We start from the raw sequence: 288,358 nt of genomic DNA, 5'->3' as shown, positions 1-288,358 counted from the left end.
AAAGATTTAAAACATCTGTCTGAAAGGGTCTCTTTTCCAAGCTTAAAATAATAAACATTCACACGCAACACCATCAGCCAGAAAAGGTTGAATACATTTCCCATGCTGTCAATCCAGCATGACTTCTGCGTGTTCAAAACAACTGGAAACTCGGAACTGGGAAATCTCAGACTTTAGTGAGTTCAAGACAAATGGGAACTCTGAAAAACTAGCTCTGACTGGGGAAATACGTTTTGAACAGTCATCCAACTCGGAATTCCAAGTCGGGATCTCAAGCCTCTTTCTAGAGCTCTGACCTGAAGATCACTGACATCATGATTCAACCTTGTTTTTTTTTCCGAGTTCCCAGTTGTCTTGAAAGCACCATAAATCCAGAGGACGCCAGACTTTGATGACAATGTTTGATGACAAAATTTGCCTACAGAAGGACCGCCGCGCCACCTTCCTGTTCAAGTGAGCACAACAACGATGAGTAAAAAAAATGTATTGTATGCTGCTGCATAAATTATGTAATATGCCAGGGAGATATATATATACTATAGCTAAGAAAGTAATACTAAGTGTATGTTGTGTAGTAAGCTGTTAGTAGCCCATGTGCCTCACCCTAATAATTTGGTCCCTTTCCCCCTCAGAACTTAGCCTACTGTTCGGACTTGGTGGTGCACATGTAGCCTATAACCTATTTCAGATAAATGTCATCATCGAATATTGTAGGAGCTTTCTTTGTCTGCTAATATGCCCCCTTTATTTATCCTACGGTTCTGACTTGGTGTACAGGGAGAATACTGTAAAAACGGCCCATGTTCTGAATTCTGTCGCTGTACATTTCAAAGTGCTGAACAAATAGTTATATTGACTACGTCCATCTTAACTCACTCATTAATGTCTTAAATCCAAATTACGGATTGCCTCTTATCCGCTCATCGTTCCTTTATGCCATAGTTTGTACATCTCAATTGTTATAGGCCTATTGCTTATATAGGTCTATCTCATTATCGTATTCATCATTTTAGGCAATGTTGGAATGATTTCATTGTTTTGCTTACTTTGTGTATTATAATTAGCACATGTGCTTTTCTTGACGAGGAATAGATACTAAATAATGTTGTTAGGTCTGTAACCATGTTTGCCAGTGACAGTCTCTTCCCAATATGTGTTTTCAACAAAAAGTTCAGTAATAGACCCATGTAATTCCAATTGATATTGCGAGGGTTGTTTTGTTTGCACAATGCGCTGTCTGTGCGTCGGTATATTGTACATAAAAGTGGATCCTCATGATTGTATTTTACTTCCCTTTTAGACCACAGGCCTAATAACATACTTAAAATGGTAGGATAACCAAGTCCCCCTCTCCCTCTCTGTGTGGTGACTTAAAGAAGAGTAAAGTTAAGGCCTCAACATTATCTGAATTTCTGTCGGTGTCCATTTTGAAAGTGGCTCGTTTGCTTGCATTTGCTTATGCTTACATCTAAGTGTTAATGATATAAGTATAAGCATTATGAATTTACTGAACATAAATGTAATAATGTTTGTGTATGGTTCAAAAGTCAAAACTCATTTTGGCGTTCGATATTGTTGAAGGAGTATCAACTTACACAAATCCACAAGGAGTCAGTAGTAACCACATTTATTTAAACAAGTCAGACATATCAGCTATGTTTTTGTTTTTTTAAGTCAGTAAATGAGGCTGAGTGAACTGTTTCGCTGCCAGACAAGGCTCTGCTGATAGCCAGGTGTAGCAGTGGTAAGGATTCACTCCATGGTGCTGAAAGGAAAGCTCTGCTGTTGGGACAGCTTTATGTAGGCCCTAACAGTTTGTGGGCACCGTTTGCCACTGTTATAGTGCAATTAATGTATTGTTTAGTCTTGTGTTGTGTTGTGTTGTGTAGTTGCTTTGCTGGCATGCATCTAAAAAAAAATGGGAGTGTGCCCCACCAAGATGTACATGCTAAAATAGCCACTGGTTTCAATATAGGTAATTGCTCAGCACATTTCTGACAAATTCACTTGTCAATGGCATCAATGGATGTGATTTGGTTTCCAAGAAAACATCAAAGAAAAATGGTTTTCCTTGCAATCATGTGACATTTTGCATCTGAATTAGGAATACGCTCTAATTGGCTTTACAACACATAATAATGATCATGGGGGGTTCTACTAAGCTACAGTGCATTTGGAAAGTATTCAGACCCCTTGACTTTTCCCACATTTTGTTACGTTACAGCCTTATTCTAAGATTAATTAAATTGTTTTACTCACCAATCCACACATAATACCCCATAATGACAAAGCAAAAACAGATTTTTCGAAATGTTTGCAAAGAAAACATTAAATAAACACTGAAATATCACATTTACATAAGTATTGAGACCCTTTACTCAGTACTTTGTGGAAGCTCCTTTTAGCCTTGAGTCTTCTTGGGTAAGACACTACAAGCTTGGCACACCTGTATTTGGGGAGTTTCTCCCATTCTTCTCTTCAGATCCTCTAAAGCTCTGTCGGGTTGGATAGGGAGCATAGCTGCACAGCTATTTTCCGGTCCAGGCTCTGGCTGGGCCACTCAAGGACATTCAGAGACTTGTCCCAAAGCCACTCCTGCATTGTCTTGGCTGTGTGCTTAGGGTCGTTGTCCTGTTGGAAGGTGAACCTTCACCCCAGTCTGAGGTCCTGAGCACTCTGGAGCAGGTTTTCATCAAGGCTCTCTCTGTACTTTGCTCCGTTCATCTTTCCCTCGATCCTGACTATTCTCCCAGTCCCTGCCACTGAAATACATCCCCACAGTATGATGCTGCCACCACCATGCTTCACCGTAGGGATGGTGCCAGGTTTCCTTCAGATGTGACGCTTGGCATTCAGGCCAAAGAGTTCAGTCTTGGTTTTATCAGACCAGAGAATCTTGTTTCTCATGGTCTGAGAGTCCTTTAGGTGCCTTTTGGCAAACTCCAAGCGGGCTGTCATGTGCCTTTAACTGAGGAGTGGCTTCCGTCTGGCCACTCTACCATAAAGGCCTGATTGGTGGAGTGCTGCAGAGATGGTTGTCCTTCTGGAAGGTTCTCCCATCTCCACAGAGGAACTCTGGAGCTCTGTCAGAGTGACCATCAGGTTCTTAGTCACCTCCCTGACCAAGGCCCTTCTCCCTTGATGGTTCCAAACTTCTTCCATTTAAGAATGATGGCGGCCACTGTGCTATTGGGGACCTTCAATGCTGCAGAATTATTTTGGAACCTTTCCCCAGATCTGTGCCTCGACACAATCCTGTCTCAGAGCTCTATGGACAATTCCTTCGACCTCATGGCTTAGTTTTTGCTCTGACATGCACTGTCAACCATGGGACCTAAAAACCAGTTTTTGCTTTGTCTTTATGGGGTATTGTGTGTAGATTGATGAGGGAAAAAAAAGAATTTAATCAATTTTAAAATATGGCTGTAACTTAACAAAATGTGGAAAAAGCCAAGGGGTCTGAATACATTCCGAATGCATTGTACTTCCATAGTTTTTTAAACTGGTATCGGGGGCCCTTCAGACGGGTCTTGTGAGGCCTGTGGGCGTCCTAGAGCAAAACAACCAACATGTTCGTGAGAGTCTCACCTTTCATATTAGTGTGTAGCCCAAACTGTTTGGACGCTACAGACAGAAGTTGGCAGATCGGCTGTACGATCTTCAGACGAGTCCCAAGACGCAAGTCTCATCTTTCCATAGAGGGGTCATAATAGTCTGTAGGCCAAACCGTTCAGACGCTACAGACGATTTTGTGAGAAGACCGATTTTCGGGATGTCTCATGGTCTGACAAACACCGGCACCTTTCACCGCAGATGCGGAAGTGCGACACCGGCGGATGTGGTGGATTGAGACACATCCAATGCAAAAAACCCTCATTAGATTTCCGTGGGGGCGCGGACATCGACTCTAGGGCGTTTTAAAGAAACTACATTTGCTTTTCTGCATCTCTGCTACAATCTGGATAAAAGATTGAAAGGAATGTGAGTTGTATTCAGTACATTTAGTAAATGTTAGCTTTTCTAAAGTCTACCAGCCTTGCTAGCAGGCTTGCCAGCCAAGATAGTTACACAAGCTAGCTATTCTAAATTGATTGATAGTTAGTTACCCAAGCTAATTTCCAAAGCAATATGTTACCTACCCTGACAGAAATGTTGCAATAATTTCTCTTCTTCTATTGACAGTCTTTATTCTCTCCTACTTAGCCTCCCGGAAAAATATTTTCCCAAACTGCTGTGATGCCTACTCCCGTTGCACTGCTGCTTGGATCCCACCCGGCTATCTGCTCCCTGTCTCCCCCTGTCTGGTACAAGTATTTTCGCCACACTCCCCCCCTCTTTCCTGAGCTTTCGCTCGCCTCCAGCACACATGCACACACACACACACACACCGCAGACTTTGGACTGATTTGAATTTTTATGTAGGCTAATTAACTTGTAAATCGTATTATGCGAGCTTTAATCAGAAACGCTTTTAATTAAACTAGCATAGGCCTCCTATTTATTTTGTCTCAGACTTCTATAGCCTACTGGACTTATAGAGAGCTACTCTCTCAGGTTATTTTGTGACTCTTTGAACTTACAATGGCTAGCCCCGAGCCGTTTTACTTTTTTCTTGTGCTTTGGGCTATTTGCTCCTAGACTCCTGCGTGCTTTGTTGACTATGAACTTACTCGTTTACCCAACCGTGTGACAGACGATGTTTGTTCCCACACTCCCGACTCTGACTCTCTATTGGTTACACAGACTCTTGGCTTCCCATCCTATTATAACCCTCTCTCGCCAGCTTTGTATTCATCTTATATGATGAAATTGCTGTACAATATGATCTTGATGCCATCTGATGCACATTCAAATGTCATAAAAAATAAACACTGCAAAGCTCTCCCTGTCCTGATTGTATTACTGCTGACGATATCTGGAAATGTACATCCTGGCCCGTCTACTGTTGCTAGCCCCAATTCTGACTTGTGATCTGATGATTTCTGCTTCACTGATTTCTGCTCTCTCTAAAAAGCCTGGGTTTTCTGCACTTTAACACTAGAAGCTTATTACCTAAAATGGAAACATTGAAAGTGTGGGTTCACAGCTCCAATCCAGATGTGTTTGTTAGTCATTACTGAGACATGGTTAAGAAAGAGTGTTCTGAACACTGATATTAACCTCTCTGGTTATAAACGTTTTCGGCAAGACAGATCTTCCAAAAGTGGTGGAGTGGTAATCTTTACCAAGGAACACCTTCAGTGCTCGGTTGTCTTCACCAAGTCTGTCTCCAAACAATTTGATTTGCTGCCAAACTAACCCAGACCCAACTGTTCCTCAGGTATCTCTTCCTACTCTGTGACAAAGGGTTGATACGATCAATATTCTCCCTTTGTTCCTTTAGTGCTGTCGTCTGAAAGATTAGATTTCTACCACTCATCCGTGACATTTGTGTCTCAATCAAAAGAGACTGCTAAGAAAGGAATTGTTTTTAGGAGAGAAAATTGTTTTTCTAAAAGGGGAGAATGCAATAGATGTCAGTTGGACTTCTGAGAAACTAGCATGTTGTTCCAATGTAGGTCTATGCACAGTAAATTTCAACGACAAATTCTATTTGTAAATGGCATCAATAGAGGTGATTTGGTTTCCTTGAAAACATCAAATAAAAATGTTTTTCCTTGCAATCATGTGAAGTGACATTTTGCATCTGAAGCAAGAATACAGTGTAATTCTTCTCCCCACTGCAATTGGCTTTACAACCCATAATGATGAGGGGAAGACTGGCTTTTAAAATGTAATCATTGATCATTACCCAGGCTAATTTCCAAGGCAATATGTGACCTGCCCTAACGGAAATTTTGCATTTTCTGGTTAAACAAAGGTGAGCCATGTGTTGGTAAAAATGTATGTCCTGGGCCTGCTTTCCCGATGGTGATGGAACTTAGGCTTACAAGTGTTTTAAAAGGTGCAGCTTTCCTACAACGGACGAAGATGTACAACGGACTCCTACAACGGACATTTACCAAAACACCGCTAAGTGCATCATTGGAGCATGTGTTGATACTGATAGGATCAAAAGAAAGGCTGCACTGCTCTCTGATCAGCTTTCTCCATTCAAATCTTAACTTTATAACATTATAATTATTCCACAATACTGACGATGGATCAGCTCCTAAAGCGATATTATCACCTAATGGCAGCAAATATAGAGGCAGCTTATTCTAATGCTTACCCTATAGTAATGCACTCAATCACAATTTCATTTGGCACATCATTGCGCACATTGTTACACCTCATGAAATATATTGAGGCAAAAATTACAGACAGTGTAGCCTACATTAAGGTTAGGGTTAGGGGTTAAGGTTGAGGCCAGGCTGATGAGGAAGCTTTTAAAAATAAACAGATTCATGGGACCAGCACCGTTGCTATCTAGCATTGCTGGTCACATTGTTTAGAGTTTTTCTCCTTTATGTAAAGAGTTATGGGATATTAGAATCCTCGTCTTAACTTCAACCTAGATTAGTTCCACTACAACCGTGAACCAATAAGTGCATGAGCCAGTAACAAAACATGTCATCCTAAATACAGTGTACAAAACATTAGGAACACCTTCCTAATATTGAATTACATCCCCTTTTGCCCTCAGAAGAGCCTCAACTCGTCGGTGGTTGGACTCTAAAAGGTGTCAAAAGCATTCCACAGAGATGCTGGCCCATGTTGACTCCAAAGCTTCCCACAGTTGGGTCAAGTTGGCTGGATGTCCTTTGGGTGGTGGACCATTCTTGATACACAAGGGAAACTGTTGAGCATGGAAAAACCCAGAAGCATTGCGGTTCTTGACACACTCAAACCAGCGTGCCTGCCACCTATTACAATACTCTGTTCAAAGGCACTTACATTTTTTCTCTTTCCCATTCACCCTCTGAATGGCACACATAAACAATCTATGTCTCGAGGCTTAAAAATCCTTCTTTAAACTGACTCCTCCCCTTTGTCTACACTGATTGAAGTGGATTTAACAGGTGACATCAATAAGGGATCATAGCTTTCACCTGGTCAGTCTATGTCAGGGAAAGAGCAGGGAAAGAGCAGGTGTTCCTAATGTTTTGTACACTCAGTATATAAAAACCCTGCCTGAAGGCGTGATTGACTAAATGAAAGTATATTGTCAACAATCTGATGCAAATATATACAGAAAACTAAATAAGGGCCATGAAGATGTTATATCCCTCAAACGGGGAAAAAAATTTAAGGGAATCAACTTACAGTACATATACTCGGCCCGATTGTGGTTATTGCCTGCCTAAAAATAGCACTTTTTACATCCTGCCTAAGATTGGATGCTACTGCTCTGACTGCTGTGCTCTAATGTATTTAGTGATGAGCCCAGATAGTCAACGTGATTCTACACTACTCACTACAGCAGCTGAAGTGGGTCACTTTCCCTAAGGCCTACCTTCCAACTGAGCTAGGTACACACTCAGGAATTTTTAGGGGAATCGTGGATACTAATTTTTAGGGGAATCGTGGGTTTTTGCCTTAATGGATGGTAAAACATGAAATTCATCCTTGATATATTAAACAAAAACAACACCAGAGAGATAATATTTTAGGTACATTTCTGTGTATATTACTTACAGAAATATAGGACAGAGGAGACAACTTTGTTGTTACATCTTTGTTTACATACTGTAGGGCTTTTAGTGCGGACAGAGATTGAATAAAATGTACACCAACAGTATATGTCCTCTGACACGGCTGGCTGAGGCTGTGCATTACAGCTTTTGGGACCTTTTAGTTCTTCGCAGGCTTCAAGTTTCCCTGCAGATATGGAGGCTATGAGTTCACAACGATGACTCCCACTCACCCAGTGAGAAATGAGAGGAAGGGATTTGGGGGAAGGGATCAGGTCCAGGCTGGCAGGGGAGTCAGATGAGAAAGAATAGTCATGTTGTCCACCCAATCAAAGGATCAGAGAATTGATCTAGTACTGAAAGCATAAGCTACAGCTAGCTAGCACTGCAGTGCATAAAATGTGGTGAGTAGTTGACTCAAAGAGAGAGAAAGACAATAGTTGAACAGTTTTGAACAAATTAATTTATTACAAAATAAAGAAGCAAGAGAGAAATAGAGAGAGAGAGCGAGAGAGAGAGAGATTTAGTCATTTTTTTCACTTTCAGTTTCACTTACTTAGCTAGCAAATGCAGATAGCTAGTTTAGCCTAGTGAAACACCCTGCTCAAATAGAGGGATGCTATGTTAGCTAGCTGGCTATCACTATCCAACACAACACTGGAACTCTTCCAAGTCAAGGTAGGTAAGCCTTTGGTTTTACTAATTTATTGCCACCGGGGCCCGCCGGTGTAAGTGCTTACTGACTGTACACTGTCTATGGCCACTGGCACGCTGGAGAAGTGTGCTCTTCACGGATGAATCCAGGTTTCAACTGTACCGGGCAGATGGCAGACAGCGTGTACAGAGTGCCCCATGGTGGCTGTGGGGTTATGGTATGGGCAGGCATAAGCTACGGACTACGAACACAATTGCATTTTATCGATGGCAATTTGAATGCACAGAGATACCGTGACGAGATCCTAAGGCCCATTGTCGTGCCATTCAGCCACCTCCATCATCCTCATGTTTCAGCATGATAATGCACATCCCCATGTCGCTAGGATCTGTACACAATTCCTGGAAGCTGAAAATTTCCCAGTTCTTCCATGGCCTGCATACTCACCAGACATGTCACCCATTCAGTTTGGGATGCTCTGGATTGATATGTGCGACAGCGTGTTCCAGTTTCCGCCAATATCCAGCAACTTCGCACAGCCATTGAAGAGAAGTGGGACAACATTCCACAGGCCACAATCAACAGCCTGATCAACTCTATGCGAAGGGGCTTTTTTTTAAGGTATATGTGACCAACAGAAGCATATCTGTATTCCCAGTCATGTGAAATATGTAGATTAGGGCCTAATTTATTTATTTAAATTGACTGATTTCCTTATATGAACTGTAACTCAGTAAAATCTTAGAAATTGTTGCATGTTGCGTTTATATTTTTGTTCAATGTAAATGGAGGGAAACAGATTTACTTTTACTATTTTACGTCTACCCCTGAGTCAAGGTTGACGGGTCAGGTATGCCTGGGGTCACATTACATGGCTAACTCAATAAACTGGATTCACACAGTACAGGGAGACAGTGAGAGTGTGGTCTCTATAGCTGACTGGAAGTCATTGGGAACTCTGTTTCACCTTTGCAGTCTTGATATCAATTTCAAGTTCGAACAATCATATGCTTGTCAAATACTAAACCTGGAAGGCATGCAATATACAAAAACATTGCAGAGAGGATCAAATATAGGCCATATGATGATCTTTAGATCCATGTGACTGATTGAAGTCTTAGTTGTGTGAGGATGACATATGGTGCTGGCTCCGCCAGTCAGATCCTTCTCCAAAGGGAGAAGGGGACTATTTTCAACTGGTCCCTTTTGAAGTTTCCCAAAACTAATGACCAGACTGGGGAGTTGAAGCTGTCCAGTTTGAGGCTGCTATGTCATTTTATGCAGCCCTACATGGTAGGCTAGTACGGTGGCCATGAAGAGCAAAGTAGCTTTTATGATTTTTAGTAGAGCAGCTCTACAGGGTGTACAAGATTACTCATAATACTTTAGCCAGAATGCATCGGGGGACCATTTACTAAGTGCACATTTTCGTTAGTAGTCTTTGGAATGGAACGTGTCGCAGGAAATGAGCTGATGATTGGCTGGTATTTATGCTAGGATGTCATGGTATGTGATGATAATGGATCATTGAAGAGTCCATATGTAGGAGGTGAATGAATGGCAGGGAAACTTCCTCACCACAAAACATCAATGGGCCTCCATCACTCTCTCACTCCATCAGTACTCATTGGCTGCATTTACACAGGCAGCCCAATTCTGATCTTTTTACACTTATTGGTCTTTTGCCTTATCAGATCAGCTCTTTTGACAACAATTGGGCAAAAGATCAGAATTGGGCTGCCTGTGTAAACGCGGCCTAGTGTCGGAAGTGGAACTGTTCTACATTTTGTTGAGGATAAATAGCATGACAATATATCAATATGTTTGTTAATTGATTGATTAATTGAGACCTGTGATTGGCTCCCTGTTTTTCCCTGTCCTTTGAAACCCTTCTTTCTGTTGTTTGAGGTGTGGCCCAGGGAAAGGTGCAAGTGAGAGGGAAGTGGTGGCAGACCGTGTTTTGGGAGTATTGGTTTTTTCTAAGAGAAGTATGATTTGATGACCAAAGTTAAAGTAGGACTGCTTTCCTGCACTGAAACCTGTTTTTAAATTGTTTAGTTGTTTATCAATTGTTTTGTGACTTCCTCCCACTACATCTCATTCCAAAATCATGGGCATTAATATGGAGTTGGTCCCCCTTTACTGCAATAACAGCCTCCACTCTTCTGGGAAGGCTTTCCACCAGATGTTGGAACATTGCTGCAGGGACTTTCTTCCATTCAACCACAAGAGTATAAGTGAGGTCAGGTACTGGTGTTTGGTGATTAGGCCTGGCTCGCAGTTGGCTTTCCAATTCATCCCAAAGGTGTTCGATAGGGTTGAGGTCAGTGCTCTGTGCAGGCCAGTTAAGTTCTTCCACACAAATCTCCACAAACCATTTCTGTATGGTCCTCGCTTTGTGCACAGGGGCATTGTCATACTGAAACAGGAAAGGGCCTTCCCGAAGCTGTTGCCACAAAGTTGGAAACACAGGATCATCTAGAATGTCATTGTATACTGTAGCGTTAAGATTTCCCTTCACTGGGGCCTAGCCCGAACCATGAAAAACACCACCAGACCATTATTCCTCCTCCACCAAACTTTACAGTTGGCACTATGCATTCGGGCAGGTAGCGTTCTCCTGGCATCCACCAAATCCAGAGTCCAATAGCGGCGAGCTTTACACCACTCCAGCCGACGCTTGGCATTGCACATGGTGATCTTAGGCTTGTGTGCGGCTGCTTGGCCATGGAAACCCATTTAATGATGCTCCCGACAAACAGTTATTGTGCTTCCAGAGTGCTTTCAGAGGCAGTTTGGAACTCGGTAGTGAGTGTTGCAACTGAGGACAGACGATTTTTACGCGCTTCAGCACTCGGCGGTCCCGTTCTGAGTTTTTGTGGCCTACCACTTCGCGGCTGAGCCGTTGTTGCTCCTAGACGTTTCCACTTCACAATAACAGCACTTATAGTTGACAAGGGCAGAAATTTGACGAAATAACTTGTTGGAACGGTGGCATCCTCAGTAAGGCCATTCTACTGCCAATGTTTGTCTATGGAGATTGCATGGCTGTGCTCGATTTTATACACCTGTCAGCAACGGATGTGGCTGAAATGGCTGAATCCACTAATTAGAAGGGCCATATACTTTTGTATATATAGTGTAGCTCTGCTAATGTTAACTATAGTATTTTGATGAGACCAGTGGATTTGGTTGGGAGAAAAATACATTTAATTTGTGGACTGTGACCTACCTCTGAACTTCCTTTCATGTATTTCCACTCAAGCCCAATCTCAAAGAACCTGTGTTTATGTTCTGAGTTTATTTAGAGCTCCCTGTGCTCTTGGGGCTTGATTTCGACCAGAGTTATGCGTGTGTAAATGGAACGTATTCTGACCTTTTAACTTAAGCATGAGAATAGCGTGCTATTCGTTTCGGGTGGAGATCCAATAAATGAAAGTGTGCAGAGATGTGTCCACAGATACCCCATATTCTGACCTTGACTTAATTCCCTAATGCCACCAGGTCTAGCGAACCAACGTGGAAAAAGCCTCTACTTAATTTTTTCTGATAGAACTAACACCATTCTCCATGCACTGTAATTTACAACTTGATAAGCGCTATAAATGAGTAATCTCTTTGGATAAATTGTAAAAAAAAAAATAACTTTTTAGATATATTATACCTTATCGCTGGAGACAAATGTGAAACGAGTCATATAGCAGCAAACTGAAGCATATCAACTTTCCCACAGTCAAGTTTATGAAATGCTGTGCCGTTATGCAGAATTTAAATTGTACAGCCTTTTAACTTGCAGGGATGGGCACTCTCGCATGTCTTAATTATAGGCTACCTCGGCTTTCTCTGTTTCCTATTTCTAATATGTTAAATATTAGCCACTATCAGTATCGACCGTCCGTAGGCCTAATAACACGTATTCACCTGCCAATTTACTGTTAGTTCCCTTCAGTTGGTATAGCCTACATTATCATTCTCTTTCATTATATTGTTTTGTTTATCTTCATTTGCTTCCTCTTTAAACACCATCAAGACCATGTGGTTGTTGCTGAGGATCAGTAGTAACAGTTGATAATATATATTTTTAAAGACATAGGCTAATTCAATCATTATGGAGTGGAGTGCAGACCAAGCGCTAACAGTTTGAACCTGACTCATGGCGCTGTACTTGGCTGTGTCATCACATAGTTCCATGGTTAGTACAGGCAATAAACGAGGGTATAGCCTACTATTGTACACTATTCTCCCTATTATAATTATATGTACACTAATCTTTCAACATTACCATGGGTTGAAGAACTGAATACATTTTCTGAATGAATCAAACCACCGTTTTCTTTCTTTCATGCGTAAAGGCTCTCCAATGATTTTTAATGATTCATAAACACTTTCCTTATCCTAAATAATCTTAAAGATCAGAGTATTTTTTAATCTACCAATTGTTGCTGAAACAGAGAAGAGTATGCATGTTTTTAGATGGCTTTCTTTCATTTCTTTCATTGATCCTTAATATTCTGAACCCGTTCTCTCTATTCTGTTGAGTCTGACGACAAAATTCAAACTAAAAGATACACCGAATTTAAAGGGATGACTTAAGATAAATGTACTGAAAACCATATTGAATGAAAACTCCACGAGAAAATCTGTCAGCAATCAAGTGGGAGGTTTTTCAGCAGTTGAATTAGATTTATTCAGCGCATGCAAGGGAACCACGCCTGCAAAACCCGTTACGCACGTAATTTTGAATACCAACTACTGAGAAGTGCCTTCATAAGGTACAGTGGGGGAAAAAAGTATTTAGTCAGCCACCAATTGTGCAAGTTCTCCCACTTAAAAAGATGAGAGAGGCCTGTAATTTTCATCATAGGTACACGTCAACTATGACAGACAAAATGAGAAAAAAAATCCAGAAAATCACATTGTAGGATTTTTTATGAATTTATTTGCAAATTAATGGTGGAAAATAAGTATTTGGTCCCCTACAAACAAGCAAGATTTCTGGCTCTCACAGACCTGTAACTTCTTCTTTAAGAGGCTCCTCTGTCCTCCAAAAAAACGTATTGAATGAAAGCCTAATATGATCCACTATTGCTAGTGATCCTCAGGAACAACCACACGAACGTGACAGAGGAAAGAAAGATAAACTAACGATGTAATGGAATGATGCAATATGTAAGGAAACTAACACTAAAGTGGCAGTTATAAATGTATGTGGGTATAACTGATGGTGGCTACCGATAGTGGCTAATATTTAACACGATACAATTTATATTAAATACAGTAAAAAGTCCAGGCATACTGTTTAATTAAAACATAAATCAACTTGGTAGGTTTGGCGCTATACTGTCATTGGCTACAGATGCCTCTAGCTTGGGTCTCCAAATGTATTCATCACGCGTAAAGGTGGCGGAATTATGAGGGAATTAAGTCGGTCAGAATCTGCAGTATCTGTAGACACCTCCGCCACACCTTAATTTCTTTGCTCTCCACCCCAAATGAATAGCGGGTGAATATCATGCTTTCTCATGCTTAAATTCAAGGTCAGAATATGCGTAGAGAAAGTGCATAAAAAGGGAATTATGTTTAATTTACACGGGTTTAACTCGGTCAGAATTCTCCCATTGGTGTAAACTTAGGGTGGTTTAGTCGTGTAGGCCCTTCCCCCAACTTATGTGCTCTCTGTCACCTGGGGCTGCATGGCGAATTGCCCCTAAAACACGACAGGACAATGATCAAGGGCCTGTCAACCCTTCCCCCTGTGGAGGAGCCAAAATGTATATCTCTCTCACGGTATCTAGAGGACTGACTGAAATGAGTGCTAGAAAAACACTATTGCATCCATGTCTAGTATCTATCTGAAAGTTGTTCTCTGAGGCATCTAAATGGATGTATGATGTTTAATATAGCTCTGCGGTAATTTGTACTCAGTCCACCCCCTCAGGTCATCAGACTATGGTATGACCCCTTCATAGAAAATGTTGGCTGGTTTGGTCTGATTGGGTATCTTAGTTTTATTAATTTTGGTCTGTGGCTGGTCAACAACTGATTCTGAATACAAACAAAGGATTGGTATAAATGGAATGAAAGTGATTTGCTATCTCTTGCCCTGCTATCACTCTACGGAAACGGTTGTATGAAAATGCTCCTCTTGTAGGCTACAGTGAGTAGGCCTGTTTTTCTCATGCTTTGTCTTAACGTAACTCTAAGATCGTTATGCCTAGAATGATACCAGTAACGCAAGTCATCTTTATGCCTGGTTAATGCCAGTAATGCATTGTGACTTATGATTTCTTGGTTAATATACAAATTATAGTTTTATGTGTGGCATGTGAGATATATCCAGTGCTTAGTGAGTCTACACACCCCTTGCACAGTCTTCACATTTTGCTGCCTCAAAATGAAATCTAAAAATGGATTAAATTATATTTTTCCTACCAATGTAAAGTATATAAACTTTTCCAAATTAAATAAAAGTAAAAAACAAAAATGATTGATTGTGTATGTCTTCACACCCCAGAGCTAATATTTGGTGGAAGCACCTTTGGCAGCCATTACAGCTGTGAAACATTTTGAATAAGATTCTACCAATTTTGCACAACTCTTAGAGCAACATATGAATTCCAAAACCCTATATATAAATTTTTTGAAATGTTGGTAAATTAGCTTCTTTTTTTTGTTTAAAGAACTTATGAAAGAGATTAGTCTGTCATTTTTACAAATGTATTGAAAATGAAATACATAAATATCTAATTTACTTAAGTATTCACAATACTTTGTAGAAGCACCTTTGCCAGCAATTACAGCTGTGAGTCTTTCTGGGTAATTAAGAGCTTTCCACACCTGGATTGTGCAACATTTGTCCATTATTCCTATTCAAAATTCTTCAAGCTCTGTCAAATTGGTTGTTGATCATTACTAGACAACCATTTTCAGGTCTTGGACCTCAGGTCTTGGACCTTTCAGGTCTTGTAACTCGGCCACTCAGGAAAATTCAGTCTTCTTGGTAAGCAACTCCAGTGTAGATTTGGCCTTGTGTTTTAGGTTATTGTACTGCTGAAAGGTGAATTCATCTCCTAGCGTCTGGTGGAAAGCAGACAACCAGATTTTCCTCTAAGATTTTGCCTGTTCTTAGCTCCATTGCATTTCATTTTTATCCTGAAAAACACCCCAGTCCTCAACGATTACAAGCAAACCCATAACATGATGCAGCCACCACTATGCTTGAAAATATGGAGTGTCGTGCTCCGTAATGTGTTGTATTGGATTTGCCCCAAACATAACACTTTGTAGAAAGGACAAAAAGTGAATTGCTTTGCCACATTTTTTGCAGGATGCATGTTTTGGAATATTTGTTTTCTGTACAGGTTTCTTTCTTTTCCATCTGTCAAGTATTGTGGAGTAACTACACTGTTGTTGTCACAGCCATTAAACTCTGTTTTAAAGTCACTATTGGCCTCATGGTGAAATCCCTGAGTGGTTTCCTTCCTCTCCGGCAACTGAGTTAGGAAGGACGCCTGTATCTTTGTAGTGACTGGGAGTATTGATACACCATCCAAAGTGTAATAACTTCCTGCGGCTATGGAGAGAGCAGGGACCGTGAGAGGCGGACCCTCTGCTGCTCTCTCCCTCCCTCCGCTGAGACTAATGCTGTGTTCAAAACAACTGGGAACTCAGAAAAAAACGAAATCAGACTGTGAAAATTTGTTTTGAACGGTCATCGAATTCGGAATTCCAGGTAGGAAACTTGGCCATCTTTCTAGAGCTCCGACTTTCCGACCTGAAGATCACTGACGTCATGATTTGACCTTGTTTTTTTCTTTTCTTCGAGTTCCCAGTTGTCTTGAAAGCACCATGACCATCAGATGCAGGTACCATACACAGGAGGTTGGTGGCACCTTAATTGGGGAGGATGGGCTCGTGGTAATGGCTGTAGCGGAATGGTATCAAATACTGTATGGTGTTTGATGCCATTCCATTTGCTCTGTTCCAGCTATTATAATGAGCCATCCTCCCCTCAGCAGCCTCCACTGGTACCACACCATCAGTCCAGTAAAATAAAAAAGCAAATTATTTATATTTATGCTCCGCAGTGCCTGGCAAGTGCTACACCAACTGAACCATTCTTTTTAAGCTCAAGTTTTTAAATATAAAATGGTCTGAGAATAACAATATTGGCAGGCCAGGCATATAGTCAATATGCTGTGATAATGTATTAGGCCTACTGCCCAAACCTCATTCGTACAGAACGGTTTTATTAGGTTACTGTAAAAAAAAATTAAGTCATGTAAAAAAAATATCTGAGCGGTAGATCTCTGCTTGCTTTTTGACTGCGAAAGTGGTCTTGACTCAGAAAATGTTGGTGACCACTGTTGTAGAGGCTGCAACAGGTCAGCACCTTAGGAGTAAATTGTCAGTTGGCTTTTCATAGCTGAGCATTCAGAGGAAAAGACAGCAGGTGAGAGAGAGAGGGAGGGAGAGCGAGAGATAGGGACGAAAACAGCAGGTCCGGGACAAGGTAGAATGTCCGGTGAACAGGTCATGGTTCCATAGCCACAGGCAGAACAGTTGAAACTGGAGCAGCAGCATGACAAGGTGGACTGGGGACAGGGACAGGCAGGCAGGAGTCATCAGGTCAGGTAGTCCTGAAGCATGGTCCTAGGGCTCAGGTCCTCCAGGAGGGGGGAGAGAGAGAGAGATGGGAGAATTAGAGGGAGCATACTTAAGTTCACCTGACTGAATCCAAATATTACACTGTTGATTTGATGTGCATTTTATATTTACTGTACTTTTCGCCGCATTTGTTTTATAACGAAATCTGAAAATACTCTGGATACATTCAGGAAACATTATAAAAATATACTTGGGAAATTTGGGCTAGGTGCAACATAAGACCAAAAAAGGGTTTTAGTGAGAGGTCAAACTGGTGTCTCCAAGTGGCCACACACTTCTCCAAAGTGTGCGTAGTTCCTAAGTAAATTTATCTGGAATACTTGCACCTTTCTAACATTTAACAAAAACATAAACGCAATATGTAAAGTGTTGGTCCCATGTTTCATGAGCTGAAATAAAAGATCCCAGAAATGTTCCATACGCACAAAAAGCTTGTTTCTCTCAAATTTTGTGCACACATTTGTTTACATCCCTGTTAGAGAACATTTCTCCTTTGCCAAGATAATCCATCCACCTAACAGGTGTGGCATATCAAGAAGCTGATTAAACAGCATGATCATTACACAGGTGCACCTTGTGCTGGGACAATAAAAGGCCACTTTAAAATGTGCTGTTTTTTCACAACACAATGCCACAGATGTCTTAAGTTTTGAGGGAGCATGCAATTGGCATGCTGACTGCAGGAATGCCCACCAGTGCTGTTGCCAGAGAATGTAATGTTAATTTCTCTACCATAATCCACCTCCAACGTCGTTTTAGAGAATTTGGCAGTACGTACCACGCCCAGGACCTCCACATCCAGCTTATTCACCTGTGGGATCATCTGAGACAAGACACCTGGACAGCTGATGAAACTGAGGAGTAATTCTGTCTGTAATAAAGCCCTTTTGTGGGGAAAAACTCATTCTGATTGGCTGGGCCTGGCTCCCCAGTTGGTGGGCCTAGCTCCTAAGTGGGTGGGCCTATGCCCTCCCAGGCCCACCCATGGCTGCGCCCCTGCCCAGTCATGTGAAATCCATAGATTAGGGCCTAATTAATTTATTTCAATTGACTGATTTCCTTATATGAACTGTAACTCAGTAAAATCATTGCAATGGTTGTGTATATATTTGTTCAGTATAGATGGGAAAGTGTTGTTGCTCTCTGAGAAAAGGGGAACTTTATTAGCCAAGTACAGCACACCAATAAATGTCAAGATTACATAAAGTAGCGAACCATGTATTTTTGCTTAAGGTTCTCCCACTTCTTTTTCACCCATGCAGGTGACAGCTGCCCCCTCCAGCTCACACTCCTTCACGTAGATCCTGAAAAGACATAAGATGAAGTACAACATTAACCAAAACATGAGCGAAGTGGAGTTGTGTTAATGTTCTGTAGCTAGACTACCACATACTTTATCAAATTGGAGTGCCAAGGTGAAACAGTAACGAGTGCAGATTACCATTACTTTCACCATAACAGGTTATGTGCAATGAAACTAGCTAGCTAACTAGGCTAACGTTAAATATGAAGTTGTCACTCAACAGCAAGTAACTGTAGTGTCGAGTCAATGTTGCTAATTATTGCTGTTAAACAAAGGAGTCCGCTTATACTGAACTTTGATCATAAGTTTTATTCATATCACAAGATTTCAGCATAAGTGTACAGATGTATATAGCATCTGGAGAGCAGTGTTTCCCAAATTGCAATGGCCGCTCTGCTCTTTTTTGTTTAAACCCAGTACTTATACTATTCCCCAAAATATGGGTGGCTCCCTCTGTTCTATGGGGCGTCACACTAAAACAATTCCCTTTGAAACTAAATAAACATCCTCTCAGGTTCCACTTGAAAACATTAACAAAGTCATAATCTTAATACACTACATATTTCCCCCCTTCGAGACTAACTAAAAGTCTCGAAAAACAAAAAGAATAGGATTATGACAAGTAACAATTTATCTTATTGAGTATCTTTAACAATAAACCCAAAACACTTTTCTCTGGAGTGTAAATACCTTTCTATGAAATATGAACAAATCTTTATGAAGTGTGAATACATTACTATGAAACATGAACAAATCTTTATGAAGTGTGAATACATTACTATGAAACATGAACAAATCTTTATGGAGTGTGAGAGCGAAAAACCTGTCTGGCAGCCTTCTTTCCAAATATCCATCCATCAATCAAGACAGTAAAATTCTCTCACGGCTCCTCTGCCCCAGGCAACCACCTAAGTACTCCAGATCAATTCATAAATCTTTATCAATGCATTTGAAACTATGATGCAATTAAATACACATGAAAGCCCCAGCAAACAAAATACTATCCAAAAAATATCCACACTAAGGCTGGTCGACCCATCGGACCCCACGGTGGATTATCTCTATCCCTGCCTAGACTCCATGTCCCTAAGCATTCACGAAATAAACAAAAACATCTAAGATCCCCACATGTATCCAATAACATCAAATATCATTCTACAAAAATTAATACAGAAAGAATATGACACAAATTATGTATTACACATGCAAATATGTCTATATTTCATTGCAGACACTGGAATGTAGTCCACTACACTTCATCTCCTCAGCAGTCTCGACTTCCAATGCATCTTCGATGATGGAATTGGAACATTTCCACACCTTCCTTGTTCCATCTCCTCCAGTCCCTTCATATTCTCCTTTCATATTGTCCCTTCATATTGTCCTTGTTTGAGTATTTCAATCTCTACATATTCCCCCAAATGCTTCTGGAAGAAAAGAAAAGACCAAACAGTATCTTTTGCAAAACAACACTTTCAAATTAAAACATCAATATCAACTAAGAATATAAAAAATGATATATAAATGATATATGAATCACATTATCCTATTTCCCCCCTTTGATTCATAACAAAATACTAAAATCACACTAATATTGAAAAACATTTGAAAAATGATAAGATAATCAAAATGGATATTTATCCATCAATACTCCATCCAGTCCCACTTGTCCCTCTTCATCCAGATCAGGAACAGTCAACAACGGCATCTGAGTGTTGTCTCCAGGCATCACAACACCAACCCATCTCAATATCATAGCTTTCGCAAAGGTCAGTAACAAGGTACAAAAGCAAAACATCTTCGACAGAAGATTAAACCCTCTTATCGTTTCATTTGCCAAACCCTGCAAGGTATAGGTAATATTATCAATATGATCTGCCAAAAATGTTACACCATACCATGGAAAAATCCCCACTTCTCTCTTAGACTTATCCTCCAATGATAGGCTTCCCAGACTATGAAATTCCTCTAAAATTGGTGCTGGAGCTATCTGCTCCCTTGTAATCAAATGCGATATATTTATGGCTTTAATAACTATCAATGTTGAAAGAGTTAAATTGCTTCTCACTGTTGATATAATAGGCTGAAGTGTTGATGTCCTTGTTGTTACTTCATCCATTCTCCCTAAAGCTTTGAACTCTTGACTTGTATTTCCATCTATCACCACTAGTGTCACTACATTCACTCTCTCTTCCTACTAACATTGAAACTTAGCTTACTGTCCTAGAGTTCCTTCAACCCTAGTTCTCATAACTTTTTTTAATCTAATCTTTTCTCCTAACTTTTAAAAAACCTTTCCACTGATTTATTCACAAAAGCCTTTACCACCAATTTTTAGAATATGTGATTGGGTAATCCCCACCTGCTTCTGACTTCTTTACACACAGACTTGGCAAACGACTAAACATCTTTTAGCCTAGTTTGAAATCTCCTGGTGTAGGAATGTAACCAAGAATAACAGTCACCCCTTTTAACTTTATTTTTCAGACAGATTGTCTAATAGGCAGTCTAATAGATTGTCATAGGAAGGAGGACATTTTCTTTTCAAGCAAATATGATTCCCAAAAACCCTACTCTTTTAAAATCTTCTACCAGACAGCCGTCTAGTGTACATCTTATTGTACAGTTCAATTTACACAATGCATCTCTTCCCAACAATGCAATAGGTATATGTTCTGATACCAGTATGTGTATTTTAATTTCTCTTTGATTTTTATAGCAGAGCTCAATTGGTTCCTTAAGAGTAACAGCTGTTTTACTCCCTCAAATCCCTATCCTAATTAGTTAATTTTACATAGTGAGATGTTTAACCTCTTTAGGCTCAACACAGATAAAAGCTTTTCCACTATTCACTTCTCATAGTCCTTTGTTTTCACTTCAATTGTTAGATATTTTTCCTTCCTAATTGGTGCTACCAGCTGACACCCCCCTTCGGATCTTCTAGGCACTCTAGAATCCTTGCTCCTTTAAGGGTTCACCTGTCCTCCAGATGATCTTCACTTGCTCCTGTATCTTCCTCTGAAATTCTTTCTCTCCAGAAACTATCTATGGATATGAAACAACTTGTACCACTTGTTGTGGCTGGTACAATTGCATTTGACCTTGTTCAGTTGAAGCTGTAGCAGTGATTGTTGATTTGGTTCACCCTGATTCTTCATAACCAAAGCTTCTCTTCTCCTTCTTATTCTCCACCAGTTGTATTTGATTGAGTTTTCTGAGAGTTTCTTGGTCCTGCTCTTTCTTGTTGTTGACATATCAGTATTCTTCAAAAGGTTATATTCTAAGTTCTGTCCTCGAAATATCATCTTCCATCATCTTCTTACTAGTGGCCTTTTTCCTTGGCCTCAATGTATATTTTTCTCAAATTCTTGGGATTCTTTTCTCAGCAGTTTCTTCTTCTGTATCTTCAGCTTCTTGAGTTGTTCCTCCAGTTCTTTTACTTCTCCTAAATCATTCGCTTTATCCAGGCATGATACGCATCGGTCTATATCTCTTTCTATTTCTTCTGTGCTAGTCATTGTTGGATAAAATCCTCTTGAATATGAAGCACCTTTAATCTCCAAGTCTTCATCTTTGTCTTCATCTTTCCGAACCTCATTCTTCTCTTAGTTTCCAGACATCTCGGTTTTTTCTTACTTCTGGAGTTTTGGATTCATTTTTATGTTCGTTTCTGCTTGTCCTCTCTCTATTATTCATTCATCTTCATCTCTGATGCAATAATCACCCTCCTGGATGATCACCGGAAGCTGAGGATAGACGTCCTTAAGCTCTACTTCTTTCTCATAAGGTGGGGGTCTTTTTGCTAAATCCGTATGTGAGAAAGGTATACTGACTTCTGCCATTAGTTTTTCTGTCGCCTTCTCTTCCTTTACCATTTTCTCTATACCTTTGTTTCTCTTATCGTTGGTATCTTTCATCAGTTTTTGTCCTTCATCTTCAAACAGCTTAAGAACACCCAGCTCTCTTTGTCTCTTTTCTTTACGTTGTTCCCTTTTTTCCCTTTCTTTTGATCTGCTTTATAAATTGACAGAAGCACTTTCATGATGTTGATGACGTCAGGGTTAAGAGTCCCTTCCACTGGCCATGGTTGTTCAATGTCAGGCCAACGTTTGTTCCATTTGCCGGATAACCTAGCAATACCATTAACTAAAGGATTACTATTTTATATTATATCAACAGGTGTAATTACCTTCATAGCCTTGATGTCCTTTTTCCCCATTGTAACAACTATTTTATATTCCTTTATTGTGAATTATTTTATTTTAGACTATATAGCTTATAGTGTCCTCCCTTTAATTTTTAATATAAACTAAAAAAAATCTTCTTTTTTTTCCCTCCAAATAATAAAAATTAATCAATAAAAATATGAATATTCAAAAATATTTTTTTTTTTATATTTCCTATTTTACTAATTTATCAATTAGTGGCTATCTTACCACCTTCAATCAGGAAAGTAAATGCAAGTAGTCAACTTCAGAGCAATCCAAAAAATAAAGACTTCTAATCCTACAACACTACAATACTCATAAACCTCATTGCTTAATAAGCACCCAATTATCTTAATTTTACAGAATAATGTCAGTACTCGATTCCCAACACAACTCTAATCAAACCCACTCATGCACAAAAAACTCCAATAAGCAATTACTTCAATTGATCAGTCTTTTGCCAAGTCTTTGTCAAATTGTCATAACATCAAACATCCTGTAGTGGAAGGCTTTGTAAACAGAACAGCGCTAGCCTGATATTTGACTAGATCCTGTCGCAGCAGCCTCTGTCGCGTCACACCCTGTCACATGATGTACATGTCAGCACTTCCTCTCTTTCTCTCTCTCCTCTCCTCTCGTTCCTCTTATCGTCTCTCATATGACAAAAGAACAAAGAAACAGACAAGAATTTAGCAGTTTATGCAGTCACTGAGTTATTTCAACCATTCAATATTCCTCCAGTCACATTCGCTCTAAGAATTAACTCAGGAATAATTATAGATAGCTCAATAACATTTTTTATTTTATTTATTTAATTATTTTTATTTTATTTTTTAATCCGTCAACATATCTCTCTCATTTATCAATTCAATAGATCTCAACAAATAGCTTCATCATTAAGCAACAGCCTATGTAACAACTAGAACATTCCATTCGTGTTCAAATCTCTCTCTGTCTGCTTCTGAGTCTGCGTCTCCCAGCACCCAGTGTAGGCAGTGGCACATTCTCCCTACGTAACTCTAAAGTCATAAAATCACACGCATGCGCAGTTCATTCACCAATACGATTTCAGCGTGGACGGAGCCCTCAAGCAGCTCTCTCCCCAAGCCAAACAGAAAGTTAACAGTCCCGCTGTAACTCCGTTTTCTCCTCATAGCCAAACAATAACATTTAACAGAGCTCACAAAGCATAGAACTTAAATTCTACACACACAAACATAATTTAAGAGGCTTTATTCCATCTCGATGGCCCTCTAAGGTCACATGTTAGCATGTAGCATGTATGTAACATGTGGCATGTAGCATGTAGCAATGTAACCTACATTGCGCCAAAATTCCTGTTCCTTTGTCCCTAACTTTATGCTGCCGCGAGTTATGGATATTCTATGAGCGGTCACATCAAACATATACCTCGTCAGCTATAAGATGAGCAGTAACTTGCAATAAAATTTATATACCACAGTCTCCAGTCCCCAGGACTCACCCATTCCATCTAATATGTTACAGGATTTCCGGCCCACCATAGAGGTCGCCTTGTTTAGAGGTCTTTCCAGATTCGCAATGTCCTAATTTGTATACATATACCTTGGCCTTATTCCTTCAATCGATTGTTCTTGAATTCCTATTCAAGCAAAATATCTCTATAGACACTCCCCCCTATTTGCGCCATTCACCAGTGCAACCAAATTTAGAATAGTTATGACAGACCCCTAGTCAACAGCAATAACAGCCACACCAGCACACACAAGTATTTTACACGGTACATCTCCCCAGCGCACACTCAAATAGCCTCCGAACTAACAAATGCCCAAAGTGGTGAGGAAACTCACCCTTATCTGGCCATGACTTCGGAACGAGAGTCAGCTTGGCGCCCATGAATGGAACCCAGGAGAGACGCAGACCGGTCCCATCTGGGGTGCCATTTTGTAGTGTCGAGTCAATGTTGCTAATTATTGCTGTTAAACAAAGGAGTCTGCTTATACTGAACTTTGATCATAAGTTTTATTAATATCACAAGATTTCAGCATAAGTGTACAGATGTATATAGCATCCGGAGAGCAGTGTTTCCCAAATTGCAATGGCCGCTCTGCTCTTCTTTGTTTAAACCCAGTACTTATACTATTCCCCAAAATATGGGTGGCTCCCTCTACTGTCCAATCCCCTGTCTACAACACACTGTCGACTCCCTCTGTTCTATGGGGCGTCACACTAAAACAATTCCCTTTGAAACTAAATAAACATCCTCTCAGGTTCCACTTGAAAACATTAACAAAGTCATAATCTTAATACACTACATAACCCTCTAGTTAACATTACTGTTTGAACAGTTAGCTATAACTTCTAGTCATACTAAAGCACGTAGCTAGCTAAAGGCATCGCAGGCAGCAGGCTGCAAATCTGTTTTCAAATATGTATGATGAAATAGTTGTGATCATTTTAAGGAGAACAAAAAATAGTCACATTTGAACACCATCACAGAAGCTTCACTATTCGCTATCTTACAAGTTGTTTTGTTGTTTACTTGAACAGATCTAGCTATCAAAACAAAATGTCACATACTATAAAATATAATTTTTTCGGAAACTCAAACAGCCTACTATTTAGGACGCAAGTATGGGTATTCCAACACGGCCTCTTGTCTTAGTTTGTGGGGAAGACTGGTGTATCTCAATTGAACCTTTGTGGCGTGCCGGTTCCGAGAGTGCAACCTTAGGAACCTTATCTGTGAGGCAATGGTGAGTAATTGGCAGATGCTGTCATCATTTAATGCTGACACTTGATTTTGTGCCCCATGGTGAATATCGCAACCCAGGTGGAAGAATCTGTCTTCATGATGGGCTGAACTGTCCAGTACAGGTGGACTTGCCCCAGGTTGAGGGCTTGAGTGCAACCAAGAGTGCGACCATTGTTTTTCCACTGACTCTTCTAGATTCATCACAATATCAAGTATGCAGATGAGGTCCAGTGGAATCATGTCAGTTTATGCATCATGAACAGTGGAGCCATAAGGACAGCAATAGTGTGTTATAGCTCATAATGGGTTCATAATGTGTTTGAAAGTACTGCCAACTCATTTAAGAACTCATATTACTAACTAAACAGTAATTTTAAAGTGGAAAAGGAGTTAGTATAAAGCAGTCACTTTACAGTGATGCTATTCATGACTTATGAAATGAAGGGTTTCACTTCTACAGTGTGAGGCTGTCCTAATATGGACACCATACATTTATTCTACATTGCTCCTTAAGGCACCATCACCATGGAGGAAATTCTATCAGTCTTACCATTTGGGAAGTTTCAGGTACCAGTCAGTAAGTGATTATTTTAGTCACTGTAGTTGAAAAATAGAATTGGAGAATATACATATTTCTCAAAGCAACACCACTCCTGTAGGCTAACTTCGGTCGTCAGTTGAACGGTGTTTCCTCTGACACATTGGTGCAGCTGGCTGCCAGGTTAAGCGGGCGGGTGTTAAGAAGCGTGGTTTGGCGGGACATGTTTCGGAGGACGCATGACTCGACCTTCGCCTCTCCCGAGTCCGTAGGGGAGTTGTAGCGATGAGACAAGATCATAATCGCTAATTGGGGAGAAAAAGGGCGTAAAAAATATACATCTATACATTAGCGTTGTGGGTACTCTGTGTAGCAATATTGATGTTACTCATATTGATGTTACACGGGAAACGGAAACCAGTTGGGGCTTACTGTATGAATGTGCGGGTTGACAACATGTCTAGTAAAGTTTGCTTAACTATATCTCTTTGTCTGTCGTGACTACAACGCAAAGCATATTGAAACATGGTGGCAGTGGTACTCAAAAGAACCTGGATCTCATTGATGTAAAGGAAGAATACATCCCAGGCGGCAGTTTGAAAAAGTGCCGCGTTTACAGGCTAGTCATCGCGCCGAACGTTAACGTTAGCTGGTGTGAGAGATTTATTATTTTTATAATTGATGGGATGACTAACTTAGAAAGAATGCATTCTTGACTGGGCTAATGTAGGTTGTGTCACCTGGCAAGCTGTGATTGATGTGAAGAGCTGTTTTAGGGGGTAAAATGAGATAAGGATTTGTGTCTCCAAATACTAGAAAATACTGGTTCTTTGTGATCTGTGAACCTTCCTTGGACGTAGGAATGGTGTCTAGGGGAGCTGGCTCTTCTCACTATGACAGGTTGTTATGATAAACGTATGCCTGGTAACAGAAGAGGCGGGGAACAGCCGGTGCGCCAACGGATAGGCTGAGTAAGTCTAAACCACGCTCAAGTCTCTACTCTGATTGGCCAGCAGAGAGGTGGGAAACTCTCTCTGTAAGAGTATTTGAAGAACAATCTGAAACAATGGATTTAGTTCTCTGAAGTGCCCTGCGAGGTATTTCAAAGAGCCCGTATATACGAAACATCATATTTACCATTGAAGGTTTTTGCATTAATTAAAATAACTAGTGTGATGTCCAAGTCAACGTTGCTAATTATGCTGTGATGATAAGAAGTCCGCTTACACTGTTCTTTGATTATAAAGATTTATTGTATCAAAGTTCACAGTATTAATTTACAGATATCTGCAGTTATATCTGGAGAGAAACGACCAATTTGTTGATCCCATATGTTGTCTCTCTCCCTCCCTTTGTTCAGAACCTGGTATTTATATCCTATGTAACATAATATGGCGTGATTTTAATCAACCAATCCCCGGCTTTCACATATCTCCAAATGTCCTCTATTCCAAGAAACCTATGTAGCAATGCTTTTCCAAATGCTTCAGCAAAGCAGAGTAAAGTTCATCTATTACACCATTTGCAAACATCAGCAAAATCAATAGACCTTCAGACACTACACTAGTATATCTTAGAAGTCGTGTTGACCTCTTTTGTTCCTAATGCCAGATTTGAATTGACGCAACTTTGACAATTGGTGACTTCCGACGTGATCTGGTAGAAGGGACTTCGCTGGGTATTGTATGGCCCATTTGGTCACCTCTTTCATTGGACTGTGTGTTTCACAAAAAGTCCGGACTACATAAAGAAGGTAAGCAGATACCTATTGTTAAATAACTAAAGATCTGCACATTGGCTTTATTCAAATTAATTTTGTGAAACAACTGTCTGATGTAAGTGAACTAAATTATTAAACTATTATGAGTAGATAAGCACAATATTGTGACATGCAAACCTTTGGTAAATGTGATGTTAAACCATGGTACCAGAGAGTATTTGTTTTACCGGCAAGGTCCGTAACTGTGGATACGGCTAGGTTCAGGAGACAATACTGACATCTACCGGCAAGGTCCGTAATTGCGACAATACGGCTAAGGTTCGGAGATATAGGGAATTATTGGCTAAGGGCGTTGGCTACTGACACATATCCATCGAGATATGGCTAGGATCAGAGGAGCGCCAAAATTTTAGTTGAGTATTGTTTCTTTGACACATATCCAGAGAGATATGGCTAGGTTCTGAGAAAATACTGAAGTCCCCAGGCTAGGATCACCAGGGGTGAGAACTGGAGACACAGGGAATTATTGGCTAAGGGCGTTGGCTACTGACACACATCCATCGAGATATGGCTAGGATCAGAGGAGCGCCAAAATTTTAGTTGAGTATTGTTCCTTTGACACATATCCAGAGAGATATGGCTAGGTTCTGAGGAAAATACTGAAGTCTCTGGACCACAAATGGTGGAACTGTGAGATACAGGGATTAATTGATCAAAGTGTAACGTTGTGGCACATATCCACTGAGATACGGCTAGGATCATAACGGGCACTTAAATTTTAGATAGTGTTACGCTACTGACACGTATCAGGGGGCTAGATACGGCTAGGATCAGGGGAACACTGGGTGTTGTTGTATGCATGAGTGCGCGAATGATCACAGACGAAATAAAATAGTGAATAGGGGTTATTAAAAATAATAAACCTGTATATTAAGACGTCTGTGGCTGTCCAAACTGTATAATTTGCGAATAACTGTTGGGTTTGTGGTTGCCTAAACCGTATAACCCGTTAATAACAATTGGGAATATGAAGGTAAAATAATGAATAACTAGTATGACTAAACTGAAACGTTTGAACTGATATAATTGAATTGTAATGTTTAATGTTTGACATAACATAACACTGGTTTTAAATAAGTAAATTGAAGTAATATGGTTAAGCGCTTGATTTGATATAACAACCATTGGTTAGATAATTGAAACACTTGGGTTTATTCGTTTGATTTACCATTTGATGTGTAGCGCTTGATTTGATAGAACAACCATTGGTTAAATAATTGAAACACTTGGGTTTATTCATTTGATTTACCATTTGATGTGTAGCGCTTGATTTGATATAACAACCATTGGTTAAATAATTGAAACACTTGGGTTTATTCGTTTGATTTACCATTTGATGTGTAGCGCTTGATTTGACATAACCATTGGTTGAATAATTGAAACACTTGGGTTTATTCGTTCGATTTACCATTTGATGTGTGGCGTTTAATTTGATGTATCAACCATTGGTTAAATAATTGAAACACTTTGGTTTATTTGTTTTGATTTACCATTTGATGTGTAGCGCTTGATTTGACATAACAACCATTGGTTGAATAATTGAAACACTTGGGTTTATTCGTTCGATTTACGATTTGATGTGTGGCGTTTAATTTGATGTATCAACCATTGGTTAAATAATTGAAACACTTTGGTTTATTTGTTTTGATTTACCATTTGATGTGTGGCACAGTAAGAACACTGCTTTCAAACAATTAGACTGAAATAATTCGGTTTATCGTTTAAATATAAACGTGCACCAACTTTAACTAATTAGGTGGGAATTATTTGATTTAAATAAATAGACTAAAGTACCTTAATTAACGGCAGAATATTGAAAACAAGAAACACAGCTCCTCAGAGGACACGGAAGGTAGAGTTGCGAGGGGAGGGGCTGGAGAGAGCGAAAGTGTGGCTTTTGGAGCCAGGAAAGATTGGGAGTTGGCTGGGAACGCCACACGGGGTGATTAATTGAGAGGTGCATGTGGGTTTCTGACGAGAGATGTTCTAAACTTGCTCACCCGAGCGTAGACGTACGTCATGGGTGAGAAATTTGTCATGGGTGAGAAATTTGGTAATTTGGCGGACGCTCTTGTCCAGAGCGATTTATGGGAGCAATTGGGGTTGAGTGACTTGCTCGAGGGCACATCGGCAGATTTTTCGCCTGGTCGGCTCGGGGATTGGAACCGGCGACCTCTCGGTTGTTGGCGCGGCGCTATTGGTCACTAAACTGCCTGCCGCCCTATATGAGTTTAAGATTGTGGCGTTGTTGGATCATGTGATGGTGGAATAAACTGACCATAACTAATGTTGTTTTAGACGTAATGTATAATATAGTACAAAGCAGATGGAGGGTTAAATTCAACTAATTATCATGATAGAGCTAACGTAGTACAGTGAGGGAACTTCATTTTGTGTTAGAGGGTAAGATGAGAAATCATTGTAATATGCTATTGGTGGAAATCTATTTATCATTTCAAGGCATGGAGTAACAATCTGCATTTATGAGTGTAAATTCCACTGCTGATGTGTTGATTGAATGAGTACGATGGAGTATTTGGTTTGGTAATGTTGAATGGACTATTTGTAGCGTGTTTTGGGGTTAAATAGAAAAACTCACTTATTCAATAGGGAATGGGTGGAGAGAGAGAGAGTTTTTACGTGTATTAAAAGTTGCATAAGATAGCTTTAGTAGTATTCTAGATAGGTCTATGAAAACATGTTACAAGTACGAATGACATTATGGAATATCATCCTTAAGTGTATGCTTATCAACGATATCAAGTATTTGTTTTATTGATTAGGGCCGAATCAGAGAGAACAGTTGAAGAAATTGGATGGCGAACTGAAGTAGCGATAGAGCTGTGAAAGTTGAGTAGGACAAAGGATAATAATTTATGGCTCTGGTTGGCGGGAAAAAGTGGAGGTCGGGAGACTTTACTGAGAGGAAGTGCTTTGATAAATTCAAATGGTTATTACTTTATTGTATAGGTTGAGTAACTCCAGTGGTGGATGAAAATAAATGGTGGATTCTAAAAAAATAATTTAGTTTTGTTATGTGAACAATGGGATATCGTTTTTACTATTAGGATGATGGATTGAAAAAACATTGGTTATAAGTACACAGTTTAAGGAGGAAAAAAAATAGAGAGAGTTTGAAAAGGAGAGGCAGAGACAGACTTAGAGAGACAGAGGAAGTTAGAGAGGGAGAGAATAAAAGAAATAGAGAGAAGGCAACTGTTTAGGTTTGAAAAACAAGCAGGCTGAGAGACAGAGACAACAGTTTCTGGAGCTTGAAAAGCAGAGACTAACAGAGTAAGAAAAAGAACAGACGGGAGCAGAGTATTTAATGGCCACTAGGGGAAATAGCTGGTAGAGGTAGAACTCCAGAATAGAAGGGGAGAGAGATTTTACTAGGGGGTTGAACAAATAATTGATAATGGATCATTTGAGATGAGATCACATGTAGCAGAGTTAGGGTAATCAATTAAATAATCATTGTATACTCGAGGAATTTTTAGTGATTTAATGGATTAGTTATGAGGAATTAGATTGATACAAACAATTATTGATGGGTTAAGACTGGGGATATCTGTATCATGTTTTGTGTATACTACCATCTTTAGATTATAACCAGGAGAAAGAGATTAGCTCATCTCAGTTAGGCAGTATTTAGGTCATAAAAGTGAGCTACCAAATTAAGTGAGGCCTGGCTATTTGTGGTTGTTGTTTTTCAAATTGGGTTAAAATGGGTTCACAGAGCCAGAGGCTGTACAGAGAAAGGTGGAGCCCCCATGTTGCCCTAGTGAAAGAACATTCAGAGGAATGGTTATCACTAGGTAGATGGATAAAACAGGGGAAAAACATTACTGACTGGCAGAATACACCAAATGGGGATCAGTATGGCCACTCCACTGGGAGATATAGAAGAAAGTTGAATTGGAGAGCAAAAACCCTGCCCGGGGTCCACTTGGAGACAAGTTTTAACGGATGACAGGAAGAGATTTTCTTAACTCAGGAACAGGAGGCTGAGTTAGCAGCAATTCCGTTCAAATTATGGTCACAAGGACCAGCCGATGTAAGACTAATTAAGGGGGTAGCTCCAGTACAAGTGATTCCTCGATCCGATAATAGACCATAACAAAAGCAATACCCTATGAAACCAGAAGCAATAAAAGGGATAACACCTACATTTCAGCATTTACTTAAGGGAGGGGTGATAATTCCTGGAGATGAGGCACAATGCAACTCTCCAGTATTTCCTGTTAAAAAGGCGGCACCTAGCGCCGACTGGAGGATGGTCATGGACTTGCAGGGGGTTAATAGAAATATAATTCCCAGAGCTCCATGTGTACCAGATCCACATACATTGCTGAACCAATTGAAACTAGAGAACTCCTGTTTTACAGTGATAGATTTAGCTAATGCTTTCTTTAGTATCCCAGTTCATCCGGATAGTCAGGGGTGGTTTGGCTTTACTTTTTAGGGAAGGAAATGGACTTACGCTAGGATGCCTCAAGGCTACTCAGAAAGTCTTACAATCTTTGTCCAGGCTATAACATCTACATCTACGTCATTTAGCAGACGCTCTTATCCAGAGCGACTTACAGGAGCAATTAGGGTTAAGTGCCTTGCTTAAGGGCACATCGACAGATTTTTCACCTAGTCGGCTCGGGGATTAGAACCAGCGACCTTTCGGTTAATGGCACAACGCTCTTAACCACTAAGCTACCTGCCGCCCTATCTAAGAATTTGGGAAAGTTTGAACCTAGGGAAGGAAGCCAAATGTTATAGTTTATGTAGACAATATTATATTGGCTAATCCCACTCAGGAGGGATGTAAGAGGGATACAATCCAATTGTTAACCTTCCTGGCAGAACAGGGACACAAAGTGAGCAAAAAGAAACTTCAACTTTGGCAGAGCGAGGTCATTTACCTAGGACACACTATAACTCAGGAGGGGCGAATGTTAAACTCATCCAGGAAAACTGCTATACTTGAAGCGCCAAAACCGTTAAACAAAATACAAATGATGAGCTTTTTGGTAATGATAAACTGCTGTAAAGTTTGGGTACTCCATTATGTACTGCATACGGATAAATTAAGTGATCTTATCTATGGGAAGGCAATGGTAGCCCATGGTAAAATAATTTGGAACTCTAAGGAGGCATACATACATCAGGGATGTTATCCAAATGGTAGAGAGTAAAGAGGGATATGACATTGGTCGTGATTTAAAGATGATGGGTTTTTTTTGGTGGGCTATTAGAGATAACTGGGTTAATCACGAACATAGAGGTTTTTATTATTTGTTGCTAGACAGAATATTCCATATTCCTAGCACACTCAAACCCTCCTGATCAGCCAGAAGTAGTAGTTAACCTAACACAAGTTGATAAAATAATACCTGAGCACAGTCTACGAAGGCATAGGAGACAGCTAGACGTAGGGAAAGGGGAAGTACTAGGGACTTTAGGGAAGGACATCACCATATGTATGTCACCATGTACATCCTGGGATTATGTAGTTGCTCATACCGAGCGGGGGGGATATGTAAATCTCCATACACAGTTTAGGGACAGGTGTAGTATTGTGAAAGTAGGGAATTACCAGAAATGGCAGTGCGACCCATAGAAGGGTAGGTACTGTCTGAAAGTCTGATGTACGCAAAAACAGGTTTATCCTCCATGCAAGCCACCTGGGAATGTGGTGAAAGAGTCTTGTAGTAACTTGATCTATCTGTATCCCCCGATAACAAAGTCATTCCGACCTAGGTTGCCTACGTTTGAAGTCTCAGGGGATTCTAATTGTTTTTCTAGGACTAGTAAGATAGGATACAGAGTAGGGCATCTTAGCTCCTGCTCCCACACAGAGAATATCACAACTAAAAGAGACCATGACTAATCTCTCCTCTTTGTTGCAGCCAGAGGATTTTAGGAACCAAAACCAGGCCCATGCTGACATCTGATGGTTGTGTGGTGATAACTGATTGAGAATTCACCTACATATGTAAACAATCAAACGTGTCAGAGACTGGTGAGTTGTCACGTAGAAAGTAGGACCTCCTCCCGGGATCCTTTGATGAAAGGATATATATATTGATGGGATAGGAGTACCTCGAGGGGTTCCAGAACAATTCAAAGCTAGGAATCAGATTGCAGCTGAGTTTGAATCAAGTCTTTTTTGGTGGTCAACAATTAATAAAAACGTAGATTGGATAAATTATAAAGATTTATAAACCACACTCGTGATGCAATAAAGGGATTAGCTGAGCAGACAGCGGCAACTAGCTTAATGACATGGCAGAATAGAATAGCTTTAGATATGCTTTTGGCTGAGCGGGGCAGAGTTTGTGTTCTGTTTGGATATATGTGCTGTATTTTCATCCTCAAACAATATAGCACCGGACGGGTCCGTGACAAAAGAGCTTCAGGGGAGTAACTACGCTGACGAACGAACTGGCTGAGAACTCTGGTATTGATAGCTCCATAAACGGTTGGTTTGATAACATATTTGGTAAATGGAAAACTATTGTTGTAACTATTCTGGGTGAAGTTATAGCTTCTATGGGTATACTTGTTCTTTGTGGATGTTGTCTTATTTCCTGTGTCTGAGGTTTGGTGAGAAAGGAGATGGGGAAGGTGGTTTCCCAACAGATGGTGAGATACGGCCCAATCCTGGACTCCAACCTAGGAATGGAGGATATGACCTACTAGGCTTGGTGGAGTGACACTAGAGGGTGTCTAAAGGGGGCCAAAATTTACTTCTCTGTTTTGTGTTTTATGTTTTAATAATCTTATGTTTTGTGTTCTATTAATCCTGTGTTTCATGGTTTGAAGTTCCTTGGTGAGTGGTAACAATTTGCAAGTTGGGTGTAGATGGACTGAGGGTTTTTATTTTTTAGTATCATTATGGCCTATTAATAAAAGTGTGATTCTTTTTGTTTGTATTGTATTATAATGAATGACACCCTGTGTTTTCTTATTTTTTGAATCACACCCCTAGTGGGTGTGAAAAGGGGGATTGTGAGAGATGTATTATTTTTATAATTGATGGGATGACTAACTTAGAAAGAATGCATTCTTGACTGGGCTAATGTAGGTTGTGTCACCTGGCAAGCTGTGATTGATGTGAAGAGCTGTTTTAGGGGGTAAAATGAGATAAGGATTTGTGATCTGTGAACCTTCCTTGGACGTAGGAATGGTGTCTAGGGGAGCTGGCTCTTCTCACTATGACAGGTTGTTATGATAAACGTATGCCTGGTAACAGAAGAGGCGGGGAACAGCCGGTGCGCCAACGGATAGGCTGAGTAAGTCTAAACCACGCTCAAGTCTCTACTCTGATTGGCCAGCAGAGAGGTGGGAAACTCTCTCTGTAAGAGTATTTGAAGAACAATCTGAAACAATGGATTCAGTTCTCTGAAGTGCCCTGCGAGGTATTTCAAAGAGCCCGTATATACGAAACATCATATTTACCATTGAAGGTTTTTGCATTAATTAAAATAACTAGTATATCTTAGAAGTCGTGTTGACCTCTTTTGTTCCTAATGCCAGATTTGAATTGACGCAACTTTGACACTGGCTATTGGATACAAGCAGATTCGTGAGTAGCTAACGTTCCATTCTACGAATAAATCGCCATGGAAAATGCACTGAAACCTCCGGGGAAAATAGACTTGATTGTAATTTAGCACTGAACTGGAAAAGATGGAAAGAATAATTCAATTTGTACATGGCTCTTACAATGAGAGAAAAACCTGAGGATTACAAAGTGAAGCTACTGTATTATCTCATTGGGGGAAAAGGCAGAGAGATTTGTGAGACTGTGTGGGCAGTATAAAAGACAATCTCTCTGTTGAGGAAGTAATTGCAGCACTGGATGCATTTTGTGATCCAAAGAAAAATGAAACAATTGAGAGATAATTTTTTCATGCGAAGTCAGGGCCAAGATGAGAGTTTAGACAAATATCTCACTGAATTGAGGACTCTAGTGGCCAACTGCAACTTTGGAGTAATCACAGACTCTCTTATCAGGGACAGGATTGTGTGTGGCACATGTGACCCACATTTAGAGAGCGCTTACTCAGAGAGACTGATCTCAGTTTAGAGAAATGCATACAGATTGGAAGAGCTGCAGAACTGTCCAGACAGAGAGCTAAAGTCATAAATGTGCAGGGCCCTGTAGCAGTGCATGCAGTCACACAGAAAGATAGACCGAGAGGGAGAGGAGACCCTACAGAGGGACAGAGCATTGTACAATTCAGATACTGTGGACATGAGAGAAAAAATGAAAAATGCCCTGCATATGGACAAAAATGTAAATCCTGTGGTTTAAACAATCACTTTTCTACAGTTTGCAAAAGTGCAGGGACCAGCAAGAGAAACAGAGTCCTGGCAATGGAAAATGCGTTAGCTGACTCAGAGAGCGATGAGGATGTTCTCTGCATCACACTAGGGCCAAAGTCAGAGAGCATCAACGTGGTGCAGGAGAAAACCACAGACCCCAATGCAGCTCTCTTTGCAACCGTGCTGGTCAACAAAAAGTCAGTCAGATTTCAGCTAGATTGTGGTGCTAGTTGTAATATTATCCCTGCAAACCTCATAAAAGCCAGTCACCTAGAGCCCTGCAGTCAGGTATTGGTGATGTATAACAAGAGTACTCTGACGCCACTGGGGAAGTGCACACTTAAAGTGATCAATCCACGCAATAAGAAAACCTACCGAGTTGAGTTCATCGTAGTCAACAAGAATGTGCACAGGCCCATTCTAGGCAGTATGTAACGATCCCGGCTGTCTGAGTCGGGTCCTGTCTGGTGACTAGTGTTCCTGTTCGTAATCTCCAGTTTCCCGAGGGTTCGGGAACGCTCCGGGGAGCGCTCTTGTTTTCCGCACCTGCATCCCATCAGCAATCTGCACACCTGGTCCTGATCATCACCCTTCTTAGGCTCTGGCCGAACATCCAGTTCCTGCCGGATCGTTAGCTATGAACAGTATGTTTGTCAGCGTATCAGCCTCTGAGCCATTAGTGTTAGTTTTGTTGTTTTGCACTTTGTGACTTGCTGTGTACTGACCTCCGTTTTTGTTCTGTCTGCAGTCTCTCACCCGGAACCTTCACCCAACCTCTGCCTGATGGTCGGCGGCTGCCGAGCCAGTACCGGACCAACCACTGCACCCTCAACAACCCATCCACGCCACCCGCTCTGTTCCCTGGATTATTCAGCCTCACTCGGAATCTATTAAATAAACACTCACCTTTCTCTCAACGTACCTTGTCCTGGTCTGCTTCTGGGTTCTGGCATAGTAAACCGTGACAGAACGATCCGGCCAGTAATGAACCCAGCGGACCTGGACTCTGTTCGCCATGCTATTACCCAGCAGGAGAAGATGTTGGGCCATCATAGCACGGTACTACAGGAGATCGCGTTGTCAGTTCGGAACCCTTCTACCGGTCTGACGGAGGTCCAGAACCAACGTAAGTGTCCGGTGGAGGATCCACTACCGGTTTCACCCATCTCGCCTGCCGCTTCTGAAGCTGTGTCCATCCGTGAGCCCAAGGTTCCGACGCCGGATAAATATGAGGGGGAGCTGGGAAGATGCCGTTCCTTCCTTATGCAGTGTGGATTAGTGTTCGATCTACAGCCCTACTCTTATGCCACAGACAAGGCTAGGATAGCCTTTGTGATTGAGTTGCTGCGTGGTCGAGCGCTGGAGTGGGCGTCAGCCGTTTGGGAACGACAGGATCCCTGCATGGCTTCATACCAGGGGTTCACGGCCGAGATGAGGAAGCTCTTCGACCATTCCGTCCGAGGAGGGGACGCAGCTAGGCGCCTGTTTTCGCTTCGCCAAGGAACTCGCAGCGTGGCCGACTTCGTGATCGAGTTCAAGACGTTGGCTGTGGAGAGTGGGTGGAACGAGGAGTCTCTGCAAGCGGCCTTTTACCAGGGTCTGTCGGAGCAGCTCAAGGATGAGTTGATCTCCTATCCGGAGCCTAGTGACCTGGACAGCTTGGTAGCCTTGTCTATTCGGGTGGATAATCGAGTTCGAGAGCGAAGGAGGGAGACGCAATGGGGTCCGTCCAATCGATCAGCTTCTCAGTTCCCAGTCGGGTCGGGTGGTGGACCAGAACACGTCGATCATTCTCCACCACAATGGATTAGTGGAGAGGTTCTCTCTCCCGATTCTGAACCCATGCAAGTGGGGCGGCACGGGTTAACCAAGGAGGAGCGTCAACATAGACGTAAGACCAACTGCTGCCTCTACTGTGGTAGCTCGGGACATTACATCTCCACTTGTTCCCGGCGGTCGTCAAACTGCCCGGCTCGCTAAAGTTGGGAGGACTTTTAGCGAGCCAGTTTCAACCTCTCAGTACCTCTGTCAGACCCCGTTTCCCGGCTACCCTTGTGAACAGGAATCAGAGCTTAGCGCTTAACGCTTTTATCGATTCAGGTGCCGATGGAAGCTTTCTTGATGCCGAGTTGGTGGAACAGCTGGGGCTTTCCAAGGAGCAATTGCCGGAAGCCATTGAAGCGACCACTCTGAACGGCAGTAGTCTGGCACGTATCACGATGAGGACTGAACCGGTTAAGATGCGGTTGTCGGGGAATCATTCTGAGATGATTTCATTCTTCATTCTGCCGTCTTCCCATGTTCCTCTGGTCCTTGGATACCCCTGGCTGAAGGAACACAATCCCACGTTCGATTGGGTGACGGGCAAGGTAACGAGTTGGAGCCTTGATTGTCATGCTAACTGTCTCAAGACTGCCTGCCCCCATTCGGTTCCCAGTCAGGTGATTGAGGCTAAACCCCCAGATTTGTCCCTGGTTCCCGAGACATATCACGATTTGGGGGAAGTTTTCAGTAAGCAGAAGGCTCTGTCACTTCCTCCCCACCCGACCATATGATTGTGCCATCAACCTGGTCCCTGGAGCTGTCTACCCCAAGGGAAGGTTATACAGTATCTCCCGACCTGAACGTGAGGCGTTGGAGACCTACATCAAGGAGTCCCTAGCTGCTGGTCTCGTTCGTCCCTCGTCATCACCCCTGGGGGCAGGATTCTTCTTTGTGGGTAAGAAGGATGGCTCTCTTCGACCGTGTATTGATTATCGGGGGTTGAATGACATCACGGTCAAGAACAAGTATCCCCTGCCCTTGATGAGTTCTGCCTTCGACTCCTTACAGGGTGCTACGGTGTTCACCAAGCTAGACCTACGCAATGCGTATCACCTGGTCCGGATCAGAGAGGGGGACGAGTGGTTGACGGGTTTCAATACACCGATGGGTCACTCGAGTATCAGGTGATGCCGTTTGGACTGACCAATGCTCCAGCGGTATTCCAGAGTATGGTGAACGACGTCCTGAGAGATATGATCGGTCTCTTTGTGTTTGTTTACCTGGATGACATTCTGATCTTCTCGAAGGAACCTTCCGACCACGTCCAGCATGTCCGGCAGGTTCTGCAGCGATTGTTGGAGAATCGCCTGTTCGTGAAGGCCGAGAAGTGCGAGTTTCACGCCCACACGACATCCTTTCTCGGGTACATCATCTCCAGGGGAGAGATTAGGATGGACCAGGAGAAGGTTAGAGCGGTTCTGGAATGGGCCCAGCCCGGTACGAGATTGCAACTCCAGAGATTTTTGGGGTTTGCGAATTTCTACCGCAGATTCATCCGGGATTACAGCCGTGTGGCCGCTCCGTTAACTGCCTTGACTTCCAGTATCAGGACCTTCAAGTGGAATCCGGAGGCGGATCGAGCGTTTCTGGATTTGAAGAGGCGATTCACCAACGCACCGATTCTCTCTCAACCGGACACGGCCCGTCAGTTCGTCGTTGAAGTGGACGCGTCTGATGTGGGAGTTGGCGCCATCCTGTCGCAGCGATGCTCCACGGACAGTAAACTCCATCCCTGCGCCTACTACTCTCGTCGCCTTTCGCCTGCGGAGAGGAATTACGATGTGGGTAACCGGGAGCTTCTCGCGGTGAAACTTGCCTTGGAGGAGTGGCGCCACTGGTTGGAGGGGGCGGAGCAACCGTTTATTGTCTGGACTGACCACAAGAATCTTGCTTACGTGCAATCGGCTAAACGTCTCAACTCCCGTCAGGCCAGGTGGGCGTTGTTTTTCGGACGATTCAAGTTTGCCCTGACGTTCCGACCTGGATCTAAGAACGGCAAGGCGGACGCCTTGTCCCGGATGTTCTCCAAGACGGAGGAGAGTGGGTCCAAGACCGAGACAATCCTCCCCCGGAACTGCGTCGTGGGAGCAGTTATGTGGAAGATTGAGGAGGAGGTGCTGGCGGCCCTTCGGACTCAGCCCGGTCCCGGTAACGGTCCACCCGGTCGGTTGTTTGTGCCTGAGTCGGTTCGTCCTGCTGTCCTCAAATGGTCCCACGCCAGCAAGATGGCTTGTCACCCTGGCGTGGCTCGGACAATGGCGTTTCTTCGCAGACGTTTTTGGTGGCCTGCCATGGCCGAGGATACTCGGGGTTTTGTTGCTGCCTGTCCAGTGTGTGCGCAGAATAAGAGTACCAATCGGCCCAGCTCTGGACTACTTCACCCCCCTTCCTATTCCCCGGCGACCATGGTCGCATCTGGCCCTGGACTTCGTCACTGGGTTGCCCGCTTCTGAGGGGAACACGGTGCGTTCTGACTATCGTGGACAGATTCAGCAAGTTCGCCCACTTTGTGCCAATTGCCAAGCTTCCCTCTGCCTCGGAGACGTCCGAGATCCTGGTTAGGGAGGTTTTCAGGGTCCACGGTTTGCCCAGTGATATCGTTTCCGACCGTGGCCCTCAGTTTACCTCTGCTGTCTGGAAGTCCTTCTGTTTGGCCATTGGAGCTACAGTCAGTCTCACATCTGGTTTTCACCCCCAATCCAATGGTCAGGCGGAGAGAGCCAACCAGAAGATGGAATCCACGCTACGCTGTCTGGTCTCTTCCAACCCCACCTCCTGGGTCTCTCAGTTGCCTTGGGTTGAGTATGCCCACAATACTCTTCCTACATCTGCCACTGGGATGTCTCCCTTCCAGTGCCTGTATGGCTACCAACCTCCCCTGTTTCCTTCTCAGGAGAAGGAGCTCTCAGTGCCTTCGGTTCAGGCCCATATTCGTCGTTGCCACCGGACCTGGCATCGGGCCAGAAAGGCACTCCTTGGAGTTTCGGACCGGTATCAGCTCCAGGCGAATCGTCGCCGGATCCCCGCTCCCACCTATACCATCGGAGATAGGGTTTGGTTGGCCACACGGGATCTTCCGTTACGGACTGAGTCTAGGAAGTTGTTACCGAGTTCATTGGTCCGTTTGTGGTGGAGAAGGTGATCAATCCAGTGGCAGTTCGACTCAAACTACCGAGGACGCTCAGAGTCCATCCCACCTTTCATGTCTCCTGCCTCAAGCCTGTCTTCCTCAGTCCTCTGTTGCCTCCTCCGCCTCCTCCTCCTCCTCCTCGGATGATCGGAGGTGGTCCTGCCTACACGGTGCGGCGCATCATGGATTCCAGACGGCGGGGCCGGGGTTTCCAGTATCTCGTGGACTGGGAGGGGTATGGCCCTGAGGAGAGGAGTTGGATTCCGCGGCGACAGGTCCTAGATGCGGACCTCATCAGTGACTTCTACCGCCTCCATCCTGGCGCTCCGGGGAGTCCGCCCGGTGGCGTTCGGTCGGAGGGGGGTACTGTAACGATCCCGGCTGTCTGAGTCGGGTCCTGTCTGGTGACTAGTGTTCCTGTTCGTAATCTCCAGTTTCCCGAGGGTTCGGGAACGCTCCGGGGAGCGCTCTTGTTTTCCGCACCTGCATCCCATCAGCAATCTGCACACCTGGTCCTGATCATCACCCTTCTTAGGCTCTGGCCGAACATCCAGTTCCTGCCGGATCGTTAGCTATGAACAGTATGTTTGTCAGTGTATCAGCCTCTGAGCCATTAGTGTTAGTTTTGTTGTTTTGCACTTTGTGACTTGCTGTGTACTGACCTCCGTTTTTGTTCTGTCTGCAGTCTCTCACCCGGAACCTTCACCCAACCTCTGCCTGATGGTCGGCGGCTGCCGAGCCAGTACCGGACCAACCACTGCACCCTCAACAACCCATCCACGCCACCCGCTCTGTTCCCTGGATTATTCAGCCTCACTCGGAATCTATTAAATAAACACTCACCTTTCTCTCAACGTACCTTGTCCTGGTCTGCTTCTGGGTTCTGGCATAGTAAACCGTGACACAGTAAGGCTATCCAGGCAATGGAGTTGATTACTGTGCAGCATCACAACATCCTGGCCATCGAGAAAACAACAGGATCCTGGACTAAAGAGCAAATTAAACAAGAGTACTCTGATGTATTCCAGGGAGATGGATGCTTACCTGGCAAATTGAAGCTGGAAGTGGATGAGCGAGTGGAGCCCGTCCAGCTGCCAAAGAGAAGAAGGCCAGTAGCACTATATAAACCACTCAAAGAGGAGCTCAGTGGTCTAGAGAAAAGAAGGATGATAAAAGTAGTTGAAAAAAGCACATTGGATTAGCAGCCTGATCGTAGTGAAGAAACCGTCTGGAAAACTAAGAGTGTGCATTGATCCGAAACCTCTCAACAAGGCGCTCAAGAGGAGCCATTACCCACTTCCCACTATTGAAGACGTGCTGCCAGATCTGAACAGAGCACGCGTGTTCTCTGTTTGTGATGTAAAAAATGGATTTTGGCATGTGGAACTGGAGGAGGAATCCAGCTACCTCACCACGTTCTCTACTCCCATGGGACGCTACAGGTGGCTGCGCATGCCAATGGGAATCAGTCCAGCCCCAGAGATCTTTCAGAGGAAGTTGAGCCAGGCAATGGAATGTCTTCCAGGAGTCAAAATCATTGCAGATGACATCCTGATTGTGGGAGAAGGAGACAACGATGAAGCGGCAACTCTGGACCACGGCAAAAACCTGAAAATGCTCCTGGACAGATGTAGGAAGCTCAATATCAAGCTGAATCCGGAGAAGCTGCAGCTCAGGCTGAAGGAAGTGCCCTACATTGGCCACCTGCTAACATCAGAGGGGTTGAAAGTGGACCCAAGAAAAGTGACAGCCATTAAACAGATGCTTAGGCCTACAGATGTGCAGGGGGTGCAGCGCTTCCTGGGCATGGTAAACTACCTAGCCAAGTTCTGCAGCCACGCCACGGAGCTCTGTGAGCCACTGCAACAGCTAACATACAAGGACTCACTGTGGGAGTGGTCAGAGAGACATGAGCAGGCTTTCAATAAAATCAGGGATGCCATTGCACAGACCCCTGTGCTGAAATACTACAACCCAACAGAGCAGCTTGTACTACAGTGTGATGCTTCAGAGAGTGGGTTAGGAGCAGCCTTGATGCAGGGAGGACAACCAATAGCATATGCCAGCAGAGCCCTGACAGAGACTGAAAAAGGGTATGCACAGATAGAGAAGGAGCTGCTTGCAGTGGTGTTTGGCATGGAGAGGTTCCACCAATTCACATATGGATGAACTGTGGAAGTGCAGTCAGATCACAAGCCTCTAGAGAGCATCATGACAAAGCCTCTACTCAGTGCACCAAAAAGACTACAACGCATGCTCATGAGACTCCAAAACTATGAGGTCAGTCTCCGATACGTTCCGGGAAAACATGGTTCTGGCCGACACCCTGAGCAGGGCGTACCTCACAGAACAAGACAACAGAGGCCCTGTGGAGGTCGAAGTGGAATCAATCAATATGATACACTACCTGCCTGTGTCAAGCGAGAGACTAAAGCACATCCAGAGAGCCACTGAGCTGGACCGGGAGCTCCAGACACTGAAAAATGTGATCCTGCAGGGGTGGCCTGAAGTGAAAGGACATGTACCCTTGGAAGTAGCCATGTATTTTCACAACAGAGATGAGCTGAGTGTGCAAAATGGAGTTATCTTCAGAGGTGAGTGAGTCATTGTACCTACTGCCCTCAGGTCAGAGATCATGCAGAGAATCCATTCCTCACACATAGGAACAGAGGGATGAACAGCGCCGGAGAAGATGGCTGCCGTTTTACAGCCCTCTAACCAATTGTACTATTATGTGTTTTTCCACGTTATTTGTAATTTATTTTGTACATAATGTTTCTGCCATCGTCTCTTATAACCAAAAAGAGCTTCTGGATATCAGGACAGCGATTACTCACCTCGTATTGGACGAAGATTTTTTCTTCAACGAGGCGGCCGAGAAGGATATCATACAGACACCCGACAAGGCCCAGATCCCCGTCATTCGCGTGAGGAAGAGACGGAGATATCGTGGACGTAGATCGGGGTGCCTTGTAAGGATCCGACGGCGAGCGAGTAAACTGCCTCTTCCATCAATCCTATTAGCCAACGTACAATCATTTGAAAATAAATTGGATGATTTAAGATTACGGTTATCCTACCAACGGGACATTAAAAACTGTAATATCTTATGTTTCACCGAGTCGTGGCTGAACGACGACATGGATAATATACAGCTAGCGGGCTATACGCTACATCGGCAGGATAGAACGGCTGACTCCGGTAAGACAAGGGGTGGCGGTCTGTGTATATTTGTAAACAACAGCTGGTGCACAAAATCAAATACTAAGGAAGTCTCGAGGTTTTGCTCGCCTGAGGTAGAGTATCTTATGATAAGCTGTAGACCACACTATTTACCAAGAGAGTTTTCATCTATATTTTTCATAGCTGTCTATTTACCACCACAAACCAATGCTGGCATTAAGATTGCACTGAATGAGTTGTACAAGGCCATAAATCAACAGGAAAACGCTCATCCAGATGCAGCGCTCCTAGTGGCCGGGGACTTTAATGCAGGGAAACTTAAATCCGTTCTACCTAATTTCTACCAGCATGTTAAATGTGCAACCAGAGGAAAAAAAACTCTAGACCACCTTTACTCCACACACAGAGACGCATACAAAGCTCTCCCTCGCCCTCCATTTGGCAAATCTGACCATAACTCTATCCTCCTGATTCCTGCTTATAAGCAAAAACTAAAGCAGGAAGCACTAGTGACTCGGTTAATAAAAAAAGTGGTCAGATGACGCAGATGCTAAGCTACAGGACTGTTTTGCTAGCACAGACTGGAACATGTTCCGGGATTCTTCAGACAGCATTGAGGAGTACACCACATCAGTCACTGGCTTCATCAATAAGTGCATCGATGATGTCGTCCCCCACAGAGACCGTACGTACATACCCCAACCAGAAGCCATGGATTACAGGAAACATCCGCACTGAGCTAAAGGGTAGAGCTGCCGCTTTCAAGGAACGGGACTCTAACCCGGACGCTTATAAGAAATCCCGCTATGCCCTCCGACGAACCATCAAACAGGCAAAGAGTCAATACAGGACTAAGATTGAATCGTACTACACTGGCTCTGACGCTCGTCGGATGTGGCAGGGCTTGAAAACTATTACAGACTACAAAGGGAAGCACAGCCGTGAGCTGCCCAGTGACACAAGCCTACCAGACGAGCTAAACCACTTCTATGCTCGCTTCGAGGCAAGCAACACTGAAGCATGCATGAGAGCAGCAGCTGTTCCGGATGACTATGTGATCACGCTCTCCGTATCCGATGTGAGTAAGACTTTTAAGCAGGTCAACATTCACAAGGCCGCAGGGCCAGACGGATTACCAGGACGTGTACTCCGAGCATATGCTGACCAACTGGCAAGTGTCTTCACTGACATTTTCAACATGTCCCTGACTGAGTCTGTAATACCAACATGTTTCAAGCAGACCACCATAGTCCCCGTGCCCAAGGACTCTAAGATAACCTGCCTAAATGACTACCGACCCGTAGCACTGACGTCTGTAGCCATGAAGTGCTTTGAAAGGCTGGTCATGGCTCACATCAACAGCATTATCCCAGAAACCCTAGACCCACTCCAATTTGCATACCGCCCCAACAGATGCACAGATGATGCAATCTCTATTGCACTCCACACTGCCCTTTCCCACCTGGACAAGAGGAACACCTACGTGAGAATGCTATTCATTGACTACAGCTCAGCATTCAACACCATAGTGCCATCTAAGCTCATCACTAAGCTAAGGATCCTGGGACTAAACACCTCCCTCTGCAACTGGATCCTGGACTTCCTGATGGGCCACCCCCAGGTGGTAAGGGTAGGTAACAACACATCTGCCACACTGATCCTCAACACGGGGGCCCCTCGGGGGTGCGTGCTCAGTCCCCTCCTGTACTCTCTGTTCACCCATGACTGCATGGCCAGGCACGACTCCAACACCATCATTAAGTTTGCCGACGACACAACAGTGGTAGGCCTGATCACCGACAACGATGAGACAGCCTATAGGGAGGAGGTCAGAGACCTGGCCGTGTGGTGCCAGGACAACAACCTCTCCCTCAACGTGACCAAGACAAAGGAGATGATTGTGGACTACAGGAAAAAAAAGAGGACTGAGCACGCCCCCATTCTCATCGACGGGGCTGTAGTGGAACAGGTTGAGAGCTTCAAGTTCCTTGGTGTCCACATCACCAACGAACTATCATGGTCCAAACACACCAAGACAGTCGTGAAGAGGGCACGACAAAGCCTATTCCCCCTCAGGAGACTGAAAAGATTTGGCATGGGTACTCAGATCCTCAAAAAATTCTACAGCTGCACCATCGAGAGCATCCTGACTGGTTGCATCACCGCCTGGTATGGCAACTGCTTGGCCTCCGACCGCAAGGCCCTACAGAGGGTAGTGCGTACGGCCCAGTACATCACTGGGGCCAAGCTTCCTGCCATCCAGGACCTCTATACCAGGCGGTGTCAGAGGAAGGCCCTCAAAATTGTCAAAGACTCCAGCCACCCTAGTCATAGACTGTTCTCTCTGCTACCGCACGGCAAGCGGTACCGGAGTGCCAAGTCTAGGTCCAAAAGACTTCTCAACAGCTTCTACCCCCAAGCCATAAGACTCCTGAACAGCTAATCATGGCTACCCGGACTATTTGCACTGCCCCCCCACCCCATCCTTTTTACGCTGCTGCTACTCTGTTAATTATTTATGTATAGTCACTTTAACTCTACCCACATGTACATATTACCTCAACTAGCCGGTGCCCCCGCACATTGACTCTGCAACGGTACCCCCCTGTATATATAGCCTCCCTACTGTTATTTTATTTTACTTCTGCTCTTTTTTTTCTCAACACTTTTTTTGTTGTTGTTTCATTTTTACTTTTTTTGTTAAAAATAAATGCACTGTTGGTTAAGGGCTGTAAGTAAGCATTTCACTGTGATGTCTGCACCTGTTGTATTCGGCGCATGTGACCAATAACATTTGATTTGATTTGATTTGATGTCTGAGAAGAGCTCGCGAGTGTGTCTACTGGCCAGGCATGCATGCACAGCTGAGAACATACATGGCACAATGTAGCACCTACACGGCATGGGGTATGAAGCAGCAGAAAGAAACGTTGAGGCCCCACGAAGCACCAAAGCGTCCCTGGGAAAAAAATAGGGACTGACCTGTTCCAGTTCAACGACAGAGACTACATGGTCACAGTTGATTATCTCTCCAACTTCTGGGAAGTGGACCATTTGGAGAACACACAGTCGAAAACGGTCATTCGAAAACTGAAGACACACTTTGCACGCTATGGGATACCTGACATCCTTACATTTACGTTTACATTTACGTCATTTAGCAGACGCTCTTATCCAGAGCGACTTACAAATAGGTGCATTCACCTTATAGCCAGTGGGATCACCAGTTCACAATGTTTTTATTTTTTTAATTTTTTTTGCGGTTGGGGTTTGGGTTGGGGTAAGGGGGGGTAGAAGGATTACTTTATCCTATCCCAGGTATTCCTTAAAGAGGTGGGGTTTCAAATGTCTCCGGAAGGTGGTGAGTGACTCCGCTGTCCTGGCGTCGTGAGGGAGCTTGTTCCATCATTGGGGTGCCAGAGCAGCGAACAGTTTTGACTGGGCTGAGCGGGAACTATGCTTCCGCAGAGGTAGGGGAGCCAGCAGGCCAGAGGTGGATGAACGCAATGCCCTCGTTTGGGTGTAGGGACTGATCAGAGCCTGAAGGTACGGAGGTGCCGTTCCCCTCACAGCTCCGTAGGCAAGCACCATGGTCTTGTAGCAGATGCGAGCTTCAACTGGAAGCCAGTGGAGTGTGCGGAGGAGCGGGGTGACGTGAGAGAACTTGGGAAGGTTGAACACCAGACGGGCTGCGGCATTCTGGATGAGTTGTAGGGGTTTAATGGCACAGGCAGGGAGCCCAGCCAACAGTGAGTTGCAGTAATCCAGACGGGAGATGACAAGTGCCTGGATTAGGACCTGTGCCGCTTCCTGTGTAAGGCAGGGTCGTACTCTCCGAATGTTGTAGAGCATGAACCTACAGGATCGGGTCACCGCCTTGATGTTAGCGGAGAACGACAGGGTGTTGTCCAGGGTCACGCCAAGGCTCTTCGCACTCTGGGAGGAGGACACAACGGAGTTGTCAACCGTGATGGCGAGATCATGGAACAGGCAGTCCTTCCCCGGGAGGAAGAGCAGCTCCGTCTTGCCAAGGTTCAGCTTGAGGTGGTGATCCGTCATCCATACTGATATGTCTGCCAGACATGCAGAGATGCGATTCGCCACCTGGTTATCAGAAGGGGGAAAGGAGAAGATTAGTTGTGTGTCGTCAGCGTAGCAATGATAGGAGAGGCCATGTGAGGATATGACAGAGCCAAGTGACTTGGTGTATAGGGAGAATAGGAGAGGGCCTAGAACTGAGCCCTGGGGGACACCAGTGGTGAGAGCACGTGGTGCGGAGACAGCTTCTCGCCACGCCACTTGGTAGGAGCGACCGGTCAGGTAGGACGCAATCCAAGAGTGAGCCGCGCCGGAGATGCCCAGCTCGGAGAGGGTGGAGAGGAGGATCTGATGGTTCACAGTATCAAAGGCAGCTGACAGGTCTAGAAGGACAAGAGCAGAGGAGAGAGAGTTAGCTTTAGCAGTGCGGAGAGCCTCCGTGACACAGAGAAGAGCAGTCTCAGTTGAATGACCAGTCTTGAAACCTGACTGGTTTGGATCAAGAAGGTCATTCTGAGAGAGATAGCAAGAGAGTTGGCTAAAGACGGCACGCTCAATAGTTTTGGAGAGAAAAGAAAGAAGGGATACTGGTCTGTAGTTGTTGACATCAGAGGGATCGAGTGTTGGTTTTTTGAGAAGGGGTGCAACTCTCGCTCTCTTGAAGACGGAAGGGACATAGCCAGCGGTCAAGGATGAGTTGATCAGCGAGGTGAGGTAAGGGAGGTCACCGGAAATGGTCTGGAGAAGAGAGGAGGTGATAGGGTCAAGCGAGCAGGTTGTTGGGCGGCCTGCCGTCACAAGTCGCAAGATTTTATCTGGAGAGAGAGGGGAGAAATAAGTCAAAGCATAGGGTAGGGCAGTGTGAGCAGGACCAGCAGTGTCATTTGACTTAACAAACGAGGATCGGATGTCGTCAACCTTATTTCAAAATGGTTGACGAAGTCATCCACAGAGAGGGAGGGGGGGATTCAGCAGGGAGGAGAATGTGGCAAAGAGCTTCCTAGGGTTAGAGGCAGATGCTTGGAATTTAGACAATGGTCCCCAGTACTCTCCAGACGAGTTCCGAAGTTTCAGCAAGGCTTGGGACTTTACACACAAAACATAGTCTCCAGGATACCCGCAAAGTAATGGGAAAGTGGAATCGGCAGTGAAAACAGCCAAAAGACTGATGGCAAAAGCAAAGAGAGCAGGTGCTGACCCATACCTGGCCATGCTGGATCACAGAAATACCCCATCACAAGGAACAGACAGCAGCCCTGCAATAGTGCTCATGGGAAGACGTACAAAGACACTACTTATAATGAGTGAAAATCTTCTGAGACCGGGGATGGCAAACTGTCAGCTGGAGAAGTTCAAAGAAAGACAGCAGAAACAGGCGAAGTACTACTGTCACGTTCGTTGTATAAAGGATCGGACCAAGGTGCAGCGTGGTATGCGTACATAGTCGTTTATTTTAATAAACACAGACAAAATAACAAAATCCAACAGACTGTGAAGTTCAAGAGGCTAAACATCAAACAAGCCAAACATAAACAGGATCCCACAACTAAGGTAGGCAACATGGCTGCCTAAGTATGATCCCCAATCAGAGACAACGACAGACAGCTGCCTCTGATTAGGAACCACACCAGGCCAACATAGAAATATATAAACTAGATTTCACACCCTGACCAACTCAACTAGAGATCTCAATGTCAGGGCGTGACAACTACGACACCTCTGCTAAGGATCTCACAGAGCTGCAACGAGATGACAGGGTGAGAGTTCAGCCACTCACAGGACAGAAACACTGGTGGCAGAGGGTCACAGTAGTCAGACCAGTGGAGCAAAGGTCCTATAAGGTGAAGACAGAACAGGGACAAGTCTTCAGGAGGAACAGGCGACACCTGAGGAAGAGCAGAGAACTAGAGGATTTCCCCACTGTTGAGGAGCCTGGCACAGAGCCAGTAAACAGAGCACCAGCTGACACCCAGCAGGGTGCTGAACACAACCTAGAGGTGGACGCTGCACCTCAACAAGTAGATCCAAACATCTCAAGTCAAGCACCTCCTGATGTAGTCCCCACACAAGGTCTGGTAGGGCCATCCGAAGACCTATACACCTGAAATACTTTGTGGGAAGGTAAAAATAATAAGAATGAATGGACAGTCAGAGACAGTAAACAAACATTCAGTTCACATTCCAGTTTATTGCAGACATGGACTACAAGCCAAAGTTAGGTGGAGTCTACCTTTGTTGTTTAAAAAAAAAAGCAGGGAAAAAAAAGAAAAGAGAACGTGTAGCAATATTGATGTTACTCATATTGATGTTACAAAGGAAACGGAAACCAGTTGGGACTTCCTGTATGAATGTGCGGGTTGACAACATGCCTAGTAAAGTTTGCTTAACTATATATCTTTGTCTGTCGTGACTACAACGCAAAGCATATTGAAACACTCTGGCCCTGTCAATCACTTCAGAGTTGTTTCTCAACCGTTCCTTAAACATTTTTCACACATGAAAAAATACTTATGTATTGGTCACCTGAGGCTCTGCTGTTGTAAGACTGTAATATATGACATTTCAGAGAATAATAACTAAATGGCATTCGATTTCCAGTAAATATCTGTGAAGGGACTTGTAAATAAAGCCTCCTAGTTGTAGGAACACTTGAGTACTTGACAGAAGTGTATTATTGCTTCACGAGTACAGGCTTTAAATACTTGTTGACTTTGCTTATGGCGCCATAATGCACCAAAAGATGGCAAGCCACACAGGCTTAGAAAATATGCCATTAAAATGCAGTAAACATCTTAACAGCGGGTGTAAATTATCTTGTTAATGAATACAGGGGGCCAGTATGAAAATGTATGCACTCACTAACTGTAAGTCGCTCTGGATAAGAGCGTCTGCTAAATGACTAAAATGTAAATATCATTTTAGATAATATTGGCTGTGGCAAACTTGATGCCTGACCCAAAGCCACACAGTGAGCCAATGGTATGTGTTTGAAATCAAATTATTCAATCTAACCCTGCTATAGCAAGAGGATTAAACTCTGCTTTTCTTAAGTCTTGCCTATAGGTGATGTGGACTGCTCTGTTTTCTCCAACTATATCACTGAGATGAAGCTGGTGTACCCAACTGTGGAGGGCCGCAATAAGTTCAGAAACCAACTGTCTGACTCTGTTACTGCTAGGCCTGCTGTGGGCCCTGTCCACATGCCTAGGAGAAACACTGTCCACAAGATTACAATATGGCTGCTTTTTTTGGTGGTGTAGCTCATACCGGTATTTCTATTTTTGTAAAAAGGCTGCTGTTTACGAGAAAGCAAAGTATACTATATCAATAAATAATGTATTTATATCTGCATTTTATACATGACCCTAAGCATGATGCGATGTTAATGGCTTAATTAACTCAGGAACCACACCTGTGTGGAAGCACCTGCTTTCAATATAGTGGGTTCGATCCCCGGGACCACCCATACACAAAAAAAAATGTATGCACGCATGACTGTAAGTCGCTTTGGATAAAAGCGTCTGCTAAATGGCATATTATTATTATTATTTCAATATACTTTGTATTCTTAAATTTACTCAAGTGTTTCCTTTATTTTGGCAGTTACCTGTACGTACAGGTAAGATACAAACTGCCAATCATTTGTTGTTTTGTCACTTTTCTAGAGCCATGTATATTTCTTGTAGATTTTTTGTAATTTAGTAATGTTGACTGACATGTTTGTAAAGGACTATGAAATATTTTAGGCTAAAACTTTGATATTCAGACCTCTAAATTATTTCAAAGATTAAGAACTGACATGTCAAATGGCTTTGCATGCAGTATATGAAGTAAGTCTGACTGTCCTGTACATCTGACTGGGAGAGCCATTGTGTTTCACCTCAAGTGTTGACAGACCGATGGAGGAATCTAAAGAATCCCCTCCCACATCAGTTTTTGAAATACCCATGGTATTAAAGTGTCCCTATTTCGAAGGCTTGCCGAGAAGGGAGGACTGCATGTTGCTAATGACTACCGCAGAGTGCAGACTAAAATTTGTCATGGACCTGAACACGTATTGATATAGGCCAGACAGGAAAACAGAAACCATGTGGGGAGGTTTACAAAATCAGTGACCAAGTATGGACAAGTGTAGTCGGATTAATGTTATGAATCTTGCCAGTCAGGAACTGGAACAATGAACATCAGGATGTTTTTTTATTTTATCAATAAATATTATATTAGCATAATCATGCTTATCTTCAAACACATTTTTCCAGTGTTATACTTTTACGAATCTGTATCTTAGGAAATTGCCAATGGTAAAAAATGACAGGCTAAGCACAGCTTACAGTAAAAATGATCACAAGTGTAGCGGTATCAATGGTTTTAGTGCTGTATGTACACAGTCTATTGCACATGAAACAGATGAAGCAAAGACTAAAGCGAGTCCCCATCCTCTTGCTACATCCATGGAGCCATGTTAGGAGTCTCCTTCTGTCCCGGCTGCTGGAGAAAAAATAAATCAAATCCATATGTTAAAAGTATGTATACAATGTATAAACAATGATTACTGCTAGAATTATTATAGGATGACGGTTCTGGCTTTTTACACTGAATGCACTTATACTTGTCGGTTGGTAGACCAAAATGTAGGCCTTTCAATAAAGTGAATTAAACATTTCAAGTAAGTAGTGTACAGAAACATCTTGTAATTCGAAATTCATGTTCCAACGCACCTCTTACCAGACATGCTGCCGTCTCCCTTTTGAAGTTAAATTGAAATAATATATTTACCTTGTTCAGTTCAGGAAACAGTTCTAGAAGAGCCAGGTCCAGTAAGACATAAGTCAACTGAGGAAAAATGATGCAGGGGGATTATTAGAATGAATACAATGAAACTCTGACACTTCCTAAATTGGATTTTTCATCACTGATCTAAAATGTGTTTACTGCCGTTTAAATCATACAGTCTAGATTAACAACCCTTAAAAGACGCAATACATTGTGGTAAACTATGTAGTACAGTGTACTGTACTAAACACACCGTTCTCATTATGTTTTATGTTAGCTGCCCAGGGACACAGATGAAAATGAGCTACGGTATATAGCAACCTCATACTCATGTTACACATGGTCTGTCTGATAAATAACAATAACAATAAAAATAGGCTGCCTTTCCGGTGTTTACATGTAGGATAACAAGTCACTGACCAACTGGCCTTCACAAGCCTCCAACTACTACAATGCCTGAGGACCCTAGTAAGGACCCTACAATGGCTGAGGACCCTAGTAAGGACCCTACAAGGCATGAGGACCCTAATGAGCTTTCACACTTCAACCAAGTCAGTTTTCGTGCATTTGAAACAATGATATACAGTGGCTTGCAAAAGTATTCACCCCCCCTTGGCATTTTTCCCATTTTGTTGCCTTACAACCTGGAATTAAAATGGATTTTGGGGGGGTTTGTATCATTTCATTTACACAACATGCCTACCACTTTGAAGATGATTTTTTTTTTCTTCTTGTGATACAAATAAAAAAATAAGACAAAACAAACAGAAAACTTGAGCGTGCATAACTATTCACCCCCCCCAAAGTCAATACTTTGCAGAGCCACCTTTTGCAGCATTTACAGCTGCAAGTATCTTGGGGTATGTCTCTATAAGCTTGGCACATCTAGCCACTGGGATTTTTGCCCACTCTTCAAGGCAAAATTGCTCCAGCTCCTTCCAAGTTGGATGGGTTCCGCTGGTGTACAGCAATCTTTAAGTCATACCACAGATTCTCAATTGGATTGAGGTCTGGGCTTTGACTAGGCCATTCCAAGACATTTAAATGTTTCCCTTAAACCACTTGAGTGTTGCTTTAGCAGTATGCTTAGGGTCAGTGTCCTGCTGGAATGTGAACCTCCGTCCCAGTCTCAAATCTCTGAAAGACTGAAACAGGTTTCCCTCAAGAATTTCCCTGTATTTAGCACCATCCATCATTCCTTAAATTCTGACCAGTTTCCCAGTCCCTGCAGATGAAAAACATCCCCACAGCATGATGCTGCCACCACCATGCTTCACTGTGGGGATGGTGTTCTCGGGGTGATGAGAGGTGTTGGGTTTGCGCCAGACATAGTGTTTTCCTTGATGGCCAAAAAGCTAAATTTTAGTCTAATCTGACCAGAGTACCTTCTTCCATATGTTAGGGGAGTCTCCCACATGCCTTTTGGCGATGTCACGAACCGGCTCAAGTTCGTAACAAAAGGGAGACACGTGGAGACAAGGAGTACTCAAAGTATATATTTATTAATTAAAGTAAACTAAATCAAATAACAATGGTGTGTGTAATCAGTAATCAGTAGTGTACGTGAGTGTTTGCATGCATAAATGTAATATGGAAAAGTGTTGAAAAGTGCCAAAGCAAACAACCCAAAAAGGCCTCAAAAATATCACAACCAAGATCAAAGTAACTGCCTGGAGAGAGTCTCCCCAATGAATGTGGAAGAGGCCCATTTATCCTGGGACACACCCGGCCCAGGTGTTTCCCATGTAACTGACGACCCCCCCAACTCCGCCCACCGGCATCCTAATAAGGAAACAAGAGCAAAGAGAGAATACGGCAGACAGAGTGGGAGGGTCGTCACACCCCCCATAAGACCGGGGACCAACAAGGACCCCCGGCCCAACGTACCAGCCCCTGCGTCCCAAACCGACAAGTTGTACATGTTCACCCCTCCACTTGCCCCACCCATCATCCTCCTCTCCAGACCTCAGCAACCTTTACCCAGGAAGCAACCTTTAAGAGGAAAGAAAAACACAAGACTAGGAGGGGACAAACAGGAAAGATAGAACATGACAAAATCAAACACTGGTCGGTCACATCAATATTCATGAACAGGGCGCACGAGAGAGCGCATCAGCAATCACGTTATCAGTCCCCCGGATGTGCCGCACATCTAGATGGAAAGATTGTAAAAATAAACACCATCTCATTATCCTCTGATTAGGACACCTCATGGACCTCAAAAATGTGAGAGGGTTATGGTCGGTGTAAACCACAATAGGTACTACACCCGACCCAACATACACTTCAAAGTGTTGTAGCGCCCATATAAGTGCTAATGCTTCTTTTTCAATGACAGAATAGTTCAACTGATAATGGTTAAACTTTTTGGAAAAGAAACTAACAGGCCTCTCAACCCCAGCCACATCTGCTTGCAGCAACACTGCACCCGCCCCCCACATGACTAGCATCCACCTGCAAGGTAAATGACAAATCCACACGAGGAGCAGCCAGTACCGGAGTTGAAGTAAGCAACCTCTTTGCATCTTCGAAAGCCTGTTGACAATGAGAAGACCATACGTACACAGCCTTAGCTTTCAGCAAATCTGTCAAGGGAGCGACCACAGTAGAGAAGTTCCTACAAAAACCACGATAATACCCAATCATTCCCAAGAAACGCATCAGTTCCTTTTTAGTAGTTGGTAGTGGAAAAGCATCAATAGCTACCACTTTAGCCCGAACAGGACGCACTTCACCCTGCCCAACCACCTTTCCAAGGTATGTCACAGTCGCCTGAGCAAACTCACATTTAGCCAAATTTATCGTGAGACGACCCGCAGCCAGACGTTCGAACAAGGCTTGAATACGGGACAGATGTTCCTCCCAAGTATCTGCATATATCACTACATCGTCCAGATAAACAGCGCACCCGGCCAGACCAGAGACAACCCTGTTCATAAGTCGCTGAAAAGTTGCAGGCGCATTACGCAGCCCGAAACTCATAACCGAATACGAGTACAGACCAAAAGGTGTAATAAAGGCAGAGATTTCACGTGCCCTACTCGTCAGTGGCACCTGCCAATAGCCCTTTAACAGGTCAAATTTGCTCACAAACTTAGCTGCGCCCGACTTGATCAACGCAGTCCTCCATCCGAGGAAGAGGAAATGAATCCGGCTTAGTGACATCGTTTACCTTACGGTAGTCCGTACAAAATCTGTTTGTTCCATCCGATTTACTGACCAAGATACAGGGAGAAGCCCAACTGGAGAAAGAAGGCTCTGCTATTTTACTCTCCAGCATGTACCTGACCTCAGCATCCAGACAACGCAGTTTCTCTGAAGAAACTCTATAGAACCGTTGACGAATGGGGTCAGCATCTCCAATGTCAATATCATGTTCTATTAAGTTTGTACGTGTTGGTGTATCAGAAAACAACCCTGGAAATCTCCGAATCAGACCCACCATCTCTTTCCGCCCATCAACAGGTAGATGAGTAAGAAGACTATCTAAAATCTCCAGTGTCTCTGAATTCTTCAATCTACCCTGCAGTATGCAATCGTCGGGACCAGAAACATCTTCCTGCTCCTGCACAGACCTAGCATGACCAGAATCCAGGAAATAAACAGTATCAGCCAAAAGAACAGCCTTACCGTCCTCTGTAGACTCCCCCTGTTCAGTCTCAGAGGAACGTGCATAATAGGGTTTTAACAAATTTATATGGCACAGTTGATGTGCTTTCCTCCGTTCTGGAGTGGCAACTAGATAATTTTGCTCAGTGTCCTGGCGCACCACTGTATATGGACCTTGAAACTTGGCTTGAAAAGGAGAACCAACAATTGGCAGCAGAGCCAGAACCTGATCACCTGGACTAAAGTGACGAGGCTCAGCTCGCCGATCATATATGCTCTTCATCCTGTCCTGTGAAGATGATAGCTTCTCTTTAGCCATTTCACCAGCGGCATACAAGCGTCGCCGAAAATCACACACATATGATAACAGGGACTGAGGAGGCTCGGGAGACTTCCAGTCATCCTGGAGAACAGATAAAAGCCCACGCACCTTATGTCCAAACACTAGGTCATTTGGGCTAAAACCTGTGCTCTCCTGTGAAACCTCCCTAGCAGCTAACAGTAACCAAGGCAACCCCTCCTCCCAATCCTTATCCATCTCAGTACAATAAGATCTCAACAAAGACTTAAGCGTTTGATGGAAACGTTCCAGTGCTCCTTGACTTTGGGCATGATAAGCGCTAGCCAAGTTGTGTTTAATATGGAGTTGTTGGAGAACCTGTCCAAAGAGATTAGAGGTGAAATTAGATCCTTGATCACTTTGAATGACCTTAGGGATTCCAAACAGTGAGAAAAACTGAGTCAAAGCTTTTAACACAGACTTAGTCGTGATAGACCTGAGAGGATAGGCAGCAGGAAACCTAGTGGTCTGACACATCACAGTCAACAAATAATTACTACCCTTTCTGGAACGAGGCAGAGGACCAACACAGTCAATAATCAGATACTCAAAAGGGTTACTGAGTACAGGAATAGGGAACAGTGGTACCGGCTTAATAGCTTGATTAGGTTTACCAGTTAATTGACAGGTGTGACAAGTTTTGATGAAATCAGAAACATCCCTCTTTAATCTTGGCCAAAAAAAATTTTCGTAATATGCGATTGTAGGTTTTTCTCACACCCATATGCCCAGCAACGTCGTTGTGAGAAGTTGTCAACACTAACTCACGAAGCTTAACTGGTACCACAACCTGACTAATCGCCTCCCCCAGAAAACAACTACCATGAGACATCCACTTTCTCATCAGGACCTCCTCTTGGAGAAAATAGCCCTGTGCGACATCTCCCAACTGTTCCACAGACACAATTTGGTCCCGCAACTCTTCTAATGTAGGGTCAGTCCGTTGCGCCTCGATTAAATCGGAGCGGGATACAGATAACGGGATAACAGGAAAAACAGTAACAGACTTCTTTATGGTATTCTCGTTAGCCAGCTCCGTGACCAGATCGTCATGGATCATAGAACGCGTCACTGCACACGCAGAAAACACCTCTGGGAAATCCTGCGCACTCTCATCAGGAATCCCTACAATTGACGGCTTAGTGGAAACCACTAAAGATGGAGACACGATAGGCCACACACGCTCCCCAGCCAAGTTATTTCCAAGGATCACGTCAATACCCTCAATAGGCAATGAAGGACGCACCCCCACAACAACCTCACCTTTCACCAGTCCACAATCCAACATCAGTTTATGCAATGGAACTGACAGAGTGTTCAAACCTATTCCCCTGATTAGAACACTATTCCCCGAATCAGTCTCCGCAGAGAAGGGTAACACAGACTCCAACACAAATGATTCAGAGGCACCTGTGTCTCTTAGGATCTTTACTGGCACTAGGTTCTTACTTCCTACCATAGACACAAAACCCTCCGTAACGAAAGGTAAATAGTCGGGATCAATATAACCCTTCACCTGGCTCCGGGCAGGGAGACAATGCGTCATGAGTGAACTGATGTGGAACAGGCGCGGCTAACGCTGCAGGCCTCGATTTACCATAAGCACCTGTACTGAATTTACCCCTAGATCTAAGAATCGGACATTCATTTTTCCAATGACCTAATTCTTGACAGTAGTGACACTCTTGACCAACGTCAGTTTTACCACGGGTATCAGGCTCAACCCTATTTGAATGAAACTCTGCCCGGGAACCGAAGTATCTCGGCGAGCGAGGCCCAAATCTCTGCGAACGCCCCCCACTCACTCCGAATACGGGGTTCGGCAAAAACATTTTTGTGAGTCAACACATATTCATCTGCCAAAACCGCAGCTTCAGCAACAGTCTTTATTTTTCGTTCGTTAATGTACGTCGCTATACGATCAGGGATTGTGTCCTTAAATTGTTCTAACATAATCAGATCACACAGCCCTTGGAAAGTCATAACTGCAGAGGCAGAACACCAGCGATTGAACTGTGAAGATAATATTCGCGCAAACTCAACATGAGTCTGCTGATCATCCCTTTTTAAAGTTCTAAATCGTTGGCGGTAAGCCTCAGGGACCAATTCGTAACTCTGTAACACAGCCGTTTTAACCTTCTCATAACTAACACTGTCTGCTACGCTAAGAGCTGAATATGCTTCTTGCGCTTTACCAGTCAGCACACACTGCAACATCAAAGTGCGATCAGAATCAGGCCAACTCCTAGCGTCAGCAACACGCTCAAACAACGAAAAGAATGTCTCCGGGTCCTTTTCATTAAACTGGGGCACCAACCGTAAATTCCCTACAACATCAAATGTCTCTAGATTACGACCAAAAGAGGAACGACCCCTAGGTAACTCTGGGTCACCTTCCCAGAGCAAACTCTCCCCTGAGAGCTTTCCTTCCCTAACCAACTCTAGTCGCTCTTGTTGCAGCTTGATTTTAGCACGCTCCATATCCTGTTTAAATTCCAATTCCCTTTCATATTTTACACGATCATGCTCCATTTTAGCTTGTTCATGCTCCATTTTAGCTTGTTCATGCTCTAGCTGTAACAGAAGCAGTTCCTTCTGCTGTTCAAAAAGAAGACTACTATGACTAACCGATGGAGCGGTCATTGTAACATATCGGGGAGACAACGTGTCCTCAGCAGAGGCTGCCCCAGTGGTAACATCCAGAATACCACTCTCCATCAAATTGGCCTTCAATATTAACCTAATAGAATTTTTTAGACGTTTATCACTAATTTCAACCTTGTAGTGTTCAGCAACCTTCAACAGCTGTTCTTTAGTACATAATTCTAACAGTTCTTCTGATGGAAAGCGAATGAACTCGTCTACATTAGACGCCATAATCAGGGGAAAAAAAATTAAATATATATATATCATAATAATCTTGCTCAACCCCTCTGCTGAGCACACCAGACACAAGAGAAAATACAATCACACCGAGCACCACAGAAAAGAGCTGGGATATGGAGCTTCCCCAAAACCTACAATAACTCAACCCTAGTCTTCGTGCAGATTTGCGGTGGGTAATTACGCACTGTAGCCCGCTGGCAAGGAATTAAACCCCCCAGCACGCTGGTAGATTTCCCCAAGCCACGGATGTGCCCCCGAGACAACTGCTCAGTCCACTGACACCACACAAAAATAACAAACATTTAACCATGCCCAACGTATCCCAAAACAAAACACGTCACTAAGCCTATCAGGGGGAAAAAAACTATAGCTCCGGGTAGCAAATGTCACTACCCTACCCAATCTCCCACTGAGGTACACAGCCGATTGTACTCACCTCAGACCGATGTCCCAACAGCGAGTAGAGCAAGAGTTTCCAGGCTGGGCAGGGACTGGAAACTAACCAATGTACTCTCTCCAACGCAGTACAAAACCCAAAGGCAACCAATACTGGCCTATCAAACTCAAACAAACTAACAAAATTTACAAAGAAAAACCCTACAGAATTGGACATTAACTCCACGTTCTCCCAAACACAACCAGTTCAAAATCCCGGACGAGCCCCCACTTGTCACGAACCGGCTCAAGTTCGTAACAAAAGGGAGACACGTGGAGACAAGGAGTACTCAAAGTATATATTTATTAATTAAAGTAAACTAAATCAAATAACAATGGTGTGTGTAATCAGTAATCAGTAGTGTACGTGAGTGTTTGCATGCATAAATGTAATATGGAAAAGTGTTGAAAAGTGCCAAAGCAAACAACCCAAAAAGGCCTCAAAAATATCACAACCAAGATCAAAGTAACTGCCTGGAGAGAGTCTCCCCAATGAATGTGGAAGAGGCCCATTTATCCTGGGACACACCCGGCCCAGGTGTTTCCCATGTAACTGACGACCCCCCCAACTCCGCCCACCGGCATCCTAATAAGGAAACAAGAGCAAAGAGAGAATACGGCAGACAGAGTGGGAGGGTCGTCACAGCGAACACCAAACGTGTTTGCTTATTTATTTCTTTAAGCAATGGCTTTTTTCTGGCCACTCTTCCGTAAAGCCCAGCTCTGTGGAGCGTACGGCTTAAAGTGGTCCTATGGACAGATACTCCAATTTCCGCTGTGGAGCTTTGCAGCTCCTTCAGGGTTATCTTTGGTCTCTTTGTTGCCTCTCTGATTAATGCCCTCTTTGACTGGTCCGTGAGTTTTGGTGTGCGGCCCTCTCTTGGCAGGTTTGTTGTGGTGCCATACTCTTTCCATTTTTAAATAATGGATTTAATGGTGCTCCGTGGGATGTTCTAAGTTTCTGATATTTTTTTATAGCCCTGATATGTACTTCTCCACAACTTTGTCCCTGACCTGTTTGGAGAGCTCCTTGGTCTTCATGGTGCCGCTTGCTTGTTGGTGCCCCTTGCTTAGTGGTGTTGCAGACTCTGGGGCCTTTCAGAACAGGTGTATATATACTGAGATCATGTGACACTTAGATTGCACACAGGTGGACTTTATTTAACTAATTCTGTGACTTCTGAAGGTAATTGGTTGCACCAGATCTTATTTAGGGGCTTCATAGCAAAGGGGGTGAATACATATGCACGCACCACTTCTCCGCTATTTATTTTTTAGAATTTTTTGAAACAAGTAATTTTTTTCATTTCACTTCACCAATTTGGACTATTTTGTGTATGTCCATTACATGAAATCCAAATAAAAATCAATTTCAATTACAGGTTGTAATGCAACAAAATAGGAAAAATGCCAAGGGGGATGAATAGTTTTGCAAGGCACTGTATGATAGCATTCTTTTCAACCCTGCATTCTCCTGTACTTTGTGTGATGCTAGTTGTAACTTTAGATGCCTCGCTGCGTTGTAGTACCTGTTTGTTAAGAACTGGCTGTTGTAGTCCATCGAAGAGCAAGCGCACCCCCTCGTACCTGGCCTCTTCTCCAATACACTTGCCCAGGAATTCTGAAGGGAAAACACTCATGTCATCTTAGAGGGTCAAATCAATTGACTTCTGACTGTTTTCAATTAATAATGTTTTTTTGTTGACTTAATAGCAATTAAAAACAGCTTTTCAACTACATAAAACCCAAAAGAAGACCTAATAGTCCTAGCCAAGATTCCCACTTTAACTTCACAAAACCATCTAAACTCCATTCACTGAATATTATTTATTTCACATTTCAAATACTTGTCAGAATACACTGCCAGAACTAGAGACAATTCATGGCAATATGTTTTATAATAGGCCTTAAGAGATCTACTAAGGACCTGGAATGTATTTCCTCATCTCCTCAAAGGTCTTCTTGGACCTTTTCTGCTTATCTGCCAAGGACCGTGGCTCACTGTTTTCACAGAACACAGCATCTAGTACATCACACGAATACACACACATCAAAATAGGAGTCATATCACTCATTGCTTTTGTTTAGAATTTTCTTTTACAAAATAGAAGGATAATAATAGAAAATAGTATAATTGGAAGAAAAAAACAGTAGAAGGTCGGCGGTAAGCTAGCGACCTCTGAGCAGGGTGATGAGGGAAACCAGGCGGTGCTCCTGGAACACCTTGTCTAGTTTATGCTGCAGGTAGTGGTCCGTGTACGCCTCCAGGGTGTTCTTTAACAGGATCCTCCCGCCCATCAGCAGGTGGTGCAGCCAATCAGGGATGCGGAAGACCACTCGACCTGCCAATGACAGTACGCAGTGGGAGAGTGATGATGAGATGCTAGGTTCCACCCAATCCCTTATCGATTTCCTAAATAGGTATAGGAACAAAGGTGGTAATAACACAGATTTATCCTCTGATTGGCTAGATAAAATGTCCGCCATGTTGTTTACAACTACTTAATTCTCTCATATCTCCACTAGTACCTAGTAGAGACCAATTTAGTATTGAGCGTTATATTCCTGCACTACTTTGTCGCTGGATGGACAAATGCTATGGGTGGAGCCGACTTACCCACAAACATCAAGTAGTCATACACCCCTTCCACAGTGATCATCTCCATGAAGTAGTTCTGGTTATGTTTCTTCTCTGTGCTCTCTGATCGGTTGGCGTTGTTCTTGAATAGTTCATTGAAGAGCTAGGGAGTTCAAACAAAGGTCAACAACACTTTAAAATGGAGGGGAATAACAAAATAACAACATGTAAAAACACATCCAGCAGTGGAGTTATATTTCAAGGATCTGTTCCAATTTGGCTGAACGATCAAGCAGCTCTCCTAACTAAAAAACTTGTCAACTGAAGTAAGTGTGTGTGAGTATGGGAGTCTGTGCATGCCAGAGACGGGTCGATAAAAGTATTTGCTTCTCTTCCAAATATTTAATGTGTATTTGATTTAGCTTCCCCAGTCTAATGGAACCAATGAAATAGTGCAAGGTCAAACCTTCCCCCACCCCAACCCAGCAGGCTAGGTAAGCCAAATCAAGCGCACCTAAAATATTTGAAAGGAAATAAATACTATTTAGACCCAGGTGTAGTGTGAGCCCACCTTCTTGTCATTCTCTGACGTGGGACTGAGGATGGTCAGCTCTGGCCGGCTGGGTTTGGGCTTGGGCGATTCACAGGAGTCAAAGAAGGAATTGAGGAATGGCTCCAAATGCTGCCCTTTCTGAGATGGAAGAAACACAGGGGAGATTCCTTATAGGTTACTGTGAAAGCACTCTTAAACAGTTAAAATGTGTTATGTGACATTTGAGTCACTGGATCCCTGCTGTTCCCATTTATTTCAACTGGTATACTATAATAACATAGCTGACATGACTTATAGGTGGATTCCAAAGGCATGTTTGGCTTACATTCCTAAATTACTATCTCAGGAATTATTTTACAAGGATGCTGCCACAACGTTCTTTCCCAATCCAAGTCGAAAATGCATGACTTACTTCTTTTATCAGTTTGCTGGGCACTGATTTGATGATCTTCCCTGTGGCAAAATAAACAATGTTAAACTCAAATGAGTTCAACAAGGAGTTCAACAGGAGAGCAGGTTGTGAGAGATGTTATTAACATTGAACTCTTGGCCACGTTACAATGACCATAGGAGTTGGCAAGACGGCACAAACAGATCTGAGACTAGGCTACTTGGCCAGCGTTGCATACCTAGATTGACATCAGGGAGCATCTTGTCCACAAACTGAGAGTCCATACTGTGAGGGGAGAGGAAGTCTGCTAGCAGTTGACTGTTGCTCAGCTCAGGGTGTTGGAGCAGTTTCTGGAAAATAAACAGAAAGATCCAACAATCTTCACTTTGTTGACAGATTCATAGAGGGCTGACATAGAGTAGCACTTTGTTATTCATTTGTAACAATGGAAATGTGTCCTAGGCTCCCCACCCCCTGAGGCAGCATACACACTTGAGAGGCTGGAACCAGTTCAGGGTCAACCACAGTAACCCTATATTTGGGGTTTAGTGGTAGATTCTGACCCCAGCAGCCCTGGGATTTGAACCATAAACCCTCTGGTTACTAATACGCCTCTCTAGCCTCTACTCTAACTGCAGCCACTACATAAGCTGACATACAGTGGGGAGAACAAGTATTTGATACACTGCCGATATTGCAGGTTTTCCTACTTACAAAGCATGTAGATTGTAGTAGCATGTAGAAGCATTGTATGATTTTTAAGTAACTAATTTGCTTTTTATTGCATGACATAAGTATTTGATACATCAGAATAGCAGAACTTAATATTTGGTACAGAAACCTTTGTTTGCAATTACAGAGATCATACGTTTCCTGTAGGTCTTGACCAGGTTTGCACACACTGCAGCAGGGATTTTGGCCCACTCTTCCATACAGACCTTCTCCAGATCCTTCAGGTTTCGGGGCTGTCGCTGGGCAATACGGACTTTCAGCTCCCTCCAAAGATTTTCTATTGGGTTCAGGTCTGGAGACTGGCTAGGCCACTCCAGGACCTTGAGATGCTTCTTACGGAGCCACTCCTTAGTTGCCCTGGCTGTGTGTTTCGGGTCGTTGTCATGCTGGAAGACCCAGCCACGACCCATCTTCAATGCTCTTACTGAGGGAAGGAGGTTGTTGGCCAAGATCTCGCGATACATGGCCCCTTCCATCCTCCCCTCAATACGGTGCAGTCGTCCTGTCCCCTTTGCAGAAAAGCATCCCCAAAGAATGATTTTTCCACCTCCATGCTTCACGGTTGGGATGGTGTTCTTGGGGTTGTACTCATCCTTCTTCCTCCAAACACGGCGAGTGGAGTTTAGACCAAAAGCTCTATTTTTGTCTCATCAGACCACATGACCTTCTCCCATTCCTCCTCTGGATCATCCAGATGGTCATTGGCAAACTTCAGACGGGCCTGAACATGCGCTGGCTTGAGCAGGGGGACCTTGCGTGCGCTGCAGGATTTTAATCCATGACGGCGTAGTGTGTTACTAATGGTTTTCTTTGAGACTGTGGTCCCAGCTCTCTTCAGGTCATTGACCAGGTCATGCCGTGTAGTTCTGGGCTGATCCCTCACCTTCCTCATGATCATTGATGCCCCACGAGGTGAGATCTTGCATGGAGCCCCAGACCGAGGGTGATTGACCGTCATCTTGAACTTCTTCCATTTTCTAATAATTGTGCCAACAGTTGTTGCCTTCTCACCAAGCTGCTTGCCTATTGTCCTGTAGCCCATCCCAGCCTTGTGCAGGTCTACAATTTTAACCCTGATGTCCTTACACAGCGCTCTGGTCTTGGCCATTGTGGAGAGGTTGGAGTCTGTTTGATTGAGTGTGTGGACAGGTGTCTTTTATACAGGTAACGAGTTCAAACAGGTGTAGTTAATACAGGTAATGAGTGGAGAACAGGAGGGCTTCTTAAAGAAAAACTAACAGGTCTGTGAGAGCCGGAATTCTTACTGGTTGGTAGGTGATCAAATACTTATGTCATGCAATAAAATGCAAATTAATTACTTAAAAATCATACAATGTGATTTTCTGGATTTTTGTATGAGATTCCGTCTCTCACAGTTGAAGTGTACCTATGATAAAAATTACAGACCTCTACATGCTTTGTAAGTAGGAAAACCTGCAAAATCGGCAGTGTATCAAATACTTGTTCTCCCCACTGTATATCCATTGGGAGACAGACCAGCTATTTCCTAAGCATGGTCTCTCTGTTGTTTACTGGTGCAAGGTGAAGTTTCCCCTAGACGCTGATCTTGGGTCAATTTTGTATTTTCCTTATTAATGTTTAAGATTAGGAGTCGGGGAGGGCAAGCTGATCCTACATATGTACCTAGGGGAAACTTCACCCCGGAGCTTGTTCAGTCCATAATGACTACCTACCTGAAGGTACTCCTGGAACTCCTCCCGCTTGGAGGTCAGGAACTCATAGTTCTTGGGGCCGATGATTCTTTTGGAAGGCAGCTGGGCGTCTGGGAATGAGCCTGTTGTGACAAAGGAGCAAAACAAAAACATTTCCTGGATGTGAAGGCTTGAAGACAATCAAACAATGTGAATATATTGTTATAACTATTCTTAGAAATGGGTGGAATTATTCAGTGTGAGAAGAAACATTTGGCCGATGTTCGAGATTCATATGTTCTGGCTGTTAATTTACAATGGACGATGAGTGGTTACAGGACCAGAAACCTGAAGAAATCATCCAAAACATGTACTTACCATGAAACTCAGTGAGTTTTGATTCGAGGACATAAAATTCCAGATATCTTCTGTATACAGACCAGTGCTCGGTCTCATGACCCACTGTGAAATACAAAGGGGGAAAATAAATCAATATTAAGAGTGGACAGTGTCTTCAGAAAGTACCCCTTGACTTTTTCCACATTTTGTTGTGTTACAAAGTGGGATTGAATGGATTTAATTGCACAACATCTACACAAAATACTCTAATGTCAAAGTGGAAGAAAAAATCTAACATTTGGAATAACACACTAATATACTATCTTGATTAGATAATTATTCAACCCCCGACATGTTAGAATCACCTTTGGCAGCGATTACAGCTGTGAGTTTTTCTGAGTAAGTCTCTAAGAGCTATGCACACCTGGATTGCACAATATTTGCACATTATTCTTTTTAAAATTCTTCAAGCTCTGTCAAGTTGGTCGTTGATCATTGCTAGACAGCCATTTTCAAGTCTTGCCATAGATTTTTAAGTCGATTTAAGTCAAAACTGTAAGTAGGCCACTCAGGAACATTCAATGTCATATTGGTAAGTAACTACAGTGTATATTTGGCCTTGTGTTTTAGGCCTTGTGTATTGTCCTGCTGAAAGGTACATTTGTCTCCCAGTGTTTGTTGGAAAGCAGACAACCAGGTTTTCCTCTAGGATTTTGCCTGAGTTTAGCTCTTTCTGTTTCTTTTTATCATAAAAAAACTCCCTAGTCCTTGCCGATGACAAGCATACCCACAACATGATGCAGCCACCACCATGCTTGAAAATATGATGAGTGGTACTCAGTGATGTGTTGCGTTGGATTTGATCCAAACATAAAGCTTTGTATTCAGGACAAAGTTAATTTCTTTGCCACATTTCTTTTTGGAATATTTTTTATTCTGTACAGGCTTCCTTCTTTTCACTCTATTTAGGTTAGTATTGTGGCCATTAAACTCTAACTGTTTTAAAGTCACCATTGGCCTCATGGTGAAATCCCTTCCTCTCCGTCAACTGAGTTAGGAAGGACACCTGTATCTTTGTAGTGACTTGGTGTATTGATACACCATCCAAAGTGTAATGAATAACTTCACCATGCTCAAAGGGAAATATTCAATGTCTGCTTTTTTTTTTAACCATCTACCAATAGGTGCCCTTCTTTGCGAGGCATTGGAAAACCTCCCTGGTCTTTGTGGTTGAATCTGTGTTTGAAATTCACTGCTCGACTGAGGGACCTTGCAGATCATTTTATGTGTGGGGTACAAAAATAATATTAAACACTATCATTTCACACAGAGTGAGTCCATGCAACTTATTATGTGACTTGTTAAGCAAATTCTTTACTCCTGAACTTAAATTTAGGCTTGCCATAGCAAAGGGGTTGAATGCTTATTGACTTAAAGACATTTCAGCTTTTCATTTTTAAAAACATAACCCAACTTAAAAACATAACTCCACTTTGACATTATGGGGTATTGTGTATAGGCCAGAGACACAAAAAATATATATATTTAATCCATTTTAAATTCTGGCTACATCAACAAAATGTGGAAAAAGTCAAGGGGTGTGAATACTTTCTGAAGAAACTGTACAGTAGGCCTACATATTGTAAATATCTCTGCAAAATCATCCCTTGTGTATCTGTTTTGCAATTAGTGGGAAGCTTAAGGTATTTGAAACATTTGATGGAAAGAAAAACTGTAAATCTGTCAATGACTGACAGAACACAGAGGAAGTTCTCTGATGAGTGACTTACATTATGTCAGCGACAGGCAGCATGATATTAGATCATGAAGCCGAATTTAATCCTGTGCTAATGGTGTGTAGAACAGCCTTGTTTAGCCATTGTAGATTTGAACCTAGTCAAAAAAGCGCTTTAGACCCATATACAGTGGGGGAAAAAAGTATTTAGTCAGCCACCAATTGTGCAAGTTCTCCCACTTAAAAAGATGAGAGGCCTGTAATTTTCATCATAGGTACACGTTAACTATGACAGACAAAATGAGAAAAAAAAATCCAGAAAACCACATTGTAGGATTTTTAATGAATTTATTTGCAAATTATGGTGGAAAATAAGTATTTGGTCAATAACAAAAGTTTCTCAATACTTTGTTATATACCCTTTGTTGGCAATGACACAGGTCAAACGTTTTCTGTAAGTCTTCACAAGGTTTTCACACACTGTTGCTGGTATTTTGGCCCATTCCTCCATGCAGATCTCCTCTAGAGCAGTGATGTTTTGGGGCTATCGCTGGGCAACACGGACGTTCAACTCCCTCCAAAGATTTTCTATGGGGTTGAGATCTGGAGACTGGCTAGGCCACTCCAGGACCTTGAAATGTTTCTTTTACGAAGCCACTCCTTCGTTGCCCGGGCGGTGTGTTTGGGATCATTGTCATGCTGAAAGACCCAGCCACGTTTCATCTTCAATGCCCTTGCTGATGGAAGGAGGTTTTCACTCAAAATCTCACGATACATGGCCCCATTCATTCTTTCCTTTACACGGATCAGTCGTCCTGGTCCCTTTGCAGAAAAACAGCCCCAAAGCATGATGTTTCCACCCCCATGCTTCACAGTAGGTATGGTGTTCTTTGGATGCAACTCAGCATTCTTTGTCCTCCAAACACGACGAGTTGAGTTTTTACCAAAAAGTTCTATTTTGGTTTCATCTGACCATATGACATTCTCCCAATCCTCTTCTGGATCATCCAAATGCACTCTAGCAAACTTCAGACGGGCCTGGACATGTACTGGCTTAAGCAGGGGGACACGTCTGGCACTGCAGGATTGAGTCCCTGGCGGCGTAGTGTGTTACTGATGGTAGGCTTTGTTCCTTTGGTCCCAGCTCTCTGCAGGTCATTCACTAGGTCCCCCCGTGTGGTTCTGGGATTTTTGCTCACTGTTCTTGTGATCATTTTGACCCCACGGGGTGAGATCTTGCGTGGAGCCCCAGATCGAGGGAGATTATCAGTGGTCTTGTATGTCTTCCATTTCCTAATAATTGCTCCCACAGTTGATTTCTTCAAACCAAGCTGCTTACCTATTGCAGATTCAGTCTTCCCAGCCTGGTGCAGGTCTACAATTGAGTTTCTGGTGTCCTTTGACAGCTCTTTGGTCTTGGCCATAGTGGAGTTTGGAGTGTGACTGTTTGAGGTTGTGGACAGGTGTCTTTTATACTGATAACAAGTTCAAACATGTGCCATTAATACAGGTAACGAGTGGAGGACAGAGGAGCCTCTTAAAGAAGAAGTTACAGGTCTGTGAGAGCCAGAAATCTTGCTTGTTTGTAGGTGACCAAATACTTATTTTCCACCATAATTTGCTAATAAATTCATTAAAAATCCTACAATGTGATTTTCTGGATTTTCTTTTCTCAATTTGTCTGTCATAGTTAACGTGTACCTATGATGAAAATTACAGGCCTCTCTCATCTTTTAAGTGGGAGAACTTGCACAATTGGTGGCTGACTAAATACTTTTTTTCCCCACTGTACATTATCAGTAGTATTGGTTTCACCTGTAGACCACACTGATCCCAGACCAGCCTGTGAGTCTCACCTGCCTTCCTATCGTTGCGCTCCACGTCAATACAGAACACGGGGATCCTCTCCCTCTTGATGTCATCATCGTAGAAGTCTATGTAGGGGATGGTGATGGTCCAGGCTGAGAGATTGCGAGGGGTGCTGGGGGTACTGACGGCCTCCATGGGAGAGTCATCCTCCAGAACCATCATGGCCTCTTCCACCTGACAAGAGCCCAGCCACAGAGAGAGAGGGGGGGTCAGAGATCAGGGAGGGTAAAAGGTCAAGACAATGCATGACAGCCAAAACGTTTGTATGGAATCTGGACCTCTATTCACAAAGGGTCTCAGAGTAGGCTATTGCAGCAGACGACCACACCGGGTTCCACTCCTATCAGCTAAAAACAAGAAGCGGCTCCAATGGGCACGCGATCACCAACACTGGATAATTGAGGAGTGGAAAAACATTGCCTGGTGCGACAAATCTCAGTTTTGTTGCGTCATGCTGATGGCAGAGTCAGTATTTGGTTAAGCAGCATGAGTCCATGGACCCATCCTGCCTGGTGTCAATGGTACAGGCTGGTGGCAGTGGTGTAGATAATGTTTTCCTGGCACACATTAGGTCCCTTGATACCAATTGAATAACAATTGAACGCCACAGTGTATCTGAACATTGCTGCTGACCAAACCCAATAGAGCATCTTTGGGATGAGATGGAATGGGCTGTTCGCAGCATGAATGTACTGCCGTCCAATCTGCAGCAACTGCGTGATGCCATCACGTCAGCATGGACCAACATCCCTGTGGAATGTTTCCAACACCTTGTAGAATCCATGCCCCAAAGAATTGGTCCTCTGTAGCTCAGTTGGTAGAGCATGGCTTTGGCGCTTGCAATGCCAGGATAGTGGGTTCGATTTCCAGGTCCACCCATATGTAAAATGTATGCACACATGACTAAGTCACTTTGGATAAAAGCGTCAGCTAAATGGCATATCTTATACATAAGAATTCAGGCTGTTCTGGAGGCAAAGGGGGGTGCGAACCGGTACTAGACGGGTGTACCTAATAAACTGTGTATATCAGCACTCCTACTCTGAAACTCTTTGTGAATACGTGCCCAGGTCTGAGGTCCCATACATGGTAAAGCTTGTGTGGAGCTGCACAGAACCACAACAAGGTAAAAAGAGAAACGCACTGCAAAGGTCCACTGATATTGAGTGACATATACAAGACTTACTACAATAAACAAAGGACATCTAAGTAGTACAGGATGTAAAATGGGAGATGTATTCACTGACAGCAGCTCTAGTGGGGGTAAAATATAGCTAGAATGTGAACTAATCTAGTGGGTGAGCTACGGAAGGCTCTGGGAGGAGAAGAAGAAGAACAACATACTGAGGTCGGCTGTGCAACGCTGTGGGAATGATGATAATGATACATAGTCAGAGGGGGCAGGGCAGTGGTCTCTGTCAGTGAATCAAACATGATCATAAACCATTTTTTGTTGAGTTCAACGTCACATATTTTCTTAGCAGAAACCCTAAAGATGACCCCTTTAGTGAATTTGTTGCAGGGTGTTGCCATTTCAAGTAGAAATTGAGGATTGTTGTATGCTTAGCACAAAGAAAGAAACACATCATGGTATTGAATAAGCAAACATACAGGCCAGTACATCAACATACGTTGTTGTTGTTGGGCACTGGGGAGGAGGACAAGGAACAAAGAAAGTACCTCTGATACTGAAATTCCACAGAAATTGGGTCAACAGGCCCCCATTCCAGTTTATTTATCTACCTGACCGTGCAACTGTAATCTATTAACCAGGTTTCCAATGAAAAGGTTAGTGAAATCTCACAACCTTTAAAAATGACTCTTCTTGGCAAATAAATATTTATTATCCTTATTGCTTCATAAAGTCTCCTCCTCTTACTAATCTGGTGAATTAATTTCAAAAAAGTAAAGTCCCAAGCCCATCTTCCATATTCAAGGTACACTCTGCAGAATAACATCATCATATACCATATGGATTCAACAGAAACCATATCTGCCAAGACTTCCATAGATTCACCTCTACCATGAATCCTTCATTTCTGGAGTGTGCGATCCTAACTAATCATGGCTCCACACTGTAGCCCAGTGGCCGCACACTGTACTCACCACATCATCCTCTCCCTCCACCAACCCGTAAGAGGGCAGCATGGCTCCCTCCATTGTGGTGCTCTTGAACACCCCCTTGATCTTGCTGCCGATGCGGCTGATTCCGAACGACTCGCCCCGCTTCGAGGTGTTCCTGCAGGCCAAAGAAGAGACTGTTTATTTTAGTGACAATGCAGGAGTTGTGCATGGCTTCAGAACAGCGCATGCAGTGTGGGTGCAGACTGGAAGACGGAGGGGATACTGTATATCGTTCGGGGTTGAGGTGGGGGAGGTAGAAGCCAGGGTAGCCACATCAGACCACAGTCACAATTCATTGACATCTCACAGAAAAATGCACACCACAGATAACAGTAAATTGAACGGATTAATGAAATGGAAGTGAATTGAATGGATGAAAAATCATTGATGAGATTATAGGATGAGAGTGGCTTGGGGTATACACTCAAATCACACTCATTTGAAAACAAACTAATTTTGCTTTAGCCAAAAAAAATAGTAAAATTACAACAACACTGACACTTTGTGAATGACTGATGAAACCACACACTGTGTTGTCAACCGAATCAAAAATGAACACAAAATTGACACGTTCAAACAAAGACCCATAACGGTCACAAACCAGGAGGCCATGCTAGTAGGGGAACTCATCCAGAACACATGGACAAACAAATCAAGAAACATTAGCACCACAAGACAAGTACCCATGCATAGGAGATGGGAGGCGAGTGCGATGTATAGCGGTGGGGTTGGGTGGGATGTAGGATACACACAGGCCTCGCAATGGACCCTGACTTACTTCAGCGAGCCAGGGCGTGAGGTTAGACAGCCATAAGAGCCAGATGGGAGGGCAACAATGGACTGGACATGAAGGTGGTGGTTAACAGATGCAGGTGAGGAGGAACCAGGGGTGCTGGACGGGGACTCAGGGCTCTGGGCATAGTCCCACTCCCAGGAGCTTTAGAGCGGGGAGCCATCAGTGTGTAAGGCATGGAACATCCAGAGGGATGGATGGACAAAAAAAACAAGCACAGTCCAAGATGGTGGATATAGGCGAGCAGTTGGTGAGAGAGAGACAGACAAGGGGAGGGGGTTAGCGACAGGGCCGGTGTTCACGCATGGGGGTGCCGAAGCAGAAAGTGCCATTCTCTACTTCAAATTCTCCTCGTTCACCTCCTCCTTTCTGACAGCCAGTCCATGCTGCCTTGACCACTGCCTTTATAACAAAGACTGTTCCTACGAGAGAACAAGAACCATTCCCCACCCTCCCTTCCTTTTTGCTGCAAGGGAGCACAGATCTGTGCAAAAAATACATTTTTATAACTTTTCTTTAACAATGTGCGTTATAAAAAGGAGGCGATTGATTACACATAGCACAGTAGACTAAACTCCACAAGGGTTTGTCGAGTTTGTTACAAAGGCAGCATTCTTTTCCTCAGACTGCATTCAGGCAAGTATAGTTACATATCTTGCGTGCAGTGTTAACTAGGCAATGGATAGCCGTTGCTGAGCACCATACTGAAGGGGCATACTCACCGGATGTCATCCAAACTCAGGCTATTTCTGGAATAATAGCAGGCACAAGGAGTTAAGGATGACAGGCCACTCACAAACACCCCATGAAAACACACCACCAGACGACAGACACTGACTGAACTTTGCCACTGTGATACAGGTGTGTACAGATAACAGTGTCTATAGCTTGAGTAGTATAAGTCCAATGTTATCTGTACACACCTGGACGGCTCATAATAATGGCTGGAACGGCGCGAATGGAATGGCATCAAACACAAGGAAACCATGTGTTTGATGAATTTCATACCATTCCACTCTTCCGCTCCAGCCATTACCACGAGCCCGTCCTCCCCAATTAAGGTGCCACCAACCTCCTGTGATAGACACCCTGGTGAATGAGTTAATATCGCACAGAGGAGCTTCGGATTTCCCTTTGGTCCAAAACTAAATTCAACTACCTAATTGGAGAATTTGTGTACTTGTGAGTACAAAAAGGATCCAAAAATCTAAACTGTGCCTTCCATCGAGGTTAACTAGTCTACTGACACCACGGGTGCACAGTAAAGACAAGCCAAGGTAGAATAGATACAGAACATAGACAGACACAATATATACAACCACGGCTCTATGGCTATGGAAATACAGCACCCACCTGCTCAGTTTAGAGTTCCTGGCAGGGGATTCGGCCCCCCTCAACAGTTGCCTGAAATACTGGGGAAAAGGAGCAGGGAGGAAACCAGTCACACATATTAGGACCTCCTCCCCTCCCTGACTTTCTATTCAACACTGAACAAAGTACCGTGATTGGGGCCCAGAGTTTTTCCTGATCATGTGACATGGACAGGAAAAACACCAGGCCCTAACCATGATATCTAAGGACTCTTACGAATAACTACTTTCCAGATACTCTATGTATTCAGGGATCGGTAAAAGACAACACTATTTCACCTCATGTTTCAGTATGATAATGCAATGAGAGAATCTGTGTAGTGTAATGTATGATGACTTGCTGCACAAGCTCATTGGTCAGTCGCGTGTCCAGTATTGATGACATGATCTCACGTGTGTGTGTGTGTGTGTGTGTGAGACCAGGGTTGCAAAGCTACCTGTAATTTACCAACTGCCACCAGTGTGACGCAAAAACATTGACAACAAATACATATGGACATATTTTTTCCCCCCCGGTGTGTATAACAAATATAAAAATGATATTTTATGGTGAAACCCTCTTATTAAACACCAATGGTATTCACTAAGTTGGTTTATATTTAGGATAAAGTTTGACTTTTTTTATTTTAAAAAAATGGTATTTCATTAATTTGTACATTTTATGCTGAACAAAAATAAAACGCAACATGCAACAATTTCAAAGATTTTACAGAGTTACAGTTCATATAAAGGAAATCAGTCAATTTAATTAAATTCATTAGGCCCTAATCTATGGATTTCACATGACTGGGAATACAGATATGCTTCTGTTGGTCACAGATACCTTAAAAAAAGAAAAGTAGGGTTGGGATCAGAAAACCAGTCAGTATCTAGTGACAATAATTTGCCTCATGCAGCGCGACACATCTCCTTGGCATAGAGTTGATGAGCCAGTTGATTGTGGCCTGTGGAATGTTTTCCCACTTCTCTTCAAATGGCTGGATATTGCCGGGAACTGGAACATGCTGTCGTACACGTCGATCCAGAGCATCCCAAACTTGCTCAATAGGTGACATGTCTGGTGAGTACGCAGGCCATGGAAGAACTGAGACATTTTCAGCTTCCAGGAATTGTGTACAGATCCTTGCGACATGGGGACGTGCATTATCCGTCTGATACATGAGGTGATGGCGGCGGATGAATGGCACGACAATGGGCCTCAGGATCTCTTCACGGTATCTCTGTGCATTCAAATTGCCATCGATAAAATGCAATTGTGTTCGTTGTCTGTAGCTTATGCCTGCCCATACCATAACCCCACCGCCACCATGGGGCACTCTGTTCACAACGTTGACATCAGCAAACCGCCTGCCCACACAAAGCCATACACGTGGTCTGAGGTTGTGAGGCCGGTTGGACATACTACCATTTCTCTAAAACGACATTGGAGGCGGCTTATGGTAGAGAAATGAACATTCCATTCTCTAGCAACAGGTCTGATGGACATTCCTGCAGTCAGCATGCCAATTGCACCCTCCGTCAAAACATCTGTGGCATTGTGTTGTGTAACAAAACTGCACATTTTAGAGTGGCCTTTTATTGTCCCCAGCACAAGGTGCACCTGTGTAATGATCATGCCGTTTAATCAGCTTCTTGATATGACACGCCTGTCAGGTGGATGGATTATCGTCGTAAAGGAGAAATTCTCACTAACAGGGATGTAAACAAATTTGTGCACAAAATTTGAGATAAATAAGCTTTTTGTGTGTATGGAACATTTCTGGGATCTTTTATTTCAGCTCATGAAACATGGGACCAACACTTTACATGTTGCGTTTATATTTTTGTTCAGAGTACAAGGGATAAGGCCACACAAGAGGGCCAGAGACAATTACAGACACCTGTGGTAATCTGAAGTACTAGATGTCTTGTGATAGATTACATAAAATCCTTGAGAGATACCAAAATTCTGGTAGTTTATTGGTAAACTTTGAAAGTTTCCAGTAATATACCCTCCCTTTGCAACCCTAGTCCTGACCTCGTCGCTGTGGCAGAACATGGGGGTGAAGACGTTCTCCAGCAGGGACAGGACGTGCTCGTAGGCCTCGAACAGGCAGCGCATGGTCTGCAGCTTCACTACCCCGGCATATGGGCCCTCAGCAACTGGGGAGGGAAACCTATCACATGAGCATCACCTAACTAAGCGGCCATTTGTAATAATGTACATATGGCTATTTATAAACAGTGTTTATAGACATTCTGTTGATAAGGGTGAACATACAATATTAAACTGCACATCTGAAGGAGAGGATACGTTACTATAAGTTCTCAAAGAGAAAATAACAAAAACCTATGACTGAGTTATGACAAAAGCTATGATGAATACAAAGATCGTGTCTTAATGGGAAATGACAAACTTGATCCCTACGACTCACTATTTTTGATCTCCTCTACAATGAAGGGGTCAAAGCGGATCTTGTCGATGCTCTCATCCAGGCAGTAGGTCTCGTAGATCTTCTTCACCTCCTCGTGGAGCATCAGCATCTCAGAGTCAGACAGCTCCGGACACAGGATCTTGTCGTTGAATTCCTCTGGTGGGGATGAAGGGAAAGGTCAAACTAGAGTTAACCCAGGGTTCTGTTGATTAGGCAACAATCGGAAGCAAACTATTAGTACACGCACAGCCTACCAAGCAACAATAGATACTATTGCTAATCGATTCCACTAAAATAAAATAAAAACAAATTAGAAAATAAACCCTAAATATGTCACTAATGGAGTCTATCCATATAGGAATTGCTCTTAGTACAAAAGCCCAGTGATCAAATTCAGAACCCCCCCCCCATCCCATCCCATCCATCCCATCCAACAGCAGACTGGGGTCTTTGTAAGGTCGATCATTTTATTATTGGTCTTTAGCTATTCCAAATAAAAGTGAAACTTGCCCTATGAAGCCTATCCCAATATCTTGCCACTTGGCACAGAGGAATGATACGGGTAACACATTCATTTTTATTACAGATATGCGAGACTGGAAGGATACTGGGGACTGAGTCCATCTATTTAAGTCACCCCCCACCTTATTTAAGAAAAAAAAGTGTAATTCTTTGTCACAATTGTTTCCAGTTTCTTGTCAATATCAATGCCAAGATATCTTAAGTATTCAACACAGGATATACAAGCTATCACAGAGTCATTGGAATTGTTAAGGGGCAACAAAGCAGACTTTTGCCAGTTAATTTTATAACCGGAGAAGCTACTAAATTTAGCAAATAAATCAAGTACAGATAGTAGAGTTTGTGAGATGTTGTCCAAAAACAAGAGGACATCATCTGCATATAGCGAAATAAAATGAGGAGAATCATTGATGTAATTGGTTCAATAACATTGGATTGCTGAATGAAGAGTAAACTGGAAAGATGATCACCCTGTCTAGCCTATCTAGAGAAAGGAAAGAAGAGTGAGCAATTAGTGCCAGTCATCACAATTGCACCTGAATTAGCATAAACAACTTTAAATCAGGTTTCTAAATGTATCACCCTGGTCTAAATGGTCCAGTACCATCCATATGTACTCCCACTCTAGCCTATCAAAGGCCTTTTCAGCATCTAATGATAAGAAGAACCATTTGAACCTGGAGCAGAGTGAATCATATGTAATAGTCTTCTTAGATTGTTAGAGGCGAGGCGACCCTTAACAAATCCTGTTTGATCGCCATTAACTATTTAAATCATCTGAATTAATAAACGACAATAACTAGAACACAACACAGGATTTTGGGCATTTTCAATAACAGTGAAATAAGAGCTGTGTTTAAGGATTTCCTGAATGAACCCTTTTGAATCGAAGTAGGCCCAATTCTTTCCAGAAAAACAAATACATATCCACAGGGATTCCATCTGGCCCAGGTTATTTTATTAAATTCATTTTAGAACTGTTTGGCCATAATGACCATTGTTATGTTTGGAGGAAAAGGGGGGTTGCTTGCAAGCTGAAGAACACCATCCCAACCGTGAAGCACGGGGGTGGCAGCATCATGCTGTGGGGGTGCTTTCCAGCAGGAGGGACTGGTGCACTTCACAAAATAGATCGCATTGTGAGGAAGTAAAATTATGTGGATATATTGAAGCAACATCTCAAGACATCAGTCAGGAAGTTAAAGCTTGGTCGCAAATGGGTCTTCCAAATGGACAATGACCCCAAGCATACTTCCAAAGTTGTGGCAAAATGGCTTAAGGACAACAAAGTCAAGGTATTGGAGTGGCCATCACAAAGCCCTGACCTCAATCCTATAGAAAATATGTGGGCAGAACTGAAAAAGCGTGTGCGAGCAAGGAGGCCTACAAACCTGACTCAGTTACACCAGCTCTGTCAGGAGGAATGGGCCAAAATTCACCCAACTTATTGTGGGAAGCTTGTGGAAGGCTCCCGAAACGTTTGACCCAAGTTAAACAATTTAAAGGCAATGCTACCAAATACTAATTGAGTGTATGTAAACTTCTGACCCATTGGGAATGTGATGAAATAAATAAAAGCTGAAATAAATAATTCTCTCTACTATTATTCTGACATTTCACATTCTTAAAATAAAGTGGTGATCCTAACTGACCTAAGACTGTGAATTTTTTACTAGGATTAAATGTCAGGAATTGTGAAAAACAGAGTTTAAATGTATTTGGCTAAGGTGTATGTAAACTTCCGACTTCAACTGTATATTTATACTGAGTGTACAAAACATTAAGAACATTAAGAGCTCTTTCCATGACAAAGACTGACCAGGTGAAAGCTATGATCCCTTAATGATGATGTCACTTGTTGAATCCACTTCAAATCAGTGTAGATGAAGGGGAGGAGACGGGTTAAAATAGGATTTTTAAGCCTTGACACAATTGAGACATGGATTGTGTACAGTGGGGAAAAAAAGTATTTAGTCAGCCACCAATTGTGCAAGTTCTCCCACTTAAAAAGATGAGAGAGGCCTGTAATTTTCATCATAGGTACACGTCAACTATGGCAGACAAAATGAGAAAAGAAAATCCAGAAAATCACATTGTAGGATTTTTTATGAATTTATTTGCAAATTATGGTGGAAAATAAGTATTTGGTCAATAACAAAAGTTTCTCAATAGTTTGTTATATACTCTTTGTTGGCAATGACACAGGTCAAACGTTTTCTGTAAGTCTTCACAAGGTTTTCACACACTGTTGCTGGTATTTTGGCCCATTCCTCCATGCAGATCTCCTCTAGAGCAGTGATGCTTTGGGGCTGTCGCTGGGCAACACGGACTTTCAACTCCCTCCAAAGATTTTCTATGGGGTTGAGATCTGGAGACTGGATAGGCCACTCCAGGACCTTGAAATGCTTCTTACGAAGACACTCCTTCGTTGCCCGGGCAGTGTGTTTGGGATCATTGTCATGCTGAAAGACCCAGCCACGTTTCATCTTCAATGCCCTTGCTGATGGAAGGAGGTTTTCACTCAAAATCTCACGATACATGGCCCCATTCATTCTTTCCTTTACACGGATCAGTCGTCCTGGTCCCTTTGCAGAAAAACAGCCCCAAAGCATGATGTTTCCACCCCCATGCTTCACAGTAGGTATGGTGTTCTTTGGATGCAACTCAGCATTCTTTGTCCTCCAAACAGTTTTTACCAAAAAGTTATATTTTGGTTTCATCTGACCATATGACATTCTCCCAATCCTCTTCTGGATCATCCAAATGCACTCTAGCCTGGACATGTACTGGCCTGGACATGTACTGGATTAAGCAGGGGGACACGTCTGGCACTGCAGGATTTGAGTCCCTGGCGGAGTAGTGTGTTACTGATGGTAGGCTTTGTTACTTTGGTCCCAGCTCTCTGCAGGTCATTCACTAGGTCCCCCGGTGTGGTTCTGGGATTTTTGCTCACCGTTCTTGTGATCATTTTGACCCCACGGGGTGAGATCTTGCCCCAGATCGAGGGAGATTATCAGTGGTCTTGTATGTCTTCCATTTCCTAATAATTGCTCCCACAGTTGATTTCTTCAAACCAAGCTGCTTACCTATTGCAGATTCAGTCTTCCCAGCCTGGTGCAGGTCTACAATTTTGTTTCTGGTGTCATTTGACAGCTCTTTGGTCTTGGCCATAGTGGAGTTTGGAGTGTGACTGTTTGAGGTTGTGGACAGGTGTCTTTTATACTGATAACAAGTTCAAACAGGTGCCATTAATACAGGTAACGAGTGGAGGACAGAGGAGCCTCTTAAAGAAGAAGTTACAGGTCTGTGAGAGCCAGAAATCTTGCTTGTTTGTAGGTTACCAAATACTTATTTTCCACCATAATTTGCAAATAAATTCATTAAAAATCCTACAATGTGATTTTCTGGATTTTTTTCTTCTCAATTTGTCTGTCATAGTTGACGTGTACCTATGATGAAAAGTACAGGCCTCTCTCATCTTTTTAAGTGGGAGAACTTGCACAATTGGTGGCTGACTAAATACTTTTTCCCCCCACTGTACGTGTTACATTTACATTTACGTCATTTAGCAGACGCTCTTATCCAGAGCGACTTACAGTTAGTGAATACATATTTTTTATACTGGCCCCCCGTGGGAATCGAACCCACAACCCTGGCATTGCAAACGCCATGCTCTATCAACTGAGCTACATCCCTGCCGGCCATTCCCTCCCCTACCCTGGACGACGCTGGGCAAATTGTGCGCCGCCCATGAGTCTCCCGGTCGCGGCCGGCTGCGACAGAGCCTGGATTCGAACCAGGATCTCTAGTGGCACAGTTAGCACTGCGATGCAGTGCCTTAGACCACTGCGCCACTCAGGAGTTATGCCATTGTGAAGGTGAATGGGCAAGACAAAAGATTGAAGTGCCTTTGAACGGGGTATGGTAGTAGGTGCCAGGCGCACCGGTTTGAGTGTGTTAAAAACTGCAACGCTATTAGGTTTTTCACGCTCAACAGTTTCCTGTGTGTATCAAGAATGGTCCACCACCCAAAGGACATCCAGACAACTTGACACAACTCTGGGAAGCATTGGAGTCAAAATGAGCCAGCATCCCTGTGGAACGCTTGACACCTTGTAGAGTCCATGCCCCAATGAATTGAGGCTGTTCTGAGGGCAAAAGGGGAAGGTGAAACTCAATATTAGAAAAGTGTTCTTAATGTTATGTACACTCAGTGTAGGTCACACACCAATCCATTAAGATTACCCACTCTTCCCCTTTCCCCATGCATCGGTGATATGCAGATGCTGAGTCATACCCCTGTGGGCACCAGATACCACCATATGCTGACAATATGGGTACACCATGCAAACCATATACAAAAAAATATAAACCTCTAATGTTCTTCTATATTAGATATAAACAAAATCCACTGCAGAGTGAAACTACTACAGTCATAATATAACCCAGCCTCAAGACTCCAAGGACAAAGATGCAGTGAAGCAGCAAAAATGGAAGGAAATTCACATAAGGGTATGTAATTTTATTATAATAAATAGAACAAAGACTTTAGAATACTCTACAATACTTTCTCATGTTCAGACCTCAAAATTAAAGACTACGAGCAAAAGCAAAAGAAACAGAAATGGCAGCCCATAAAGACGAAAAGGCATGTTTTAGGGAAAATAATATTACCACAATGTAGTGTAGATGCGGTGTTCGCGTTCCATCTCAATCGCCCCGCGGGATGACAGGCTGAAGAGCCACACAGGTAGCTGCTTCTGCAGGAAGGATATGGTGTCGGCACCCTCCTGGGTCTCAGAAAGGGAGACCAGGCGTAGGGATGAGCAGCATTAATAATCCTCCATCTCGGCTATACAATCAGTCATGCCCTGGATGTTCTCCGCATTGATGTTGATATTATCACGGCGTTTACGCTGTTCCGCTTGTATTGTGTCTGTGCGGGTTGATTGTGTTGCGACAGACTGAAATTGCGAAGGTAAACCAATCTCAAATTGAGTGAATTTCGTCTTGAATGAGTCAATGTCTGCGAGGATGGCGATCACTGTGACTTTAGTAGTTTTCACATCAGTGCACATTTCGGATATCAACTCTTTTAGTTCAGCAAGCCTTCCCGACATAAGGAGCAAGTGAGATAGAACCGACTCCTCTTTGACGGGGAGCTGCGTCCCTTGTAGACCCAGTACAGAGGGCGTTTCATGAGGGATGCTGTCTGCAAGCGACAACCTCGATTTCTTATCTTCTTGACTTGTAGACAAAGACGGAGTAGCCGGCTCCAACATGTCAATATTTCTCTTGGCAGGCATTTCAGCCCTCATTCTTGTTTGTGATTAGTTCAGATGGTCAAAAGAACACTGGAAATAGCATTTAAAAACTTTTCACAAGCATGAGCAAAACTCCTATGCCACCATCTTGCTCTAGCCCCTTACTATATTTGTGTTAGTGGATGAATCTACTTCTGCCACATGGCTTTTATGGCGTTTTTTTTCCTGGTAAATAACGCGTCACTTTCATAGTGTATTACTTATACTTATTAGGGTGTACTAATTGTCACGTCTCAAAATCGATATCCATCTTACCTCTATATTGTTTTATGTCCTGCGGATTTGAGAAGAAAGATCACGAGTTCAATGGGAAAGTGAGCCTGTCAGGTAGCCAGTAATGTAATTTTCCAGATTTTTGACAAAATGTTTTACCTCTGGCCCTAATTCTGGCAAAAGTAAAAACTCCAATAACTTTTGAACAGATCATGATTCAGACATGAGGTTTGGACCATTGGTGTTCTTAGAGAAGTATCTACACAATTAACATATTTTACCCAAAAGATAAGTTTTTGATTGGACACCCTACACTTACAGTGAGGGAAAAAAGTATTTGATCCCCTGCTGATTTTGTACGTTTGCCCACTGACAAAGACATGATCAGTCTATAATTTTAATGGTAGATTTATTTAAACAGTGAGAGACAGAATAACAACTAAAAAGTCCAGAAAAACGCATGTCAAAAATGTTATGAATTGATTTGCATTTTAATGAGGGAAATAAGTATTTGACCCCTCTGCAAAACATGATTTAGTACTTGGTGGCAAAACCCTTGTTGGCAATCACAGAGGTCAGACGTTTCTTGTAGTTGGCCACCAGGTTTGCACACATCTCAGGAGGGATTTTGTTCCACTCCTCTTTGCAGATCTTCTCCAAGTCATTAAGGTTTCGAGGCTGACATTTGGAAACTCGAACCTTCAGCTCCCTCCACAGATTTTCTATGGGATTAAGGTCTGGAGACTGGCTAGGTCCAGGACCTTAATGTGCTTCTTCTTGAGCCACTCCTTTGTTGCCTTGGCCGTATGTTTTGGGTCATTGTCATGCTGGAATACCCATCCACAACCCATTTTCAATGCCCTGGCTGAGGGAAGGAGGTTCTCACCCAAGATTTGACGGTACATGGCCCCCGTCCATCGTCCCTTTGATGCAGTGAAGTTGTCCTGTCCCCTTAGCAGAAAAACACCCCCAAAGCATAATATTTCCACCTCCATGTTTGACGGTGGGGATGGTGTTCTTGGGGTCATAGGCAGCATTCCTCCTCCTCCAAACACGGCGAGTTGAGTTGATGCCAAAGAGCTCGATTTTTGTCTCATCTGACCACAACACTTTCACCCAGTTCTCCTCTGAATCATTCAGATGTTCATTGGCAAACTTCAGACGGGCCTGTATATGTGCTTTCTTCAGCAGGGGGACCTTGCGGGCGCTGCAGGATTTCAGTCCTTCATGGCATAGTGTGTTACCAATTGTTTTCTTGGTGACTATGGTCCCAGCTGCCTTGAGATCATTGACAAGATCCTCCCGTGTAGTTCTGGGCTGATTCCTCACCGTTCTCATGATCATTGCAACTCCACGAGGTGAGATCTTGCATGGAGCCCCAGGCCGAGGGAGATTGACAGTTATTTTGTATTTCTTCCATTTGCGAATAATCGCACCAACTGTTGTCACCTTCTCACCAAGCTGCTTGGTGATGGTCTTGTAGCCCATTCCAGCCTTGTGTAGGTCTACAATCTTGTCCCTGACATCCTTGGCCAGGACATAGTTGTCAGTCTGTATTGTATCTATATCTGGGATAATGGTGAATGGTCAAAGCCTGCTTACCCACAGTGAGGCAGAACTGGAGCACGTGCACGGCCCCCTCCTGCTTGAGGAAGTTCATGAAGCGGAAGAGCAGGTCCTGCTGCTCCCTGATCTCCTTCAGCTCCAGCTTCAGCACCTGAGAAAGAGGGGAGAAGAGAGAGGGGGGAGATCAGTGGTATGGAAGGGCAGTATATTGGGAGAAGAGGGGGAAAGGAGGGGTTACTAGGCTACTTACAGAGGGCTTCTTGTTGCGAACATCAGAGTACTTGTGCAGGAAGGGAACCAAGGTTGAGCTGGGCTCCATGGCGGCCTCGGGAGGAGAGTTGTCGATGAATATGAGAAGCAAATGGTTCACGGTGTCCTAAAATGGGAATGAGCATTGATTTACAACAGACAATCTATGTCCATTCTGGCTTGTTCATGTCCTGGGAAAGACAGCAAATCACATCAAGCCTGAAAACAACCTTTCTAAATGAATCAGAACGGAAATTACCTCTGATATGTCAATGAAACATGTTACATATGGTTTCTAAATTAAACATGTTTCATGTCTACAAAGCACTCACAGGATCAGCCAGGTAGTCCAAGGCAGGGAGGAAAACAGAGCCAGCCAACACCTCTCTTATTAGAAGAGTAAGCGATCTGAGGATAGTGGAGAGACAGGTATGAAAGAGAGAAATGGGATAACAGAGACCAGGTTCGTATACAGTTAGCATGAAACAGAAATGCCCCGAATGCACCGAAACAGAGTGAAACAAGAAGGCAATATCTGAACATTTCTGAACGTCTAATAAAAAACACTCAATTTTGTATTCTGTTATAACAGTGTACCCTAATGAACATAACCCAGGAAACAATTACCTATATTGCCTCAAGAATGATGGTGCCATGTTACCTGCAGTCAGAGGCTTTGGGGGGCAGAATATAGGGGAAGAGCATCTCAGTCAACTTCCTGAGGTAGAGGAGCTCGTCTCTGCGACTGCGTAGTGCCACGTGCAGGTCAGGGCCGTACTCCTCCAGTGCTGCTTGCTGCAGATACTCAGCGTTCTTCACTAGGGGGTAGAAACAGAGTGAAGAGCCCACTGGTCACAGTTCCACTCTTTGGAAAGAACTCTGGCGGTAAAATATATTTGAAACTTAGATGGATTACCTTTTTGCCTTGCTTTGGTGATTATTTCAATGTGCTTCATGGAAACTTTCAGCAGTTTGGCCGTGATAAGACCTGGGATATCAACCTGAGAAAGGACATAAATAGTATAAAAGGTTTAAAAACCTGATATCTAGAACAGTCTAAATCCTGTTTGTTTTACCTTTTGAGTTCGACGTACGAGCACAGCGGCAAAGAAACGCAGAGTCACTCTCAGTTCATCCACAAACGCTTCATCATCTGTGATATCCCTTCACAGGAGAAAACAACCAGGTCATATGTCTACACATATCATGCCAGTGCATTTATTTAATGCAACATGCAGCACATGTGAGTAATATACAGTAACAAACCTATACCAGGGATACACAAAGTTTTCAAGAACCAGTTCCAGAACCTTGAAACAAAGCAAAAACATATCACATCTTAGAATGACAGACACACTTTTCAGAATGCACAAAATAAAGGTGTTTTTTCAGTGTCCCATACCTCTGATAGAGAGGCATCCACTTTGGAGGGAACTTTCAAGTCCAGCCATGGTTGATAGTTCTCCAATAGTAATGTTGGTCTGTCAATAGAACATTATTTACATACATAATGGCAATTAACTCTACTTTCTGTTTTCAATTAGTCTGTGAAATGTTGATAAAACCATTAGTTCACTCTGTTGTCTCATATAGCCAAATTACTAAAAGTGCTCACGCGGGACACTTTCAATTCCATGATGTGCTCCAGTATACTAGCTGGCCACTGGGGGTGCTGTAAAACACCATCTAACATTCTGGTGATAAGACAAAATCAACAACTAAATTCTGAATGAATGTGAACATCAAAATAGTAAGTTGTGGAATTCCTGCGCTATTTGTCAAATTAATAGAGCGAGAGAGAAAGAGATTAACAGTAAACTCAGAGACCAAACAGTAGGAACATAATGCAGTATTCTTCACTCTCAATCCCACATCAATACAATAAAGCCAACATCCTAATAAACATTCATTCACATACAGTATTTTTGGAGCAGTGATCTCACCTGTGCCTTTTACACTTTATTTTCCCGCAGACTGCACAGCTGTGACCCAAGGGAAACAACTCTTGTTGGTCCTGCTGACAGATACAAAACCACCGTCTATCAACCTGGACTATAAGTAAATATATAGTTACAGGTGTATATTTTCTGTACTTAAGGTAAACCTACCTTGGTCTTTGGCTTTATAGACAGTAAGATATTAGGCAACAGAGTCTCTGGGCCAAGAGAGCAGTAGAATGTGACAACTCCAGCCAGGAACGACCAGAAAACCATAATAATGTGCAGATATCTGTGAATTCAATAAAAAAAATACACATATGCTTACATTGGGAATGTATTATGACTTATTAGTCTACCTCAGTCATTCCTAAATCGATACTAACACAACTGACACAAATACTGCCTATTTGTGATTCTGAGCTTCATGCAATAGTCTGTTTTATTGTAGGCAGGCCTACAATTTGTAAACGTGTGAAACATTGTGAGCATACAGTAGGCCTATTTGTACCTACCTGTTCAACAAAACAGTGGATAAGAGCAAGACAAGTAGAAGGAAGCAGAAGACTGGATACTGGCGGCCCAGTTCTCTCAATAGGTCCAGCTTCATCCTGTGCCTCATCTTCTGCAGGTAGACCCTGATGCATCCCATTGTTAGGATGGACAATGCACACAAGTAAATATAATCACGTCGTTTATGTTGCACTTTAACTGGAAAGCAATGGAGGACGTTCCATGATAAACACTGCGACAAATAAGTGCGATGTTAGAAACGTCATATAAATAGCCTATGCAGGATAACGGTGAAATTTGATAATTTGTCGTCTATACTCACAAATATGCAGGATTAGTCAAGCTAACTAGTTGATGTGTGAAACGCTACCTATCATCATGTTAGCCAAACGTCAACGTCAACATCCCCTCTTGATACTGCACGCAGCACGCTCATTGACATGCGCACGGTCTTTGACGTTTGCAGGGCACGCGCCAGTCTGCTGTAAACCTGTGTAAACCTGGCGAGTCAATAATGACTTCCCATGCATTCACCGTCTATATATTTCTGAATATCATTATTATCAATGTCCACCCAGCTTCATCATGCCTACGTGCTTTCGTCGTTGAAATAACGGGACGGTCAGTCGTCGTCAGGCTGATGTCACATCCGGTTCATTATGGAATCATGCAACATTCTTGGCTGTTATTTTTTTATAGCCCATATCACCTGCCCTGCCCCTGCTAACATAACCGTGAATATACAGTATTCCAAAATTTAATCATATCAAATGCAGCTCTTCAGTACTAATTTCGTGTTGTGGCAAGCTAGCAGCAAACGACGACGATGCGTGGCAGCAGTACTAACTGTCAACGAAGTGCTTATTATAACGGAATGTAATGATTCAATTGAAATCACAGGATAGCACACATGCACCTCTGGTTGAAGACTCCCTGGAAATGAGAAAGTAGTGCACAGTGACTGTGGTGTGAATCAGAAAGCTATAATCAGTGCATCAAATGTGTGAGATGGTTTAACAGGATGTCATACAGAGAGTAAGACACAGATAGAAATCAAAAACTTTATTACAAAAATAAGTTACTCACCTCCATTTTACAGTATAAAACAATTTATTTGCAGGAATGCAAAAAACGTTGTTGGCCACCAACAATAGTTTAAAACTGCTAACTTTTTTTTCAAAAGGTGGTTGTAATTATTTTATTGAGAGGGAGTTAACAGTGTACAAAACCGGATGAATAGTTCAGTCTCCTTTTTGCTATACACATGGAATACAAATAATAGCTGCAGTATCCCTTTTACCACTGTATGATCACGATCCCCTTCGAAACAGCTACAGGCACACATGCTCGCTGGCTGGGCAGTATGGCAATTCATTTTTAATCAAGAGACTTGATTACATTGTAGCTGGCTCAGAGTTAGAGGGACCATTCAAGATGTCGCATGATTGGGATATTTATTTTACACTAAAGGGGGTGTTACTGAACATAATTCTGATCTATTCTAAAAACCAAAAAATCCATTGGAGTGGCAAAGGGACACTGCAGGGCTTTTTCAAAGGTAGTTGATGCCTTTGTTGATGTTCAAGCCTTTACAAAAGTAACATTTTCCAAACTATACAACCAGTAACTACAATAATCTGAAGAAGCAAGGTGGCTTATTCAGTTCAAAATAGGATAAAAGCAGGGCTTGTTCAGGCTCATCATATGAGATTATTTTTGCATGCCCAGTTTGACTGTTTGCCGTGTCAGAGCTGCAGCAAATTGACTATTACGTTAAGTCCTTTCGGTTGTGCTGCTGCTCTTGTGCATATTTTGTAGGAAACAAGCCCTGCTTTCATCAATATAGTTTCCCTATTTACAGTACAGGCCGGGTAGTTTAATCCTCTGTACTGAGGTAGTTAACCAACCCTTTAAAAAGACAAGTTCTGAAAAGAACCACTTTCCTGGAATGCCTGACTTATCCATGCCAGGTGGTTACACCTAAAACCTGCAAATGTTCTCTTCAAACATCCAAATCAAACGATTAAGATTAACAGGGATATTCCGACAATAAAAATTGCGATTAGCACAAAAATATACAATAGCATCAAGCTCCTTTGAGCCACTTCAAACTAAGAAACTTAAAAAGTGCAAATTCTTCAATAATTATTTAAAATGGCATTTTTTGGGGGGTGTTGGGGCATACAGGGGGAGGCAAGTTTTTCTAAATAATCCGGTGATTGTTTAGGTGGCAGTTTGGGGGAGATGCTTCTGTAAGGCTGGAATATTGGACCATTTCGCTGACTTTTCCATTCGTATCCATTGCAGCTTCTGGTGTAACCCAACACAGTAAGTCAGTCTTCATAGTGACAGGTCAGGACCGGCCTCGACCCCTTTTCCCTGCTGACCAAGCAACAGAGACAGAATTGGAATGGAATTCAAAATAATAATAAAAAACAATCACAACACAGAATATAAACATGACTTCATTAGGGTGATCCAAATATAATAATATATGATGATCTAAATCTGCAGAGGAGCAGACTTTCCAGAGTTGGTGCTCTGAAAGGTGACACCTGTCAAGGTTTAGACCTGAGGCCAAAAGGCAGGTGTGTTTTCAAATGTTGAGAATAAGCATACTTTCCCATCACTAATTTGAGGAAGTCTTCCAAAGACATGGACAGAAATTAAAATGTTCAACATGTCCAGTCAGATCTTAGCGGTAAACTATCAGCGTAACCGGAGTTACTCCAGGATAGAATATACACATTTTATCATTTGGACACTGAAAGCTAAACACATATCTGTACATTGAAAATTACCAATGGAATGTATGAGGCTCAGCTTTCAAAAGAGATGGAATAAAATGGTGACATCTGCAGACCTGCCAACCTTGAATAATTTTTATGAGTACCACTTCAGTGGCAGCACTACTCCCGGCCCCAACAACAGCACGCGTGACACCCACACTGCTCAAATCATAGGCAAATGCACCTTTTTCTGCCTAATAATTATGTTGGCAGAAGACTGCCTCAGTAGGAATGGTAAACTGTTATGGGTACTTAGTAACTGGCTGCTCTTCAGTAGCTAACTATAAATATGTTTAAATGTACAAAATCAGGGCTCTCCATAGGATTTTCTGACAAGGTGGTGCTGATGTAGGCCTACGGTTGGGTAGGGGAGGTCCAGAGGAAGTTGGAGCATTTATCATTTTTGAAAAACCTTTAACTGCCATTTCCCGAAACCTAGAGTCTTAAAGTATATCAAACAATGTAGCCAACAGAAGTCTTGTTTGATCCTAAATGAAATTGAGGTGGTCTCAATGACACTTACAATTTTCTAGGTCAAATTTAGGGGTAATGATTATTCTAATTAATAGGTGTCTTTATGTGGATAGTCTAGTGAAAATGTAAAACTGTCTTAAATTTAGTTTGGGAAGAAAATTCTGAATAATTCAATTACTCAATGTAAGTAGGGTGGTTTACTGTAGGCTATTTGGAATATGAAACAACTGAACTAGGCCTTTGAGCTTGTTTCAGATCTCCATCCCTGACATAATCCATCAAATTAGGTTTGACTACTAGGCTACCATTCATTCAACATGCCTCGTCATTGGTGAACTGACTATTAATCACATCATTAGCAGCCTACTGTTGACATACAGCTATATCAAGAGGACAGACCAAGAACTGATTAATTAACATAGGCCTACTAACCTTTAACATAACTTTCTGTGAAGGACAGCATTAGCAGAACAGCTCTCTCTGCCATGTCTGTTTCCATCCACGCAGCGACATGCACTGAACTACCGCAACACTTCACCGCTTCTTTACTCATCTAACTTTTGCGGAGATCAAAGCCTGTGCGGCCAAGAAAGTATTCTCGCTAAACGCTTGAACTAACTAACACATACAATTTTGGAAAATGTAGTCGGCAAACAGTTCGTTCTCCATTTTCCCTACCTTTTTTCCTCACACATCAGTGGTATCAATGGAAGAAATGGATTTGTTCAGTTGTCAAAAACCACAATGTGCCAACAAGTAGCTTATATATTTTGGGATAATTTTCCATACCAGCGTACTTTGATATGAAATTATGTGCATGGTACGCAAAACACGTGCCGGTTGGCAGGTCTGCATCTGTATGATTCCTTACTTTCTAGGCCTATATTTTATACAGAATATAAATGCCGAACTTCGGTCAATTTATGCCAAATAAGGAAGAAATTAATGCAGGTTGAAAACATATATTCGTTTAAGGTTATTCAAGTGTGGGGGGGGGGGTGAGTCCTCTCCAAATAGTACGTTTGCATTTGTGTAGCCGATAGCTAACATTTGCTATTGACCATTGCCAACACAGCTAGTCCCTATTTACCCAGTGCCCCTTTGGTCCCCTGCACACCTCTGCTCGATCCAGGGCCACTTCCACCTCGCTGGGAAAAGCCACCCACTCTGCCCCTGGGTGTGGCAGCTCCACGGCCCCGGGAGGATAGGGTGGCACCACCACCACGGGCTCCGCCTCGGGCCCCTCCTCGTCCTCGGCCGGGAGCTTGGAAGTCCTCATAGCCGTAGTAGGGGTCTTCATAGCCGCCCCGGTAGTTGTGGTAGTCGTAGCCATAGTAATCGTAGTAATCTTCATAGCCGTAGTAGTCATGGGGGTAAGAGTAGCCTCCTCGGCAGCCGCCTCGTCCTCTGCCTCTTGTGGGAGGTGGCATGTGGGGTGGGCCGTAGTAATAGTAATCGTCATACCTGGGGACAGAGGATATGCACTTGTTTAGTAACCATACATGACGCATTTGCACTTGTTATATCACGTTTTTAACTTTTCTATTCAATCATTCAAAAGAAATCAATGGTGAAAGGCCACCCAACAATGCAACTGTAATTTTGGCCCGTATTTGCAGGTCTCAAGTAAATGCAAATCAATTGTCTTTGCTTACATTTGTGTCTTAGCCGCTTGTCTTTGGGCTTTGCGTTCTTTCCTCTTCTGGTCAGGTGGCTTTGCGAAGACTATTTCAATGTGCTCTCCCTCCAGGTCTTTCCCATTCAGGTCGGCCAAGGCCTGTCAAAAGAGGCAAGTTGAACAACTACACAAAAAACAGCCATTGTTACCAGTTTTGTGATACTTTGGTTAGTAATATAAAGACTCCAGCATGTACCTTGACTGCGCCGTCTCTCTCTTCAAAGTGGATGAAGGCGTAGTCTTTCAGCTTCTTCACCCGCTCCAACTTGCCAAACTGACTGAAGGCCTTTTCAAGTATTTCCTCCGTTACAGTACTCGCAAGGTTCCGGACAAACAGCACTTTCACCTGGGAGGAAAATGGTACTGGCTTATCAATTACACTTGAAAAATCAATGTCTCTGGCTCTCTCGGACACCGGTGGTTACCTCAAATCTTACTCCTTGGTAAACAGCCTCGAACACAAATCAATGTTATTCTGCAAAGTTTTAATGGACGGACAATACAAAGACAATTTATCACAGGCGAAATGAGTCCTGTTAATTTTGCTCCCCTTACCTTGGCCATGACCTCAGGATCAGGGTCTTCTATGGGGTCTGCCCACTCCACAGTCACCACGTTCCCCCACACCTTGACCTTGCCACTCATCAGCCGGCGGCGGGCCTGAGCGGCAGTTTTGTGGTCTTCATATTCCAAGAAGCAAAAGCCTCGGTTCTTTTTCTTGTCTTCTGGCTGATGGTACAGTATGACATCGTTAAGACCCTCTGTTGAAAGAGAGGCAGAACGGGAAAGGCATAAAGGGTATCCTAGCTGAACAGTGACCAGTGCACCAGACAGCACGCACTATCTCCATACACAATGCAAAGCAAAATTGAATGGAACTGAGTTACTCTAGAGAGTGCCTTACCGAAACATAATTGGCACCAGAACAAAATATTACACATTCAAGACTATGCAATCAAGGAATGTTTCCTTCGGTTTACTCAGAACATTTAGTGTCTCCTTTCTTTGACACAGCTGTTCTCTTTGGACATCAGTCTTGAGACCGTTGATTTGTGCCCAGTTAAGTGCAAAGTGTCCAGTCAGAATTTAGCAGTAAACTATCAGTGTAATCAGAGTTACTCCAGGATAAAATATATGCATTTCATCATTTGGACACTGAACCCTGACATTGGAAATTAGCAATTAAACGTCTGAGCAAATATAGCCCAGCTTTACATAGCATACCGTACATAAACCCAAACTCAGACTAAATGCAATCTAACACACTAGTGGTTGATCATGATTGCTACATTCAGTAACAGTAAGGCAATGTTTAAACACTGTTGTCAAAGTCACTGTGAATATAAATCTTTGTCAAGACAGAATATGACTGGCCCAGCAAAATGTCAATTTGTCCCAGAAGATCATTCAACAAAAATAGATGCTGCTTACCTGTGACTTTAGCAAATTCTTCCACAATCTGCTCTTTTGTTTTACTCTTGGGGATGGAGCCAACGAATAGTCTATTATTGGCCACGGAGATGCACACACCAATGTGTTTGCCGGGTCGAATTTCATTGTTGTTACACTGTGGAAAGAGGGGAGTGGGTTGGAGAGAGTGCATGACATGTCATGATTGGGCGGGCTAAATTCTCCATTCCTATCATTCTGTCAGGAGAGAGGACTCCAACAAGTGGTAAATACCAGCTTGACAGCTTCCTGCGCAGCCTCTTTAGTGCAGAAAGTGACAAAGGCGTAACCTCTGTTCAGGCCACTGAGGGGGTCCATCATCAGACGCAGGTCCCAAATGGGCCCGGCTTTCTCAAACAGAGGGACCAGCTCATCCTCAAATAGATCTCTAGGGATCTTGCCAACAAAAATCTGAGATGAAAGCAAAATTAGGTTAACTTGGTGTGAAAGGAACATTGGTCATTGTTACAAAATAAATCTCTAAAATACTGAATGAATGGGTGTCCAGTCAGATCTTAGCGGTAAATCATCAGCGTAACCAGAGTTACTCCAGGAAAAAGTACATATTTTCATTATTTGGACACAGAATGCAGAAACACCATCATACACACTGAAGTAAACTATAACACACTAATCAAATACACCATTGAACTATTGTAGAGAGACATACCTCTGTACCAATTGTGGGCTGTGCCCCTGAGTGAGCCGAATCCGGAGGGGGGCCTCCATACTTCCGCTGACCTGTTGTCACATCGAGCGTGTAGCCAGTTCTCTCCAGCAGGGCCTGTTTATTGAAATAACATGATTGAGGTCAAACACCTTCCAGAGAACAACTCCACAATATAAAAAGCATGATGCCATGTCTCAATTATCACTTATATCAAGAATGTTTGTTAAAACCATACTTTGATTTTGGCCTCATCTGGTCCTTTGTTGGAGTCTGAGACTTTGGTCCCCTGTTTCTCCCTCTGTCTGTATGTCTTCATAACTCCACAAAGAAAGGCACTTTTGTTCTGTTGAGTAAAGAAAAATATGTACACGTTAGAGGGTGAAATTGTAGCATTTGATTTGAAGACGTGATCACACAATGCGATCCAATCATGACACCGCCCCCGCCATACATACCTGAACATGTGAGAGGTCGCTGTCCTTGAACTGCAACAGAACTTGCAGAGCACCTTCTTCGTTGAACTCTTTCAGAGCCTCAATCGCTCTATCATCTAGGTCACTGTGTGATACCAAACCTGAGGGACACCAAAAAACATCAGTTACTAGTAGGAACAGAACTACTGGATGACATCTTTTCAAAACGGATCTAGCCACAACGCATGTTTGGGGATATCAAAGTTAACTTATTTCTGTGGCTATGACTTCTTTAGGTATTTCTGAAATTGGAATACTACATTCATACTTTGGATAACATTATCTGAGAAAAGGAACCATCTCAGGAGACCAATATTTTAAAATGGCCTTGAGTAATAGCACTTTCTTCAACCTTTGCAGAACAAATCACAACAGATGTGATGTTTTAACTTGATATGGCGGTCCTCTGCACTGTGCGCCCCTAATGAGCTTGTGCACATTATGCTCTTGGAGGGCCCATCACCTGTCCCAGCCACCAACAGCTGCTGCCATTGTTGCTGCATGTGCCCATCTGGCTGCACTCTGCCCGAGACTGTCCAGAGAGACCTCCGCTGAACTGTGGCCTAACTCTTTGCTCATCTGTGCTGCTACACTTCAATTCTTGAGAACACAAAGGGTCCGTGACACCAGTGCTCTGCCCAGATATACCTTTAAGACAATGGACATGTACCCAAAACATTTATTTCACACTGATATTGGTAGTGTATGAATTCTCTTTTTTTCATTACACTGCAGTACCCATTTTGGTACGAAACCACAAAAAGTTGCTTGAGGATCCCAATTCCCACATTCAAAGCTAATGTAAAATATGACAGCACATGCAAAAGTATAATTTGTGTGTACGAATATGCTGGATATTCAATGTGCCTTACCTGCTATGTAAATTTCATCTAGTTTTTCAGCAACTTTCTGTGGTAAACCAGCTTCTAATAAAGTCTGGAAGTGTTCAGAATGGGTAACTGCAGCAGTGGTGTCCATTGGTTCTTCTGGACCATTTCCATTAATATGTTCTGTGGCCATGTCTCCAGAAATCTGTGCAAATGCAATGAGCCAAATTAATCCTGGGTCAAGTGCAAGACTGTTGAGAGCTTTTGGGGGGTGTCATGTGCAACAGGCACACATGTGGGTTCATGTGGTCCCTTAAGAGTGGAATCAGGTCACATTTAAATTACAATATTTGAATTTGCATGTCTGTATCAATTTAGAAAATGCTGACACCTACTAAAAACCATTCATTGGTATTTACTATAACTGCATACCTTATACTTCCTTGCGTTTAAATCTGCAATGTATGAGGAGAGTTAGCTAGGCTACATGGTAAAATGTGTACACGTAATTATATATTTCCAGCCTTTGACCGTGTTGGAATAACAACTTTGCACAACACAGCTATAGCTGCTAACATTACGTTCATCTCCCGCTGCATAGAAGGGCATGGCCTGATTGTTAAATTATAAATTAGCCTACTGATTGTTGACTTCAGCACTAACTAGCTAGATAGCTGATACACGTGTTCCTTCGGCAGAGCACCGCGACAGAGTTTCTAAACCACCCGTTTCCGGTAGCTAACAAGACAGTCAGCAAGCATTTGTACAGGAGCAAATGACGTGATGTGGTAGACTACATCTAGCAACAGTGGTTATTGCTAACATAGCTAGCTAAATGTTTGATAACTTGTCGCAAGGCACTTGATAGAATGATAGCAAACCTAGCTAGTTAGGGTAAAGGGAGCAGTCTATCGAAGCCATTTCAGTTTGTGCTCATGCAAAGTATTTGCAGTCAACTAACGTTTGCGATGAACTATCCACAATTCTCTAGCAAAACTTGATAAGCAACATCGCTACACTTAATTTTCATATCTAACTTAATCATTTAGCTAGGTAGCTAGCTATAACCACACAAGTGTTCAGACACTGTTAGCCAACGTCATCTAGTTGCGTTATCCATAACGTTCGCTACATAAGTTACTAGCTAGCAGCCAGCTAAATAATAGCCTGCTAACTAATCATGGTCCTCCAACCCTGTCAAGTCATAATAACAAACCTAGCTAGCTAACCATACTAGCTAGGTAACGTTAGCGGACTGATGACCAAATGTTTTGCTAGCCAAATTGGTTAGCTAAAAAAGAACTAACATTAGCTCGCGAGTTGAATCAAAACTATCTGGCAAAGGCAATTATCTCGAAGTTTGCACGCTCACGCGCTGAGGTTAGCTCCCTGGTTGGCTGGGTTAGCTAAATAGGTAACGTTAGCTAGTGACAATTAGCATGTCATTCCTGATCTAGCATAATTAGCCCACTTGGCTGAGTTAGCTAGCGACACCATTAAAACCGCGAAAGCTCATATATCGCTTGATGGCTGACTTAATTTGGCTCTACATTTCCATATGTAGAACAGAGAGAGGCCTTGTAGTATGTTAAGTAGCTAGCTTCGTGGTTTGTCAACGTGCCGCCACATAGGGAGAGTCCATTTTCAAAAAGCCGGTCTGGAGAACCCGTCCCAACCACCCGTTTCCACATTGTTTGAAACACCACAAGCTCAAATACTTTAGCTATAAATTGTACTATGATCACGTGACCAGTTAGTAGTATTCATCATACCTGCCGATGTATCACCAACTTGTATGGTGTTGATTATTTCGGAAGGAAATTTTGATAATTACAAGAGAAAAAGTGTACAACTCCCGGCACTGGTTCGGCTCCACTCATTCACTCTTGAGGATGTAAAATGGCTGCCACGTTCACGCTGCGAGTTTTGTCTTGTCGATGGGGTTTCTTAGACACCCATGCACGGGCTTGCCGTCTATGCATTTACTCTACAGTAGAGTAGAAAATGATCAGTATGTACTGTGCATGTAGTGCTACAGTGCAGAAGGTGATATTTTGCCTCTGATTTTGCATCTGAAATGGCTTGACTGACAAGAGAGGCGAGGATTTCAACTCAAAAGTCTGTGAAGATAGATTTTATACAATAGGCTATCATAACAATGTTCAGCACCTTTGCCTAAATTATTGTTAGAATTCTAAATACTTGTACACAGTATATCAGCCCTTTTATGTTTTGGGTCCATTCAGGAAGTTTTAATTGAGGCATTGAAATATATCCAATTGAAATTGTGAAACTTTACAATTCTTGAATTTGAATTTGAAACGATTCCTGAAATGCCTGAATTTAAATGGGATTAACCTCAATCCTTTTCAATATCTTTTATAAACTGGTTGGCTGTTCTTGAGATCATTGTGATGGGCTATTTTCAACTTCCTACACATTTTTTAGACATCATAACTAGTGTCTCGTAGTGTCTCAGTCATGTTTTTTACACAGTTCAGATTCTATTGAATTCCACTGAATATTTTAGAAGAACAATCAGGCACACTGATTTGTGCAAACCCCTGAGGTGTAGAGGCCGATATTGTTCTCTAAGTCAAACTGTCCTGGTAATGCAGCTAGTGTTGTATTCACTAGTGCACACCGAAAACGTAGCAAAACAGAAAACGTGTTTCCTATTGGACAAGTTCAGTCTGTTTTCGGACAAGTTCAGTCTGTTTTCTTCGGGTTGGTGCCTATAATGAATTTGAAATCATCATTGGTTGAGAGAGAGCCGTAGTAAAGAAACACCCTTGAAAATGCCACTTTCCACCACAGCGTGTCACCCTCTTCATTGGCGTGTTTTCATACACTTATTATGTGAACAAAGAACTTCAACAAAACAAACAACCAGGCCTATACAGTGTTCACAAAACCCTATATAATTTGACTAGATGAGGCTTTGCTGATAAACAGCTTTGATAGTCATTGGCTCTAAAAAAAATAAAAAATAAAAAATAGAAAAGTTGGAAACTCAATAGGCTAATGCTTGACTTTATCAAATTTTTATCATAGCCTCTATACTTTCAATATCACATGATACTCCACCACAACCTTATCACTTACTGTTGCTATGAGGAGTTGGCTTGAATGCCCAGAGAGTTTCATATTTTACCAGAGCCATTTGAGCATGCCCTTTCCTTATTCATAAGATATGGAGCCTGAGCAAAGGGCATGACCAATGTCATTGTGCAGTGCCCTTGTCATTCATGAGCTCTAGGCTCACCATTTGAGGAAGACAGGACCCTAATGATGGGTTTGTACCTAATTTATTCACTTGGTAGACAGAAGCCGCACGGATAACAAGCCATCATTGTAAGATATGCTATTTTTTCTGCATATGTCACCTTCATAATCAATTTCCGTAGCTGGAAGGGGTGGTTGGAAGGACTTTCTGAACTTCATAAATATGCACATAGGCCCACTATATGTCCCTACATCTCAGTGCTTTATAGACAGGTACATCTGAGCTTGGTGACCTGAGACTACAGCAGACGTATCCACAAACTCTCCCTATCTCCTATAAGGGTCTGCTTTCCACCGTCCCTCGGGAATGGGAATCCTTGCACAGATGGAGCTAAGCATAACTTTGTACTACCGTAGGTATAACAATGTTTTATACTCTAGTTATTACAAAGCATTAGTTACACTAGTTATTAACAACTGCAGCATTGTTATTCAATTACAAAAGTATACAATTCTCCATCAGCTGTTTAGTTTTGTCATTTACGAACTGTTTATGTTGTGTATGACGAGATAAAAGTATGACTGTTTGGACAGTTTAGGATGGTACCTACGAACTAGGGCTGGGAATTGCCAGGGATCTCACTATACGATATTGTCACGATACTTAGGTGCCAATACGATATGTATTGTGAATCTCACGATTCTTATGGGTTGAGATTCGATACTGTGATTTTATTGCGATTCGATGTTCCAAACATATTGCTCACCACATGTCTGCTGCAGAGGGACAAGAGAGAGACATGAGAAAATGAGTTTTGATCAGTCATGGAAATAAAAGTGTTGAAAATTATTTGGCTCCCTATTTAAAAAGAAGATGGAGAACAAGCAACACTACATGACCAAAAGTATGTGGACACCTGCTCGTCGAACATCTCATTCCAAAGTCATGGGCATTAATATGGAGTTGGTCCCCCCTTTGCTGCTATAACAGCCTCCACTCTTCTGGGAATGCTTTCCACTAGATGTTGGAACATTGCTGCGGGGACTTTCTTCCATTCAGCCACAAGAGCATTAGTGAGGTAGGGCACTGATGTTGGGCAATTAGGCCTGGCTCGCAGTCGGTGTGCCAATTCATCTCAAAGTTGTTCGATGGGGTTGTGGTCAGGGCTCTGTGCAGGCCAGTCAAGTTCTTCCACACCGATCTCAACAAACAATTTCTGTATGGACCTCGCTTTGCACATGGGGGCGTTGTCATGCTGAAACAGGAAAGGGCCTTCCGCAAACTGTTACCACAATCGTCTAGAATGTTATTGTATGCTGTAGCATTAAGATTTCCCTTCACTGGAACTAAGGGGCCTAGCCCGAACCATGAAAAACAGCCCCAGACCATTATTCCTCCTCCACCAAACTTTACAGTTGGCACTATGCATTCGGTGCATGGTGATCTTAAGCTTGTGTGCGGCTGGTCGGCCATGGAAACCCATTTCATGAAGCTCCCAACTAACAGTTCTTGTGCTGACGTTGCTTCCAGAGGCAGTTTGGAACTTGGTAGTGAGTGTTGCCACCGAGGACAGACGATTTTTACGAGCTACGCACTTCAGCACTCGGCGGCCCCGCTCTGTGAGCTTGTGTGGCCTACCACTTTGTGGGTGAGTCGTTGTTTCTCCTAGATGTTTCCAATTCACAAAAACAGCACTTACAGTTAACCGGGGCAGCTCTAGCAGGGCAGAAATTTGATGAACTGAATTGTTGGAAAGGTGGCATCCTATGACGGTGCCACGTTGAAAGTCACTGAGCTCTTCAGTACAGGCCATTCTACTACCAATGTTTGTCTTTGGAGATTGCATGGCTGTGTGCTCGATTTTATACACCTGTCAGCAATGGGTGTGGCTGAAATTGCCGAATCCACTAATTTGAAGGGGTGTCCACATACTTTTGTATATATAGCATATGAAGGAAAAATACTGGAGTTTTGGTGCAGGTACAGCAAACTAGCGCAAACATAATATTCAGATAATGTAAAAACGATACACTTACTGTAGCAGGTTTGCACAGATCCATCCAACCAAATCTAGGGCCCCCAAAAGGCTATAGCCGGTGGATGGGTATTCCAGCATGACAATGACCCAAAACACACGGCCAAGGCAATAAAGGAGTGGCTCAAGAAGAAGCACATGAAGGTCCGTGAGTGGCCTAGCCAGTCTCCAGACCTTAATCCCATAGAAAATCTGTGGAGGGAGCTGAAGGTTCGAGTTGCCAAACGTCAGCCTCGAAACCTTAATGACTTGGAGAAGATCTGCAAAGAGGAGTGGGACAAAATCCCTCCTGAGATGTGTGCAAACCTGGTGGCCAACTACAAGAAACGTCTGACCTCTGTGATTGCCAACAAGGGTTTTGCCACCAAGTACTAAGTCATGTTTTGCAGAGGGGTCAAATACTTATTTCCCTCATTAAAATGCAAATCAATTCATAAAATTTTTGACATGCGTTTTTTTGGATTTTGTTGTTGTTATTCTGTCTCTCACTGTTCAAATAAACCTACCATTAAAATTATAGACTGATAATTTATTTGTCAGTGGGCAAACGTACAAAATCAGCAGGGGATCAAATACTTTTTTCCCTCACTGTATTTACATTACAGCGCTGACAGACAGGGAACATGACGGAACATAATTTATCTAACGTGAAAGAACACTGGATCAAGGTCAATGATGCAAAGAACAACTCTTAAAAGAAGACCTCTAACGGCGATCGAAGGACATCAGAGTTTAGCTCCAGCAATTCAAAGAGCTCTGCCTACAAGTCAGCATATAAAGTTGAGAGATGACATAACCTCTCCTGATTTATACTGGCAGTACCTCCTCACTGATCCAAGAAAGTCTTTGGAAGTCTGGGAGCCAGAGGCAGTGCTGTTGTCTCCATCTCAGGAACATACATTTACCCTTGCTGATGGCCAGTCCCGGGGGCACTTGGGTAATCACAGGTGACCTTCTAATGAAAGGCTCTTGGAACTTTGATGTTGATGTAATGGTTGATGTAATGGCCAACTGCCATCCACTATTAATGGCACCTGACTTTTGGTACGAATATAACTCAAACTGGATTTCATCAGGAGAACAGGCTGTTCCCGTCAAGGGAAGCATATTTTCTTCTTTATCTGAAGCGGCTCTCCATGTGCTGGCAGAATGATGGGCCTCCTAACTGTATATTGTGTCATCTCCACCAATGCTCAGACTTACTGGATTACATGTGGGATGTAGGGACCCATGTATTTGACAGAACAAAGCCAAACCAAATTAATCTAGCATTGCTGTCCCTGTAAATTGGGCCTTCTTTGTGTCCTCAAATCACAACATTATCAAGCAACAAAGTTGAAGTAACACCTCGGTTAGGCTATATAAAATATGCATGGTCTTGCCAACATCCACTTCACAGTTATAAGATATAGAGAATTCCTTCTCCATGACTTCTGCAAAAAGTAATAATCCATGCATCTAATTACTAATTTCATTAAGACCCAATGAGGTGAAACATGAGTAGACACTATCATTGAGCTGAGTGATAGCTGTGATATAGGGGACAAAAGCTTCCATTAATTGAATTAACCACAACTCTACTCATCATCATCCACAAGGATGTGTATGGAACTTGAGGCCAAAGGCTGTTAAAACTGTTTAATGTATGATATTTCACGTTTGAGCCCTCTGCTCTCTGGCTGGAGGTGATGTAAAATTAGAGAGGTTAGCTATTTCCCCTCATACTGACAGCCTCAATCGAGCAAGGGCAAGTGCATTGACACGCTATGCAGCCAAAGGCCTAGAAACCTACTCTAAAGCCAATAAAGGGGCCTTGGCGAATACCTTCGGAAGGGGCAGGATTCATCACGACACAGTGATGCAGAGAGACAGGGTTTTGTAATGTTCGTCATGCATCACAATTAGTAGGTGTTTATGACATGAAAGCAGACAGCTTTGTCAAGATCTCTATTCAGTCAGTTTGTCAATACTTTAGATATTGTTATTCAGTGCTTTATAGAACTGGGTCATTCTACGAATAGAGTGCCATAGTGTAAAAAATAACTATTTATTTCACCTAATTTTAACATTCTGTCATAAAGAGCACATATTTAACTTCTTAACAAATATCTCAAGAGGTTAAATTAAGAAAAATGACTATACCTATTTTGTCAAAGCAACAAAATAACTTTGGGTTTAAGTGGGTTAAAAGAGTGTAGATGAATGTGATCCGACTGTTAAATTGAATGTTTTATTAACATTTACACACATGATGTCTGATGCACATAAAAGTCACTCGATTTTGTGCAACAACCCAGATGTAGCCTTACAACAGGATTTCACTGACCATGGCACTGGTTGTATAACACAAAGTGTGAAAAGACCAGGAGCTGTAGATTGACACAGTAAACAAGTGACAATTGTCACGGTTTACTAAGCCAGAACCCAGAAGCAGACCAGGACAAGGTAAATTGAAACAAAGGTGAGTGTTTATTTAATAGATCCACGAGTGAGGCTGAATAATCCAGGGAACAGAGCGGGTGGCGTGGATGGGTTGTTGAGGGTGCAGTGGTAGGTCCAGTAATGGCTCGGCAGCCGCCGACCATCAGGCAGAGGTTGGGTGAAGGTTCCGGGTGAGTGACTGCAGATAGAACAAAACGGAGGTAAGTATACAGCAAGTCAAAAAGGTGCAAAACAACAAAACTAACGCTAGAAGTTCCAAGGCTGATACACGGACAAACATACTGTTCATGGCTAACGATCCGGCAGGGGAATGGATGTTAGGACAGAGCCTAAGAAGGGTGATGATCAGGACCAGGTGTGCAGATTGCTGATGGGATGCAGGTGCGGAAATCAAGAGAGCTCCCGCCTAGCAACGTTGCCCGGCAACCAGGCAGGGAGCGTTCCAGAACCCTCGGGAAACTGGAGATCCCGAGCAGAAAAACTAATACCCAGACAGAAACCGACTCAGACTGCAGGGATCGTTACAGTACCCCCTCCGACGAACGCCACCGGGCGGACTCCCCGGAGCGCCAGGATGGAGGCGGTAGAAGTCACGAATGAGGTCAGCATCTAGGATCTGTCGCCGCGAATCCAACTCCTCTCTTCAGGACCATACCCCTCCCAGTCCACGAGATACTGGAAACCCGGCCCCGCCCGTCTGGAATCCATGATGCGTCGCACCGTGTAGGCAGGACCACCTCCGATCATCCGAGGAGGAGGAGGAGGAGGCGGAGGAGGCAACAGAGGACTGAGGAGAACAGGCTTGAGGCAGGAGACATGAAAGGTGGGATGGACTCTGAGCGTCCTCGGTAGTTTGAGTCGAACTGCCACCGGATTGATCACCTTCTCCACCACAAACGGACCAATGAACTTCGGTAACAACTTCCTAGCCTCAGTCCGTAAAGGAAGATCCCGTGTGGCCAACCAGACCCTATCTCCGATGGTATAGGTGGGAGCGGGGATCCGGCGACGATTCGCCTGGAGCTGATACCGGTCCGAAACTCTAAGGAGTGCCTTTCTGGCCCGATGCCAGGTCCGGTGGCAACGCGAATATGGGCCTGAACAGAGGGCACTGAGAGCTCCTTCTCCTGAGAAGGGAACAAGGGAGGTTGGTAGCCATACAGGCACTGGAAGGGAGACATCCCAGTGGCAGATGTAGGGAGAGTATTGTGGGCATACTCAACCCAAGGCAACTGAGAGACCCAGGAGGTGGGGTTGGAGGAGACAAGGCAGCGTAGCGTGGATTCCATCTTCTGGTTGGCTCTCTCCGCCTGACCATTAGATTGGGGGTGAAAACCAGATGTGAGGCTGACTGTAGCTCCAATGGCCAAACAGAAGGACTTCCAGACAGCAGAGGTAAACTGAGGGCCACGGTCGGAAACGATATCACTGGGCAAACCGTGGACCCTGAAAACCTCCCTAACCAGGATCTCGGACGTCTCCGAGGCAGAGGGAAGCTTGGCAATAGGCACAAAGTGGGCGAACTTGCTGAATCTGTCCACGATAGTCAGAACGACCGTGTTTCCCTCAGAAGCGGGCAACCCAGTGACAAAGTCCAGGGCCAGATGCGACCATGGTCGCCGGGGAATAGGAAGGGGGTGAAGTAGTCCAGAGCTGGGCCGATTGGTACTCTTATTCTGCGCACACACTGGACAGGCAGCAACATAACCCCGAGTATCCTCGGCCATGGCAGGCCACCAAAAACGTCTGCGAAGAAACGCCATCGTCCCGAGCCACGCCAGGGTGACAAGCCATCTTGCTGGCGTGGGACCATTTGAGGACAGCAGGACGAACCGACTCAGGCACAAACAACCGACCGGGTGGACCGTTACCGGGACCGGGCTGCGTCCGAAGGGCCGCCATCACCTCCTCCTCAATCTTCCACCTAACTGCTCCCACGACGCAGTCCCGGGGAGAATTGTCTCGGTCTTGGACCCACTCTCCTCCGTCTTGGAGAACATCCGGGACAAGGCGTCCGCCTTGCCGTTCTTAGATCCAGGTCGGAACGTCAGGGAAAAATTGAATCGTCCGAAAAACAACGCCCACCTGGCCTGACGGGGAGTTGAGACGTCTAGCCGATTGCACGTAAGCAAGATTCTTGTGGTCAGTCCAGACAATAAACGGTTGCTCCGCCCCCTCCAACCAGTGGCGCCACTCCTCCAAGGCAAGTTTCACCGCGAGAAGCTCCCGGTTACCCACATCGTAATTCCTCTCCGCAGGCGAAAGGCGACGAGAGTAGTAGGCGCAGGGATGGAGTTTACTGTCCGTGGAGCATGCGCTGCGACAGGATGGCGCCAACTCCCACATCAGACGCGTCCACTTCAACGACGAACTGACGGGCCGTGTCCGGTTGGAGAGAATCGGTGCGTTGGTGAATCGCCTCTTCAAATCCAGAAACGCTCGATCCGCCTCCGGATTCCACTTGAAGATCCTGATACTGGAAGTCAAGGCAGTTAACGGAGCGGCCACACGGCTGTAATCCCGGATGAATCTGCGGTAGAAATTCGCAAACCCCAAAAATCTCTGGAGCTGCAATCTCGTACCGGGCTGGGCCCATTCCAGAACCGCTCTAACCTTCTCCTGGTCCATCCTAATCTCTCCCCTGGAGATGATGTACCCGAGAAAGGATGTCGTGTGGGCGTGAAACTCGCACTTCTCGGCCTTCACGAACAGGCGATTCTCCAACAATCGCTGCAGAACCTGCCGGACATGCTGGACGTGGTCGGAAGGTTCCTTCGAGAAGATCAGAATGTCATCCAGGTAAACAAACACAAAGAGACCGATCATATCTCTCAGGACGTCATTCACCATACTCTGGAATACCGCTGGAGCATTGGTCAGTCCAAACGGCATCACCTGATACTCGAAGTGACCCATCGGTGTATTGAAACCCGTCAACCACTCGTCCCCCTCTCTGATCCGGACCATGTGATACGCATTGCGTAGGTCTAGCTTGGTGAACACCGTAGCACCCTCTAAGGAGTCGAAGGCAGAACTCATCAAGGGCAGGGGATACTTGTTCTTGACCGTGATGTCATTCAACCCCCGATAATCAATACACGGTCGAAGAGAGCCATCCTTCTTACCCACAAAGAAGAATCCTGCCCCCAGGGGTGATGACGAGGGACCGAACGAGACCAGCAGCTAGGGACTCCTTGATGTAGGTCTCCAAAGCCTCACGTTCAGGTCGGGAGATACTGTATAACCTTCCCTTAGGGTAGACAGCTCCAGGGAACAGGTTGATGGCACAATCATATGGTCGGGTGGGGAGGGAGTGACAGAGCCTTCTGCTTACTGAACACTTCCCCAAATCGTGATATGTCTCGGGAACCAGGGACAAATCTGGGGGTTTAGCCTCAATCACCTGACTGGGAACCGAATGGGGACAGGCAGTCTTGAGACAGTTAGCATGACAATCAAGGCTCCAACTCGTTACCTTGCCCGTCACCCAATCGAACGTGGGATTGTGTTCCTTCAGCCAGGGGTATCCAAGGACCAGAGGAACATGGGAAGACGGCAGAATGAAGAATGAAATCATCTCCGAATGATTCCCCGACAACAGCATCTTAACCGGTTCAGTCCTCATCGTGATACGTGCCAGACTACTGCCGTTCAGAGTGGTCGCTTCAATGGCTTCGGCAATTGCTCCTTGGAAAGCCCCAGCTGTTCCACCAACTCGGCATCAAGAAAGCTTCCATCGGCACCTGAATCGATAAAAGCGTTAATCGCTAAGCTCTGATTCCTGTTCATAAGGGTAGCCGGGAAACGGGGTCTGACAGAGGTATTGAGAGGTCGAAACTGGCTCGCTAAAAGTCCTCCCAACTTTAGCGAGCCGCGCAGTTTGACGACCGCCGGGAACAGGTGGCGAGGTAATGTCCCGAACCACCACAGTAGAGGCAACAGTTAGTCCTACGTCTGAGTTGGCGTTCCTCCTTGGTTAACCCGTGCCGCCCTACTTGCATTGGTTCAGAATCGGAGACAGGACCTCTCCACTAATCCTGTGTGGTGGACGATGATCGACGTATTCTGGTCCAATCCCCGACCCGACTGGAACCTGAGAAGCTGATCGATTGGACGGAACCCATTGCTTCTCCCTCCTTCGCTCTCGGACTCGATTATCCACCCGAATAGACAAGGCTACCAAGCTGTCCAGGTCACTAGGCTCCGGATAGGAGATCAACTCATCCTTGAGCTGCTCCGACAGACCCTGGTAAAAAGGCCGCTTGCAGAGACTCCTCATTCCACCCACTCTCCACAGCCAACGTCTTGAACTCGATCACGAAGTCGGCCACGTCTGCGGAGTTCCTTGGTGAAGCGAAAACAGGCGCCTAGCTGCGTCCCCTCCCTCGGACGGAATGGTCGAAGAGCTTCCTCATCTCGGCCGTGAACCCCTGGTATGAAGCCATGCAGGGGTCTTGTCGTTCCCAAACGGCTGAAGCCCACTCCAGCGCTCGACCACGCAGTAACTCAATCACAAAGGCTATCCTAGCCTTGTCTGTGGCATAAGAGTAGGGCTGTAGATCGAACACTAACCCACACTGCATAAGGAAAGAACGGCATCTTCCCAGCTCCCCCTCATATTTATCCGGCGTCGGAACCTTGGGCTCACGGAAGGACACAGCTCCAGAAGCGGCAGGCGAGATGGGTGAAACCGGTAGTGGATCCTCCACCGGAAACTTGCGCTGGTTCTGGACCTCCGTCAGACCGGTAGAAAGGTTCCGAACTGCCAACGCGATCTCCTGTAGCTCCGTGCTATGATGGCCCAACATCTTCTCCTGATGGGTAATGGCATGGCGAACAGAGTCCAGGTCCGCTGGGTTCATTACTGGCCGGATCGTTCTGTCACGGTTTACTAAGCCAGAACCCAGAAGCAGACCAGGACAAGGTAAATTGAAACAAAGGTGAGTGTTTATTTAATAGATCCACGAGTGAGGCTGAATAATCCAGGGAACAGAGCGGGTGGCGTGGATGGGTTGTTGAGGGTGCAGTGGTAGGTCCAGTAATGGCTCGGCAGCCGCCGACCATCAGGCAGAGGTTGGGTGAAGGTTCCGGGTGAGTGACTGCAGATAGAACAAAACGGAGGTAAGTATACAGCAAGTCAAAAAGGTGCAAAACAACAAAACTAACGCTAGAAGTTCCAAGGCTGATACACGGACAAACATACTGTTCATGGCTAACGATCCGGCAGGGAATGGATGTTAGGACAGAGCCTAAGAAGGGTGATGATCAGGACCAGGTGTGCAGATTGCTGATGGGATGCAGGTGCGGAAATCAAGAGAGCTCCCGCCTAGCAACGTTGCCCGGCAACCAGGCAGGGAGCGTTCCAGAACCCTCGGGAAACTGGAGATCCCGAGCAGAAAAACTAATACCCAGACAGAAACCGACTCAGACTGCAGGGATCGTTACAACAATATAGTTAGTGTTTTAATTGATCAAGGTGACAGACACTAAATCCAGTCAAAGTTTACAATGTCCAAGAAGGCCCGCACATTTAACTACTGTATCCTCCTGACCACCAATGATACAAGAGACAGAGATGTAAATGGATTGCACCATGTGAGGGGATGGATTAAATGATTTATCATCTTTCAGCATTGGACCGAAAACCCAGTAAAGAGTTTCAGTACACAAAAACAGATTGAGTTTCGGCCATATGTTTAGTATCGAATTCTCTGTGACCACACACAAGTCTCCCCAGTGATAATAAAAACAACAACTCTGGTCCTGTCTGTGGTTGTAAACTGGCCTTCATCTGGCGAGGTTTAGAAACTAGATCTACCAGAATGACTGCGTACGCAAGACGAAAATTGCACCCTATCGTGTTACAGTGAGGAATCATTCATCTCACTTGCCCTCTTGCTGTCCACACTATCAAGTCATGCAACTTTAATGCAGGTCATCTGAACAGAGGAACGTGATCTCTGGTCAATCGGTAATATTGCCAATAGGATTAAATGGATTTTCATGGTTTCAAGGCTCAGCTGGTAGCTCAGCTGGTAGAGCACGGCGCTTGTAACACCAAGGTAGTGGGTTCGATCCCCGGAACCACCCATACACAAAAAAAATAAATGTATGCACGCATGACTGTAAGTCGCTTTGGATAAAAGCGTCTGCTAAATGGCATATTATTATATTATAAGGCATTAAACTGACTTAATCGATGCAATCGGGAAGGAACAAATAGCAGAAAACTAGATTTTATTTTATTTTATTTTATGAGGATCTCTTTTAGTCCTCATTTGGTCTAATCTTCCAAAAGTCCTTAAACATTCAAATACAATTTATAATACGATCACATTTTCACATGTAACACACTGTTACAAACAGACATAATATACTGACCTATTGAGCAGATAAATACTCTAACAGTCTGAAATGATAGATTGATTCCTTAATCTACCATAGTCCTGCACAACCTTCCAATTTATTATATTTAAATGGTTCTACAGTATTGTTTGAATTTATACAGTGAGGGAAAAAAGTATTTGATCCCCTGCTGATTTTGTACGTTTGCCCACTGACAAAGAAATGATCAGTCTATAATTTTAATGGTAGGTTTATTTGAACAGTGAGAGAATAACAACAAAAAAATCCAGATAAACGCATGTCAAAAATCTTATAAATTGATTTGCATTTTAATGAGGGAAATAAGTATTTGACCCCCTCTCAATCAAAAATATTTCTGGCTCCCAGGTGTCTTTTATACAGATAACGAGCTGAGATTAGGAGCACACTCTTAAAGGGCCAAGACCAAAGAGCTCTCCAAGGATGTCAGGGACAAGATTGTAGACCTACACAAGGCTGGAATGGGCTACAAGACCATCACCAAGCAGCTTGGTGAGAAGGTGACAACAGTTGGTGCGATTATTCGCAAATGGAAGAAACACAAAAGACCTGTCAATCTCCCTCGGCCTGGGGCTCCATGCAAGATCTCACCTCGTGGAGTTGCAATGATCATGAGAACGGTGAGGAATCAGCCCAGAACTACACGGGAGGATCTTGTCAATGATCTCAAGGCAGCTGGGACCATAGTCACCAAGAAAACAATTGGTAACACATTACGCCATGAAGGACTGAAATCCTGCAGTGCCCGCAAGGTTCCCCTGCTCAAGAAAGCACATATACAGGCCCGTCTGAAGTTTGCCAATGAACATCTGAATGATTCAGAGGAGAACTGGGTGAAAATGTTGTGGTCAGATGAGACCAAAATCGAGCTCTTTGGCATCAACTCAACTCGCCGTGTTTGGAGGAGGAGGAATGCTGCCTATGACCCCAAGAACACCATCCCCACCGTCAAACATGGAGGTGGAAACATTATGCTTTGGGGGTGTTTTTCTGCTAAGGGGACAGGACAACTTCACCGTATCAAAGGGATGATGGACGGGGCCATGTACCGTCAATCTTGGGTGAGAACCTCCTTCCCTCAGCCAGGGCATTGAAAATGGGTCGTGGATGGGTATTCCAGCATGACAATGACCCAAAACACACGGCCAAGGCAACAAAGGAGTGGCTCAAGAAGAAGCACATTAAGGTCCTGGAGTGGCCTAGCCAGTCTCCAGACCTTAATCCCATAGAAAATCTGATGAGGGAGCTGAAGGTTCGAGTTGCCAAACGTCAGCCTCGAAACCTTAACGACTTGGAGAAGATCTGCAAAGAGGAGTGGGACAAAATCCCTCCTGAGATGTGTGCAAACCTGGTGGCCAACTACAAGAAACGTCTGACCTCTGTGATTGCCGATAAGGGTTTTGCCACCAAGTACTAAGTTATGTTTTGCAAAGGGGTCAAATACTTATATCCCTCATTAAAATGCAAATCAATTTATAACATTTTTGACAGGCGTTTTTCTGGATTTTGTTGTTGTTATTCTGTCTCTCACTGTTCAAATAAACCTACCATTAAAATTATAGACTGATCATGTCTTTGTCAGTGGGCAAACATACAAAATCAGCAGGGGATCAAATATTTTTTTCCCTCACTGTATGTTGAAAGGTTTCTGGTTTACTCAGATAAATTATTCAATTTCTTTATTGCTCTGAATCTAAATGTTGTTTTGCCTATTTCTCTTTTCTGTCTGGATTACACATAGATGGTGGATAATCTATTACTAGTATTTACTGAATGTCTGTCTCTTACCAACTGAATACTGTTGTGACTGGAGTTTTGCCGTTTTAAATGGTGTACATTGTGAAATAAAATATGCATGTTTTTTTCAATTATCTTGTTGATTGATGACCAACCAAGAGCATTGTGCATGACTACAACAGAAGAACCATATCGCCACCTTAAAACAATCCTTGCTGCTTTGTTCTGTGCAATCTGCAGCCTCCTAATTTCACTTACTGATGCATTTCCCCAGACCACAGAACAGTAGTTCACCTGACTCCCAATTAATGCTTGGGTTGTTTGCTTAAGAATCTTTCCCGGTAAATATTTAGCTATCCTTCTGATCATGCATGCAGTTTTAAGTATTTTTTTACATAGATGAGTTATAGATGAGATTGGAGCACACATTTACATTTTAGTCATTTAGCAGACGCTCTTATCCAGAGCAACTTACAGTTAGTGAGTACATACATAATATTTTTTATACTGGCCCCCCGTGGGAATCGAACCCACAACCCTGGCGTTGCAAACGCCACGCTCTACCAACATCCCTGGACGACGCTGGGCCAATTGTGTGCCGCCCCACGGGTCTCCCGGTCGCGGCCGGCTACGACAGAGCCTGGATCTCTAGTGGCACAGCTAGCACTGCGATGCAGTGCCTTAGCCCACTGCGCCACTCGGGAGACGCACCAAAGGTATCATTGGCCATTGGTCTTTATTGGTTATTATTGGTCTTCAATGGTTTGTTATTGGTTCATTCAGCAAATTGATTCTGTGATATGTATCTTATGGTATATATTCTATTTGATGAATAGTGTGTATTTATGTATGGAAGTGATCATCTCTTACCCGACGGATACCAGGCAATAGTTCCTACTAAGCTATTTAGAGCCAAATCCTAACATGAGACCTGTGCATGTAACATACATTTCCACGCAAATCTCTAATTGACATCAATGCATGATTTACCTAAAACTCATTTCAACGTCTAGTTTCAATTGATATTTAGTTGAGTTGTCAACTAACGTGAAAAATCCTCGGTTGCAACACTCACTACCGAGTTCCAAACTTCCTCTGGAAGCAACGTCAGCACAAGAACTGTTTGTCGGGAGCTTCATGAAATGGGTTTCCATGGCCGAGCAGCCGCACACAAGCCTAAGATCACCATGTGCAATGCTAAGCATCAGCTGGAGTGGTGTAAAGCTCGCCACCATTGGACTCTGGAGCAGTGGAAACGCGTTCTCTGGAGTGATGAATCACTCTTCGGCATCTGGCAGTCCGACGGACGAATCAGGGTTTGGCGGATGCCAGGAGAATGCTACCTGCCCTAATGCATAGTGCCAACTGTAAAGTTTAGTGGAGGAGGAATAATGGTCTGGGGCAGTTTTTTATGGTTTGGGCTAGGCCCCTTAGTTCCAGTGAAGGGAATTCTCAACGCTACAGCATACAATAACATTCTAGACGATTCTGTGCTTCCAACTTTGTGGCAACAGTTTGGGGAAGGCCCTTTCCTGTTTCAGCATGACAATGCTACCGTGCGCAAAGCGAGATCCATACAGAAATGGTTTGTCGAGATCGGTGTGGAAGAACTTGACTGGCCTGCACAGAGCCCTGACCTCAACTCCATCGAATACCTTTGGGATGAATTGGAATGCCGACTGCGAGCCAGGCCTAATCGCCCAACATCAGTGCCCGACCTCACTAATGCTCTTGCGGCTGAATGGAGCAAGTCCCCGCAGCAATGTTCTAACATCTAGTGGAAAGCCTTCCCAGAAGAGTGGAGGCTGTTATAGCAGCAAAGGGGGGACCAACTCCATATTAATACCCATTATTTTGGAATGAGATGTTCGACGAGCAGATGTCCACATACCTTTGGTCATGTAGAGTATATGAGAGAGAATGAGAGATGATGGTGTTCTTACACTTTGCCTGCCTAAGGACTCTGAATATGCACATACAGTCAGGTCCAAAATGTATAAACTATGCCTAGCCAAAAACCTGGTTGCCTCTGCCAGGAGTCTGAAACTTGACCACAAGTGCAAGACAATAACCCCAAGCACACATCAAAATCCTCAAGGAAATTGTTAATTGACCACATTATCTGCTTTTTGCAATGGCCATCTCAGTCTCCGGACTTGAACCCCATTGAAAACCTATGGTTTGAATTGAAGAGTGCAGTCCATAAGCACAGCTGGAGGATCTGGAAAGATTATGTATGGAGGAATGGTCTACGATCCCTCCCAATGTGTTCTCCAATCTCATTAAAACATTCTAGAAAAAGGCTCAGTGCCTTTACCCTCGCAGGGGGAGGGTGCCCGAGTATTGAAAATAGGGGTGCCAATAATTGTGACCCACATCTTTTTGAGAAAAAAATATTTACAGTATTTCTTAGAGCAATTGTATTAATATAAATAATATAAATTTCCCTTTTTTGCATACAAGGTAGTTCAGTATTTGTATTATTTATTTTATGCAGTCTTTTTTGCTCATCTTTATCAAGGGGGCCAATAATTTATATTAATCAAATATCCTCAAAAAACCCACATTGCAAAGAATCCCACTCTCATCCATGGACAATTTATATCTCATTACTGGTCGCCATATTCATTTATACAGCAGGATGCTTACTGAGGCAATTCAGACTACGTACCTTAGCTCAAGGGTACCATCTGGGACAGGAACCACTATCCTCTCCAACACTCCCATGAACTGCTGACTAAGGGGGAAATGTTTTGGAAACTCACACTTTTCAGGGATCGGAGAATGTATCGGATCATGTCTCCTACCGATTAGGGAACATTAAGCATCAAGAAAGAGCCTGAATGTTGGCAAGCATGAGTTCAGGGATGCCATTTAGGTCAGAGACAGATGGCAAAAGAGCTACATTATACTGAGTGTACTGGACTCAGATAGCTACCTCACGCAGCAACATTATTTGGGGCATTGGTTGGGATGACCTGCATATTGTAGGCTAGTGAAGGGGTTGATTCTCTGACTCAGGGGTTCCCAACCTAGGAGGCGGGGACCTTCAATGACTTGAGGGGTTCGATTATATAGAGATTTTAATTTAGAGATGTTTTACAATTTGTGATTGTTTATACCGATCTTAAATGTTGCATAAATCCATGATGCTTTAGGCTACAAACAAGCTGTAAAATGCCAGAGGAAGACAATACTCTTATGCACATGAGAATATCTTGGTTTGTCTCTATGACATTCAGAAGCTGAGCTAAGACCTTTTAAAGTCGAGGAGTCAAAGAAATTGGACTTGGGAAGTCATCTTTGTTTACCTTTTTTTCGTGATATCCAATTGGTAGTTACAGTCTTGCCCCATCGCTGCAACTCCCCTGCGGACTCGGGAGAGGCGAAGGTCGAGAGCCATGCGTCCTCCGAAACCCGACACTGCCAAGCCGCACTGCTTCTTGACACACTGCTCGCTTAACCCAGAAGCACCAATATGTCAGAGTAAACACCGTCCAGCTGACGACCAAAGTCAGCTTGCAGGCATCTGGCCCACCACAAGGAGTCGCTAAAGCGCAATGGGACAAGGAAATCCCAGCCGGCCAAACCCGCCCCCTAACCCATTTACATTTACGTCATTTAGCAGACGCTCTTATCCAGAGCGACTTACAAATTGGTGCATTCACCTTATAGCCAGTGGGATAACCACTTTACAATATGTTTTTTTCTTCTTTTTTTTCTTTGGGTTGGGGTAAGGGGGGGTAGAAGGATTACTTTATCCTATCCCAGGTATTCCTTAAAGAGGTGGGGTTTCAAGTGTCTCCGGAAGGTGGTGAGTGACTCCGCTGTCCTGGCGTCGTGAGGGAGCTTGTTCCACCATTGGGGTGCCAGAGAACAACAGTTTTGACTGGGCTGAGCGGGAACTGTGCTTCCGCAGAGGTAGGGGGGCCAGCAGGCCAGAGGTGGATGAACACAATGCCCTCGTTTGGGTGTAGGGACTGATCAGAGCCTGAAGGTACGGAGGTGCCGTTCCCCTCACAGCTCCGTAGGCAAGCACCATGGTCTTGTAGCAGATGCGAGCTTCAACTGGAAGCCAGTGGAGTGTGCGGAGGAGCGGGGTGACGTGAGAGAACTTGGGAAGGTTGAACACCAGACGGGCTGCAGCATTCTGGATGAGTTGTAGGGGTTTAATGGCACAGGCAGGGAGCCCAGCCAACAGCAAATTGCAGTAATCCAGACGGGAGATGACAAGTGCCTGGATTAGGACCTGTGCCGCTTCCTGTGTAAGGCATGGTCGTACTCTCCGAATGTTGTAGAGCATGAACCTACAGAACCCGGACCACGCTGGGCCAATTGTGCGCTGCCTCATGGGTCTCCAGGTCACGGATTGAACCCAGGTCTGTAGTGACACCTCAAGGACTGCGATGCAGTGGCTTAGACCTCTGCACCACTCAGGAAGCTGGGAAGTAATGTTATACAATTTGTGACTGTTGCTATAAATTGATCTAATCACTTTCTTTAAAAGAGAATATGTATCATTCAATTGAGGGGTGTATAAATTGTCATAATAAAACATATGATTAGCGGAATAACATTTGGGAAAACAGGGCTAGACTTTATTTTCCTTATCCATTATTATTATTATAATTAAATAGCCTACCTCATGAGTCTTATTAAACTGAGTAGAATTGCAGGAAAAGCTTCAAAACAAAAAACATTTCTAGGTCCCTCAAATACAACAAATTCAAGCTGGTTGTATTTAATATAGGCTCAATAAACAATCAGAAATGTGAATTTCTCAAATGTAAAAAAAAAAAAAAAAAAAAAAGGAAAATGTTTGGGAACCCCTGCTCTGACTCAAACACTGACAACAGCCTATATCCAATGGGTGATCATTGATGCTCATCTGCATGAACCTATGGGGAGTTGATGTTCATTAATAGTAATGTCATGCATATGCATGTTTTGCGCAAAGGAACACAAAAGCTACTACTGTATTATGCATATACTTTTATGGCATGGCGGGAAAGTTCCGTCCGTCCCCAATGCACAAGCGTGACTATGTTGCTAACATCTCACGCAATGGAGTAGCCTAACGTCAGCTTTTGTACTCCAGGAGCCCTACCTTCACTCTGTTCGAAAATATTGCTCCCTCATTGGCGCGCGCGCGGCAGTTGGATAGTGCCAAACTCCCGCGCTTGCGATTTCGTGAGTTCCTCTGAAGTGATGGAGGTCTGTCTGACAGGTCTTTACTCGTGAGATGAGTAATATCTCGAGGTGCGATTGATACTGCCGACTTCAGACATATTTGAGAGTTCCATCACCAACAGAACATTTATTTGGATACTTTCAAAGGATGGAAATACATTTGTTGTGATGGATAAACGAAGATTGGACCATTCAGAAGGTAGGCTATGTTCTCACATTTGTAGCATGATTTATGTTGCCCAATTTGATAGCATACCATATAAGATAACTATGTTTTTTTTCCATTTTTTTTATACATTGTTTCATTTTATCATACTGAGACTATAGGCCGCTATCATATTATAACATCTAATATTTATATGTAGCCTATTTTATTATGTTGTTACAGTATGTTGGTTAGGGATCAGCTCCCATTTTAATGCTTTTGTTTTGCTCCTTCATCTTCTTTGAATGCATTACGGCATTGCCAGAAGCAAAAATTATAAGTAATAACCTCTACAATATAGGTTATTGAGTTTAATTAGAGATATCAGAACCAACTCAAACAGCACCATGCCAAGCTTTCACCATGGCACAGGTGCTGCAATGTCTAGAATAGAAGGCATGCGTGTCCTAACAACTGTATGTTCAATGTGTGCAAATGAAAAAGAATTGAGGAAAAGTCAGATAACACCCAGCACAAATATTTCATATTTATCAATGGAAGTGACTGAGTGAACTGCATGTGTATGTATGAGCAGTAGACAAAGTGATGAAGGGTGATGACCTTGAATGACCAGTCTCTTTAGCATGAGTCATGCCAGTCACTTGTGGACACAATGCTCTTCAGAGTATGGGACACAGTATGACCATTGTTGTTATGCCACAGAGCGGCTTGGATTGACTTCCAAAATGAAACTATTTTGATGTATAACGCAGCTCAGCTGCTGCCTTGACAAAATAGTTGAAATGCTATAGTGTAAGCCACAGTATGTGATGGCAGGTATTTCTACTCAACAAAGTGGTTAAACTTGAAGAGCTACTAGCTGAAATTACGTAGTTATGACACCATTCAATTATTTGAAGAACACTGATTGCACAGGGCATATATCAATTCTTAATTTGAAAGGGAAAGTGGCATATGCACAAGAACCCATTTGAATATTGTTCATATTAGGCTTCCCTTGCTCAATGGATACACACATCAGGCTAGACATGTTTGTCAATTCTCTTTTCATAATTGTTGTTTTTGTATCAACAGTTGAAACCTTTGGAAGTGTCACTCTGACTGAAATGTGTCATTTTTAACATGGTCTTTAAAACCAATATGCCCCGTATGCAAAACAGCATCTACTCCTGCTCCTTAGTAGGCAATAATAAAGTTGTGTGTGCTCCCCATGCTCCTAAATTGAGTTTAGGGCAAAATGATTACATTTAGGAATTTATGCTGAGTATTGACATTAATGTCATGGGGCTGCAATGAGTTAGGATTCTGAACATAACTGCCTCCAATATGACTGAATATTTGGCTCACTGATTTACTTGGCTCACAGATTCCCTGATCAGTTCTGCCACCGTGTGGAGAAAAGTTGTCTGAGTGATCTACTCATCGAGAAGAAGTGACATTTTGAATACAAATAACTAAAACATGTATCTTATTCAATTTACTGTGTCATACAGTGGAAGTCGGAAGTTTACATACACTTAGGTTGGAGTCATTAAAACTCGTTTTTCAACCACTCCACAAATTTCTTGTTAACAAACTATAGTTTTGGCAAGTCGTTTAGGACATATACTTTGTGCATGACACAAGTAATTTTTCCAACAATTGTTTACAGACAGATTATTTCACTTATAATTCACTGTATCACAATTCCAGTGGGTCAGAAGTTTACATACACTAAGTTGACTGTGCCTTTAAACAGCTTGGAAAATTCCAGAAAATGATGTCATGGCTTTAGAAGCTTCTGATAGGCTAATTGACATAATTTGAGTCAATTGGAGCTGTACCTGTGGATGTATTTCAAGGCCTACCTTCAAACTCAGTTCCTCTTTGCTTGACATCATGGGAAAATCAAAAGAAATCAGCCAAGTCCTCAGAATTTTTTTTGTAGACCTCCACAGATTTGGTTCATCCTTGGAAGCAATTTCCAAATGCCTGAAGGTACCACGTTCATCTGTACAAACAATAGTACGCAAGTATAAACACCATGGGACCACGCAGCCGTCATACCGCTCAGGAAGGAGACACGTTCTGTCTCCTAGAGATTAACATACTTTAGTGCGAAAAGTGCAAATCAATCCCAGAACAACAGCAAAGGACCTTGTGAAGATGCTGGAGGAAACAGGTACAAAAGTATCTATATCCACAGTAAAACGAGTCCTATATCGACATAACCTGAAAGGTGGCTCAGCAAGGAAGAAGCCACTGCTCCAAAACTGCCGTAAAAAAGCCAGACTACGGTTTGCAACTGCACATGGGGACAAATATCGTACTTTTTGGAGAAATGTCCTCTGGTCTGATGAAACAAAAATAGAACTGTTTGGCCATAATGACCCTCGTTATGTTTGGAGGAAAAAGGGGGCTGCTTGCAAGCCGAAGAACACAATCCCAACCGTGAAGCACGGGGGTGGCAGCATCATGCTGTGGGGGTGCTTTGCTGCAGGAGGGACTGGTGCACTTCACAAAATAGATGGCATCATGAGGAAAGAAAATTATGTGGATATATTGAAGCAACATCTCAAGACATCAGTCAGGAAGTTAAAGCTTGGTCGCAAATGGGTCTTCCAAAGTTGTGGCTTAAGGACAACAAAGTCAAGTTATTGGAGTGGCCATCACAAAGCCCTGACCTCAGTCCTATAGAACATTTGTCGGCAGAACTGAAAAAGCGTGTGCGAGCAAGGAGGCCTACAAACCTGACTCAGTTACACCAGCTCTGTCAGGATGAATGGGCCAAAATGTACCCAACTTATTGTGGGAAGCTTGTGGAAGGCTACCCGACACATTTGACCCAAGTTAAACAATTTAAAGGCAATGCTACCAAATACTTATTGAGTGTATGTAAACTTCTGACCCACTGGGAATGTGATGAAAGAAATAAAAGCTGAACTAAATCATTCTCTCTACTATTATTCTGACATTTCACATTCTTAAAATAAAGTGGTGATCCTAACTGACCTAAGACAGGGAATTTTTACTAGAATTAAATGTCAGGAATTGTGAAAAACTGAGTTTAAATGTATTTGGCTAAGGTGTATGTAAACTTCCGACTTCAACTGTACATAACTTACTCAAATCAATGTTTTGTCACACAAAAATAATAATAAATAATACACTATTTTTTTGTATTTTTTTTTACAGTGGCTTCAAATAACGGAACGCATGGAAGTAAGAAAGAGAAAATAATCTGCATTGGACTAGGTACACAGCCAAATGTAACCTAATGAGAGAAAGAGGAATATATGGTGGATAGTTGTGGAGCTTAAAAGTTTAAACAAACTGCATGTCAGAACCAGGAGGCTGCTTCTAAATGAAACCAGAGAATGATATGGTGCTTGTTGTGATCCTCCTCAGCATTGTGACCCTGATCACTGCCTTATTGAACGTTTCAGTCATACTTGCTATCATGTACACCAAAAAACTCCACCTGCCCGCCAACTACCTGATCTGCTCTTTGGCTGTCACTGACTTCCTAGTGGCCATCTTGGTGATGCCCCTAAGCGTCCTCTACATCGCCACAAAGAGGTGGATGTTGGGATGTGTAGTCTGTGAGGCGTGGCTGAGCGTGGACATGATCTGCTGCACCTGCTCCATCCTGCATCTGTGTGCCATTGCCCTCGACCGCCACTGGGCCATCACCAACGCCCTGGAGTACGCCTGCAAGAGATCCCCGCGCCGCGCCGCCATCATGGTCACCATCGTGTGGACCATCTCTATCCTGATCTCAGTGCCACCTCTGTTCTGGAGGCACAGCGGGGATGACAACTTCGGCAACTACACCAAGTGTATCATCGAGCATGACCACATCGGCTACACCATCTACTCCACCTTCGGGGCCTTCTACATCCCCATGGCCCTCATCCTCATCCTCTACTACAGGATATTCATCACTGCCCGGACCTTGTACCACAAACAGAGCTCCTCTGGGAGCCTGTGTAAGAGGAGAGCTAGCAGCCACAACTGCCTCAGTAGCTGCCGCATCACACCAATGTCTCTCTGTGCGTCTGAGCTATCTACCTCAGATCCCGCGCTAAACACAGAGCTGAATAGAGTCAACGGTCCCACCTGCCTAAGTCAGGTGGCATGGGACCGGGGGACTTGTGATGAGAGGACCCAGATCTGTGCCTCCAGAGAGAGGAAGGCTGCCCGCACACTGGGCCTCATCCTGGGGGCTTTTATCCTATGCTGGCTGCCTTTCTTTGTTAAAGAGTTGCTGGTGGGCCTCCGGGTGTTTCATGCCTCAGCACAGGTGTCGGACTTCCTCACGTGGCTGGGATACGTTAACTCACTCATCAACCCCCTGCTCTACACCAGCTTCAATGAGGACTTCAAAAAGGCTTTTAAGAAACTGCTCCGATGTAACAAGTGCAAATAGGACTGCTTTCGTGGCTATGTCTGGGCTGATTGTTGATTGGCTGTAAACAATGTATTAAAGAAGCCATATATCAAAAAATGTTATACATGAAGAATACATTTTGCTTTTGGAATAAAAGAGGGTTTCATTTGAACTGAGAAAATTGTAGTGTTGTCACGACTTCCTCCGAAGCTGCCTCCTCTCCTCGTTCGTCGTCACCGGCCTTCTAGCCACTGCCGCTCCTCGTCTCATCATTCCATTTGTTTTGTCTTGTCTATTACACACACCTGGTTCATATCCCCTCATTAGTACATGTATAAGTGTTCCCTCTGCCCCCTTGTCCTTGTGGGTGATTGTTTAATGTGAGGAGAGAGTAGCTCGGTTGAGCTACGTGTACTTTGTATTGCCGGGGTATATTTTCCCTGTGTGCCTGTTTTGTTCCAGTGCGCCTGTTTTGCGCACTGGACTGTTTGACGCTATCCAGCGTAACTCTGTACTACGGAATAAACTCTGTATTCTGTGATTTACCCTCCTGCGCCTGACTTCTTCAAATCACCTCTCACAATGTGCCTTTATCCAGAACAGTAAATAACAGATAATATAGGCTACAGCATGTTACAATTACAAAAGCACTGTACTGTACTGTTCTGTGTTATGCATTTAGTTGTCAATATAAGTAATAAATCACCAATAGCAATTAGTCTTAGTGATTTACAGCAGCCTATACAATTAACATTATGAATCCAGGAATACAATTACTGTAAGAGTGGAGAAAATAATAGTTATGATTCATGACATGGTTGCGCCATAAGCTAAAAAGAGCCTTTAAATCTCAGAGATTTCATGTGCCATCCTCAATGCTTATTGAGTTACATCTGCCAGGGCCTAGTCTCCAACGCAACCAAGGCCGGGAGATTTAAAAACACACCGGTAAACAGAAAGATGAAGCGATAGTACCGCATCTTAATGGGGCAAACTGCAGTTTAAACAATAAAAAGCGGCCACCCCACCACTGTTTTGGTAAACAGCTGAAGGATGGGGCTGGAGAAATGTAACCACTCAAATTCATAGACAGAGCAATGGATGCAAGGACTGGCCGTCCATGATATCAACAGTCTAGTTGTATCTATGTTTTGAGGCTATAAAGTGTTAGTTTACAATTACATTGTTTACAAACAATGGAGTAAAACAAGCTTATATTTTGGGTTCTGATGGGGTACAACAGTTGAAATATTACGTTTAGATGTTATGTGATACTAGGAATGTCGTCATGTCAGATGATCAAACTTTATGTAGCTGAAGATATCAATCCCAACTCCTTTACCTAAATAGTTCATCATTGTCTTACCCTTTTCCCTTCTTTTGCAACGCAGCATGTGGCTTCAGAGGTGATGTTCTTTGGGACCACCATGGTTTTCTTGGACCTTAGTGGGGTTGGATAAGCTCTGGAGAAGCAGCAGCCTGTACACTGGTAGACAGGGGCGCACGGGTTTGGGGGGGAGTCAATATTAGGAAGGTGTTCTTAATGTTTTGTACACTCAGTGTTTATCATTAATATAAAAGTCAAAACATTTATGTAGCAATCACAGATTGCCCCTTTAATATTCATCCTTGACATTTCCAACATTCAGAGGTGGATGGATACACATTCATTAGCATCTAATTTAATTGAGGATACACTGAATCATTAATGTTATTATATGAATATAAACATATAACATTGAATGTCTCTGATGTAAATATATATTTGTCTCTCTGGGATGATAACATTATTTCACATACAATATTCATTGCTTGCACTCATGTTAGCACTGTCCTAGAGGATTACAAAGCACGGCCAGGGACTAGTCCTCATGGTTTATATCACTTTTGTGTGTACATATTTATTTATTTTTGGGGGGTTATAATCCCGAATGGAAAGATGAATCAGATATTAAAAGTATTAAAAATGACTTTAGATGTAATGATTTACAAAGCAAAAGACCATGAACATAAGTTCAACTAATGAACCAATGACCCTGCCTCGCCCTCTGAGACATAACAGCAGTTACCTAGTAACAACATCCCATCTGTTTAAGGGATTAGAAGCTCCCATCCATAGTCAGGATGGAAGGATGGAAGTGTGTTTTGACTTGCGACCGCGTGTGCCATACCTTTTTTCATTTCAAGGATTATGAGGCAGGTAGCTAAGTGGTCAATGCCTCGCAGAGATCACTGATAAGGTTGGAGGGGTTTACCTAATGCCCGTTGAGCACATGGGTAGAGGGACAGCGGTATAAAAGTTCATGGTGGGAGCAGTAGGCTCTTCACTGAACACTGAACAGGCTTCTACCAAGAGACACATACAACAGGTAATGCTTTTTCCACTCAGTATAATGGGTTTCCATTGTATTGTTTCACTGCTGTTTTTGTGTTTATGTGTTTTCAACTATGGTTTCTTCATTTTTCTTGTCAGGTTATTGCCACCCACCACTATGATGTGCTTGTTGAAATTAACTGGAGTATCCCTCATCCTGTCCATTCTTCTGTACATCGCAGACTCTTATCCAAACAGTGACATGACAAACAGTACGTTTTACATTACTTTGAATGTACTGTTTTTGTTAATGGTATACATGTTCTGGAAACAAAATGACCAGTGAGTTGTTCTTGGAGTAGGTTGTCATTAGAGAGAATATAAATTGGTACATGACCTCCTTACTCCCAAAGTGTGTGCTTACAAGGAAGAGAGACAACACATTGGTGTTGCATGGTGCATCAAGTTTACAGATCAGACTGTTCAATAGATTTTCTATTAATGTATTGTTTTATTATCTTTACAGTGGGCTGTGAGGAATGCAAACTGAAGGAGAACAAAGTCTTCTCAAACCCGGGTGCCCCTGTCTACCAGTGTACAGGCTGCTGCTTCTCCAGAGCTTATCCAACCCCACTAAGGTCCAAGAAAACCATGGTGGTCCCAAAGAACATCACCTCTGAAGCCACATGCTGCGTTGCAAAAGAAGGGAAAAGGGTAAGACAATGATGAACTATTTAGGTAAAGGAGTTGGGATTGATATCTTCAGCTACATAAAGTTTGATCATCTGACATGACGACATTCCTAGTATCACATAACATCTAAACGTAATATTAAAGAACAACTTGAATTTACCGAATGTGTTTTTTTAAAACCATCTCACTTTCTCTTGATTCTCTCTCTCCTCTCAGGTGGTGGTCGACAACATCAAGCTGACGAACCACACAGAGTGTCACTGCAGCACTTGTTATCACCATAAGTCATAAACTCTCTGTGAGGGCTGGAAATCTCCTTGTCGCAGAAGTAAAAGCTTGGCAACAGATACTATATATTTTGCACAACTTATTCCTGAAATTCCTTGTGTTTTAAAAGCCCAGTGCAGTCAAACATGTGATTTTTCTGTGTTTTATATATATTTTCACACTATAAGGTTGGAATAATACTTTGAAACTGTGAAAATGATGATAATGCCCTTTTAGTGTAAGTGCTGTTTGAAAAGACCGCCTGAAATATCAGCTTGTTTTGGTGGGATGGATTTTGGCCTGCCTGGTAATGTCACCAGGCGGTAAATTAGTTAATAGACAAATAAGAGAGTTTCAAACCTCACTGCCAATAACAGCTAGTTTTCATTTTTCCCTTACACTCAGACCACTCCCAGGCAGTCCTAGCAAATTCTTGCTTGAGAAATTGCTCTTTGCTAAGAAGCTATTTTTGTTTCTTTTTGACCATTTGAATTGAAAAAAATCACAGTAAGGTACTTAATTGTTACCCAGAAATGATTTGATATTGAGATAAAAACAGCTGCATTGGACCATCAAGAGAAATCACATATGAGGAAATCATTGCGATCCACCAAAGGTGATGGTCTGCTGAGAATATTTGTAGTGCTCTAATGGTTGCAATTATATAAAGTTGTATTCCTGTACTGTGTTGATCAAATGTAGACTTTACTGTATGAATTGAATAATTATTAAATTGTCCTTAACATGCATATTATTTTGACACATTATCTCTCTGCTTCTTTGAGAAACTGATGCCTTGAGTAAAACCAATGGTTTATGGTTTTACGAGAACAAAAAAATATGGTTCCTCTCCGAAACCACACCACACTCAATAACATATAGATCAACAAAACATGTGTATAATCACACAGCCTCAGGTAGGCCTAGTATGGCCTATGTTTATATGTCCTCAAGTAGCCTAACAAGCTGTAGGTTAAGCATCATATTTACTCAAATACTTCAGAACTCTGTAGTATTAGATTGCATGAGGGGAACATTATTTGATTACAACAACAGGCCTAGGCTGATGTTCTTTTTATGGGTAATATGCAGTGTGTAGGCTAGGTTATAGCTGGGACGCCTATTAACATAATTATCAACATCTTATAGTAATCTTTCATTAAATAAGTGATTTATTATGTTTTTTTGTTTAGCTCATTTTTATATAAGGTCATGCATGCTTGTGCTGGGGACACCAATGTAGCACTTCTATCGTTGTCTCTCCCCTCCCCCTGTCCGTGCGTGTGCAAGTCTGGCAGCGTAACATCTGTGCGTACGCGGTCGTGATTGTTGTGAAGATGGCGGAGGGAGAGACAGAGAAGGAATATGAAATAAGGAAAGCTATCGAGGGGCTCCGAGAACGGTTCCAGGAATTGACCACAACGCTAAAAGAAAGCTCGGAATCACCGTCTGATACCTCTTTGCGTTTCTGCCAGGAATTCTGCCAGGTCAGCATTTTTGTCCAACTACCCATCCTAGTGGTTTGCAGCCTTCCATCCAGCTTCCAGGCTGATGATGCGCGTGTACGTTAGGTACAACAATGTAGCTAGCTAGCGCTAGCCACATCAGAACATAAAAAAACACAATTACTCCCTGTTTTAACGTCCAATGATAGTAGTTAGTTGACTATATACATCATAAGTGTTTTCCGATATTTAGTTCAATCTCTTACTTTGGAATTATACCATAGCATCACTAATTTTCCCAAGCTAGTTAGCGAGTAGCTAGTTGAATGTTGGCTAGCCAGCTAGTTAAGGCTCCTTAATGCTGGGAAGAGGTAGTTCGCTTTTTGTGCAGACTTGTATTCAAATGCACTAGTGTTTTAGGTTTTGCACTAGACGAAACAAATTTCATCCATGTAAATGTGCATATTTAACTTGAAATGATGGCAGCAGAACGTTTTTCCATTCGTCCATTGTGTTAGTGGATCAATATTGAGTGTGCCTGCAAAAGTATTCTATAGGGCCTGGTAAACCTAATAGTATTCATTTTCATGCACAGCATAGGTTAACTACGTTTGCATAGTTTTAATTGTTAGAAAAACAATATTAACTCATCAGCCTGTTTTGTGGGTAGGTTTATTCGGTTTTGTGCTTCATATATAGTCTTTGGTTTTTTGTGTAGTGTGGCAAACCTGGTGGGCCTTGTTTGAAGCCCAATCTGTGCAAAGTGATGAATTCATTGATCACATTAGTGATTTATGTATGAAGCCCAATCTCATATCAGGCTACATTTGGAGATAAAACGACAATAGTGTTTAAACATCTGACACTGCCTGAGTAATAACAATACACACAAGATCGGCTAGATGGTTACAAGGTTATGTTAACTTACTAAGAAATAGGGTTTTCTCTGCAACCTCTACTCAATTTTGTTGTGTGTTATTATCATGTGCTAAGAATTGTTTTAAAAAATCTTTATTTTTACATGTTGGAGATGCAATGAAATACCATGATATGTTAGGCTACATGTAGCAATAGCCTGAGTTGTAGCCTACTTAGGACTGGCCTTCTTTGAAGACCCATACTCATTGAGCAGAGATTAGGCTTTTCCTTGACTGGGGGAAGGGATGACAGGCAGGGAAAATATTGTCAGTGCTTGTAGTATTCAAGCTCGTCTCACTCAACTTTGAATGTTAGGCCTGCGTCCTGCATGGGTAGCCTACAAACTACTCAGTGTGGTTTAGCCTATTGTAGACCACTGCATTAATTCCATTTGGCCCTCACTATAGGCTCAATTCAGCAGCCGGGTTTATAGAAGTCAAAGCAGCCTCCTGTATAACGCTACAGTGCCTTCAGAAAGTATTCAGACCCCATTCGTTTTTCCACATTTTGTTGTTACAGCCTGAATAAAAAATGTATTACATTTAGATTTTTTGGTCACTGACACTCAATATCCCATAATGCCTAAGTGGAATTATGTTTTTAGATTTCTTTTACAAATTAATGAAAACTGAAAAGTGGAAATGTCTTGTCAATAAGTATTCAACCCCTTTTATGGCAAGCTTAAGTTCAGGAGTACAAATTTGATTAACAAATCTCACAAGTTGCATGGACTCACTCTGTGCAGTAGTAGTATTTAACATGATTTTTGAATGACTACTTCATCCCTTTGAGCATGGTGAAATTATTCATTACACATTGGATGGTGTATTAATACCACAAACAACATGCTGATTTAGGTCTACACCATCACTGGTATTATCAGGCTGTATAGTTAATTACATTTTCTCTGACTCAGTACATTTATTAGCTAGCCAGCTAACTAGCGATTAGAAGCTAACAAGATTTAGGCCGAGCTTGCTAAGAAAATACAAACTATCTGTTTGCAGATGTAAGAAACACAAACGAAGTGTAATTATAGAATGCTAGTGGATTTAACATTGTTGCATGTGCTGCATTGACCATGCAGACTGGACGCAAGTGTCATGTGGTCGAGGAACAACAAATGCGCTCCTTGAGTGACAGGTGTTACGAACCGGCTCGTAGCCCAAAACAGAGGGAGACAACGCGGAGATAAATAAATTAAACATATTTATTAAATAAAGTAAACTATATCCAAGTAACAATGGTGTGTGTGTAGTCAGAAGAATTTGGCAGACAGTTGGAGGGTCGTCACACATCAATACCGGCATATCGTAAAATACGGTATACCGCCCAGCCCGACTCAGGGGTGTGAGATATTTCTGTATTTCATTCTCAATAAATTTGCAATCATTTCAAAAAACATGTTTTCACTTCGCAATTATGGGGTATATTTTGTGTAGATGGGTGAGATTTAAAAATAAATAAAAAAATCAATTTTGAGTTCAGGCTGTAACTCAACAAATGTGGAATAAGTCTAAGGGTTAAGTATTTTTTTTTATTAGACCACAGAGATGAAGAGGTGAATGTTTGCAGTCCCAACAGTGATAGATATAAATATTCCTACAGGAGACTGCACTAGGATTTATACAGTGCATTTGGAAAGTATTCAGACCCCTTGACTTTTTCCACATTTTGTTGTTACAGCCTTATTCTAAATTGGATTAAATTCTTTGTTTTTTTCCCTCATCAATCTACTCACAATACCCCATAATGACAAAGCAAAAACTGTTTTTTATAAATTTTTGCAAATGTGTATAAAAACAAGAAAGAACTGAAATAAGACATTTACATAAGTATTCAGACCCTTTACTCAGTATTTTGTTGAAGCACCTTTGGCAGCAATTACAGCCTTGAGTCTTCTTGGTATGATGCTACAAGCTTGGCACACCTGTATTTGGAGAGTTTCTCCCATTCTTCTCTGCAGATCCTCTTAAGCTCTGTCAGGTTGGATGGGGAGCGTCGCTGCACAGCTATTTTCAGGTCTCTCCAAAGATGTTCGATCGGGTTCTGGCTGGGCCACTCCAGGACATTCAGAGACTTGTCCTGAAGCCACTCCTGCGTTGTCTTGTCTGTGTGCTTAGGATCATTGTCCTGTTGGAAGGTGAACCTTCGCCCCAGTCTGAGGTCCTGAGCGCTCTGGAGCAGGTTTTCATCAAGGATCTCTCTGTACTTTGCGCCGTTCATCTTTCCCTTGATCCTGACTAGTCTCCCAGTCCCTGCCGCTGAAAAACATCCCCACAGCATGATGCTGCCACCACCATGCTTCACCATAGGGATGGTGCCAGGTTTCCTCCAGAAGTGACGTTTGGCATTCAGGCCAAAGAGTTCAATCTTGGTTTCATGGTTTCACCAGAGAATCTTGTTTCTCATGGTCAGACTCCTTTAGGTGCCTTTTGGCAAACTCCAAGCGGGCTGTGATGTGCCTTTTTACTGAGGAGTGCCTTCTGTCTGGTCATCTACCGTAAAGGCCTGATTGGTGGAGTGCTGCAGAGATGGTTGTCCTTCTGGAAGGTTCTCCCATCTCCACAGAGAAACTCTGGACTGCTGTCAGAGTGACCATCGGGTTCTTGCTCTACGGACAATTCCTTCGACCTCATGGCTTGGTTTTTGCTCTGACATGCACTGTCAACTGTGGGACCTTATATAGACAGGTGTGTGACTTTCCAAATCAAGTCCAATCAATTGAATTTACCACAGGTGGACACCGATCAAGTTTTAGAAACATCTCAAAGATGATCAATGGAAACAAGATGCACCTGAGCCTCAATATCGAGTCTCATAGAAAAGGGTCTGAATACTTACGGTACCAGTCAAAAGTTTGGACACACCTACTCATTCAAGTGTTTTTTCTTTATTTTTACTATTTTCTACATTGTAGAATAATAGTGAAGACATCAAAACTTGAAAAAAAATCCTAAGTGAGTGACTGTGAAATGATTTAGTAAATGAAATAACACATGGAATCATGTAGTAACCAAAAAAGTGCTAAACAAATCAAAATATGTTTGATATTCTTCAAATAGCCACCCTTTGCCTTGATGACAGCTTTGCACACTTGGCATTCTCTCTACAAGCTTCACCTGGAATACTTTTCCAACAGTCTTGAAGGAGTTCCCACATATGCTGAGCACTTGTTGGCTGCTTTTCCTTCACTCTGTGCTCCGACTTATCCCAAACCATCTCAATTGGGTTGAGGTTGGGGGGTTGTGGAGGCCAGGTCATCTGATGCAGCACTCCATCACTCTCCTTCTTGGTAAAATAGGCCTTACACAGCCTGGAGGTGTGTTGGGTCATTGTACTGTTGAGAAACAAATTATAGTCCCACTAAGCCCAAACCAGATGGGATGGCGTATCGCTGAAGAATGCTGTGGTAGCCATGCTAGTTAAGTGTGCCTTGAATTCTAAATAAATCACAGTGTCACCAGCAAAGCATCCCCACACCATAACACCTCCTCCTCCATGCTTTACGGTGGGAAATACACATGCGGAGATCATCCGTTCACCCACACCGTGTCTCACAAAGCCACGGCGGTTGGAACCAAAAATCTCCAAATTGGACTCTAGACCAAAGGACAAATTTCTAATGTGCATTGCTCGTGTTTCTTTGCCAAATCAAGTCTCTTCTTCTTATTGGTGTCCTTTAGTGGTTTCTTTGCAGCAATTCGACCATGAAGGCCTGATTCACACAATCCCATCTGAACAGTTGATGTTGAGATGTGTGTGTTACTTGAACTCTGTGAAGCATTTATTTGGGATGCAATTTCTGAGGCTGGTAACTCTAATGAACTTATCCTCTGCAGCAGAGGTAACTCTGGTTCTTCCATTCCTGTGGCGGTCCTCATGATAGCCAGTTTCATCATAGCGCTTGATGATTTTTGCGACTGCACTTGAAGAAACGTTCGAAGTTCTTGAAATGTTCCATATTGACTGACCTTTATGTCTGAAAGTGTAGATGGAATATCGTTTATCTTCTGCTTATATGAGCTACTCTTGTCATAATATGGACTTGGTCTTATACCAAATTCGGGGTATCTTCTGTATACCCCCCTACCTTGTCACAACACAACTGATTGGCTCAAATAAATTCCACAAATTCCCTTTTAAGAAGGCACAGCTGTTAATTGAAATGCATTCCAGGTGACTAACTCATGAAGCTGGTTGAGAGAATGCCAAGAGTGTGCAAAGCTGTCATCAAGGCTACTTTGAAGAAACTCTAATATAAAATATATTTTGTTTGGTTACTACATGATTCCATATGTGTTATTTCATAGTTTTGATGTCTTCACTATTATTCTACAATGTAAAAAAAATTAAAATAATATAACAACAACCTTGAATGTGTATGTTTGTCAACTTTTGACTGGTAGTGTATGTAAATAAGATTTCGGTTTCTAAAAACGTGTTTTTGCTTTTTGGGGTATTGTGTGTAGATTGATGAGGGGAAAAAATAAATTTCATCGATTTTAGAATAAAGCTGTACCGTAACAAAATGTGGAAAAAGTTAAGGGGTCTGAATACTTTCCGAATGGCTGTTGAATGGAGTGTCCCAGGACTGAGTCTCAATAGGCTAGGTTTTGGCTTGACACATTTCAAGACATAAAGGAAAATGAACTAGCCGATAACATCCAAGGGGTGCTGCTAGACAGGCCATTGATACCTTTTTGGTTGGTTACATAGTCTGAAACGTTGCACTGCAAACATATGTTTTTTTACGTTTCCTCTCAGAACCTCTACAAGCCAGAATGTTGAATAAATTTACATTTTAATTTACTCTACCAGTTAATCGGTTCGGTTGGTCCTTTTGTTTCTCGAAATTTGGGAAGAAATATCCACAGGAAAGTATTATTAAAGCTGCAATATGTAACTTTTTGGCCGACCCGACCAAATTCACATAGAAATGTGAGTTATCTAGATCTGTCATTAGCATTGAAAGCAAGTCTAAGAAGCAGTAATCTGTTCTATGGCGCTATTTCTATGCTTCCCGTTATAACGTTGTTCATTTTTGCGTCTTTTACTTTCAATTTTGTACACCAGCTTCAAGCAGCTGAAAATACAATATTTTTGGTTATCTAAAATATATTTCACAGCGGTTTAGATGGTAGAATGATTCTCTACACTATACTTGCTTGTTTTGTCACATACTGAAATTAGCAACCAGCTGCATAGTGCAGCTTTAAACCGACTTCAAAACAAGGGTCTCTGTGGCTCTCACAATTTGTTTGTTCATCGCCTGAGGCAAGCGCACAAGACGTAAGTACATGTACGCGATGCACGCATGCTAACCGATGTCTTGCAGGTGTTTACATGGTTTTGAGCATGTGCCAAGTAATAGAAATCGCAACGGCAGTAACAGCGTTTGAAAAGGCGGTTTAATACTTTCCTGTGGATTTTTTTTCTAAAATTGAGAGAGAAAAGGATAATCCGCACAGGTAGCTGGTAGAGTAAATTCAAATGTAATTTTATTCAACATTCTTGCTTGTAGATGTCGTGAGTGGGAACTTTCCAATTTTGTGCAGTGCATTGTTTGACTGTGTAACCAAAGGTATCACAAACCATGTTTCCAGCCACAGTTTTTATGCGCGTAAAGTCATACCGTATTTATAAAAATCACAACAACTGTGATTGAAACAAAGTTTCGGTTCAATTTTATAAATGCTGACAGATAATTAGTATGTGGGGGGATCTTTTTGTCAGTTAAATTAATTATGAGAAATGGCGGTGGAAACGCCTTTTTAATGCGCAAATATTGATATAATAACCATCCTATCGAAGTTAACTTGGAGTCACGCAATGACTCGGGAAACCATGCACTTTATTAGGCTACAGATAAAATAAGTTATGAACTTCACAGGGTGGTGAAAGTGCACTGTAATTAGTTTGATGCTCCTTTCCAATAAATATTGAGGTGACATGATGATCGATTTTTGGCTCCGTTTTACAAATAGAAATATTCTCACTGTTATCCATAATAATCTCAAGCCTACCCGCACAGCCTACCCGCACAGCCTACCCGCACAGCCTATCCGCACAGCCTACCCGCTGGATCTGCGAGCTGTTGGCTAGAGCACACGTGCCAAGATCAGAGTGGGCACATTTGCACTAGGTCATCATGCACTGACGTTTATCCGCAACAAGTCCGTTTGGTGAAAACACCACTGGTGGGAAAATATGTATATTTTCTTTATGCAGATTTTAGGATATTCGCATGAACATCTAATTGGATGGAAACCTAGTTACGATCTGATTATATTAGGTATGACAGGGCCATAGGCTAGCGCAGGGATGCGCAGGGATGGGGAACTCTAGTCCTCGGGGGCCTGATTGGTGACACTTTTGCCTCATCACCTGCTAACACACCTGACTCCAATAATCAACTAACCATGGTCTTCAGTTTAGAATTTAATTTGTTTAATCAGGTGTGTTCGCTGTAGGGCTGGGGGGGAAAGTGTGACACCAATCAGGCCCCTGAGGGCAGGAATTGCTTATCCCTGGGCTAGAGTATGGATTATTATTTCTAGGGCTGGGACGATACTAGAATCGCAGTATGTTTTCCATGGCAAAAATGTAAACACTAAGCAGGCCAAACCCTTTGGTCCTTTAAAAACCTGCTGTATGTGCTATTGCTTAAAAAAATTAATAAAATGTGACTCTGGATGAGGGCTGTTAGAGCTGTTTTCCTAAAGAAGTTAAATCCTTGTTTCGTTGCCACAATACTAACAAGTATCGATACTGGTATCGTCCCGGTTCTAATTATTTCACAATTGTTTTGGTAGTTGTGGTTTTCTCAATTTGCTATTTTAATGGAATGTAGCCTAATTTACCTGGAAGGACTAATAATTAATGAAATTAGGCCATTTGTCAGTTTGTATGATAATTGTCAAGTAGTTGGAAAGTTGAAGAAATACTAATTTAATAGCAAGCACTAATCAGCTTGCTACACTTCATTCCAGACTCTGAGAGCATGCCATGATTTTGTCATTTGTTTCCAGATCCTTGTGGAACATGCAGGCCGATGGAAGACTGAGGAGGAGCCACTGCCTTTACTGGAGGCGTACATAGTGGCTATACTCAGTTATGCCAAGGCCACCTCCTGTCTCTCCTCCGAATGTGAAAATGTGCCACTCGTACTTGAAAACCTAGCACTGTGAGTACTCAGAGAAAATGTCAATATCTGATTTAAATGCATGGTTGCTTCATGGAGCCAGCTGTGCAGTATTTCAGATGGTGCTAGGCCTATGCTGTTGAATGACCGTGAGCATTCCACTTTGACTAGTGCTACTGACCAATAAAACTGTATCCTGCCTACGGCTGTTATGTTGACCGTATTACTGCCACACCAGCGGTCATGAGTCATGATGGCAGTCAAATTCAAGGTGACCGTTTAGTCACAGTAATTAGGCTTCTCCAAGCTCTGATGCTCTGATGGTCATTAGGAGCCTACCAAACGTGCTAACTGCCTGGTACTCAGCACTCTGTTGTCCCTCTAATCACTCTGACAAAAATCAAATCAAACACTTCATGAGCTCATGTTCTGCAACATTTCTATAGGTTATGCAATTACGTAAGAAAACAGAGTGATGACCTCTATTAAAAAGAGGAGGATTCCATCTGCTTTCTATAGACTAGGCCTACTATTTATTTCTCAACTTTCCTAATATTAAGCACTTTGCTACACTTTACAACAGGAGAATAGTCTACCTGGCTGGCAAAAATGAAAATGAACCACGGGAAAAGCATCCTCCATTCGGTATTTAAGTGCATAGATGACTTGTATTTTTTCCCGCTGTCCCTGTTTCGAGACAGGTGCATGATAATAGTCCATTCTAAATCAAACAAATTTCACACACATATTATTTAGTATATGTAAAGACAATATTAAATCAATAATAGTGTGATGGGTGACAATATTAGCCTATCACTTGTGAATGATATATTATTACTTGTGAATGATGCCCAGCTTAAGGCAAGAAACAGTGCATTTTCAAATCATAGTCGCACACCTCATGTAGCCTACGGGTGTAGAGCCTAACTGGCATACATGCACAGCGCATGAGTATCAAGTTTGGGGAAGATAATTTTCCCCTTAAAAATTGACCTTTATGGGCCTCCCGAGTGGCGCAGCGGTCTAAGGCACTGCATCACAGTGCGAGAGGTGTCACTACAGACCCGGGTTTGATCCCAGGCTGTGTCGCAGCCGGAAGCGACCAGGAGACCTATGAGGCGGCGCACATTTGGCCCAGCGTCATAAGGGGAGGGTTTGGCCGGCTGGGATGTCCATGTCCCATCGCGCTCTAGCGACTCCTTGTGGCAGGCACATGCACACTGAATTCGGTCGCCAGTTGTACGGTGTTTCCTCCGACACATTGGTGCTACCAATTGGATATCACGAAATTGGGGCATTGCTGCGCTTATAATGTGAAGAAATAGCCTAATAGTTTATCAATATTTTAAGCTAAACGTTCTCATCTATTGTGTCAGGCTCATTGCTTAAAATAGTTTTTTTATGCTAGTGGTTGTATTAATTTGGCATCTATCGCACCCCACAACTGTCCGAGACTATGTTTGGAATATTTATTTCTCGCACAGAATAGGTCAACTTTGGTACTATGGGGGATAGTAGATTGACATAGGCTAGTGCCTTTGCTGTTTGTTAGGCCTACTCCTCTTGTTGGCTGACGAAAAGTAAATGTGGACAGTTCTTCCAATATCTTCAATATGCTCCTCGGAATTGGATAAGGACACGCGCAGTTGCTTCCCCGATGTGTCCGTCTTCACTTGTAGCCTGTGAGAAAGACCCGATCACGTGACGGAGAGCCATGTGAGTGAGAGGTGCCGAGTGCTTCGGCACACAGCTGGGAGAAGGGAATTATAATTATTATATTCAGCCCAAGGGCACAACGGCCACTGGCTGCAAAAGGCATGGATTTCTTTAGGGGGCATTACGGCCACACAAAGGGGATGCAGCCGGGAAATTCAAGTGCTTGTCAAATTGTGAATGAGAGACTGATGACGTGTGTACAGCCTGCGCAAAAATCAAAGCAGAGCTCATGCAACTTTTTTCAAATCATCATTAGTCGCATCATGCAGCCTTAGCATGTATAAAAAATCAAAACATATAGCCCAACATTTGTATTACAACTAAAGTTATATAAATAATTCTAAATTAAGCATATAGGAGTACCTGTTTCTTTGTTAAACGCTCAATATCCTTTCTATTTTATTCAGCTTTGTTCAGTTGTATTCTTCATACTATAAAATAATGCTACGGAATTCTAAGCAAATGTTATCTGCTAAATGAACTAGTGTAGCCTACAGCCATATGGCATAGCCAGATCAGGGCCTAACGTAAGGACAACTCAGAGTATGCTATTCTATTCTTCTGAAATAGACTACATTTCCTTCATATTATGTTTCTTTAGACCTGTCTAAAATAAATAATGGATTTATTGTGATGGTGTAGGTTATATTAAATGGATTTATTAGACTTCTTGTAAATGTAGATGTTCCAAAGGTCCGCATCAATGGCTTGTAGGCTATGCGTGGAAGCCAGGAGATGCTAAATGTGTTTGTTAATTAACGGTCAATTACCGTGGGACCGGCAGTTATTTGCTTGACAATCACCGGCTGACAATTTCATGACTGCTACAGCCCTAATCCTGCCTCACTCATTTCACAAGCAAAATAAATGAGGCTTCCCTTATAAGAGCTGTGGCAGAAGGGGGTAGTGCTTCTTTCATTTTAGTCATCTGCACACACAACTTTAGCATCATTTAGCATGAACCTAAACAAACTAATTGAATGACCCTGTTTTATTTGCAGGAGCTGTCTGGAGCTCCTGCTTTCACTGCCTGAGCATGTCCCTGGTGCCTTATGGGGGGAGTTTCAGTCCTCTGTCAAGGTTAGTCTCCAATGCTCAGTAAACCTACATTTATTTTATTTTATTTCTACTGCCAATTCTCTCTAGAAAAAGAATGACATGGTGACCCAATGAAAGTACAATGAAAAGATGAAGTCGCTTCTTTGAAGCTGAATTGGAACATGCATGCACATATCACAAACCCTATTTGACATAATTAGAGAATCTTATGTTTTGAAAAGTTTTGGTTTGTATAGCTGAAAAGTTTTGTGAAGTTATTTCCTCTCCTTTACAGTCGGCACACAGCCTTTTGCTAGAAAATGGGAACACACAGCTTCACATGCTATCAGCTATGGCACAGGAGCCTGGTGTGTGGACCAACACCACTCTGTGCAGCATTCTGTCTAATGAGATACCTGAAATTGACAGAGGTTAGTTTTAGCCTACCTGTGTTTTTTTCCTAATAGCAAAAACGTTCTACATGTGAGATGACTGATTAAATGTTGTGGTGACTGCTCAGTAATGCTATCTGTAATAGTGTTCTCTTTCTCTACTCCCCAGTTAATGAGTTCCTGCAGATGGAAGGTCCTACACTCCTTAATATGCGAATAAAGCACCTTATCAAACAGAATCGAGCAGAGAAAGCAGCTGTCTTAGCGAAGATGTGCTCTGAGTATCCAGAGTACGAAGGAAAAGGGAACTTCAAGCAGACATACCTTGTTTGCCTGTGTATGACAAAAACACAAGAACAACTCATGCAAGAGGTGAGTGAATAGCATTTACATAAAGTCGTTTACCAGACAAGTGCGTTCAAAAAAAGGGGCTGACCAACGGCTTGTCTTTTAAGCACTGATGGAGATTTGCTGAGCAAAAGAAAAACTCCTGTTTGATAATGAAAATGACCCTAATGGAAAACGATAAACTGTGGGTGGCAATGAATTACCATCATTATGACATATGTTTTCTCTGGGCCAGATCACTCAGGTAGACTGTAAGGAGGCATTGGAGATGATTTGTAACCTGGAGTCGGATGGGGATGAAAAAGGAGCCGTTTGTTTGTGCTCTGCATTCCTCAAGCGGCAGCTTCTCCAGGGAGATGTGTATTGTGCCTGGTGAGTATTGCCCTCTTTTCATTTTCCACTCGCTCTCACAGTTTAGTGCAGATATTGTATGTTGACAACAAACTATCTCTTGTAAAGCCCTTCATGTGAGGCAGACCAATAATGATATACTTTTCTTCTTACAGGGAGCTCACACTATTCTGGAGTAAGCTTTTAATCCGGTCCGAGTCTTCAGCAGATTCATTTCTTGATCAATGCAAAAAGTTGGTCCTGCTTTCAAGGAACGTCTGTCATATCCTCTTCCTCATCAAGGTTATACAATCCGAGGTGAATTTTTTTGTGTAAAATTGTGTATGTTTCTGCCTGGATATAGCCTGTAGCGATTTATATTCTCATGACTGACTTTGGATTTATTATTTTCTCAGGTTGGAGAAGTGGGACTGCCTGTGTGCATTGAAATGTGCATTCGAGCTCTACAAATGGCATCCAGTGACAACACGGACAGCAGGACCACCATCTGCAAAACTATTTCCTGCCTTTTGCCCACTGATTTCGAGGTGAAACAGGCATGCCAACTAACAGAGTTCCTCATTCAGCCTACTGTGGACTCATATTATGCTGTTGAATCACTCTATAATGAACCTGATGAAAAGCGTGAGGATGAGAATCTTCCAGTACCCAACTCACTACGCTGTGAGTTACTGTTGGCCTTGAAGACACAGTGGCCTTTTGATCCAGAATTCTGGGACTGGAGAACTTTGAAGCGCAATTGTTTGGCATTGATGGGTGAGGAGGCATCCATTGTGTCATCTATCGACACTCTCAATGACACTGAGGGACTTGAAGACGATGCAGCAGAAAAAGGTCCAGAGTTCAAAGACCTTGAGGACTTTATTTTGAACACAACAAATGAATTGAATGAAATTGCAGATGAAAAAGAGAAAAATAGGGAAGCTAAGAAATTAAGGGAGAAAGGGTTTGTATCGGCAAGATTTAGGAATTGGCGAGCATATATGCAGTATTGTGTTCTATGTGATAAAGAGTTCCTTGGCCACAGGATAGTCCGTCATGCACAGAAGCATTTTAAAGATGGGGTCTACACCTGTCCAATTTGTGCTGACAGCTTTAACACGAAGGAGATCCTTGAGCCACATGTAGCGTCACATGTAAAGGAGTCTTGCAAAGAGCGACTTGCTGCTATGAAAGCAACTAGGAAATTGCCCAAGCCAATGCAATCCACCAGCACTCATTGGAATAATTTGAAAGATAGAGCTGTGGTTAAGCTTGAGGCAGAGACCAATGTCAGTCCAAATGAGGCACATTTTCTGGATGGAAATCACAACAGTGCTGAAACTGTCCAAGTCAGTCCTAAAAAGCCAATACAAAATCAAGTAACTCCTCCAAAGCCTGTACCAACTAGATATGAAGTGGAATTTACAGAGGATTGTGTCTGCCCTGTTACATACTGTCAGAAGGTATTCAAGTTTTTTCGGAGTCTTGTAACACATGTAAAAGCCCACAAAAATGACGAGGAAGCAACACGGTTTTTGGAGATACAACGACAGAAGGTTGTTTGTCAGTATTGTCGTCGGCAGTTTGTTAATGCCAGACATCTCAATGATCATTTGCAAATGCACTGTGGTGCTAAGCCATACTATTGCATACAGCTGAATTGCACAGCCAGCTTTCACTGCAATTCGGAACTTCTCATGCACAAAAGACAACACACTGACTTTAAGGCACGGTGTATGTTCCCTAATTGTGGAAGGATTTTCAATGAGGCCTACCTGTTGTATGATCATGAGGCACAACATTACCTTACATTCACTTGCAAAATAGCTAATTGTGGGAAGATTTTCTATTCACAGTCCCAACTAAATTTGCATCAGCAGAACCATGATAAAAATGAAGTGCCCATCACAAGTGAGAACCATCCTGTACCTAAAATGGAACCTTCCACCCAGTGCTCCGCTAGGCAAGAGGAAACCTGCTCTGCCTCTGTCAGTCTAGATCAGAAGACTGCACAGGATTATGTGAAGGAAGGAGTGGTTAAATCGGGTTCATCGACATCAACAGTTCCTGAGAACCCAAATGGCCCAGTGAAAATAAAACATTCAGTCGAGAGCATGTTGAATTCTGTTATCAATCCTAAAAAGGAGTTACAGAAGTGTTATGTTCCACTCATCAAAACTAAACTCGGATTGGAGAATGCAAAACTATCTCCTGCTGTCCCACACCCATGCCAAGATATGATTGGCAATTGTGAGGATCCCCAAAATCACTGTGGAACCAATCCCTTGAAAGGGTACCCAAAAGAGGAGCTGGATAACCGACCAACTCAAGCTGTTCAGAAAGTGTTACCACAGGCCTTTCCTCTACCAGAAATTAAGAGTGAACCCCCATTTTTGCTACATCCATATCAAAGCACTCCTGCAATAACTGGTAGAGATGAGGACACACATAGTTGTCCACTTGAAGCATGTGACCGCAAATACAGCACCCCCAAAAGTCTCTCCCGACATGTAAAGAAAAACCATCCAGACATTTTTGAAGACTGGAAACTGGCAAAGAAGTACAAGAAAGTTGCCAAAATAACTTCGAGAAAGGTTCCATCCGTGAACAGGACTTCACAGGACCCAAAGGACAAAACATCACTTCATCAAGTATCACAATGCAGAAATACTGGACTACAGCAGTTCGAGTATCCGATGGCATGTTCAAGTTTACCTGCTGTTTGCCCCCCTTGGGAAGCCCCACCAAACCAGACAGGTCTAATGCAGTCAGAGATGGGTGAAGCATGGACATCTACATTGAACAATTGCTATGCAGATGCCTTCCATCTGAATGAATACCCCAATAAGAGCGGAACTCCTTGGCAATCAGAACCGCATCAAACTGGCTATCCATTAGAAAGGGGCAGAGAACATCCACCAGCAAATATGCATGGTAGTGCCATCCAACCCATTAAATCAGAATCAAGTTTGATGAATCAGATGTCAGAATATGTGTCAAGCTCACTTATGCTAGATAATGGAGGACACATGCACAGTGGAGGACAACACTATGAGATAATTAACTCTGGGATTAATGCAGAAAGTGTTGATGTTTCCCTAATGAGAAAAAACTATTCCAATATGTTTGCCCAAGAAAGTAATGGTAACAATTTGTCAGCTGGAGGTTTCCATGCTTCATATGTCCCAGATGAATCTTCCAATCTTAATTCAAGATCAAGGCCATCAACAGACATTCCAAGCAATGTATTGAGTCATGATGGCCAAGTAGCACCAAGAAACATAGTGGAGATGACCAACATGGAGAACATAACCCATTTTACATCACCCAGTTATGAGAATCAGATGAACAGCTCTGTAGATGACATGCTTCTTAGTCCACATGCTTCTATCCAAACAGATTTCTCGTATGATGAGGACACATGTCATACAGAATCTGAAGCTATCCCTGCAGACGCCAAGAATGTTGATCATGAGACACAGACAGTAAAACGCTGCAGACTCAGCAAGAGAACGAAATGGCCTGCTATAATAAAGGATGGTAAAGTTATCTGCCGAAGATGCTTTAGAGAATTCTCAAGCACGAAATCTCTCGGAGGTCATCTTTCAAAACGCTCCCAGTGCAAACCATTAGATGAAATGGACTTAACAGCAGATTTGCCTACGTCATTTCTCGACTTTCTCAATGACCCAAATGTTCCTGAAACCAATGGATCAATATACAACTTGCTAAATGTTGAATTCCCAAATCTCTCCACACCAAATCCCTCTGATTTGGCACAAAAGGAAACCCCAACACCACTGGATTCTCATTCATTAAACACCTGTCCTTCAGTTTTGACCGGTGGACAATCCAAACTCTGCCCAAATAAAACAGAAGTTTGGATAGAATTGATACAGTCAAAAAACTATGCTGGTAGTCAGCAGAAGGATGGAGAGTCGAATGATAGTCTTGCTGAAAAAAGGTCAAATACAACTTCCATTGCAGCATGTCAAGATGACAACGTTATAGAAATTCAAAATGCCTTACAAATGTTGGATTTAGTTGAAGCTGCACATGAGAAAAGTTTGCAGGAAAATTGTTCCTCAAAGTACAATGACCGCCAAATCAATGCGATCTCAAGCGATAATGTCTGTCAAAAAGATAGTGATCAAAGCACGACAACAAAACCGATTGTAAAGGAGGACCAGAATCGTGACAATGGCCCCAAGCCGTACAAGTGTGAAATGGATAATTGTGAATATGGGTTCATGACAAAAGAGGCATTGTTCAGACACCTTGCTAGAGTTCATGATTACACAATTGAGATGATCGAGGACCTCAAGAAAACCCCAGTCAAATTCTCTCCATATCCTTGTCACATTTGCCCAAAAACATTTACCAGAACCACAGGCCTAAGAATTCACTATGAAAAAGTTCACCACCTGACGCAGGCAGAGATGAACAAGTTAAAGGTTGGAAGTCGCAAAAAAAAGTCAAGCAACTCTACTATCGAAACAGAGATAGAGAGTAGTAACGGAACTGGATCTTCAGTTGTGTCGACCTTCATCAAACAAGAGCCACTTGATATTGACATTGGCTGTCCAATGCAAAGCACAAATCAAGAGGGACATGCACAGTCCTCTGAGGTCATTACAGCAGGAGATGTAGTACAAGAGGATTCCTTCCATCGGTTAACAGTTGAGAGAGTGCAATCACCACAAGATACTCTGGAGGACCTTGACAAGTCATTTTACCAATTAGAATCACCATCAAAGACAGGATACACCAAGAATGAGCCATCAATGACAGCCATGCAAATGAACCACACCCCAGTGTTGAAGCAGAAATGTGATGCAACAGAGGCGATATCCAACCAGGCTGTGAAACCCTCACCAGAAAAAGCAAGTTGTTCAAAAAACACAATATCTAAAGATGAGGTTTATGTGCAAAAGAAAGAAAAGGTTCAGAAAAGGTTGGGGCTTCAACTGTGCGATGCTGACAATTCTTTCAGCCCATATAGGCCGTACCGTTGTGTTCATGAAGGATGCGCTGCAGCTTTTACCATCCAGCAAAATTTGATACTTCACTGTAGGGCTATGCATCAGTCATCCCTTCCCCTGCCTTCAGGAGACCTTGATACTGAAATCCCTGGTGAACAAGCTGCTGAAGTCCAGAATAATGAAATCAGATGTCAAGTGAAAGACTGTTCAAGGATATTCCCGGGGATCACAACCTTAGTGCAGCATTACCTCTTACTTCATAAATTCACTCGAGATAAAGCCACTGCTATGATGTCAAGCATCAATGTAGGGACATTCCAGTGTGACCGGTCAGAATGTACACTCTCCTTCACCTCTGTGGAGAAATACATTGACCACATAAAAAACTTTCACATGGAAATAAACATCTCTGAGCGAGGCAGTGTGGATCAGACTTTCAAGTGTGAGTATGATGGCTGTGACCGGGTCTACACTACAAAGTCAAACCTCCTTCGCCATGAGATGAAAAAGCATGATTTAATTTATATACCCAGAACACAGCAACAGAGAACAACAGGCGTCATTCCCAATAATGGTAAAGAGAACATTGAAAACAAATTCAAAGTGAAGAAGAAAAACACTAAGAAGAAAGATGACAAATCACCTGACCACTGGACTAGCTTTGGAAAACCCTCTCTGAAATCTATGGATGAAGCATCTGCCATGTGCACAAAAAACTTCTCTTTGCAATACCCATGCATGATAAAAGGCTGTGATGCTGTTGAACGGGCTGAACGGAATATATTCAGACATTACACCACACATGGCCTCACTGAGAGATATATAGAGGATCAGAGAAGTCAGTTCATATTCTGCAAAAAGTACCCACGCTCAAGATTCAAAGATGCAAACAAATCCGAGGGTATGTCAACAGACGCCTCCGCTGAGGAAACTGACCCTATTGAGAGTGAACCTGAGATTTCAAAGACCAACTGTCAGAGGCAAGAAGCGTTGGATGGTATCATTCAAGCAGAGGCTAAACTGTCAACTGATGCTAGTTCTGAATTGCAGTCTTCTACTTCAGAGGTCAAAAAGAGGGGGCGTCCACTAAAATCGGAGCGGCGAGCATTAGCTTGTCCGGACAGAAGGTTGACTCTGAGAAATCGTCCGGCAGATAAAGTTTACCAGTTGACAGACACTTCAGACCAGGGCTTCACTGCTTCTCAAGAGGAAGAAACTGAGGATGGTGTTGCACTGGACACTTTCCTAAAGTTCCTGGAAACTTCACCATCGACCCACACTCCCAAAAGAAAAATGAGTGGAGGTTCAAGGACTGAGTTGCCATTAAAACGGCAGCGTACCCCTCAGCAGAAGACGGCCAATATTATATGCAAAACACCTGATATATTTATTGGAGCCTGTCAAAACCTTGTAGACTTCAGAAATCCTCTCAGTCTTCAATCGGTGAACAATGTGAAGATAGTAATGGACAAAACTTTTTCCAATGGTGCTGATCTTTTGCTAAAGCAACTTCAAGATATGCGACCCATGGTTTTAATAAAAAAAGTGGCTTCATAGTTGATGGATCGCTCACAGCCTGATGTTTTTATGTTTTACTCTTAACTCAGGATTAGAAAAGTAACATGCTGCAAACATATGTTAATATTAATCAGATATCCAATGGTAAACCGTTTTGACCATTAAACAATTGAAGATAGAGTATTTTCTACTTATGACATGTTATGGTTGATTTTAAGTTTGGATAATGTTAGTCATATAAGAACCAGGTAATCTATAGGAACATAGACTTTAGAACATGTTTGTATTTATGAGGCTTCTAGTACTAAAATTGTTTTTGCTAAATGAAGAATTTTAAGGAAAAACAAAGTTTTTATATATCCCTATGGGATTATATTTTTTGTTTATTTATTTTGTTTTTTCGACACTAGTATCTGTAATATTTACATGTCTTCCACAAAGTGTTCAATAAAATGTAACTGTTTGCTTTTGTAAAACTTTGTTTGCAGGATGTTATTTACATTCAGTATTATAAAGCAACTATGTGGAGAGCTCATTTGATATCATTACATTTGACTGGTGGTTTTGACACACACACATTGAGTTAAACACAGCCATAACCCTGACCCTTATTGAATGCATAAGAGCTGACTTTTTATTTGTCATTGATGTATTTATTCAGCCAGACCATTTGAGCCCTGATTCTGCAGTCCCACCCTTCACATGGCTTCATCTACTACTAGGTCCATACTGATGATGATTAGACAGTGCCTCAGCTAAGTAATAAAATAGTGGTTTCAGAGCATTGGGTTTATGATGACAAAACAATAACTCAAGACATTGCATCATTTTTGTTAATTCGTTGGTTTGTCCCTTTACATTATATTGTTGGGTGAGTGTTTTAAAGAATAATCAAAGATTGTTGAAAATGTGCTATAATGATCTTGTCAATCTTGAATGAACCCCAAATAGAGTACCACCGTATGAGTCATAATAGGGAAATGGTCAAACACGGAAATGGTTCCAATCGTTTTTCCACCATTTATTTTTCTCATAGGGGATTTTAGAAACACTTCAAATAAGGGCTGTGTGTTATGTAGGTTTACCCAGGTGTGATGTTTTTATAACCGTGTAAATCTCTCGGACAAGGTGACTTATCAATAGATTTATCCCCCCCCCAAAAAAAAGAAAAAAATTATGAAATGCTAATGTGGCTATCATACAGAACTACAAATGCCTGTCTCAAGCTTCACATCACTCACAAGGGCCATGATTATCTGGATGATACTGCCAAATTGAGGTAAAGGTAAGAATCTCTGGATTAACGTTAATGTTAGCAACATTTTGTAAGAAATAAATGTGTTACATTTGTTTAAATGGACAATTCTGTTAACTGTCTTGAGCTAGTTTTACATTTACACTAGCTGTTATCTTGCTAGCTTAAAACGGGAACCCTGGGGAAGTCCATGGCACAAAATCAGCTAAAAAAGGGGTGGGAGCCCAGTGTAAATCAGTGATGCCTTGCAATATGTCAAACCAATCAAAAGCCTTGTTTGGACGGATGCCTGGGGAAGTTACTAGATTAGTGTCATAGGTGCAACTGTGTGAGGATGGCCGTGAAGTCGCAGATTTAAAACCCCATCAAAATATGTTAATGTAGGTGTGTTTGTGGTGAACCATACGACTTTAACAGGAAGAAACATAACCTTTTGCAAGGTAAATCGTCTTCATTGCGATTGGACTACACACTGGCTTTAGAAAAGATAACAGGACCTGTCATGCAGAGCGATTGGGTTTTCAAAAGCAGTATGTGGCTGCTGTCGCAATCTTCTACTCAAATATAAAAGAAGTACCAATGATGTGGAAAGAATCAGCTGTTTTGTGAGGGAAAGAGTAAAGAACGAAAAGATGTGCTGCGGCTGTCTCGACCCCCAGAATTACCAATAGTGTCTGTTCAGGAAAGCACCGAGAGGCCTATTCAGGGACCCAGTGACAGATGACCAGCCGCCAGAATTAACCCGCTACACGCACCGGTTTTTGGTGCATCATCGGCTGTAGGTGACAATAACTATGTGGTGATCACTTTAGTTGAAGTGCTCTACATTTGAACAACAAAGCTATCTACAGCTAACTTGTCAATGCAATAGGCCATGCAGTTACAGGTGAACTTTTGTTTGATTGTTTGTTTATCCTGGTATGAATCATTACACTCTTCATAGACTTATCATAGAAAACAGTGTTGCACAAGTCCTACAGGCTCACATTTGTAGGCTACATTTAATATCTTCAGTTGATCATAGTGACAATTGCAGCCTAGATAATTTATACCGTTTTTTTCTTTTGACTATGAAGTAACTGATGAAGCCCATTTTATGTGGCACATACAAAGTTTATCATTGCAAATGTGTTGCAAAATGCATGTTCCAGGTTTGTCACAAGTTGTTATCAAGCAAGCACTAAATATTGTGACTGCGGCGTGTAGAGGATTGACCAGTAACATGGTGGACTTTATACTGCAACACACAAGTCCCTCAGTACTGAAAGAGTGTTCATGTGATAAAGTTTGAGTGGAAAAAGTCAGCCCCAAGATTTCTGGAATCTTGGCGTTACAAGCGCCGTGCTCTACCAGCTGAGCTACAGAGGACAGGAACAAGGAAGAGGCTTCAGAATGCGCAAATAAGTGTACAATGGCCATGGCAGGTGCCACCATTTTAAGGGCATATTCAAAATGTATGTGTACACCAATGTTTCGTAATGCGCTTGTCATACATCATGATGGGGCCAAAAAGAGATGGTCTGTGTGTCCAGGAAGAGTACAATGACAAAATTTAAACAGATTGGCGAGTCACAGGATGAGAAATGCCTCCAGTGGAAGAGAGATATGGGACATACTGTACAGTTGTGGTCAAAAGTTTTGAGAATGACACAAATATTACTTTTCACAAAGTCTGCTGCCTCAGTTTTTATGATGGCAATTTGCATATACTCCAGAATGTTATGAAGAGTGATCAGATGAATTGCAATTAATTGCAAAGTCCCTCTTTGCCATGAAAATGAACTTAATCCCCCCAAAACATTTCCACTGCATTTCAGCCCTTCCACAAAAGGACCAGCTGACATCATGTCAATGATTCTCTCGTTAACACGGGTGAGAGTGTTGACGAGGACAAGGCTGGAGATCACTCTGTCATGCTGATTGAGTTAGAATAACAGACTGGAAGCTTTAAAAGGAGGGTGGTGCTTGAAATAATTGTTCTTCCTCTGTTAACCATGGTTACCTGCAAGGAAACACGTGCCGTCATCATTGCTTTGCACAAAAAGGGCTTCACAGGCAAGGATATTGCTGCTAGTAAGATTGCACCTAAATCAACCATTTATCGGATCATCAAGAACTTCAAAGAGAGAGGTTCAATTGTTGTGAAGAAGGCTTCAGGGCGCCCAAGAAAGTCCAGGGCTACCATCAGTCCTGTGTCATGCCAACAGTAAAGCATCCTGAGACCATTCATGTGTGGGGTTGCTTCTCAGCCAAGGAAGTGGGCTCACTCACAATTTTGCCTAAGAACACAGCCATGAATAAAGAATGGTACCAACACATCCTCCGAGAGCAACTTCTCCCAACCATCCAAGAACAGTTTGGTGACGAACAATGCCTTTTCCAGCATGATGGAGCACCTTGCCATAAGGCAAAAGTGATAACTAAGTGGCTCGGGGAACAAAACATCGACATTTTGGGTCCATGGCCAGGAAACTCCTCAGACCTTAATCCCATTGAGAACTTGTGGTCAATCCTCAAAAGGCAGGTGGACAAACAAAACCCCACAAATTCTGACAAACTCCAAGCATTGATTATGCAAGAGTGGGCTGCCATCAGTCAGGATGTGGCCCAGAAGTTAATTGACAGCATGCCAGGGCGGATTGCAGAGGTCTTGAAAAAGAAAGGTCAACACTGCAAATATTGACTCTTTGCATAAACGTAATGTAATTGTCAATAAAAGCCTTTGACACTTATGGAATGCTTGTAATTATACTTCATTATACCATAGTAACATCTGACAACAATATCTAAAAACAAATCAAATCAAATCAAATTTTATTGGTCACATTCGCCGAATACAACAGGTGCAGACATTACAGTGAAATGCTTACTTACAGCCCTTAACCAACAGTGCATTTATTTTAAACAAAAAAAGTAAGAATAAAACAACAACAAAAAAAGTGTTGAGAAAAAAAGAGCAGAAGTAAAATAAAGTGACAGTAGGGAGGCTATATATACAGTAAAATAAAGTGACAGTAGGGAGGCTATATATACAGGGGGGTACCGTTGCAGAGTCAATGTGCGGGGGCACCGGCTAGTTGAGGTAGTTGAGGTAATATGTACATGTGGGTAGAGTTAAAGTGACTATGCATAAATACTTAACAGAGTAGCAGCAGCGTAAAAAGGATGGGGTGGGGGCAGTGCAAATAGTCCGGGTAGCCATGATTAGCTGTTCAGGAGTCTTATGGCTTGGGGGTAGAAGCTGTTGAGAAGTCTTTTGGACCTAGACTTGGCACTCCGGTACCGCTTGGTCGTGCGGTAGCAGAGAGAACAGTCTATGACTAGGGTGGCTGGAGTCTTTGACAATTTTGAGGGCCTTCCTCTGACACCGCCTGGTATAGAGGTCCTGAATGGCAGGGAGCTTTGCCCCAGTGATGTACTGGGCCGTACGCACTACCCTCTGTAGTGCCTTGCGGTCAGAGGCCAAGCAGTTGCCATACCAGGCGGTGATGCAACCAGTCAGGATGCTCTCGATGGTGCAGCTGTAGAATTTTTTGAGGATCTGAGGACCCATGCCAAATCTTTTTAGTCTCCTGAGGGGGAATAGGAAAACACTGAAGCAGCAAACTTTGTGAAGACCAATAATTGTGTCATTCTCAAAACTTTTGACCACGACTGTACACACATACATAGCCTATTAGCTTGAAAAAGGTAACTCCCAATTTGTTTTCGCGAAAAGCAGCTGTTTAGCTGGTTAAAAAAAGGTGAGCCATGTGTTGGCAAAAATGTATGTCCAGGGCCCTGTTTCCCGATAGCGATGGAATTTAGGCTTACAAGGAAACACTGTCACCAACGATAAATCTACAATCATCGAGAATTTCAACAAGCATTTTGCTACGGCTGGCCATGCTTTCCACCTGGCTACCACTACCCCACGGCCACCAGCTCTGCACCCTCCGCTGCAACTTGCCCGTGCCCCCACCGCTTCTCCTTCACACAAATTCAGACAGCTGATGTTCTGAAAGAGCTGAAAAATCTGGACCCCTACAAATAAGCTGGGCTAGACAATCTGGACCCTTTCTTCCTAAAATTAGCCGCCGAAATTGTCGCAACCCCTATTACTAGCCTGTTCAACCTCTCTTTCGTAACGTCTGAGATCCCCAGAGATTCAAAGGGGGTGACACTCTAGATCCAAACTGTTACAGACCTATATCCATCCTGCCCTGCCTTTCGAAAGTATTTGAAAGCCAAGTTAACAAACAGATCACCGACCATTTCGAATCCCACCGTACCTTCTCCGCTATGCAATCTGGTTTTTCCGAGCTGGTCATGGGTGCACCTCAGCCACGCTCAAGGTCCTAAACGATATTATAACCGCGATCGATAAAAGACAGTACTGCGCAGCCATCTTCATCGACCTGGCCAAGGCTTTCGACTCTGTCAACCACCGCATTCTTATTGGCAGACTAAATAGCCTTGGTTTCTCTAATGACTGCCTCGCCTGGTTCATCAACTACTTCTCAGATAGAGTTCAATGTGTCAAATCGGAGGGCCTGTTGCCTGCCGTCTCTATGGGGGTGCCACAGGGTTCAATTCTCGGGCCGACTCTGTCGCTCTTGCTGCTGGTGACGCTCGGATCCACCTCTATGCGGACGACACCATTTTGTATACATCTGGCCCTTCATTGGACACTGTGTTAACAAACCTCCAAACAAGCTTCAACGCCATACAACACTCTTTCCGTAGCCTCCAACTGCTCTTAAACACTAGTAAAAATAAATGCATGCTCTTCAACCGAACACTGCTTGCACCCGCCCACCCGACTAGAATCACTACTCTCGGCGGGTCTGACCTAGAGTATGTGGACAACTACAAATACCTAGGTGTCTGGTTAGATTGTAAACTCTCCTTCCAGACTCACATTAAGCATCTCCAATCAAAAGTTAGATCTAGAATCGGCTTCCTATTTCGCAACAAAGCCTCCTTCACTCATGCTGCCAAACATGCCCTCGTAAAACGTACTATCCTACCGATCCTTGACTTCGGCGATGTCATTTACAAAATAGCCTCCAACACTCTACTCAGCAAATTGGATATAGTCTATCACAGTGCCATCCGTTTTGTCACCAAAGCCCCATATACTACCCACCATTGTGACCTGTACGCTCTTGTTGGCTGGCCCTCACTACATATTCATCGCCAAACCCACTGGCTCCAGGTCATCTATAAATCACTGCTAGGCAAATCCCGTTTTATCTTAGCTCACTGGTCACCATAGCAACACCCATCCGTAGTCAGCGCTCCAGCAGGTATATCTCATTGGTCATCCCCAAAGCCAACACCTCCTTTGGCCGCCATTCCTTCCAGTTCACTGCTGCCAATGACTGGAACGAACTGCAAAAATCTCTGAAGCTGGAGACTCTTATCTCCCTCACTAACTTTATGCATCAGTTGTCAGAGCAGCTTACCGATCACTGCACCTGTACACAGCCATTATGAAATTAGCCCACTCAACTACCTCATCCCCATATTGTTATTTATTTTGCACCCCAGTTTCTCTATTTGCACATCATCTTTTGCACATCTATAATTCCAGTGTTAATACGAAATTGTAACTATTTTGCACTATGGCCTATTTATTGCCTTACCTCCATAACTTACTACATTCGCACACACTGTATATATATATTTTCTGTAGTATTTTTGACTTTATGTTTTGTTTACCCCATATGTAACTCTGTGTTGTTGTTTTTATCGCACTGCTTTGCTTTATCTTGGCCAGGTCGACGTTGTAAATGAGAACTTGTTCTCAACTGGCTTACCTGGTTAAATAAAGGTGAAATAAAAATAAATACAATAAAATTACAAGTGTTTTAACATGCATCTTCCCAACAACGGCCAAAGATGTAACATGCGTTTCCCAAAACACCATGCAAAACGAACGGTCTCTAAGTGCGAAGTTGGGGCATGTGTCGATCCTAATAGGATCGAAAGAAAGGGAGCGCTGCTCTCAGATCAGCTTTCTCCATTCAAATCTTAGCAGAGAGAACAGTCTATGACTTGGGTGGCTAGAGTCTTTGACAATTTTTAGGGCCTTCCTCTGACACTGCCTGGTATAGATCCTGGATGGCAGGGAGCTCCGCCCCAGTGATGTACTAGGCCGTACGCACTACCTTCTAGCGCCTTGCGGTCGAATGCCAAACAGTTGCTATACCAAGTGGTGATGCAGCCAGTCAAGATGCTCTCAATGATGCAGCTGTATAACTTTTTGAGGATCTGAGGGCACATGCTGAATCTGAAGGGGAAGAGGCGTTGTCGATTTAAAACAAAAAAGAATCTGAGGGAACGAATACAAAATCAGAGGGAATGGATTTTAAGAAATGAGGGAATTGGATTAGTCTGGTCGTTTTTTCTCCTCTACCATGACCCCTAAGGGGCTCCTTACAATCGGTTTGTCAAATAATAAATAATATCTTACAGAATATAGTCTGTCTGAGACAGTCACATTTCGGCTGGAAATGACAACTTCATCGGTTTCAAACGTAAACTAATGAGTTTATTTTTATTGAGATTTCCTTAGTTCACCACTCTCTCCGAATACGCCATCTTGCCAATTTTTTTTTACATTTTCGTCATTTAGCAGACGCTCTTATCCAGAGCGACTTACAAATTGGTGCATTCACCTTATGATAGCCAGTGGGACAACCACTTTACAATGTTTTTTTTGTTGGGGGGGGGGCCTAGTACATCACTGGGGCCGAGCTCCCTGCCATCCAGGACCTATACCAGGCAGTGTCAGATGAAGGCCCTAAAAATTGTAGGGTTTCAAGTGTCTCCGGAAGGTGGTGAGTGACTCCGCTGTCCTGGCGTCGTGAGGGAGCTTGTTCCACCATTGGGGTGCCAGAGCAGCGAACAGTTTTGACTGGGCTAAGCGGGAACTGTGCTTCCGCAGAGGTAGGGGGGCCAGCAGGCCAGAGGTGGATGAACACAATGCCCTCGTTTGGGTGTAGGGACTGATCAGAGCCTGAAGGTACGGAGGTGCCGTTCTCCTCACAGCTCCGTAGGCAAGCACCATGGTCTTGTAGCAGATGCGAGCTTCAACTGGAAGCCAGTGGAGTGTGCGGAGGAGCGGGGTGACGTGATGTGTACATCTTTCCCACGTATGTCAGCTGGTTTACTAACTTTAGCCTTACCTATCATTTGTTATCTAGCCACAATACTTGTTTGTTAAGTTATTGCTTGTTGTCAGCCCACTGAAGTCACAATCATCGTGTCATCATGTGTACATTCCCCGCATGGCTAGGGTTGCTTTGTGTTCAAGCCCAGTGCCAAAAAGGAAAAGAAGAGACCAACTGTGGGTGAGTGATCTAATAGATAACTATCAGGGTCGCTGGACATATTTAAACAATAGTATTTGAATAATATGTATACTTTGTTTTGTGAAAACGGAATATTCAAAGTATCCTGTAGTATTGACTGCCAGTGCCATTTGTATTTATCGCGCGTGCGTGTGTGTCTGTTCTCCAGAGGATTATTTCGCTCATGGCAGTGAGGACACAGAGAACAGCATACATTATGGAAGAAAATGAAGGCAGACAGAGGTGAGAGTCTACCTGCACTCAGTTCATTATCCTCTCAACATTGGGCATTGCCATCATTGTGCTTATGCCAGTCAGCAGTGCCCTGTTTAGGAGGAAGCAACGTTACGATATAAATATATTATATTGAACAGATATAGTTGTCTGTCATGCAGAATAGGGAATTGTGTCGGCTCTATTTATTACATTTCTATCTGTAACGTTGTGAATGTTTTACCTCACTGAAAAGTTACAAGCTTTTATCAGGCATGAAGAGTTTATTAGAAAGAGTGCCTCCACTTTCCAGCTTGGCATGGATGACTGGGCATCACATATGAGAGCCAATGAGATTCCCACAGCTGCTCTAGTGCTTGGCATGTTACTCAAAAGATAGGGTGCACATGCAAAAGTCTTTGGTATGAACAGGGCTCATGCGATATGCCTAAATTAGTGTATTTTGATATGTTGTCTATGGGATAGGGATTAACTAAGTAACTGCCTGTCTCCTCTCTTCTTCCTGTGTAGGAGTGAATGTGCCAGATCATGAAATGACCTTCCAGAGCCTCTCTGACCAGCTGCAGCAGTTGGTGACTCCTTTTGTTGTCTCCATACAAGCCAAAGAGTGTGCAGGTCAGTCCCATGTATGTGGTACTTGACAAATACATCTTATTTCTATTATTAGGCAACAAGGGAATTTGTACAACAGATATTATGGCTATTTGAGGTTGGTAATTGGGTAGATTTGATTTATTTATACTTTGATCTAATAACATTTGACATTTTAGTCATTTAGCAGATGCTCTTATCCAGAGCGACTTACAGTTAGTGAGTGCATACATTTTTCATACTGGCCCCCCGTGGGAATCGAACCCACAACCCTGGCGTTGCAAGCGCCATGCTCTACCAACTGAGCTACACGGGGCCCTGTGTATGTGCATGCCTTTTTTATTATGACACGTGGATACTACCTAACTCAATTCATAATATTTTCATTTCGTTCTGTCCTCAGCCCTGAAGCACCTGATGCAGAGGGTTCTAGAGAGACTGATGGGTACTGGTGTGTCAGTGGATGTTGAGGATGAGCCTGAGCAACACAGTACCAATGTTAACCAGAAGAGGGTGCACTGCTCCCTTGGCACGCTCTGTGACCGGTACAAGAGCGTAACACAGGTACGAAGCTACTGCACTCGATTAAGGACTAATATGAGGCTTTTATGTAAAACTGTCACATTTGCTCTTGGCATTCTCTCAACCAGCTTCACCTGGAATGCATTTCCAACAGTCTTGAAGGAGTTCCCACATATGCTGAGCACTTGTTGGCTGCTTTTCCTTCACTCTGCTGTCCGACTCATCCCAAACCATCTCAATTGGGTTGAGGTCGGGGGATTGTGGAGGCCAGGTCATCTGATGCAGCACTCCATCACTCTCCTTCTTGGTAAAATAGCCCTAACACAGCCTGGAGGTGTGTTGGGTCATTGTCCTGTTGAAAAACAAATGATAGTCCCACTAAGCCCAAAACAGATGGGATGGCGTATCGCTGCAGAATGCTGTGGTAGCCATGCTGGTTAAGTGTGCCTTGAATTCTAAATAAATAACAGTGTCATCAGCAAAGCACCCCCACACCATAACACCTCCTCCTCCATGCTTTACGGTGAGAACTACACATGCAGAGATCATCCGTTCACCCACATCGCATCTCACAAAGACATGGCGGTTGGAACCAAAAATCTCAGATTTGGACTCCAAACCAAAGGACAGATCTCCACCGGTCTAATGTCCATTGCTCGTGTTTCTTGGCCCAAGCAGGTCTCTTCTTCTTATTGGTGTCCTTTAGTAGTGGTTTCTTTGCAGCAATTCGACCATGAAGGCCTGATTCACACAGTCTCCTCTGAACAGTTGATGTTGAGATGTCTGTTACTTGAACTCTGTGAAGCATTTATTTGGGCTGCAATTTCTGAGGCTGGTAACTAATGAACTTATCCTCAGCAGCAGAGGTAACTCTGGGTCTTCCATTCCTGTGGCGGTCCTCATGAGAGCCAGTTTCATCATAGCGCTTGATGGTTTTTGCGACTGCACTTGAAGAAACTTTCAAAGTTCTTGAGATTTTCCAGATTGACTGACCTTCATGTCTTAAAGTAATGATGGACTGTTGTTTCTCTTTGCTTATTTGAGCTGTTCTTGCCATAATATGGACTTGGTCTTTTACCTAATAGGGCTATCTTCTGTATACCCCCCCCCACCTTGTCACAACACAACTGATTGGCTCAAACGCATTAAGAAGGAAAGAAATTCCACAAATTAACTTTTAAGAAGGCACACCTGTTAATTGAAATGCATTCCAGGTGACTACCTCATGAAGCTGGTTGAGAGAATGCCAAGAGTGTGCAAAGCTGTCATCAAGGCAAAGGGTGGCTATTTGAAGAATCTCAAATATAAAATATATTTAGATTTGTTTAACACTTTTTTGTTTACTACATGATTCCATAGTTTTGATGTCTTCACTATTATTCTACAATGTAGAAAATAGTAAAAATAAAGAAAAACCCTTGAATGAGTAGGTGTGTCCAAACTTTTGACTGGTAGTGTAGTTGTATTGGACACATAGTGCTCATGCTCCTCTGTGCCCTATTCCTAAACCCAATAGGGTTCTAAAGTTGCAGTTGAATACCAACTAGAGATCAACGCACATAACGCACATTTTCACTCAAGACCCCCATTGATGATGGCATGATTTTTTAGTTGCACATGTCTATCTCAAGTTAGAATTCAGACTTTAATGTGAGTATTGCTTTTCCCCTATGTCTCAAGGTGATCCTGACCCCACTGTTTCCCTTTAAGCCCAGTGGCAAGGTGCTGCAGGTGCTGGTCAGCATCTTCCTCTTCCACGACTTCTCTGTACGCAACTTCATCAAAGGCCTTCTGGTGAGGACTGCCCTCTGATTGTTGGTGTGATTATTTTAGAACTGTTCAAATGTGCTGAAATGGAATTCTCCTTTAACTGATGTTTAACTGACTGACTGAACACCGAATGTTGATTGTGCTCTGTAGTGTCTTTCAAAGACTAACTTTGAGATATGTGGGCTGGATGTATTATTTTGGACTGTGTATTCCTGTGAATAGTTACCTTATCTTTTGCATTGCTTGTTCTCAAGTTTGTTTGTGTGTGTGTTGACCTTGGGGACCCCTCCCCAGTTATCTCTGCTGGAGCACTTCCACAGCCAGCCTCTGAGCGTGCTGTGCTGTAAGAAGGAGGAGGCCCTGGGCCACGCCACTGGGCTCAGCCGCCGGGATGTAGAGAGGATCCAACAGCTGCGCTCCTTCATGAGGTGACTGTCACACACACACACACACGCAGGCCAACGAGTCCCCAACACACACACTCTTCTACCCATATGATGGTTGAGTAACATTATTTAAATGTTGTGTGGTTTGTCTGTATAAAAAATTGTAAGGTAAATATTATTGAGTGGTGTTGAGAGGTACTGAACCTCATATTGACAAGACTGAATTATGCGCTTAACGTAATGTATTGACACTGGTCTTGGGTGATTGTGTGTCCTGCCACTCCTTTTAGAAAGTGTGTCAGAAACGACTGAAAGTTCTTCGCAAATACCATAAGAACTACTACCCCATTCTGAGTTGTCTCCACAGTCTAACATCTTCTCTATCCAAATACCCTCTGGGGAAACAGGTTTGAACATTTTGTATATCAAGGTTGCCATTGAAATAATACATAATATGTTAGGAATGTAATTGTAGAGCATGGCACCGACTGTCTCGCCTGTTCTACACATGTCTCTATTTTCAGATAAGGGAACTGCACATATCCTGTCTGGAGAAGAATGTCTGGGAGAATGAAGAGGATGCGTCTGCCATGCAATTTCTGAGGTAATGATGGATTCCCAAATTGTTGTTTAACGTTGATATAAAGCACAAACATTGCTTTATGAAACATATTTCAAAGTTCTGTACAAGTTGTAATTTACTCGGTTACCTGCCAAGATAAGAAAGTTCAGTTTGTTTGCTCTCCTTTCTTTTGAGAACACTCTACGTTCCACCCCAGGATGATGGCCAAAGATGAACTTGTAGCAGCGCTGCAAAACCTGAAACCTGGCAAGACCAAGAAAATGAGAGCTGCACTGCTCCAACTGGAGGATTTACTCGCCAAATTTGACCAGCCGGACAGTAAGTAGCAATGATGATGAGAGTTTTTTACCTTGACCATTTAAATGGATCTCTGACACATTAAAATAACTTACTTTTTGATTGCTTCTACCCTATCAGATGTTGCTGCTGCAGAGGGTGCAGCTGGGGAGGACATATCTTCTCCAGGGAAAGGCCTCCAGAAGAAAACAGGCCTGTTCCAACTGCAAAAGGTAACATTTTTGTAATGTAAGAGAAAGAAAACGATTGAATACACTTCTGATATGTAGTGCCCCCACCCGAATCCCAGTCGCTGTATGAGGTGTGCTACTACAGCTCCTCTGCTGTCCTGAGACCCCACCTCAACGCCACACCCCGCACCGCCATCCAGACTGCCCTCAGCAACCCCTACCATTACCTGAAGGTAAACAACTTACCACTGAGAGGCTTTGTCTCAATAGTGTCTAGTAAACTCCTTTCCTCATATCCTCTCCCTAATCTGGAAAGACTTGATGGGTGTAAGCAATATGGTGGACTACTATCATTGGGCTTACTTTCACCTGTTCACAATTCTTTCAGATCAGTGCAGATGAAGCAAAAGGAAAGGAGATAAGCCAAGTCTCTTTAGACAGCTGAGTATCAGCCAAAGCTTTAAGTGTTGAAGCTACAACAGCAGCTGATACTGATGCTAATGTTGTGTGGTTCAGAATGAAAACCTGCGGACCGAGGACGGGACAGTCTCCAATGCGGCTCCAGACATCTGCATTGTGTACAAACTCCATCTGGAGTGTGGGAGGGTCATCAACCTGTAGGACTGGTTGGAGGTAGGTTTTTTATAAAGAATCAAATGAAACACCATTGTTGGTATTCTTTACTGAACAAAAATATAAATGTAACATGCAACAATTTCAAAGATTTTACTGAGTTACAGTTCATATAAGGAAATCAGTCAATTGAAATAAATGCATTAGGCCCTAATCTATGGATTTCACATGACTGGGAATGCAGATATGCATCTGTTGGTCACAGATACCTTAAAAAAAAGGTAGGAGCGTGGATCAGAAAACCAGTCAGTATCTGTTGTGACCACCATTTGCCTCATGGAGCACGACACATCTCATTCGCATAGAGTTGATCAGGCTGTTGATTGTGGCCTGTGGAATGTTGACCTACTCCTCTTCAATGGATGTGCGAAGTTGCTGGATATTGGCGGGAACTGGAACACGCTGTCGTACATGTCGATCCAGAGCATCCCAAATGTGCTCAATGGTGTGGTGACATGTCTGATGAGTATGCAGGCCATGGAAGAACTGGGACATTTTTAGCTTCCAGGAATTGTGTACAGATCATTGGATGCGACAAACCGCTCGCCGACACAACGCCATACACGCTGTCTGCCATCTGCCCTGTACAGTTGAAACCGGGATTCATCTGTGAAGAGCACACTTCTCCAGCGTGCCAGTGGCCATCGAAGGTGAGCATTTCCCCACTGAAGCCGGTTAAGACGCCGAACTGCAGTAAGGTCAAGACCCTGGTGAGGACGATGAGCACACAGATAAGCTTCCCTGAGACAATTTCTGACAGTTTATGCAGAAATTATTCGGTTGTGCAAACCCACAGTTTCATCAGTTTTTCGGATGGCTGGTCTCAGACTATCCCGCAGGTGAAGAAGCTGGATGTGGAGGTCCTGGGCTGGCGTGGTTACACGTGGTCTGCGGTTGTGAGGCCGGTTGGACGTATTGCCAAATTCTCTAAAACGACGTTGGAGGCGGCTTATGGTAGAGAAATTAACATTCAATTCTCTTACAACAGCTCTGGTTAACATTCCTTCAGTCAGCATGCCAATTGCACGCTCCCTCAAAACTTGAGACATCTGTGGCATTGTGTTGTGACAAAACTGCACATTTTAGAGTGGCCTTTAATTGTCCTCAGCACAAGGTGCACCTGTGTAATGATCATGCTGTTTAATCAGCTTCTTGATATGCCACACCAGTCAGGTATATGGATTATCTTGGCAAAGGAGAAATGCTCACTAATAGGGATGTAAACAAAGTTGTACACAGAATTTCATCGAAATAAGCTTTTTGTGCGTATGGAACATTTCTGTGACCTTTTATTTCAGCCCATGAAACATGGAACCAACACTTTACATATTGCGTTGATATTTTTGTTCAGTGTATATATTGACTGAGAGAAACCGAGTGAATTTGTATGTATTTGCAGGCTTTTGCTACAGTGGTCTCGGCTGCAGAGGGCAAGGATGCTGACTTTGTGTACTATGGCAAAGTGGATGAACTCAAACATGTATCCTTTAATTGTTGGATGTTTTAAAATGCTTGATCGTGATGCATTTTGAATATGTTTTGAATATTGCTTTTCATACCACATGGCCTCTTTTCTCTCCCATAGCCTAGATATAGTCCGGTCAATTTATTGGCAAAAAAATACTTTATAAAATGAATAACATAAATACTGAGTGAGCAATGTTGTATGCTATTTTTATTATATTGTTATACTAATACAATTGCGCAGAGAAAGACTGCCCTCGTGAATTCGAACCACAGGTTTTCAATGGGCTTCAAGTGCGGAGACTGAGATGGCCATTGCAAAACGTTGATTTTGTGGTCAATTAACTATTTATTTGTGGACGTGTGTGCTTAGGGTTATTGGCTTGCTGGAAGATTCACTTGTGGCCAAGTTTCAGCCTCCAGTCAAAGGCAACCAGGTCTTGGCCTAAAATGTCCTGGTACTGGGTAAAGTTCATGATGCTGTTGACCTTAACAAGGGCCCCTGGACCAGTAGAAGCAAAATAGCCTCATAACATCAAGGATCCACCACCATATTTTACAGTAGGTATGGTGTTCTTTTCTGCTTGTGCATCCTTATTTCAACGCCAAACCCACCACTGGTGTGCATGGCCAACAAGCTTTATTTTCATGCCATCCAACAAATGTAAATGCCTGGAGTTTGCTAAACAGCATTGGCACTTGGATTGGAACTGGTGCAATGTTCAGATGACATGAAAATAGAGCTCTTTGTTAAGTTCCCTCCCAATATGTTCTCCAATCTCATAGAACATCTTAGAAAAAAGCTGTGCCGTTATCCTCGCATGGTGAGGTATTGAAAACAGGAGTGGCAATAATTGACCCCTATCTTTTTGAGAAAATGTTTACTTGTGAAACAAAATCTCTTTATCTGATATTGTTAGTAAAATAAATGGCCCCTTATTTTTTTGCATACAATCTACAAGTGTAGAAAACATTAGGAACACCTTCCTAATATTGAGTTGCACCCCCTTTTGCCCTCAGAACAGCCTCATTTCATCGGGGCATGGACTCTACAAGGTGTTGAAAGCGTTCCACAGGGATGCTGGCCCATGTTGACTCCAATGCATCCCACATTTGTCAAGTTGGATGGATGTCCTTTGGGAGGTGGACCATTCTTGATACACACGGGAAACTGTTGAGCGTGAAAAACCCAGCAGCGTTGCTGTTCTTAATAATAATAATAATATGCCATTTAGCAGACGCTTTTATCCAAAGCGACTTAGTCATGTGCGCATACATTTTTACACACTCAAACAGGTGCGCCTGGCACATACTGCCATACCCCGTTCAAAGGCACTTAAATATTGTCTTACCCATTCACCCTATGAATGGCACACATACACAATCCATGTATCAATTGTCAAAAATCCTTCTTTAACCGGTCTCCTCCCCTTCAAACACTGATTTTGAAGTGGATTTAACAAGTGACATCAGTAAGGGATCATAGCATTCACCTGGTCAGTCTGTCATGGAAAGAGGTGTTTCTAATTTTTTGTACACAGTATTTGCATTGTCTTTTTTTCTCATCTTTATCAAGGGTACAAATAATTTTGGACCTGACTGTACATAATTAAATTATGCTTTTTCCACATTGTTGTTCCTCAACTCCTTGAAGTGTTCGTTTTATCCAGGGATTCATAAAATCCACCAAGCAGAAGACGGATCACGTGTCATGACTGACCTGGGGAGGCTGCTGATTCACTGTCTCTGAGCTTGTGTTGTGTAGTATGTACAGTGGGGAAAAAAGTATTTAGTCAGCCACCAATTGTGCAAGTTCTCCCACTTAAAAAGATGAGAGAGGCCTGTCATTTTCATCATAGGTACACGTCAACTATGACAGACAAATTGAGAGAAAAAAATCCTGAAAATCACATTGTAGGATTTTTTATGAATTTATTTGCAAATTATGGTGGAAAATAAGTATTTGGTCACCTACAAACAAGCAAGATTTCTGGCTCTCACAGACCTGTAACTTCTTCTTTAAGAGGCTCCTCTGTCCTCCACTCGTTACCTGTATTAATGGCACCTGTTTGAACTTGTTATCAGTATAAAAGACACCTGTCCACAACCTCAAACAGTCACACTCCAAACTCCACTATGGCCAAGACCAAAGATCTGTCAAAGGACACCAGAAACAAAATTGTAGACCTGCACCAGGCTGGGAAGACTGAATCTGCAATAGGTAAGCAGCTTGGTTTGAAGAAATCAACTGTGGGAGCAATTATTAGGAAATGGAAGACATACAAGACCACTGATAATCTCCCCTCGATCTGGGGCTCCACGCAAGATCTCACCCCGTGGGGTCAAAATGATCACAAGAACGGTGAGCAAAAATCCCAGAACCACACGGGGGGACCTAGTGAATGACCTGCAGAGAGCTGGGACCAAAGTAACAAAGCCTACCATCAGTAACACACTACGCCGCCAGGGACTCAAATCCTGCAGTGCCAGACGTGTCCCCCTGCTTAAGCCAGTACATGTCCAGGCCCGTCTGAAGTTTGCTAGAGTGCATTTGGATGATCCAGAAGAGGATTGGGAGAATGTCATATGGTCAGATGAAACCTAAATATAACTTTTTGGTAAAAACTCAACTCGTCGTGTTTGGAGGACAAAGAATGCTGAGTTGCATCCAAAGAACACCATACCTACTGTGAAGCATGGGGGTGGAAACATCATGCTTTGGGGCTGTTTTTCTGCAAAGGGACCAGGACGACTGATCCGTGTAAAGGAAAGAATGAATGGGGCCATGTATCGTGAGATTTTGAGTGAAAACCTCCTTCCATCAGCAAGGGCATTGAAGATGAAACGTGGCTGGGTCTTTCAGCATGACAATGATCCCAAACACACCGCCCGGGCAACGAAGGAGTGGCTTCGTAAGAAGCATTTCAAGGTCCTGGAGTGGCCTAGCCAGTCTCCAGATCTCAACCCCATAGAAAATCTTTGGAGGGAGTTGAAAGTCCGTGTTGCCCAGCGACAGCCCCAAAACATCACTGCTCTAGAGGAGATCTGCATGGAGGAATGGGCCAAAATACCAGCAACAGTGTGTGAAAACCTTGTGAAGACTTACAGAAAACGTTTGACCTGTGTCATTGCCAACAAAGGGTATATAACAAAGTATTGAGAAACTTTTGTTATTGACCAAATACTTATTTTCCACCATAATTTGCAAATAAATTCATTAAAAATCCTACAATGTGATTTTCTGGATTTTTTTCTTCTCATTTTGTCTGTCATAGTTGACATGTACCTATGATGAAAATTACAGGCGTGACTAAATGGAAGGTGACTTCAATTGAGTAGATTTGCCCAAGTTCTTAAAGGGTGTGGAAAATGTAAACATGTTTACAGTTTACTCCAGTAACAAACACTGACTCAAAGAGAAGTGTATATACAATATTATGTAAAACATTCAGTCATCAAGTAGCAGTATCACAAAATGTAAAAACGATAAAAGCAGAAAACCACCCATGTTAACAAGTTCTAAGGTGTGCATTCATATGTCATGAACAGATGGGTCCTCATGCGGTGGTTGAAAATGGGTGATGAAACAGCTGCAACAGGATCATTCCACCACTTCAGGGCTAAATGAAGATGAAGTGCAACTGGGATGAGCATTCAGATAATCCTTACACGCAGGGGTGTCAAACTCATTCCACGGAGGGCCGAGTGTCTGCAGGTTTTAGGTTTTTCCTTTTTTTATTTTTCTATTCAGACCTAGACAACCAGGTCAGGGGAGTTCACTACTACAGACCTTAATTCACCGATCAAGTACAAGGGTGGAGCGAAAACCCGTAGACACTTGGCCCTCCATGGAATGAGTTTGACATGTGCCTTACAGTGATTTGGTAACTCCATAGTGGGGGCAGGGAGCTGTGGTGGAACACAAGCGACTGAGTTGACAGATCCTTATATCGTAGGTATTATTTCTACTTGATTACTTTATTAGCTATTTACCATTGAAATATTACAGTTAGTACTTCAGTTAAAGCATTACCCTGTTATGACGGCATGAAACGTAACATTTTTATTGTTTGGTTTTTCTACTAAGTACATATGTTTGAAAGTAATATCAGGAAAACAATGTCAATGAAATAAAGAAAAACATTTTGAAAGGGAAAAAATCGAATGAATTCTAGTTAGTCTTTGTAAAGCCCCATACAAAAAAGGCTCTGGGGCATTGCAAATTCTCTTCTGCAAACCGTACTAACCTGTATCTTCCACTTGCTCATAGATTGACCAGCAAACCTTGGATTTCTACATTGCTTTATCATATATACATGTGTAACAAATAAATAAAACAGTGAATGAAGTCTGGAATGCCAGATGTCTTTATAAAAGTAAGAGTGACAACTTATTGATACAGGTGCAGCAGAAGAAACGTAGGCCACTGGTAGAAGGGGTCCATAAATTTACATTAGGAAGCACCTAGTTGCTTACGCAAGAGAGAGATTACCACTGATAACGGCTTAGATAAACCTTTGCCCAAAGGAGAAATATGGCACAGTAAGAAGTTTCATTAAACCAACAATCTCTTGCAGTGATTTCCAAAGATGTAAACTTGATAGCTTGCAGCAAGAGAAGGTCGACTGGCAAAGTCTGAGTCTCTCAGGAAACATCTGGAATATAATAGATAAAAGCAGAAAACCAGCAATGTTAGCATAACCTTTAGAGGTTTTCCATTCAGGTGTCACAGTTGCCTTCTCACATTCAGCAATGGAATGGTACATGCACTGAGAATTGAATAGAAAAATGGGCAGAACAATACTCACAGCTTGCAGGTTGCTCTCCAAATCTCCGCATCAACTGGTCATGTGTAAACTTAACAAAAGTGTCATATTGTTCTGTAATAGAAATGTGGGAGGAAAGGGAGGGATTTAATTAGCCTGTAACTGTAAAAATCACATATTGCCACATGGTGCACTTTGTGAATTGTGTTTGACTGTACACACCTGCCAACTTGGAAGTCATGGTCTCCTCATATTCCTCCCGCACTTTCTCTTCACGCTCCTTCAGTAGACGTTCACAAATCATTCCAACTTGTCTAAGAGTAAATAAGGGCTGTTCTTTCTTTGATGGAGAAGAACCTCCAGCAGATGTGCCTGCAGAGGACACAAGTAGAGCAATTAGGTCATTTGCATGTTGGGGGGGAAAAAAGGAGTCTAGTTCCTTTAGTACATCATCTATTGTGGATCTCCCCTACTCACCAGGGTTTAGGCTAACAGTACACTATAAGCTCATATAACAAACCTGGCATACTTGATCCACTAAGAGGGGGTGGAGACTCTGGGGAGTAGCAACCCTCCGTCTGTTGGTAAACTCCATCGATGTGCTTTCGCTTCTGAATGCGTTTGTACTCCTGCTTGATGTTGTTCAGAATTTGCTCTAGAATAAGATAGTACACAGAGAGTCTAAATTATTCAGAGAGTTGGTCAAACAACTGTTGTCACATCTAATGGAGGCCTCACTCTACAGTGCAATCCTTATCACTCCTTATGGCCGACAACATGTCAACATCATGTTATCAAAGACCGTACAGTATGCTTTCTCAAACAGCTGTAACTGTATATGCATTCGTAAATCAGGTCCTTTCTTGAGTTGGGCTCTGGGATGTAACAACCGTTGAGCATCTGAGCTTATGTTTGATTGTGGAGGAAAGGATTTGAGTATGTAAGTGTGTGTGTGTGTGTGTGTGTGTGTGTCCGACATCTGTTGCAAGGGGGTAAGGATGTTAGGGAGAATATAGGATGAACCACAATAATTGTTTGCTAAAATAATAATTGCTTGACAAAAATGTTATGTAATACAATGGCAATCCGGGTTATAGGTAACAATCCTTCTCATGAACTGCCAACATTATTACGCATATTAATTGATAATGAAATTAAGATATGCAAGATATTGTAATAGATACAGTGGGGGAAAAAAGTATTTAGTCAGCCACCAATTGTGCAAGTTCTCCCACTTAAAAATATGAGAGAGGCCTGTAATTTTCATCATAGGTACACGTCAACTATGACAGACAAAATGAGAAAAAAATATCCAGAAAATCACATTGTAGGATTTTTAATGAATTTATTTGCAAATTATGGTGGAAAATAAGTATTTGGTCAATAACAAAAGTTTCTCAATACTTTGTTATATACCCTTTGTTGGCAATGACACAGGTCAAACGTTTTCTGTAAGTCTTCACAAGGTTTTCACACACTGTTGCTGGTATTTTGGCTCATTCCTCCATGCAGATCTCCTCTAGAGCAGTGATGTTTTGGGGCTGTTGCTGGCCAACACGGACTTTCAACTCCCTCCAAAGATTTTCTATGGGGTTGAGATCTGGAGACTGGCTAGGCCACTCCAGGACCTTGAAATGCTTCTTACGAAGCCACTCCTTCGTTGCCCGGGCGGTGTGTTTGGGATCATTGTCATGCTGAAAGACCCAGCCACGTTTCATCTTCAATGCCCTTGCTGATGGAAGGAGGTTTTCACTCAAAATCTCACGATACATGGCCCCATTCATTCTTTCCTTTACACGGATCAGTCGTCCTTGTCCCTTTGCAGAAAAACAGCCCCAAAGCATGATGTTTCCACCCCCATGCTTCACAGTAGGTATGGTGTTCTTTGGATGCAACTCAGCATTCTTTGTCCTCCAAACACGACGAGTTGAGTTTTTACCAAAAAAGTTATATTTTGGTTTCATCTGACCATATGACATTCTCCCAATCATCTTCTGGATCATCCAAATGCACTCTAGCAAACTTCAGACAGGCCTGGACATGTACTGGCTTAAGCAGGGGGACACGTCTCGCACTGCAGGATTTTAGTCCCTGGCGGCGTAGTGTGTTACTGATGGTAGGCTTTGTTAATTTGGTCCCAGCTCTCTGCAGGTCATTCACTAGGTCCCCCCGTGTGGTTCTGGGATTTTTGCTCACCGTTCTTGTGATCATTTTGACGCCACGGGGTGAGATCTTGCGTGGAGCCCCAGATCGAGGGAGATTATCAGCGGTCTTGTATGTCTTCCATTTCCTAATAATTGCTCCCACAGTTGATTTCTTCAAACCAAGCTGCTTACCTATTGCAGATTCAGTCTTCCCAGCCTGGTGCAGGTCTACAATTTTGTTTCTGGTGTCCTTTGACAGCTCTTTGGTCTTGGCCATAGTGGAGTTTGGAGTGTGACTGTTTGAGGTTGTGGACAGGTGTCTTTTATACTGATAACAAGTTCAAACAGGTGCCATTAATACAGGTAACGAGTGGAGGACAGAGGAGCCTCTTAAAGAAGAAGTTACAGGTCTGTGAGAGCCAGAAATCTTGCTTGTTTGTAGGTGACCAAATACTTATTTTCCACCATAATTTGCAAATAAATTCATAAAAAATCCTACAATGTGATTTTCTGGATTTTTTCCCTCTCTTTGTCTGTCATAGTTGACGTGTACCTATGATGGAAATTACAGGCCTCTATCATCTTTTTAAGTGGGAGAACTTGCACAATTGGTGGCTGACTAAATACTTTTTTTCCCCACTGTATATATTTTTAATAGCTATATACACACTTGGGATGGGGATGGGGAGGGGCTTTAACGGGGGGAATAGTGGTGAACAATTGGAGGGTTACTTAGTAGCAATGCAAATATCATGGTACAGGTACTCAATCACTATGGTACTTTTTATTGGTACATTTACAGACATTAAGTTCAAGTGTAATATATTATAAAAATAAAGCAAACTGGATGGAATATGGTGAAAAATGCATCAAATTATTTTTTTATCTTCAACATAGAAATGCTACCAAAAGAATTTACTGAAACTGGTTACAAATGACGGGAGTCACCCATGATTCACCAAATTATATTTTGAAGGAGGAAGTAAAGTACTTTAAGCATATGATTTCGTTTCAGTCGCCTCCATCTCCTCTAACTGAAGCTAATTGTAGGGATTTTCTTTCTATTGATAATGTAAAATTAACAGCCATACAGAAAGACTAATGTGAAGGTGGAATTACAGAGGAGGAACTTCTGGATGCAATTAAAGACTAAGTCCGGGAAAACTCCAGGGTTGGATGGCATACCAGTCGAGGTATACCAAACCTTTTTTGATATACTCAGAGGACCGTTATTAGCATGTCTTAACCACTCCTATGTAAATGGTAGATTATCAGACACTCAAGAAGAAGGTCTGATCTCATTATTACTGAAACAGAATACAAGTGGGAAATATAAAAGATCCAGTCCATTTAAAAAAATGGAGGCCCCTTACACTTCAGTGTTGTGATGCAAAAATTCTAGCAAAATGTATAGCGCATAGAATTAAAAAGGTATTGTCGGACATTATTCATTCTAATCAGACAGGTTTTTTTTACATGGACAATACATTGAAGATAATATAAGGCAAGTACTGGAAACAATAGAACAGTATGAAAAATCTGGGAAACCAGGCCTGCTATTCATAGCAGACTATGAAAATACATTTGATAAAGTATGACTGGAGTTTATATATAAATACCTGGAGCATTTCAATTTTGGAGAATCTCTTATAAAATGGGTTAAAATCATGTATAGTAACCCTAGGTGTAAAATAGTAAATAATGGCTATTTCTCCAAAAGTTTTAAACTGTCAAGAGGAGTAAAACAAGGTTGTCCACTATCGGCATATCTATTTATTATGGCCATCAAAATGTTAGCTATTAAAATCAGATCCAACAATAATATCAAGGGACTACAAATCCAGGGCTTAAAAACAAAGGTGTCACTGTACGCTGATTCATGTTTTCTTTTAAATCCACAACTTGAATCCCTCCACAGCCTCATATAGGATCTAGATAAATGTTCTAACCTCTCTGGATTACAACCAAATTATGATAAATGTACTATATTACGTATTGGATCACTTTTTTTGGGGGATTTATTGGATTTTTATTTTATTTTATTTTTAACAATTTTTACATTACCATGTAGTTTACCAATAAAACGGTCTGATGGTGATGTGGATATACTCGGAATACATATCTCAAATGAAATAAATGATCTCACTCCAATACATTTTAATAGAAAGTTAGCAAAAAATAGATAAGATCTTGCTACCATGGAAAGGTAAATACCTGTCTATTTGTGGAAAAATCACCCTGATTAACGCTTTAGCATTATCCCAGTTTACCTATTTGCTTATGGTCTTGCCTACGCCTAGCGAACAGTTTTTTTTTAATTATATGAGAAAAAAAGATTCCCTTTTATTTGGAACGGCAAGCCAGAAAAAATTAAACGGGCCTATTTATATAATTAATATGAATTCGGAGGACAGAAATTATTAAATATTAAAGCATTTGACCTATCACTAAAAGCTTCAGTCATACAAAAGTTATACTTAAATCAGAACTGGTTCTCTAGCAAATTAGTAAGATTGTCTCATCCCATGTTCAAGAATGGCCTTTTTCCCTTTATTCAGATTACAACCTCTCACTTTCAGTTATTTGAAAAGGAAATAATCTCCCAAATATCACTATTTCTAAAACAAGCCATAGAAAGTTGGATGCAATTTCAATTTAATCCTCCAGAAACGACAGAACAAATAATGCAACAAATATTGATGTTAAACTCAAATATACTAATTGATAAAAAACCATTATATTTTGAAATAATGTTTAAAAAAGGTATAATCTTCGTAAATTATATAGGTAGGACTGGTGGAGTTATGTCGCACATGCAGCTAACAAAAACATATGGAAATGTCTGCTCTACCCAAAATTACAACCAAATAATTGCAGCATTACCGCAAAAATGGAAGAGGAAAGTGGAAAGGGGAAAAAGTAAGGAACTTGTCTGTCGGCCCTGCATTAAAGACCATAATTGGTTAAAGAAAATTGTGATAAATAAAAAAGTATACCAGTTTCATTTAAGGACCAAAGGATTGACAGCCGTCCCATATAGATTGCAAAATAGTTGGGAAGAGATTTTTGACGTACCGATTCCATGGCATAGTGTTGATGAACTGATACGCAAAACGATGCCGGATTCAAAACTTAGAATTTTTCCATTTAAATTATTATACAAAATTCTTGCTACCAATATAATTATTTATATGGGGGATACAATCTTCCCAGCTCTGCAGATTTTGCTGCGAAGAGACAGAATCATTAGATCATTTGTTTTGGTACTGTCCATTTGTAGCTTGTTTTTGGTCACAGGTCAAGGAATGGCTGAAGGATTGCAATATTTACCTGAGCTAACCCTGCAGATAGCACTACTGGGTGATCTGAAAAGTAATAGTCAATCGATCAATAATATAATAATACTTTTAGCAAAAATAATTATTTTCAATTTACAATCTGTAGAAACAATGAGAATAGAAGGGTTCAGAACTTTTGTGAAACATCACAGTACAGTTGAAAAATATATGGCAAATAGAAATCCAATATGGATGGTGTTAAGAGATAGATGGGAGGTGTTGAATGGAGCTGAAGGATGGGACTAATAACAACAACTAATAACAACAAGATAACTAATGTAAAGCATACTGTTTCCATAATAAGTATATAGGTTATAGGTTGAGAGCTTTTGTGAAAGAGCACAGTTAGAAAGATATGGCATATCGGATATATGGCAAACCGGATGGACATCATGAAAATGATCGGAGAGGTTGAGGGTAGAGGAATTTCAGGAGTAAAATCAAACAAAATAGAATTATTGTAAAATTGACTGTGTCCATAAAATTTATATAGTATGTATAAGCTGGAAGTAGAGGCCTAAGCGGTTGTTGTTCACTTGTTTACTCCAATTAGGGAAGGGGTGGTGGGGTTGGAAAGTAATAAAGGGAAATATATATTTAAGGCTATGTATGTATTTATATGTATGTATGTATGTATGTACAGTGAGGGAAAAAGGTATTTGATCCCCTGCTGATTTTGTACGTTTGCCCACTGACAAAATCATGATCAGTCTATAATTTTAATGGTAGGTTTATTTGAACAGTGAGAGACAGAATAACAACAACAAAATCCAGAAAAACGCATGGCAAAAATGTTATAAATTGATTTGCATTTTAATGAGGGAAATAAGTATTTGACCCCCTCTCAATCAGAAAGATTTCTGGCTCCCAGGTGTCTTTTATACAGGTAACGAGCTGAGATTAGGAGCACACTCTTAAAGGGAGTGCTCCTAATCTCAGTTTGTTACCTGTATAAAAGACACCTGTCCACAGAAGCAATCAATCAATCAGATTCCAAACTCTCCACCATGGCCAAGACCAAAGAGCTCTCCAAGGATGTCAGGGACAAGATTGTAGACCTACACAAGGCTGGAATGGGCTACAAGACCATCGCCAAGCAGCTTGGTGAGAAGGTGACAACAGTTGGTGCGATTATTCGCAAATGGAAGAAACACAAAATAACTGTCAATCTCCCTCGGCCTGGGGCTCCATGCAAGATCTCACCTCGTGGAGTTGTAATGATCATGAGAACGGTGAGGAATAAGCCCAGAACTACACGGGAGGATCTTGTCAATGATCTCAAGGCAGCTGAGACCATAGTCACCAAGAAAACAATTGGTAACACACTACGCCGTGAAGGACTGAAATCCTGCAGCGCCCGCAAGGTCACCCTGCTCAAGAAAGCACATATACAGGCCCGTCTGAAGTTTGCCAATGAACATCTGAATGATTCAGAGGAGAACTGGGTGAAAGTGTTGTGGTCAGATGAGACCAAAATCGAGCTCTTTGCCATCAACTCAACTCGCCGTGTTTGGAGGAGGAGGAATGCTGCCTATGACCCCAAGAACACCATCCCCACCGTCAAACATGGAGGTGGAAACATTATGCTTTGGGGGTGTTTTTCTGCTAAGGGGACAGGACAACTTTACTGCATCAAAGATGTACCATCAAATCTTGGGTGAGAACCTCCTTCCCTCAGCCAGGTCATTGAAAATGGGTCCTGGATGGGAATTCCAGCATGACAATGACCCAAAACAAGGCAACAAAGGAGTGGCTCAAGAAGAAGCACATTAAGGTCCTGGAGTGGCCTAGCCAGTCTCCAGACCTTAATCCCATAGAAAATCTGTGGAGGGGAGCTGAAGGTTCGAGTTGCCAAACGTCAGCCTCGAAACCTTAATGACTTGGAGAAGATCTGCAAAGAGGAGTGGGACAAAATCCCTCCTGAGATGTGTGCAAACCTGGTGGCCAACTACAAGAAACGTCTGACCTCTGTGATTGGAAACAAGGGTTTTGCCACAAAGTACTAAGTCATGTTTTGCAGAGGGGTCAAATACTTATTTCCCTCATCAAAATGCAAATCAATTCATAACATTTTTGACATGCATTTTTCTGGATTTTGTTGTTGTTATTCTGTCTCTCACTGTTCAAATAAACCTACCATTCAAATTATAGACTGATCATGTCTTTGTCAGTGGGCAAACTTACAAAATCAGCAGGGGATCAAATACTTTTTTCCCTCACTGTATGTATATGTCCAGTTGAAGTCGGAAGTTTACATACACTTAGGTTGGAGTCATTAAAACTTGTTTTTCAACCACTCCACACATTTCTTGTTAACAAACTATAGTTTTGGCAAGTTGGTTAGGACATCTACTTTGTGCATGACAAGTAATTTTTCCAACAATTGTTTACTGACAGATTATTTCATTTATAATTCACTGTATCACAATTCCAGTGGGTCAGAAGTTTACATACACTAAGTTGACTGTGCCTTTAAACAGCTTGGAAAATTCTAGAAAATGATGTCATGGCTTTAGAAGCTTCTGATAGGCTAATTGACATCATTTGAGTCAATTGGAGGTGTACCTGTGGATGTATTTCAAGGCCTACCTTCAAACTCAGTGCCTCTTTGCTTGACATCATGGGAAAATCAAAAGAAATCAGCCAAGACCTCAGAAAAATAATTGTAGACCTCCACAAGTCTGGTTCATCCTTGGGAGCAATTTCCAAATGCCTGAAGGTACCACGTTCATCTGTACAAACAATAGTACGCAAGTATAAACACCATGGGACCACGCAGCCGTCATACCGCTCAGGAATGTCTCCTACACTGTAATCCCAAACAGTTGTACTAGCTCATAAGTAATAAGGTCATAACAGTCAAATGTCGTTATGCAGTTGACCAAACTATAAAGTGTTGAGCTCTGTTGAGATTTATGCCACTTTAATTGAAGAGGGCTCAATATTTTATAGGTAATTTGTGTGGAACGCTCAAAAAAGTTTAGGTAGTGTCATGACGTTATCGACTTTAATGACGTTCTGGTGGGTGGGTCATCTCTCCCTCAGGAAAGCTGAGTCAGCCATCTTGAATTTGCCTTGATGCGGGGATGTGGAACACAGTTTAATTTGTTTTAATTTGTTTGCAATGCGCACTTTTATGCTGCCCGCTTGAAACCACCACCACCTCCGTTTTTATCATTAGTCTTATTGCCTTCGTTTTCTTAAGCGCCATCTTATCATCACCTCTGATTTGGTAAGTAACTCTAATGTTGTTTTTTTTCAAATTTAATTTGATAGTCTTAAATGTGGAACTGGGAATACATTTGTACAATGTGCACAGTGAATATTTGTTGTAAATAGTTTAAAAATCCAAGTAATTGTAACTTTAGAAGTTGTTAAATATGTGACAAATACGTTACGTTACTTCATCTTACAACGGTGTAACGTTATCAGCAGGTCTCCTGGATGAACTACATTTCCCATAATGAATGTTTGCCCGGGACATTGACGGTGGAGGAAGGTCCATGAGTTTTCGCTGTTCGCCGGTAATGCAAGTGCGTACTGTGAGTATACTTATTTCAATAAGTGTCTGCCTTACACAGTAAATATTATACGTTATCGAGCTGTGTGTACGTGTGTGCTAGCGTGAAACGAACAATGCTAAACAACATAATGTGAGTGTGTTATCATGATGCTAACCAGGCCTGTGTTTGTATTTCTTCCTAGGCTCAAGTGTGTGGTTGTGAGATCATCTCGAAATCCTTTTAACAGTTCAGGTAGGATGTATTATGAAATAGTGTTACTAATGTAATACATTGCTAAAACCAAGTATAGAGTGTATTTGTTATAATTCATTGGTATTAGATTTAAAAGGTGATCGAATAGCTCCTGATTTGTAATGTCATTAATGCATTTCTTTTTGAAGCAATGTTTAAAAATGTTTTACAAGTGAATAGGTTGGTTTACTTTTAAGTTTAAATTTCCCACGTATCTCGTTAAAGTTTTGACCAATGAGCTAACTTGTTAAGTTGTGGCCAATGGGAGAGTGGACTGGTTGCCGGGAAAGAAAAGGGAGGGAAAAGTTGAAAGAAGGGAGAGGAGAGACGTTAGTGGGGTTGGTGAAGGAAAAACGACCAAAGGAAACGATAAAGAGAGAACAAAACCATACCTACAGAGTTTTAAGGGAAATCCTGATTTTATTTCTATAAGAGAGTGTTTATTATTTAGTTAAGAAAGACCAAGTGGAGACTGAAGCTGCCGTCGAATTGTGGAGACATTCGACATCCTAGAGGTTAGCCTAGCATCGTGCAAGACTTGGAGAGAATTGCTTGTGACGATCAGTTCGGGTTTCCAACGGATGTCTGTTGCTGCTACCGAGTACTGGCTGCATTGATAGCTGTGGATCTTGTGAGGACACCTGCACGGAACTACTATATTTTGCTGAGGCATTATCTACAAGTAGTGAGTAACTACAAATGTGGGGTGGACTTCGGGACTTTATGTATGTCGTAATTTTTTTTATGAGCTCCAACGCGCGCCAGGGTTTAATAAGCAAGCTTGCAAATAATTTGGACATGGGGTTGTGGAAAAATCATTGGGGTTTATAATTTGTATTTCTTTTGATGTGATACATTGAACATTTGATTAATATAGATCTTGAACCTTATGTCTGTTGTATTGGTGGAGTCATTTACTGTTTCAGTTTCATTTAATGCATGGGAAAGCATATCCTTATAACAATAACCAAGTCTATAATCATTCTATCTGAAGTTAATACCCTATTTGTCATTCACCCTAGCAAGTTTACAATAGGGATTCTTATTGGAGATGTCCTTCTCACCTAATATCCCATGCTGTTCAGATATTCTAAATAAGGTAATATCGTGAGAGTCAAATTCGAGCCTGGTGAGAGGATTACACTAATAATTGGTTTTATTTTGTGTTTCCACAGTCATTCTTTTGCTATTTCTCTAAATGTTTTTATCTCAACTGTGGGGTCAACAGTTGATCACTTGAACCCTTTATTAATACTTTGTTAAATACAAAGAACAACAACAGAAATAGCAGATCTATAAGCACACAACTTTGATGCTTTGCTTGTTAATAACTAACTTGCTTATCTTTTAACATTTTCATTTTTACTATAATTAGTGTACAATGAATGTTTTTGATATTTGTGTAATTGTTATTGTAATGGATATTTTTTGTCCATGTAGGAACAACGTGATGTAAATATGAGACGGGCCCTCGTCCTTCGTGCACTTCCTGTGTACCTGCGTGAAGATGCCTCCAAGTTTTTCAGGACCTGTAATGTAAGTGTACTGGCCTCACTATCAATCCCTTTGCTTAGCTATTCAGTCAGCTTAAACATGACATCACTCAAAGAACTCTAGGAGAACCAGAGGGGCATTCCAGAAAGCAGGTTATGTGAAAACCATCAGTATAGCCAATTGTATTTTTTCCAACAACGTAATTTCAAAGTCCGTGTTTCTAGTTTGTCGCCGCATTGAGTATGAGATAAAATGTTTTTATATTTCATTTTCAGCCGATTTAAATAAAACAAAATAGCCTAATATAAAACATTGAACAACATTCAACCACTTCCTTAAAGGCTAATATAAAATAAAGTGATGTTAAATTCAAAATGAAAAGACGACTGCATCTGAAACTCTGTCAGTGATTTATATAACAGCCGCAGCCAGAAAATGTCTGCTTCCTGTTTTCTCCCGTTGCCATGGTGAATAACCGTATCGGAGCTCCATTGATGATGGCTTTTTACTAGTCGTCAGGCACAAGCTCAACTCCGAGTTAACGTACTCTGAGTCAACTTACCTAACTCAGATCAGCTGTTCTGTAACTGAAAACTCAGTTTCACTTCACAGGGTAAGTCAACTCTGAGTTCAGGGTTAGGCTCAGTTTGTTGAACCTCCTTTCTGGAATAGCCCCCAGGACCTGTTTATGAAGTTTCCTTGAGTTGTTATTCTGCAAACTGACATGTAGAAATTACATAAATGAAAAGGTAAGTATAAAGAATTCCACTAAACAAAAAGTATGCTTACAGGTAGGTGTGAAACTAACATAAAATAATAAGCATGTGTAAAGAAAATAGTTTAAACATGTAGCTTAGTTGCAGTCTAAGTGCAAAGTGACCGTAATGTCTAGACATCATTAGCATGATTTGTATCCTTGAGGGGCTGAACTCATTTTTGTATTATTTGTGTTTTATAGTCAGCAGATGGTCCAGACCTCACTGACACTCCGGTGGCTCTCCTGACAGTTGTCACTGATGATACTACTGATGCGGCCCTCTTCAGCCCTGAGAGCATCTGTATTGTCGTGGAAGATGAAATACTTGTGAGTGGTCCCACACACCTGGCTGACTCATTTCTCCTGCTCTTTGGGTATGTCTATGCACTAGACCTACAGTACCCAAAGAATCTTGAGCTTACATTCACATTTATCCAAAAAGTTGTGATGTGTCTTGAGGACAACAAACCACTGAAAGAGCGTCTACTGACACTGAAGAATGATTTGTTCAATGAGTGAATCACTCAGAATGGACTATTTGTTGAGCTGAGTATTGAGGATGTTTGTTTTTTTCCCCTCTTTACAAATGTAATAATTTGCCTCTTCTACCTCATGTTTAATATGTTACACTGTTTGCCTCTTCTACCTCAGATTTAATACATTGATTGTTAATAGATAAATATCACAACATTGAAGTATTGCCAAGCCCAAGTTTTTGTACTGTACTTGTGGGAAACGACTGTTGAATTCATGCACTATACATGTTTAATGTTGTGTGACCTAATGCTTACCTTGATGTTGCCAGTTGAAGTACGGCACAGTAGAAACCAGTACTTTTATTTGAATGTTTTATTTTAAAAAAGTGAGTTGCAGCCTTCAAGGTACAGTAAGTGCCAAAACGTTTTAAATGGCTCCACATTCTAATAGTTGTCATTGCTGTTGAGGATGGATTATAATTAGAATCTTATTGAATTTTTATCATGAAGCTTTTGTGAGTTTTTATCATAATGTTTACTGAATAATGTGATATGGAGACCCAAAATACTGAATCTACCCTCTGTAGCAATGACCACTATCAGAATATGGAACTATTAACACTTAATGTACTTTAAAACACATTTTGTTTTTATGGAGTCATTTCCTTTTTGTTTTAATTTATGACAAGCACTTTGTTTTGACTGAGCTCCTTTTGATTCGTGCCTTTTTAAAAGCACATTGTGTTGAATAAAAAAAAGTTAAATTGTCACTGTGGTGTCACTTTCATGTTTTCTAACATTATTCGCTGATTATAATTGTGTAATGGACCGACATCAGTATTTCAGTTTAGAATTAATTTTGATTGCATGTCCCACATTATGAGTTGAAGAATATTGAAAATTTTGAGTGTATTTCACACATTATATGAGTTGAAGAATATTTAATATTTTGAGTGTATTTCCCACATTTATGAGTTGAAGAATATTGAAAATGTTGAGTATATTTCCCACATTATATGAGTTGAAAAATATTGAAAGTTTTGAGTGAATTACTCCCTAATTATAAGTTGAGGAATATCAATATTTATAAGATAACATTGAGATAATTTAAGGCAACTGTAAATGTAATTTTTATTTTATGTAAACTTAAAACATTTAAAAACATCACTAAAATATTTTTGTGTAATCTGTTACAAAATAATTTTTGAGTTATGTGAACTTATTAGGGTTTACAGTGTAGAGATTAATGTACTTTGGAGCGAAAAGTGAAAATCAATCCCAGAACAACAGCAAAGGACCTTGTGAAGATGCTGGAGGAAACAGGTACAAAAGTATCTACAGTAAAACAAGTCCTATATCGACATAACCTGAAAGGCCGCTCAGCAAGGAAGAAGCCAATGCTCCAAAACTGCCATAAAAAAGCCAGACTACGGTTTGCAACTGCACATGTGGACAAAGATCGTACTTTTTGAAGAAATGTCCTCTGGTCTGATGAAACAAAAATTGAACTGTTTGGTATGAAAAAATATATATGAAAAAAGTATGCTATCACTAACTGTAAGTTTCTCTGGATAAGAGCGTCTGCTAAATGACAAAAATTTAAAATAATGAACATTGTTATGTTTGGTGGAAAAGGGGGGATGCTTGCAAGCCGAAGAACACCATCCCAACCATGAAGAATGGGGGTGGCAGCATCATGCTGTGGGGGTGCTTTGCTGCAGGAGGGACTGGTGCACTTCACAAAATAGATGGCATCATAAGGAAGAAAAATTATGTGGATGTATGGAAGTAACATCTCAAGACATCAGTCAGGAAGTTAAAGCTTGGTTGCAAATGGGTCTTCCAAAAGGACAATGACCCCAAGCATACTTCCAAAGTTGTGGTAAAATGGCTTAAGGACAACAAAGGGGGATAGGAAGTGATACAGACAATTACATTGATGGAAGTTACAATCTATCTGCAATATTAAAGCTGATATACCCCCTAAAAATTAAAATTAAATAATTATCATTATACATTTTTAAAAAGACAGTACAGTATGAAGATATGCAGAAACTGCTTCTCCAATAGAAATCCCTGATCACACTTGTCGGCAATGTCATGACGATGTTAGCTAGCAAAGCTCATGCACAGAAACATGTCATCAGGTCTAACAGTCTTGTCGCGCCGAACTGCGCATGTGCAGGTCGTCAAATTAAAGGCACTCCTTCGATAAAGTTTGTCACTTTCACAAGGTTGTGGTAATGACAGTTGCAGCTACTTAAGACACTGGCTCGAATCATCTAGGTTTTGGCTTTAGATTTCAAGAAAATTAACAACTAATGACGAATTTCACTTCTCCCATTGACTTTCCAAACCCTGGTCTGGTCTGTATGAAGCAAGATAGCTGCCAAAAGGTTGAACGTCTGTATCAGTAGGATCGTAAGAAAAGCCATTAATGAACGGTAAACATTAAATTAGATCTGTAAATGCAGAAACCCTATGTTATGACTATGAATGAACATTTACACCTTCAATTCTTACTTTATGTCTCCCTTTACTCGGCTACAGATCTTTTTTATGCGCACAAACTTTTGTCAGTAATGTGGCATCTGCAAAGAACATTAACTGAACGTAGCTAGTCTATGAAGCAACTCTAGCCCAGACGTTAGAGTTGCTTTGCAGCTTCCGATTTCAATTCTAAAATAAAAGTATTATTTTAGATCTGCATTCACTAACAACGTTATACCAGTAGATGGCGAAGTATAGGCTTGGGCCTTCAGCAAATTACTTGTGTGAGAATGATAGACACAGAGCCTTGTCTACAATAATCGCCTGAGCTGCAAAATAGAAAGTAAATATGATTTAGGCTAGGCCTATTCCGCTATCTAAATATGCCATGCTGTTGTGTGTTATTTAATGGCCATATAATTGCATAATTTATTTGTATAGCCGCATGGGGCTACTGTGGTGATTATGTAACCTAATGAATCACACTTTTTCCAGTATTTGGGAGCACAGACTGAGTGAATTCCACTCTGTATGTTGGCTTGTTATAGTTGCACAACCCCATCACACAGAGGCAATATCCATATCAATAAATGAGATAAAACAAAATATTGATTAAGTCTTGGCTATAACCTGTCCTGAGCGAAATAGCCAAAGGGTCCCAAAGACTATCTATAGCCTATTCTTATTGCCAGATCTGTTTTCCCTATCAGCCACTGCATGTGCTTCTTCAACTATTTGGTTTACAATGTATTTAGAGGCTATATTTAGAGGCCTGTGAGTAAGCCTCTTTAAGGGGAGCCCTATAATAAAAACACAAATAGAGTTCTAAAATTATTCCGCAAGACACCAGTACCCAAAATGAGCCTAAATTGCAATGCCTTCAAGTTGAAGGCCTATTTTTTATTTGGATAGGCCTAAATTAAACATTTAATTAAAATGATAGGCTAAAAGAACCTTTAGAGAATGTTGAATACACATGGATTTCAATAACCAAATGGATAAGAACATTCTCTTTGATTTAGTTCCTATTGCAACTCAGACACATGACTGAATGGATGACATACTGACTGGCTGAACTGAACGAAGGATGAATTCAATGTTCAAATATGTTGGAATGACAAGTTGCACGCATCATGCATGCTCTTCACTTTATTTGGCTAGTAGGCAAATAGGCCTACATTAGGGTATAATGACTATGGCTGCATGCCTCCAGAAGGGCATCTTCTGCGGCTGAGGGGTGCTTTTCCGAAGGCTCATGGTGCTGCATGGAGATCACAAGCTCTTCAACTGGGCAGCAGTGTCGCGATGGAGGGAATAGCCTATACGGAGACTACTTAAGACCACTGCAACAGAGTTATTGTAAAGTGTGGGAATAAGCTTATGCCAGACTCAGCCTACGGTTAACCTCTCCCTTGTTCATTTCAAAGTTCATATAAATAATGTACAATTATTTTAAATTCATATTAACCCCTCCTAAAGAATATGCTTTGGCAAGATTGAGTGATTAAATAAATATCAAAATATTCTATAAAAAAATATTTTGAGTGGCAAAGACTCCAGTGGTCATACATAATTAATAGATTCATCAAACATTTATCGTTGTTATTATTATTATTATTATTAGTTTCATTATTCCTGGTAGATACTACTGGTTTTGTTTGCAGACAGAGCCCAGAGAATGGGATGGTGCAATATTGAATTAGTCATATAGCCAGATATACAGTGCATTTGGAAAGTATTCAGACCCCTTCCCTTTTTCCACATTTTGTTACGTAACAGCCTTATTCTAAAATGGATTACATCGATTTTTTCACCTCATCAATCTACACACAATACCCCAAAATGATTTATTACAAATAAAAAAACTGAAATATCACATTTACATAAGTATTCAGACCCTTTACTCAGTACTTTGTTGAAGCACCTTTGGCAGCGATTACAGCCTCGAGTCTTCTTGGGTATGATGCTACAAGCTTGGCACACCTGTATTTGGGGAGTTCTCCCATTCTTCCCTGCAGATCCTTTTAACCTCTGTCAGGTTGGATGGGGAGCGTCGCTGCACAGCTATTTTCAGGTCTCTCCAGATATGTTCGATTGGGTTCAAGTCCGGGCTCTGGCTGGGCCACTCAAAGACATTCAGAGACTTGTCCCGAAGCCACTCCTGCGTTGTCTTGGCTGTGTGCTTAGGGTCGTTGTCCTGTTGGAAGGTGAACCTTCACATTTTTCATATTTGTACATTTTTGGTCATTTAGCAGACGCTCTTATCCAGAGCGACTTACAGTTTGTGAGTGCATACATATTTTTTTCATACTGGCCCCCATGGGAATCGAACCCACAACCCTGGCGTTACAAGCACCATACTCTACCAACTGAGCTACACGGGACCAGTCTGAGGTCCCGGTTTTCATCAAGGATCTCTCTGTCCTTTGCTCCGTTCATCTTTCCCTCGATCCTGACTATTCTTCCTGTCCCTGCTGCTGAAAAATATCCCCACAGCATGATGCTGCAACCACCACGCTTCACCGTAGGGATGGTGCCAGGTTTCCTACAGACGTGACGCATGGCATTCAGGCCAGAGTTCAATCTTGGTTTTTCATGGTCTGAGTGTCCTTTAAGTGCCTTTTGGCAAACTCAAAGCGGGCTGTCATGTGCCTTTTACTGAGGAGTGGCTTCCGTCTGGCCACTCTACCATAAAGGCCTGATTGGTGGAGTGCTGCAGAGATGGTTGTCCTTCTGGAAGGTTCTCCTATCTCCACAGAGGAAATCTGGAGCTCTGTCAGTGACCATCGGGTTCTTGGTCACCTCCCTGACCAACGCCCTTCTCCCCCGATTGCTCAGTTTGGCCGGGCAGCCAGCTCTAGGAAGAGTCTTGGTGATTCCAAACTTCTTCCATTTAAGAATGATGGAGGCCACTGTGTTTTTGGGGACCTTCAATGCTGCAGACATTTTTTGGTACCCTTCCCCAGATATGTGCCTCGACACAATCCTGTCTCTGAGCTCTACGGACAATTCCTTCGACCTCATGGCTTGGTTATTGCTCTGACATGCACTGTCAACTGTGGGACCTTATATAGACAGGTGTGTGCCTTTCCAAATCATGTCCAATCAATTTTATTTACCACAGGTGGACTCCAATCAAGTTGTAGAAACATCTGAAGATCATCAATGGAAACAGGATGTACCTGAGCTCAATTTCGAGTCTCATAGCAAAGGGTCTGAATAGTTATGTAAATAATGTATCTGTTTTCTATTTTTAATACATTTGAAAAAAATCGAAAAACCTGTTTTCGCTTTGTCATTATGAGGTACTTTGTGTAGATTGATGAGGAAAAACATTTATTTAATCAATTTTAGAATAAGGCTGTAACAAAATGTGGAAAAGGTCAAGGGGTCTGAATACTTTCTGAATGCACTGTAGGTGCTGCAATAACACAAGTAGCTATTGGCTAACACCTTGCATGATCTTGGAAAAATAGCATGCTAACTTAAGTGCCGTTAATGTTATTTTCCTGTGTTTTATATTTCCACACTATGAGGTTGGATTAATATTGTGAAAAATGCCCTTCTAGTGTGAGAGCTGTTTGAAAAGACCACCTAAAATTTCAGCCTGTTTTGGTGGGATAGAGTTGTGGCCTGCCAGGTGACCAGGCGGTAAATTTGTTAACAGCTAATTTTCAGTTTTCCCCTTTCCACTCAGACCACTCCCAGACAGTCCTAGCAAAATTATTGCTTGTGAAATTGTTCTTTGCTAAGAAGCAATTGTGTTTCTTTTTGAACATTTTAATTGAAAACAATCACAGTAAGGTACTTAATTACCCATCCATTTTTTTAAAACTGTTACATTGGACCTTTAAGGTTTAGCTGCCCGCTGACCATGCAGCAAGCTAGCACACTGCCTGGCTTGCTAACGTTAGATGTCCGGTATGAGTTGGGTTCATCCGGTACTTACCAGCTGATAGTTTGGATGACACCTCTCCAAATGGTGACGGCTCCATGCGAAGGTATTTCCGTGGTGATGAGGAGGATGATGATGATGATGGGGACACCGGAATACATCTTCTCCTTTTAGGGGACGTTGGACTCATCAATGGATCAAAATCCATGGTCCTTTTCAGGGTCGCTCCACATGCCATGATTTGAATCTAGGAGGGTCTACAAAGACCGAACGAGGTCAGTGTGGCTAATGCGAAACACAAAAGAAAATGGCTTTCTAACGTTCGTTAGCTAGCTAGGAAAGAGCTTATCCTGATGGCTTTTCAGCTAGCTTTGCAACTTCGACAAGTCCAGGAAGGGGTCTTGCGACTGTTGATGTTGGCTACCGTTAGCTAACTTATCAAGCTAGCTAACCAAATGAAAACAAATTCCCTTCACCTTTCCGGGGAAAAGTTGCCCTCCTTTCCTATCAATCCGACGCCCGTGTATCGTTGACTTTTGTTTCACTCTTACCTATCTTATAACGTTATCTATTTGGATGTCCTTCGCTAGCTAAGTTATACATTCAGACGAAGATATAACTTGCTGTCTAACGTCATCATCTTGAAAGCCAGCTAGCTTCTTCTTCTTTTTGACCACCCGAGCCGTCTGCTTCTCGTATTGGTGACGTCAAATATTCAACTATGCTCTCATGCCGGGTCGTTTGGGCATGCGCTGATGAGACTGATGATGGTAGGATTTGGAGTGCGGTCCTTGCAATCAAGGATCCTTAGGACGTCCCAGCTCTGACGTTAGCCCATTGAAGTTAAAATGTAAAATGGTTAAAGAGTTAGGTAAGTTTAGGGTTTAGGGTAGGGACGTCTCACGGATTCCGGATAGCACTAACCTTTGTAGTGCAGAGAAAAGTTGGTAGTTTGTATGGTTATGGAATTACATAATACATTAAATCATTTTGCGCTGCTATCCATATACATCCGTATATATCCAGTAGGCCTATTCATACACATTCGTGTTACTTTAATCTTGAAGATTGGTGTATTTCCGTTAGCCTTTGCCAGTCTCTTTTGCTCTGCAAATGCATGGGCCCATAATGTAAAATTGCTTGTTTCACTTATAGTTTTTTTGCCTTTTCTGTTACAGTTTTTCACTTTATTTTTATTTTTAAATTGGGTTTAAAAACGTTGTGGTTTTACTTTTCCAAGGCAGTACAGTACCTCACACAACATGGCACATTATCTCATGTGGCACTACAACATGGCACATTATCCCATGTGCCACTGCCTACACCTCTTTCTCCTCCAGACTGACACAAACATAAACGACCAAAGCACGTCTCTGATAAGACTATATCGTACATGCCTTATGAGTACTGTGCACACTTGACTTTATTCAGAGGCTTGGAAACTAAACCACACAAAGGTGATTAAATGGGGAAACCACAATAATTTTGAATATAAATTATTATGATTGTAAATTAAGTATTTGCACATTTTTATCCTAGCAGAGACATCTTTAAAATGCACATTCCTGTGATCCTTCACTGACTTGGTAGATTTTATTTCATTTGTCATTATTTTGACAGTTCTTGGTTGGTGATGGATTGTAAAGCTTTTCGTGTAAGCACAGCTGCAATAAAATACACTGGCTATTGTGTTTCAATTGCTATGTTCAGATGAAAGCATTCATATACATTGCTTATTACTAAATTAGTCTGTTTTGGAATTAGTAACTACACAAAAATACTTAATCTTTTTTCTGTCTCTGTAGTTTCATGAGATAACAAGGTCTGTTCTTCACAGTAGCATTGCAGTGCAGCCATCAATCTCATGAGATGCAAAAACTAATACATATGTATTATACTGTATGTGTGGTTCACAAGCTGCTTTCCTGAATGCTTTTATTTGAAACAGAAATGTAAAGGTTTATTCACAGAAAAACACTTATTTAATGCAGATGGAGAGGGGAAAAAACATTTAATACTGCGCGACATTACATGTCTTTGTGGTTGTGGTTATTCTTTGGGGGAAATCTGTCTCTGCATAAGATGAAATAATGTGAATAATTGAAAAGATGTACATGATCTACTCTTGTATGGCATAACATGGCCCTCAATTATGCATCACTCAAAAAATAAGGAAATCAAAACAGTTTCATACAACATACTTTATGACAAGAACTACAAACCATCACAATGTACTAATTTACAATGTACTTCACAGATGAAAGAGCAGCCAATTTCACCTACAAGCACTTTATAGAGACAAACGATACAGTCAAAGGGCAGATCAGCGTGCCGCTAAATACACAACTGTGCAGTTTAACAAAGCTTATCGCCACTATTTCCCTATGAAAATAAATGAATGAAGTGCTTCTGAAAGATTGAAATAAAAGCCACATTCTCTTATCCTACAGCTACATAGATTTCAAAGTGCTGAATTTGAAGTTCATGTTTGGCAAACTTTCAGGGCTGTGCTAGTTGGGGTAGTGACTATTCTACATGATTCCTTCAGAGTCGATTCCTTCACAGTCACATGATGGCAGACTGTATCTCAGACCGCCTCTGCAGATATCTCGGCGGAGACCAACAGGGTGACTTTGGCCACTTTCACAGTGGTGTTTTCACAGCTAGCCGTGGATTTGTAGGCTGTGGCTGTGCCTTTTAAGCTCCTCCTGCTGTGGCAATCGGACTCAGCGCTGTTGTCCAGTGGTTGAGAAGTTCCCCTGCATGTCTGGCAGATGTTATGAAAGGCCCGGCGCAGGTCCTTACTCCTCAGGGCGTAGATGATGGGGTTGACGGTGGAGTTGAGCAGGCAAAGCATGCTGCAGAAGGCAAAGACCGTCTTGATAAAGTTGTTCATCTTCCAGAAGAGGTCGTAGACCATGATGGCCAGCACAGGACCCCAGCAGATGATGAGGACCACCAGGATCAGCACCAAGGTCTTGGCCAGGCGGATATCCATGCGGGCCTGCTCAGGCCGCATTGTCTGCACCTTGGTGCCGTCCGCTGTGTAGACGATGATGCTCTTCTGGGAGCTGCGGCTCATCATGCGCACGGCGTGGTGGTGGGCCTTCCACAGGATGAACATGTAGGCGTAGATGATAAACAGCAGCAGCACACTGGTCATCCCTATCCAGAACATCAGGTACTTCTCGTCGATGAGTGGGAAAATGTCAGAGCACACTGAGTTCAGTTGCTTACAGTTCCAGCCAAGTAGGGGGAGCACCGCGATGACGATGGAGATAGTCCACATCATGCAGAAGGCGATGACAGCCTTGGTCTTGGTGACGATCCGCTTGTAAGCCATGGGTCTGTGGATGGAGATGTAGCGGTCTATGGCCGTGAGAAAGAGACTGCCCACAGAGGCACTGAAAGAGGCGATGACTCCACCAAGCTTAAAGAGAAACACATTAGGGCTGTCCTTCCGGTGTAACACATGGAAGTCCAAGAAACTGTACACAAATATGACACTGCCCAGAAGGTCGGCCACAGCCAGGCTGCCTATGAAGTGGTAGGAGGGCCGACAGCGCAGGGTGTGGGAGTGGAGGATCACACACAGTACCATAAGGTTCTCAAGCACTGTAAAGGTTCCCAGGGTGAGTGCCATGACCGCTACTACCAACTGCTGGCTGGGGGTCAGAATCATGAAGCACTCCATGTCCACAAAGTTCTCCCCGCATTGGATAGAACCCCCACCGTCCAAAAAGGTCCCATTGACAACCAGTTCAGAGAAGTTGGTCTGGTAAACGGAGTTGCCATTAAAGATGAGCTCCTCGTCTCTAGGTACTCCAGGGAAGGAGTTTCTAAGTGGGGCAGAGTGAGCCTTCTGTAAATGGAATCCAGTCTTGGCAAAGCCAGAATCAATGGACGGGTCACTGTAGCTCACATCGTTGGAGCCAAGATATTGCAAACCAGTAGTTATTGTTCGGAAAGTGGTGTCAGCTATTCCATCCAGAGCAGACTTCATGGCTGTTCAGTTGGGAGGTAAATGATGTAACATAAGATGAGTATCTAGAGAAAAAAGTTCAAGACAATTTAGAAATCATCAATACTTTGTATTATTTCGTTAGTTTAATTTTGTTTAATTGTGACGTGGGGGATGGAAAATGTGTATGTATTTAACTGTGGGTAATGTGGGTATGTTGCTGGGTGATATTATTGACATCCCTGCTGTATCAGCCAGCTGACTCTCCAGCAGATGCATCTCAGACAATAGTGAGAGAATGAACAGTTGATGACAAATTAATGAGACCCATATCTAACCTTCTGTGCTGCCCCCAGGATAAAAACATTGCATTAAGTAGCCTAATGTAGGTCAATCTTTCCTTTTAATTAAGGGGCAATAAAGGATTACTTTTCAAAATAATGATTCAATTAATTATGCATCAAGGGAGGTAGTTATATTCTCTCAAGACAAGATTGATTTGTTGAATCAATCTATAGAATTTTACATGGCTATGTTTTGCTCTCATAGATAAGCAGTACATAACCCTGCCATTTGATAATGAATATATCTGTACATTTCGTAAAAAATTACAATAACCTACATAGGCCTATTCGACAAGTTTGTTTTCATTAATAAAAAAGTATAGGCTATTGAGAATAATTGTTATAGCATTTTCATGCAGATGTTTCTAGATAAGCAAACAATTTACTGGTTGTGATATAGGCGATTCAACAATGTGACGATGCCCCTTGTCCCATTCATGAATTAATAAGAAAGACCAGCAATAAGTAAGGTTGTGGAGAGACTGCAGGCAAGTAATTAGACTCGCAAAAGAAGATACACTATCATAAAGTTACAGCAGAATCAATGCAGTAAAACATTTTTGACTATGCATTAATGCAACATTTTATTTTATTAAAACAAAATTAGTTTTTACCTTCACATTCTTTGCACAAATAACTTGCGTCGATCCATAGGCCAGATTTCATTTATTACATGAAGACAAGATAAAGTGTATCCACATATCCAATCTCAGGAATCGTAGCCTATTGATGTCAACAGTTGCTTTATCAAAGTGTATCAAAAGTAGTTTTTAATTCGAATTTTCGTCATGATGAGCCTCGCATCATTGTTTAGTAAAGCCAAGAGACAGCTATGTGTCTGTCTGAGGTATGGGATTATTATTTATAAGAAAGGAGTCGCTTTGTGCGCTTCTGTGTCACGTGCTCCGAGGTGCCACAACGACGCTCGCATCGCATCCGAACATCCACGCTCACTCAATAATGAGACACTCCATCATTTTGAACACCGACCCAATCATTATCGACCAGTGTGGTTAAGGAAAACGAAAGCATGAGTACCATTATTCTAATTCATGTTAAAACACTAACATTTATTATGTAAACCACCTTTTATTACTATTGTTTTTCGATTCTCACTTCAACATTTAAGAAATGATGACCTCCTCCTATCTTGGGTAATATGTGTGTATGATGTGTTCTTGTTCTTGTATGTACGCAACCATCACTGATGGTAGAGTATGCCATTTATTGTGACTGGCAGAAAGGCATGATGTGTTCTATAGCCTGGAAGGAAGGTAACCATTGATGGGTTTTCAAAAATCCAGCCAAGTTTGATATATTTAACCACATGTATCATTATGTGTAGAAAAAAATATAATATCAGGAGCTGCATAGGTGTAAAAATTAGGTGGTGGGTGTGTAGTGGGACAATTGCAGAGAATATGCTATATGTCTCTGGTAAGTGGGTTATTCGAGTCAGCTGTCCATCATGTGAATTCAGTCTGAGGATTACTTTATCTATTCAGGGAAAAACCCATTGAGACCAGGGTCTCATTCACAAGGCTGCCCTGATCCCAGTAACAACAATCAAATACAATATGAAACAAAACAGCGAGCAATACAATGTAAAATAAAAATACAGCACAACACAACATTTGTCCTCAATCAAAAACTTTAAATTACCTGAGCGGCACCAGAATATTTGGCTGACTGATCTAGTCTCGAAAATCCGACCCTAGGCAACAGTGACTAGGGTCTGGTTTAGAGAGCAATAGTAGGCTAATGGCGTCTTTTTGTATGCACAAACTCCGCCATGGCATCGTCGGTCAAAGCCTAAGGGGAAATTCATGTTTTTTGTTGTTGTCGGATTTTATGATAAACGCCCAAAACAAGCAACCTGGTCTCAGAGAAAGACATATAATACTCTACCTCCTCGAAGCCGTATAATAAATTACATAATCCAATTCGTATGCTATTGTAAGACCGGGTAAGGCATATGATACTATAGGTCCTATAATTTCTACGATATTGTACTATTCCGTTCATAATGTAACCAAACATTACATAATATGTCATACTAAATGGAGTGTCATATTTACGAACAGAATAATATAAATTGCCCTGAGACCACGCTGCTGTTGCTTAGGGTTGGGTTTTGAGACACATTTTGAACAGACAAGTCTGTGGAGGTTTGTGAGGGTGACACAAGGTTTGTGAGGCTGGCTATTTTTGCTAGCATTATTTGTGTGGGGTGTGTGCCTTTTTCCACTTTTTGCCCATACAAATAATGAAATAATGTGTGAAGATTGGAGTAGTTCCTCTCTGTGTTGCACAGCTGCAAAATTACTTCCACCATGCACCATGCACCCTGACCCCAAACACCCCCCTCCACTAAATAAAAACAACTTTTAGGGATAATAACATGCTATTTTGGGATGCAGCATTTTGGAAAAGGTTCGGACACTTTTCATTGTGTATGTGACCTCTACAACATAGCAAAGATGGAATTCAGCACTTACTCTTGGACTGTCACAGAAATTGTGTCCAAAAGCAACACTGTATTCCAAATGCCAATGATAATGTTTTCATTACACTTTATCAGGCCCATTAAGTCTTATCTGTTCCATGTCTCTGTATTTGTAAGACTGTAAAAGGTCAGGTGTTATTAATGTAGGACTGCATTAATTTGTTTCTGCTTGTCTTTTCTGCCTCACATATGTAGCCTATGAGACATGGACAGAGTAACATTGCGTTGATAAAAAGTGCTGTCTCTCACTTCATATGAAACAAAACATTACAGTCTTTCCATCCAGCTCTATTACGGTCATACGTTTGAAGTGTCATTAACAAGGAAAAGCACCATAATGCAAAGGGACTTCCAGAGGCGGACTGGGACAAAAATTCAGGCCACGCGCCAGGGGTGAAAATAGATGTAATTTCTTACAGGAATGGGGCACCCAAGCAGGCGCGCAAACTTTTTTATAACCTAGGTGTAATCAAACAATTACATATAGAATCCTAAAAAATTTAATATGGTCTGTGTGGGACAAGTAGCCTATTACCTTTTTAATGTGGTATAACACAACCAGTCATCATGTTTTCATCTGATTGTCAAACAATCACTTCAAAAGGCGCTCCTGTAGGCTACCCGTGCACGTTCGTCCACTCAAAATAATTCCAGCATTCAAACAGTGCACTGTTCATCCGCAATTTGATGAATGGAAAGACACAACCATTACAAAACAACTAAACATGTATTGTAATGACATTCACCAAATGTACACTTGCAGCCTGAATTGATGCGTCCATAGCTGTCTGCCTGCGTCTCGGTCTCGACCACTCATCTCTGCTTGGAAAAATGTAAGTGTTCTCGTTGAACCACAATTCAATTTGGAGCATATACCATTTTTCATTTGGCGATATGCGGTAATGTTATTTTTTACAAATTAATACAAAATGAAAAGCTAAAATGTCTTGGATCAGTAAATAATCAACCTCTTTGTTATTGCAAGCCTAAATAAGTTCAGGAGTAAACATTTGCTTAATAAGTTGCATGGACTCACTCTGTTGCATGGACTCACTCTGCGTGCAATAATAGTGTTTAAAATGATTTTTGAATGACTACCTCATCTCTGTACCCCACACATACAATTATCTGTAAGGTCCCACAGCCGAACAGTGAATTTCAGACAGATTCAACCACAAAGACCAGGGAGGTTTTCCAATGCCTTGCAAAGCAGGGCACCTATTGGTAGATGGGTAAACTTTTTTAAAAAGCAGACATTTAATATCCCTTTGACCATGGTGAAGCTATTAATTACACTTTGGATGGTATATCAATACATCCAGTCACTACAAAGATACAGGCGTCCTTCCTAAGTCAGTTGCCAGAGAGGAAGGAAACCATTCAGGAATTTCACCATGAGGTCAATGGTGACTTTAAAACAGTTACTGAGTTTAATGGCTGTGATGGGAGAAAACTGAGGATGGATCAACAACATTGTAGTTACTCCACAATGCTAACCTAATTGACAGAGTGAAAAGAAGGAAGCTTGTACAGAATACAAATATTCCAAAACATGCATCCTGTTTGCAAAAAGGCACTAAAGTTATACTGCAAAAAATGTGGCAAAGCAATTAACTTTTTGTCCTGAATACAAAGTGTTATGTTTGGGGCACATCCAATACAACACATCACTGATTACCACTCTCCATATTTTCAAGCATAGTGGTGGCTGAATCATGTTATGGGTATGCTTGTCATCGGCAAGGACTAGGGAGTAATTTTTAGGATAAAAAGAAACGGAATGGAGCTAAGCACAGGCAAAATCCTAGAGGAAAACCAGACACTGGGAGATTAATTCACCTTTCAGCAGGACAATAGCCTAAAACACAAGGCCAAATCTACACTGGAGTTGCTTACCAAGAAGACAGTGAATGTTCCTGAGTGGCCGAGTTACAGTTTTGACTTAAATCTACTTTGACTTAAATCTATGGCAAGACCTGAAAAGGGTTGTCTAGCAATGATCAACAACCAATTTGACAGAGCTTGAAGAATTTTGAATAGGAATAATTGGTAAATGTTGCACAATCCAGGTGTGGAAAGCTCTTAATTACCCAGAAAGACTCACAGCTTTAATCGCTGCCAAAGGTGCTTCTACAAAGTGTTGACTCAGGGGTGTGAATACTTATGTAAATTAGATATTTCTGAATTTATTTTTCATTATATTAGCAAACATTTCTAAAAACATGTTTTCACTTTGTCATTATGTGGTATTTTGTGTAGATGGATGAAAAACAAAAATCCTTTTGAATTCAGGCTGTAACACAACAGAATGTGGAATATGTCAAGGGGTATGAATACTTTCTGAAGGCACTGTAATTGTCCTCATAGTCCAAATATGGATGCCTAAGGACTTTTTCAGTTCGTAAACAGACTCAATGGAGCTTGTAATAGTCCTCAAGGTTGCCTTTGACACCCATTCTGTGTATTTCATTAGCTATCATATTTGTGTCTGGCTCATATTATTTTTACGGCAATTGGAAACAGGCAGTGCAAACAAAAGATGATTGATGATTATTGCCATAAAAATGGTTGTCTTCAGCTAGTAGGTTAATGGTTCCAGTTGCAGGCTGTTTGTGGGAGGCTAAGGGACAAGGGGAGGAAAATGGGACCTATCTCTACATATACTTTATGTTATGGTGATAATGTCGCCAGGGGACTTTGGGCTTCTATGCACAATATAAAAAGCCCACAGCAGAAAATGTATAATTCATTTTGTGGTCGCACATTACAATTAATCTCTCTGTGCACACCAAACCGACATGATCTCCCTGGGCTAAGAGGTGATAGAGACAGGTACAGTTTGTGAATGGGGGATGTGTGGTCCTAAGCAGGGTCCACATTGTGAGTTATTTTTCACCGGAGGATTTTCATCTTTCCCAGTAATTTTGGCTAAATGTAAGCAAATGGGCATTTTTCCTATTTTGTTGCCTAACAACCTGGAATTAAAATTGATTTTTTGGGGGGTTTGTATCATTTGATTTACCCAACATGCCTACCACCTTGAAGATTCGTTTTTTTGTGAAACAAACAAGAAATAAGACAAAAAAAACAGAAAACTTGAGCGTGCATAACTATTCACCCCCCCCCCCAAAGTCAATACTTTGTAGAGCCACCTTTTGCAGCAATTACAGCTGCAAGTCTCTTGGGGTATGTCTCTATAAGCTTGGCACATCTAGCCACTGGGATTTTTGCACATTCTTCAAGGCAAAACTGCACCGCAGTGGTGTACAGCAATCTTTAAGTCATACCACAGATTCTCAATTGGATTGAAACCCACCACGTGCTTCACTGTGGGGATGGTGTTCTCGGGGTGATGAGAGGTGTTGGGTTTGCGCCCGACATAGCGTTTTCCTTGATGGCCAAAAAGCTCAATTTTAGTCTAATCTGACCAGAGTACCTTCTTCCATATCTTTGGGGAGTCTCCCACATGGCTTTTGGCGAACACCAAACGTGTTTGCTTATTTCTGGCCACTCTTGCGTAAAGCCCAGTGTATGGCTTAAAGTGGTCCTATGGACATATACTCCAATCTCCGCTGTGGAGCTTTGCAGCTCCTTCAGGGTTATCTTTGGTCTCTTTGTTGCCTCTCTGATTAATGCCCTCCTTGCCTTGTCCGTATAGGTTTGTTGTGTGTAACCTTAAGACTTCACGTATCGTTTGTTTGTGACATGCCTGGTCAATGAGTTTTGGTGGGCGGCCCTCTCTTGGCAGGTTTGTTGTGGTGCCATATTCTTTCAATCTTTTAAATAATGGATTTAATGGTGCTCCGTGGGATGTTCAAAGTTTCTGATATTTTCTTATAACCCAACACTGATCTGTACTTCTCCACAACTTTGTCCCTGACCTGTTTGGAGAGCTCCTTGGTCTTCATGGTGCCGCTTGCTTGTTGGTGCCCCTAGCTTAGTGGTGTTGCAGACTCTGGGGCCTTTCAGAACAGGTGTATATATACTGAGATCATGCGACAGATCATGTGACACTTAGATTGCACACAGGTGGACTTTATTTTTACTAATTATGTGACTTCTGAAGGTAATTGGTTGCACCAGATCTTATTTAGAGGCTTCATAGCAAAGGAGGTGAATACAATGCACGCACCACTTTTCCGTTATTTATTTTTTTGAATATTTTGAAACAAGTGATTTTTTTCATTTCACTTCACCAATTTTGACTATTTTGTGTATGTCCATTACATGAAATCCAAATAAAAATCAATTTAAATTACAGGTTGTTATGCAACAAAATAGGAAGAACGTCAAGGGGGCTTAATACTTTTGCAAGGCACTGTAAACGTCACAAGTTGGGGGTATACTTATCATTTGGGGAAAAAACATACCAGCAGTGTGTCTTGAATAGCATAATTCTGCCCTGTAAAAGCAGGTCTTGAAAACACTTTGGTCATGTGACAATATCACAATATAATACATGTTTTCAAGACCTACTTTCTATTTTTAAAAGACCGACATCCAATAAATTTTCTTCCTTCCTGGAAAGTGCCCTATGCGGCGACATTTGCCTCCCTTGCCTTTGCAACTATCAATAACACAATGACAAATAGTTACACATCATACATGTTTCTGTTTATAATGAACTGTTGATCATTGATAAAACAAAATGCAAGTCCTTTATACTGCAAAACGTTATGTTTATGTTAAGCAAATTGTCTTGTCCCAGTAGTGATGTGACATGTTTTGGGGATTTAGAGATGTCTATTATTTTGAATGCCAGAAAGTGAACAAAAGCATTTAATGTATTTTATAAATCAATAAAAACAAAGGCCATTTATACAGTGCCTATAGAAAGTCTACACCCCCTTGAACATTTTTTCACGTTTTGTTGTGTTAGTGCATCAGAATTTCATGCATTTAAAAAATGATCCCCCCCCCCCCCCCTCATCTACGCACCATACTCCACACTTTTAAGTATATATTAAAAATACAAAACTTAAATATAATAATTGGATAAGTCTCCATCCCCCTGAGTTAATACTTGGTGAAAGTACCAATGGCAGCAATTATAGCTGTCAGTCATTTTGGATAGGTCTATACCAACTTTGCACACCTAGATTTGGCAATATTTGACCATTCTTCTTTAAATAATTGTCCAAGCTCTGTCAAGTTCCTTGGGGAGTGTTGATGGACAGCAATCTTCAAGTCATGCCACAAATCTTCAATTGGATTTAGGTCGGGGCTCTGACTGGGCCACTCAAGGACATTTACCTTTTTATTCCTTAGCCACTCCACTGTAGCTTTGGCTGTGTGCTTCGGGTCGTAGTCATGCTGAAAGGTGAACTTCAGTGCCAGTTTCAGTTTTCTTACAGAGAGCCGCAGGTTTTCCTCAAGGTCTTTACATTGTTCATTTTGGGTGATGTGCCGTGTTGGGTTTGCGCCAAACGTAACGCTTTACATTAAGGCCAAAAAAATAAACGTTTGCATCATCAGTCCACAAAACTTTTTGCCACTTAGCTACAGAATCTCCTGAATGTTTTTTTTTGCATACTTCAAATGGGATTCAAGGTGGGCTTTCTTGAGTAATGGCTGCTTGGGACACTGTTGTTACATGCACACTTTGACCAGTCTTGGCCAAAAAAGAGCCTGTAAATCTTTCAAAGTTTCCATTGGACTCTTGGTAGCCTCTCTGATCCGTCTCCAACTTGCTCTGTCATCCAGTTTGGAGGGATAGCCTGATCTAGGCATGGTCTTGGTGGTGCCATACACCTTCCACTTCTTAATAATAGTCTTGACCGTGCTCCATGGGATATTCTAGGCTTTTGAAATATTTTTTTATACTCATCCCCTGATCTGTGCCTTTTCACAACTTTGTCCCAGAGTTCTTTTGAAAGCTCCTTGGTACTCATGGTTGACTGTTTGCTTTGCAATTAATTGCCCAGCAGAGGGAACCTACAGGAACTGCTAAATGTATCCTGAAATAATGTGAATCACTACAATTTAACACAGGTGGAGGCCAATTAACTTGGTGTGTGATTTTGAAAGTGTTTGGTTACGCCTGAGCCAATTTAGGATCGCTATTACAAGGGGGTGGACACTTATCCAAGCAAGCTATTTCAGTTTTATTTATTTTTAGATTTTCTAAAAACAATCCAGAATATTATTTTCACTTAGAAGTTGTGGGGTAGGATGTGTAGATCAATAAATAAATACAAACTATTTTAATGTATTTTAATTCCAGGCTATAAGGCAACAAACAGTGATATTTTTGAAAGGTGGTGAAAATCACTCATTACTAAAATATACAAGGACATTGAGCATTTTCTCCTGTGGCAAACTTTTATCGGGGGAGGGGTGTACAGTGTATTCGGAAAGTATTCAGACCCCTTGACTTTTTCCACATTTTGTTACGTTACAGCCTTATTCTAAAATGGATTAAAAAAGAAATGTTCCTCATCAATCTACAAACAATACCCCATAATGATGAAGGAAAAACAGGTTTTTAGAAATGTAAAATTTCCCTGTCTTAGGTCAGTTAGGATCACCACTTTATTTTAAGAATGTGAAATGTCAGAATAATAGTAGAGAAAATGATTTATTTCCGCTTTTATTTCTTTCATCACATTCCCAGTGGGTCAGAAGTTTACACACACTCAATTAATATTTGGTAGCATTGCCTTTAAATTGTTTAACTTGGGTCAAACGTTTCGGGTAGCCTTCCACAAGCTTCCCACAATAAGTTGGGTGAATTTGAGTCAGGTTTGTAGTCCTCCTTGCTCGCACACGCTTTTTCAGTTCTGCCCACAAATGTTCCATAGGATTGAGGTCAAGGCTTTGTGATGGCCACTCCAATACCTTGACTTTGTTGTCCTTAAGCCATTTTGCCACAACTTTGGAAGTATGCTTGTGGTCATTGTCCATTTGGAAGACCCATTTTTGACCAAGCTTTAACTTCCTGACTGATTACTTGAGATGTTGCTTCAATATATCCACATAATTTTCCTTCCTCACAATGCGATCTATTTTGTGAAGTGCACCAGTCCCTCCTGCAGCAAAGCACCCCCACAGCATGATGCTGCCACCCATTACATTTACGTCATTTAGCAGACACTCTTATCCAGAGCGACTTACAAATTGGTGCATTCACCTTATGGTAGCCAGTGGGACAACCACTTTACAATTTATTTATTTTTTCTAATTTTCTAATTTTTATTTTTTTTGTTTCTAGAGTATATTTTTTAATTTTCATTAGTTTTATATACAGTGGGAGAACAAGTATTTTGCAGGTTTTCCTACTTACAAAGCATGTAGAGGTCTGTAATTTTTATCATTGGTACACTTCAACTGTGACAGACGGAATCTAAAACAAATATCCAGAAAATCACATTGTATGATTTTTAAGTAATTACTTTGCATTTTATTGCATGACATAAGTATTTGATACATCAGAAAAGCAGAACTTAATATTTGGTACAGAAACCTTTGTTTGCAATTACAGAGATCATACGTTTCCTGTAGGTCTTGACCAGGTTTGCACACACTGCAGCAGGGATTTTGGCCCACTCCTCCATACAGACCTTCTCCAGATCCTTCAGGTTTCGGGGCTGTCGCTGGGCAATACAGACTTTCAGCTCCCTCCAAAGATTTTCTATTGGGTTCAGGTCTGGAGACTGGCTAGGCCACTCCAGGACCTTGAGATGCTTCTTACGGAGCCACTCCTTAGTTGCCCTGGCTGTGTGTTTCGGGTCGTTGTCATGCTGGAAGACCCAGCCACGACCCATCTTCAATGCTCTTACTGAGGGAAGTAGGTTGTTGGCCAAGATCTCGCAATACATGGCCCCATCCATCCTCCCCTCAATACGGTGCAGTCGTCCTGTCCCCTTTGCAGAAAAGCATCCCCAAAGAATGATGTTTCCACCTCCATGCTTCACGGTTGGGATGGTGTTCTTGGGGTTGTACTCATCCTTCTTCTTCCTCCAAACACGGCGAGTGGAGTTTAGACCAAAAAGCTCTAAAAAGTGAAAGGGTCTGAATACTTTCCAAATGCACTGTATATTAAGGAAAAGTATTAGTCAATCACACCCTTTTAGTATGTCATACATTTGAGGATTCCATTGATCATTTGGTGTGTCTAAATCCAAAGCGTCATTTGGTGTTACTGAATTTACATTAGGGGAAATAACATTGCATGAGCAAAAGTATTAGTCATATAACTTTTGTAAATAATTTTTTTAGGGTTGATGACCTTAGATTTGCGCATTTGTGGCCTTCATTAATGAAAATCCTAATTTACCTAAAATGTCTAATTGGTGTAACCATCATTGGCGTTACTACTCCTACTGGTTGCACAATGTTATCATAATGGTAAAAATTATTTATAGTCATAAAGCTACCATATTAGTTGATTTACAATGGGATGATGTACCCAAACACACAAACGAAAATCTAGACAAGTTAAGTAAATTTTTTCCAAAATGCCATGCCCAAATGCCATCATAATTCAAGAACAACCCTAGTACAATGTGAGTGAAGACCTTTCATCTCATCACTTTTCATCTCAAAACCACAATGTGTGATCTCATTTTGTGAGAGGAATTTTCATCTCAAGTGCTTCCTACAGTTTCAGTCGGCATGTGACTTACATAATGATCAATACATTCACTGACATCAATTTATAAAACAGTATTGTTTGATCCTACTTGATATGGGAATACAAAGGAGAGTTGAGGGTATAAGAACATATGTTCCTTGATGTTACTCCTTCATGTGAGCCTTTATCAAAAAGCCATGAATACAACCAAGTGAGAGCAGGCTAAGACTTTCAGAAAAAGAAGACAAGATGTGCAGGATTTCCCAAAATCAAAGCCATGAGCCTAGTGCTGAGACTTTACATACGCTCTTATCCAGTGCGACTTACAGGAGCAATTAGGGTTGAATGCTTTGACTTTTCACCTAATCGGCTCGGGGATTCAAACCAGCACCCTTTCGGTTACTGGCCTAACATTCTTAACCGCTAGGCTATCTGCCGCCACATGAGGTGCCATGTGGCACGATGCTGTCACAGAGATGCATGGTGGGACTGAACCACCTGCTGAGCTCTTTAATCTGGGCACCTCTCCAGCTATGGCACACCGTATAATGAGACCTGATACAATAAATCACACAGAGGAAGAGAGAAACAGAGATCTGACTAGATAAGCAGGACAGGCATGTCCCTGCAAACCACCATTACAAACGCCTGAATATAGACACCTGAACACTTCTCATTCTATATTAACTTTCCTTTCATCACTGGAGTAATACCATTCCTTGAGTTCATTAATGGTGATGTTGGCTGGCACTTTACCTTGCTACAGAGGCATCAACAGGTCCTGGGTGGTCCTCTGTAGCTCAGCTGGTAGAGCACGGCGCTTGTAACGCCAAGGTAGTGTGTTCGATCCCTGGGACCACCCATACACAAAAAAAAAAAAATTATGCACGCATGACTGTAAGTCGCTTTGGATAAAAGCGTCTGCTAAATGGCATATTATTATTATTATTATTATCAGGACCTTTTTCTGTCAAATTGATTCTGTCTTCTTGAAACCACTTGATTATGTTGTTTAAATGAGTCAGGAACCTTGATGACATGGCATTTTGTGCCAGGCTTCAATATTTTTATCAAACACGCATCAAAAGGCTGGTGAATGAGACCACTTCCTTTCTCATTAATGTAAGTTCTCCATGATTCAATGCTGATGTTGTTATTAACATCCATGTTGCTGAAATTATTGGGAGAGAAGAGAGAGCAAATAAAAACATGCAGTAGGCTAACAAAAAGAGCAATAGCCTATTTTCACATTGACTTTTTAAGTGGTATGTTAACAGAGCAAAGAAATTGTTGTCTCGTAAGAACTGTGATAAAAGTCATTTTATAAACTGGGTGGTTTGAGCTATGAATGCTGATTGGCTGACAGCCGTGGTATATCAGACCATATACCATGTTGGTAACCAGTTTATAATAGCAATAAGGCACCTTGGGGGTTTGTGGTACATTGCCAATATACCACGGCTAAGGGCTGTTGCGTCGTGCCTAAGAACAGCCCTTAGCCGTGGTATATTCACCATATACCACACCCCCTCGGGCCTTAATGTTTAAGTAATCTCTGACAAAAAGAATGCATGGCAAGTTGTTGCCTGGAACATGGAACATTGAAACGTGTCACAATTGTGATGCATTGTGATGATCCTACAGTGATGCCAGAGCTTGTTGGTATGGAAGCTGACACAACAAAGTTATGTCAAATAAAGGTCAAATAAAGTTCACCAGTCGAATCCGGCTGCTCTAGCCAAGGGGCCAGGGTTCCGGTCTAGAAGCACTGTTTCGACTGTTCCTAAAATCTTGCTTTGGTACTGCAGTTTAACTGCCCGGCCCAGAAAGACAATTTCCATAGATGGTCACATAGAGAAGTCAGATTTTATAATTCACAATAAAACACTGTAGTCATCACCTTTTAAATCTTTTTTTATTAAAGATATTGGCTGTGTTCAAGAGGATCAAAACCGCAATGTATCATGGGTAAATTGTCACTGGCTGGCTGATCAACAAATAATAATGAGTCGTTATTTATGATGCAAGGTAATTTGTAGCTCAGTCAGTCGGCAGTCGTTTTGATGCTCTCGAACACGGCCATTAACATTTTATATTCATCCAATGTCTGTCATGTTTTTGGATGACGTGATGACGTCGTTGCTGCTCCCGCTGCTCTCTGTGCATTTGATGTTAGTCCGTGTAAACCGAATGCAAGCCGGATATAGACGGTCCATGAATCGGCGTATACAAACGTGAGTAGATTACCTTGATAACAAGGGTCAGACATCTTGGTTCTTTATACCTCAGTGGCTCAAGCTGGTGGCTGTCCTTGATTCGTATCCAAAGTAAAAAAATAGCCTAGCCTACAGATTGTGGTCAAAATGTTGTCCAAAAAATTATTTTAATTACACTTTTTGGTGTGTATTTTCTTTACTGAAGTTCTTCTCAGAATTTTTATATTAAATGAAAGAGAAAATCAAATTTACATTTTTTTCCTCTGAGAAATGAAACATAAAAGTGACCATATTATGTGTTCTAATAATTCCACATCTTAAATGATCCAAATCATGCATGCACAATCTTTCTATTAGACCTGGGTTCAGCTTTTAAGAATGAGAGGCAGCTTTATTACCATAAGTGAGTGAGAGACGCATAGGGAGTTGCCCCAGACTGGGGCCAGAGCTCATAGCTAATAACCCCAGAGATTAGGCTCTGATGGCAGGGAGTGTGATGAACTGAGAGAGCCTCCCTGAGATCCTGTTGGGGTTGCTATATCCTTATCCAGCAGAACAGGCATGTCCTGGGTCCAAAAGTATTGGGATAGTGACATGTTTTTTGTTGTCTTGGCTCTGTACTCCAGCATTTTGGATTTGAGATGATGAGGGTATTTGATGAGGGTATTTTCATCTATAACAGGTGAACCATTTAGAAATTACAGCACTTTTTGTACATAGTCCCCCCATTTTACGGGACAAAAAGTATTGCGACAAATTCACTTATATGTGTATTGAAGTAGTAAAAATGTATGTATTTGGTCCCATATTTATAGCACGCAATGACTACAAGCTTGTGATTATTTTATGCCTAATAGAAATTAATGGTAAATAATGTATTGTGTCATTTTGGAGTCACTTTTATTGTAAATAAGAATATAATATGTTTCTAAACACTTCTACATTAATGTGGATGCTACCATGAATATGGATAATCCTGAATGAATCATGAATAATGATGAGTGAGAAAGTTACAGACGCATGAATGTCATACCCCAAAGACATGCTAACCTCTCACTCTTACAATAACAGGGGAGGTTAGACTTTTTTGGGGGGGATGATATTTGTGCGTCCAAAGTACTAGAGTACAGAGCCAAAACAACAACAAAAATTGTCACTGTCCCAATACTTTTGGAACTCACTGTATGACCCTGAGTGGGCCACAAATCAGGGTTAGGCCCCCCGCTGCCTGTGTCAGACAGTGACAGACAGTGTGAAAGCCAGCTGTGGGGTGAAATTGCTGACCTGCTTAATGGAGCTGCATGATAACACATATATGCCGAAAATCTCCACAATCCATTTTAGCAGTGTCCATTCCTTGAATCAACCACGTTGATGTGTTTCTTTCTACAGAGAAACTCCATATCTCTCTATCTGGGACACTCTTCTGTCCTACACTGTGCAGACACCAATGATTTTCACCATGACTACTCTTGCTCAGTTCAGCTCATCAACACCCTATCTTTAAGTCCCTAATGTACTGGAAGTGTGTCACAGGCTACAGGCAAATATCAGATGACTAAGGAGATATAGGAATGTAAACAGTAGCAGATGTCTGTGTAGCTTAGAGGAGAGAGTGCTCCTGACAGGACCTGAGTTCAGAGAGGAGAGAAAGTGTTGTGGATAGAATGTTCTGGAGTTTTGTTAGAATCCCCTCCAGAGAGAAAGCACTCTGACCATACAGGGCAGTGAGGAGAGAAATGGACTGTAAACTTGTGTCTCTCTAATTTCAGGTTGGAGGGGAGAGGCACATCATATGAAATACCTACACTACCGGGCAAAAGTTTTAGAACACCTACTCATTCAAGGGTTTTTCTTAATTTTTACTATTTTCTACATTGTAGAATAATAGTGAAGACATAAACTATGAAATAACACACATGGAATCATGTAGTAACCAAAAAAGTGTTAAACAAATCTAAATATATTTGAGATTTTAGATTCTTCAAATTGCCATCCTTTGCCTTGATGACAGCTTTGCACACTCTTGGCATTCTCTCAACCAGCTTCACCTGGAATGCTTTTCCAACAGTCTTGAAGGAGTTCCCACATACAGTGAGGGAAAAAAGTATTTGATCCCCTGCTGATTTTGTACGTTTGCCCACTGACAAAGACATGATCAGTCTATAATTTTAATGGTAGGTTTATTTGAACAGTGAGAGAGAGAATAACAACAAAAAAATCCAGAAAAACGCATGTCAAAAATGTTATACATTCATTTGCATTTTAATGAGGGAAATAAGTATTTGACCCCTCTGCAAAACATGACTTAGTACTTGGTGGCAAAACCCTTGTTGGCAATCACAGAGGTCAGACGTTTCTTGTAGTTGGCCACCAGGTTTGCACACATCTCAGGAGGGATTTTGTCCCACTTCTCTTTGCAGATCTTCTCCAAGTCATTAAGGTTTCGAGGCTGACGTTTGGCAACTCGAACCTTCAGCTCCCTCCACAGATTTTCTATGGGATTAAGGTCTGGAGACTGGCATAATGTTTCCACCTCCATGTTTGACGGTGGGGATGGTGTTCTTGGAGTCATAGGCAGCATTCCTCCTCCTCCAAACATGGCGAGTTGAGTTGATGCCAAAGAGCTCGATTTTGGTCTCATCTGACCATAACACTTTCACCCAGTTCTCCTCTGAATCATTCAGATGTTCATTGGCAAACTTCAGACAGGCCTGTATATGTGCTTTCTTGAGCAGGGGGACCTTGCGGGCGCTGCAGGATTTCAGTCCTTCACGGCGTAATGTGTTACCAATTGTTTTCTTGGTGACTATGGTCCCAGCTGCCTTGAGATCATTGACAAGATCCTCCCGTGTTGTTCTGGGCTGATTCCTCACCGTTCTCATGATCGTTGCAACTCCACGAGGTGAGATCTTGCATGGAGCCCCAGGCCGAGGGAGATTGACAGTTATTTTGTGTTTCTTCCATTTGCGAATAATCGCACCAACTGTTTTCACCTTCTCACCAAGCTGCTTGATGATGGTCTTGTAGCCCATTCCAGCCTTGTGTAGGTCTACAATCTTGTCCCTGACATCCTTGGAGAGCTCTTTGGTCTTGGCCATGGTGGAGAGTTTGGAATCTGATTGATTGATTGCTTCTGTGGACAGGTGTCTTTTATAGAGGTAACAAGCTGAGATTAGGAGCACTCCCTTTAAGAGTGTGCTCCTAATCTCAGCTCGTTACCTGTATAAATGACACCTGGGAGCCAGAAATCTTTCTGATTGAGAGGGGATCAAATACTTTTTTCCCTCACTGTAGTTTTTGACTGTCTTTATTCCCAATTATGAATGTGTTATTTAATATGTTTCTATGGGCTATAGTAGTAAAGGTCAAATGTAATATTTTATCAAATACTTTAAAATATTTTTGGATAACTGAAGGGGTCCTGAAATTCTAAATCAAATAGCTAAATTATCCATGGTATGACCATCTTAAAACAATTTCATATGTTAACTTAGTAGAACGCCCAGCTCTGACTACTATCTATGTTCCCAATCAAACAACATCTAGACAAATACAATTATCAATCCCCATTTGAAATCAAATTTAGGGAGATTATGAGGAGGACTAATACAATTTTACCTGCATTGGAGGGCAAATCACCATAGCAACTTCACCAAGACTGTGTGACCATACTGTACCAGACACTCTGATACTCATTATGTCACATGTGCAAACCTCCCAAAGAGGCATACAGTATACAGTACAGAGCTATAGCAGTCATTGGCTGAGGTAATGTTTGTGTACAGTGAGGGAAAAAAGTATTTGATCCCCTGCTGATTTTGTACGTTTGCCCACTGACAAAGAAATGATCAGTCTATAATTTTAATGGTAGGTTTATTTTAACAGTGAGAGACAGAAAAACAAACAAAAAAATCCAGAAAAACGCATGTCAAAAATGTTATAAATTGATTTGCATTTGAATGAGGGAAATAAGTATTTGACCCCCTCTCAATCAGAAAGATTTCTGGTTCCCAGGTGTCTTTTATACAGGTAACGAGCTAAGATTAGGAGCACACTCTTAAAGGGAGTGCTCCTAATCTCAGCTTGTTACCTGTATAAAAGACACCTGTCCACAGAAGCAATCAATCAATCAGATTCCAAACTCTCCACCGTGGCCAAGACCAAAGAGCTCTCCAAGGATGTCAGGGACAAGATTGTAGACCTACACAAGGCTGGAATGGGCTACAAGACCATCGCCAAGCAGCTTGGTGAGAAGGTGACAACAGTTGGTGTGATTATTCAAAAATGGAAGAAACACAAAATAACTGTCAATCTGGGGCTCCATGCAAGATCTCACCTCGTGGAGTTGCAATGATCATGAGAACGGTGAGGAATCAGCCCAGAACTACACGGGAGGATCTTGTCAATGATCTCAAGGCAGCTGGGACCATAGTCACAAAGAAAACAATTGGTAACACACTACGCCGTGAAGGACTGAAATCCTGCAGCGCCCGCAAGGTCCCCCTGCTCAAGAAAGCACATATACATGCCCGTCTGAAGTTTGCCAATGAACATCTGAATTATTCAGAGGAGAACTGGGTGAAAGTGTTGTGGTCAGAATAGACCAAAATGGAGCTCTTTGGCATCAACTCAACTCGCCGTGTTTGGAGGAGGAGGAATGCTGCCTATGACCCCAAGAACACCATCCCCACCGTCAAACAAGAAGGTGGAAACATTATGCTTTGGGGGTGTTTTTCTGCTAAGGGGACAGGACAACTTCACCGCATCAAAGGGACGATGGACGGGGCCATGTACTGTCAAATCTTGGGTGAGAACCTCCTTCCCTCAGCCAGGGCATTGAGAATGGGTCGTGGATGGGTATTCCAGCATGACAATGACCCAAAACACATGGCCAAGGCAACAAAGGAGTGGCTCAAGAAGAAGCACATTAAGGTCCTGGAGTTGCCTAGCCATTCTCCAGACCTTAATTCCATAGAAAATCTGTGGAGGGAGCTGAAGGTTCGAGGTTGCCCAAACGTCAGCCTCGAAACCTTAATGACTTGGAGAAGATCTGCAAAGAGGAGTGGACAAAATCCCTCCTGAGATGTGTGCAAACCTGGTGGCCAACTACAAGAAACGTCTGACCTCTGTGATTGCCAACAAGGGTTTGCCACCAAGTACTAAGTCTTGTTTTGAAGAGGGGTCAAATACTTATTTCCCTCATTAAAATGCAAATGAATTTATAAAATGTTTGACATGCGTTTTTCTGGATTTTTTTGTTGTTATTCTGTCTCTCACTGTTCAAATAAACCTACCATTAAAATTATAGACTGATCATTTCTTTGTCAGTGGGCAAACGTACAAAATCAGCAGGGGGTCAAATACTTTTTTCCCTCACTGTATATCCATTGGTGTAATACAGTACCATGGTAGATGTCAAGATGAGGGCAGAGCTTCTCCAGTGAAGGCCAATGCCACATGTCTTGTCAGGAGACCAAACTGATCCATCTCCATGTGTCTTCTATCCAACCCATACATCTAAATGGTTTACCTTTTAACTACATTGAATCTGTACTATCATGGATGGTAATTTATTTGGCGAACATCTCATCTACTGACATGTTTCTGATTAGAAATATTAGAGGGTTGATTATGGTGGGGGTGAAGTCTGCATTTTGCATCCCTTTAGTCAGAGCATGGAGTGAAGGCATTATTAAGCTTTTTTCCCCCCAGTCATCACTGATTGCAGAAAGTCATGAATTTTAAAACCAGTCGTTTCCATTTTAATCAGTCTGTGGACAAAGGCCTGGGGTGAAGATACTCGTTACCCTTTCCTGTGAAATTATTTTCAGATTTTGTGATAGTAAAATTTTTATAATAGTAATCAAATCTGAGCTGATTGGATCTCCATGCGGAAGAAAAGTAGTCTTTGTAAAGCAACCATGGCAGATATTTAGATTTTCCCAATTTCTTTGTCTTCATATTCACTAATTCCCGTCGATCAATACTTCATGAACAATCCTGTTAGAATACGTTGTATTACTAGGTTTCCATCTAATATTTTTATGCGCGTAAAGTAGCGTACATGTCGGATAAAAAATGTAATGACAGGCCTGATGGAACAGAACATTTGTCTGTAAACGTTCCAAATGTCGACTAAACAAAATACGCTAGACAAGGTAGGATCTTTTTGTGTTGATAAAATTAATTATGTGACACATTTCGGTGTAAACACTTTTATGCACAAATATTGATAAAATAACCATCATATCGGAAGAAAACTTCGGAGTCACGCGATGACATGTGTGGTCCCCCCACAGTTTATTAGGCTACATATTAAATAAATGATGATGAACTTCACAAGGTGGTGAACGTGCAAGGTGGTGAAAGTGCAAGGTGATGAGTTTGATGCTACTTTCCAATAAATATCAAGGGTCTTGTTCTGGTGACATGATCATCGATGCTTGGCTGCCGTTTGACAAATTACAATAATCTGGTCGTCACTAGTTACCACAGCCACAAAGCCATAAACCCTGCCTATTTCTGCAATTTCTCTTATTGAAATGTGATTTTAAACCTAACCTTAACCAAGCCTTCACCACATTTCTAACCTTGTGCCTAACCCTAACCTTAAATTAAGATAGGCTGTGGTAACTAGTGGAAACCAAATAATCTCGCTCTTTTGTCCATAATAATCTCATCATGTAGGCTGGCCTACCCACACTGTATTTGCAAACTGTTGGCTAGAGTGCATGTGTCGATACCAGAGTGGGCACACTCGCTATATCACGTAACATGTTTTTTTTTGTGAGAAAACCATCGGTTGAGTTGAAAATGCGATGGAAACCCATGTACCTATACATTTATGTGCATTATGTCATCACGCACAGCCTTTTACAGTATCTGGAACAAATCAATTCGATGGAAACACATCACTGGTGTGAAAATGCGCATAATTTTTTTTATGTGGATTTGAGCATATTCGCATGTAAATCAGTCGCCAATTGGATGGAAACCTAGCTACTGATACAAAAAAGAGTTGAATAAGAAATATATCCACACCCTACTTATTATGTAAATATTCTACTGGTGAAGGGCCAAATGTGACCCAATGGGTATGTGCATGAAATCATCCAAAATGTATGTGCATTTTGTGATGTGAATATTGACGTTTGGCTGATCAATCAGTCAAATCCATCAAGTAATTTAATCATGACTCTAGTTCAGCTGCTATTAATAATGAGTAGCTCCTCAATTTCATATTCATGATAACATTTTCAGTATTATGGTATCCTTCTTGTATGACTGTGTCCATGAGCAGAAGACAAGTCAATGTAGAAACAACATTATTGTTCAGTCAGAAAAAGAAGTGCCTCATCACTAGAGGTTTAAATGAAAATGATCAAAGAACACGAAAATCATTCAACTTAATTAGCTCTGTGGGAAATTTCAGTAGCATACAGTGCCTTGCAAAAGTATTCATCCCCCTTGGCGTTTTTCCTATTTTGTTGCATTACAACCTGTAATTTAAATTGATTTTTATTTGGATTTGATGTAATGGACATACACAAAATAGTCCAAATTGGTGAAGTGAAATGAAAAACATAAGTTGTTACAAAAAATTCTAAAAAATAAATAACGGAAAAGTGGTGCGTGCATATGTATTCACCCCCTTTGCTATGATGCCCCTAAATAAGATCTGGTGCAAACAATTACCTTCAGAAGTCACATAATTAGTTAAATAAAGTTCACCTGTGTGCAATCTAAGTGTCACATGATCTGTCATATGATCTCAGTATATATACACCTGTTCTGAAAGGCCCCAGAGTCTGCAACACCACTAAGAAAGGGGCACCACCAAGCAAGCGGCATCGTGAAGACCAAGGAGCTCTCCAAACAGGTCAGGGACAAAGTTGTGGGGAAGTACAGATCAGGGTTGGGTTATAAAAAAATATCAGAAACTTGAACATCCCACGGAGCACCATTAAATCCATTATTAAAAAATGTATCTGTCCATAGGACCACTTTAAGCCATACACTCCACAGAGCTGGGCTTTATGGAAGAGTGGCCAGAAAAAAGCCCTTGCTTAAAGAAAAAAATAAGCAAACACGTTTGGTGTTCGCTAAAAGGCATGTGGGAGACTCCCCAAACATATGGAAGAAGGTATTCTGGTCAGATAAGACAAAAATTGAGCTTTTTGGCCAGCAAGGAAAATGCTATGTCTGGCGTAAACCCAACACCTCTCATCACCCCGAGAACACAATCCCCACAGTGAAGCATGGTGGTGGCAGCATCATGCTGTGGGGATGTGTTTCATCGGCAGGGACTGGGAAACTGGTTAGAATTGAAGGAATGATAGATGGTGCTAAATACAGGGAAATTCTTGAGGGAAACCTGTTTCAGTCTTCCAGAGATTTGAGACTGGGACGGAGGTTCACCTTCCAGCAGGACAATGACCCTAAGCATACTGCTAAAGCAACACTCGAGTGGTTTAAGAGGAAACATTTAAATGTCTTGGAATGGCCTAGTCAAAGCCCAGACCTCAATCCAATTGAGAATCTGTGATATGACTTAAAGATTGCTGTACACCAGTGGAACCCATCCAACTTGAAGGAGCTGGAGCAGTTTTACCTTGAAGAATGGGCAAAAATCCCAGTGGCTAGATGTGCCAAGCTTTATAGACATACCCCAAGATACTTGCAGCTGTAATTGCTGCCAAAGGTGGCTCTACAAAGTATTGACTTTGAGGGGGTGAATAGTTATGCAGGCTCAAGTTTTCTGTTTTTTTGTCTTATTTCTTGTTTGTTTCACCCCCAAAAATATTTTGCATCTTCAAAGTGGTAGGCATGTTGTGTAAATCAAATGATACAACCCCCCCCAAAATCCATTTTTTCCAGGTTGTAAGGCAACAAAATAGGAAAAATGTAAAGGGGGGTGAATACTTTCGCAAGCCACTGTACATAGTCATTTATCAATGTAAATATTTTTAGGATACTCATACTTTTTCATACTATAGAAACATTACTTAACAACATTTATCACACTAACAGCCAGGGAATGCACAAAGTAAACACTTGCAATAAATCAAATCATAGACTAACAAGTAACCGTGTGGTATTACAACAATACATATCAAAAATGTGTCAGGTCTTGATTTAAACGCCCTCTTCTATTTTCTATGGACAACAGGTCATGATGAAACCCTTTCTTTAAAGAGAGAATATTAAGTATGTGCATTATTCAAGGAGTGTGAATCCAAAGGAAGCCGTGGCCAATCACATTAGCTCATCTCATAAACACCAAGGACAAGGAAGATGCCCCAGAGTTCCCATAGGAGAGTTACCAATTACTCTAGCTCTCTGGCTGATGTGTTGACGTGAGTGAGTGAGTGCGTAAGTGCGTGCATGTATGCACGTTTGTAACTGTGAAGTTAGAAATCCAACCAAAAATGAAAGAAAAAAGTTTGAAATCCCCAGATGGTCAGAACTGATTTTATTTGTTCCTATAAACCTTCTTAGATAACATTTTCAACATATAACTTGGACGAAACAATACTTAATATTACCTCTGAGAGACCCTGTGTATGACTCACATCTACTCATATCCTCCAAGTGGCTGTGACCAGTCCACACTGAGGTAGTGGATATTACAGTTTGTGACCGCAGGTGTTCCAGAGAGAGAGTTCACCTGAGGACAGTGACACTCCTATCTGATCCATATCCCTTCTTTTTCCCCCCGCTCATGCCTGCTACGCTAAATCACAGTAGATCCATTTCATAGCAACAGCTTGACTTTTGAGCTACAGTTTCACTGTTTTGAATTGAATTGAACCACTGTGAGGAGGAATATACAAACCTTCTTAGTATTCAGAGTGAGATAACACAACATTTGTGATATTGATATGTTTTTATACTCGACAAGTGCACTCCAGTCCACAGGAGGTTGGTGAGGGCAGGATGGCTCATAATAATGGCTGGAATGGAGTGAGTGGAATGGTATCAAATACATGGAAACCATGTTTTTGATGTGTTTGATACTAATCCATTAGTTCCGTTCCAGCCATTACTATGAGCCCATCCTCCCCAATTAATGTGCCACCAGCCACCTGTGCTCCAGTCCCTCTTCACCAGACCATGTTTTATTTATACCGCTTTTCAAAGACCTATAACCCATCATCTCAACAATGAATGCACCAGAGGAACCCTGTGATGATGAATCTATCTGTGAAGTAAAATGAACTATCTTCCTTAGTGATGTCAACTGCTGTAATTCAAAGGTCTTGGCAAAGAACATGTAAATTGGTGAACTAAATCAGTAACAAAGATATGTGGCATCATTATGATGAAAATAGCAATGGAAGGATGCAACGATATCAGAGAAAGAGATACATTAATCACAGAGCCAAAACAAAAAGCTAATCTTCAAAGTATGAATAGATTTAAATATCTTTGTCCTCACCCTACCAAGGGGGAAATATCCAACAAAGATGTTTCCATTGGGGAATGCACCGTGATTGTAGCTTCTGTAGCTGTGATGTCTTTGTGAATACACATGCAGGGTTCAGTGTTTGAACTTTCAAGCCAGTTGAAGACATTCTAGTCGTAATAAGCTCTCACTGAGAGGAGGTATTATAGATCCTCTACCAAAATGTAAAATGTTTGTAAAGCCACGGTTGAACTCTGTGTGACTGCTCCACTAACACTGACTTATTTAGAAAATGTCTTTGCCTGCTGTATTGTTTTGTCTGCGTTTGTTGTGTTTGTCTGTGTTAGTTTACACTTTGTAGCTTAGTATTGGGGACTATAGATTTGATACAGACAGACCAGTTCCAAACTTAGTTCCAATCTCATTGCTGGTACTTTTGTAGCATCGGATGCGTCTGTTTGAGAAATGTCTAATGTCCTATGGATAATTTTTCTCCTCATAACCAGGATGTAGTTGTCTCTGCACTGCACTCAGACTATGATGGTACACTACAATGCCATTTTACCCTCTCAACAGACAAAAGCACAGCATGCGGTTAACCTCTTTGTGGACAGAAAAACCATGAGACTGTGGTAACCTTTGATTCTCTAGACCTCTCCACCCACCCTGCTGATAGGCTATTCTGCGGTAGGAGAAACAGCTCACACTTTCCTGTTCAGCGAGACTCGCAACAAAGGCTCACATTATTGAGACTGGCAGCAACCTTTTCTGTGGTTTCACAAAGAAACTATCTGCTCCTACAGTGGCATATTGGGGAGTAGCTGGGCAGTTGTATGGGCTCCCTGTGTGAAGCTTGAGAATCACAATCCACTGACTGACAGAACTGAAGAAGGCAGAAGAATAGGACCCCTGTGCATAATTTAACTGAGGAGAGAAATGCATTACAACATTGTTTTATATTACAATGCTGGGGAGGAGCTTTTGGAGGGAATATTTGTGTTGTAGCTAGCATTTATATACTGTGTTATGTTTTACCTTATAGACAAAGAAGTACCTGGACAATATTTAGTAGCAATTTTTGTCCTTCGGTCTTCACAAAACCAGGACCATTACTGAGAGAATCCTACCCAACCTCCTCCTAGACCTACAGGGAAAAATATGTTTGTATCCAAGGTGTTCACGACAACAGGAGTGCTGTGATTGTGTGTGCAGTGGTGTGACATAAATGACAGGAAGGACTGTCAAGCAGCATGCAAACAGAAACACTCAAGAGGCCCTGTGGCCTCTCCTCCAATTAACAGAGCTCTTGGCCTGAGGAGCATTGCATGCTGGGGTGTGCTCTTTGTTTGATAGTGGGATTGAGATCCCATCTTTCCAGAAATCATGACAGAATGACAGTTCACCTCAGCCGACTGAAACCTCATGTTTTAAAACGGGCTGATCAGTACTGTCTGAGTGTGTCTCTGAGGACACAACTGGTTGTGGAGAGAGTCAATGAGACACACACACTCACACGTAAACACACACACCCCCACAACAAAGATAGCATACAACACACACGACACAGTAAACACAGGTCTGTGTTATCCGATCACTCATTTCATTGAAATTAGGAGCACATTTATTCTGGCTATCAACACACTATTCCCTAAGGAATTCCTGTTGTTGTGATGCCTGTATGTGCATATCATATCGCTCTGCTTTGGATTGATGCCAGTTCACTAATGGATTGCACTGATCGAGTCATCATGTCAAGGGTTACTTGATAATATTGAACGTAGGAAATGTATGGATTTGGCAAGGATTTTGTTTGGCCCATCATTCAGACTGGCATTCCTGGCACCTTTATTTCATATTAAGACATGAATTGAAATGTATTCTACACCATTGATCTAATAGCATACTGTCTGTTGTAATAGTGCAATAACAAAGATATGATATTATATATAATGTTTTATCCACCACTGTGAAACAGAGAGACAGCTGACGGAAATGGTTTGGCATGAACAGTCTTGATCCTCTCAGGGCAGACATTAAAGGGTAGGAAGCACTACTAGGTAATCATGTGAAATTAAACAGCTGTCCACAAACTAAATCAGTGATTAAGACAATAGGAAAGCAAAAGGGTTATTTCCCTGATGTCACTTAATTGACAGACAATAGAGAGTGACACTGGTGGTGTGTAAAGTAAACTGAGTGACAGACCATGTCAGAGAGGGGGTACTGGTGACAGCTTGCTCTGCACAGTCCAACAACATCTCCTCCTGTGGCTGACAAAGACCCCAATTAACCCCCCAAATCCTACACGGCAGCCACTCTAAACACACGCACAAAGAGAGCACACACACACACACACACACACACACACACACACACACACACACACACACACACTTGAGTCCTCTGTCGTAGCGTGACAGCTGTATGGCCTTGTCTTTATTCATTTGGCACTAATTGAGCCCGTTCCGCTGGGTCAGACCTTGCTCGCAGTTGTGTAGCCCCATCCCATGGTACTTCGTTGTTTCCTGCATGAGTGTTTTATTATTCGAGTGACCATGAAAAAAGTATCTCGACATTTGAAAAAGGATGGGGGAATAATTTATTCCTTCCATGCTTTTATTTCACACTAATATTGTCCGTTTGGATGTAATTATTAATTCAAGGTGAGAGACAAATGCTGTATTCAATGCAGTGTGTTGTCTTTTTCACAAAATGGATCCTGTAATCATTGCTGCAAAACCCTCATGCTAGCAAATAATAGGAGTTTAAGTGCTGTGGGCATTGAGATATAATACAGTAATAACAACCATGGAGCGTGTTCCTTGCATCAGCACAAAAATATTACTTTGGGTCCCTCTAGAGTAGTAAGAGTGAAGAAGGTCTGATTGTTTTTTATTAGTTTCATATTCATTGAAATGCAGAAGGTTGATGGACTTCACATGATTCACTTCTAGATATGTGAGATTGCAAAAATGACACCATTCAAATAGACAAATGCTTTTCAGGCTTCATTTTTTTTTATCAGGTTAATTTCAGAATGGTTGAAATGATTGCCCCGTAATAATTACAGCCTTCCTCAGATACCTCACATTGAATGAGGGCACATTCTTACTCCTGCCAGTAGATGGCGGTGAGACACCTCTGCCCTAGTTATCTGAAAATCAGTATGCCACAGAAAAAGAAAAAAGAAAAACAACTTTCACTGCTTGCCAGCGCAATACTGTTACTGGTTTGCTGGACAGCTAAACAGATTATGGCACTAGACTCTCAATCGCGTGAAAAACGAATGCAGTTGAAACACAATATTGAACTCTGCATAGACAAAATTCAAGACAAGCTGTTCATTCTAAGCCAAGACATATGGAGGTGTCCAGAGCTTGCGTATGGGGAGAAACAGTCACACGACAGGCTCGTTCGTTTTTTCTCTGATGATAACTTATGGGACGTTGAAAGTCACTACAAACTGCCTACCGCAGTTCGGGCGACATGGGGTCCATTTGGTGGCAAAGACGGCGACAAAGCTTTGAATGTGGGCTTCCTATGTGAGTACGACGCGTTGCCAGGTATTGGCCATGCATGTGGACACAACCTTATAGCAGAAGTCGGTGTGGCTGCTGCACTTGGGCTGACAGGTGCATTAGAATTAGTAAGAGAACCAACTGACTGTCAGACTCCTCTCCGTGTAAAGGTAAATTTTGCCTGCAGCGAGTGCATATATTGTGGCATTAAAGGTGTGTCCATTTGTCCAGTTACTCAATTATTGTGCATGGACAAAATGTCACCATTTGCCGTTTGAATAAATTATTGATTGACTAAATTGCCTCAGTAAACACAGCCATTTATCATTGCCATAGGTGACAGTTCTTGGGACCCCAGCAGAAGAGGATGGAGGAGGGAAGGTCGACCTCATCCTGGCTGGGGTGTTTGAAGACATGGATGTTGTCTTCATGGCTCACCCCGCTCAGCAGGATGTTGCCTTCCTACCCTGTGTATCCATTACTGAGTAAGATTCTGTTTCCGCCGTCTGTATCCAATTCCGGTTAACAACATTTTAACTAACCATTATATGCTTCCATTTTGTTTCAATCTTGGTTAATCTATTCTCAGTGTGACAGTGAAGTACCATGGGAAGGCGTCTCATGCTGCAGCGTACCCCTGGGAGGGGGTCAATGCCCTGGATGCAGCAGTGCTGGCATACAACAGCCTGTCAGTTCTGAGACAGCAGCTAAAGCCAGACTGGAGACTCCATGGTAAATAATGAATGAGAGAGGCTCATGGACTCATTAACTCCTACTGTCATATACCTGCATGCAGGGGCGCAACTTTCACTGGGGATGGGGGACATGTCCCCCCCACATTCTGAAATTGCATTTTTCCTCCCCCCCAGTTTTATAATTAGAATGTGATACAAAACAAAGCCAACGGTGTGCTTTAGGACCATTCGGATGCCTCCGAGTGGTCGGGTAGGCTGTTTGGAGTGTTTATCTAACTGGATAAAAAAAATATATATATATATATAAATTATTATGTACCCCCCACTTCTAAAACAAAGTTGCACCCCTGCCTGCATGTGTGGGCATAACCATTGGAAGTAATGTTTTGATTTTATGTTCTTTAAAGAGATATTTTGCTATTCACCTGTTGCGCCTGTGCAATTATGTATCAGGTCTTTGTGTACACCATTGATGGCTTCATACAGTAACAGCTGTTGAACAAACCACCATACCTGGCTGATCCACAGTCTCTGTGTACACCTCTTCCTTATCAGACATAAAGGTTAAATTGGTTTTTTCTTTGTCTTCTTCTACAGGCATCATCAAACATGGTGGAGTGAAGCCTAACATCATCCCAGCCTACACCGAGCTGGAGTATTACTTGCGCACTCCACTGGTCAGGGACCTGTCTGACCTCAAAGCCAAGGCAGAGGCCTGCTTCAGGTCAGCTGCCATGGCAACTGGTTGCCAAGTAAGCATGCTCCAAATAGCAATTGTCCCTTGTTTACCATCAAGATCAAGGGAAAAAATGTTGGTGGGTTAATCGTGTACGTTTATTTTTCCATAGGTGGAGATAACTTATCCAAACCACACATATTCCAACATACTTCCCAACACCACCCTTGCACAGCTCTACGAAGATAATGGTAGAGCCTTGGGGATTGAGTTTGTGGAGGTGCAGAACAATTTCTCAGGTAGAAAAAAATGAAATAATAATAAGTGTAGAGATAATAGAGTAGTATTACTGGAGATGAGCACTTGCCTACATAGTCTGGTCTATGTCTTGGCAGGTTCCACTGACTTTGGCAACGTGTCATTTGTCGTCCCTGGGATACACCCTTTCTTTTACATTGGCACCGATGCACTGAACCATACTGAGGAGTATACCGCAGCTGCAGGTAGGATCCAGTAATAAACAGGGATGGGTACAGCTCAACTTGATTTCAACCTATTTTAAGCTCTACAAAATAAACTGTGAATACAGAAAATGGATACAAAATGGACCCTGATACATTTGTTTGACATCAATTTGTTCAAACAGACTGATTTTCTGACCATTAGGACATTATTCACATCAGTGAATGCCTCTTCCATTGAACGGTCCAGGTGCAGAAAAGGCCCAGTTTTACACACTCCGGACGGCCAAAGCCCTGGCCATGACAGCTGTGGACGTGCTGTGCTGCCCTGAGATGCTTCACAAGGTGAGGGAGGAGTTCTCTGAGGCCAAACTGAAGCAGGAGCAAGGACTGAAAGACGAGGACACTACTGGCTCCACACATTCATGAAAACAACATGGATGACCTCATTAACAGGAAGTATTGATTCAAGCTACCTCCAATCAGAGGCTGCTCTGCAATCAGTGCCAAGCTGCTCATGATTTTTGAAGAATGGTAATCATTGTTATCAATAAAGCAATTCTAATACACCATAAAGCAAAGTTTCTAATGAGACACTACAGCATTGCAATTACTGTAATATGTCAATTTACATTACTTTACTATGCAGTAGGCTAGTTCAAAACGTGTTCTTCCATTTCAGATGCAATGACTTTCTCTTTCTCAGAAAACATCACATTTATTAAACATGTTTAACAATGATCATAACATAGCTTTACAAAGGTGTGTTGAGTGATTATGCTCATTGATTATAAAAATAAGGGGTATTTGGAGACATGATCTCTCCTAGTAAGACAATAATATATCCATCCTGTAGCTATATAAGAGGTTACCTACTAGGTTATTTATTCAAACGCATTAAAGTGGAAAAATACTAAAACCTGAAACAACTAATACAGTGAATTTCACATAATAATATACAAGAGGAGACATTAACTTCAAAAGTATCAAAATAGTGAAAAAGAAAACAGTCTAAAGTGATTTGTACATTTGGCTTCAAATAACCTAAATGTAGTACTGTAGTAGTCACTAGTAGTGAATTGTTATGTGTTCCTTATTTATTAGTGTCACATGTAGTTGTGCTGTTGACGCAAAAATTATGACAAAGTGAAATGGTTGCTTATTACCAACAAACTAGTGTTTAAGATTAGAAGCAACGATACATAACATCCAAATAGTGTGTTCATATTACAGAACTGCAAATATGAAAATAAAAATTTAAGATATCACCTGAAATTCAGGCTTTAGAGTTTAACAGGGGCTAGCACTCTCCGGGGCACTATCTAGTCATAGTCATGCTAAGTCACTAATATATATATATATATATATATATATATATATATATATATATATATTAATAATAATAATAATAATATGCCATTTAGCAGACGCTTTTATCCCAAAGCGACTTACAGTCATGCGTGCATACATTTTTTTTTGTGTATGGGTGGTCCCGGGGATCGAACCCACTACCTTGGCGTTACAAGCGCCGTGCTCTACCAGCTGAGCTACAGAGGACCACCCAATTAACGCACATATATATATACAAACACACGTCATCCCAAGGCCCTCTACCCAGTGGGCAAGCCTTCAGATCTGAAACATATCAATGTTGTTTTTCTGTTGCTTAGTTGTCCATTAGTCACAACCAATATGACACAATCCCAAAACGGTAGAATTTAGACTTAAATCGTGACCATAATAAAAAACGTCTCAATGTCAAATATATGATCGTCTCAGAGATTAAGTAAGGGATAATCAACAAGGGGCTATACGTTCTATGGAAAATAATTCACAACGTGTAAACAACATTTGTATTTCAAAATTTGACGTTCCCAAAACATTGTTGCTATCAAAAATTGTTTTTACAACCCCGATGCAACAGTTATCAATATTAATTAGTCTGATGTTTGAGAAACCATAGCGCAACTGAACATTCTCAGTGGATGTTTAGATAAAAATACTGCACCCAATTTTGTAACGCTTCCAAGCCAGAAGGATAGATACCTCAGTCTATCTTTGGTCCCTCTGAGTCATTGATAACATTGTACACGATCCTAAGCCCTTACCGTCTAGCTAAACACAGTATTTACAAATTTGACCCGGTGGCTCAGTGGAAATGACGATAAACCCTTATAACTGTTTTCTTGAATACACATGGAAAGAGTACATATTTAAATTGGTCCATTTAAGAGGCTGGGTCAAAAAGGCAATGTTCCTTGCATTTTATTAGCCATATCTCAGTCTCTCTCTCTCTTGAAAAACAGACAAAGACATGTTCTCTCCGTGGCCACTATCCCTGTTAATGGAGTCACAGTGGAGTCCTGGGTCATATTCATTAGGGCACACTCTAAAAATTGACAAGTTGAGGTAGTCCCACTCCCTCCATGTTTCAGTCAGTTTTCTGCCATTTGGTGCTTAATGAATATGACCATGTTGACCTCTAACTGCAGCATGTGAGTGTGATAGGGTAGAAGGGTCCATCCCCATTGGTGACACAGGCCAGGCGTTAGGAGTAGATGGACCAGTAGATGATGTTGAACAGGGCGTAGGAACCAGGGAAGAGGACCCGTGAGTACTTGTCTATGGCGTGGGTGTCTATCCAAATGTTCACGTAGCCTGGCCTCTTTACCTGGGCCGTGAGCTGGGGATCCCCCAGAACTACCTGGGCTAACATCCTCTCCTGCCTGCCGCCGTTCTCTGGCATCCCATAGTTCCCTGCGGTGCCATAGTTCCCTGTGCTGTTGACGTCCATGGTGGTGTAGCCAGAGATCTGGGGGTCGCACGTCATGTCGTCCGGGTTGCCGATGCCACAGGTACAGGGCAACTGCAGGAATGCGGAAGTAAAAGGTGAATTAACGGACAAGACTTAAACTGCAAAACTGAAGTATTTGAAGTGGCTTTAAAGCCACTAATATGTCTAATATATGTAACCTTTTTTGCATAGGGCTTCTAAACAAGGTTGTTTGTGGCAAGAAAAGTTTTCAGGGACTCTGTGTTGAAATACTTCCTCCTGAGGCTACTTATGCAGTTTAAGCTCCATATGCCACAACATTTGGCATATGGAGAGATATGAGCAATGTTGTGCACCAGATGTTGTCCTAAAAATAAATGAATACAGAAAAGCAGAAAAACATTTCATGTTAATTAAATTAAACAAAACGTACCCTCTCTCTTAGTTTCCTCTCTTTCCGCTCCTGCACAGTCGAGAGGTAGTTGACCGCTGCATACTCTATGACTGAGAGGAAGACAAATACGAAACTGACCCACAGGTAGATGTCTACTGCTTTGATGTAGGACACTCTGGGCATGGAGGCGTTGACTCCAGTGATGATGGTGGACATGGTGAGCACCGTAGTGATACCTGGACAGAGTCAAAACAGAGGGTTCAGCAACCTAGATGATTTGACACCAATCTCCATTGAAATAGCTTTTTAGTCGGTCCCTTTACAGTTAATTTTAAGCCTCATTGGGGGCACCATCGAGACCAAACATCACAATCAAACACATGAGCATCAAGACTGTACTACATCTCAAATAAAAAACTTAAATATCCATTAAGCCTGGAGCTACAAACTTCCTGGTCCTTCTGGCAAGGGCTTTCCTACCCAAAGGGACCCTAGCGGGGACGGCCCTGCGGTCAATCCAGAAGGAGACCCAGGACAGCATGACCATGAGGGTGGCAGGGAAGTAGGTCTGGAGCAGGAAGAAGAAGACGTGGCGTCGTAGGGTGAAGTGGATGTACAGACGGTTGTACCAGCCTGGGAAGGAAAAAGAACACAGCTGATATTCTACGCAGATCCTTTCCATTTCCCCTGATTCCATTCCCACAGTGCAGGGGTCTGAAACTCACGGCCCGCTGGCTAAATGCGGCCCGCAAGGCAATTTAATGTGGCCCATGGTTGTCTTAGTAAATATGTGACTTCAGGGTTACCTGTACTGCTATAAAAGGCCAGCTTTGTAGTGGTGTGGAACTTCTGGATGAGGAACTGGGATAAAGATATCCTCTCGTCCGTGTTCAGTGACTCGTTGCCTTTCTTCCAGTACAGCATGAGGTCATCGTCCGTGTACGCGTCTGATGAGAGAACGTTAAAAACCACAATGAATACCTCACATGATTATGATAAAACTGGATCAAATGTCATCAGAGATGTGTAGGTAAATGGTGAAGTTGATAGATGCACTCACAGCTCTCTATCTCCAGGGAGCAGGTCTGTGTGTCCAGAGGGAAGCGACTCAGGTCCATGTTGCACATGGCAGTTACTGTGACTCTGTGAGAACAAAAGTGACATCATAGCCTGACTTATGCCTGACCATTTTCTTATATATATATACAGTGGGGGAAAAAAGTATTTAGTCAGCCACCAATTGTGCAAGTTCTCCCACTTAAAAAGATGAGAGAGGCCTGTAATTTTTAAAAAAATCTCATTGTTGTCATAGTTGACGTGTACCTATGATGAAAATTACAGGCCTCTCTCATCTTTTTAAGTGGGAGAACTTGCACAATTGGTGGCTGACTAAATACTTTTTACCCACTGTATATATACAGTGAGGAAAAAAAGTATTTGATCCCCTGCTGATTTCGTACGTTTGCCCACTGACAAAGACATGATCAGTCTATAATTTGAATGGTAGGTTTATTTGAACAGTGAGAGGCAGAATAACAACAACAAAATCCAGAAAAACGCATGTCAAAAATTTTATAAATTGATTTGCATTTTAATGAGGGAAATAAGTATTTGACCCCTCTGCAAAACATGACTTAGTACTTGGTGGCAAAACCCTTGTTGGCAATCACAGAGGTCAGACGTGTCTTGTAGTTGGCCACCAGGTTTGCACACATCTCAGGAGGATTTTGTCCCACTTCTCTTTGCAGATCTTCTCCAAGTCATTAAGGTTTCGAACCTGACGTTTGGCAACTCGAACCTTCAGCTACCTCCACAGATGTTCAATGGGATTAAGGTCTGGAGACTGGCAAACACCCCCAAAGCATAATGTTTCCACCTCCATGTTTGACGGTGGGGATGGTGATCTTGGGGTCATAGGCAGCATTCCTCCTCCTCCAAATACGGCGAGTTGAGTTGATGCCAAAGAGCTTGATTTTTGGTCTCATCTGACCACAACACTTTCACCCAGTTCTCCTCTGAATCATTCAGATGTTCATTGGCAAACTTCAGACGGGCATGTATATGTGCTTTCTTGAGCAGGGGGACCTTGCAGGTGCTGCAGGATTTCAGTCCTTCACAGCGTAGTGTGTTACCAATTGTTTTCTTGGTGACTATGGTCCCAGCTGCTTTGAGATCATTGACAAGATCCTCCTGTGTAGTTCTGGGCTGATTCCTCACCGTTCTCATGATCATTTCAACTCCACAAGGTGAGATCTTGCATGGAGCCCCAGGCAGAGGGAGATTGACAGTTATTTTGTGTTTCTTCTATTTGCGAATAATTGCACCAACTGTCGTCACCTTCTCACCAAGCTGCTTGGCGATGGTCTTGTAGCCCATTCCATCCTTGTGTAGGTCTACAATCCTGTCCCTGACATCCTTGGAGAGCTCTTTTGTCTTGGCCATTGTGGAGAGTTTGGAATCTGATTGATTGATTGCTTCTGTGGACAGGTGTCTTTTATACCGGTAACAAGCTGAGATTAGGAGCACTCCCTTTAAGAGTGTTCTCCTAATCTCAAAGGGAGTGTGCTCTAATCTCAGCTCGTTACCTGTATAAAAGACACCTGGGAGCCAGAAATCTTTCTGATTGAGAGGGGGTCAAATACTTATTTCCCTCATTAAAATGCAAATACATTTATAACATTTTTGACATGCGTTTTTCTGGATTTTTTGTCTCTCACTGTTCAAATAAACCTACCATTAAAATTATAGACTGATGTTATTCTTGTTGTTATTCTGTTATTATTATATTATATTATATTATTATTATTATCATTATTATTATCATGTCTTTGTCAGTGTGCAAGCGTACAAAATCAGCAGGGGATCAAATACTTCTTTCCCTCACTGTATATATATACAGTGGGGAGAACAAGTATTTGATACACTGCCGATTTTGCAGGTTTTCCTACTTACAAAGCATGTAGAGGTCTGTAATTTTTATCATAGGTACACTTCAACTGTGAGAGACGGAATCTTAAACAAAAATCCAGAAATCACATTGTATGATTTTTAAGTAATTAATTTGCATTTTATTGCATGACATAAGTATTTGATCACCTACCAACCAGTAAGAATTCCGGCTCTCACAGACCTGTTAGTTTTTCTTTAAGAAGCCCTCCTGTTCTCCACTCATTACCTGTATTAACTGCACCTGTTTGAACTCGTTACCTGTATAAAAGGCACCTGTCCACACACTCAATCAAACAGACTCCAACCTTTCCACAATGGCCAAGACCAGAGAGCTGTGTAAGGGACATCAGGGATAAAATTGTAGACCTGCACAAGGCTGGGATGGGCTACAGGACAATAGGCAAGCAGCTTGGTGAGAAGGCAACAACTGTTGGCGCAATTATTAGAAAATGGAAGAAGTTCAAGATGACGGTCAATCACCCTCGGTCTGGGGCTCCATGCAAGATCTCACCTCGTGGGGCATCAATGATCATGAGGAAGGTGAGGGATCAGTCCAGAACTACACGGCAGGACCTGGTCAATGACCTGAAGAGAGCTGGGAACACAGTCTCAAAGAAAACCATTAGTAACACACTACGCCATCATGGATTAAAAATTCCTGCAGCGCACGCAAGTTCCCCCTGCTCAAGCCAGCGCATGTCCAGGCCCGTCTGAAGTTTGCCAATGACCATCTGGATGATCCAGAGGAGGAATGGGAGAAGGTCATGTGGTCTGATGAGACAAAAATAGAGCTTTTTGGTCTAAACTCCACTCGCCGTGTTTGGAGGAAGAAGAAGGATGAGTACAACCCCAAGAACACCATCCCAACCGTGAAGCATGGAGGTGGAAACATCATTCTTTGGGGATGCTTTTCTGCAAAGGGGACAGGACGACTGCACCGTATTGAGGGGAGGATGGATGGGGCCATGTATCGCGAGATCTTGGCCAACAACCTCCTTCCCTCAGTAAGAGCATTGAAGATGGGTCGTGGCTGGGTCTTCCAGCATGACAACGACCGAAACATACAGCCAGGGCAACTAAGGAGTGGCTCCGTAAGAAGCATCTCAAGGTCCTGGAGTGGCCTAGCCAGTCTCAGACCTGAACCCAATAGAAAATCTTTGGAGGAGCTGAAAGTCCGTATTGCCCAGCGACAGCCCCCGAAACCTGAAGGATCTGGAGAAGGTCTGCATGGAGGAGTGGGCCAAAATCCCTGCTGCAGTGTGTGCAAACCTGGTCATGACCTACAGGAAACGTATGATCTCTGTAATTGCAAACAAAGGTTTCTGTACCAAATATTAAGTTCTGCTTTTCTGATGTATCAAATACTTATGTCATGCAATAAAATGCAAATTAATTACTTAAAAAATCATACAATGTGATTTTCTGGATTTTTGTTTAAGATTCCGTCTCTCACAGTTGAAGTGTACCTATGATAAAAATTACAGACCTCTACATGCTTTGTAAGTAGGAAAACCTGCAAATTCGGCAGTGTATCAAATACTTGTTCTCCCCACTGTATATATATATATATATATATATATAAATAAAACACTTTGAAAACAAGCTTTTCCAAATTCAACTCCATGTAAGTGATCTATGTCTAATTGCTAAGAGAGTACAGAATGTTCTATACCAGGATTATTCAACTCTTACCCTACGAGGTCTGGAGCCTGCTGGTTTTCTGTTCTACCTGATAATGAATTGTACACACCTGGTGTCCCAGGTCTAAATCAGTCCCTGATTAGAGGGAACAATACAACAATTATGTGGAACTGGCTCCAGAGTTGAGTATGAAGGTTCTATACTATCCCACTGGGCACAGACGTCAGTTAAACGTCTAGTTTTGATTTACATTTGGTTGAGTTTTCAACTAACGTGAATTCACAAAAAAAAAGTCACCATATCATTGGGTGAAAAAAAGACAACAAAATGCCCCTACGTTGATTACTTTTTGCAAATCCAATCAGTTTTCCACATTGATTCAACGTCATGACATTGATTTTTTTTGGGTTGAAGTTATGTGGAAACAGTGTTGAGTCAACCAGTTTTTGCTCAGTGGGATGTCACTGAAGGATTTATGTATAACATGGGTTACATGTTGAGTAAATCTGTCCAGTGAGGAACACTGGCAGGGGAAGGGCAAGTGTTTGGCATCCATTTCTGATTACAACAGTGTTGTTCATCTGTCTCATTAAATGGCTGTCACTAAACGGTCCTAACTTTGTCAGAGAAATTATGTCACGCACCACCCAATCTATCTTACTGTATATCATTCAATGGACATAATTTATTCAATGGACAAAACATGTGTTAAGATAACTAATTCAAGTGCTCCAGGTTTTCCAATTCAACAACCCAGGAAGGTTGCTCATACATGATCTAACCTTTTCCCATATGGTAACGTTACATGCTTACTAAGTAGCATGTTCAATAGCTTTGTTTTGCAGTCCAACAAATCGGCCTTCTTCATATACCTTGATAAATCAGTTTGAACATGAGTTCAGCACTAAATCCAATACCCTTGAGGGCAAGTCATCAAACCGGGGTCGTATTCAGCTAACATGAAAACATTCGGAAACTGGGTACTATCGGAACCTGTCCAATAAGAAATGCTTGTTTTCGTGTTCCGTTGCAAACCTTTTTCTACGGTGTGCCCTAATGGACACGGCCCAGTTCTCATCATTCTAAGACAGGGGAGGGGAGCTGAGCAGCTACCTCAGACTGTAGAGGACGTTTCCGTCAGGGTGCACCCGCAGCATGACGTTGTCTGTGGTGGTATCGTGGATGAAGGACCTCTTGGAGTGGACAAAGAACATATCAGGAACCCAGATCTTCTTGGCCAGCCTGCTGTCGAAGGTCATGCTCTGGTTGTTGGTGCTGGGGAAAGACAGGCGCTCGTCCTTCCAGTAGTGCCTGAGGTACAGGGTCATGGTGAAGTCCTGAAACAACACAACGGGGGCTTGTTATTATATTATATATTATTATTATTGTATTGTTATGGTGGTGGTGGTGCCTTCTGCTGGAGGACAATCACACCTATCGATGAATATGCTTTTTGGATGGAATGTAGGTACAGCATGTGTTGGAGGATTCTACATATGAGATATCTGATTTGAGTGAGCTTAATTTGTTGTCCTTATGTAATATTCATGAAAGGCTTCTCTGGTTGAAAACATTTTCTAGATAGTGGAATACTTTTGTTATAGTATGGGGAAAAGATGTAGCTTGGTCAAGCAGACTGACTGCTGTGCTCAGCTTCAAGTGAAACAGAATGTGAGCTATCGCGCTGGTTCAGGCTGGTTACAACAGGCTAGGAAAGATGACCCTTCACCGTGTAATAAAGAGACTGAAATCCCACTCACCATATCCACTTCAGAGATTGTGTCCAGACTTTCAACCTGAACATCTACCCCAACTGGAATAGGGGGTCCTGGAATTAAATACAATTATATTCATAGAAAGTTCAGTGAGAGAGTAGATTTTCAGATTGAATTTACTATCCTTGACCTCTGTTCAAAAAGCTATCAAAGAAATTGAATTAAAAGAGCACTACAGTTTTTCCTTCATTTCATTCATGCATTGCTATAATGGATACTCATTGATTCTACCACAGAGAACATCATGTGTCTGGTACACCACCCCGTACACGAAAATTCACTCCTACACACAGTGGCCTTGGCTGCTATTTAAAGCAGGCAGACAGGCATTGAGGCATTCAGTTACTGTTCGATTGAACGTTAGAATGGGCAAAACGAGTGACCTAAGCGACTTTGAGCGTGGTATGATCGTGGTATGATCGTTGTGCCAGGCGCGCCGGTTCCAGAATATCAGAAACGGCCGGCCTCCTGGGCTTTTCAAGCATGCCTAGGGTTTACCGAGAATGGTGCGACAAACAAAACACATCCAGTCAGCGGCAGTCCTGTGGGCGAAAACAGCTCGTTGATGAGAGGTCGAAGGAGAATGGCAAGAATCGTGCAAGCTAACAGGCGGGCCACAAACAGGCCAATAATGGCACAGTACAACAGTGGTGTGCAGAACGGCATCTCGGAACGCACAACTCGTTGGTCCTTGTCACGGATGGGCTATTGCAGCAGACGACAACACCGGGTTCCACTCCTATCAGTTAAAAACAAGAAGAAGCAGCTCAAGTGGGCACACTGGACAATTGAGGAGTGGAAAAACATCGCCTGGTCCGACAAATCCCGGATCCTGTTGCGTCATGCTAATGGCAGAGTCAGGATTTGGAGTAAGCAGCATGAGTTAATGCCCCCTTCCTGCCTGGTGTCAACGATACAGGCTGGTGGTGTAATGATGTGGGGAATGTTTTCCTGGCACATGTTAGGTCCCTTGATACCAACTGAGCAACGTTTCCATGCCCCAAAGAATTCAGGCTTTTCTGGAGGCAAAGGGGGGTCTGACCCGGTACTAGATGGGTATACCTAATAAACTGGCCACTGAGTGTATTGTGACTATGCTGTGTGTAGTATAAAGTAGTTTCATTCAAATACAGTGTAGGCCTATTAATAGGCTGGATTTGCTTATGTCATGACGGGCTGGATACTATTTTTGACCTATTTTAGCCTTTACTCGCCATCATCCGCCGTAATACAGGAATACAATTAGGTCAGAATGGATCAAGTTGTTGCAACGACAAACATCTGGATGCTATTGAGATCTCTTTTTTCCTTCTTCTTACAGACAGATTTGGAAAGCTGGCGTGGCATTAGTAGACATTTTAAAGGAGGCCAGAGGGATCATTCATAGTGTGATGTTTTTATCACTCAGATTACTCTTACAGTCTGTTATTGTTTATTTGTATGTATTCATAAAACACATGAATTGAAATATTTGGCCCTTGTTCTGGTCACAAATATGACATTCATTTTCAGCAACCCACATGTTGCTTTTTCCATGGGCTTGTGTGGACACTCTGAAACACATTTTGGCATTTGGCCTAGATCATTATTATATCTCTGTTTGACCTAAGGTGGCCATCCTCAAGGTATTATGGATTCCCAACGTGTAAATACTGTAACACAAAAAGAACATGTTACCTTAACATGAGAACCCATAAAGCCTCTCACTAATACAATAGATCCCACATGCAGGGCCTTTAATCCCACAACAGCAAATCCCTGTACGTTGACCATAAAACCACAAACCCTCTGTCAACATCCCTGTTAAAAGAAAGTGTACTAGCATGCCAATGTACAGCTTGTCATGTTTCTGGTGTCATTAGGGCTTCTGGAGGGCTGAGCTGATAAGACCATTGGATAGATTGGACGACCCCGTTTAAAGGGAAAAAATAGTTAGTATTGGTGCTTTAAGCATCAACAAAAAAGCAACTACAACCATAACTAAAAGGAGCGAATAAACGTTGTACATTGTCATCAAAGTAATTTGTGCATCACTGTTGATGCACAGCACGTACATTGATGAAGGGTACTTTCAAATCTTATGTGGAGCATGTTTTTCACATACTAAACCTGATGATTTCACTAGGTAGAAATATACACATTATATGACTCCTGTAAAGTCTTACCTCCAAATGCTGGTCTCATGGTAAAGTCATGGTCATCTATTCTTAGGAGCTGCTCAGATTTTGTCATGGGAGATTTTGTCATGTCTGAACTTCGTTTTAGAATTGGTCTGTAGATAGGAAAATAGGTTATTTTATAGGGTTAGGCTATGTGATGATGTCTTTTTCAATGGGAAAATACATGTTTTACACTGTAAAGTAGGGTATCAAATTACAATATCAGCTTTACTGTACAAAACACCTTTCATCTTATGCTATAAGTTTGCAACCCATTTTTGCAGATCAGTGTTTTGTACAATGACATTGAACTCTAACCTTTCAGACTTGCTATGAGTTCCTCCATCCATTCTTGACGTTTGTCTCCTGGATCTGTTGATGGAAAAATCACAAGATGTTTATTGTTTTTAGGAAAGGAATAGTGGCAATCACCTGGGCATAAAGACGAGGTCAGTACAGGTGCATCAAAGCTGGGACCGAGACTGAAAAACAGCTTCTATGTCAAGACCATCTGACTAGCCATCACTAGCCGGCTACCACCCGGTTACTCAACCCTGCACCTTAGAGGCTGCTGCCCTATATACACAGACATGGAATCACTGGTCACTTTAATAATGGACCACTAGTCACTTTAATAATGTTTACATACTGCTTTACTAATTTCATATATACTGTATTCTATTCTACTGTATTTTAGTCAATGCCACTCTGACATTGCTCGTCCTAATATTTATATATTTCTTAATTCCATTCTTTTACTTTTGGATTTGTGTGTATTGTTGTGAATTGTTAGATACTACTGCACTGTTGGAGCTAGGAAAACAAGTATTTCGCTACACCCGCAATAACATCTGCTAAATAGATGTATGTGACCAATACAATTTGATTTGATTTGAAAAGATCGCAAAATGATTGCAAACAACTTCTAGTCAAAATGTCAAAATTAATTCCTGTATAGGTGATAGATATAGAAGAAGTGACACAGGAGTATAGAAGTGTAGTAACCTTGTAATGACCTATAATCTTGCTGAGACCATTGTATGACAGTATTGTGAGGCTGAAATACAAAGCAAGTTTGGTGCAGTATAGCAACAACAACAACAAATAAATCAAAGAACCAAAAACGAGTGTAAGGTACAGTACAAACGCTTAGCCTACAGTGAGCTAAAAAACGTATTGGGACAGTGACACATTGTGTTGTTTTGCCTCTGTACTCCAGCACTTTGGATTTGAAATGAGACACTGACTATGAGGGTAAAGTGCAGACTGTCAGTTTTAATTTGAGGGTATTGCCATCCATATCGGGTGAACCGTTTAGAAGTTACAGCACTTTTTGTACAGAGTCCCCCATTTTAGGGGACCAAAAGTATTGGGACAAATGTGTATTAAAGAAGTAAAAGGTTTAGTATTTGGGCCGATATTCATCGCACGCAATGATTACATCAAGCTTGTGACTCTACAAACTTCTTGGACGCATTTGCTGTTTTTTTTGGCTATGTTTCTGATTATTTTGTGCCCAATAGAAGTGAATGGTAAATAATGTATTGTGTGATTTTGGAGTCACTTTTATTGTAAATACGAATATAATATGTTTCTAAACACTTCTACATTAATGTGGATGCTACTATGATTACGGATAATCCTGAACTAATCGTGAATAATGAGTGAGAAAGTTAGACGCACAAATATCATACCCCCCCAGAAAATCCTAACCTCCCCTGTTATTGTAATGGTGAGAGATTAGCATGTCTTGGGGGTATGATATTTGTGCGTCTGTAATTTTCTCATTCAGGATTTTCCGTAATCATGGTAGCATCTATATTAATGTAGACGTGTTTAGAAACATATTCTATTCTTATTTCAAATAAAACTGACTCCAAAATAACACAATACATTATTTACCATTAATTTCTATTGGACAAAAAATAAGCTGAAACACAACCAAAGCAAATGCATCCAACAAGGTTGATGTAGTCATCGCGTGCTAGGAATATGGGACCAAATACTATACTTTTGACTACTTTAATACACATATACAGTTGAAGTCGAAAGTTTACATATACCTTAGTCAAATACATTTAAACTCCGTTTTTCACAATTCCTGACATTTAATCCTAGTAAAAATTCCCTGTCTTAGGTCAGTTAGGATCACCACTTTATTTTAAGAATGTGAAATGTCAGAATAATAGTAGAGAGAATGATTTATTTAAGCTTTTATTTATTTCATCACATTCCCAGTGGGTCAGAAGTTTACATACACTCAATTAGTATTTGGTAGCATTGCCTTTAAATTGTTTAACTTGGGTCAAACGTTTCGGATAGCCTTCCACAAGCTTCCCACAATAAGTTGGGTAAATTTTGGCCCGTTCTTCCTGACAGAGCTGGTGTAACTGAGTCAGGTTTGCAGGCCTCACACACGCTTTTTCAGTTCTGCCCACAAATGTTCTATAGGATTGAGGTCAGGGCTTTGTGATGGCCACTCCAATACCTTGACTTTGTTGTCCTTAAGCCATTTTGCCACAACTTTGGAAGTATGCTTGGGGTCATTGTCTATTTGGAAGACCCATTTGCGACCAAGCTTTAACTTCCTGACTGATGTCTTGAGATGTTGCTTCAATATTTTCACATAATTTCCCATCCTCATGAGGCCATCTATTTTATGAAGTGCACCAGTCCCTCCTGCAGCAAAGCACCCCCACAGCATGATGCTGCCACCTCCGTACTTCACGGTTGGGATGGTGTTCTTCGGCTTGCAAGAGACCTCCTTTTTCTTCCAAACATAACGATGGTCATTATGGCCAAACAGTTCTATTTTTGTTTCATCAGACCAGAGGACATTTCTCGAAAAAGTCTGATCTTTGTCCCCATGTGCAGTTGCAAACCGTAGTCTGTCTTTTTATGGCGGTTTTGGAGCAGTGGCTTCTTCCTTGCTGAGCGGCCTTTCAGGTTACTGTATGTCGATATATAGGACTCGTTTTACTGTGGATATAGATACTTTTATACCTGTTTCCTCCAGCATCTTCACAAGGTCCTTTGCTGTTGTTCTGGGATTGATTTGCACTTTTCGCACCAACGTACGTTCATCTCTAGGAGACAGAACGCGTCTCCTTCCTGAGCAGTATGACGGCTACGTGGTCCCATGGTGTTTCTACTTGCGTACTATTGTTTGTAAAGATGAACGTGGTACCTTCAGGCGTTTGGAATTTGCTCCCAAGGATGAACCAGACTTGTGGAGGTTTTTCCCATGATCTCAAGCAAAGAGGCACTGAGTTTGAAGGTAGGCCTTGAAATACATCCACAGGTACACCTCCAATTGACTCAAATTATGTCAATTAGCCTATCAGAAGATTCTAAAGCCATGACATCATTTTCTGGAATTTTCCAAGCTGTTTAAAGGCACAGTCAACTTAGTGTATGTAAACTTCTGACCCACTGGAATTGTGATACAGTGAATTATAAATGAAATAATCTGTCAGTAAACAATTTTTGGAAAAATTACTTGTGCCATGCACAAAGTAGATGTCCTAACCGACTTGCCAAAACTATAGTTTGTTAACAAGAAATGTGTGGAGTGGTTGAAAAACGAGTTTTAATGACTCCAACCTAAGTGTATGTAAACTTCCGACTTGAACTGTAAGTGAATTTGTCCCAATACTTTTGGTCCCCTAAAATGGGGGGACTAAGTACGAAAAGTGCTGTAATTTCTAAACGGTTCACCCGATAAAAATACCCTCAAATTAAAGCTGACAGTCTGCACTTTAACCTAACAGTCATTAAATCATTTCAAATCCAACGTACTGGAGTACAGAGCCCAAACAAACCAAACATGTCACTATCCCAATACTTTTCTAGCTCACTGTATATCATGTTTTCTTATACAGCTAAGCAAAAAATGTCTCTTTTACTCTCAACTTGACTCAAGGAGATAGATCAGGCTGATTCGTTGCAATTCTTATTCCAAAAGACATGAAGGGCGTGAGGGCATTCAGAGAAACACTCTATTTCAAGAGAACATGCTCATCTCTTGTCAACGCTCAAAGGGATCCTATATCTGAATGAATTGTCGCTTTGATAGCATTATCCCAGTCAGGGCATAAAACATTTGAAACAGAATACAAAAATAGATTTTCCCCTAAAACCCTAAACTGGATTAATGGGTGGCCTAGAGGCGTGAGTGCATGTGGTGACAGTGCCCCACAGGCGTGCATGGAGAGAGAACAGCCGACAGCGATATTATCTACCTTGACAATCAGAGGGAGAGAGAGAGCTACTGGGTGCTAACTGCTGTGGGCTGATGGGTAATGGATGCTATTCCTCTCTGTACGCCCCAGTAGCTAATCCGCTTGGCAGAAATGTCTCTCCTATCCCCTCCACAAACCGGAGACTAGAACAGTCTGTCTGTGTGTGTGTGTATGCATGTGTGTGTGTGTTTGTGAGTGTGCGTGAGTCTGCCTGTCTGTCTGTCTGCAGAACACTGCCTTTGGGCTTCCTATAGCTCTGCTGCTATACAGCTGCCTGTCTTTTCTGGACAGACAGAGTCAACAACATGATCATTAATCGACTCCTGTTAAGTGCACATAACAAGTGCAAACACAGTGAAAAGTGAATCGCAGTTCACAGATCCCAATTGAAAATTGCTCTGTCCAGATATCGGTTTGCTCCAGTTTCGTGATTGGATCCACAGCATTCCAGTGACAACAAGCCATTGCATTTCTCAGAATCGGATTGTACTATTGATTATTGTTGTTATTTGGTGCCATTCAAGAGGACAGAGAATGTTTTTCATATGACCTTTGGAGAAACACCTTTTGGGTGAGAGGTCAGGGTTTATACAATCATTGTCTGTTAAGCTTAGCTAAGCTGGACTGATAGTGTTTTTGATGTACTCTGTTCTCCTCGTTTTTTATAGAGAGAAAATAAACACATCTTCAAGTCTAAGCCTTGTTCAAGTTATGTGTCGCTGACATTTGGTATCACCCATAGCAATATAGGCTACTATGTTCCAATATTGCAAAAATGTTTGGCATCTATGACCATACATTTAATAATTTCCAGTCTACATGAGATAGAAATCGGTGATCTACAACAATATTTGAAGAGTCATTCCAAAACGCTATTTATAAACTGGGTGGTTTGAGCCATGAATGCTGATTGGCTGACAGCCGTGGTATATAAGCATACCACGGGTATGATAAAACATGTCACGATCGTCATAATGAGTGGACCAAGGCACAGCGTGATATGCGTACATCTCTTTAATAGTACTTTTACAATACAACAAAAACAACAAAACGAAACGTGAAGTCCTCGGTCATACACAAACCACACGGAACAAGATCCCACAAAACACAAGTGCACAACAGGCTGCCTAAGTATGGTTCCCAATCAGAGACAACAAGCAACAGCTGATTCTCGTTGCCTCTGATTGAGAACCACCCCGGCCAACCTAGAAAACACATGAACTAGAAACAGAACATAGAACACAAAACATAGACCCTACACACCCTGGCTCAACATATAAGAGTCCCCAGAGCCAGGGCGTGACAGTACCGCCCCCCAAAGGCGCGGACTGCGAGCGCGCCATCATAAACCCAACAGGGGAGGGGCCGGGTGGGCATTCCGCCTCGGAGGCGGATCCGGCTCCGGGCGTGACCACCACCCTCTAACAACCCCTCCGTAGTGCCCCTGGTCTGGTCTGGCCCCGCTGGCTGGAGCTGGACTGGACATCGGTGGAGCGGATTGCTTAGGCTCCGGTGTGGAGCAGCTGACCGGTACCTGACCAGGCACAGGTGAAACAGGCACGGGCTGTGCCGGACTGACGACGCGCACCACAGGCTTGGTGCGGGGAGCAGGGACGCGCCGGACCGGGCTGGCGACGCGCACCACAGGCTTGGTGCGGGGAGCAGGAATGGGCCGGACCGGGCTGACGAAGCGCACCACTGGCTTGGTGCGGGGAGCAGGAACAGGCCGGGCCGGGCTGACGACGCGCACCATTGGCTTGGTGCGGGGAGCAGGAATGGGCCGGGCCGGGCTGGCGACGCACACCATTGGCTTGGTGCGGGGAGCAGGAACGGGCCGGGCTGGCGACGCGCACCACAGGCTTGGTGCGAGGGGCAGGAACAGGCCTGGCCGGGCTGGCGACGTGCATCACAGGCTTGGTGCGAGGGACAGGAACAGGCCGGACCGTACTGGAAACACACACCACTGGCCTTGTGCGGGGATCAGGAACGGGCCGGACCGGACTGGTAACACACCTCAGTACCTCTCGCCGTGCCTCTACACTCTCCTTCCCTCTAACGACCAATGGCCCTCGTAACCTGGTGGCCTTCTCTCCTTGTCCACAAACTCGCCCTGTATCTGCCTCCAGCAGCCCTGTCGTCCATGCCGTGTGCCCCCCCCCAAAAAAATTTATTGTTGGCGCCGTACCTCCTCTCTCACCAGGGCTTTAACTTTAGCCCATGGCCCTTTACCCGCGAACATGTCCTCCCAGGACCACCATTGGCCCACCTGGGCCATCGCAACCTCTCCAGCTCCTTACCCGGCGTTTGCTCCTGGAAACGCTGCTTGATCCTGTTTTGGTGGGATCTTCTGTCACGATCGTCATAATGAGTGGACCAAGGCGCAGCGTGATATGCGTACAGCTCTTTAATAGTACTTTTACAATACAACAAAAACAACAAAACGAAACGTGAAGTCCTCGGTCATACACAAACCACACGGAACAAGATCCCACAAAACACAAGTGCACAACAGGCTGCCTAAGTATGGTTCCCAATCAGAGACAACAAGCAACAGCTGATTCTCGTTGCCTCTGATTGAGAAACACCCCGGCCAACCTAGAAAACACATGAACTAGAAACAGAACATAGAACACAAAACATAGACCCTACACACCCTGGCTCAACATATAAGAGTCCCCAGAGCCAGGGCGTGACAAAACATTTATTTTTACTGCTCTAATTACGTTGGTAACCAGTTTATAATAGCAATAAGGCACCTCAAGGGTTTGTGGTATATGTGGTATATCCGTGTTGTGTCGTGCCAAGGAACAGCCCTTAGCCATGGTATATTGGCCATATACCACACCCCCCCAGGCCTTATTGCCTAAATATACAGTACCAGTCAAAAGTTTGGACACACCTTGTCACGCACTCTTATTTGTTGAGTCAGGGTGTGATTTTCTATGTTGTGTAGTTCTATGTTTTCGATCTAGTAGGTCTAGATCTATGTTGGCCGGTGTGGTTCCCAATCAGAGGCAGCTGTCGCTCGTTGTCTCTGATTGGGGACCATACTTAGGCAGCCTATTGGCAGTAGTGGGTTGTGGGATCTTGTTCCGTGTGAGGTTTGTTGTGTGTACCTTGGACTTCACGTATCGTTGGTTAATTGTTTTGTCGTTGTTTATTCGTTAAAATAAACATGTATGCATATCACGCTGCGCCTTGGTCTGACCCGTCCTTCAACGAACGTGACACACCTACTCATTCAAGGGTTTTTTTATTTTATTTTTTACTATTTTCTACATTGTAGAATAATAGTGAAGACATCAAAACTATGAAATAACACATGGAATCATGTAGTAACCAAAAAAGTGTTAAACAAATCAAAATATATTTTAGATTCTTCAAAGTAGCCACCCATTGCCTTGATGACAGCTTCGCACACTCTTGACATCCTCTCACACTCTTGGCATCCTCTCAACCAGCTTCATGAGGCAGTCAACTGGAATGCATTTCAATTAACAGGTGTGCCTTCTTAAAAGTTAATGTGTAATTTATTTCCTTCTTAATGTGTTTGAGCCAATCAGTTTTGTTGTGACAAGGTAGGGGTGGTATACAGAAGATAGCCCTATTTGGTAAAAGACCAAGTCCATATTATGGCAAGAACAGCTCAAATAAGCAAAGAGAAACGACAGTCCATCATTACTTTAAGACATGAAGGTCAGTCAATACGGAACATTTCAAGAACTTTGAAAGTTTCTTCAAGTGCAGTCGCAAAAACCATCAAGCGCCATGATGAAACTGGCTCTCATGAGGACCGCCACAGGAAAGGAAGACCCTGAGTTACCTCTGCTGCAGAGGATAAGTTCATTAGAGTTACCAGCCTCAGAAATTGCAGCGCAAATAAATGCTTCACAGAGTTCAAGTAACAGACACATCTCAACATCAACTGTTCAGAGAACAGCCTTCATGGTTGAATTGCTGCAAAGAAACCACTACTAAAGGACACCAATAATAAGAAGAGACTTGCTAGGCCAAGAAACACGAGCAATGGACATTAGACCAGTGGAAATCTGTCCTTTGGTCTGATGAGTCCAAATTTGAGATTTTTGGTTCCAACCACCGTGTCTTTGTGAGACGCAGAGTAGGTGAACGGATGATCTCCACATGTGTGGTTCCCACCGTGAAGCATGGAGGAGGTGTGATGGTGTGGGGGTGCTTTGCTGGTGACACTGTCTGTGATTGATTTAGAATTCAAGGCACACTTAACCAGCATGGCTGCCACAGAATTCTGCAGTGACACGCCATCCCATCTGGTTTGCGCTTAGTGGGACTATCATTTGTTTTTCAACAGGACAATGACCCAACACACCTCCAGGCTATGTAAGGGCTATTTGACCAAGAAGGAAAGTGATGGAGTGTTGCATCAGATGACCTGGCCTCCACAATCACCCGACCTCAACCCAATTGAGATGGTTTGGGATGAGTTGGACCGCAGAGTGAAGGAAATGCAGCCAACAAGTGCTCAGCATATGTGGGAAGCATTCCAGGTGAAGCTGGTTGAGAGAATGCCAAGAGCGTGCAAAGCTGTCATCAAGGCAAAGGGTGGCTATTTGAAGAAAATATTTTGATTTGTTTAACACTTTTTGGGTTACTACATGATTATATATGTGTTATTTCATAGTTTTGATGTCTTCACTATTATTCTACAAAGTAGATAATAGTAAAAATAAAGAAAAACCCTTGAATGAGTAGGTGTGTCCAAACTTTTGACTGGTACTGTATATCTCTCTAATATGCGTGGGATTACTTTGGAACAGATTTCCAAAATTAAAATCACTTAGTGCGGATTTGCTGGTGTTTTTACTCTCTTTTATGTACAACAATTAAACAATTAAAATACAAAAACTTGGGGGGCCAAATAAAATAACCTGCTCTATAATAAACCATTGATATATATTTGTAAACCATCTGTAAGATTGGTCTAATGGTGAACAGATTTCTAGTTGCTGTTTTCAGATCAGACTTAAAAATAGCGCAAAGGGCCATGATCACATGAGAGTGATACTGTGTCTAAAGGAGACATGGTTTGTGGGATTATGATATGAAAGGGCCTTTGGAATACATTAAGTGAGTATAAATCACTCAAAGCTGATAAAGGCACCATGCACTTTGGATAGGAAAATTCCTTATGATCTTTACCAGAGATTAACGGTTGCACTGTTCTGTGCTTGGCATTGTACTGTAGGATTCAGCTATCACGTTTAAGGAATATTTCATATTTTGCATGCTGTGGTATTTGTTATGGTATTTGCGGCTAGTCATATCTGTGCTGGAATCTGTACCGACCTCAAGCTACAGCATTGCAACAACATCATATTAAAAGCAGTCATTGTAGTAGATTTGCCATTCAGCTGTAACATACTGTACTGTATGCAGTGTAGCATACTGTTTGCCTCATTGCCACTTAATCCAAGGTCAACTGAAGCAATTAATCCATCAATTCCAAATAATTGGTTCTGTTTGTTGTTAACTGTATGCATTTCAAACAAAGCATTCGTTGAGCCTGGTCCCAGATCTGTTTGTGCTGTCTTGCCACCTGCTATGGTCGTTGATATGCCAAAAATAGGTGACTATACACCACAATACAGCACAATCAGATCTGGGACTAGGCTAGGTTGAGCTAGGGCTCCATAAACATGTATCATAAACTGATCAGAATGACATACATTACATCTGCCAATAGTGCCACATCCAGCACACCATGGAACAACAGCCACAACATCCACCAATAGAACAAAAATAGATACTGGAATATAGGTGCCCTCTCTTAATCCCCTTTCTGAATAAATCTGAATTCACCTGGTGGGGTGAGGAAACAGGTGAGGAAAACAGAACAGGTTACACGTTATTATCACCAAGTGGACGTCACGCAGGCTTTCACCACCAATCAAATATGTCTCAGTTGGTAGAGCATGGCGCTTGCAACGCAAGGATTGTGGGTTCGATTCCCGGGACCACCCATAAGTAAAAATGTGTGCACGCATGACTGTAAATCGCTTTGGATGAAAGCGTCTGCTAAATGGCTTGTTATTAATATGATTATATTAAATGAAATCACCTTTGGAATGTATCTATTAAAAATACAGATTCACATTTTAACCCATGCCCAGATCTAAAATGTGAATGAAATTATACATTTTATGCCATTTTAAAATGTATTTTATGTATAGATGCCAGGATGTAAGGTGCATTTACCTGCTTTGTTTGTAGGTCTCCAGCTTGTGACCTCTTTGATGAGCTGATCTCCCAGCAACCCCCATGAGGCAGATGCAGAACAGCACAAACACAGTCTCCACTTGCATAGTGCACATACCCCCGTGGACCCCTCAAATTCCAGTCAAATTCCACACCCCACTAGGGCTAAAACCTCTCTGCGTGGGTCCTGGGACATTGTCTTCAACAGAACAGCATCGGGGCCGGGTAAGAAGCAGCAGCTCTGGCCTGAACAACAAAACATCCCACGGTGCTTAATCCCCACAGTGGAGAAAAGCAATTTTGACTAAACCTATAAATCCTTGAGCGTCAGATTGCACAGATTAGATCCCTCCAGTGGCGGATGTGGCTCACTCGCTCTGCTCTGTTGCTCTACTCTACTCTGCTCTGTACCGCCCAGACCAATTCTCATAATGATGCGGCGTGATCGTTTGGGAGGTCAATGGTGGGAGATACTGTAGCTACAGGATCTGGATCACACAGTCAGACCCAGAGTCCCTGATGTGGAAGGCTGTAAAGTCCCTCAGCTGCGTGCTTATCAGTGCTATTCAAAGTGTCTCCCGAGGCTATTTTGCTGAGACATCTTCGAAGGCTGCTACAGTATGCTGCTAAAATATGGCTTCAGCCTGAGTTTTGCTAACATAGTTATGTGGGATTAGTTTACATACACTCTCTAAAGAGATTGGTGTCTATTGGATAAACCTAACCTATTTAAACAAATAGTTCATTAATATATACATTAATAATATTCACCAGTATAGGCTGTCATTCATTATTTTAGGAAGTCAGCTCTCTTTCTGAGTAGTTATTTTGATAATCCACAGCATATTGATCCAAGCCTTTGATCTTAATCTTGAATGCTTTTTAGTCAGGGTTTAATAATTCTCCAGTTTGTTGTCTTAGTAATGTTAGGCATTGTTTATGTTTGATATTTTGGGTTCTATTTTTCTGGGATTTGTATTCTTGGTGACCTATTTGAAGAGAAGGCATAGCAAAAGCAAAACAATCAACATAGCTCATTATAGGCCTGCTGCCTGATGCCAGCATATAATGTATGCCTACAAGATCAATATAACATTAGAATGTTATCTGAAGATTGAAAATAATCAGACCACATGTTTAACATAAATCTACAACACACAGTAGCGTTGAGATTTTAATTCAGGGCAAGGTCAGCGTTAGAGCTAACCCATCTCTGGTTAGGGTTGGTCATCCCATTGTTATTCATGGGTCCTATGCTAAGGCTGTTGTAACCGGTGTACATGCACTGGAGGTGCCACGGTTGGAGTCCCAGTTGCAGCCCCTGACTCTAGATTAGCCCAGACCCATTTTGTGGGAGAGAATATTGAATTGCTGCGTTATGAAACAAAAACACAACACAGCATCAACTTATACTATACATAAATGATGTGTAACCTATCATAATATCATCATATTGTTATTTCACTTTAGAAAAAGGAAGGTGAGAGGCATAGAGAGAATCTCAAATGCATACGTCTCCTTGCGTCCTCTCTCTGCTTTCCTCGACTCCTTTTCAAAACTTGAGGAGAAGGTCAGAGGGGAGGGAAGTATAAAGATGGACTGCTCAATGTGCTTGGAATCTACGTCAGGTTCAAGCGTGAGGCCGTCAGCCAATAAACAACCTCCAAAGCAGTTATTGGTCATTAATTGGTGTAAACATCGGCAGGGTAACTGGATCATGGACTGTTCGATAGAGTCATACGAGTCAGGGTGGGGTCAGAACTGTCAATGGGGTTTGAAGTGGACAATGGTTTCTCCTCAGGGAAGTGTGGTTAGTCCGGTGTCGTTCACCCTGATGATAGATGACATATTTCAGGAGGTGGGACAGGGAGTGGGTCTGGCCTTGTATGCCAATGATGGGGCTGTATGGAAGAGAGGTGGGAATGTGAAATATGTGATGAGGAAGATGCAGGAAGCTGTGGGAGTTGTGGAAGATTGGTCTCTTACATGGGGGTTTATGGTGTATTCTAGGAGGAAGTTTAAAGATGTTAAGCTGCAGATATACGGTCAGGATATAGGTAGGGTGTCTGAGTTTAAGTATTTAGGTATGTGGTTTGATGAGGGGCTTATGTGGAAGAGACATGTTGAGCATATTGAAATTAAGTGTAGGAAGGTGCTGAACCTCATGAGGGCAGTGGCAGGATATGATTGGGGGTCAGATAGACAAACACGGTTGTATATGTACCAGGCATTGATCAGGTCATATTTGGATTATGGATGCTTTGTATATGGATCGGCAGCCAAAACAGTACTACAGCGCCTGAAAGGATACAGTCAAGGGCCCTGATATTGTGTGTGGGTGCCTTCAGGACAACACCTGTTGAGGCATTGCAGGTGGATAGTGGGGAACTGCCACTGAGGATAAGGTGGGACAAACTTGCATTAGTGTACTGGGCGAGATTGAAAGGGAGTTCAGAAGGACATCCTGCGGTCACGGCAACTGGGGAATTCTGGGAGCGAGGAGTGGGTAAGTAGAGGGCGTATGGGTGGACAATCAGGCAGAAGGTGGTAGAATATGGACTGGGGGAGAGAGAGAGATAGGGCAGGCAATTGTATTGGGGAACATTCCTCCATGGCTGTTTCTGAAACCAAGTGTAGATGTGGACATGATTGAGGGTAGGAGAGAATGGGGTGAGGACGTGAGACAGTGTGTGGAGAGATACAGTTGAAGTCGGAAGTTTACATACACTTAGGTTGGAGTCATTAAAACTCGTTTTTCAACCACTTCTTGTTAACAAACTATAGTTTTGGCAAGTCGGTTAGGACATCTACTTTGTGCATGACACAAGTAATATTTCCAACAATTGTTTACAGTGTGATGAGGTGGTGTTGAAGGAGTCAGGCGCAGGAGGGTAAATCACAGAATAACAGGCTTTAATCCGCAAAATACAGGTTTACACAGAAATGCGTCTAACACACTCTAGCGCACTGGAAAATACAAAGCACACGGGAAATACTCCCGTCGATACAAAATACACGAGCTCCACCGAGCTTCACTAACCTTCACAATAAACAATCACCCACACAGACAAGGAAGCAGAGGGAACACTTACAATGACTAATGAGGGAATAAGGACCAGGTGTGTGTGATTGAAGACAAGACAAATGGAGTGATGATAAATGGATCGGCAGTAGCTAGTAAGCCGGTGACGCCGAACGCCGAAACCTGCCCGAACAAGGAGGGGAGGCAGCCTCTGCGGAAGTCGTGACAGTACCCCCCCCCCTTGACACGCGGCTCCATCAGTGCGCCGACCCCGGCCTCGGGGAAGGCCAGGAGGACGCGGAGCAGGGCGAGCCGGATGGCGACGGTGGAAATCCCGTAACATGGAGGGATCGAGGATATCCCTCACCGGGACCCAGCACCGTTTCTCCGTACCATACCCCTCCCACTCCACGAGGTACTGAAGGCTCCCCACCCGACGCCTCGAATCCAGGATGGAACGGACAGAGTATGCCGGGGCCCCCTCAATGTCCAGAGGAGGTGGAGGGACCTCCCGCACCTCAGACTCCTGGAGCGGACCAGCTACCACCGGCCTGAGGAGAGACACATGAAACGAGGGGTTAATACGGTAATCAGGGGGAAGTAAAAACCTATAAGTGACCTCGTTGACTCTCCTCAGGACTTGGAACGGCCCCACAAACTGCAGGCTCAGCTTCCGGCAGGGCAGGCGGAGGGGCAGATTCCGGGTCGAGAGCCAGACCCGATCCCCCGGTACAAAGACGGGGGCCTCACTGTGGTGGCGGTCAGCGTTGGCCTTCTGACGACGCACGGCGCGTTGGAGGTGAACGTGGGCAGCATCCCATCCGCGCGCCGAAACCATTCATCCATCGCAGGAGCCTCGGTTTGGCTCTGGTGCCACTTGTGCCAGAACCGGTTGGTAACCTATAACACACTGGAAAGGCGTTAGATTAGTGGAGGAGTGGCGTAGAGAGTTCTGGGCATATTCTGCCCATGGCAAGAACACCGACCACTCCCCCAGCCTGTCCCACGTCCTGATTTACCCGTTCCACCTGCCCATTACTCTCGGGGTGGAACCCAGAGGTCAGGCAGACCGAGACCCCCAGATGTTCCATGAACGCCTTCCAGACCTTGGAAGTGAACTGGGGACCTCGGTCAGACACTATATCCTCTGGTACCCAGTAGTGCCGGAAGACGTGTGTAAACAGGGTCTCCGCAGTTTGCAGAGCCGTGGAGAGACCGGGCAGAGGAAGGAGGCGGCAGGCTTTAGAAAAGCGGTGCACAACGACCAGGATGGTGGTATTACCTTGAGAGAGGGGAAGATCAGTTAGAAAATCAACACTTAGGTGAGACCATGGTCGTTGTGGAACTGGTAAAGGTTGTAACTTACCAGCTGGGAGGTGCCTAGGTGCCTTACTCTGGGTGCACACTGAGCAGGAGGAGACATACACCCTCACGTCCTTAGCCAAGGTAGGCCACCAGTATTTTCCAGTCAGGCAGCGCACTGTACGGCCGATATCTGGGTGACCAGAGGAGGGTGACGTGTGTGCCCAGTAGATCAGACGATCACGGATAAGAGCAGGCACGTACTGTAGCCCATCTGGACACTGAGGTGGAGAGGGATCCGTGCGTAATGCCTGCTCTATATCCGCGTCCATCGCCCATACTATAGGCGCCACAATGCAGGAGGCCGACAGTATGGGGGTGTTGTCGCTGGGCCTCTCCTCTGTGTCATACAGCCGGGACAGTGAGTCTGCCTTCACGTTCTTCGTACCCGGGGTGTATGATAGAGTGAAGTCAAACCGGGTGAAGAATAGGGCCCACCTGGCCTGGCGAGGTTTCAGCCTCCTCGCTGCCCGGATGTACTCCAGGTTATGGTGGTCCGTCCAGACGAGGAAAGGGTGTTTTGCCCCCTCGAGCCAATGCCTCTACACGGTCAAGGCTCTGACAACAGCCAACAGCTCCCGATCACCAATGCCGTAGTTCTGCGCCGCCGGGCTGAGCTTCTTCGAGAAGAACGCACAGGGGCGGAGCTTGGGTGGCATACCCGAACGTCGAGACAGGACAGCTTCTATCCCAACCTCGGACGCATCCACCTCCACTACGAACGGTAGTGATGAATCCGGGTGGGCCAGTACTGGGGCTGAGGTGAACAGACCCCGCAGTTTGCTGAAGGCCAGGTCAGCCTCAGCAGACCAGCGGAGCCGGGATGGCCCACCCTTCAACAGGGAGGTAATGGGAGCTGCGACCTTGCCAAAGCCCTGGATAAACCTCCAATAGTAGTTGGCAAAGCCAAGGAAGCTCTGCACCTCCTTAACCGTGGTTGCAGTCGGCCAATTACGCACAGCTGAAATGCGATCTCCCTCCATCTCCACACCTGAGGTGGAAATGCAGTATCCAAGGAAGGAGACGGACTGCTGGAAAAACATACACTTCTCTGCCTTAGCATAAAGGTCATTTTCCAACAGTCGGGCCAGCACCTTGCGAACCAGGGACACATGCTCGGCGCACATAGCGGAATACACCAGGATGTCATCGATGTAGACCACTACACCGCGAACAAGCATATCCCGAAACACCTCGTTCACAAAGGACTGAAAAACTGAGGGAGCATTCATCAAACCATAGGGCATCACCAGGTATTCATAATGCCCCGTGGTTGTGCTGAATGCTGTCTTCCACTCATCTCCCTCTCGGATACGCACCAGGTTGTACGCACTCCTGAGATCTAATTTGGTGAAGAAGTACGCCCCATGCATTGATTCAATCACTGAAGGAATGAGGGGAAGAGGATAACTCAATCTTATCGTCTCCCTGTTCAGTGGTCTATAATCAATGCACGGGCGCAGACCTCCGTCCTTCTTCTTCACAAAGAAGAAACTCGAGTAGGCGGGTGAAGTGGAGGGACGTATATACCTCTGGCACAGGGACTCGGTGACAAATGTTTCCATAGCCACCATTTCAGCCTGTGACAGGGGGTATATATGACTCCTGGGAGGTACAGCGTCTACCCAGAGGTTTATCGCGCAATCCCCCGCCCGATGAGGTGGTAATTTAGTCGCCTGCGTTTTAGAGAACGCTTGCGCCAGATCGAGGTATTCAGGGGGAATGCGCACGGTGGAGGTACTGTCAGGATTTTCCACTGTGGTTGCACCAACGGAAACACCTAGACACCTACCCTGACACTCTTGCGACAACCCCGTGAGAACCCTCTGCGGCCATGAGAAGGTGGGGTTATGGAGTGCTAGCCAAGGGATACCTAATAACACAGGGAAAGCAGGAGACTGGTGCAGTAACTTCCTTAACAAACCCGGACCCTAATGGTCGACTATCAAGTGCTCTGATGGGGCGTGGAATGGATAGGGGAATCAATGGAATGCCTATACGGTGTGTATATGCCCTGTCCATAAAGTTCCCAGCTGCGTCTGAATCAACTAGCGCCTTACACTGGGGAACTACCATGTGTTCAGGAAAGGAGATGTGTATTTTACAGTGCGCAGCAGAGGGCTCTGAACGAGTGTGGGTGTTCGATACCTTGGGTGATGCGAGAGTGCCCTGCCTGCCTGCCACCTCCAACCCCAGAAGAGTGTTGACGAAAACGTGTGGTGAAATGTCCCTTTGCGCCACCAGTGTGGCCCTGGAGCTGTCGTCCTCCGCTCTCTCGGCTAGCAGTTCTACCCATCTCCATCGGTTCTGGATCCGAGTCGGCCGGGATGGAAACGGGCAGACCTCCTCCAGGACGTCCTCTGGTTACCAGCAGGTTGTCCAAACGAATGGCCATGTCCACCAGTTGCGAGAAGGACAACATGGTGTCAAGGCAGGCTAGCTCCCGTCGGACGTCCTCTCGCAGATGGCACCGGAAATGGTCGATCAGGGCCCGCTCATTCCACCCGGACCCAGCTGCCAGAGTTCGAAACTACAATGCGAAGTCCTGCGCAGTCCTCGTCCCCTGCCTCAGGTGGACCAGCCGCTCGCCCGCCTCTCAACCCTCGGGCGGGTGATCAAAGACCGCCCGGAAGAGGCGAGCGAACTCCCCGTAGTTCTCCAACGCGGCTCCTCCTTCGTTCCACACCGCATTGGCCCACTCCAGGGCTTTCCCCGAGAGGCAGGAGACGAGGGCGGACACCTTCTCCCGCTCCGATGGGACCGGCCGGATGCTGGAGAAGCAGAGCTCCAGCTGGAGAAGGAATCCTTGGCACAGCGCCGCTGTCCCGTCGAACTGATATCTGGATCCCTCTGGGTGCTGGGGTGTAGGTGGCGGGATCCGGTTGGCCAGCTGGTCTCGATGGATCGGGCTCTCTCCTCTCCAGGCGTTGGATGACCTGAAGAACCCGATCCATCGCTTCACCCAAGCTGGCTAGCATAGTTGAATGCTCCACGACTCCAGGCATGCGCGTCTCTCCCGCTGACTCCATAGCGGGTGGGTGATTCTGTGATGAGGGGGTGTTGAAGGAGTCAGGCGCAGGAGGGTAAATCACAGAATAACAGGCTTTAATCCGCAAAATAGAGGTTTACGCAGAAATGCGTCAAACACACTCAAGGGCACAAAAACAGGCGCACTGGAAAATACAAGGCACACGGAAAATACACAAGCTCCACCGAGCTTCACTAACCACAATAAACAATCACCCACACAAACAAGTAGGAAAAGAGGGAACACTTATACAATGACTAATGAGGGAATAAGGACCAGGTGTGTGTGATTGAAGACAAGACAAATGGAGTGATGATAAATGGATCGGCAGTAGCTAGTAAGCCGGTGACGCCGAACGCCGAAACATGCCCGAACAAGGAGGGGAGGCAGCCTCGGCGGAAGTCGTGACATACAGAGATTATTTCACTTATAATTCACTGTATCACAATTCCAGTGGGTCAGAAGTTTACATACACTAAGTTGACTGTGCCTTTAAACAGCTTGGAAAATTCCAGAAAATGATGTAATGGCTTTAGATGCTTCTGATAGGCTAATTGACATAATTTGAGTCAATTGGAGGTGTACCTGTGGATGTATTTCAAGGCCTACCTTCAAACTCAGTGCCTCTTTGCTTGACATCATGGGAAAATCAAAAGGAATCAGCCATGACCTCAGAAAAACATTTGTAGACCTCCACAAGTCTGGTTCATCCTTGGGAGCAATTTCCAAACGCCTGAAGGTACCACGTTCATCTGTACAAACAATAGTACGTAATATAAACACCATGGGACCACGCAGCCGTCATACCGCTCAGGAAGGAGATGCGTTCTGTCTCCTAGAGATGAACGTACTTTGGTGCGAAAAGTGCAAATCAATCCCAGAACAACAGCAAAGGACCTTGTGAAGATGCTGGAGGAAACAGATACAAAAGTATCTATATCCACAGTAAAACTAGTCCTATTTCGACATAACCTTGAAAGGCCGCTCAGCAAGGAAGAAGCAACTGCTCCAAAACCGCCATAAAAAAGCCAGACTACGGTTTGCAACTGCACATGGGGACAAAGATCGTACTTTTTGGAGAAATGTCCTCTGGTCTGATGAAACAAAAATAGAACTGTTTGGCCATAATGACCATCGTTATGTTTGGAAGAAAAAGGGGTTCCTTGCAAGCCGAAGAAAACCATCCCAACCGTGAAGCACGGGGTGGCAGCATCATGCTGTGGGGGTGCTTTGCTGCAGGAGGGACTGGTGCACTTCACAAAATAGATGGCATCATGAGGAAGGAAAATTATGTGGATATATTGACAACATCTCAAGACATCAGTCAGGAAGTTAAAGTTTGGTCGCAAATGGGTCTTCAAAATGGACAATGACCCCAAGCATACTCCGAAGTTGTGGAAAAATTGCTTAAGGACAACAAAGTCTAGGTATTGGAGTGGCCATCACAAAGCCCTGACCTCAATCCTATAGAACATTTGTGGGCAGAACTTAAAAAGCGCGTGCGAGCAAGGAGGCCTACAAACCTGACTCCGTTACACCAGCTCTGTCAGGAGGAATGGGCCAAAATTCACCCAACTTATTTTGGGAAGCTTGTGGAAGGCTACCCGAAACGTTTGACCCAAGTTAAACAATTTAAAGGCAATGCTACCAAATACTAATTGAGTGTATGTAAACTTCTGACCCACTGGGAATGTGATGAAAGAAATAAAAGCCGAAATAAATCACTCTCTTCTATTATTCTGACATTTCACATTCTTAAAATAAAGTGATGATCCTAACTGACCTAAAACAGGACATTTTTACTAGGATTAAATACAGGAATTGTGAAAAACGTAGTTTAAATGTATTTTGCTAAGGTGTATGTAAACTTCCGACTTCAACTGTATATAGATAATTGTTTTTAACGATATATACAGATGGTTCAAAGGATCCAGTCAGTGGTAGGGTGGGGGCAGGGGTCTATATCCCAGATTTCAATGTTAGAGTATGTAAGCGGTTAACTGATTATGTGTCAGTGTTTGCGGCCAAGTTGATGGCCACGATTAAAGGTTTGAGATGGGTGGAGGAGGTGAAATCACTCAGAGTGGTGATCTGCTCTGATTCGGATGCAGTGTTGAGTAGTGTGAAGACGGGCAGGTCGGATAGGAGACGATGGGGCTGTTAATGGGATTGGAGAGGATGGGAGTGGTGGTAAGCTTTTGCTGGGTTCCCGCCCATGTGGGTGTGGAGGATAATGAGAAAGCCGATGTGGTGGCTAAGAGTGCTGTGAGGAGAGAGGGAGTAGGTCCCACTGGGCCGCAGGGTAGTCAAGTCCTTGATCCGGGCAAAAGGGCTCGATCTTTGGCAAAGGGAGTGGGATGCTAGTAGTAAGGGGAGGCAATTTTATCGCTTGCACCGGTCAGTAAAGGAAGCGGTGGGGAGTATGGGATATAGGAGAGAGGAAGTTGTGTGGAGTAGACTACGGTTTGGGCACACAGGTTTGAATGCCACGTTATGGATGATAGGGAGACATGAAACAAGTCTGTATGATGAGTGTTTTTTGGAGGAAACGGTGGAGCATGTGTTGATATTTTGTGAACTGTATGAGGTAGATAGGGTGAGATTGTGTGAAAGGGTTAGAGAGGCTGGACGGGTTTGGGTGGTGTAGTGGGGGGAGGGAAGTGGTGTCTAGGGCTCTTTCACTTTCTTAGAGGAACAGGAATAATGAAGAGAATTTAATGTAGGTAGGCCGTGACTTGCCTCACACTCCAGGTCAGTAGGTGGCAGTGTATGCAACGTTGGGTGTGATCTGCCAACCCAATCCCAAAGAAGAAGAAGAAACATTGGCGGGACTTTATGGAAAGGTACTGAGACGATAACAAATGATTTTAACTACAAAAACAGATTCACCTTCATCGGATTATATAGGAACTATGGATCACGATCAAGAATAAGTGTAGAGACCGTATAATGAGGTAGGCAGTAAAGTCTAACAACAGACAGAAAAATAAAAACGGTAGTTGACGTTAGTGTCTTCACAATCACTCCTAGATAGCCAGCTAATTTAGCTAGCAAGCCAGCCAGCCGTGTAACGTTAGTACCTTACTCTGTCAATGATAGCTAGCTTGCAATGCAGATCTAAGATATATTTTGTCAGTTCTGCCTAACGTACGCTTTCAGACGGGACCAGATGAACACTGCCCGGGAGATAAAACGTAAGTTGCTCACCTTTACTCCGATCATGTAACGATGAGTAATAGCTGCCAAAACCTGCATTGCGTTTGCGTTTGCGTTTTTATATATATCTTGATTGCCTGGTTGCTGTTGTTGTTGACGTGATTTTGAAGGTATGGCAACGCGAGACTATTGTTGACCAAACATACCTCATACCAAGGCATTCAGGCAATTGGCATTTGTGGGCTTTGTACATACGCTCACACACAATTTATTTTCCAATTTTTTCCCATAGAACTACAGAAAGCTAAGAACAAAGCTCAGAGCAATAATAATCTGAGAGAAGAGGCCAGTCTGTGCAATCAACTGGGAGAGGTGTTGTCAAGAAATGGTAATGTGATCATCTTTTTACTTTATTGCATAGAGAAAGTGTCAATTTAGTCATATCTAATATTCTTTATGAAACACAGACATAAAAATACCATGACTTTTGGTATTTTCACGAATCCATAGAATAGTCCTTTGGAGGAAGGATTGTTGACATATTTGACATTTGTATTTAAATTATTTCTCATTTATGCTTTTATCAAAGTTGGCATATTTATGACATTTTGGCCTTATCCAGGCCTCCTTTAAGACTCCATAGTGTTTAATCTTTAGGTGATACGAAGCAAACATTGGTTTCAAATGAAAATGTACCACTCGCTCTGTAATATGATAGTATTTTGACTTCAATAACTTTTTTACATTCATTTATGAATATTGAAAAATATAAACATGAATATTGAAAATATAATTTTTTTGATTCTGAATATTTTTGTATATATTGTTGAACGTAATATACTCTTAAGGGCATATCAAAGTTCCTGAGTGGGATTTCTGCTACTTTTAGAGTTATGATCCAATTTGTAAGCATTACCAACAGAGTGAATGCGAAAATGGAGTCAAGATGGTCTGTTGGTGATCCCACTCTGGAACTTTGATATGCCGTAGAGTATTATGTTCAACAATATATTGAACAATGTGCCTATTAATCAAAAATTATATATTTCAATATTCATGTTTATATTTTTCAATATTCATAAATTTATGTTTATTTGATTGAAATCAAAATACTACTCATATTACAGAGCAAGCGGTAAAGCTTCATATGACATCAATTTTTGCATTGTAGCATCTACAGATGAAACATGAGTCTTAAAGAAGGGCTGGTTAAGGCCAAAATGTCATACATTTAGCAATTTTGAGTAATTATTTCACAATTATGCTTTTAGATATAAATGTCAACAATCCTTCCTCCAAAGGACTATTCTATGGATTACATTTTGTGAAAAACCCCCAAGTAATGTACTTTTTTTTGTCTGGGTTTCATGTGCAATCATTTAATCGTCATATCTATTCTTGATTCATCGCTACGATTCTGCACATTTTGTTTCCTATCAGGTGATTATGGAGCTGCCATTGAGGAACATCGGCAGGAACTGCAAATTTCCACGGCAATGCATGATGTCATTGGACGTGCAGTGGCCAATCGTAAGATTGGGGAGTGTTATGCAGAGATGGGGAACATTGAGGCGGCTTTGAAGGTGAGTGAACAGCTCAAGCTTTTCTCTCTGATCCTCTACCTGCTTTTGTTTCAGATGGGCACATTACTCGAGATGCCAACTGTCTGCAGGACTGGAACTTCAGATTGGGCTTGTGCTACACTTTTGAAAAATGTTTTGGGGACTAACTATGCAGCCTGAAAGGCACAACAAGAACAATCAACATTTTGAATACAATCAGATTCTGTACTAACCACCTGTTTATTACAAGAGTATTCTTAACAATTTACCTGTTGCAAATCATACATAAGCAGAGTAGATTAATTAAGAGTGTGTCTTGTTCAGCACCAGAGATGTCATCTGGATCTGGCTCGCTCCGTCAATGATCATGCAGAGGAACAAAGGGCACTCGCCACCATTGGAAGAACCTTCCTATTCCGCTACGAGTCTGACCAATCGAGGGACAGCTTGAAGCAGGCAGAAGATGCCTTTAGGAAGAGCATGGCTATTGTGGACAACGAACTGGAAGGTATGTGTACACGTTTTACTATACTTGTGAGTACCACAAGAATAGTAAACCAACAAAAGTTCTGAGAAGTGAGGACATTTTGCCGGTCCTCACTTGTAAAAATGCTAGGGTTAGGGAAAATATGATGTTGAATGGTAATCAATTGTTGGTCCCCAAAAAGTCCTCACAAGTATAGTAAGACGTGTGTGTATGTTTGTCTACGTATGTTTGTCGGTCGGCTTTTATATATGAATCCAAGTGAGGCAAATAAATGTGTGAACAGAAAAGTCACTTTTTGGGCAAATGTGGGGCCCAGAGTTTTTCCTGACCACTTGATCTGATCAGGAAAAACCCCTGGGCCTATTCATGAGGTAAGCAATAGGATTTTCCATCTTTCACCTCCTCCTGTACATTGCTTCATCTCCTCTCCCCCTCAGGGACAGTGGCTGCTCGGGAGCTGAGTGAGATGAGGGCTCGCCTGTACCTCAACCTTGGTCTGGTGTGTGACCACCTGGGGGAGCCCAAGCAATGCAGTGAATACATCCGCCTCAGCGTCTACATTGCAGAGTAAGAGCTCACGTCAACCTGGGCCCGTATCCACGATGGATCAGTTTGGCCTTTCATATCATAATTTATACGATTATATGGACAGGTGGGATTCTGATCCTAGATCAGCACTCCTTCTCTGAGACGTTTTGTGGATACAGGCACTGGTCTGCCAATGGGAACACAGTCAGCACACCATAACACCAACGCTTGCTGTTCAAAGCCATCGGCTAGACTACAGATACACATGCAATGCAGTGCCACACATTTAATAGCAGGCAGAACATGAAATACAGCGCAATACAATGCCACTCTGTAATAATATAGCTAGGTCTATTACACTTTGAACTAGGAACTAGAGTAAGGTTCAATCCATGGCAACCTTGTACAGTAGATAATACCTTTCCTAATATCTTACCATGAAGTGAGTTGGTGTCCCCCTCCCTTGTCTGTATAGGAAGAACCAGCTCCTGGAGGATCTGTACCGTGCCAACTTCAACCTGGGCAACATCTACTTCCGCAACGGGCACCACTCCAATGCCATGCGCAGTCTGGAGCAGGCCAAGGAGTGTGCCCGCAAGATCAAAGACAAGTTCAGCGAGAGCGAGTGCTTCCACTCCATTGGCAAGGTGAGGAGTGGAAATTCTCATGGTGTTAGAATGAACACACTAATTCAGTCAGTTATAAAGCATTACAGTTTTATGTTATATTATGTGGTCCTCTGTAGCTCAATTGGTAGAGCATGGCGCTTGTAACGCCAGGGTAGTGGGTTCGATCCCCGGGACCACCCTTACCTAAAAATTTACTGTAAGTCGCTTTGGATAAAAGCGTCTGCTAAATGGCATATTTATAACAAACTTCCCATTAACAGTATAAGCTAGTGTGTGTGTGCATTTGTCTGTGCATGTGACAGAGTTCGAACCTGGGTCTCCTCCTGCCCATTAAAAGCCTGGGTATTGACTCGCAATGCAACTCTTCAGGTCTTAAGCAGGGTTTCTTGAGTGATCATGTGAGCGTGGTCACTCAATCAGCTCTGTTACATGTGTCTCTATGTACATTGTGTGTGTGTAGGTGCAGCTGTCTCTGGGGGACTTTGTGGCAGCCAGGCGTTCCCTGAAGAAGGCCTTCTCTCTGGGCTCCCAGCAGGCTGTGGACAGGGAGGCAGTGAAGAAGGCCTTCAAACAAGGTGAGAGAGAGAGGCTTGTTTGTTTGTTACTCTTAAAACCACAGAGATGGAGAGAGAGAGGGGCTGGGCCACACATGTCAACCAGGACTGGGCTTTCTGTCTGTCTGGGGGAAATGTTCATAGATTCAATGATTTTCCTACTCTGGCAGCAACTTTGATCTCTCTCTCTGTGTGTGTTTGCCGTAGCGATTCGGGGCAGTCAGCTGGAGGAAGCAGCGGGAGAGCTGGGCGGCAAGGGGCGTTCCCAGCAGGCTGTGGGGCTGGCGGAGCAGCTGGGGGACCTCTACTGTAAGGTTGGATGCTACAGCAAAGCCCTGGACGCCTACCATACGCAGGTGAAAACATCACACTCACGTAGCCCCACACAGTCACCACTTCCTGTGTCCCTTTTCACTTCCTCTCTTTCCTGTTTATTAAAGTAGATTATTTCACCAAATGAAGGGGCAGTTGCCTCCATTTAACTATTTAAATCACTTGTCTGGATAAGTACACGTCCATCCAACCGTTCCCTATCCCCCCCCTCCCACGCTATCTATACCTGTCAGTCTTGTGTTTCATGAGCTGTATGTCCAATCCATGTATTTATTGTATAATCTTGACCTATCTTGACCAATGACATGACACTTGTCTGTTGTGTAGCTGTCCAGTGCAGAGGCGTTGGGGAAGCCTGCTCGGGAGCTGGCTGTCATTCACGTGTCCCTGGCTGCCACCTACACAGACCTCAGGCAGCATGACAAGGCTGTGGAGCATTACAGACAGGAGTTGGCCCTCAGACAGGGCAACCCCAAAGAGGTATGACCTGCCTGGGTTTAACTGTGGCTGAACACTATGGGTCTGGATTTCTTAGTCTTGTCATATAGAAAGGTTTCCTTTGGTGCATACTGTCTTATCAGCATTGGCTGTGCTTCTTTTAATCCATGCTCACATCCTTTTTGTGTGTGTGTGTGTGTGTCAGGAGTGTAACACGTGGCTGAACATTGCAGCAGCCCAGGAGGAGAGTGGGAGGACCATGGAGGATGTGGACTGTAGCTACGACTCTGCCCTGCGCTGTGCAGAGAGGGCTGGCCAACTCAAACTACAGGTACTGTAGGTTGTAGTGGTCCACTCTGACTGGGCTCACCATAGAAATATGCTAAGTGTTTTTTTTCAGTGAAATGAAAAGCGCTAGGCCTGTATAGATAAAATATTTTGTTCTACAGACAGCAGAAACCGCAAGTTATTTACACTAGCTTTTTTTATTTTCCATTTTCATTTATTTCTCTCTCTCTCTCTTTCTTTCTTGGTCTCTCTCTCTCCTTCCTTCTTTCGCTCTCTTCATCAGAGGCGAGTGCTGAAGACGTGGCTGGGTGCCCAGAGCCGCAGGGGCTCGTCGCAGACTGATGACACGCAGGCCAGGCTAGAGGAGCTGTGTGCCACCGAGGGCTGGAGTCCTGAGGGGGAGAGCGAGGGGGAGGAGGACGAGGAGATGGAGAACAGTGAACCCATGGAGGACAGCGATATCCAGCTCTCAGACTCTGGTGAGTGAGACTACGGTCTCCACAGCTATGTTTGTCCACTGCGGGAATCTGTACCTTAGTTATATGATAGAATAAGCACCTTTTACCTCAGTTTGAGCTATCAGGTTATTTAGTTTAGCATACAGGATGTTGCTGAATAAAGTAAGGAAAATTGGCACTGCTTTGGCAGATAATTTTAGTCCGGCTAATTTTCAGTGTCTTTCTCTTTCTGTAGACGATGATGTAGAGGAATATGACAAGATGGTCAGTAGCGGCAGGAGAAAGCCGGGTCGGGTAAGTGCCACATTTGTCAATGATGTCTTTGCTTTTGATTTGTCTGGGATTCTTCTTCTATTCTTTGACTTGTGTAAGCAGTCTGCATTGAAGTTACTGAAAGAAGCAGAGACTCATGTCTGTCTGACTCTGTCTGTCTGTATTTCAGTGGAACAAGAGGAATGAGAAGGGGGAGACGTCTCTCCACAGAGCCTGTATAGACGGGAACCTGAAGCAGGTCCAGTACCTGGTGGAGCAGGTGAGTGGAACTGGGTTTATACGCCTACTACTTCTCTGTGACTATGGTACTGTCTATAGTAGTATTCGGCCAGTACTGTCTATAGTAGTATTCAGCCAGTACTGTCTATAGTAGTATTCAGCCAGTACTGTCTATGGTAGTATTCAGCCAGTACTGTCTATAGTAGTATTCAGCCAGTACTGTCTATAGTAGTATTCAGCCAGTACTGTCTATGGTAGTATTCGGCCAGTACTGTCTATAGTAGTATTCGGCCAGTACTGTCTATGGTAGTATTCGGCCAGTACTGTCTATGGTAGTATTCAGCCAGTACTGTCTATAGTAGTATTCGGCCAGTACTGTCTATAGTAGTATTCGGCCAGTACTGTCTATAGTAGTATTCGGCCAGTACTGTCTATGGTAGTATTCGGCCAGTACTGTCTATGGTAGTATTCGGCCAGTACTGTCTATGGTAGTATTCGGCCAGTACTGTCTATGGTAGTATTCGGCCAGTACTGTCTATGGTAGTATTCGGCCAGTACTGTCTATGGTAGTATTCGGCCAGTACTGTCTATGGTAGTATTCGGCCAGTACTGTCTATGGTAGTATTCGGCCAGTACTGTCTATGGTAGTATTCGGCCAGTACTGTCTATGGTAGTATTCGGCCAGTACTGTCTATGGTAGTATTCGGCCAGTACTGTCTATGGTAGTATTCGGCCAGTACTGTCTATGGTAGTATTCGGCCAGTACTGTCTATGGTAGTATTCGGCCAGTACTGTCTATGGTAGTATTCGGCCAGTACTGTCTATGGTAGTATTCGGCCAGTACTGTCTATGGTAGTATTCGGCCAGTACTGTCTATGGTAGTATTCGGCCAGTACTGTCTATGGTAGTATTCGGCCAGTACTGTCTATGGTAGTATTCGGCCAGTACTGTCTATGGTAGTATTCGGCCAGTATTGTCTATGGTAGTATTCGGCCAGTATTGTCTATGGTAGTATTCAGCCAGTGTGCCTGTCTCTCAGGGTCATCCTGTCAACCCCAGGGACTACTGTGGCTGGACTCCTCTCCATGAGGCCAGCAACCACGGACACACAGGTAACAGAAAAATACACTTGCCCTCAGTGGAGTTGGAGCCAGATCCGACTTAATCAGCATTTTAACCCAAATCTGCTTCTCTCTCTCTCTGTTCTTTCTCTTCCTCTCTGTTCTCTCTTTCCCTCTCTGTTCTCTCTCTCTCTCTCTCTCTCAGACGTGGTGGCTCTGTTGCTTGAGAGGGGGGCTAACATTAACGATGGGGGGGGGTCTCTGTGTGAGGGGGTCACCCCGCTGCACGACGCCCTCAACTGTGGACACTTCCAAGCGGCCAGATTACTGGTGGAGAGGGGGGCCTCGGTCAATGTCCGCAACGCCAAGGTGAGGACAATATGGTGTTGTGTGTGTGTGTTTTGGAGGACGGTGCGTGTGTGTGTGTTTGTTTGGTGTGTGTATCTGTTTGTGTGTGCACCTGTGAGTGTTTGTGCAAGTAGCTCATGTATGTGCGTGTCCCCCTCAGGGTGAGACACCCCTGGACAGCCTGCGTCTGTGGCAGAGGATGTACAGAAGAGAGCTGGACCGGGAGGCCAGACAGGAGCTGTCCAGCACAGAGGAACTGCTGAGGAGCGCCCTAGCAGGGTTAGGTGAGGCCTACATACTTCCCCTGGTGGGTGTAGGCCTACACAATACAAGAAGGCTAGAACCGTGTAGAGTGGTTTATAATGAAACTGGCTGGTTATGAGGGCTTTATATCAGGGTTGGGGTCAATTCCATTTAAATTCCAGTCAATTCAGAAAGTAAACCAAATTCAAAATGTTCCTCATTTTAAAGCGTTAAAGAGAATTTAATTTCAGTGTACTTCCTGAATTGACTAGAAATTAAAATGAAATTGACCCCAATCCTGTTGTATATTCAATGTGTCACATTTAGTTTTAGTGTTGTATGTACTCAGTACATGTGGATTCATCATCTCACACGCGCACTGTTTGTGAGGCCTAAAATCAGCTTAATACATGTCCAGAAAATACTGCATCTCCCACAATATACATTCCTGTTGCTGTAAGGACGTTCACTATTCTACTGTGCAGTTAACGTTTCTACACTCTCTGTACCACAGTCCCCACTGCTCCCGCGCACCCCAAGCCATTTGACGCTCTGCAGGACAGTCAGCTGTTTGATGCAGAGAACTCAGAGCCTCTGATCCCCACCGGAGGGCGCCATTCGGCCACCAACAGCCTGCCCAGAACCAGGAGCCCCCAGGAGAGCGCTGTACCACCTAGCCCCACACGGAGGCACTCTAACGGCACAGCGGGGCCCCCACAACGACACAGAGGGACAGAGGCCTCCATCCTCTTTGGGGTACTAGTTGAATTACAACATAGGAAATTAGATGTCTGTTATAGGTTTCAAACCAATTCTCAATGACCCAGCACTTTTTGACTGTCATAGAATCTCAGTCAAGAACAGCAATCATAAAGTTAGTTGTTGTGATGCAGATTTACACTGTTCCTATTGACAAATAATCTGTCTTCCTCAGGATGACAGCAGCTCCTCCGACCACAGTGACTTGGATGGCGTGGTCAGCCCTCTGCGCCCTGTCCGAACACGCCGACGTTTCCCAGCAGCCCCCGCTCCACAGGAAGTTCCCCCTAGCCAGGAAACAAGCTCTTCTGTTCCTGAAGCGAGAGAGTCTGCGGTGCCCTCTGTCTTCGGCAGGGAGGAGTACCACAGTGCCATTCGCGGCCTAGGCAGTGCCAAGACCCGCCTTCTCTCCCAGAACCTATCGCAGCCGCAGTTCAGCAGCACACCGGCGGTGTCGTCCAATAGCAGGCCAGCGCTTGTTCCTGAGGAGGAATATCTGATAGACGATTGGCTGGAGGATGACATGGGCAATGTTCAGCCAAAGAAGAAGAGGAGAGTGGGGGAGGAGCAGAATGGAAGGCGGGACTTGAATATGATGTCGTCAGGGGCCAGGAGTCAGAACCGTCACGCAACCACGACTGAAATGGCTAGCAGAGGTGTGTAGCTGCTGCACTGATGACACACAGCCCCATCTCTATACTTCAATGTAGAACCCATATGGAAGCTAACAGAGGAGCACAAGCATTTCCACCCTTTAATTTCATCTCTCTTTCGCTCTGCTCATACATCTCTCTCTCTCTCTCTCTCTCTCTCTCTCTCTCTCTCTCTCGTTAATGACTTAAGATTCAACTAGCCGGTGAATTGACTCTGCACCGGTACCCCCCTGTGTGTATATATAGCCTCCCTACTGTTATTTTATTTTACTTCTGCTCTTTTTTTTCTCAACACTTTTTTTTGTTGTTGTTTTATTTTTAATTTCTTTGTTAAAAATAAATGCACTGTTGGTTAAGGGCTGTAAGTAAGCATTTCACTGTAATGTCTGCACCTGTTGTATTCGGCGCATGTGACCAATAAAATTTGATTTGATTTGAAGATTCTATTTTGCTTGCCAAGATCCTTAGGTGTCTTGAATGGCACTTGAAAATCAGTCAATATGGATAAATGTTACTATCTATGAACTATAAGGGGCAGTATTAGCCAGTGGAATCACAACCTGTGTATTTTTTGTGTGCTTGTCCTGCAGTGTCGACCTCCTCCAGTAGAGGTCTCTCTCTGAGGAAGACCTCTTTCTCCTGCAAGCCGCGGCAGGTGAAGATGACTCAGCTCTCAGGCATGGTCATGCTGGGCCGCCGAGAGGTCAGCAAGCCACAGAGCCCCACTGTAACTGACGACGACGACCCTCCAGCTTCCACGCCGCCTCAGACACACTACAGCACTCAGCAGGTCAGAGGGATCAAGTGAGATCCAACCTGGGTTCAAATACTATTTCAAATCTTTCAAATACCTTGAGCGTTTGCTTTAGTCTGCCTGGAGTGCCAGGTGGGCAGGTTTGCACTTTTGGACCTTTTCTATTGGTTCCATTGTAACAAGCAAGCTCCATCAAGCACAGCTAATGTATTTGAAATGATTTCACATAGTATTTGAACCCAGATCTGTGCGAGAGACAGAGTCAAGTCACATCACTACTGTAGCAGGACATATTAAGCTATTACCGGAACATCATACATCAAGATTCTGTTTTGGATTGTCAGGGATGGCAGTATGGAGATGAAGGTCCAAAAGAGGTGAACAAACTAGAGTGATGACACCCAATTGGAATTTTCCATCAATGTCAATCTGAGCCCTATTGTATTTTGCATCATTCGCTAGTCTGTGTATGTGAACGACTGGGTAGTTCATGGTTTGTAACGTAGAAATAGATTTTACTAGACTGGTTCACCCATCACAGATCATTGACTTGAATGGGGATTTTGTTCTAGTAGTTCTATTTTTATGGTTTCTAAAATTCATTTCTCTGCCTCTCAACCTCAGGTCCCACACCAGACAGTGACTGCGCCAATGCCTGCACCAATCAGAATGCGGGTCAGGGTTCAAGATAACGTGTTTCTGATCCCAGTACCACATAGGTTGGTGTATTTGTGTCTTCCTGCATGTAAAGTGAGATGCTAGCCATTTACATAATTTAGTAGACGCTCTTATCCAGAGCAACTTACAGTAGCAATTAGGCTTAAGTGCCTTGCTCAAGGGCACAGACAGATTTTTCACCTAATCGGCTCAGTGATTCGAACCAGCGACCTTTCGTTACTGACCCAACACTCTTCACCGCTAGGCTACCTGCCGCACTTGGGGGGCCCTTTTGGCCTTTCTTGAGATTCAGCTTCTATACTAAGGGTGTGTGTGTGTGTGTGTGTGTGTGTGTGTGTAACACTGTGTGTGTGTGTAACACTGTGTGTGTGTGTGTAACACTGTGTGTGTGTGTGTAACACTGTGTGTGTGTGTGTGTGTGTAACACTGTGTGTGTGTGTGTGTGTAACACTGTGTGTGTGTGTGTGTGTGTAACACTGTGTGTGTGTGTGTGTGTGTGTGTAACACTGTGTGTGTGTGTGTGTGTGTGTGTGTAACACTGTGTGTGTGTGTGTGTGTGTGTGTAACACTGTGTGTGTGTGTGTAACACTGTGTGTGTGTGTGTAACACTGTGTGTGTGTGTGTGTAACACTGTGTGTGTGTGTGTGTAACACTGTGTGTGTGTGTGTGTAACACTGTGTGTGTGTGTGTGTAACACTGTGTGTGTGTGTGTGTAACACTGTGTGTGTGTGTGTGTGTGTGTGTGTGTGTGTGTGTAACACTGTGTGTGTGTGTGTGTAACACTGTGTGTGTGTGTGTGTGTAACACTGTGTGTGTGTGTGTGTGCGTAACACTGTGTGTGTGTGTGTGTGTGTGTGTACGTAACACTGTGTGTGTGTGTGTGTGTGTAACACTGTGTGTGTGTGTGTAACACTGTGTGTGTGTGTGTGTGTGTAACACTGTGTGTGTGTGTGTAACACTGTGTGTGTGTGTGTGTGTAACACTGTGTGTGTGTGTGTGTAACACTGTGTGTGTGTGTGTAACACTGTGTGTGTGTGTGTAACACTGTGTGTGTGTGTAACACTGTGTGTGTGTGTAACACTGTGTGTGTGTAACACTGTGTGTGTGTGTAACACTGTGTGTGTGTGTAACACTGTGTGTGTGTGTAACACTGTGTGTGTGTGTGTGTGTGTAACACTGTGTGTGTGTGTGTAACACTGTGTGTGTGTGTGTAACACTGTGTGTGTGTGTGTGTAACACTGTGTGTGTGTGTGTGTAACACTGTGTGTGTGTGTGTAACACTGTGTGTGTGTGTGTAACACTGTGTGTGTGTGTGTGTGTACGTAACACTGTGTGTGTGTGTGTGTGTGTGTACGTAACACTGTGTGTGTGTGTGTGTGTGTAACACTGTGTGTGTGTGTGTACGTAACACTGTGGTCCTCTGTAGCTCAGCTGGTAGAGCACGGCGCTTGTAACGCCAGGGTAGTGGGTTCGATCCCCGGGACCACCCATACACAAAAATGTATGCACGCATGACTGTAAGTCGCTTTGGATAAAAGCGTCTGCTAAATGGTATATTATTATTATTATTATTATTATTATTATTATTACTACTGTGTGTGTGTGTTGTGTACATAACACTGTGTGTGTGTGTTGTGTAGCACTGTGTGTGTGTGTGTGTTGTGTAGCGCTGTGTGTGTGGAACACTGTGTAGCGCTGTGTGTGTGGAACACTGTGTGTGTGTGTGCGCGTGGAACACTGTGTGTGTGTGTGCGCGTGGAACACTGTGTGTGTGTGTGTGTGTGCGCGTGGAACACTGTAACACTGTGTGCGCGTGGAACACTGTGTAACACTGTGTGCGCGTGGAACATTGTGTAACACTGTGTGCGCGTGGAACACTGTGTAACACTGTGTGCGCGTGGAACACTGTGTAACACTGTGCGCGTGGAACACTGTGTAACACTGTGTGCGCGTGGAACACTGTGTGCGCGTGGAACACTGTGTGCGCGTGGAACACTGTGTGACACTGTGTGCGCGTGGAACACTGTGTGACACTGTGTGCGCGTGGAACACTGTGTGACACTGTGTGCGCGTGGAACACTGTGTGACACTGTGTGCGCGTGGAACACTGTGTGACACTGTGTGCGCGTGGAACACTGTGTGACACTGTGTGCGCGTGGAACACTGTGTGACACTGTGTGCGCGTGGAACACTGTGACACTGTGTGCGCGTGGAACACTGTGACACTGTGTGCGCATGGAACACTGTGACACTGTGTGCGCGTGGAACACTGTGGGACACTGTGCGCGCGTGGAACACTGTGGGACACTGTGCGCGCGTGGAACACTGTGGGACACTGTGCGCGCGTGGAACACTGTGGGACACTGTGCGCGCGTGGGACACTGTGCGCGCGTGGGACACTGTGCGCGTGGGACACTGTGCGCGCGTGGGACACTGTGCGCGCGTGGGACACTGTGCGCGCGTGGGACACTGTGCGCGCGTGGGACACTGTGCGCGCGTGGGACACTGTGCGCGTGGGACACTGTGCGCGCGTGGGACACTGTGCGCGCGTGGGACACTGTGCGCGCGTGGGACACTGTGCGCGCGTGGGACACTGGGACACTGTGCGCGCGTGGAACACTGTGGGACACTGTGTGCGCGCGTGGAACACTGTGGGACACTGTGTGCGCGCGCGTGGAACACTGTGGGACACTGTGTGCGCGCGCGTGGAACACTGTGGGACACTGTGTGCGCGCGCGTGGAACACTGTGGGACACTGTGTGCGCGCGGGGAACACTGTGGGACACTGTGTGCGCGCGTGTGGAACACTGTGTGCGCGCGTGTGGAACACTGTGTGCGCACGTGGAACACTGTGGGACACTGTGTGCGCGCGTGGAACACTGTGGGACACTGTGTGCGTGTGCGCGTGGAACACTGGGACACTGTGTGCGTGTGGAACACTGTGGGACACTGTGTGTGTGTGCGCGTGGAACACTGTGGGACACTGTGTGCGTGTGGAACACTGTGGGACACTGTGTAACACTGTGCGCGTGTAACACTGTGGGACACTGTAACACTGTGCGCGTGTAACACTGTAACACTGTGTGCGTGTGCGTGTGTAACACTGTGTAACACTGTGTGCGTGTGCAACACTGTGTGCGCGTGTAACACTGTAACACTGTGTGCGTGTGCACGTGTAACACTGTGCGTGTGCGCGTGGAACACTGTGTAACACTGTGTGCGTGTGTAACAATATGTAACACTGTGTGCGCGTGTAACACTGTGTAACACTGTGTGCGTGTGCGCGTGTAACACTGTGTAACACTGTGTGCGTGTGCGCGTGTAACACTGTGTGTGTGTGGAACGCTGTGTGTGTGTGGAACGCTGTAACACTGTGTGTGGAACACTGTGTGTGTGTGTGTGTGTGTAACACTGTGTGTGTGTGTGTGTGTGTGTGTGTGTGTGTGTGTGTAACACTGTGTGTGTGTGTGTGTAACACTGTGTGTGTGTGTGTGTGTGTGTGTAACACTGTGTGTGTGTGTGTGTGTAACACTGTGTGTGTGTGTGTAACACTGTGTGTGTGTGTAACACTGTGTGTGTGTGTGTAACACTGTGTGTGTGTGTGTAACACTGTGTGTGTGTGTGTAACACTGTGTGTGTGTGTGTAACACTGTGTGTGTAACACTGTGTGTGTGTGTAACACTGTGTGTGTGTGTAACACTGTGTGTGTGTGTGTGTGTGTGTGTAACACTGTGTGTGTGTGTGTAACACTGTGTGTGTGTGTGTGTGTAACACTGTGTGTGTGTGTGTGTGTGTGTAACACTGTGTGTGTGTGTGTGTGTGTGTAACACTGTGTGTGTGTGTGCGTAACACTGTGTGTGTGTACGTAACACTGTGTGTGTGTGTGTGTGTGTGTGTGTGTAACACTGTGTGTGTGTGTGTGTGTAACACTGTGTGTGTGTGTAACACTGTGTGTGTGTGTGTAACACTGTGTGTGTGTGTGTAACACTGTGTGTGTGTGTGTGTAACACTGTGTGTGTGTGTGTAACACTGTGTGTGTGTGTAACACTGTGTGTGTGTGTGTGTGTGTAACACTGTGTGTGTGTGTAACACTGTGTGTGTGTGTGTGTGTGTGTGTGTAACACTGTGTGTGTGTGTAACACTGTGTGTGTGTGTGTGTAACACTGTGTGTGTGTGTGTAACACTGTGTGTGTGTGTGTAACACTGTGTGTGTGTGTGTAACACTGTGTGTGTGTGTAACACTGTGTGTGTGTGTAACACTGTGTGTGTGTGTGTAACACTGTGTGTGTGTGTGTAACACTGTGTGTGTGTGTGTAACACTGTGTGTGTGTGTGTAACACTGTGTGTGTGTGTGTAACACTGTGTGTGTGTGTGTAACACTGTGTGTGTGTGTGTAACACTGTGTGTGTGTGTGTAACACTGTGTGTGTGTGTGTGTGTGTGTACGTAACACTGTGTGTGTGTGTGTGTGTGTGTACGTAACACTGTGTGTGTGTGTGTGTGTGTAACACTGTGTGTGTGTGTGTACGTAACACTGTGGTCCTCTGTAGCTCAGCTGGTAGAGCACGGCGCTTGTAACGCCAGGGTAGTGGGTTCGATCCCCGGGACCACCCATACACAAAAATGTATGCACGCATGACTGTAAGTCGCTTTGGATAAAAGCGTCTGCTAAATGGTATTATTATTATTATTATTATTATTATTATTATTATTATTATTATTATTATTATTACTACTGTGTGTGTGTGTTGTGTACATAACACTGTGTGTGTGTGTTGTGTAGCACTGTGTGTGTGTGTGTGTTGTGTAGCGCTGTGTGTGTGGAACACTGTGTAGCGCTGTGTGTGTGGAACACTGTGTGTGTGTGTGCGCGTGGAACACTGTGTGTGTGTGTGTGTGTGCGCGTGGAACACTGTGTGTGTGTGTGTGTGTGCGCGTGGAACACTGTAACACTGTGTGCGCGTGGAACACTGTGTAACACTGTGTGCGCGTGGAACATTGTGTAACACTGTGTGCGCGTGGAACACTGTGTAACACTGTGTGCGCGTGGAACACTGTGTAACACTGTGCGCGTGGAACACTGTGTAACACTGTGTGCGCGTGGAACACTGTGTGCGCGTGGAACACTGTGTGCGCGTGGAACACTGTGTGACACTGTGCGCGTGGAACACTGTGTGACACTGTGTGCGCGTGGAACACTGTGTGACACTGTGTGCGCGTGGAACACTGTGTGACACTGTGTGCGCGTGGAACACTGTGTGACACTGTGTGCGCGTGGAACACTGTGTGCGCGTGGAACACTGTGACACTGTGTGCGCGTGGAACACTGTGACACTGTGTGCGCATGGAACACTGTGACACTGTGTGCGCGTGGAACACTGTGGGACACTGTGCGCGCGTGGAACACTGTGGGACACTGTGCGCGCGTGGAACACTGTGGGACACTGTGCGCGCGTGGGACACTGTGCGCGCGTGGGACACTGTGCGCGCGTGGGACACTGTGTGCGCGTGGGACACTGTGCGCGCGTGGGACACTGTGCGCGCGTGGGACACTGTGCGCGCGTGGGACACTGTGCGCGCGTGGGACACTGTGCGCGCGTGGGACACTGTGCGCGCGTGGGACACTGTGCGCGCGTGGGACACTGTGCGCGCGTGGGACACTGTGCGCGCGTGGGACACTGGGACACTGTGCGCGCGTGGGACACTGGGACACTGTGCGCGCGTGGAACACTGTGGGACACTGTGTGCGCGCGTGGAACACTGTGGGACACTGTGTGCGCGCGTGGAACACTGTGGGACACTGGGCGCGCGTGGAACACTGTGGGACACTGTGTGCGCGCGCGTGGAACACTGTGGGACACTGTGTGCGCTCGCGTGGAACACTGTGGGACACTGTGTGCGCGCGCGTGGAACACTGTGGGACACTGTGTGCGCGCGCGGAACACTGTGGGACACTGTGTGCGCGCTGGGGAACACTGTGGGACACTGTGTGCGCGCGTGTGGAACACTGTGTGCGCGCGTGTGGAACACTGTGTGCGCACGTGGAACACTGTGGGACACTGTGTGCGCGCGTGGAACACTGTGGGACACTGTGTGCGTGTGCACGTGGAACACTGGGACACTGTGTGCGTGTGTGCGCGTGGAACACTGTGGGACACTGTGTGTGTGTGCGCGTGGAACACTGTGGGACACTGTGTGCGTGTGGAACACTGTGGGACACTGTGTAACACTGTGCGCGTGTAACACTGTGGGACACTGTAACACTGTGCGCGTGTAACACTGTAACACTGTGTGCGTGTGCGTGTGTAACACTGTGTAACACTGTGTGCGTGTGCAACACTGTGTGCGCGTGTAACACTGTAACACTGTGTGCGTGTGCACGTGTAACACTGTGCGTGTGCGCGTGGAACACTGTGTAACACTGTGTGCGTGTGTAACAATATGTAACACTGTGTGCGCGTGTAACACTGTGTAACACTGTGTGCGTGTGCGCGTGTAACACTGTGTAACACTGTGTGCGTGTGCGCGTGTAACACTGTGTGTGTGTGGAACGCTGTGTGTGTGTGGAACGCTGTAACACTGTGTGTGGAACACTGTGTGTGTGTGTGTGTGTGTAACACTGTGTGTGTGTGTGTGTGTGTGTGTGTAACACTGTGTGTGTGTGTGTGTGTAACACTGTGTGTGTGTGTGTGTGTAACACTGTGTGTGTGTGTGTGTAACACTGTGTGTGTGTGTAACACTGTGTGTGTGTGTGTAACACTGTGTGTGTGTGTGTAACACTGTGTGTGTGTGTGTAACACTGTGTGTGTGTGTGTAACACTGTGTGTGTGTGTGTGTGTGTAACACTGTGTGTGTGTAACACTGTGTGTGTGTGTAACACTGTGTGTGTGTGTGTAACACTGTGTGTGTGTGTGTAACACTGTGTGTGTGTGTGTGTGTGTGTGTAACACTGTGTGTGTGTGTGTAACACTGTGTGTGTGTGTGTGTGTGTGTAACACTGTGTGTGCGTAACACTGTGTGTGTGTACGTAACACTGTGTGTGTGTGTGTGTGTGTGTGTGTGTGTGTAACACTGTGTGTGTGTGTGTGTGTAACACTGTGTGTGTGTGTAACACTGTGTGTGTGTGTGTGTAACACTGTGTGTGTGTGTGTGTGTGTGTGTAACACTGTGTGTGTGTGTGTGTAACACTGTGTGTGTGTGTGTGTGTAACACTGTGTGTGTGTGTAACACTGTGTGTGTGTGTGTGTGTGTGTGTGTAACACTTGTGTGTGTGTGTAACACTGTGTGTGTGTGTGTGTGTAACACTGTGTGTGTGTGTGTGTGTGTGTGTGTGTAACATTGTGTGTGTGTGTGTGTGTGTGTAACACTGTGTGTGTGTGTGTGTAACACTGTGTGTGTGTGTAACACTGTGTGTGTTTGTAACACTGTGTAACTGTGTGTGTGTGTAACATTGTGTAACACTGTGTTTGTGTGTGCGCGTGTAACACTGTGTAACACTGTGTGCGTGTAACACTGTAACACTGTGTGCGCGTGTAACACTGTGTGTGTGTGGAACGCTGTGTGTGTGTGGAACGCTGTAACACTGTGTGTGTAACACTGTGTGTGTGTAACACTGTGTGTAACACTGTGTGTGTGTGTAACACTGTGTAACACTGTGTGTGTGTGTAACACTGTGTGTGTGTGTGTGTGTAACACTGTGTGTGTGTGTAACACTGTGTGTGTGTGTAACACTGTGTGTGTGTGTGTGTGTGTAACACTGTGTGTGTGTGTGTAACACTGTGTGTGTGTGTGTAACACTGTGTGTGTGTGTGTGTGTAACACTGTGTGTGTGTGTGTGTAACACTGTGTGTGTGTGTGTGTGTGTGTGTGTGTGTAACACTGTGTGTGTGTGTGTGTGTAACACTGTGTGTGTGTGTGTGTGTGTAACACTGTGTGTGTGTGTGTGTGTAACACTGTGTGTGTGTAACACTGTGTGTGTAACACTGTGTGTGTGTGTGTGTGTAACACTGTGTGTGTGTGTGTGTGTAACACTGTGTGTGTGTGTGTGTGTGTGTAACACTGTGTGTGTGTGTGTGTGTGTGTAACACTGTGTGTGTGTGTGTGTGTAACACTGTGTGTGTAACACTGTGTGTGTGTGTGTAACACTGTGTGTGCGCGTGTAACACTGTGTGTGTGTGTGTGTGTGTGTAACATTGTGTGTGTGTGTGTGTGTGTGTGTGTGTGTAACAGTGTGTGTGTGTGTAACACTGTGTGTGTGTGTGTAACACTGTGTGTGTGTGTGTAACACTGTGTGTGTGTGTGTAACACTGTGTGTGTGTGTGTGTAACACTGTGTAACTGTGTGTGTGTGTAACACTGTGTAACACTGTGTTTGTGTGTGCGCGTGTAACACTGTGTGCGTGTAACACTGTAACACTGTGTGCGCGTGTAACACTGTGTGTGTGTGTGGAACGCTGTAACACTGTGTGTGTAACACTGTGTGTGTGTAACACTGTGTGTAACACTGTGTAACACTGTGTGTGTGTGTAACACTGTGTGTGTGTGTGTGTGTGTGTGTGTAACACTGTGTGTGTAACACTGTGTGTGTGTGTATGTGTAACGCTGTGTGTGTGTGTGTGTGTGTAACACTGTGTGTGTGTGTGTGTGTGTGTGTAACACTGTGTGTGTGTAACACTGTGTGTGTGTGTGTGTGTGTGTAACACTGTGTGTGTAACACTGTGTGTGTGTGTGTGTAACACTGTGTGTGTGTGTGTGTGTAACACTGTGTGTGTGTGTGTAACACTGTGTGTGTGTGTGTGTAACACTGTGTGTGTGTGTGTAACACTGTGTGTGTGTGTGTGTGTGTGACACTGTGTGTGTGTGTGACACTGTGTGTGTGTGTGTGTGTAACACTGTGTGTGTGTGTGTAACACTGTGTGTGTGTGTGTGTGTGTAACACTGTGTGTGTGCGTGTGTGTGTAACACTGTGTGTGTGTGTGTGTGTGTAACACTGTGTGTGTGTGTGTGTGTAACACTGTGTGTGTGTGTGTGTAACACGGTGTGTGTGTGTGTGTAACACGGTGTGTGTGTGTGTGTAACACGGTGTGTGTTTTTAACACTGTGTGTGTGTGTGTGTGTGTGTGTGTGTGTAACACTGTGTGTGTGTGTGTGTGTGTGTGTGTGTGTAACACTGTGTGTGTGTGTGTGTGTAACACTGTGTGTGTGTGTGTGTGTAACACTGTGTGTGTGTGTGTGTGTAACACTGTGTGTGTGTGTGTGTGTGTGTGTGTAACACTGTGTGTGTGTGTGTGTGTGTAACACTGTGTGTGTGTGTGTGTAACACTGTGTGTGTGTGTGTGTGTGTGTGTGTGTGTGTAACACTGTGTGTGTGTGTGTAACACTGTGTGTGTGTGTGTGTAACACTGTGTGTGTGTGTGTGTGTGTAACACTGTGTGTGTGTGTAACACTGTGTGTGCGCGTGTAACACTGTGTGTGTGTGTGTGTGTAACACTGTGTGTGTGTGTGTGTGTGTAACACTGTGTGTGTGCGTGTGTGTGTAACACTGTGTGTGTGTGTGTGTGTGTAACACTGTGTGTGTGTGTGTGTAACACTGTGTGTGTGTGTGTGTGTAACACTGTGTGTGTGTGTGTGTGTGTAACACTGTGTGTGTGTGTGTGTAACACGGTGTGTGTGTGTGTGTAACACGGTGTGTGTGTGTGTGTAACACGGTGTGTGTGTGTAACACTGTGTGTGTGTGTGTGTGTGTGTGTGTGTAACACTGTGTGTGTGTGTAACACTGTGTGTGTGTGTGTGTGTGTGTGTGTGTGTAACACTGTGTGTGTGTGTGTAACACTGTGTGTGTGTGTGTGTGTGTGTAACACTGTGTGTGTGTGTGTGTGTGTGTAACACTGTGTGTGTGTGTGTGTGTGTGTAACACTGTGTGTGTGTGTGTGTAACACTGTGTGTGTGTGTGTGTAACACTGTGTGTGTGTGTGTGTGTGTGTGTGTGTGTGTAACACTGTGTGTGTGTGTGTGTAACACTGTGTGTGTGTGTGTGTGTAACACTGTGTGTGTGTGTGTGTAACACTGTGTGTGTGTGTGTGTGTGTAACACTGTGTGTGTGTGTAACACTGTGTGTGTGTGTGTGTGTGTAACACTGTGTGTGTGTGTGTGTGTGTGTGTGTGTGTGTAACACTGTGTGTGTGTGTGTGTGTGTGTGTGTAACACTGTGTGTGTGTGTGTAACACTGTGTGTGTGTGTGTAACACTGTGTGTGTGTGTGTAACACTGTGTGTGTGTGTGTGTGTGTGTAACACTGTGTGTGTGTGTGTGTAACACTGTGTGTGTGTGTGTGTGTGTGTGTAACACTGTGTGTGTGTGTGTGTAACACTGTGTGTGTGTGTGTGTGTGTAACACTGTGTGTGTGTGTGTGTGTAACACTGTGTGTGTGTGTGTGTAATACTGTGTGTGTGTGTGTGTAACACTGTGTGTGTGTGTGTGTGTGTGTGTGTAACACTGTGTGTGTGTGTAACACTGTGTGCGCGTGTAACACTGTGTGTGTGTGTGTGTGTGTAACACTGTGTGTGTGTAACACTGTGTGTGTGTGTGTAACACTGTGTGTGCGCGTGTAACACTGTGTGTGCGCGTGTAACACTGTGTGCGCGTGTAACACTGTGTGCGTGTGCGCGTGTAACACTGCGTAACACTGTGTGCACGTGTAACACTGTAACGCTGTGTGTGTGTGTGTGTGTGTAACACTGTGTGTGTGTGTAACAATGTGTGTGTGTGTGTGTGTGTGTAACAGTGTGTGTGTGTGTAACACTGTGTGTGTGTGTGTGTGTAACATTGTGTAACACTGTGTGTGTGTGTAACACTGTTTTTTTGTGTGTGAGTGTAACATTGTGTAACACTGTGTGTAACATTGTGTAACACTGTGTGTGTGTGTAACATTGTGTAACACTGTGTGTGTGTGTTTGTGTAACACTGTGTGTGTGTGTGTGTGTGTAACACTGTGTGTGTGTGTGTGTGTGTAACACTGTAACATGGTGTGTGTGTGTGTAACACTGTGTGTGTAACACTGTGTGTGTGTGTGTGTGTGTGTGTGTGTGTGTGTGTAACACTGACACTTTGTAACAATGTAACACTGTGTGTGTGTGTGTAACACTGTGTGTTTATGTGTGTGTAGCACTGTGTGTATGTGTGTGTAACACTGTGTGTGTAACACTGTGTGTGTATGTGTTTAACACTGTGTGTGTGTGGGGAAAACTGTGTGTGTAACACTGTGCGTGCGTGTTCCAGCGAGGCAGACTTGTGCACCGTGTCGTGGCTGTGTGAGCAGGCTGCCCAGCGCTACTACCAGGCCTGTGGCCTCCTGCCACGCCTTTCGCTGCAGAAAGATGGCGCTCTGCTCTCCCCCCAAGACCTGCTACTGGCTGTTCTCCACACCAATGAAGAGGTGAGGCCAAACCCATACGCTCAGTGCGGTCAAAAACTAGGTTTTCCTGTGTTTTATATGTATTTCCACACTGAGGTTGGAATAATTGTGAAAATGATGATAATGCACTTTTAGTGTAAGAGCTATTTGAAAAGAATGCCTGCAATTTCTGCCTGTTTTCTTTGCTAAGAAGCTATTTTTGTTTGTTTTCAATTAAAATGGGCAAAAAGAATCACGGTAAGGTACTTAATTGTTACAGAGAAATGATTTGATATTGAGATAAAAACTTCTGCATTGGACCTTTAACCACTGACACAGGATCAGATCTTATTTCATCCCTCAGTCTGATGGTTAACCTTAAGAGTGAGGACAGGGTAATCTGAGCCTAGATCAGTCGGTAGGGGCAACTTCTACCTTGATATTGGCATAGGTCGGAGTGTGAGGGCAAGATCTGCTACTTGTGTTGATCATCTTGAACAGTGCTGCCTCAGTTTTGAATGGTGATGTGATGGATTGTAATATTAGAAACACAAATGTGTAATCTTTACAGTTGTTTATGTAGTGAACATAACTAGAGAAGGAAAAAGCTGATGATGATGATGTCAACTGCAGGTCCTGGCTGAGGTGTGTTCGTGGGACCTTCCCCCTCTTCCTGAGCGCTACAAGAAGGCCTGTCAAAGCCTGGCAGTGGGTGAGTATGTGAACAGCTGATACCACCCTGGTTCATTTCTTGCCGCGGAGATGTGTGAATAAGGGGAAGGAAAGGGGAAACCTAGTCCGTTGCACAACTGAATGCATTCAACCTAAATGTGTCTCTGAATCAGAGAGGTGCGAGCGGCTGCCTTAATCGACATCCAGTTCATTGGCGAATAACACATAGAATTAAGAGTTTTGAGCGTGTATCTGTAAATTACTGGTATTTGAATTCCTGAAGTGCATTGTTAATCCATGCCGTGTGTGTGTGTGTGTGTTGTCTCTCTAGAGGAGAACAAGCGTGTGGCTCGTCTGTGTGAGGTGCAGGACGGCAGTCCCTCAGTGTCAGTGTGTGGCCTCAGCCTACCCCCCTCCTCCCTCTCCCCTCTCCTCCGCGCCCTCAAACTGCAGGCCAGCCTCACCCAGCTACAGCTGTCTGGCAACCGTCTCCACGACGACCTCTTCCCTGAGTTGGTCGCCGCTGCTCTCACCATGCCCCGGCTCCGCCTTCTGGATGTGTCCTCCAATCACATTACGGGGGAGGGGCTTAAGAAGGCAGCGAACGCCTTGGAAGGGCAGACTCAACCTGCTTTCCCGGTAACTACACTGAACAAAAATATAAATGCAACATGCAACAATTTAAAATATTTTACTGTGTTAAAGTTCATATAAGGAAATCAGTCAATTGAAATAAATTCATTAGGCCCTAATCTATGGATTTCACATGACTGGGAATACAGATATGCATCTGTTGGTCACAGATACCTTTAAAATCCAGAGCATCCCAATCATGCTCAATGGTTGACATGTCTGAGTATGCAGGCCATAAACTGGGACATTTTCAGCTTTCAGGAATTGTGTACAGAACCTTGCGACATTGGGCCGTGTGTTATCATGCTGAAACATGAGGTGATGGCGGCGGATGAATGGCACGACAATGGGCCTCAGGATCTCGTCACGGTACGTCTGTGCATTGAAATTGCCATCGATAAGGCAATTGTGTTCATTGTCCGTAGCTTATGCCTGCCCATACCATAACCCCACCGCCATCGCCACCATGGGACACTGTTCACAACGTTGACATCAGCAAACTGCTCACCCACACAACGTCATACACGCTGTCTGCCATCTGCCCGGTAAAGTTGAAATCAGGATTCATCCGTGAAGAGCACACTTCTCCAGCGTGCCAGTGGCCATCGAAGAAGAGCATTTGCCCACTGAAGTCGGTTATGACGCCGAACTGCAGTCACGTCCTGATGAGCTTCCCTGAGACGGTTTCTGACAGTTTGTGCAGAAATTCTTCGGTTGTGCAAACCTACAGTTTCATCAGCTGTCCGGGTGGCTGACCTCAGACAATCCCGGTGGTGAAGAAGCCGGATGTGGAGGTCCTGGCCTGGCGTGGCCACACGTGCTCTGCGGTTGTGAGGCCGGATGAACGTACTGCCAAATTCTCTAAAACGACATTCGAGGCAGCTTATGGTAGAGAAATGAACATTCAATTCTCTGTCAATAGCTCTGGTGGAAATTCCTGCAGTCAGCATGCAAATTGCACGTTCCCTCAACTTGAGACATCTGTGGCATTGTGTTGTGACAACTGCACATTTTAGTGGCCTTTTCCCCAGCACAAGGTGCATCTGTCAAATCAAAATCAAATCAAATTTTATTGGTCACATACACGTGTTTAGCAGATGTTATTGTGGCTGTAGCGAAATGCTTGTGTTTCTAGCTCCGCAGTATATCTAACAAGGAACATCTAACAATTTCACAACATATATACCCAATACACACAAATCTAAGTAAAGCAACGGAATGAAGAATATATAAATAAATAAATGGACGAGCAATGTCAGAGCAGCATAGAGTAAGATACAGTAGAATAGTATAGAATACAGTATATACATATTAGATGAGTAATGCAAGATATGTAAACATTATTAAAGTGACTAGTGTTCTATTTATTAAAGTGGCCAGTGATTTCTAATCTATGTATATAGGCAGCAGCCTCTAATGTGCTAGTGATGGCTATTTAACAGTCTGATGGCCTTGAGATAGAAGCTGTTTTTCAGTCTCTCGGTCCCAGCTTTGATGCACCTGTACTGACCTCGCCTTCTGGATGATAGCGGGGTGAACAGGCAGTGGCTCGGGTGGTTGATGTCCTTGATGATTTTTTTGGCCTTCCTGTGACATCGGGTGCTGTAGGTTGTGTGTAATGATCATGCTGTTTAATCTGCTTCTTGATATGCCACACCTGTCAGGTGGATGGATTATCTTGGCAAATGAGAAATGCTCACTAACAGGGACGTAAACACATTTGTGCACTACATTTGAGAGAAAAGCTTTTTGTGCATATGGAAAATGTCTGGGATCTTTTATTTCAGCTCATGAAACATGGGACCAACACTTCACATGTTGTGTTTATATTTTTGTTCAGTATAAGTAGGACTAATTTGTATTTACTTAGTTTGTATTTACTTAGTGTAATTTGTACGAATAGTTTATCTTATTTTCTAGTGAAATACTCTCAGCTGGAAAGCAAGTGAAGCTATGAATGTCAGAAGGCCTTTTTGTTATCCTTGAATGTTTTTGCATCCCTGAATGTTGTTTCAGAAGCATATGCACTCCACCAAGACAAATTCTATGGGACTGACTTATGATACTCACCTGTAAGACTCTCGCTGTGCTGTGTCCCTATATGGCCTTGTAGGGGCCCATGATTCAGTACCCTATTTTGAGTGATGGTCACAGCCCAGCTCCGGCTTTCTGCAGTAGCGTGACAGGCAGCAGTGGGTGTGAAGGCCAGGCTAGGTGTTTGTGCTTAGAAAATGTCTGACTCTGACGTGTGAGGCTGTCATCTAGTGGTCTGTGTAATTTATGATAAATATTGTTCAATTCTGCACAGAGGTCATGTTATTTGAGAATAATATATGGACTGACCCAAAGTTTGAATCAATCATGAAGTATGTATGTGTTCACTATTGTTGCTCACCTATAGGTCCAGCAATGTGTAGATTATTAATATCTAAACTATGAGAACAGGATGAATATGTAAAGGGTGGCGTAGTGCGGCTACATAAGGTCTGCCTTGCTACATATGGATGGATGTGTTGATGGATCGCTAAACAAAATAGTCGTCTCCTCTCTTCCCTCCAATCTCTCTCTAGTGTCTGGAGGAATTGGACCTGAGTGTGAACCCGCTGGGTGACGGTCTGTCCCAGGCCCTGTCCTGCCTGCTGTCAGCATGCCCCCTACTGGCCAGCCTCTCCCTGCAGGCCTGCAGCCTCACAGCCCGCTGTCTGCAGCAACACCGCATCCTACTGGCCAGCGCCCTGGCAGGTAAGCAGCAACACTGTCTCCTACTGGCCAGAGCTCTGGCAGGTAAACCGGCTCATTAATATAACCTTTTCACTCTGATATTATAAATATTAGCATTGGCCACTCCAGAGTCCCAGGACCACCCATATGTAAAATGTATGCATGCATGACTGTAAGTCGCTTTGGATAAAAGCGTCTGCTAAATGGCATTTTATTATTATTAAAGATCATATAAATGGTGAAGGAGACAACTCCAAATGGATATATTGCTATCTGTTTGAGGTCGTTTTTGAAATGTTACAGAAGAATCAGAATCATCTCATCATCCTACAGGTACAGGGCACCTGAAGTCTGTGAATCTGTCCCATAATGCTCTGGGCTCTACGGGCTTTGAGCTGGTCCTGAAGACTCTGCCTCTCCACTGTCTCACACACCTCCATCTGTCTGCCATCTGCTGTGGACCCGCTGACCACCCTGCTTTAGAACACCTGATATCAGTCCTGTCCCAGGTACACAGCACATGCAAATACGCACACGAGCACACACACAAATTCAAATACTGCATCAATAGAATACTTGACATGAATTAAGCAGTGTTTGGCTAAAGAACTGCACAAACTATCACATTATCTAAGTAGCCTTAACTGGGTGTAAACTTGTCCAGGAAGGTACACAACAAATAAACTGATGTGCAATTACAATAAATAAATCGGTAAATGATAAAAAGCTTTTATCAGAATTTGTCCAAACAATTGGTTAGGTTTCTGGTAACGCTTGTTTCTCTGTAGCCAGTAAAGCCATACAAGGTTACTGCCAAAATAAAGGAAACACTTGAGTAAATGAGGGATACAAAGTATATTGAAAGCAGGTGCTTCCACACAGGTGTGGTTCCTGAGTTAATTAGTATAGAAATGCCCAGTTGCCCATTTATTTTGGCTACCATGGCTAGAAGAGATCTCAGTGACGTGGTCCTCTGTAGCTCAGCTGGTAGAGCACGGCGCTTGTAACGCCAAGGTAGTGGGTTCGATCCCCGGGACCACCCATACACAAAAATGTATGCACGCATGACTGTAAGTCGCTTTGGATAAAAGCGTCTGCTAAATGGCATATTATTATTATTATTATTATTATTACTTTGAAAGAGGGGTCTGAAAGGAGCATAGGAGGTTTAAAGGGTGTGTTTGTGTGTCTCAGTCACCAGATCTCAACCCAATAGAGAGCAATAGTAATGGCGTCTTTTTGTAGGCACTAAAGTAGGCTAACTTCACCATGAATGTTTTTTTTTTGTAGGGTTTTGGGATAAACACCGAAAATAAGGTCTGTGGTAAACACAGACAGGCTTATGAGATCTTATACATTTTGTTCTATGAGATCTCATCAGCTAACATCACTTTTTGTGAATTTTGTAAAAAGCTAAAATCTGCGCTAACATGTAAAAAATTAAAACCCTCAGGTCACATGCCTTTGACATCTAGCTAACAGACTTAGTTACTTATTAGACGGACCCAAAGTCTCCTCGGGACAACATCGTTAGACAACCGATAAAACGAGCACCTTCCCACTGAAATGATATGGTTGCAGCCTGGAGCAAAACAATATACCATCCTTGCATTTTTGTTTGCACTGGTAAGCAGAAAGCTAACTAAACCAACTAGCTTTTGGCGTAATGTAGTGTAGACTAGTTTGCGTGGTCGCCGTAGTGATGTGAAAATGTTGCGACTAATGTTATAGTTCCATTTCTCTGACAGTTAGCGACTTGTTAGCTCTGACTTATTTTGAGCACATAAAGGCTCTTATTGAACAAAGCGTATAAGATCTCCTAAGCCTGAGTTAACCTCAGACCTTATTTTCGTAATATCTCCCAAAACCACCTTTATTTTCCCCATTCATTTCCCCTATAGGAATGCCCAACGAACGAGAGGTAGAAAATGCTAACTAATTTCTCCAATAGAGTTCCAGACACTTGTAGAATCTATGCCAAGGCGCATTGAAGCTGTTTTGGCTGCTCGTGGTGGCCCAACTCCCTTTGTTGGTGTTTCCTTTATTTTGGCAGTTACCTGTACCACAGGCGCAGCTACAAGCATGTGAAAAAAAACTTTTCACAGGTTGAAAAGCAAGCATGTCATTCACACTTATCTGCTATCTGGCCAATAAGCATGTGCTGATATGTTAAGAAAGAAACAATGGTTGAATCATAATTGTATCTTAAAGTGTATATAGCATTTGACTTAATGGGGAGCTATGGCAAGATTGTCTTCAATAGAGGAACAAATGTAGTGATGGTCCGCCTGTAAGAAGGTTTGATGTCGACTAATGTTTAAGCTGGATGCCAAGCTGAGAACTCAACACTGATATATTGGGTGACATAGTACTAACTGCCTGGTACTAAGCAGACCTGGGTTCAAATACTATTTTAATTATCTCAATTACTTTCACATACTGTACATTTCAAAGTAAGTATTCAGATATGGTTTATTTGAAAAGACAAATAGCAATAAGGCCTGAGGAGGTGTGGTATATGGCCAATATACCACGACTAAGGGTTGTTCTTAGTGCCTGGACACATACCTTAGCCGTGGTATATTGGCCATACAGTGCATTCGGAAAGTATTCAGACCCCTTGACTTTACAGCCTTATTCTAAAATGGATTAAATAAAAAAATTCTCAACAATCTACACAAAATAACCCATAACATTTTTGCACATTTATTAAAAATAAAAAAACAGAAATACCTTATTTACAAAAGTATTCAGACCCTTTGCTATAAGACTTGAAATTGAGCTCAGGTGCATCCTGTTTCCAGTGATCATCCTTGAGATGTTTCTACAACTTGATTTACCTGTGGTAAATTCAATTGATTGGACACGATTTGGAAAGGCACACACCTGTCTATATAAGGTCCCACAGTTGACAGTGCATGTCAGAGCAAAAAACAAGCCAAGCGGTCAAAGGAATTGTCCGTAGAGCTCCGAGACAGAATTGTGTTGAGGCACAGATCTGGGGAAGGGTACCAAAACATTTCTGCAGCATTGAAGGTCCCCAAGAACACAGTGGCCTCCATCATTCTTAAATGGAAGAAGTTTGGACCCACCAAGACTCTTCCTAGAGCTGGCCGCCTGGCCAAACTGAGCAATCGGGGGAGAAGGGCCTTGGTCAGGGAGGCCCTTCTCTGACAGAGCTCCAGAGTTCCTCTGTGGAGATAGGCGAACCTTCCAGAAGGACAACCATCTCTGCAGCACTCCACCAATCAGGCCTTTATGGTAGAGTGGCCAGACGGAAGCCACTCCTCAGTAAATGGCACATGACAGGCACCTAAAGGACTCTCAGACCATGAGAAACAAGATTCTCTGGTCTGATGAAACCAAGATTGAACTCTTTGGCCTGAATGCCAAGCGTCACGTCTGGAGGAAACCTGGCACCATCCCTACGGTGAAGCATGGTGGTGGCAGCATCATGCTGTGGGGATGTTTTTCAGCGGCAGGGACTGGGAGATTAGTCAGGATAGAGGGAAAGATTAACGGAGCAAAGTACAGAGAGATTCTTGATGAAAACCTGCTACAGAGCACTCGGTACCTCAGACTGGGGTGAAGGTTCACCTTCCAACAGGACAACGACCCTAAGCACACGGCCAAGAAAACGCAGGACTGGCTTCGGGACAAGTCTCTGAATGTCCTTGAGTGGCCCGGACTTGAACTCGATTTGAACATCTCTGGAGAGACCTGAAAATTGTCATTATGGGGTATTGTGTGTGTGTATGTATATTGATGAAGGGGGGAAAAAACAATTTCATCCATTTTAGAATAAGGCTGTAACATTACAAAATGTGGAAAAAGTCAAGGGTCTGAATACTTTCCGAATGCACTGTATATCACAAACCCCTGGGGTGCCTTATTGCTGTTATAAACTGGTTACCAACGTAATTAGAAGAGTAAAAATAACTGTTGTCATCCCTGTGGGCTGTCAGCCAATAAGCATTCAGGGCTCGAACCACACAGTTTATAATGTGCATTATTTCCCTACAATTGCACGGTATAATTCAGTGGCCATGAAGTTCATTCTTACATGTTCTATTTTTGAGCTGCTTTTGAAAGCAAAAGTCGAATTGAAAACATTGGCATTGTTGAATTCGATTTTCATAATAGCAAGCTAGGATGATGGTTTGGTTAGCTAAGCTAGCAAGTCTGTTTTGTTTGGTTACCAAGGCAACCAAACTTGCTAGCTACTTCAGTGGATGTTGTCACATTTCTACTGGCGAAGTAATACATTTCTAGTGGCAAATATGTTAAATTATAGCCATGGTATAAAAGGGATAATCAACTAAGGGTTCTATGCGTTCTCTGAAAAATAATTGAACTCCGTGGAAGGTGAGTTCCACTCCGCTAACGCGTCGTAGAACACACCTTCCACGTCGTGCGTTATTTTCTAGAAAACGCGTATTTGGGAATACACTTGGGAAGTATTGACATGTATTTGAAAATACAATTCACTGACTTAAATACACTCCCATGCATTTAACCCAGTTATTTGAAAATAGTATTTGAAAATGCTTTCAAATAGGCTATTTATAGGAAGAAAAATAAATACATTTGACTTTCAAATACTTCCAATAGAAGTAGTTGATTCAGGACACATTTATTTGAAAATACACAGAAAATAAATATTTAAATAACAAATGATCAAATACACACCCAGGTCTGGTACTAAGACATGGTACTAACTGCCTGGTCAAGGGCACACCATGAGATCAGGGATTTGATTGGTCCCTTGCTGAAAATGGAGGAGTAGTCACGGAGAACATGGTTCTGATTGGTCCTTTGTGTGCTCCACAGGATGACTGCTCCCTGACCCATCTAAGCCTGGGGGGAAATGGACTGACGGACAACAGCGTGGCCACCCTCGCCAGGTGTGTGTGCGTGCGTTTGTGTTTTCTCTCAATTCATGTCACCCTTGTCCTTGAGCTGCCTGTGCCTTTTCCAAGTGTCCGCCCTGTACAGTACCTCTGGTTTATGTAACTGTCCAGTATTGAGACCCGTATGTTCTGTGTGTCCAGATGTCTGCCTGTCTGTCCCTCCGTGGTGTCTGTGGACCTGTCAGGTAACCCAGCGGTGACCTCAGCAGGACTCCACAGCCTCCTCTCCGCCCTCCGTGATGCCCAGAGACCTTTGACCCATCTCAACCTCCAAGGTACAGTAGGCCTGTTGTAGTCTATTGGTTCTCAGTCTGGCTCTGTCTCTCTCTAAGTCCCTCTAATTTGTTCCATCTCTCTTTCTCAGGTTGCCAGGTAGCCGGCCCCTGGGACAGCTCTAGTTTGGACAGCCTGTCAGAACAGGTCCAGGACCTGCGGCTGTGCTCCCAGAGGCTCAACAAACTGGACCGCGAGGCCCTGCAGCAGACCTGGGGCCAGAGGAGGCCCGGGGGCCACTTCCTCTCCAGAGATGCCAAGTGCCTGCTCACTGCTGCCCCCTCATTATGAGGAGGACTCCTTGAGTTCTCACACCGTTAAAGACTAGTGTCACTTGGATTCCGATACATACACTTGAGATGATTTACACCCCTTGGTCCTCATATTTGAGGCATATTTTGGTGACACAGGCTGCAGAGGGATCTCAGAATTATCTTGTATGCATTTATGTAGATATATTTTCTCAGTGTGTTTGTGGGTGCGTTTATACATGTATATGTGTATTGTCTGTATTTGTATGTATTCAATGGAAAACAAAAAAAATAAACTGAACATAATTGTCATTATTTTTGGACTGTTTATTTCCATGGTGCTTTTTTCCATGCAACCTCACAACATTTGCTGACTTACGGTCAAGCTGTGAAATGATTAAATCCCTCTTCTGTCTCCCTCCTAGTCTCTTTCAACAGCCAATGTCTCTCCGACACAACTCTCGGGGTGGAGGATCATGAGTCTTGCAAGTGAGACTGTTCCCCGCCTACTTGGTGTGAGCTTCTGAAGACACAGTTGCACACTGTGGTTTCCTACCTTGTTAGTTAACCCACTGACTGACCTTATCACTGTTGAATAGTTCCACAGAGGAGGGTGTTGGGTGGGCTTCAAGCAGAGGTAGGAGGAGCTATAGGAGGTCAGGCTCATTGTAATGGCTGGAATGGAATTAATGGAACGGTATCAAACATGGAAACCACATGTCCTCCTATAGCTCCTCCCACCAGCCTCCACTGGCTTCAAGATCATGTGGGAAAGGTGCCTACTCACACCTCAGTGTTACAATATGACTCAGCGTGTTTTTTCTACGTACACACACACACACAACTCAATCCCATGGACAGCCACATCATATTTAGCTTATGTTGATAGGAGTAAATTGTTTTTGGTATATTTTAGTTGTCACTGTATTAAACAAAGCATAGGTGATTTGATGATTTTTAAATGTTGAAGTGGTGCTGGAATAGTGGAGGCACCTCCCGTTTTCTTTTCGACTTGCGGTAACTCTCTGTGGTTCTAAATCAATGGTTGTTTAGTAGTCCAAAAATGTCGGAAACATTAACTTGCTTCACCATTCTGTAGGTCATGTACATGTTTGTTACATGCTAAATGCTTTGTGGACTTCACCAGACAGTTTTTGTGATGAAACAAATGTGAGGTTGAATTTATTCTCTGAATTTGAATTTAGTCTTCTTATTGTCTTGGCCTTTAGGCCTATATATCACGGTGGCAAGGCATATGAACTAACAGGCTATAGAGCAAACAACGCAATTATCACAACACATCAGCCTGGTGTCATAGACTAGACATAACATTGTAAACTAAAATCCGGTACGCTCAAATTAGTATGATATGTTAGGTTTGGTATGGTTACATGAGACCGATGGTTAATTAAAGCAAAAACCAAAGTAGGGTCGTTGGTCGGAGTAGATGGATGGGCGTATAACGCAAAGGTTGAGAGTTCGAATCTCATCACGGACAACTTTAGCATTTTAGCTAATTAGCTACTTTTCAACTACTTACTACTTTTTAGCTACTTTGCAACTACTTGGTATGTTAGCTAACCCTTCCCCTAACCTTAACCCTTTTAGCTAACCCTAACCCTTTAACCTAACTCCTAAATTTAATCCTGACCTTAACCCTAACCCCTAGTTTAGCTAACGTTAGCCAAGTAGTTACGTTATCCACCTAGACACCTAGCTAGAATTCGTAACATATCATACGTTTTTGCAAATTCGTAACATATAAAATGAAATGGGTGATGGACATCCACAAATTAATACAGATCATACGAAACATAACATATCATATACTAAATGGAGTGTCTCAGATTTACATACAGAATAATACGAAATGCTCTGAGACCAGGTTGAACACAGGTTGTAATATGGCTTTTTTTTCTGTCTTGTCTTCCCCAGTGATTTTACCCAGACACCTCTACTGCCTGGCTGTCATACACGTTCCCCCCTATCCTAAGGGTTAATTACTATTACATATATAATATAGAGCCAAAATATCAATAAACTGGCAGTACATGTGTCAGTGTGTGTCTCTCTCTCTGTTTTCTCCCTACTTCCACTACATTTGACTCCTGCAGTAGCAGCTGAGATGTCTGTGCTGCTAAGCCTAGCATCACTGGGACCAGAAGACCAGGGGACCACACTGCCTGTGCTGGGCCAAGCAACATCCTAGGGTAACACTTTATTTTAAGGGTCCATAATAAACCATTTATAAGGCATTTACAAACCGTTTGCTCACCATTTATTAATCATTACTCCCACATTTGTAAATGTTGGTAAGCTAGTTATTCACACATGTATATACACTCACTGGACAGTCTTTTATTAGGTACACCCCTGTTCAAGTAAATGTATCGCTTCTACAGAAAGACAGTGAGTCACGTGGCCGTGGCTTGCTATATAAAGCAGGCAGACAGGCATCGAGGCTCCAGTGGGTATACGATCAACAACACTAAGGAGTGGAAAAACATCGCCTGGAACATGACAGCAAGTTCAGTTTACTTGAGTGGCCTGCGCTGTCCCCAGACCTCAACTCAATAGAGCATCTTTGGGATGAGATGAAATGGGCTGTTTGCAACATGAATGTACCACCGTCCAATCTGCAGCAACTGCGTGATGCCATCACGTCAGCATGGACCAACATCCCTGTGGAACGTTTCCAACACCTTATAGAATGCCCTGAACAATTCATGCTGTTCTGGAGGCAAAGGGAGGTCCGACCCGGTACTAAATGGTACTAAGTAGTACTAAGTGTACCTAATAAACTGTCCGGTGAGTGTATTTCCTTAAACATCCTGTGTTGTGTTCTTTTACGAGGTACAGCAGGAATGTCTACCAATGGCATGCCCATCTTTTTGTGAGAAATTACTCTGGTCACTCAAAACATTTATAAAGTATAAATAGCACACACTTTAGATTAGGGACTGCAAAAATACTTTCCTAATGATTAGTAAAAGGTTTATTAATGTGGGAGTAACGATTCATAAATGGTTTATTACGGACCCTTAAAATAAAGTGTTACCCATCCTAGTTGTGAATGACTAAAAACATATCTTATACAAAGAAGAAAATCACTGAATAAATACCATGTAGATGACCATTGGCTTGTATAATACCTTATAACAGCCAAACTACATATTTCAAATGAGTGCATTTCAAGTGTTTCCCCCTGCCCACTTAAGATAATTGTTTAAATATTAGGCTGCATATGATTCGATTGAAGAAAACAGAGCGAGAGAAGGAGAGAGAGAGACTGCCAGTTCCTTAATGTTTTGGCTGTAGCCATTGGCTACATTAAGGATCTGGCAGTCTCTCTCTCCCTCTATCACTGTTTTCTTCTTTTAAATTCACTATACAACCTTCTGTGTTTGTCAAAGAACAATGCTGGGACTAGTTTATGTGGATGCGGATAGATTTCCAGCGTTGTGCTTCATTTGATAGGCGGGACTTTCCAGCCTCCAGAGTCACTTCTTACGACAGCTCATAACCTCACTTGCTGGGTTGAAGAGACTGAGATTCAGAAGCGAATACACATTGATAAAACAATTAAAATACACAGACAGTCCCCGAATTGACCATTGTTGTAATACAGTTGAAGTCGGAATTTACATACACTTAGGTTGGAGTCATTAAAACTTGTTTTTCAACCACTCCACACATTTCTTGTTAACAAACTATAGTTTTGGCAAGTTGTTTAGGACTACTACTACTTTGTGCATGACACAAGTAATTTTTCCAACAATTGTTTACAGACAGATTATTTCACTTATAATTCACTGTATCACAATTCCAGTGGGTCAGAAGTTCACATACACTAAGTTGACTGTGCCTTTAAACAGCTTGGAAAATTCCAGAAAATGATGTCATGGCTTTAGAAGCTTCTGATAGGCTAGTTGACATCCTTTGAGTCAATTGGAGGTGTACCTGTGGATGTATTTCAAGGCCTACCTTCAAAATCAGTGCCTCTTTACTTGACATCATGGGAAGATCAAAAGAAATCAGCCAAGACCTCAGGAAAAAAATGGTTGACCTCCACAAGTCTGGTTCATCCTTGGGAGCAATTTCCAAACGCCTGAAGGTACCACGTTCATCTGTACAAACAATAGTATGCAAGTATAAACACCATGGGACCACGCAGCCGTCATACAGCTCAGGAAGGAGACGTGTTCTGTCTCCTAGAGATGAACGTACTTTGGTGCAAAAAGTTTAAATCCCAGAACAACAGCAAAGGACTTTGTGAAGATGCTGGAGGAAACAGGTATAAAAGTATCTATATCCACAGTAAAACTAGTCCTATATCGACATAACCTGAAAGGCCGCTCAGCAAGGAAGAAGCCACTGCTCCAAAACCGCCATAAAAAAGCCAGACTACGGTTTGCAACTGCACATGGGGACAAAGATCGTACTTTTTGGAGAAATGTCCTCTGGTCTGATGAAACAAAAATAGAACTGTTTGGCCATAATTACCATCGTTATGTTTGGAGGAAAAAAAGGGAAGGCTTGCAAGCCGAAGAACACCATCCCAACCGTGAAGCACGGGGGTGGCAGCATCATGCTGTGGGGGTGCTTTGCTGCAGGAGGGACTGGTGCACTTCACAAAATAGATGGCATCATGAGGGAGGAAAATTATGTGGATATATTGAAGCAACATCTCAAGACATCAGTCAGGAAGTTAAAGCTTGGTCGCAAATGGGTCTTCCAAATGGACAATGATCCCAAGCATACTTCCAAAGTTATGGCAAAATGGCTTAAGGACAACAAAGTCAAGGTATTGGAGTGGCCATCACAAAGCCCTGACCTCAATCCTATAGAAAACTTGTGGGCAGAACTGAAAAGGCGTGCGCGAGCAAGGAGGCCTACAAACCTGACTCAGTTACACCAGCTCTGTCAGGAAAAAGGGGCCAAAATTCACCCAACTTATTGTGGGAAGCTTGTGGAAGGCTACCCGAAACGTTTGACCCAAGTTAAACAATTTAAAGGCAATGCTACCAAATACTAATTGAATGTATGTAAACTTCTGACCCAATGGGAATGTGATAAAAGAAATAAAAGCTGAAATAAATCATTCTCTCTACTATTATTCTGACATTTCACATTCTTAAAATAAAGTAGTGATCCTAACTGACCTAAAACAGGGAACTTTTACTAGGATTAAATGTCAGGAATTGTGAAAAACTGAGTTTAAATGTATTTGGCTAAGGTGTATGTAAACTTCCGACTTCAACTGTACATGGCAACTTGTGTTTAGTAAAAAGCACTTTATAAATGTCTAGTAGATGGATATTGCCGTACCTATGTGTTATAAAAGCCAATCTAATGACTTGTTAGGCTATAGTGCAAGTAGCCTATTGTGTAAATGTTTCCACGAATCCCCCTTCACTAATTAGCCTACTATAGTAGGTACAGCCGAAATATTCGGCCTAACTGGCAGTAGTTGTCAGGTGTCAAATGGGCAGCGGTAGGACGGAGTCAGGCGCAGGACACAGAACTGAGTACACGACGTACTTTACTCTGAAAAAACTAACACTAATTTCCACGCAGGGAAAACACACCAGCTCACAAAAGCGTATGACACAACACAATGACAAACACGCACAAAACCATGTGGGAACCAGAGGGTTAAATAGGGAAATAATCATATGACAATGGGAACCAGGTGTGTACAAACAAGACAAAACAAATGGAAAACAGAAACGTAGATCGGTGGCAGCTAGGAAGCCGGTGACGACGACCGCCAATAGTCGCCCGCACAAGGAGAGGCACCAACTTCGGCGGAAGTCGTGACAGTAGTAGGCTACATGATCTGTGTCAGTGTGTGTGAGTGTCTTTCTCTGTTTTCTTCCTACCTCGACTGTACCACAGCAGATGATCTGTCATTTCTCACAGACACAGCACTAGGACCAGCAGAATCAGAACTTCTAGAAAATTAGTCGGTTAATTTCACACATTTAGCAGCGTTGGCCTCAGGAGCCCTTTTTTGGTGTCATTAACTTTTTCGGCACCACCCTTCTGTTTGACTGACAGAGTCAGAGCGGGTCTCACTCTCTTTGATGATGCACGTTTGACTTTGAATGTGAATTCGCGCCACCTCAGCTCAGCCAATCAGAAAACCAGGCCGGCCCATCTTGGTAGGGCCAAATGCTGAATATAGACGATTATGACAACCGAGAAATAGTGCAAAAGTCATAAATACAAAAAGAAAATAGGCTCATGGGCCGCCAGCCAAATCCATTATTTTATATATCAGAGAAAGATTTACAAAATATATGTATACACTACCAGTCAGAAGTTCGGACACACCTACTCATTCAAGGGTTTTTCTTTATTTTTTAAAATGTTTTACATTGTAGAATAATAGTGAAGACATCAAAACTATGAAATAACACATATGGAATCATGTAGTAACCAAAAAAGTGTTAAACAAATACAAATATAGTATATATTTGAGATTCTTCAATGTAGCCACCCTTTGCCTTGATGACAGCTTTGCACACTCTTGGCATTCTCTCAACCAGCTTCATGAGGTAGTCACCTGGAATGCATTTCAATTAACAGGTGTGCCTTCTTAAAAGTTAATTTGTGGAATTTCTTTCCTTCTTAATGCACTTCAGCAAATCAGTTGTGTTGTGACAAGGTAGGGTTGGTATACTTGGTAAAAGACCAAGTCCATATTATGGCAAGAACAGCTCAAATAAGCAAAGAGAAACGACAGTCCATCATTATTTTAAGACATGAAGGTCAGTCAATACGGAACATTTTCAAGAACTGAACATTTCTTCAAGTGCAGTCGCAAAAAACATCAAGCGCTATGATGAAGTTGGCTCTCATGAGGACCGCCACAGGAATGGAAGACCCAGAGTTACCTCTGCTGCAGAGGATAAGTTAATTAGTTACCAGCCTCAGAAATTGCAGCCCAAATAAATGCTTCACAGAGTTCAAGTAACAGACACATCTCAACATCAACTGTTCAGAGGGGACTGTGTGAATCTGGCCTTCATGGTCGAATTGCTGCAAAGAAACCACTACGAAAGGACACCAATAATAAGAAGAGACCTGCTTGGGCCAAGAAACACGAGCAATGGACATTAGACCGGTGGAAATGTGTCCTTTGGTCCAAATTCAAGATTTTTGGTTCCAACCGCTGTGTCTTTGTGAGACGCAGTGTGGGTGAACGGATTATCTCTGCATGTGTATTTCCCACCGTAAAGCATGGAGGAGGAGGTGTTATGGTGTGGGGGTGCTTTGCTGGTGACACTGTCTGTGATGTATTTAGAATTCAAGGCACACTTAACCAGCATGGCTACCACAGCATTCTGCAGCGATACACCATCCCATCTGGTTTGGGCTTCGTGGGACTATCATTTGTTTTTCAACAGGACAATGACCCATCACACCTCCAGGCTGTGTAAGGGCTATTTTACCAATAAGGAGAGTGATGGAGTGCTGCATCAGATGACTGGCCTCCACAATTCCCAGACCTCAACCCAATTGAGTTTGGGATGAGTCGGACAGCAGAGTGAAGGAAAAGAAGTCAACAAGTGCTCAGCATTTGTGGGAACTCCTTCAAGACTGTTGGAAAAGTATTCCAGGTGAAGCTGGTTGAGAGAATGCCAAGAGTGTGCAAAGCTGTCATCAAGGCAAAGGGTGGCTATTTGAAGAATCTCAAATATAAAATATATTTTGATTTGTTTAACACTTTTTTGTTTACTACATGATTCGATATGTGTTATTTCCTAGTTTCGATGTCTTCCCTATCATTCTACAATGTAGAAAATAGTAAAAATAAAGAAAAACCCTTGAATGAGTAGGTGTGTCCAAACTTTAGACTGGTACTGTATATATATTTAATTCAATTTCGTTTAAATTTCTATTTAATCTTTACAATAATTTTAATGATCTTCTGATTTAATCTCTTCAGTTTGTCTTGGAAAGAGAATGGTTAATGCTGAAGAGAAAAAAATATCAAATCAGGATTTTGTTTGGTGGTCTCTGGGTAGAAAAATCGAGCTAGCTCAGTCAGAAGCAGGACAGAAGGCCTCTGCCATTCAACTGTATTAGAGCAGAATTTTGGAGTGACAGTGGAATGAGCAAATCACATGTTGACTTGCAATGGGTGGGACCGTTTAAAATAAAAAAAGTGAAAGAGTGCACAAGAGAAAATAATCCAGTGGCGTAAGCAGTAGTTTTCCCACTCTAACACTAGTAACATTAGCTAGCTTGTGATTTAGTAGTGTGACAATGGCGACGGCGGCTGCAGCAGCTGTTATTGTTGTAACTTTAATGGGTTACAGAGTTAATGTTTACAGTTAATTCATTGAGCTGTATCTAAATATATTTTATTTTACAGTTATTTATATAGGTAAGAGTAATTGTATTAGAATTAATGTGCTGGAGATTGAGAGAACTATGTACATATTTCTGTTGTATTGGTTAGTATTGGATTACGCTATTGAAGTACCAGAATGGGCCAGTTATGTACAAGTGACAAGTAATTTCCTGGTTTTCACTAGCTACTTTCTTTTATTGTTTTGTAGAATCTAAAGTGGTAAAATGTAATGTGAACAAGTATTATTACTAAAAAGAAGCTTTCACCTCACAACCGACATCCCGAGTCATTACTTTGAAGACAGTTATTCTATATTTTTGGTGCCGAAACCTGGGAGTATGAGCTGCAACGAAGATCAGAGGAATGAAGCGGCAGAAATGGCTGAGGAGGAACTTCGGCATGAAGCAGAAAGAATGTGACGAAAGCGGGGTACCATCCAAGGTGCAACAACATGGATTTTGAATCAGATTGACATGGAAATAACCCAGTCAAATCCGGATAC

General features: G+C 42.9%; 10 protein-coding genes, 1 long non-coding RNA gene, 1 other non-coding gene and 1 pseudogene across 30 annotated transcripts; 7 read left to right on the top strand and 6 right to left on the bottom strand.

Moving 5' to 3' along the window:
- Positions 1-52,178: 52,178 nt before the first annotated feature.
- On the bottom strand, positions 52,179-87,541 carry LOC121545104 (sorting nexin-14). Of its 8 annotated transcripts, none has more exons than XM_041855498.2 (29): positions 87,238-87,541; positions 86,918-87,147; positions 86,574-86,694; positions 86,409-86,482; positions 85,868-85,946; positions 85,732-85,775; positions 85,542-85,629; positions 85,382-85,466; positions 85,127-85,283; positions 84,798-84,873; positions 84,467-84,592; positions 84,253-84,367; positions 76,592-76,747; positions 76,195-76,319; positions 74,161-74,219; positions 73,530-73,556; positions 71,997-72,129; positions 69,878-70,064; positions 66,326-66,409; positions 65,990-66,090; positions 63,802-63,913; positions 63,585-63,625; positions 63,191-63,310; positions 62,659-62,782; positions 62,219-62,383; positions 61,969-62,064; positions 61,571-61,662; positions 52,775-52,831; positions 52,179-52,486 (listed from the first exon to the last, which is right to left on the bottom strand). In XM_041855498.2, the coding sequence occupies exons 2-29, from the start codon at positions 87,052-87,054 to the stop codon at positions 52,442-52,444; spliced, it is 2,826 nt and encodes a 941-aa protein (XP_041711432.1). In that variant the 5' UTR covers positions 87,055-87,147; positions 87,238-87,541; the 3' UTR covers positions 52,179-52,441. The 8 variants fall into 8 exon arrangements, with proteins under 8 accessions (XP_041711432.1, XP_041711433.1, XP_041711431.1 ...); XM_041855499.2 differs by having other exon boundaries at positions 87,286-87,541; XM_041855497.2 differs by having other exon boundaries at positions 86,918-87,541.
- Positions 87,542-87,962: 421 nt separating this feature from the next.
- Positions 87,963-97,185, bottom strand: LOC121545106 (heterogeneous nuclear ribonucleoprotein Q-like). 5 transcript variants are annotated; one of them, XM_045209217.1, is made up of 12 exons: positions 97,048-97,185; positions 95,321-95,480; positions 94,431-94,549; positions 94,211-94,318; positions 93,976-94,089; positions 93,540-93,716; positions 93,288-93,423; positions 92,412-92,617; positions 92,053-92,202; positions 91,834-91,955; positions 91,269-91,642; positions 87,963-89,294 (listed from the first exon to the last, which is right to left on the bottom strand). In XM_045209217.1, the coding sequence occupies exons 2-12, from the start codon at positions 95,466-95,468 to the stop codon at positions 89,269-89,271; spliced, it is 1,680 nt and encodes a 559-aa protein (XP_045065152.1). In that variant the 5' UTR covers positions 95,469-95,480; positions 97,048-97,185; the 3' UTR covers positions 87,963-89,268. The 5 variants fall into 5 exon arrangements, with proteins under 5 accessions (XP_045065152.1, XP_045065151.1, XP_045065153.1 ...); XM_045209216.1 differs by having other exon boundaries at positions 87,963-89,297; positions 97,048-97,184; XM_045209218.1 differs by having other exon boundaries at positions 87,963-89,297; positions 91,296-91,642; positions 97,048-97,184.
- A 19,149-nt stretch (positions 97,186-116,334) lies between these two features.
- LOC121545108 (5-hydroxytryptamine receptor 1E-like) lies at positions 116,335-121,055 on the top strand. The gene is made up of 2 exons (XM_041855508.2): positions 116,335-116,488; positions 119,630-121,055. Exon 2 carries the CDS (start codon positions 119,799-119,801, stop codon positions 120,861-120,863), a length of 1,065 nt encoding a protein of 354 aa, XP_041711442.2. The 5' UTR covers positions 116,335-116,488; positions 119,630-119,798; the 3' UTR covers positions 120,864-121,055.
- Positions 121,056-123,156: 2,101 nt separating this feature from the next.
- Positions 123,157-124,271, top strand: LOC121545109 (glycoprotein hormones alpha chain 1). The gene is made up of 4 exons (XM_041855509.1): positions 123,157-123,193; positions 123,298-123,410; positions 123,665-123,852; positions 124,048-124,271. The coding sequence occupies exons 2-4, from the start codon at positions 123,317-123,319 to the stop codon at positions 124,120-124,122; spliced, it is 357 nt and encodes a 118-aa protein (XP_041711443.1). The 5' UTR covers positions 123,157-123,193; positions 123,298-123,316; the 3' UTR covers positions 124,123-124,271.
- Positions 124,272-125,399: 1,128 nt separating this feature from the next.
- LOC121545107 (zinc finger protein 292) lies at positions 125,400-144,467 on the top strand. 2 transcript variants are annotated; one of them, XM_041855506.2, is made up of 8 exons: positions 125,400-125,585; positions 133,493-133,647; positions 136,323-136,401; positions 136,655-136,790; positions 136,921-137,123; positions 137,335-137,471; positions 137,606-137,747; positions 137,846-144,467. In XM_041855506.2, exons 1-8 carry the CDS (start codon positions 125,436-125,438, stop codon positions 143,969-143,971), a joined length of 7,128 nt encoding a protein of 2,375 aa, XP_041711440.2. In that variant the 5' UTR covers positions 125,400-125,435; the 3' UTR covers positions 143,972-144,467. The 2 variants fall into 2 exon arrangements, with proteins under 2 accessions (XP_041711440.2, XP_041711441.2); XM_041855507.2 differs by lacking the exon at positions 133,493-133,647 and having other exon boundaries at positions 125,523-125,585.
- A 7,775-nt stretch (positions 144,468-152,242) lies between these two features.
- Positions 152,243-160,999, top strand: LOC121544492 (annotated as a pseudogene).
- Positions 161,000-163,222: 2,223 nt separating this feature from the next.
- On the bottom strand, positions 163,223-183,007 carry LOC121545110 (akirin-2). 2 transcript variants are annotated; one of them, XM_041855511.2, is made up of 6 exons: positions 182,766-183,007; positions 182,344-182,546; positions 164,461-164,595; positions 164,163-164,312; positions 163,983-164,054; positions 163,223-163,829 (listed from the first exon to the last, which is right to left on the bottom strand). In XM_041855511.2, exons 2-6 carry the CDS (start codon positions 182,525-182,527, stop codon positions 163,819-163,821), a joined length of 552 nt encoding a protein of 183 aa, XP_041711445.1. In that variant the 5' UTR covers positions 182,528-182,546; positions 182,766-183,007; the 3' UTR covers positions 163,223-163,818. The 2 variants fall into 2 exon arrangements, with proteins under 2 accessions (XP_041711445.1, XP_041711444.1); XM_041855510.2 differs by having other exon boundaries at positions 182,344-183,007.
- Positions 172,441-176,674, top strand: LOC121545111. Of its 2 annotated transcripts, none has more exons than XR_005996194.2 (5): positions 172,441-172,654; positions 172,858-172,964; positions 173,128-173,177; positions 174,618-174,713; positions 175,630-176,674. It is a non-coding gene; the product is annotated as an uncharacterized LOC121545111 (long non-coding RNA). The 2 variants fall into 2 exon arrangements; XR_005996193.2 differs by having other exon boundaries at positions 172,442-172,654; positions 172,855-172,964.
- trnat-ugu lies at positions 180,706-180,780 on the bottom strand. Its single transcript has one exon. It is a non-coding gene; the product is annotated as a tRNA-Thr (tRNA).
- Positions 183,008-184,287: 1,280 nt separating the features above from the next.
- On the bottom strand, positions 184,288-188,318 carry LOC121544416 (cannabinoid receptor type 1A-like). Of its 3 annotated transcripts, none has more exons than XM_041854354.2 (2): positions 188,257-188,318; positions 184,288-186,336 (listed from the first exon to the last, which is right to left on the bottom strand). In XM_041854354.2, exon 2 carries the CDS (start codon positions 186,290-186,292, stop codon positions 184,877-184,879), a length of 1,416 nt encoding a protein of 471 aa, XP_041710288.2. In that variant the 5' UTR covers positions 186,293-186,336; positions 188,257-188,318; the 3' UTR covers positions 184,288-184,876. The 3 variants fall into 3 exon arrangements, with proteins under 3 accessions (XP_041710288.2, XP_041710287.2, XP_041710286.2); XM_041854353.2 differs by lacking the exon at positions 188,257-188,318 and adding an exon at positions 187,209-187,433; XM_041854352.2 differs by lacking the exon at positions 188,257-188,318 and adding an exon at positions 187,209-187,433 and having other exon boundaries at positions 184,288-186,294.
- A 25,164-nt stretch (positions 188,319-213,482) lies between these two features.
- Positions 213,483-217,001, top strand: LOC121544417 (peptidase M20 domain-containing protein 2-like). Of its 2 annotated transcripts, none has more exons than XM_041854355.2 (7): positions 213,483-213,984; positions 214,151-214,299; positions 214,404-214,546; positions 215,107-215,261; positions 215,358-215,484; positions 215,581-215,688; positions 215,897-217,001. In XM_041854355.2, the coding sequence occupies exons 1-7, from the start codon at positions 213,550-213,552 to the stop codon at positions 216,073-216,075; spliced, it is 1,296 nt and encodes a 431-aa protein (XP_041710289.2). In that variant the 5' UTR covers positions 213,483-213,549; the 3' UTR covers positions 216,076-217,001. The 2 variants fall into 2 exon arrangements, with proteins under 2 accessions (XP_041710289.2, XP_041710290.2); XM_041854356.2 differs by having other exon boundaries at positions 215,852-215,984.
- A 166-nt stretch (positions 217,002-217,167) lies between these two features.
- LOC121545114 (gamma-aminobutyric acid receptor subunit rho-1-like) lies at positions 217,168-238,319 on the bottom strand. The gene is made up of 10 exons (XM_041855514.2): positions 237,813-238,319; positions 227,656-227,709; positions 227,344-227,450; positions 225,164-225,231; positions 224,517-224,740; positions 219,874-219,956; positions 219,620-219,760; positions 219,294-219,446; positions 218,853-219,049; positions 217,168-218,512 (listed from the first exon to the last, which is right to left on the bottom strand). The coding sequence occupies exons 1-10, from the start codon at positions 237,926-237,928 to the stop codon at positions 218,195-218,197; spliced, it is 1,461 nt and encodes a 486-aa protein (XP_041711448.1). The 5' UTR covers positions 237,929-238,319; the 3' UTR covers positions 217,168-218,194.
- A 9,725-nt stretch (positions 238,320-248,044) lies between these two features.
- On the top strand, positions 248,045-279,809 carry tonsl (tonsoku-like, DNA repair protein). Of its 2 annotated transcripts, none has more exons than XM_041855513.2 (29): positions 248,045-248,178; positions 248,384-248,418; positions 248,673-248,768; positions 249,821-249,963; positions 250,267-250,450; positions 250,867-250,996; positions 251,433-251,604; positions 252,047-252,161; positions 252,348-252,496; positions 252,801-252,953; positions 253,117-253,242; positions 253,483-253,678; positions 253,893-253,951; positions 254,100-254,189; positions 255,189-255,261; positions 255,416-255,579; positions 255,719-255,842; positions 256,316-256,557; positions 256,736-257,216; positions 257,804-258,003; positions 258,592-258,686; positions 269,920-270,076; positions 270,668-270,746; positions 271,038-271,345; positions 273,910-274,081; positions 274,394-274,569; positions 278,891-278,964; positions 279,112-279,245; positions 279,335-279,809. In XM_041855513.2, the coding sequence occupies exons 1-29, from the start codon at positions 248,174-248,176 to the stop codon at positions 279,532-279,534; spliced, it is 4,332 nt and encodes a 1,443-aa protein (XP_041711447.2). In that variant the 5' UTR covers positions 248,045-248,173; the 3' UTR covers positions 279,535-279,809. The 2 variants fall into 2 exon arrangements, with proteins under 2 accessions (XP_041711447.2, XP_041711446.2); XM_041855512.2 differs by having other exon boundaries at positions 278,891-278,970.
- The last annotated feature ends 8,549 nt before the right edge of the window (positions 279,810-288,358 follow it).

Source organism: Coregonus clupeaformis, chromosome 29, assembly GCF_020615455.1.
Source record: "Coregonus clupeaformis isolate EN_2021a chromosome 29, ASM2061545v1, whole genome shotgun sequence".
In the NCBI taxonomy this organism is placed as follows: domain Eukaryota; kingdom Metazoa; phylum Chordata; class Actinopteri; order Salmoniformes; family Salmonidae; genus Coregonus; species Coregonus clupeaformis.
This window is presented reverse-complemented; position numbering and strand designations above follow the sequence as displayed.

Coding starts and splice junctions, on each gene's coding strand:
- LOC121545104 (XM_041855497.2), bottom strand. CDS start 87,054: ATGGGATGCATCAGGGTCTACCTGCAGAAGATGAGGCACAGGATGAAG. Junction 74,220..76,194: donor TGTTCTGCCACAGCGACGAG/GTCAGGACTAGG, acceptor CCTTTTCCCCAG/TATTTCAGGCAACTGTTGAG. Junction 52,487..52,774: donor TGTTTCCTGAACTGAACAAG/GTAAATATATTA, acceptor TTTTTTCTCCAG/CAGCCGGGACAGAAGGAGAC.
- LOC121545106 (XM_045209216.1), bottom strand. CDS start 95,468: ATGGCCACAGAACATATTAATGGAAATGGTCCAGAAGAACCAATGGAC. Junction 93,424..93,539: donor CGCAGGAAGCTGTCAAGCTG/GTATTTACCACT, acceptor CTCTTTCCACAG/TGTAACAACAATGAAATTCG. Junction 92,618..93,287: donor AGAATTTGCTAAAGTCACAG/GTAAGCAGCATC, acceptor CTCTTTCAACAG/AGGGTCTTAACGATGTCATA.
- LOC121545108 (XM_041855508.2), top strand. CDS start 119,799: ATGAAACCAGAGAATGATATGGTGCTTGTTGTGATCCTCCTCAGCATT.
- LOC121545109 (XM_041855509.1), top strand. CDS start 123,317: ATGATGTGCTTGTTGAAATTAACTGGAGTATCCCTCATCCTGTCCATT. Junction 123,411..123,664: donor AAACAGTGACATGACAAACA/GTACGTTTTACA, acceptor TTATCTTTACAG/TGGGCTGTGAGGAATGCAAA. Junction 123,853..124,047: donor TTGCAAAAGAAGGGAAAAGG/GTAAGACAATGA, acceptor CTCTCCTCTCAG/GTGGTGGTCGACAACATCAA.
- LOC121545107 (XM_041855506.2), top strand. CDS start 125,436: ATGGCGGAGGGAGAGACAGAGAAGGAATATGAAATAAGGAAAGCTATC. Junction 136,402..136,654: donor AGTTTCAGTCCTCTGTCAAG/GTTAGTCTCCAA, acceptor TCTCCTTTACAG/TCGGCACACAGCCTTTTGCT. Junction 137,748..137,845: donor TCAAGGTTATACAATCCGAG/GTGAATTTTTTT, acceptor TTATTTTCTCAG/GTTGGAGAAGTGGGACTGCC.
- LOC121545110 (XM_041855510.2), bottom strand. CDS start 182,527: ATGGCATGTGGAGCGACCCTGAAAAGGACCATGGATTTTGATCCATTG. Junction 164,313..164,460: donor TAGTGGATCAAGTATGCCAG/GTTTGTTATATG, acceptor TGTCCTCTGCAG/GCACATCTGCTGGAGGTTCT. Junction 164,055..164,162: donor CATGACTTCCAAGTTGGCAG/GTGTGTACAGTC, acceptor TTTCTATTACAG/AACAATATGACACTTTTGTT.
- LOC121544416 (XM_041854352.2), bottom strand. CDS start 187,260: ATGAAATCTGGCCTATGGATCGACGCAAGTTATTTGTGCAAAGAATGT. Junction 186,295..187,208: donor TTTGTGCAAAGAATGTGAAG/GTAAAAACTAAT, acceptor CCAACTGAACAG/CCATGAAGTCTGCTCTGGAT.
- LOC121544417 (XM_041854355.2), top strand. CDS start 213,550: ATGGCACTAGACTCTCAATCGCGTGAAAAACGAATGCAGTTGAAACAC. Junction 213,985..214,150: donor AGACTCCTCTCCGTGTAAAG/GTAAATTTTGCC, acceptor TCATTGCCATAG/GTGACAGTTCTTGGGACCCC. Junction 214,547..215,106: donor GCCAGACTGGAGACTCCATG/GTAAATAATGAA, acceptor CTTCTTCTACAG/GCATCATCAAACATGGTGGA.
- LOC121545114 (XM_041855514.2), bottom strand. CDS start 237,928: ATGTGCACTATGCAAGTGGAGACTGTGTTTGTGCTGTTCTGCATCTGC. Junction 227,451..227,655: donor ACTCATAGCAAGTCTGAAAG/GTTAGAGTTCAA, acceptor TCCTATCTACAG/ACCAATTCTAAAACGAAGTT. Junction 225,232..227,343: donor CATGAGACCAGCATTTGGAG/GTAAGACTTTAC, acceptor ATTTAATTCCAG/GACCCCCTATTCCAGTTGGG.
- tonsl (XM_041855512.2), top strand. Junction 248,769..249,820: donor AGAGGTGTTGTCAAGAAATG/GTAATGTGATCA, acceptor GTTTCCTATCAG/GTGATTATGGAGCTGCCATT. Junction 250,997..251,432: donor CTCAGCGTCTACATTGCAGA/GTAAGAGCTCAC, acceptor TTGTCTGTATAG/GAAGAACCAGCTCCTGGAGG.